At 37.8% G+C, this 280,797-nt stretch overlaps 21 protein-coding genes and 3 long non-coding RNA genes across 36 annotated transcripts; 11 read left to right on the plus strand and 13 right to left on the minus strand.

The window, feature by feature from the left end:
* Positions 1-16,471: 16,471 nt before the first annotated feature.
* On the plus strand, positions 16,472-18,296 carry aplnra (apelin receptor a). The gene has a single exon (XM_077715985.1). The coding sequence runs from the start codon at positions 16,576-16,578 to the stop codon at positions 17,662-17,664; it is 1,089 nt and encodes a 362-aa protein (XP_077572111.1). The 5' UTR covers positions 16,472-16,575; the 3' UTR covers positions 17,665-18,296.
* Positions 18,297-19,738: 1,442 nt separating this feature from the next.
* Positions 19,739-34,470, plus strand: LOC144195705 (4-hydroxyphenylpyruvate dioxygenase-like). The gene is made up of 15 exons (XM_077715519.1): positions 19,739-19,744; positions 20,190-20,246; positions 27,014-27,040; positions 27,644-27,706; positions 28,049-28,153; positions 28,566-28,608; positions 28,740-28,822; positions 28,888-28,977; positions 29,050-29,153; positions 30,007-30,084; positions 30,613-30,775; positions 30,866-30,937; positions 33,348-33,470; positions 33,541-33,657; positions 33,731-34,470. The coding sequence occupies exons 1-15, from the start codon at positions 19,739-19,741 to the stop codon at positions 33,839-33,841; spliced, it is 1,242 nt and encodes a 413-aa protein (XP_077571645.1). The 3' UTR covers positions 33,842-34,470.
* LOC144195925 (histone-lysine N-methyltransferase SETD1B-A-like) lies at positions 34,306-45,055 on the minus strand. Of its 4 annotated transcripts, none has more exons than XM_077715813.1 (18): positions 44,911-45,055; positions 44,579-44,731; positions 44,381-44,485; positions 42,521-42,791; positions 42,335-42,450; positions 40,860-41,555; positions 39,989-40,294; positions 39,329-39,418; positions 39,190-39,253; positions 38,934-39,112; positions 38,543-38,642; positions 37,822-38,055; positions 36,994-37,752; positions 36,179-36,321; positions 35,983-36,099; positions 34,959-35,078; positions 34,714-34,851; positions 34,306-34,647 (listed from the first exon to the last, which is right to left on the minus strand). In XM_077715813.1, the coding sequence occupies exons 2-18, from the start codon at positions 44,714-44,716 to the stop codon at positions 34,474-34,476; spliced, it is 3,750 nt and encodes a 1,249-aa protein (XP_077571939.1). In that variant the 5' UTR covers positions 44,717-44,731; positions 44,911-45,055; the 3' UTR covers positions 34,306-34,473. The 4 variants fall into 4 exon arrangements, with proteins under 4 accessions (XP_077571939.1, XP_077571938.1, XP_077571937.1 ...); XM_077715812.1 differs by having other exon boundaries at positions 35,983-36,114; positions 38,934-39,103; positions 44,911-45,052; XM_077715811.1 differs by having other exon boundaries at positions 35,983-36,114; positions 44,911-45,052.
* A 1,454-nt stretch (positions 45,056-46,509) lies between these two features.
* LOC144195076 (calcium release-activated calcium channel protein 1-like) lies at positions 46,510-50,225 on the minus strand. The gene is made up of 2 exons (XM_077714454.1): positions 49,905-50,225; positions 46,510-48,976 (listed from the first exon to the last, which is right to left on the minus strand). Exons 1-2 carry the CDS (start codon positions 50,016-50,018, stop codon positions 48,434-48,436), a joined length of 657 nt encoding a protein of 218 aa, XP_077570580.1. The 5' UTR covers positions 50,019-50,225; the 3' UTR covers positions 46,510-48,433.
* A 2,145-nt stretch (positions 50,226-52,370) lies between these two features.
* On the plus strand, positions 52,371-65,016 carry kdm2ba (lysine (K)-specific demethylase 2Ba). The gene is given in 9 exon segments (XM_077714453.1): positions 52,371-52,702; positions 57,340-57,564; positions 58,682-58,825; positions 59,988-60,074; positions 60,198-61,342; positions 62,291-62,454; positions 62,520-62,681; positions 63,235-63,453; positions 63,996-65,016. Coding segments are annotated over 9 exon segments (2,382 nt in total). The 5' UTR covers positions 52,371-52,648; the 3' UTR covers positions 64,178-65,016.
* A 2,209-nt stretch (positions 65,017-67,225) lies between these two features.
* LOC144195077 (E3 ubiquitin-protein ligase RNF34-like) lies at positions 67,226-71,921 on the minus strand. Of its 2 annotated transcripts, none has more exons than XM_077714455.1 (7): positions 71,766-71,921; positions 71,036-71,254; positions 69,813-70,220; positions 69,224-69,286; positions 68,851-69,052; positions 68,737-68,766; positions 67,226-67,734 (listed from the first exon to the last, which is right to left on the minus strand). In XM_077714455.1, exons 1-7 carry the CDS (start codon positions 71,769-71,771, stop codon positions 67,547-67,549), a joined length of 1,116 nt encoding a protein of 371 aa, XP_077570581.1. In that variant the 5' UTR covers positions 71,772-71,921; the 3' UTR covers positions 67,226-67,546. The 2 variants fall into 2 exon arrangements, with proteins under 2 accessions (XP_077570581.1, XP_077570582.1); XM_077714456.1 differs by lacking the exon at positions 67,226-67,734 and adding an exon at positions 68,173-68,584.
* A 629-nt stretch (positions 71,922-72,550) lies between these two features.
* LOC144195491 (rapamycin-insensitive companion of mTOR-like) lies at positions 72,551-92,551 on the plus strand. 3 transcript variants are annotated; one of them, XM_077715177.1, is made up of 38 exons: positions 72,551-72,614; positions 72,741-72,788; positions 73,827-73,924; positions 74,065-74,129; positions 74,582-74,713; positions 74,824-74,887; positions 75,987-76,113; positions 76,221-76,390; positions 77,438-77,505; positions 77,968-78,035; positions 78,126-78,208; positions 78,320-78,407; positions 78,500-78,590; positions 78,684-78,750; positions 79,434-79,514; positions 79,630-79,730; positions 79,809-79,974; positions 80,066-80,167; positions 80,235-80,281; positions 80,926-81,061; positions 81,140-81,339; positions 81,430-81,556; positions 82,221-82,385; positions 82,513-82,589; positions 82,659-82,737; positions 82,817-82,926; positions 83,011-83,098; positions 83,189-83,281; positions 83,610-83,716; positions 83,971-84,200; positions 84,986-86,048; positions 87,320-87,400; positions 88,451-88,710; positions 88,770-88,976; positions 89,756-89,908; positions 89,992-90,115; positions 90,183-90,321; positions 91,135-92,551. In XM_077715177.1, the coding sequence occupies exons 1-38, from the start codon at positions 72,566-72,568 to the stop codon at positions 91,213-91,215; spliced, it is 5,235 nt and encodes a 1,744-aa protein (XP_077571303.1). In that variant the 5' UTR covers positions 72,551-72,565; the 3' UTR covers positions 91,216-92,551. The 3 variants fall into 3 exon arrangements, with proteins under 3 accessions (XP_077571303.1, XP_077571301.1, XP_077571302.1); XM_077715175.1 differs by lacking the exon at positions 87,320-87,400 and having other exon boundaries at positions 72,554-72,614; positions 88,403-88,710; XM_077715176.1 differs by lacking the exon at positions 87,320-87,400 and having other exon boundaries at positions 72,554-72,614.
* Positions 92,552-93,053: 502 nt separating this feature from the next.
* Positions 93,054-106,584, minus strand: npc1l1 (NPC1-like 1). The gene is made up of 21 exons (XM_077714685.1): positions 106,451-106,584; positions 105,268-105,438; positions 103,490-104,395; positions 102,282-102,575; positions 101,976-102,199; positions 101,689-101,789; positions 100,985-101,157; positions 100,791-100,919; positions 100,544-100,726; positions 100,350-100,464; positions 99,474-99,739; positions 99,324-99,413; positions 99,048-99,238; positions 98,000-98,127; positions 97,789-97,918; positions 97,607-97,662; positions 97,361-97,511; positions 96,137-96,368; positions 95,389-95,502; positions 95,153-95,315; positions 93,054-94,405 (listed from the first exon to the last, which is right to left on the minus strand). The coding sequence occupies exons 1-21, from the start codon at positions 106,493-106,495 to the stop codon at positions 94,182-94,184; spliced, it is 4,086 nt and encodes a 1,361-aa protein (XP_077570811.1). The 5' UTR covers positions 106,496-106,584; the 3' UTR covers positions 93,054-94,181.
* Positions 106,585-110,962: 4,378 nt separating this feature from the next.
* LOC144195996 (paraspeckle component 1-like) lies at positions 110,963-112,577 on the minus strand. The gene has a single exon (XM_077715957.1). It carries the CDS (start codon positions 112,465-112,467, stop codon positions 111,172-111,174), a length of 1,296 nt encoding a protein of 431 aa, XP_077572083.1. The 5' UTR covers positions 112,468-112,577; the 3' UTR covers positions 110,963-111,171.
* Positions 112,578-112,972: 395 nt separating this feature from the next.
* On the plus strand, positions 112,973-117,164 carry pold2 (polymerase (DNA directed), delta 2, regulatory subunit). Its single transcript, XM_077714687.1, has 12 exons — positions 112,973-113,091; positions 113,157-113,258; positions 113,418-113,648; positions 113,810-113,931; positions 114,071-114,194; positions 114,266-114,380; positions 114,813-115,011; positions 115,226-115,306; positions 115,883-116,040; positions 116,108-116,235; positions 116,329-116,430; positions 116,763-117,164. Exons 3-12 carry the CDS (start codon positions 113,426-113,428, stop codon positions 116,921-116,923), a joined length of 1,413 nt encoding a protein of 470 aa, XP_077570813.1. The 5' UTR covers positions 112,973-113,091; positions 113,157-113,258; positions 113,418-113,425; the 3' UTR covers positions 116,924-117,164.
* aebp1b (AE binding protein 1b) lies at positions 117,104-132,295 on the minus strand. The gene is made up of 23 exons (XM_077714686.1): positions 132,073-132,295; positions 131,547-131,987; positions 129,497-129,670; positions 129,344-129,406; positions 128,090-128,689; positions 127,340-127,408; positions 126,016-126,081; positions 125,790-125,873; positions 123,898-123,969; positions 123,709-123,818; positions 122,783-122,922; positions 122,611-122,695; positions 122,389-122,533; positions 121,610-121,698; positions 121,380-121,503; positions 121,110-121,306; positions 120,846-121,022; positions 119,626-119,786; positions 119,001-119,563; positions 118,782-118,921; positions 118,065-118,164; positions 117,824-117,990; positions 117,104-117,754 (listed from the first exon to the last, which is right to left on the minus strand). Exons 2-23 carry the CDS (start codon positions 131,746-131,748, stop codon positions 117,374-117,376), a joined length of 3,909 nt encoding a protein of 1,302 aa, XP_077570812.1. The 5' UTR covers positions 131,749-131,987; positions 132,073-132,295; the 3' UTR covers positions 117,104-117,373.
* Positions 132,296-133,274: 979 nt separating this feature from the next.
* On the minus strand, positions 133,275-146,530 carry elmod3 (ELMO/CED-12 domain containing 3). Of its 2 annotated transcripts, XM_077715225.1 has the most exons (14): positions 146,444-146,530; positions 144,352-145,083; positions 143,347-143,418; positions 143,197-143,271; positions 142,158-142,227; positions 141,800-141,862; positions 141,607-141,695; positions 140,452-140,575; positions 140,267-140,389; positions 140,063-140,193; positions 139,927-140,003; positions 139,715-139,842; positions 138,712-138,964; positions 133,275-133,460 (listed from the first exon to the last, which is right to left on the minus strand). In XM_077715225.1, exons 2-13 carry the CDS (start codon positions 144,385-144,387, stop codon positions 138,723-138,725), a joined length of 1,230 nt encoding a protein of 409 aa, XP_077571351.1. In that variant the 5' UTR covers positions 144,388-145,083; positions 146,444-146,530; the 3' UTR covers positions 133,275-133,460; positions 138,712-138,722. The 2 variants fall into 2 exon arrangements, with proteins under 2 accessions (XP_077571351.1, XP_077571350.1); XM_077715224.1 differs by lacking the exon at positions 133,275-133,460 and having other exon boundaries at positions 136,905-138,964.
* Positions 146,531-146,729: 199 nt separating this feature from the next.
* On the minus strand, positions 146,730-150,573 carry star (steroidogenic acute regulatory protein). The gene is made up of 7 exons (XM_077715658.1): positions 150,413-150,573; positions 150,215-150,322; positions 149,357-149,487; positions 148,637-148,795; positions 148,163-148,347; positions 147,991-148,084; positions 146,730-147,319 (listed from the first exon to the last, which is right to left on the minus strand). Exons 1-7 carry the CDS (start codon positions 150,474-150,476, stop codon positions 147,200-147,202), a joined length of 861 nt encoding a protein of 286 aa, XP_077571784.1. The 5' UTR covers positions 150,477-150,573; the 3' UTR covers positions 146,730-147,199.
* Positions 150,574-152,623: 2,050 nt separating this feature from the next.
* grk5l (G protein-coupled receptor kinase 5 like) lies at positions 152,624-178,902 on the minus strand. Of its 2 annotated transcripts, none has more exons than XM_077716101.1 (16): positions 178,424-178,902; positions 165,573-165,668; positions 165,388-165,500; positions 161,984-162,061; positions 160,916-161,013; positions 160,686-160,778; positions 159,178-159,241; positions 158,137-158,277; positions 157,867-158,057; positions 157,652-157,689; positions 156,708-156,797; positions 156,430-156,638; positions 155,660-155,797; positions 155,311-155,448; positions 154,349-154,476; positions 152,624-154,253 (listed from the first exon to the last, which is right to left on the minus strand). In XM_077716101.1, exons 1-16 carry the CDS (start codon positions 178,473-178,475, stop codon positions 154,205-154,207), a joined length of 1,716 nt encoding a protein of 571 aa, XP_077572227.1. In that variant the 5' UTR covers positions 178,476-178,902; the 3' UTR covers positions 152,624-154,204. The 2 variants fall into 2 exon arrangements, with proteins under 2 accessions (XP_077572227.1, XP_077572226.1); XM_077716100.1 differs by having other exon boundaries at positions 154,345-154,476; positions 178,424-178,900.
* A 685-nt stretch (positions 178,903-179,587) lies between these two features.
* Positions 179,588-181,025, minus strand: lsm1 (LSM1, U6 small nuclear RNA associated). The gene is made up of 4 exons (XM_077716106.1): positions 180,859-181,025; positions 180,670-180,738; positions 180,402-180,517; positions 179,588-180,070 (listed from the first exon to the last, which is right to left on the minus strand). The coding sequence occupies exons 1-4, from the start codon at positions 180,902-180,904 to the stop codon at positions 179,900-179,902; spliced, it is 402 nt and encodes a 133-aa protein (XP_077572232.1). The 5' UTR covers positions 180,905-181,025; the 3' UTR covers positions 179,588-179,899.
* A 401-nt stretch (positions 181,026-181,426) lies between these two features.
* On the plus strand, positions 181,427-185,275 carry bag4 (BCL2 associated athanogene 4). Of its 2 annotated transcripts, none has more exons than XM_077716105.1 (5): positions 181,427-181,697; positions 182,075-182,194; positions 182,750-182,974; positions 183,070-183,315; positions 183,889-185,275. In XM_077716105.1, exons 1-5 carry the CDS (start codon positions 181,695-181,697, stop codon positions 184,327-184,329), a joined length of 1,035 nt encoding a protein of 344 aa, XP_077572231.1. In that variant the 5' UTR covers positions 181,427-181,694; the 3' UTR covers positions 184,330-185,275. The 2 variants fall into 2 exon arrangements, with proteins under 2 accessions (XP_077572231.1, XP_077572230.1); XM_077716104.1 differs by having other exon boundaries at positions 181,428-181,697; positions 182,750-182,995.
* LOC144195706 (dual specificity protein phosphatase 26-like) lies at positions 184,381-186,985 on the plus strand. Its single transcript, XM_077715520.1, has 5 exons — positions 184,381-184,386; positions 184,636-184,699; positions 185,598-185,748; positions 185,887-186,029; positions 186,789-186,985. Exons 1-5 carry the CDS (start codon positions 184,381-184,383, stop codon positions 186,983-186,985), a joined length of 561 nt encoding a protein of 186 aa, XP_077571646.1.
* Positions 186,986-187,169: 184 nt separating this feature from the next.
* On the plus strand, positions 187,170-191,335 carry LOC144196110 (alpha-1-antitrypsin homolog). 2 transcript variants are annotated; one of them, XM_077716102.1, is made up of 6 exons: positions 187,170-187,298; positions 188,317-188,935; positions 189,880-189,950; positions 190,032-190,225; positions 190,824-190,971; positions 191,044-191,335. In XM_077716102.1, exons 1-6 carry the CDS (start codon positions 187,179-187,181, stop codon positions 191,236-191,238), a joined length of 1,347 nt encoding a protein of 448 aa, XP_077572228.1. In that variant the 5' UTR covers positions 187,170-187,178; the 3' UTR covers positions 191,239-191,335. The 2 variants fall into 2 exon arrangements, with proteins under 2 accessions (XP_077572228.1, XP_077572229.1); XM_077716103.1 differs by lacking the exon at positions 187,170-187,298 and adding an exon at positions 187,379-187,536.
* A 180-nt stretch (positions 191,336-191,515) lies between these two features.
* Positions 191,516-196,763, plus strand: carnmt1 (carnosine N-methyltransferase 1). Of its 2 annotated transcripts, none has more exons than XM_077716108.1 (8): positions 191,516-191,916; positions 192,140-192,335; positions 193,095-193,261; positions 194,193-194,333; positions 194,407-194,585; positions 194,917-195,030; positions 195,676-195,779; positions 195,891-196,763. In XM_077716108.1, exons 1-8 carry the CDS (start codon positions 191,780-191,782, stop codon positions 196,074-196,076), a joined length of 1,224 nt encoding a protein of 407 aa, XP_077572234.1. In that variant the 5' UTR covers positions 191,516-191,779; the 3' UTR covers positions 196,077-196,763. The 2 variants fall into 2 exon arrangements, with proteins under 2 accessions (XP_077572234.1, XP_077572235.1); XM_077716109.1 differs by having other exon boundaries at positions 193,098-193,261.
* A 466-nt stretch (positions 196,764-197,229) lies between these two features.
* LOC144195565 (uncharacterized) lies at positions 197,230-198,251 on the plus strand. Its single transcript, XM_077715288.1, has 2 exons — positions 197,230-197,710; positions 197,944-198,251. The coding sequence occupies exons 1-2, from the start codon at positions 197,351-197,353 to the stop codon at positions 198,100-198,102; spliced, it is 519 nt and encodes a 172-aa protein (XP_077571414.1). The 5' UTR covers positions 197,230-197,350; the 3' UTR covers positions 198,103-198,251.
* An 830-nt stretch (positions 198,252-199,081) lies between these two features.
* On the plus strand, positions 199,082-213,472 carry LOC144195520 (uncharacterized). The gene is made up of 5 exons (XR_013326096.1): positions 199,082-199,217; positions 200,600-200,682; positions 208,943-209,688; positions 212,241-212,434; positions 213,358-213,472. It is a non-coding gene; the product is annotated as an uncharacterized LOC144195520 (long non-coding RNA).
* On the minus strand, positions 205,402-230,316 carry rorb (RAR-related orphan receptor B). Of its 2 annotated transcripts, none has more exons than XM_077715223.1 (10): positions 229,963-230,316; positions 212,493-212,578; positions 212,275-212,416; positions 210,851-211,282; positions 209,972-210,093; positions 209,530-209,662; positions 209,346-209,453; positions 209,148-209,258; positions 208,205-208,317; positions 205,402-207,007 (listed from the first exon to the last, which is right to left on the minus strand). In XM_077715223.1, exons 1-10 carry the CDS (start codon positions 229,967-229,969, stop codon positions 206,843-206,845), a joined length of 1,419 nt encoding a protein of 472 aa, XP_077571349.1. In that variant the 5' UTR covers positions 229,970-230,316; the 3' UTR covers positions 205,402-206,842. The 2 variants fall into 2 exon arrangements, with proteins under 2 accessions (XP_077571349.1, XP_077571348.1); XM_077715222.1 differs by lacking the exon at positions 229,963-230,316 and adding an exon at positions 214,685-214,884.
* Positions 230,317-256,831: 26,515 nt separating this feature from the next.
* On the minus strand, positions 256,832-260,551 carry LOC144195843 (uncharacterized). The gene is made up of 2 exons (XR_013326168.1): positions 260,458-260,551; positions 256,832-257,043 (listed from the first exon to the last, which is right to left on the minus strand). It is a non-coding gene; the product is annotated as an uncharacterized LOC144195843 (long non-coding RNA).
* A 1,520-nt stretch (positions 260,552-262,071) lies between these two features.
* Positions 262,072-264,053, minus strand: LOC144195958 (uncharacterized). Its single transcript, XR_013326190.1, has 3 exons — positions 263,738-264,053; positions 262,445-262,569; positions 262,072-262,239 (listed from the first exon to the last, which is right to left on the minus strand). It is a non-coding gene; the product is annotated as an uncharacterized LOC144195958 (long non-coding RNA).
* Between the last annotated feature and the right edge of the window lie 16,744 nt (positions 264,054-280,797).

Raw genomic sequence — 280,797 nt, forward strand, 5'->3', positions numbered from 1 at the left:
GGCCAAATCTGGCCCGCCGCATCATTTTGTGCGGTCCGAGAAAGTAAATCATGAGTGCCGATTTTCTGTTTTAGGATCAAATTAAAATGAAGATTATAGATGTATATTATATTTCCTGATTTTTCTCCCTTTTTTAATCAATATTTGTATTTTTTAAATCATTTTACTGTGTTTTAGTTCAAAAATCATTTTGTAAAATCTAAAAAAATATTTTAAAAAATACAATAGATTAAACATTTAAATGTTTATCCATTTTTTCCTTGTTTTCAGTTTAAAAATAATTTTGTAAAATCTAAAAATATATAAAAATATCTTCTCTGTTCCACTTTAATATGGAACATAATGATTCAAAGACATTTTCCCTTACTAAGAAAAAAAGCATTTTTAGATCTATCAAAAAACTGAATATTCAAGGCTTTTGATCCAATTCTTTCAATCCATTTATAAAAAAAAAAAAATCTAAATATTATATCTAAAATGGTCCAGCCCACTTGAAACCAAATTTACATTAATGCGGCCTGCGAACCAACAAAATTTGAGGGAAAACTCCTCTTTTAACCAAAATTAAACATAGCCTCCCTCAGGATACACATTTATAGGCATATTAGCATCCCACATCACCAATAGTTTTTCACCTAACTAATGTTTTGACAGGTTTCACCTTTTTTATGATGGCCTGAAGGCGAAAGGTCATAAGTAAGGAATGGAAACACTAGCCTGCCGTCATTGTGACGGCACCCCCGTTGACCTGAGCATTGTCTTAAGTCAGCCTCGGGTTCAACGGCCTGATAAGTAGAGCTAAATAGCCGTTGGTGCTCTGTCAGGGAATGCTCACCCATAAAAAAAACTACCCTGGAAGGGATTGTCCAATCACCAGAGGCAACCAAAAATCACCAGTAAGAAAACAAAACTTCTTATTATGATACATAAGATACGTCACGCTTTCCTTATGAATTTAATCACAAATAAATTCATTCTAATGTATAATACTTAGTAAAAAAATAAAAACAAAACTTCTTATTATGATACGTAAGATACGTCATGCTTTCCTTATGAATTTATTCACAAATAAATTCATTCTAATGTATAATACTTAGTAGAAAAATAAAAACAAAACTTATTATGATACGTAAGATACGCCACGCTTTCCTGATGAATTTATTCACAAATAAATTCATTCTAATGTATAATATTTAGTAGAAAAATAAAAACCAAACTTCTTATTATGATACGTAAAATGCGTCACGCTTTCCTTATGAATTTATTCACAAATAAATTCATTCTAATGTATAATACTTGGTAGAAAAATAAAAACAAAACTTCTTATTATGATACGTAAGATACGTCACGCTTTCCTTATGAATTTATTCACAAATAAATTCATTCTAATGTATAATGCTTCGTAGAAAATTTAAAAAAAAAATGAATTGTCAAGTGTTTTTTGTCCTAAGATCAAAATAAAAATGACAACCATAGCATTGTTTGTTATTAAATTAGCTGCTGTATATCCTGTTTTTGTCTTGATGCCCCCAAAGTGAGATCCACTGAGGTCTTTTCCGTTTTATTTTCAATAGAACATCACCTGTGCCAGGACAAGATTAAAATTTAATGCTCATATAGGTCACCCCCTTCTTTTTATAACATCTATTCATAAAGAGAATGCGAGTAGCTTAGCAGACCATCGTTAACACGTTTGGACTTCCACATGATAACGTTGAGGTTAGTCTCCAGACCTCGTGCCATTTCCGAGGAGGATGCCTCAGAACTTCCTGTTTATGATTTGAGACCAAGAAACGTTTGGGAAGGCCAAAGAGAACCGACTTAAGTCTGAAAACAGCCTTTTTTTTGGGTTCCGAACCCATTAAAAGTTCGATTTTGGTCAGTTCAACGAATGAAAATGTAGGTCACATGATCACATGGGCGTCTTAATTCTATAAAACACATCTGAGATGTCAAAAATGCCTTCACGGTCCGAATGTTGAAAGCCAATGCATGTTTTTAATCATTATTTAAAGTCAAAACAGCCTCGTAGTTGTGATTAAAAAGTCAAATCAGGTTTGTAATCATGATCAAAAGTCAAAACAGGTTGATATTTTCATTATTTAAAGTCAAAACAGGTTGATATTTTCATTTTTAAAAGTCAAAGTAGGGTTTTTTTCATTATTAAAAGTCAAAATAGGTTGATATACTCATTATTAAAAGTCAAAACAAGTTGATATTCTCATTATTAAAAGTCAAAACAAGAGTAAAGCTCAGATACATCATTGCAAGCCATCATTATGAAGTTAATAAAGTACGTATAATAAATGCTAAGTGGGCTAGTGGCCAAGTTATTAGCGAATTGACCTCTAAGGTCAAAGATTCCATCTCAGGTCAGTCCTTACTTTGTGGAATTTGCATGTTTGGGTTTGTGTGGGTTTACTCTGGGTACTCAAGTTCCCTTTTACATTCCAAAAACATGCATGCTAAGCTAATTAACCTCACTAAATTACCCCTGAGTATGATTTTATTGTTCTTTGTCTTCTTGCGATTGGCTGGTCACTAATTTAGGGTATCCTCTGGTAACTGTAGTTAGCTGGGATAGGCTCCAGCACCCCCCTTGTGTGGATAAGTGGTTCAATTGAAGAATGATAAATAATTTTGTGCATATTTAAAAGTGAGTGGAGCCATGTTTATACTTCTACTAATGATAATGACATAAACTGTATAAAACAAGGATGTCAGATATAATATTTAGATTTTTTTATTCTATAAATGGATTAAAAGAACTGGATTAAAAGCCCTGAATATTCAGTTTTTATAGATCTAAAACAATATTTATTTTAGATTTTTTTAAATATATTTTTAGATTTTACAAGATGATTTTTTAACTAAAAACACCGAAAAAATGGATTAAAAAATGACAATTATTGTTTTAAAAGGGGGAAAATCAGGAAATTTAATATACATCTATACACTTTATTTGAATTTGATCCTAAAACAGAAAGTCAGCACTCATGATTTACTTTCCCGGACCACACAAAAATGTGGGGCGGGCCAGATTTGGCCCCCGGGCCGCCACTTGGAGTCGCACTTAAATTGGGTTCTCTACAAAAAAGGGCCACATTTTCGGATGGGTCGCTTGGACATTTGACCAATGCTCTGAGGAGGTCTGGCTGATGTCTAGCCTGTAATCAGCCGCAGACAGAGCTGCCACAGGAAACATCTCCCCATCACGTTTACGGAAACCAGCCCTTCTCTAGAGACGCTCTGATAAGTGCGTCCAAAAAAAATGCTTGCATTCACTCTCTGATTTTCACATTTGAAAATAAACTCTAATTTAGAGCTCCCGGAAAATAAACACGTGTCCAAATGATATTTTGACGTCCACTTGCTAACGATAGTCAAAACATCTCTCAAACAATGCTCTGATTGACCTTGTTTTGCACAGGAAATCATCTCATTTCCCACAATGCAACAGGTTTGGATTGTAATCTTTACCAGTACATCTTGGCGTAAATAGTTTTCTGTTCGTCTCAGGGCGGCCATCTTGGTAGGGGCAATATTCATATTCAAAGTGAAAGGATTGATATTCACATCTAGTCTTAAATCTTATTTCTTCATAGGATTACTCGATCAATTATTTCAAACGATAGACGTCCGAGTCCTCTTAAGTGGGAGGGTTGCCTTGAAACGATTGGACGTCTACTTGGACAAACTCATCTTTGTTTTATACTCGATAGAAGACCAAATAACCCACGATTGGTCATTCATCTTTTTTACTCATTCTATACTTACCGTATTTTGATGTTTAATATACCTGTATATTAAGTGATTTTTTTTCTATTTTGAGCATTTGTGTGCCATTTAATATACCCCTGCCATTTAATATACCCCTGCCATTTAATATACCCCTGCCATTTAATATACCCCTGCCATTTAATATACCCCTGCCATTTAATATACCCGGCTATATTAAGTGATTTTTTTCTTTTTTTAGGGTTTGTGTGCCATTTAATATACCCCTGCTATTTAATATACCCGGGTATATTAAACGGCAACTCAGCTTTTTTGGCTAGATTTGTATGGTGTTCATAGGGGCATAATTAGAGATACTTAAGTTAATTAAAATTCCCAATTAGACTTTATTCAACAGTAAGTAGTTTTAAGCAGTAATTATTTTCAGTCTCCAAAACGATGATGCACCCCATCACGGCATAAAGAGGGCGTAGTAGATTGTACCTTCCTGTTTGTGCGCCATTTAATATACCCCTGCCGTTTAATATACTACCCGGGTATATTAAATGGGGGGGGGGTATATTAAACAGCAAAATACGGCAATTTCCTATTTTTTCTTCGTATTTTCACTGAAGAACCAGCCATTAAAAGCCTTTCCGCGATTTTTGGTTAAAACACGTCCCAGCCTTCTGGCTTTCTTAACCCTGACAGGTGAGGCTCCTTTTTTTTCGGACCACCACCTCCCCCTCCCTCAAATTTCGGGGCGAGTCGCTTCTTATGAGCATTCAGGACAGCCTGTCTGTCATGTTGGAATGTTGAAAGCTGTTTGCCTTTTTGGGCCCATGAAAGCATGTCTCTCCATTGCGCGGAAGCTGGAGATTATCTCCAAAAAAGAGCCAAGGTCGCCCTGGATTTCAAACCCCCCGCCCTTGTCATCCTCTGCAGCCTTGATCTTGTTTCTCATGGCGTCCGCTCACCACCTTTTTTGACTTTGGTATGTCGCCAATGACTAAAGTCGTATTGTTAAAAAAATTTATGCAAGTCCAGTTACTTTTTGTTGAGGTTTTTGGTTATTTTCTGGAATATTTGCCTTTGCAGGGTGGTGAACGGGGGGGGGGGGGGGGGGGGTGTCAAGTTTAGACTTGTCTGAATGCTAAAAAGCCCCACCTCGACCTTCTTTTGAGAAAGTTGTCAACATTACTTGAAAAATACAGTGGCGCCTCTATTTGCGAAAAAATCATTCTTTCCTCCTAGTGCTTTTGTAATTTGAATTTGTTTTTTAAGTGGAGTCAAACTGGTGGCCCGGGGGCCAAATCTGGCCCTTTGCATCATTTTGTGTGGCCCGGGAAAGTAAATCATGAGTGCCGACTTTCTGTTTTAGGATCAAATTAAAATGAAAAGTATAGATGTATATAAAATTTCCTGTTTTTCCCCCTTTTAAATCAATAATTGTCATTTTTTGATCCATTTTTCTGTGTTTTTAGTTCAAAAATCATTTTGTAAAATCTAAAAATATATTTAAAAAAAGCTAAAATAAACATTGTTTTAGATCTATAAAAAACGGAATATTCAGGGATTTTAATCCAGTTCTTTTAATCCATTCATTAAAAAAAAAATCTAAATATTATATCTAAAATCGTCCAGCCTACGTTAAATCCAGTTGACATTAAACCAACCCGAGTCTGACACCCTTGTTTTAGGGTATTCACAGTTTATTTCCAGTACATTTTAAATCATTTCTCAATTTTGACAGACTTTTCCAAGATGCTTTTTGTTCGTTTATCAGTTCCTGCTACTTTTTAGGCATTTCCAGGTGAATTCCTGTCAGTTTTGAGGCATTTCAAGGTTCCTATTATTTCGTAACCTAAATATTTCGATGGAATTTGAATTTAAAATGCAAAAGGCAACCCGACATTACAATGTATTGTGAAGGCTGCAAATTGTGGAGAAACCTGAAGAGCAAGGGTCACACACACGAGCCCTCCCCAGGCCGATGAAGATGTACCACCCTAAACAAAGTCCAACAAAGACAGGAAGGGCCGAGCCACTGAACCTTATACCCGGGCCAAATCCTCCCTACCACAGTTAACGGGTGTCAGTTGTGTGTGTGTGTGTGTGTGTGTGTGTGTGTGTGTGTGTGTGTGTATGTGTGTGTGATGGGCAAAGGGAGATTGTTTTTCCTGTTTAGGAATTTATTCTCGGAGGATTAGCCGTGCGAAAGCAAAGGCAGCGCGGCAACGTAAACAACGGGGATCAAAATGGACACGCTCTTGGCCAAAAGAGCCCATTGTCCAATGTTTATTGTTCGTGTGAGACAACTTGGAAGAAGTACTTAAGTCAGGCATGAGGGTTTTTTTTTTGTGGTGTTAACATGATTAGCATGATACTTGTACGTGTAGGTATGACGTGGTTTGCAAAAATGCGATTCTATGAAGAAAAAATGTGTTTATATGCATGTTAAATGATAGAATTGTGTTAAAAAGTGTTCAAATTGTACGATCAAAAGTTCTTTGGTTTGCCTCTGCATAGTTGAAACCAAAAACATTATTAAGTAAGTTAAGAAAATTGTGCGATCAAAAGGACTTTGGTGTGCCTCTGCATAGTTGAAACCAAATGCATAATTAAGTAAGCTAAGATAAATGTGCGATCAAAATGACTTTGGTTTGCCTCTGCATAGTTGAAACCACTAACATAATTAAGTTTTGCCTCTGCATAGTTGTAACTAATAACATAATTAAGTAAGTTAGGGTAATTGTGCAATCAAAGTGACTTTGGTTTGCCTCTGCATAGTTGAAACCATTAACCTAGGTAAGTTTGCCTCTGCATTGTTGAAACCAATAACATAAGTAAGTTTTGCCTCTGCATAGTTGAAACTAATAACATAATTAACTAAGTTAAGGTAATTGTGCAATCAAAATGACTTTGGTTTGCCTCTGCATAGTTGAAACCCATAACATGATTAAGTAAGCTAAGTTAATTGTGCGATCAAAATTACTTTGGTTTGCCTCTGCATAGTGGAAACCAATAACATGATTAATTAAGTTAAGGTAATTGTGTGATCAAAATGACTTCCTTTTGCCTCTGCATAGTTGAAACTAATAACATAATTAACTAAGTTAAGGTAATTGTGCAATCAAAAATTATTTGGTTTGACTCTGCATAGTTGAAACCAATACCATGATTAAGCTAAGGTAATTGCGATCAAAATGACTTTAGTTTGCCTCTGCATAGTTGAAACCAATAAGATAATTAAGTAAGTTAAGGTAATTGTGCAATCAAAATGACTTTGGCGTGCCTCTGCATAGTTGAAACCAAATACATAAATAAGTAAGTTAAGATAATTGTGCGATCAAAAATTCTTTGGTTTGCCACTGCATGGTTGAAACCAAATACATAATTAAGTAAGTTAAGGTAATTGTACGATCAAAATTACTTTGCATAGTTGAAACCAATAACATGATTAAGTAAGCTAAATGAATTGTGCGATCAAAATCACTTTGGTTTGCCTCTGCATAGTTGAAACCAATAACAAGATTATATGAATGGCAATCTGATGATAACAATTGGGTTTTCAAAATCTTTTAAATATTTTCCCATTCGGTCTCTTTGACATAAACAAATATCCAATCTTATTTGCCTTGGACTTACTTAACAATGGCTCCACTCAATTTACAGTTGGTCGCTTAGTAGCATGGAAATAAAATAGTCTTATCTCCTCCTTGGCCACACATTTTCCAATAAAACAATCGAATTTCTTGCGTAAAAAAAACAAGGAAAACACTGGCTGCCATAGCAACCAAAATAAACAAACCTACCTTCCACAACAGGTCTTCCAGTAAATGACTCTGACTGACTTCCTGGCCAATAGCAAAATGCTATTAAAACGCCATTTTTTAAAACTTTTTCCCCCCAAAAATGATTACGCACAAGCTGAAGTCCAACTTATCATATTTATCGAGGCATTAATTTTGAAAAGTGGACTTTCCTTCACTATGAACTTCAATATTTTTGCCTATTCCGAAGTTTTTTCGGGCCAGACGGACTAAATCCAGGTTTTAGTGTTAAATTCAATCCAAAGGCCATTTGTTACAGATAAAAGTGAAATTGAAATGTGCGTTTGTGGCTGCGCACAGCTGGAAACGGAGATCATCTTTCCAAATACATCTTCCAGATTGTTTCACCCTTAAAAGGCCGACCATATGGATGCTATATTAACACAGACATATTTCATATCCAGGGTAGTCACATTTTTTTTTTACCGTTTTTGAATGGAGTGAGTTTCTGTACTGTAAAAAGAAAAAAAATCAAGACTTTATTGTCATTATACACACGGAATTGGTGGTGGTACTCCACAAAGTGCATTTCCCAGTAAAAAATATATATAAATAAGTATTATAAAAATAAAAATTCATGTCCAAAATGTAAAATGCAAGATATTGTGGTGCATACTATATTATATTTTATTTTAGTCCAAACCTATAAAGTAGTTAAGTCAGATTTTAAAGCCATGTCAAAGCCTTAAATTAGAAACCGATTTGTCCTACCTTTTTTAATGGCTCATGAATGCAACACTCCCACAGAAAGCAATTTTATACTTAGTTTTTTTAATATATTGTCCAGAGGTGTCAAAGTGGAGGCCCGGGGGCTAAATCTGGCCCGCCGAATCATTTTGTGTGACCCGGGAAAGTAATCATGAGTGCCGACTTTCTGTTTTAGGATCAAATTAAAATAAAGAGCATAGATGTATATTAAATGTCCTGATTTTCCCCCTTTTAAATCAATAATTGTCATTTTTTAATCATTTTTTTCTGTGTTTTTAGTTCAAAAATCATTTTGTAAAATCTAAAAATATTTTTAAAAAAGCTAAAATAAACATTGTTTTAGATCTATAAAAAAACTGAATATTCAGGGCTTTTAATCCAGTTCTTTTAATCCATTTATTTAAAAAAAAATCTAAATATTATATCTAAAATAGTCTGGCCCATGCTGAAATAGTAGTGTGTGGTCACATTGAAGTTTTTCTTATTCCCCTTAGAAAGCCACCACACATTTTATAATTTGGATGCTAGCAAGATCAAAACAACTGCCAAAACAATTAGAGGGAGACGGAGGATGTTTTCACTTCCACACTTGCCCCCCAACCTCCCCCTCTAAAACCACACACACACACACACACACACACTCACACACACACACACACACACACACACACACACACACACACACACGCCTGGGATCGCACATCAAAGTTGTCAACAGAGTGTAAAAGTTGATTTTATTGTTTGCTCCCTTGGCTTCTGTCTCCCTCCAGGCAAGCCGACAGACACCATTTCAAATAAGTCGAGCGGGTGTCAAAGGTGTGGCTTGTGGCCCGGAGTGGGGCCCGCTAGGGTGTCAGACTCGGGTTGGTTCGCGGGCTGCTTTAACGTCAACTTGATTTTACGTAGACCAAACCATTTTAGATAGAATATTTTGATTTTTTTTAAATAAATGGATTAAAAGAACTGGATTAAAAGCCCTGAATATACAGTTTTTTATAGATCTAAAACAATGTTTATTTGAACTTTTTAAATATATTTTTAGATTTTACAAAATGATTTTTAAACTAAAAACATCGATTGAAAAATTACAATTATTCATTAGATATAATATTTAGCTTTTTTTAAATAAATGGATTAAAAGAACTGGATTAAAAACCGTGAATATTCAGTTTTTTATGGATCTAAAACAATGTTTATTTTAGCTTTTTTAAAATATATTTTTAGATTTTACAAAATGTTTTTTGAACTAAAAACACAGAAAAAAATGATTAAAAAATGACAATTATTGATTTAAAAGGGACAAAATTAGGAAATATATTGTACATCTATACTCTTCATTTTAATTTGATCCTAAAACAAAAAGTCGGCGCTCATGATTTACTTTCCCGGGCCACACAAAATAATACGACGGCCCACATTTGCCCCCCGAACCGCCACTTTGACACACATCCACAGAAACTGACAAACGAACAAAAAAACGCAAACAAATCTTCTTTAAGGTTGAGTTAACTGCTTTAAAATCCTTCTCCAACAAACTCCCTTAAGCACAAAAACATTCTTGTATGTGATTTTTATGTATTTTTATAGGATTTAAAAGCACTCTTATTATTGGTTATGCCATACAAATAATTTTGCCTTGTTATTGTGACTTTTCAAATTCATATTTGTGGTTTGGCCCACTCATTTTTTTTTGGGGGGGGGTTTGCTGGCTTCTGGTTTTTGTCGCCGCCATCACTTCCAGTCTTACCCTCCTTTAAATGACTTTGTTTCCACAGGAAAACTGCGGTTAGACGTTGTGGGAGGATTTTTCGAGGCTCTGAACAACACCTGGTTTTAACATGCCATGTTGCTTCACCTTGACTTTTTCCTAACTGGAGACACGTTTGAACAGTGTATTTCATTAAAATTAAAAAAACAAAGAATGACACCTGGGCACTGGGAGCTCATGGTAATCATGAGATCCAGATGCTTATTTTGTCAGCAGAATGTCTCCACCTTTGCATAATATACGGCAAGGGTTGGTTCGCAGTTAACTTGATTTCATGTGGGCCATTTTAGATATAATATTTAGATATTTTTTTTTAGATTAAATGGATTAAAAGAACTGGATTAAAAGCCCCGAATATTCAGGTTTTTATAGGTCTAAAACAATGTTTATTTTAGCTTTTTTTAAATATATTTTTAGATTTTATAAAATTATTTTTGAACTAAAAACACAGAAAAATTGATTAAAATGACAATTATTGATTTAAAAGGGGGAAAATCCAGAAATTTAATATAAATATATACCCTTCATTTTAATTTTATACTAAAAAAGTCAGCACTCATGATTTACTTTTTGGTTCGCTTTCAGATCATTTGGATTTCATGTGGGCAGGACTATTTTAGATATAATATTTAGATTTTTTTTTAAATAAATAGATTGAAAGAACTGGATTAAAAGCCCTGAATATTCCGTTTTTTTATCGATCTAAAAAAAAATTATTTTAGCTTTTTTTCTATCTATTTTCAGATTTTACAAAATTATTTTTTAAACTAAAAACACAGAAAAAATGATTTAAAAAATAACAATTATTAATTTAAAAGGGATAAAATCCGGAAATATAATATACATCTATACTCTTAATTTTAATTCAATCCTAAAACAGACAGTCAGCACTCATCATTTTCTTTCCCGGACCACACAAAATGATGCGCCGGGCCAGATTCGGCCCCCAGACCACCACTTTGCCACATAAACATCCAGTCAAGCAATCTTTCTCAGGGTGTACAAACCTTTACATCTGCTTTAAATCTTGTCTTATTTAACTATCGACTCTTTCCCTGCCATTAACGGCAATACCTACCCAAACCACTTGGACTAAGGATGCCAATTTCCAAAGCTTTTAAGCAGCGTTATTAATGTAAAAGGAGCCCAAATCCCCTCTAATTGAGCCGTGGGGGTTTTGTTTTGTTTGGAGATTGACGACCAAATGGAGTCAGGTTCTCGGCATGGGTGAGGGGCGTTGCGTTGGGTTGGGGGGGTCCCATCCCCTTGGCCGGCCGGAATCCCGGGACCCCACCGTCTCTAATCCCTATCATTAACTAACCGGCGGCAGCCATTGCCCTCTCATCAACGTCCTTTTGTCCCTCCATTCCTTCCCCAACATCCTCTCTAACCATTTGACTCATCTCCCCACGTTTTTATCTACTCCCGTGTCATTGTTCCCGCGTATTTTCCACCCCGTTTCCTTCCCCGTCCGACCCCAAACGATTCCCGTGTGGGTATTGCCGTTATTTGAATACTTTTTTACGTGTCTAGTATTTTTTTTAATTTTTTTTAGGGCCTTCCAGTCACGCACAAGTTCGTCAATTCGGGAAAAAATACTCACGGGGGGTGTCGTGGGGCCCCTTGAATAGCGAGAAGGGAAACACCTTGTGACCCTGTTGCTACTATGGGTGCAGAAAAACATGAATGGGAAGGAACAGTAGGGAAGATGGACGCCATTTTGGGGCCTGTTTTTAAAAAAAAAAAAAAAAAACATGTGTGGTTATATCATCTGTTTGCCGTGAATTTTAATGAGCTTATCACTAGTAGACGTCTAATCCATTTGAAGTGGGAGGGTGGCAGCGAATGAACATTTGCTGCCACCCTCCCACTTCAAATGGATTAGGCGTCTAGGGCCTTCAATAGCCTGCAATGATAATCTTATCATAGTCATTTGTTTACATTGAAGTGTGTATGCATTCATTTTGTATTTAAAAATATATATATGCGTTTTTTTCTGAATTGCTTATTGTTATGAGGGCTCGAGGGGGTGCTGGAGCCTTTTTAATGCTTTGACTGAGTAAGAAATGAAGTATACTCCAGTAAAATTTGCGATGGTCTTGAATTTGTACGGTAAAATCTCCAGTTTTTGCTGATTTATTTTCTACTCTGATGGACTTTTAATTGTGTATTCCAACACATCACATGATAAACCGAACAAGTATTTAGTACTCATTTTCTATTAGGTCAAACACCATTCTACAGTTTTGTTATCGGTTTATAAGAACGTTGCATCATTTTTTTGTACAATTTTAATAGTTATGGATCAGACTGAGTCTTGAACATTTATTTTTGAATAGTTTTTGATAAGATTCATTTATTTATTGTGAAAAAATCCATGATAGTGGGACTTGCTTTATACATGGCCACAAATTCGGTTTAGAAACCACCTAGACCAGAAATGGGCAAACTACGGCCCGCGGGCCACATCCGGCCCACGAGGCGTTTTAATCCGGCCCGCCGACATTGTCCAAATATTTTTCTTCTTTCTTTTTTATTTTTTTAAACTTTTTTTTCTTTTCTTTTCCAAAGATGGCGCCATCACGTGGAAGCCAGTGGCAGTAGCTCTGTCCACTCTTATTTGTTTTTGGTGTTTTACAGTCCCTTCTATCTTTTTTTTAAATAAAACATTTTAATATTTCTTAATACATTCCTTTTTACTTAACTTTGTACTTCATACGTTTTACTTTAATGATAAGTGATGAGTATGTTAATACTTTACTCCTTTATTTCTCTATGTTTCATATGTACTGTTAACGGATGCACTTTTTTATCTGTATCATATCTTCTGCTGACCTGGCCCATCTGTCAAATTTTTAAAGTCAATGTGGCTCGCGGGCCGTAGTTTGCCCATGTCTAACCTAGACAAAAGCATCTAACAAACCCTTCATAACGTCATTACACAATGCCCTAATTGTTAAAGACCTCAAAACTCATTAGTAGAAATCTCAATAGGGAAAACCAGCCATTGCATTTGACAAAAAAATCTCCACCAATCCACTGGCTCCGCGGCACGAGGGTGTGACTCGGTCTGACACGGGGGGGAGTCGCCACTTAGCGGACCCTTGCCAAAAAACGCTCCCACCAGAAGCCCAACACTGCCAAAAACTGCATCCCAGGCTTGATTGCGGTGACCCACATGACCCTTGACCTTTCCAAACTACACTACGTAATCGTCGGGAGTCTCTCCCCAGCCACAAATCACGTAAAGGCGATTGCACCAGCAATCAATTTGACTTCAAACAATCCTCCCACCCACCCCCGCAGCCATTTTTTATCGGTACTCCTCATCACATCGAGCCTGACAAGCTGATTTTATAAATTATCCCCCCATGATTGCTATTGTTCAACTTTATGCAATAAAGTTGAATATCCGCCAAGATGTATTCCAGTAAGGGGTGTTAAACTCGGTTTAGGTCGTGGAGCAAAATCTCATGTGGGCTCGTTTATTTTTGGCCTGAAAAGTTACTAACTTTGAATTTATTTGACCCCTTTTTAGATTAAATGGATTGGATGTCTATTGCCGTCAATGGCATTGAAAGAAGAGCATCTATAGCCAGTTGAAGTCACAAGTGAGTTCATTTTTGTCTGTTTTTTTTGGTATTTTTGTGTCAAAGTGGGGGCCCGGGGGCCAAATCTGGCCCGTCGCATCATTTTGTGTGGCCCAGGAAAGTAAATCATGAGTGCTGACTTTCTGTTTTAGGATCAAATTAAAATGAAGAGTATAGATGTATATTAAATTTCCTGATTTTCCCCCTTTTTAAATCAATAATTGTCATTTTTTAATCATTTTTTTCTGTTTTTAGTTCAAAAATCATTTGGTAAAATCTAAAAATATATATAAAAAAAGCTAAAATAAACATTGTTTTAGATCTATAAAAAACTGAATATTCAGGTCTTTTAATCCAGTTCTAAAAATCCATTTTTAAAGAAAAAAAATGTAAATATTATATCTAAAATGGTCTGGAGTTTGACACCCTTGTTTTAGGGTATTCACAGTTCATCTCCAGTACATTTTAAATCATTTATCAATTTTTACAAACTTTTCCGAGATGCTTTTTGTTCATTTGTATGATCCTGCTAATTTTTTAGGCATTTCCAGGTGACTTTTTGCCGGTTTTGACCCATTTCAAGGTTCCTATTACCCATTTAAAAGCCCTATTTTGAAAGAATAAATGTAATTGCAAATAGGAAATTAGTAGTAGTATCACACAACTCCCAAACAACAGTTTTTCCGGCACCCTTCAAGCCCACATGCCGCACCTTTGACACCATAGCATCTAAAGCGAAATCCCTTTTTTATTCAATGTTGAATTTTGCCAGGAAAAGTGAAAAAACGACTTTAGGTGTTTTATCTGGCCACCTAAGCAGGCTATGATTAGGTCTTCAGAAGACAACATTCTTATCTGACCATCTGTTTCTTATCTTCTTGCTTTTATTTTTCAAATCTACACATTTATTGACCTAAGGGACGCCAAGCGGCAGGCCGCCAATCCTCTCCCTGGGGAGGGAGTTTGAGGTCGGCCCCACCTGGAGCCCAAAGTTTTTGCGTGATGGCCCAGGATCGAGTGGGGATTTTGAAGGGGAAATACCTTTTTTGGGGTTTTTAGGGAATTCGAAGAACTAGGAATTAATGTTTTTGGGACATTTTGTCCCCATCAAATCCTTGAATACTTTTGAATTTATCACTTTTATAAGTAGGATGAGATAATGTGAGAATTTGCATTGTTTATTTTTGATAGTTGAGGATTGCTAGGGAGTTTTTTTGTGTTTTTTGGTGTTTTTTGTGTGTGTTTTTTGTGGGGGGTTTTTGTGTGGGTTTTTTGTGTGGGTTTTTTTGTGTGAGTTTTTTTGTGGGTTTTTTGTGTTTTTTTGTGTTTTGTGCGTGGTTTTTTTTTTATGTGTTTTTGTGTTTTGTGTGGTTTTTGTGTGTTTTTTGTGTTTTTTTTGTTTTTTTTGTGTGTTTTTTTGGGGGTTTTGTCCAAAGGACGAGCCGTAACTAAACGTCTGACACTTAACACTTTTAACGAGCATTTACCTGGACTAATTGTAATGTAAAACATGGTTCCTCAAGTCCAGACATGTCCCGCTTTGGTGCAGAAACCTTCAAATTGTGACTTTTCTTTACCTGAACAGTATGTAGGTATACAACATTTACTATATTCCTGAAAAAAATACTTTGAATGCTGTACATCTGTGCATTATCATCAATATTTGGACAGCTGTTTTAAAATAGCTTTGTCAGTGACCCCAAAAATAACGGAAATCATCTTTTATTATCGTTTTTAAATTTTGGCAAAAAAAGGGATATCATCACTTTTACCAAAATGTTATCAACATCTTTTTTATGCCCAAATGCCAGTAAAAAAACACTAAACTTCATAAGTACCATCTATGGCATATTGGCATCATACTTTTAAGTATTTTATTTAAGCCACAATATTAAAATTTGATCTAAAACTCAAAATTATTTTTTTTACTGTTCATCATCATTATTTAAATTTATGGGTCCATGTGAATGATAAATGAGTATTTTTAAAATATTTGCAATGAAAGAATAGTGATGATCAATAAATAATACCCCTAAAAAATATTACCTCAAAAATCTACCTGGTTATGTCTCCCAAAACCACTTATTTTTAACAATTTCATAATTTTTAACACATTCCATACCCTAACACATTCCATACCCTACAAAACATCACATTTGGTTTGTAAAAAGATAAAACTTTTTTGTGAGGCTTTATTAATTCAAATTTGACCCAAAAAAATAACTTTTTTTGAGTTCCTTTTTCCTTATAATAAGGGATTTTTTTTTATATATTATGGTGACCTTTTTTTAATGGAAACTAGACATAATGTTGGTAAGACATGGATAATTTTGCAATGTTTTGGCCATTTGGAACAATTTTTTGTTATATGAATGACGAAAAAAAAAAATAACCCTAAAAAAATATTACACCAAAAATCTACTCTTTTAAATTTTTTTAAAATAGAATTTAACATGTTCCTATTCATAACTTTACATTATCCAAGTAGGAAACTGGCTGTGAATGTGAATATTTCAGTGCCATGGACGTCCCTATACATTTGTTTTGTTAAAAGCGACCATAACTTCTCCTAAAATATGCTCAAATTAATTAAAATGCAATCCCCCCCCCCTAACACCTTGTCAATTCACCCCAAAAACAAAATGCATATCGAGTTTGACCTGCCTGAACAAGAATAACATTGTCAAGAGTAGGGGAAGGGCCAAGAGATGTTTGTGGGGAGAGGGGGGGGCTCTGGGAGGGAGTGGAAAGGTGGGGTCATCCTGGGGGGTTGCGAGGGGGGGCTCGGGGAAAAGGGGTGGGGATCTCCCTTTAAAAAGCCAGTCCTCCCTCCGCCGCCACCACTTCCTCGCACACTGGCCGTCTCCCTCCCTGCGATCGCCTCCTCCCATTCCTTCACCTTCCGAGGCCTTTCGGGAGCGGAGCTCGGCGTCCAATCTATCCATTTTTTTTTTACACCATGGAGGCCACTACAGGGGAATACGCGGATAACTACGAATACTACGACGACAACGAGACTTTGGCTTGCGACTTCTCCGAATGGGAACCATCGTATTCCCTCATCCCTGTCCTCTACATGTTAATCTTCGTTTTGGGCTTATCTGGCAACGGCGTGGTTATCTTCACCGTTTGGCGTTCCAAATCCAAACGACGAGCGGCGGATGTCTACATTGGCAATTTAGCTCTGGCTGATTTGACCTTTGTGGCTACACTCCCACTTTGGGCTGCCTATACGGCTCTAGGCTACCATTGGCCCTTCGGTGTGGCCCTTTGCAAGATCAGTAGCTACGTAGTCCTCCTCAACATGTACGCTAGCGTCTTCTGCTTAACCTGCCTTAGCTTTGACCGCTACCTAGCCATCGTCCATTCCCTATCCAGCAACCGGTTGAGATCCAGAGCCAGCATGTTGGCCTCCCTTGGCGCCATTTGGCTTCTCTCAGGTCTTCTCGCCCTTCCAACACTCCTCTTCCGGACCACCGTTAGCGAACAGAACAGTAACCGGACCACCTGCGCTATGGACTTCAGTTTAGTGACCCTCAACCAGAGACATGAGTTCCTATGGATCGCAGGGTTGAGCTTATCCTCTTCGGCGTTGGGGTTCTTGTTACCCTTCCTGGCTATGACCATCTTCTACTGCTTCATCGGATGCACTGTCACACGCCATTTTAACAATCTACGCAAGGAAGACCAGAAGAAGAAGCGGTTATTGAAGATTATCACTACCCTAGTGGTGGTTTTCGCCATCTGCTGGACGCCATTCCATGTTCTGAAAAGCATGGATGCTCTGTCCTACCTGAATTTGGCGCCTAGTTCTTGTGGGTTCCTGCGGTTTCTCCTGTTAGCGCACCCCTACGCTACCTGCCTGGCTTACGTCAATAGCTGCCTAAACCCCTTCCTCTACGCCTTCTTCGATTTGCGTTTTCGCTCGCAATGCCTTTGCCTGCTCAACTTAAAGAAGGCTATGCATGGCCATATGAGCTCCATGTCGTCTACTCTCAGTGCCCAGACGCAAAAGTCGGAGATCCAGTCCTTGGCTACCAAGGTTTAGGAAAAAATGGACGTGAAAATTCCTAAAAAAAACATGAAAAAATCTTAAAAACAAGAAGATGAACTGGCTGGAGCCAGCTGGCTGAGCTCCTTTTTCCCCTACTCTTGCTTTTGTTTGAGCTGTCAATCAATTTAGCAGAGAAAAAAATATCACACTGGATGACTCTTAAAGGTGTACAGTATTTTCATACCATAGTACAATTTTTTTTTGCTCAAAAATCTACTTTTTAAAGGAGCCAAAGCCCAGCAGAAGATGCCAAGAAAGACACAAAAATAGTATAGGCATGCAGTACTCCTGCTTGGACACGAGATGGTGCTGTTTCGCAGCTCAAATAACATACAATTTGGACTACAAAGCTAATTTTCGGATCAAATCTTCTGTAGTTTATCTCCGGGTTTCTTTTAGAAGCACTTGTACTATTTTCAAGGAGCGGCAATGGCGTTATGTAGATTTTTTTTTTTTTACCGAGGAGTCGGGGGACTGCGGGGCGACAGATGGCGCTCGACAAATGTTGGGGGGGCCGGATTCGGGTGTTATGTGTGGTGGAGGGAAGAAGGAATTTGTATATAGTGTCTTTTATTTTTTTGTACATGGATGTTAACTAACTACTGTATTAAAGATGTGTTCTTGGACACCAAATGATGTTTTTTTTATTGAGTATGAAAAGACTGAAACTTGGAGGGCGGGGCAAAAGGTTAAAGGTTTTTTTGGGGGATTTTTTTGGCGTGACTTTCAGTATTACACCATCCTGTTATTTGGGTGAGGAGTATCACCCAAGAGGTTTTGGAGCTTTGTTATGAATGCCTTGCTGTTGTTTTACACCTTCAGAGTAAGAGATCTCTAATCTCTATTGATTCACAGTCAGTGTTCAGACTGTAACCAGATTAGGCAAAACAGCAAAGTGTGGATTCAGGAGTCACCTGTGATACGTGGGGTTCTAACTCGGGTTCAAGTGCCTCTTTCTACAAACTTTTCTGAGGGTTATACATTTTTGAGAGATTATTATGAAAATGGAAATTGTTGTTTAGCCAAAAAAAAGGATTTTTCCAAAAAAAAACATTCATTAGAAGCAAAATGGGGCAAAAATTAGTGGTCGCTTTTTTGCAGTTACCTGATTTGGTCAATTTCCATCTGATACCTTGAAAATGGTCAAAACATAAGATATTAATATTCAAATTTCTTAAATACTTTTTTTAAAGGTTAGCCCAATTTGACCATTTGGCATTTTCTATGCTGTTTTTTTCTGCAAAGTTTGTTTTACTAATGTAAATATAAAATTTATATGTCTAAAATGTACTGTTTTTTGGGGGATTATTTGATTTTTTAGTGGGAATAATCCAGTATTAATTGTGTTTTTCATAACTATTATTTTATTAAGTTTGTTACAATAATGTACATTTAAACATATATCATAGCATAATACATTTATTTTGTTGGAATACACACTTTAGCATTATTTTATTTCTTATAGCCCAAAAACTATTTGACTGAATTTGACGTCTCACGCCCTAAATGGCAACCAAAAACTTAACAGTACTTAAAAATACATTTTAAAAACCTCTTATTTTCCCCCATTTCCGATGTTCTAAAATTTTTATCGCCATACCCGATTTCCGGTCACATGATTGGCTCTGCGACCTCTCAAAAGTCAATAAAAAAACTAAACCACGGTCATTTAAAACCGTTTTTTTTTCTCTCCCAAGCACGCGACTCCTTCAGAGAAGTACTTCATTTACTGAGACATAATGAGTGCTTAGAGATAGTCGAAGGGGAGGAAGTGGTGCTCCAATTTTGGCACAAAATCAGCCACTGAACAAGTCAATATTTGTCCACCACCACAAGAGTCTTGTTGGGCTTTTAGGGGGCGTGGCCAATTAAGAAAAATGGCGAGAAAAGAAACAGTATTTGCCAGAAATGGCATCATCACACTTAATTCTATTCACTTTTCCTAAGTTTAAACACAAACACTTGTTTCCGACACCCTCCAAGCCAATGACCAAAAAACGCTTAAACCCGCTGATTGTTATGCGTTGCCAGATAAACGTTAAAAAATGAGTTAATCATGCGTAAAAACATGGCTGTGAGATGAGCCGGTCTCAAAACTTGTCTGATGATGTTAGCACCGTGAGGACAATACGGGATAAGTCACCCAGAAGAGCAGCTGACCCAAGCACTCTATAGGGTAGGGGGTTGGGGGGGCTGGGAGGGTTGGTTTAAGGGGGGTGGTGGTCGTCGTAGGAAATGGCCCTCCTCAGAAAAACAACAGTTGTATGCTCCAGAAAAACACTTCAATGTAGTTTTATGCTCGTGTGTGGCCTATTTAAGGGGTGGAGGACAACCCGAACAAAATGTAGTTGCGGGAATTTAACTAGGTTGTCAATTGCTAGAAAAAATGGGAAACTTTTAATATGATTGCAAAGATTGTTTTGAATGTTCGGGGTGGTAAATAATGTATGTTTTGATGATCAGGTGTTTGTTTATTTGTTATTTAGGTAGAAAAAGTTGGGGTTGCTTTGTGACTTCAGCACCTGGACGACTGTCTTCAGACTGATGAAACAAGCATTTATAATCCAGAAAATGTGGTAAGTCTGTTTAAAACTAAATAACCAAAACAATGTCTGCATGTGAAAAAGTCATTTCCTGTGATATAAAATATTTGAGCTATAGAGATGAAGTCATTTCCAAAATATTTTATAGTTGGGGGGTTGCTATGTGACTTCAGCACCTGGGCGACTTTAGACTTATGAAATCATACACTTATAATTAAGAAAATATAGTCATTCTGTAATAAAAAAACATACTTTTGAAGGCAAGAAGAGGTTAAATACATTAAAACACACTTTCTGCATGTAAAAAAATAATTTTAGTTATATAAAATGGTTAATTTTAGTTATTGTTGTAGCTTAGAATAAACCCCCTCCAATAAAAAAAGAAAAAAAAATAGATATATACACACATATACGCATATATACACATATATACACATATATACACATATACACACATATACACACATATATATACATATATACACATATATACACATATATACACATACATATACACATATACACATACATACACATACATACACATACATACACATATATACACATATATACACATATATACACATACTATATACATATACACATACATATACACATACATGTACACATACATATACACATACATGTACACATACATGTACACATACATGTACACATACATATACACATACATGTACACATACATGTACACATACATGTACACATACATGTACACATACATGTACACATACATGTACACATACATGTACACATACATATACACATACATATACACATATATATACACATACATATACACATATATATATACACATACATATACACTTATAAACACATATATACACTTATATACACATTCACATCTATAGACATATATACACATATATACACATACATATACACTTATATACACATATATACACATATATACACATACATATACACTTATATACACATATACATATATAGGTAATGAGGTAAAGCACAAAAAAAATAATTTTAGGTTAAACTTGTATCATATTTCCATGTCTGTTACCCTTGAAAACAGAGCGATATTTTTGAAATAGCGAATTCGGCACTGCACTCGTCAGTCAAGACAGAATTCCCCAAACAGACACAGGTGTCTCTTCCTGTGTCTGTTTGGGTCATGTGAGCAAGCTGAGCTGTCCCACCCAAATGGGCCTTGGCAAGCGTGTGAGGCAAAGACACAAGTGTGTAGCTGTCCTCAGATCTCCCTGCTGTCCCCCCGCCCGCCATCCCACCCAAGCAGCACCAAAAGCACTCCCGCCTTTGTGTTTGTTTGCGTTATTACGCACACGGACGCTCTGAGATCTGACACATTCCGGAGTTTGTCAACGCCAAGCCAACTTTCTCTGTAGTATTCGTCCACCTGTTGCCCAAGCGCACACACTTGCTCGACTTCGGCACCCCCTTTTTTTTACATTTAATAAAATGTGAGGGTCTCCAGGTCTCGTAGGTTAAAGCCCAAATAAGAGCGCTAATAAATGGGGTGTGATTGAATTTCATAGAATATACATTTCTTCACATAAATGACAGTACGCCATGTTTTTTTCTTGTTTTTTAATCAGGTTAGTGCAACATTTTTTGGGGAAAAACTTAAAGTATGCAAGGATCACTAATTTTTTTGACAATCGGTTAAAAATAAGATGTTTTTAATGACGTTTTTCCATTTTAGACGTGCATTACAATGTGTCTGGGGTAAATAGATGTCTAGAATGTGTTACAAGAAACAAAATAATCCCCCAAAAAGTCGATTATACTCCAAAATAAATTAATTTATATTTACACTACTGAAAAAAACACAGGTTTCTACATTAATTTGGATTGGATAACTTTTTTTAAGCACAAGTTTAAGTGACTAAATAGTACAAAGTAGACTGAATTGCAGCTTATTGTGCTGGCCATATTCAATGACATTTTAATGGTTTATTTGCGGTCCGATATAAATTAACAGGTGGAATTTTGGCGTTGTTTTGTCACATCGGGGTATTATAAAGATGTTTTTCCACTCAATGAGGGATTGACAACTTGTGACGGGTAACGCTCTCAGGGATTAAGGATCACAATGTACACTTAATAACATAAAGCGTCTGAGTGGGCGGGGTCAATGAGGGGCCAAGGGCCAGTCTAGACAGCGTAGACGCTAATTCACGGCTGTCCAACTTAAGTTTGGTTGATAGATCCACGTCTCAAAATGTGACAGTAAACTTATTTGTCACTAGTCCATTTTTTTTAACTGATTGATGGATTTGATAAGGGACAGCATATTTATATTCATGTTAATGACTGTATAGATATGTAAGATTGTAGATGTCGGCTAAAATTTGCATTTTCATGGCAAATTTTGCCTAAAAAAATTGAATTTCTTTGATGAGATGATTCTTTATTAGCCTCAGAGCGTGGGTGTCAAAGTGGTGGCACGGGGGCCAAATCTGGCCCGCCGCATCATTTTGTGCGGTCCGAGTAAGTCAATCATGAATGCCGACTTTCTATTTTAGAATCAAATTAAAATGAAGAGTATAGATGTATATTAAATTTCCTGATTTTCCCCCTTTTTAAATTAATTATTGTCATTTTTTAAATCAATTTTTGTAGTTCAAAAATCATTTTGTAAAATATAAAAATATATTTTTTTAAAAAGCTAAAATAAACATTGTTTTAGATCTATAAAAACCTGAATATTCTAATAGTATGGATGTATATTATATTTCCTGATTTTCCCACTTTTAAATCAATATTTGTCATTTTTTAATCCATTTTTTCTGTGTTTTTAGTTCAAAAATCATTTTGTAAAATCTAAAAATATATTTCAAAAAACCTAAAATAAACATTGTTTTAGATTTATCAAAAAACTGAATATTCAGGGCGTTTAATCCATTTATAAAATAAAAAAATCTAAATATTATGTCTACAATAGTCCAACCCACGTAAAATCAACTTGACGTTAAACCAACCCAAGTCTGACACCCTTACCATATAGTATATATATATTTTTTTTAAATAAAGGATGATAGCGCTGTCTTGAATACGAATGAGAAGTGTTACGGCACGCTTGTAATTTAAACTGGAGACGCGGCTTCCGAAGACAGCGATGCCTTGGCCAGACTTGAATGTGGCCCGTCTTTGCATGGCCTCCGGAAACGGTTGCTGCGGCGGACTCATCATCCCGTCCGTCCATCCCTCGGGACACAAAGATCCTCTTTACTTACCCCGTTCTCTATCCACTCCATTGTGAGGCCCTCTTAAATGCGGCTTCTGTTACTGCGGTTAGCTCAGCTGTTGGGGGCTCTCAGGTGCTCTGCTTTCCAAACCACCACCGCCACTACAGATTAATAATTCATTTTTCTACACTTGAGCTTCGACAGGACATTAATTGTGTAATATAATCTCTGAAAAATGTTGTTTTAGGGAAGCTGGGGCTTTGCCGAGTTAGCTACAGTTAGCATTAGCCTCAAAACTGTATGATATTTGATGCGTTTATTTTTGTTTTTTGTTTTTGTTTCATTTCAACATAAAAAAACATGGATTATTCATAAAAATGTGCTAGTGAGTTTTGAAAATGAGCTACTTGTATGTGAACCTTGCTTGTGATTTGCTACCACCTGGTGGTCGAATGTATAATTACAACAACATTGAAAATGTCAACGTATTTAACATTTTTTTGCCTTCGATTAAAAGTTAGAATGCGATAAACTACTTTAACCTAAATATACATTTCTTTTTATTCATTTATATTTTCCTAAATTCCCTTAAAATTTTCTCAAGATATAATTTTAAGAACTTTATTATTTTTTTTAAAATGTGAGCTGTTTTATACTTTAACAATTTGCTAATTGTGTATCACAATTCTTCATTTTTCTTCAAAAAATACCCTCCAAACTCATATAAATTAAAAAATACCTTCATTCAATTATTTTTATTCCATATTTTCATATCACAACAACCCAACACAGTCATCTAGCCATTTACAGCAATTCACAAACAGTTCTAGTAGTTTCCATGCTAACGCTAACAGGCTAACATGCTAACAGGTCATCACATACCTCAAGTGTTTCTCATTTATCTAAAAACCCCAAAACACTAATATCTTGACTCACTTTCCAATTTTTCCTTTTAACCCAACAGTCTTTTTACACTGGTGCAACGGCGGGCAAACTGGTAGTAGTGGTTTACGAACATGATAGTAATTAGCCGCCCCCGACGACATCCCCGGATCCTTAGCCACGGTCCGAGAACTCTCCGAAATCAGACTCTCCGACTTGGCACGTGGTCCCAAGACGACGGCGGGGGAAGCCTTGGGAATCACAGCGGTCATGGTCATGGTCCTAGTCAGGGTCCGCCCCCTTTTTGACAAAGTAGCGGATGAAGACTTGACCTTCTTGTCTTTCTTTTTGCCTTCTTGCTCTTTGAGAGACGCTCTTTGAAGCTTCCATTCCAAGTCTGTCAGGGCTCCGTCAGTATAGGCTTTCATTTCTTTACGTAATTTTGTAAGCTGTTCTTCAAATTCGTCCTTCAGGGACGCCTTGGTCCATTCCAACTTCTTCTCAAAATCGTCCTTTAGTGGATCTTTACAGTCATTCTCATCCAAAAGCTGTTCTTCGATTGGCTGAGGCAAGGATTGCTTGTCTTTGAGTTGGTTCACCACCTCCACCAAGCTCCCCCTAGAGGTCTTAGCGGAAACTTGCGATCGTATCTGGCTACGAACCTGTTGGAAAACCAACTGCACCTTGGATGCCGTTTCCTTGGCGTCAGATTCGTCCATGTTTGGACAGTCTGGACTGTCTTGGTCGTCCATTTTAGGCTGGTTTTCTTCTTCTTCTTCTTCGCAAGTGATCTGTATCTGTGGGTTCATCTCGACTAATGGCTAGCTTGTGTTTTTTTCACGTTTATGAGAGACTGGTTGCGTCCCACGAGAAGTTAAAGTCTCTCGGGTGTAGCGCAATAGTTGAGTTAAGTCGTATGTGACGTTTTAATAGGAATTTAAATGGAGATTTTTTGAGGATGGTGCTGTTTTTTGTTTTAACAATGTAGCTGGTCTTTAATTTTATTTAAAAATGGTTGTCGTTTTGAGTCAAAATGAGTCAATTAAGTGTTACGTTGCAATACTCGGTGGACAATGGCCGCCTGGTAACAACAACGTGGAAAACAAAGATGTCTGTAGGGAGTTTAAAGGGAACACGAAGCGAGATTTGTTTTGGTTTGACGACCGCCCGTTTTGTTAGTTGACTCATTAGCATACAAATAATGGCCGAGAGGGTTTTACACTTAACTTCATCTTGAGTTAAGTTGGTTGGTGATTCTCCATTTTTTTTTTAATGTTTAAAAATTCAGGAAGAATTCAAAAATATTGTTTTTCCAAGTATCTCTACCTTAGATTTGATTCTAGAATAGGAATCGAGGCTTCATTTTTTGAACATATTCAACATTTAATTGAATATTCAGCTTTTCTAAACTAAATATCAACAGGTCCAATTTGCATGTAATTTAAAATGACCAATTTGGAACCTGTTTATAAATTTAAAACGTTTCGCATTATACTCTTTTACTAAGTTTGTGGTTGTTTTTTGCTTTAACGTCAACTTGATTTCAGGTGGGTTGGACTATTTTAGATATAATATTTAGATATTATTTTTTTATAAATGGATTAAAAGAACTGGATTAAAATCCCTGAATATTCAGTTTTTTATAGATCTAAAACAATGTTTATTTTAGCTTTTTTTTAAATATATTTCTAGATTTTACAAAATAATTTTTGAACTAAAACCACAGAAAAAATGGATTAAAAATATAATTATTGATTTAAGGGGGAAAATCAGGAAATTTAAGGATTTTTGAACTAAAAAAAAAACAGAAAAAAATGGATTAAAAATGACATTTATTGATTTGAAAGGGGGGGAAATCAGGAAATTTGATATACATCTATACTCTTCATTTTAATTTAATCCTAAAACAGAAACTTCTGATTTACTTTCCTGGGCCACGCAAAATAATGCGCCGGACCAGACTTGGCCCGCGGGCCGCCACTTTGACACACTATCATCAAAATGACAACAAATTTCCATATAACACCGCCATAAAATGTTACTTTTTACTTTTACATAAAACTTCCCAATAAAATAACATCTACTTGCTATTCTAATTTTGCTAGTACTTTATAAAAAAAAACATATATAGACATAAATTTGGAACCCTGGTGAGTTTATGGACTCAGAAGCCCGACACCAACGAGCCAATCAGAGCCCTGCAAAAGTCAACCTCCTCTTTCACTTTAAACACTTCCATATGAACTTGCCATTCAAAACTAAGTAGCACCAAGTCCATGTTTTTTTATTTATTTTTTTTGTTCCATCACTCAAACCAGTTCTGTTTGTTAGCATATGCTAATCACAAACCAGCAATACAAACCCTGTAAAACTGCTTATAAATGAGGCCAATTTCAATAAATGTGACTGACACCGGCTTTTTTTTTTTGTTGAATTCCATCGTCATTATTGTATAACATGGACGGGTGTCCAAGCATCTGTACTCTGCCGCATCTCCTCCCCTAAATACCTCCTCCTCCTCTTCCTCAAGACTTAAGATATGTTCTGTACATTTTTTTAAAGGCAAAAGACAATCAGAGACAAGCAAACCATGGTGAGTCATATTTTCTTATTTTTTGGGGGGAAAAATTGCATTTTTACCCAAATTGGAATTGGGAGATGTTTTACATGCCTGTCTAAAATGCTCATATGGTTTCTATTTGTTTCCATTTGCAGACAACGTACAACGACAAAGGCGAGAAGGTAGGAAAATTTGATCTTTAAATGGAATAAATGAACTTTTGCATGTTTTTGAATGATTTTTTTACTTCAATTAAATCAATTTAACACAATAAAAATCAAAATGTGATGGCATTGGTGTAGAAATGCTCAAAAAGTCATACTAATTATGTATAAAACTAGTGACTTGATATTTTTTACTAGTAATATTATTATAGTCAGGTCTTACATTAATTAACACAGATTTTGGTCAAAATTTTTGGCCATTTTTGAAAAGTAAAATTTTTATTTTTTTATTTTTTAAACCTGTCCATTACTAAAACACTACACACACACTACACACACATTCAGCTACACACCCCAGTGTTTGCAATTCTGAGTAAATTCACCAAAAATCCCATGACTGATTTTTAATTAGCTTAGCACGCGCAAAATTCTAACCAAGCCCTTTTTTTATTATCTCCAAAACTAGTCATCCCAAAAACCCTTCAAAACCTCTCAAATGCCTTTCCAAACTCAAAAACAATTTCTCATATTTTTTATCTATACCTTCCTAATCATTTTTTCTGATTCAAACTCTCTCAAAAATGTGAATTTAACCTGATTTTTTGTTTTTATTCAAAACAGCACGAACAAGGCCAGTTCCTCTGCTTCGATCATTTGACATTCTGGGTCGGAAATGCCAAACAGGTATGTTATTCCAAACAATTTTCCCAAATACACCCAAAAAAAGAGACTAAAAATGACTTTTATCATGAAAGAAACACCCACATAAACACCTCAAACCATGAAACCATAAATTTGGATGATTTCATTGAAGCACCCCTCAGATTTGGACACATTTCTGCATCCAGCAATTCTATTGGTTCTCGTAAGGGGTGGGGGGTACCCACCCAGGGTGCAGAGTCAACTCAAATTATCTTTCCCCCTGATGTCATTTCACTTATAACCAGCAGATGGCGCGACCTGTCAGTTTTACGTGTACCTCAAATGATGATGTCAACCATATATTTTTAATTCTTTTGCTAATAGGCAGCATCCTTTTACTGCAACAAACTGGGATTTGAACCATATGCTTATCAAGGATTGGAGACAGGACATCGAGATGTGGTCTCCCACGCAGTCAAACAAAAAAAGGTAAGAAAATAGCAAAAAAAATGTAGTAGTACTAATGAACCAAATGTATTCATTCCAACCGTAATAACAGATATGTCCACTAGATGGAGCTGTTGACACTTAAACTGTGCGTCTCCCTTATTGACGATTTCAGTATTTTGGATTACATCAATATTTTTTAAGAAAAAAAATCCTATCTGATCTTATCTTGGATTTTTATTTGATTTTTTTTTTTTGCAGTTAATTGCATTTTTGTTGTTAAAGTTTGTTTCAGTATTGTAAATAAATATATAAATTAGAGCTGTTTATATCTATATTTAATCGTGATTAATTTTATGTGGTCCATGTTTTACTGTCAATTATTTAAAAAATGTCATGCAAAATTGTCTTCGCTTAGAACTTAATGACAGTTTTTTTTTAATCATTGTTTCAGATCATTTATGTCTTCTCATCTGCCCTCAATCCCGGAAACAAAGGTAAAAAAAAACCCCTTAAATTTCACTATTTTCTCCTAAAAATTTAATGACCAAATACCCAACCTCTCCAGTTTTAAATTAATGTAAATAAAACTGTGTAAAAACTACATTTCTGACTATTTTTTTTTCAGAAATGGGAGATCATTTAGTCAAACACGGGGACGGCGTTAGAGACATCGCCTTTTCGGTGGAAAACTGCGACGCCTTGGTGCAGGTAATACAATTTTTTTAGCTCTCTACTCGATTGGAATTGAATAAAAAATCATTTTAATTTGACAGAAAGCCAAAGAAAGGGGAGCCACCATTGTAAAAGAGCCTTACACTCTGGAGGACAAGCATGGCAAAGTCAGACTGGCTGTGCTCCAAACGGTAAGTCCATAACTACTTCATCAATCATAAACCAAATAACCAAATTTGAAAAATTTGCTTTCTCATCAACAGTATGGCGACACCACGCACACATTTGTGGAGAGGTCGGGGTATAGCGGCCTCTTCTTGCCGGGTTTCCATCCACCGCTTTTCAAGGACCCCCTGCTGGCCACATTGTGAGTTGCCTCAATTTATATGCATATATAATGATTGTATTTTTATATGCATAAATAATGATCGTATTTTGATATGCATGAGTAATGATCGTATTTTTATATGCATGAATAATGATCGTATTTTGATATGCATGAATAATGATCGTATTTTTATATGCATAAATAATGATTGTATTTTTATATGCATAAATAATGATTGTATTTTATATGCATAAATAATGATATTTTGATATGCATAAATAATGATCAGATTTTTATATGCATAAATAATGATTGTATTTTTAAATGCATAAATAATGATTGTATTTTTATATGCATAATTAATGATCATATTTTATATGCATAAATAATGATCATATTTTATAAGTTTAAATAATGATTGTATTTTTGTATGCATAAATACTGTTGGTATTTTTATATGCATAAATAATGATTGTATTTTTATGTTTAAATAATGATCATATTTTTATATGCATAAATAATGATCATAATTTTATATGCATAAATAATGATCGTATTTTTATATGCATGAATAATGATCATATTTTTATATGCATGAATAATGATTGTATTTTTATATGCATAAACTGGGATTTTCATATTTTCATGAAATAAAAAAATTAAATTAAATAAAAGAAAAAAATCTGTGATGTAGTGAAGGCCGCGATATTCGAGGGATTACTGTAAATCACTGCATTATAAATTGCATTTTGCCGCGAAAAATAGGCACTTTTTAATGTAACATAGTAACCATTTATTGAACAATGATAGGCAAAAAGTAAAAAATAAATAAAAAATAGTATTTCAAATGTTACAAAATGTTGAAAAGTCTCATTTTGATCTTTTTCTTCAGAGCCGAGGCCAAACTGAATTTCATCGATCACGTGGTGGGAAACCAACCGGAGGATGAGATGCTTCCAGTCGTGGAATGGTTGGTGACCGGGTCTTTATTTTCAAGAATGTTGTGTTCAGTGGGCGTTTTTTTTTGTCCCTTTAGCGTAACTATACATTCAGAGCCACGATTGTTCCAAAAGTCTGTGGGAAACCAGCATGACTTTGCACATTTCTTAGCGGCTCCTCACATCTGGACTTGGTTTTAAGTTAGTAAGGCCGTTCTGCATTATAACCTTGCCATTGGTCCATATTCAGGAGGAGTCGCCATTGTAGATCTTCAAGCATTATGAAATATAATGCTACCTACTTTTTGCATGATAACGTGCTCGTAACATAACATAAACAGATTTAAATGAACTTAACTACAATGCAGATACACTCAAAAATATGTAGTTTACTTTTGTTTTCCCTTCAAAATATTCCTAAAATGATGCACACAAATGTCCTCACAATAGTATAAGTAAGTTGCATAGTATATATACTCCTCAAAACTCACAAACGGGGGGAAAAAAACACTGAAAAAATGCAATATTGGCCTTGACTTTGCATGTTTATCGCCCTAAAGGTATCGGAGGAATCTTCTTTTTCACCGCTTTTGGTCGGTGGACGATAAGCAGCTGAAGACAGAGTTCAGTTCGTTACGCTCCATTGTCGTCGCCAACCACGAAGAGACGGTGAAGATGCCCATCAATGAGCCGGCCATGGGCAAGAAGAAGTCTCAAATCCAGGTTGGGTTTGGAATTAAAACTAAGGGGATGAATTAATGATTTGAACAATCTTCAAAAGTAATGTAAGTACTAAAAGATATTTACTTCCAGGAGTATGTGGAGTACTACGGTGGTCCAGGTGTGCAACACATTGCTATGAACACATCGGATATAATCACAGCTGTAAGTCTATTAGAACAGATCTATCGGGAATTTCATATTATGTGTATGTATGTATGTATGTATGTATGTATATGTGAGTGTTTGTTTGTTTGTTTGTTTGTTTGTTTGTTTGTTTGTATGTATGTATGTATGTATGTATGTATGTATGTATGTATGTATGTATGTATGTATGTATGTATGTATGTATGTATGTATGTATGTATGTATGTATGTATGTATGTATGTATGTATGTATGTATGTATGTATGTATGTATGTATGTATGTATGTATGTATGTATGTATGTATGTATGTATGTATGTATGTATGTATGTATGTATGTATGTATGTATGTATGTATGTATGTATGTATGTATGTATGTATGTATGTATGTATGTATGTATGTATGTATGTATGTATGTATGTATGTATGTATGTATGTATGTATGTATGTATGTATGTATGTATGTATGTATGTATGTATGTATGTATGTATGTATGTATGTATGTATGTATGTATGTATGTATGTATGTATGTATGTATGTATGTATGTATGTATGTATGTATGTATGTATGTATGTATGTATGTATGTATGTATGCATGCATGCATGCATGCATGCATGCATGCATGCATGCATGCATGCATGCATGCATGCATGCATGCATGCATGCATACATACATACATACATACATACATAGTATAGTAAGGCTTTTCTTAAAAAACGATATAGTAAGGCTTTTTTTTCTTAAAAAACGACATAGTATAGTAAGGCTTTTTTTCTTAAAAAACGACATAGTATAGTAAGGCTTTTTTTTCTTAAAAAACGACATAGTATAGTAAGGCTTTTTTTCCTAAAAAAAACGACATAGTATAGTAAGGCTTTTTTTTTTTTTAAAAAAACGTCATAGTATAGTAAGGCTTTTTTTTCTTAAAAAAACGACATAGTATAGTAAGGCTTTTTTTTTATTAAAAAACGACATAGTATAGTAAGGCTTTTTTTTCTTAAAAAACGACATAGTATAGTAAGGCTTTTTTTCTTAAAAAACGACATAGTATCGTAAGGCTTTTTTTAAAATAAAACGACATAGTATAGAAAGACTTTTTTAAAAAAAAAAAAAAAAACGACATAGTATAGTAAGGCTTTTTTTTAAATTAAAAAACGACATAGTATAGTAAGGCTTTTTTTTATTAAAAAACGACTTAGTATAGTAAGGCTTTTTTTTCTTAAAAAACGACATAGTATAGTAAGGCTTTTTTTTATTAAAAAACGACATAGTATAGTAAGGCTTTTTTTTTCTTAAAAAACGACATAGTATAGTAAGGCTTTTTTTCTTAAAAAACGACATAGTATAGTAAGGCTTTTTTTTTAAAAAAACGACATAGTATAGTAAGGCTTTTTTTCTTAAAAAACGACATAGTATAGTAAGGCTTTTTTTAAATTAAAAACGACATAGTATAGTAAGGCTTTTTTTCTTTAAAAAACGACATAGTATAGTAAGGCTTTTTATCTTAAAAAAAACGACATAGTATAGTAAGGCTTTTTATCTTAAAAAAAACGACATAGTATAGTAAGGCTTTTTTTCTTAAAAAACGACATAGTATAGTAAGGCTTTTTTTCTTAAAAAACGACATAGTATAGTAAGGCTTTTTTTTCTTAAAAAACGACATAGTATAGCAAGGCTTTTTTTTCTTAAAAAAACGACATAGTATAGTAAGGCTTTTTTTCTTAAAAAACGACATAGTATAGTAAGGCTTTTTTTATTATTAAAAAAACGACATAGTATAGTAAGGCTTTTTTTCTTAAAAAACGACATAGTATAGTGAGGCTTTTTTTCTTAAAAAACGACATAGTATAGTAAGGCTTTTCTTAAAAAACGACATAGTACGTACGTACGTACGTACATACATACATACAATAAATACATACAATACATACATACAATACATACATACAATACATACATACAATACATACATACAATACATACATACAATACATACATACAATACATACATACAATATATATATACAATACATACAATACATACGTACATACAATACATACGTACATACAATACATACGTACATACATACAATACATACGTACATACGTACATACAATACATACGTACATACGTACATACAATACATACGTACATACATACATACAATACATACGTACATACGTACATACGTACATACGTACATACATACATACAATACATACATACAATACATACATACATACAATACATACATACATACAATACATACATACATACATACATACAATACATACATACATACAATACATACATACATACAATACATACATACAATACATACACCCACACATATATATATATGGACATATGTATGTGTATATATATAAGCAATACATAATGAAATATATATTTGGTTTGCAGATTCGCAACTTAAAAGCACGTGGGACGGATTTTATGTCAGTGCCTGACACTTACTATGAGCAACTGAAGGAGAGGTTAAGAGAGTCCAAGGTGAAAATCGAAGAAGACTTGAACGTCCTGCAGGTAGGAACATTTATGATACATTTTAATGGTCCAATATTTTCCTCGTTTAAATGCATTTCTTTCGACTCAGGAGCTGAAAATCCTGGTGGACTTTGACGACCAGGGCTACTTACTTCAAATCTTCACCAAGCCGGTCCAGGACCGTCCCACGGTCTTCTTTGAGGTCATTCAGAGACATAATCACCAGGTGAGAAGACTTGAGAGGGAACTCTATCTCTTTCAATGGCAAAATAACAAGTTGGGATACGTTGACTCAACAGGGCTTTGGCGCGGGAAACTTCAAATCTCTTTTCGAAGCCATCGAAGCGGATCAACACTCCAGAGGAAATTTGATCGCCCTCGTACCAAATGGCGTGTCCAAAAATATTTGAGCCCTCTTAGTAATTAACAATGTAAAGTAACACCAGTTCAAGGGTGCCTACTTTCTTTTAGATCATGAAACTTAATACAAATGTACATTTATACTCTTTTCTATCTTATAAAACGGCAAAGCAGTGTCTTAAAACCTTTTTTCTTTTTAAAAATTATAACCCTATTACAGTAATACCTTGACATACGAGAAACTTGAGATAAGAGGAAAATTCCTAGCAACTTTTTGCGCTGCGATATGAGACAAATTTGTTATACGAGTCATGGTCGAGTCATGGTTCGATAACTTTAAAAACGAACTGGCAATAGACTTAATTGTGTATTTTTTAAAAATGTATTTTTTATGGAAATTTTTAGGAAAATACGAATAAATTGACATACGAGCTCGGTATCGTAACGGATGAAGCTCTTATCTCAAGGTATTACTGTATTGAATTCAATGAAAAATTCAAAAATGATGTCATCATTGTAAGGCCAACAAATAGTCTATATTTTAAGGAATGAAACAGTTAAAACAATAACATTTCGTCCATATAGTGCGGAATAAAAACATTGAAAAAGTCAAGTATATCCTTTTTAAATTGTCTTATAATAGCTTACGTGCTGGTTGTTAGAATTTGTTTTTTTTGCAGAATCAGTTGAGAGAACCCCGACAATTCTCGGCTCCACACAAGCAAGGAATTTTGTTGTCCTCGATTGGAAACTTGTAGTCGTACGTGATTTCTTCGTTGACGCCGATTGTCTGCCGTGAGTAGATGACGATCTTCTTTTGGGATTCCACCGTGATGATTTTGGCGTAACAGTTGGGCTGAAAGACAAGTTGAGGGTTTTAGTTTCGGGGAAAAGTTAACTTTGTGAGCTTTAGTGGACTCACGTTGCAGCTGTGGTTGATGAATCGGGATAAATTTCCGCATTTGGTGGCGTCGATGATGGTGTTTCGGTCCACCCGGAACAAATAGCTGCTTCCGATGCCTGCTTTTTCGTATTTGCGCTCTCTCATGTCCGCGATATCCTGAGAAGAAATAAGTAAGTACAAAAGTTTCGTCCAATAGAACTTCAGGATAATAGTACGTGGAATTTGCTTTTATAAATGCCATGATTTCATTGAATTTGTTTCACCTGTCTTATGATTTGGCCAACGTACTCGATGACCATCTCGTCAGCGGCGATGGTCTCCGAGGCAAAGAGACCCCAATCGTGGATGTGACTTGGGCTGAAACGGATCCGCTTCTTCCGGAACTGAGGAGAACAAAAAAGAACAGTCTTGCTTTGCTATAATCTTGTGTAAGCTTGTTGTCTAGGAACTATGTAGAAGTGAGCTAGGGTGTGTTTAAATACAGAACGGTTAGGGTTGGGGTTTAGGGGTTAGGGTGTGTTTAAATACAAAATGGTTAGGGTGTGTTTAAGTACAAAATGGTTAGGATTTAGGTTGGGGTTAGGGTGTGTTTAAATACAAAATGGTTAGGGTAGGTTAGGGTTAAGGTTAGGGTTAAGGTTAGGGTTAAGGTTAGGGTTAAGGTTAGGGTTAGGGTTAAGGTTAGGGTTAAGGTTAGGGTTAAGGTTAGGGTTAAGGTTAGGGTTAAGGTTAGGGTTAAGGTTAGGGTTAAGGTTAGGGTTAAGGTTAGGGTTAAGGTTAGGGTTAAGGTTAGGGTTAAGGTTAGGGTTAAGGTTAGGGTTAAGGTTAGGGTTAAGGTTAGGGTTAAGGTTAGGGTTAAGGTTAGGGTTAAGGTTAGGGTTAAGGTTAGGGTTAAGGTTAGGGTTAAGGTTAGGGTTAAGGTTAGGGTTAAGGTTAGGGTTAAGGTTAGGGTTAGGGTTAAGGTTAAGGTTAGGGTTAAGGTTAGGGTTAGGGTTAAGGTTAGGGTTAGGGTTAAGGTTAGGGTGTGTTTAAATACAAAATGGTTAGGGTTAGGGTGTGTTTAAATACAAAATGGTTAGGGTGTGTTTAAGTACAAAATGGTTTGGGTTAGGGTTTGGGTTAAGGGTTAGGGTGTGTTTAAATCCAAAATGTTAGGGTTTGGGTTAGGGTGTGTTTAAATACAAAATGGTTCGGGTTAGGGTTTAGGGTTGTTGTTTTTTAAATGTCATTTCTGCTTCATTTGAATTCGAAAACAGTTGCCTTCTCTTTCTGCGCCAGTTCACAAACCTTGAGTTGGTTGAACTTGAGCAGATCCCCATCGCATCCGAAGGACGACAGCAGCCGACGTTGTTCTGACCGGAATCCCGATCCGGCCCGAAGCGCCGCCGGCGGTGTCGACAGCCCCTGCTTGGACGCGGCCTGCCATTAATAAACAGTCATGAGTGTCACCAAAAAACTCCCCCCAATCTTCCTCAATAAATACTTCAGATCTTGTCGTCGGCAGCTGGTTAACTCTGTCCCGATGTCGATATTCCAGTTTCTCCCTCCAGTTGATTTTGTAGAATCCCTCGCTGCGAGCCGAACCCGTCACGTGGCGTCCTTCTTCATTTTCTGTAGCTTTCGTCAGTAAACGCCGGTTAAGTACATCCAACACAAAAGTCTTAAAGTTGTAGGTTAAGCACGTAATCTCATGTCTTCAAGGTATTACTGCAATTAGTTATTTGATATGGTCAAAAATGATTTGAGATACAAGTGAATTGACATAAAAGCTACCATCATGGAATGCATTAAGTTTGTATCTCAAAGTATTACTGTTTAGTTATTTTATATGGAAAGAATTGATTTGAGTTACGAGTAAATTGACATACAAGCTAGCTATGCATTAAGTTTGTATCTCAAGGTGTTACTGTATTTATGATTTATTTTATATGAGGAAAAATTGATTTGAGATAAAAGTGGACTAAAACTCCCATTAACCCGTTTTTATGACATTTATATCAAGCATAGAGGAATTACTTTCATTTTTAAGTATTGATATTTTTTTAAATATGTACATTATATTTAGTTATCAAAAAATGACATATCTTTTGATATTACTATACCTGTAATATTGAATAAAAATAAACTTTTTGATAATTTCCCTTGTGTACTTACTTGTATTTCTAGGCACAAAAACATATATTTGGCGTATTTTCGTTTATCTCGGCCATATCTGGTGTACATTAACCGCAATATTTGAGGATTACTGTAAAACCTTCCTATTTAAACCCTACATTTCACCCAAAAATAAAAGGATATAAGGATGGTCGATCCATCGAGAGTCGCTAAGCCAAGTGCATTCCTCATCTCGCTCTTGCAGCCTTTCATACATCCAACGTAGCAACCTCCTATCTTCTTCATCCAGACCTTCCTTCCATAACCCATGAAGAACCCTCCTCTCCTCTCGCCCTGAGCGCAATTTGTAAAAATCTCCCCAAGAAAAGTGACGGTTCCCTTGAGCTCTCCGCCGTTTTAGAATCCTTCGTTTTTTCCACCTTCGTTCAGAAACAAGAAGACTCGGCATGTTCTCCAGTCTTTGGAGAGGCATATCTCTCAAACCCGACCATGTCCTAAGCCCCGAATCCTCAGAGGAGGACGAAGAAGACGATCTAGGGAAGCCACTGTTCACCATATCCGCCATTATGGATCTTCTCCGGGGAAGGATGTCTCTTCCGGGTGTCTTTGGAGGGAAGATAAAGGTTCTAAAACGTGATTCTGTTGGACTTGGAGCATTGGTATCTTCTCGACCGGGTGTTCTGGGTGGTTCCTCCAAAAATGAAGATATGCCAGATGGTGGTAGATGTAATTCGTGGAGGTTAATGGAGAAGTTTTCGTTTTCACTTCCTGATTGAGACGCTATTCCCTTTCCTGGGGTTTGTGGTCGCTCCGCCTCCGTGGCGACTGGCGATGTGGCTTTGCTTTGGATTAAAATGTCAGGATCGCTATCCAATAAGCAGCCAGAAGGTGTAAGGGGTCTGGAGACTGAAGCGTCAAAGCTCCATTCACGTCTCTCTGGCGCTGTAGATGGGATGAGAGGATTGAATATAATGGAAAAGTTGACAATGTGATGGAAGTTTTTGTTCTTACCTGGTTTCTGTTGGGGTAACATTTCCAACCGAGCTCCAGGAGTGAGTGGCCTCGGAGGGATCATGGGGGCTTCAAGGTCCATGAAGTCTTCGTCGGATATTGTGATACACTCCAGACTTTCATCGGAATCGTCGTCGGAGCCGAGCTCAGAGTAGGAGGAGCTTTCACGACCCTCTGAAGATGAGGAAGATGGAGAATCCGGTTCTTCCCAGGAGATTTGCTCGGATGATGCGTCTAGAGTAAAGAGTGTCAGACTCGGGTTAGGTCAACTCGATTTCATGTGGGCCACACCATTTTAGATATAATATTTAGATTTTTTTTTTTTTATAAATGCATTAAAAGAACTGGATTAAAAACCCTGAATATTCCGTTTTTTTATAGATCTAAAACAATGTATATTTTAGCTTTTTTATATATTTTTTTAGATTTTACAAAATATTTTTTGAACTAAAAACACTGAAAAAAAAGATTAAAAAATGACAATGATTGATTTAAAAGGGGGAAAATCAGGAAATTTAATATACATATATATTCTTCATTTTAATTTGATTCTAAAATAGAAAGTCAGCACTCATGATTTACTTTCTCGGGCCACACAAAATGATGCGGCGGGCCAGATTTGGCCCCCAAGCCGCCAATTTGACACATGTGGTCTAGAGCGAGGCACTAGAAAATGCAATTGCCACGGCGAAAGGCTGAAGAAGAACTTTTGCAGACATACCAGTAGCTGATGAGAAGATATGGTCAGGATCTGGGAACGTGTCTTCAGAATCTGTGTGGACGTCGCCATCTTTCTTTCCATTCTGACTGTCCTTTTCACACTGAGGCAGAAATACAAGCAGTCATAAGTGAACATAGTCTTTGAATTGGATGTCTATTGTCGTCAATGGCAGATGGTTGAAATATCGTAATGATACGAGCAAAAAATCTGAGCTGAAATATTCTTATTGTCTGTATTATAACAGTTTTTGACGGATGGACAATGGTGGATTTTTTTTTTTTAAATATCTATTTTCAGTTGAGAATTACCTGATTAATTCCCTGTGTTAACATATTGTGCAATTTAAATGTCTGAGTAATTTACATTATATTTTACCAGAATGTACACTTACTTGATCTTCATTGGCTTCAATTTGTGATCCTCTTTCTATTAAAATGTCCTTTTCCACCCCATAATTTAACTGGCTTTCCTCCTTTATATCATCGTCATCATCTTCATCGCTTTCAAGTCGTCGGGCGAGTCTGCGTTTATAACGTGTCGATTCCAAAACTTCGGTTTCATCTAAAACCACAAACAAAAATAACAAAAACACAATTAATCACCCTTGAACAGAAGAAAAAAATCACTAATTGAAATAAATGACTTACCTGGCGGCTCTTGACTTTCTCTGACTTCCAAAATGGCGGCATTGTCGTCACTTTTCTTCTTAATCTACATCGGAAAATATTTTTCTTAACATCATTTTTTAGTTTCTGCTTTAAAAAAAACAACCTGAAAATTCTTCACCTTGAAGGAGGGCAAAGGAGGTTTCTTATTCTGGCCATTGACGTCTTTCACGGGATTATTTTTCTTATCATTTGGAGGCAAGATCGCAGTCTGTGAAAGATGTAATAAAAACAGATTGGGCGTCTTCTATCATAGAAATGTTTTTCTTTTTACAAATTAGAGCACAGGTGTCAAAGTGGTGGTCCGGGGGCCAAATCTGGTCCGCCGCATCATTTTGTGCGGCCCGAGAAAGTAAATGATGAGTGCCGACTTTCTGTTTTAGGATCAAAATAAAATGAAGAGTATTGATGTATATTACATTTCCTGATTTTCCCCCTTTTAAATCAATAATTGTAATTTTTTACTCATTTTTTTCTGTTTTTAGTTCAAAAATCACTTTGTAAAATCTAAAAATCTATTTAAAAAAAGCTAAAATATACATTTAGATCTATAAAAAACAGAATATTCAGGGCTTTTAATCCACTTCTTTTAATCCATTTATATTAAAAAAAAATCTAAATATTATATCTAAAATGGTCAAAATAAAAATTGAGTTGACGGAAATGCCAACCAACCAGAGTCTGACACCCTTTAAATATACCATAGAAAATTATCAAAGGATTTCCCCAATTTTCGTATAATTTCCATGTACGAGAGGGACCAAAATAATGAAAAATTGACCTTTCTCTTCTTCTCTTGATCATTCCACCAGTCTTCAAAGATCCGGAAAGCCACGCCTTCAATCATTCTCCGTGCAATGTCCTTCTTGATGATTGACTTCAGTTCACTCATCAGCGCATTTAGAACCTTTTCAACCGTGTCTTGGTGAGGTTTGTCCCTCATAGGTGGAGGATCTGGATTGGCCGGGTCCGTCGAAATAGGGGTAGGAAAGTCCGAAGACTTGACAGCGGGAGGATGCGGACTTTGCGGAAAAGATGGTGTCCTTCCATCCGAGTTCTCTTTGTCCACTTCTGAAAAGTGTGGTCCCTACAAGAGACAAGAAATGCTCAAATTGGAGAAGAGTCCAAAAAAACCAGCAAGTGTGTCAAAGTGGCGGCCCGGGGGCCAAATCTGGCCCGCTGCATCATTTTGTGTGGCCCGGAAAAATATATCATGAGTGCCGTCTTTCTGTTTTAGGATGAAATTCAAATGAAGAGTATAGATGTAAATTACATTTCCTGATTTTCTCCCTTTTAAATCAAAAATTATCATTTTTTAATTCATTTTTTCTGTGTTTTTAGTTCAAAAATCATTTTGTAAAACCTAAAAATATATATAAAAAAAGCTAAAATAAACATTGTTTTAGATCTATAGAAACCTGAATATTCAGGGCTTTTAAACCAGTTCTTTTAATGCATTTATTTTAAAAAAATCTAAATATTATATCTAAAATGGTCCGGCTCCAGCACCCCCATGACCGCAGTACAAAAAAATAAATGCATAAAGAGATTACAATTAAAACAAAAATATACAATGGTATGTTCTAATAATAAAAGTCATCAAAGGCATAATTTTAAGTAGTTGCGGTGTATGTTTACGTAAAATGGGTTACCTGGAAAATCTCGGCATTTGATTGGCCACTCCCATCCCTGTGTTCATCTGATTCCGCATCTTTTTGAGACGTCAAGAAAAAAACAGCTTGAGAAGTTTCATCCTCTTCGAGTAATGGCGTTGGACTGACGCTTTCCAAAGACTTGTTTGAGGTATCCACATTTTGGAGTAAACTTTGTATACGGGCATCCAGGGTCTCGGATTGGGGGGTCCTTGGGGCAAAGTTGGGTAAATCGGAATGGACGCCCATCGGAAAAGAGTTTCTAGTTAAAATTTCAGAGGTAGTTTGCCCCGGGTTCTTCGGGGACACGATTTCAAAGCATTGTTTTGCACGATTCTGATTAAAGACCTTTTCACTCTTCCTGTGGGTTGTCATTTTTTTCCTACAATGAAGCTGGTGGTTTTTCCAATTTCGATAGGCCAACGGACGAAAGCAAAGTTCTCTTCGATTTGCTTTGTGAACACTGTAACTCTGGGGCTCCCCCTGGAGGATGGGAGTGCTCTGAAGACTAGAGTAGCATGAGTCTTGGGACAAGGGCGTGGCAGACAAGGCAGGAGTTCGTGGGGTTCCCTGGGAGCCGGGAGTTAGCCCAAAGCTTAGGGGTGTGTCTTGATTAATACTGGAATATGCCGTGTCGAGAGAGTGTGGAGTCATGAGGGTGCTGGGGCTTTCTTGTCCGTGGGGGGCCAAATTGCACTGCAAAAAAATAAGCATAATGTTAATAAGGTACTTAAACTCCTTACCGTACTTTCTCGCATATTAGCCACCTCTGCGTATAAGCCGTACCCTTAAAATTGCCCTAAAATTGTTGAATTTTACAATTTCCCTCGTATAAGCCGCCCCCTGATTGACAATTTTCAACTCCATATTCATGTTTATAATAGGGAGTAAGAATGTGTTACTTTGAAGGGAAAATTTTAATAAAAATCATCGCACGTGCTATTTCTGAGATACTGTATGAATTTAAAGGATCCGCTGATGGATAGTACATTTTTCTGGTTATATCATAAGGAAGTTAAATTCAAAAAGGAAGTCGGGTGAGCAGTACAACCAGGAAGTGTGTGCATAGCGGTCTGGTTTTGTCATCTCTAGGTAAGATGGCGGCAATGGGAGGCACAACTAAGTAAGTTCTTTAACATTTTATGCAAGATATGGTTTATTTTTTCTTGAATTTCATTCATAAACGTCAATATAGCTTTAAATACACTTTTTTTTTTCATCCGATTGTTGTGAGAGTTTTTAAAACGACCAATTTTTTCCTGCACTCCTATTGGCTCTTAAGTTCAAATGTGTGGAATGTGCTCCCAAATCTGCTCATTAAATTTAAAAAAATAGTATATACACTAGGGATGTCCAGTTATACTGACTTTTTGAATACCAATAAAATCCATTTCAGCACTGACCATATTTTTAAAGCAGTAGAAATACTGCAAAATATGATGTAACTGGCAAATAATAAATAAAAAAACACATACCATTAAATTGTCCATTAAATTTTGAAGACTTTTGTCGTCATCCCGTCCCACTGGTAAACTCCACGGAGTGAAAATCCCATGATAAAGAAGTTGTAGGTAGCGCATCCTCTTTTCACCTGTTAAAAGACAACCAAAAAAGTCATTTATCATCTCAAAATAAAATATGAACTTAAATAGACGTCTTACCTTGTGGATCAATTTCCGCATGGATGACGTTCCCCATCACGGACGTTTGGTTGAGGTGACAAACGGTGTCTTTTGCAGCCCTCACTGTGTCAAAAACAACTTTTGCGATCCCTAAGTGCTTCTTGTTTTTTGGGTTGTAGAAGATTTCCGCTTCTTCGATGCGGCCATATTTTGTGCACATGTCCGTAAGAAAAGCTTTGTTGACGTTGTCGTTCAGCCTGCAAAATGTTACTTCTTTGGGAGGAATGGGACCCACGTAAAATTCATCTATCTGGAAAAAAAACACACACACATTGTCATTTTTTTATTGTATATAAATATTTTCATGACTACTTATTTATGAGTGCACTTAAGGGTGAAGCTTTAAATCTAATTGTACTTGTATAATGACAATCAGGGCCTTTAATTCAATAAATGTGACTACTTTTGCTAATTAGGACAAAAAGACTGGATTTTACAAAGACCTGGCAACCACATTCAAGTACATATTGTGCATTAGGCCATATTAATTTCCAGAATTACATTAAAAATCATCTTTTTTGGAATATCTAGAGATTTGTAATGAATAAATGAACTGTCAATTCAAAACCAAAATCTTTATTTAAAAACTAAATGTATCAACTTTAAAAATGAATCAAACCAGGAAGACATTCTCTTTAGGGCACACACAAAATCTCTTAAGTTGTCGTTTATTTAAATCTCATGCCTTTATTTTTGAATTGGATAAATGTTTTTGTGTCATTATACAAGTATAATGAGACTTAAAGCTTCACTATGTGCCATCATGGCTGCCTCGAGTGCACAACGAAGTAGTAGTAATACTAAATCCTTCAATAAGAACTAACATAAAAAGCTATACTTAGTAAAAATTAAATAAGAAACAAATCTAACAGACAATAGCAAATATGCACAATGACAAGTAGACAAAATGACCAAATATAAACAATAATCCCACATGCAATACATACCAGTACACAAGGTCCCAATGCAAACACCAGGGCTAATTACAAAATACACCCAGCTGGTTACAAAAAGGAAAGGGAAGCCTGGAAGGACAAAAGAGGCCCAACATGCACAATAATCATCCAGACAGCACACACAAGAAAAACACACACACGTACACACACTTAAAATATCAACAAAACGTGAAACATGCACAAATAACAACAAAAAACAAACAGACAATGAAATAATCAATAAATGATACATAATAAAGTAGTCAACAACAACAGAAAGACAATTAAATAATCAATAAATAATACATAATAAAGTAGTCAACAACCAATAAACTAACATATAAATAAATAATAATAAATAAGTAGTCAATAAATAAGTAATAAGTAGTCAACATAAAAATAAGTCGTAGTCAACATTGATAGGTAGTCAATATGAATAAATTGTCAAATTAATAATTAATATTCAATATTTTGCTTGCCAGTGATAACAAGAGCTGTCTAAATAATTTTATAATAAAATTATTAAAACATAATTATAATGTAAACTGGCTTTTATTGTCCTTATACAAGTATAATAAGAAAAATCATAAATAAGTAATCAATAAATAAGTAATAAGTAGTCAACATAATCAATAGGTCATCGTTAAAATAGATAGGTAGACAATATGAATAAATGGTAAAATAAATAATTCATATTTAATCTTTTGCTCACCAGTGATAACAAGAGATGTCTAAATAATTTTAAAATAAAATTAAAAAATAATTATAATGTAAACTGGCTTTGAATAACCATTTGTCAGTGTAGATTGTACGTCTATGGCAGCCAATGGGATTAACAAGCGTTGTTGTTCTGCCTTACGAGCAATTTTATTCATATTTTACGAACATAATTCAATGTAATTACCTTAAATCTGGGAAGGGAAAAGTCATTCTTGACGCATTTGCTCCACATTCGGCAGATTCGTGGATCTCTCACCGAATCAACTGGAAATAAACCCAAGTCGTCCACCTGTTGAAATAAAAAAAAAACAATGGGTTCGTTCCTGGAAAGCCAATAGAAAAAGAGTATTGTTGTTGTTGTTATTGTTTGAATTTCACTCACCGGAATGTTAAACTCATGTCCATCAAATCGATACACTTTATATCGTCCTTTTGTAAGAGCTGGATCAATCAGCAATTTGCAACTTGTCCAAGTCTGACGTGGTAAATCTTTCCCTAAAAGTGGCTTTTCGCTTTCCATGACATTCTTCCAAACCTGCAAAAGTGAGATAAAACATCGATTTTGTTCTTCGCATCTGGCCTATTTTTCGCCATGGAGGATTACACGCCCCAACAGGTGATGCTCTGATGACGAGAATGTGACCCGATAAAAACTCTCCTCACGCTGATTCTTTTTCATATAGAATAAAAAAACTCACTTTAAAAAAATCTCACCTATTCCGACATTGTATATCCTGAAGTGGAGCAACATTTAAAAGCTGGATTTGTGTATTTTTTTTCTGCCAGGTGTCGACGGAGTACGTTGCCAAGTTGGTTGGTAGATCACTCCGCCAAGGGTAAAATAGTTCCGGCGGAGGAGCACACTGGAAAAACAACAGCTGGAAAGTAGTACAGGCTTTAGTTAGTTAGTGCGTTGTTAACATATTCGAGAAAGGAAAGTAAATGTGTTAGATATGAGTCATTTAGTCAATAATACGTTTTAATTCATAGTCATTTTATCTTGTAGATTTTAACACAATGTTAATAACAGATAAATGACTGAAATTAGAATGAATATAAACACAAGTGACCCTCTAAATTAGCGTTGTCTCGATCTGATCACGTGATCGTATTTATTAGGAACGATCAGAATTAGATTTCAAGATGTTTCTTTTAATTTTGGGGAAAGAAAATTAATGGGGTGGCACGGTGTGGCAAGTGGTTAGCATGTTGGCCTCACAGCTCTGGGGTTCTGGGTTCAAATCCAAGGTTGGTCCACCTATGTGGAATTTGCATGTTCTCCTCAGCCCTGCATAGGTTTCCTCCGGGTACTCCGGTTTTCTTCCACATTCCAAAAACATGCATGCTAGGCTAATTCTGGGCTAAATTGCTACTAGGTATGACTGATTGGTTGTTTGTCTCATTGTAGCCTGCGATTGGCTGTCCACCGACTCAGGGTGTCCCCCGCCTTTGGCCTGGAGTCAGCTGGGATAGGCTCCGGCACCCCCCAGGACCCTAATGAGGAAAAAGCGGAATTGAGTTATCAGAACTCTAATTTATGACTCAGACATTAGATTATAGTGTATTTATGGTGAAAAATAGTGAGTGTAAATAACACAATATAAGCATATAGTAATAAAAATCATTGCTGTTCTGTTTTTTTTTTAACTAGATGGAGTATCAACTCATCAAGAGATGCTGACCTGATGTGAAACGTCTCCCATCACCAAATATGGTCTTCTCCAGCGAACGTCAGAAGACGGAATTGAGGTCTGCATTGTGTCAGCGCAAGCTAACGTTTTCCACTTATCTCGGATCAGAGTTCTTATGTAACACACATTTTGTCAAAACACAAGTCAGAAAGAATCTGATGTTAGCAAGATGGCAACACAAGGCATTACGTATACAGTAAATAAAAATATTCCAGAGCTATATGACAAAAAAACATCAGATACTGTAAATTACATGTGTCAAAGTGGAGGGCCGGGGGCCAAATCTGGCCCGCCACATCATTTTGTGTGGCCCGGGAAAGTAAATCATGAGTCATTTTTAAATCATTTTTTTCTGTGTTTTTAGTTCAAATATCATTTTGTAAAATCTTAAAATATATTCAAAAAAGCTAAAATCAACATTGTGTTAGATCTATAAAAAACTGAATATTCAGTCTTTTTAATCTATATATAATTATATTTACAAAAACAAAACAAGAAAATATTAGACTCACGTTCACCAAAAAAAACACTAATAACCTTATCTGGCTTCAAAATTAGTAAGCATTTTCCCTTAAAACATCATATTAAAACTCTATCGGCAGATCCACAAAAACAAAAGTACTTAAAAAACACACTGTTTTATTTTGAAACTGCCAACAAAACCCACAGATAAGCAGCAGTCACTCGTCATACAGTAAGATATATTCATTGAACCTCTGTATATACATCAACAACAACAACAGTCTGTTGGAATAAATAAAGCAGCAAAAGTCCATCTAAGAGTAACAGTGCAATAAAATCTAAAGGCAGCACAATGGCTGGGCTGAGAGGCTCTTTACCCAAGATTGTCACATGACCCAATAAGTGTCATTCATATTTGCATAGCTGCATGTTTCTATTGTATATTTCTTTTGAACAAAGCCACAGGCTGTGTGCCCAAACAAAATAAAACAAAACAAAAAAAACACCAACATTAGTCCACATTTCTCCACAGGACTAACACGTAAAACTTACCGTGTGTGAGCATGCTATAGCACATTAAAATAATTAAAAATAAAATGAGAGGACTTCCTTAAAGCATGCAAAACCTAAATTGGGTGAATTTGTTTTTTGGGTTTTTTTGGGATAAGCATTTCCTGAAAAGCCTTAATAAAAATAGAACTGAGTAGTTGTGGTTTAAGGAGTTCCATTCTATGAATTCTTTGAAGTGTTGATATTTTTGCAGAAATGCAAGTCAATGCTTATAAACAGTTCTTATAATGTACACATTTCCTAATTGTGATCATTATTACACTTTATTATATTCTCCCTTAAGAATTTTGTTTTTGGTTAATTTTCTTTGGTTTTTCTTTGCGTAAAGTATAAAATACTAGACAGTAATCCCTCGAATATAGCAGTTAATGTGGACCAGATATCTTCAGTTCTAAGTCCTAATGGCAAGAATGACTTCCACTTGCAAATTTCAGCATGTATATTCACATTTCTATGAACTTCAAAAAATAAAAAATTTGAAAAATTAAAAAAAAAAAAACAGAAAAAAATCTATGATGTAGTGAAGTCTTGAAAGTTGAACCGCGAAATGGCGAGGGATTACTGTACTTCATAAATTCCACATTAATCTGAGAAACCTTTAGGGAATATACATACGACAGTACATTTTTCTCTTAAAAACATCGCCTACATTAAAATTGACATTACTAGCTGGAAGGAATACCAACATCTGAAAACAAAAATGAATTCCACCCAAGCATGAGATGCAAAAAAAACAACGTACCAACATATTATCAACAGTACCAAGTTAAAGTACAGTAACTTCCATGCAATGTAAAACAGCTCCAGTGAGGTCAACTTCTGTAAAACTAAAACAAGCGTCACCATTAGAACAAAAATTTCCTCCACCAATTTCAATTAAATATGGCAAATGAACATTTTTATATGTATAACATACACAAAGTTGCTTTAAAAAGTTATGCAATGACATTTCAAAAAGTATTTGTTTTAAAGCCTTATATTGACAACTGTAAATTTCTTTGCATGCATAATTCATGCATGAACTTAAAAAAAAATGATGGGCAAACTACGGCCTGCGGGCCACATACGGCCCCGTTAGGCTTTTTAATCCGGCCCACCAACGTTGTCCAAATATTTTTTCCCCAAGATGGCGCCGTCACGCGGAAGCCAGTGGCAGTAACTATGTCCACTCTTATTTGTTTTACAGTCCCTTTATCTTTTTTTAAATGACATTATAATATTTCTTAATACATTCCTTTTGACTTTACTTCGTACTTTATACTTTTTACTTTAATGATGAGTAATGAGTATGTTAATACTTTAGTCCTTTTTTTCTGTTCATGTTTCATATGCACTGTTAACGGATGCACTTTTTTATATGTATCGTATCTTGTACTGACCCCGCCCATCTGTCAATTTTTTAAAGTCAATGCGGCCCCCCGGCCTTAAAAGTATGCCCACCCCTGCACTTTTGGGGGAAAAAGTTAAAAAATGCCTATTGGAACATCCACAAATCCTTTCAAAATAAAAGCAAATCAAGCAAAATGATCCACTGCCTTTAACTCGTCGTTTTCGCTCCTGTGGTCCAATTGGCTCTGCAAACGCATTACTTGCTCCAACTCTCGGATCTGCCTGTCCGTCTTGTGACTGACCAACGTGCGGTAAAAATGGACGGCGAAGACAATAAAAACCAAGCCAAACGGTACCATGATGCAAGTGGACGCAATGGCGGCCGCCTCGCCCGAACTGATGGTCTCGTTTTCCGCCTTGTTCTTCAGGGGAAGAAATTTGACCCAACATAGGAGCATGACTTCGGTGAGGAAGAGGAGGGTGCCGATGACGGTAGAAAAAGCCCAGGCTAGTTCGATGTGGCGGTGCATTCGCTCGTGGGGGGACTCGTGGACTGAGTTGAGGTTGTGGACGTTGCTGACCGCCTCCAAGTTGGGGAGGATACATGTGCTGATCATCAGGGCGAATAGATGTACTGCAACTAGTACTGTGGTGCAAGCACTGAAGGCTATCAATAACCCGGGGGGATATGTGATTTCTCTTTCTAGCTGGACTTCCACCATGGCCACCTTTAAAGGAGAAAAAAATAATAGATAAGTGTTTTTTGAGGTCAGCCAATCACAGGGGGCGAGAAGGATAACCAATCATAGCAAGGGGCAATTCAATATATAGTTAGCTTAGCATTTTTGGGGGCAATGGGGGGAGGAAATAGGAGTACCCAGAGAAAACCCACTTTGGAGGACATCCAAATGTTACACGTTGAGGACAGATGTGGAATCGAACCCTCGCTCCCAGAAGTGTGAGGCAGATGGTACAACCACCAGGCTGACCCATAAATGCATCTAAAAATTATTACTAAAATTCACATGTTTTATTGAATCAATATCGTCACTTAGTCTATAAAGGGTTAAAAGTACCAACCTATGAATATATCTATCTAACCATTTTAATGTAAAAAGATGAGATTAAATATTGCATTTTTAAAAATTTGGAAAAGAAAACATTTTAGATATAATAGTTAAATATTTAAAATAAAATCGAATTAAAAGCCCCAAAAGTCGAAATTCAATATTTACTTTCTCGGACCGCACAAAATCATCCAGCGGGCCAGATTTGGCCCCCGGACCACCACTTTGACAACACTGACTTAAATGTGCTGTCAAGTTTGTGGACGGCATGACTTTTTTTGTTCGTTTTTCCATGATCTAAAATAGAAAATTACCCTATAAAGGGTTAAACAAAGTGCAAAAAAAGAAGCCATGTTATGCTACAGAACTTTTGTTTATAGTCCATACTTAGTTTTGTTCGTAAAAACAAAGTGAATGGGTTGCACTACTTTTTCGACATGAGGCTATTTTGGTTATTTATTGCGCTAATTTGTTTGAAGGGCGAGCAGGCCTCCGCGGTGAAAAGACCTTGAAAATAACCGTACAGGGTCTACTTTTTGTTCGGCTAAAACACGTTTTTTTGTGTTAAGGAAACAGCAAAATAACTCACCATGGCGAATCCCGACAAAAGTGCCGAAGTTCGGCTGGTCGCTTTCAGCTTTGCTCGACTCAAATACAATTTTCTCCATGACAGAGCTTGCATTGAATGTTCGTTCAAACTCATTCCGAGGAATTAAAAACGAACCGTCGGACTGCTTTGCAAGATATGAACTGAATTAAGAACACGAAAGACGGAAGGAAATCGAGTAGTGTCGACCAGGAAATGAGGAAAAAATAGAGTGAGCTATCCGACCATGGCAAAAAAGTTTGGTACAACAGCTGGCTGTCAAGAAACCTGAGATTCTGTACCCACAATTCACCGCAGTCCAAAGTTGCACTAAAATGCCCTCTGGCGGACAAATATGGAATGGGCACCAGTGGTTAGCATTACCAAAGGCAGTGACGAACATTGTTGCATTTTGCATGTAATGTTGGTCATTTGTTTTTAACAGTGTATTAATAACTTCAATTCATAATGGAACGTTGAAAATAACATATTATTTGTTGATTAGTTATTGTTATTAAGTATTTATTATTTATTTGTCTGTTTTTTGTTGTTATTTGTGCAGTTTTGAAGCTTTAAATCTCATTATTTTTGTGTAATGACAATAAAAGCATTCAATTCAATGGAACACACCTAACGTACAAATACAAGAATATTATTTATGATTATTAAATACACCCTTGAATACAAACATTATTTTTTGGAATTTTGAGAAAAAATAAATAAATAAAAGATTACTAGAATGCACAAAATGCACAAATAAAATCTTGCAGTGATCATTATTATATTAATTTATGACCAATATAGATCTTATTAGATGTCTATTTTATAGATGCAGCTATTGGAAAGTGAATACTATACGCACGTTAAATTTAAAAGGTTAGGATAGGTCAAAGAAAATTGGCTTTCGAGGATTTCACAATTACAGCTACTTAATTCCTCTTCTCACTTCTTCTTACTGTTTTGTTGTGAAATAACGTCAGTGAAGACACCCGAAAAACACATGTTGACCATTCTGTCCTCATACAACAATAAAATTCTCATTTTAAAACGTAATTAACAATAAAACTTTCTGAACTTATTGATTTTTATCAAGTTTCCCTTACCATTGAATTCTGATTAAATGCATTTCTAAATAAAGTATATATGCTCCTTTTACTGTCTACCAGTAAAGAAACTATGTTGGGTAATTGATTGCATAATGCTGCATGCCATTGTATTGCGTATTTGTGTTAGTACAGTAGCTGTGAAACCACTTTTGTTCTTGTACTTTAACTCTTTGTTAAGCACACATTTAACTTATTAGCTGCCATGGATAGAGTTAGATGTCAAATTTAAGGAAAAGTGGTGATTGTTTGCTCAAATAAAAAAAATATGAAAACGGGAGAAACAATAAATATATATTTTTTATGCATAAAATAATGGTTGACAATCATAATAGTAGTTGCATATGGCCTGAAGGTCACATAGACAGTATAAACATACTATATCAAATGTCGATATTGGACCAATATAGCTAAAAATGTAATGTCTAAACACCAGAAATTACTAAAATGTTCATTTTCCCTATTTTTTTAAATGGATCAAATATTCATATATTCTTGAAACAAAAAACTACTTTGTAGTGTGAAACATAGAAGTACAAAAGTATTATCTCAAGTCCTTAGATCAATAACGTCAAGAATTGTTGATTAAGGAATGACTGCGTCAAAAATGAGCATCAAAAGCCTAAAAAAAAAACTTTATGAGTTATCCTTATTCCTTTAATGCCACATTAAAGATCCTATGTAGTGACGACGAGCGTTCTTTACATCTATTCCACCTTAAAAGACTGCAGTTACGCTCAGATGCCCGCAGGGGGCGATGTTTCTCAGGCAATGACTGCACTTGGGCCCAATATAAACGATATTGGTGGTCTATAAATGACAGTAGAATAAAATGGCGTTGAGTTTGTCACCTGTTCAATGCTAGCTGCACAACGACACCTATTTTGGGAAAAAAAATATACAATTTGAATAATTTGTCAGAAATTTTTACATGTTATCCACTTTGAAGTCAAACTGTTCAAATTTTTTCTGATCTTCCAAAATACATGTCATCATAGAGGTAGCTAATTATGCAAGCTAGCATAGTGTCAAAGATGTAAGAAATTCAACTCCATTTTATTTTGGTATATACTGCACCCCACCAAAACCTGACCCCGACTAACTTTACAGTGACAACACCGCCATTGCTTGCAAACATTGCCCCCTCGGGTATTTTAACGCAATAGCGGGCTTTAAATGCGGAACAGCAAGATAAATAAACATAAGAGACTGCAACAGTGGAGCTAAACGGAGCTAACTTCCGTTTTATAGGTGACGGATAGTTGTACGCTATCACCAAATATTATTTGAGGTGATAAATATATCTAAAGAAAATGACATACACACTAACAAAAATCACACGAGTATTTTGGTTTCTTAATCTTAGTGATTTCTTTTGCGAATTTCGTAGGAAGACATTAGTGTTTCCTATATTTTGCGTGTAAATGAACCCTCCCTAGTGCACCCTGCCAGCTGGCTTCATTTTCGGCTAGATTTGAAGGAGGAGGCGGGTGTGTGTGTGTGTGTGAATGTGTGTGTACTTGTGTTTGTGTATCTCAATGCGTGTGTGCGTGTGTGTGAGGGGGGAGTACGCTGTTCTCTCTCTCGAGTCTTGTTCAGCCATGTTAGATTTTCCTGCTTTTCACCAACGATGAGCGCGGAGCCATGGCCTTGTCATTGAGTGGAGACGATGAGGAATATGATTCAGAATCCGAACAGGTCAGAGCTGACGGATTAAACCAAAGATCGCTTTTAGCATGTGATTGATTCGAATATAAAAAGCAAACCACAGGATTATAAACGGATTGTGAACGCAGCACCGTGTTTTCTTCCAACTACCTGAACGTAGCTTGTATCCGCTTGCTATACCTCGCCGCGTTCGAGGTCGTAACGTAAAATCGAGTGTTCGAAATCGTTATTTAAGCATTATACGTTTATTTATCCGTGAGCCGCGTGGACGTCCATTTTTTTGGGTGAGCTAACAAGCCCGTTTTTTTTTTGTTTAGCTAAGCGCTACATAGTCCGAACGTCAAAACACTCCATGTCCTTCCTCTCCGGTCAGCGTCCATCTGCTAACCACAACTGACCCATTTTTTGCACATCCCACCTCTAATAGTAGAAGTTTCCCCTTGGGATGGGGGGCGATATTTTAGACTCCCATGTCACGGGAACCGCGATCGTTCCCTTTGCGATTTGTGTACGATTTTTTTTCTCCTAGCACGTTTTCTTCCTCCGAATCGATGCGTTTCCCACACTTCCTTAAGTTCGCCCTGTCTTTAAGAAGGCTTCGGGCCAAGTGTTCTTTTCTCCAAGCCGGGGGCCGTGGAAGGGGGGATGGGGAGAGGGAACAATGAAGTGAGTCTCCTTCTGTTGCACGGAGAACGCGAGTCCAAATTGAACCAAGTGACCCCTCTGGTACCCCGAGAAAGTCGCAACGAGGTAGCCCCCCCCCCCCTTTTTTTAGACTGGACTGGTCTGATGGGACCACTTCAAGTGCACCGAGAGTGTGAGGACAAACCAGTTTTATGACTTGCAAAACAGTGCATCCAAGCCTCTTGTTGACTTTTATCCTTTAGCATAAAGGAAGGTGAAATAGGCTAACTACTAGCCTAGACTAGTTTTTGTTGTTTACCTGATTTATAGTAGATCTGACAAGGGGTGGTATGCTGGATTCATATTTTTGGGGGATTTTATGTTTTTTTATAGATAATTTGCGGATTCAGATCCATTTCCAGGACTTTTCATCCAGTAAAAAAAATGAAAAGGGTACAGGGTTAGGGGAGCCCGGTGGATGAGTGGTTAGTGTGTCGATCTTACAGTGGAAGACCTGGGTTCAAATCCAGGTCGGTCTACAGAGTGTGGAGTTTGTGTGTTCTCCCCAGGCCTGTGTGGGTTTTCTTTGGGTAAATTCCCCCTAGTGATTGGTTGTTTGTCTCCTTTTACCTTTTCATTGGCTGGCCACCAATCCACCTCTGGCTTGAAGTCAGCTAGGATAGGCTTCAGCACCCCCTGCAACCCTAGCAAGGATAAAGCAGTTCAGAAAATGAGTTGAGATTGGTACAAGGCTTTGAATTTAAACTAACTTAACCCGATCTATTTTTGAACTTGTACTAGGAATGTTCCACTTCTGATTTCCTATTTTTTACTTCCTGATCCTTTTTTGTTTTTCAAGATACGTTTTGCTAATACTGATTTAATAACCAATTTTTTTTGTGCTGTTAAAATTTAGCAAAAGATAAACTGGTTAATTAATTATTTTTGTTTTTAAGGTAAGCCCTGCTGGGACCTCCTTGAAAAATGTTGTTTGCAAACATTACACAATACTCTCTTATCATAATTAGTTTCTAAAGAAGTCGTCTCACTCAGTAGGAATGTTGAACTCGTAGTTTGATTGACAGCAGCCCAAAAAAAGTACTTTTGAATAGTCATAAAATACACGTAATTCAAGATACATGAATTTTATGGACAGTTGTAATTTTACATTATAAATTTAGACATTCTTTTTATTCTTATTGTATTCTTAATACTTCATAGTGATAAATGCATATGATACAATGTTTCATGTGTAGATGGTCTCAGGTCAGTTAGGATTAGACGTTGTGCATAGTGTGCAATACCAGTGTCATTACATCATAGCCACATCATAAATTGTTTGGAGTAGATTAGGAAAAAACGTTAGACAGAACTTTTTTTTTTTGTGGAGGAGTAACAATAGCTGATTCTGAGAAATATCAGTCACACAAAGAAATGAACACTTGGAAACATTTTTTAGCAATCTTGGTAGGCTTCCTAGAACTTGTATGGAAACGCCCCCTAAACCACACTAATGGCGTAAATATATTTTTGCCAAAAATACAAAAAAAAATCTGATTAAGAGCTAAGAATGTCAGCTTTTTGGTTTGTTTATTTTTTTAGGGACAAAAGGTTTTTGAGCGATTTTGACGATGATTCATCTTAAATGGAATTTACTATTTTAAATCCTTAGTCGAATGCATCATCATATTTTAAATCTGATTCATCATCATCATCAGAATTAGCAAACAATTGATTCCATTCTTCATGAGTGTTCACTAGGCGGACTCGTTTCCCTGGAGCAACTTTTTAAAAAAAAATAGATTTACAACCCTATATCTTCTAAACCACAGGTGTCAAAGTGGCGGCTCGGGGGCCAAATCTGGCCCGCTGCATCATTTTGTGTGGCCCGGGAAAGTAAACATGAGTGGCGACTTTCTGTTTTAGGATCAAATTAAAGTGAAAATTATAGATGTATATTAAATTTCCTGATTTTCCCCCTTTTAAATCAATAATTGTCATTTTTTAATCCATTTTTTTCTGTGTTTTTAGATCGAAAATCATTTGGTAAAATCTAAAAATATATTTAAAAAAAGCTAAAATAAACATTGTTTTAGATCTATAAAAAACTGAATATTCAGGGTTTTTAATCCAGTTCTTTTAATCCATTTATAATATAAAAAAATAAAATATTATATCTAAAATGGTCTTTCACCAGGATTTATGTATAACACACATTTTGCTTCAGTTTTTTGAAACAAATTTCTTTTGCGTCATACTCCAATAAATACATCAGCTTTCTTATTGGATATCTCGTTTGAACTTTTATACAAGTGTGGACAACTTGTCCAATCGAATTATCCGTTGCTACGTCATGAAATTATGAAGAATTTTGGCTATGTTTTCAGTTCAGCAAATCAGGACAACGTCAATGATGTCGTTTAAAGGTCTTTGTTGTCGACAAGTGAAGCGGCTTTGCTCTTGTTTTACCAAGTGGCGGCTAAACAATGGCCGCCTGTCTTTGACCTGGAATGTCTTGACAGTCAGCTGGGTCAGCTGACAAGACACCTTTTAGCTTAACTGCACTTTCTCACTGTTGGGGAAGTTATTATCACCCGTGGAGAAAAATGGTTGGAAGAGCAGTTTTCAAGACCTGCTTGAGCAGTTTAACGTCTCATTTTTTTACGCCTGTTGCGCCGACTGACAAACGGTGTTGAGTAGCGAAATGTTGGATTTTGAGAATCTGCTGATACAGAGTTTAAAAAAAAATGTCTGAATATGTTCTTCCTCAATTTGAAAAGACATTAAAATCGTATAAAAGGGTGATTTTCAATGAAGTAACATCCCTAAAAATATACTTTTTTTTACAAATTAGTTGTACAGCAATAAAATAAGGTCGCAAACAAATATATTTATATAAAATACATAAATATGCTGTGAGTAAAGTTGGTCACTCAATGTGATGAATTGATATTTGTATTTTTCTGCAATGTTGTTTCATTTGTGTAAATATAAATATAGACATTTTATAAAATATTTTGTGTATATCTATATGTACCGTATTTTCACGACTATAAGGCGCACTTAAAAGTCCTGAATGTTCTCCAAAATAGACAGTGCGCCTTATATATGGAAAAAACAGAAAACCAAAAACGAAAAACCACTACTGTCGGATATTAAAAAAAAATACAAATACCTGAAATGAAAGAATACTGTTAAATATGCAGATGACATCTTAGTTTACAAAATCTTCCATCATATAGCTCCTCCCACACTGCAAGATTTTATACAAAAAAAAAAACCCAAAACATCAACAATGGCTGGCTCTAGAGGTGACTGTGAAGTGAGTGCTTCACACCTGGAAGTCAATAGCAATTAATATATTTTCACGACTATAAGGCGCACTTAAAAGTCTTAAATTTTCTCCGAAATAGACAGTGCGCCTTATAATACAGTGCGCCTTATATATGGACAAAATGTCATTCATTGAGGGTGCGCCTTATAATGCGGTGCGCCTTATAGTCGTGCAAATACGGTATATGTATGTTACCTCTAAAAACGTAAACAGATAGGCTTAAAAAACCTGATTGTAAATATATATATATATATATATATATATATATATACATATATATTTTGCCCAATTGAGATCCTGTGTAAAACATGTGAACTATACAAGAATAATTCCTCATGTAAAACATAAAGACCCGCATTCAAATTTTTTCATGCATCCCCTGCAGTCCTTAAGAATCATATCCATCCGCAGAAAGGCGAGCGTGTTGCCTAGGTAACGTCTCCAGTAGAAAAAGGAGTCTGTGTAATGGCCTGTGATTTGTCATAATTTTTTTTTTCCCCCCTCAATGATTTACCCGCTAGAAACCAGGAAGGTATTACGAGATGAAACAAAAAAAAATCCACGTAGGAATGATATTTGGCACAAATTGTACTTCTTTTTTGCACAATAATGCAATAAAATACGTCATTCTTCCTCTGATATGGCTTTGATGTTTGATTAAGCGTACATTTTTGTAACCATGCTTTTTTTTTTTTTTGCTTTTTTGCAGCAGCGTGCAGCAAATCGTCCCAAATCCAAGATGGCGACCCCTTCGGCTGTTAAATTGCCGTCCAGTCGTAGCTCGTCGGGAGCCCGACGGAGGAGAACGCGTTGCCGAAAGTGCGAGGCGTGCATGCGGACGGAATGCGGGGAGTGTCATTTTTGCAAAGACATGAAGAAGTTTGGTGGTCCGGGCCGCATGAAACAATCCTGCATTATGAGACAGTGCATAGCAGTGAGTCAGCCCACCACCATTACGCTCAACACTCAAAGAACACCTCAAGTCAGTCTTTACACACACTAAATACATGATGAAATTGTGTCAAAGTATGCCAAAAAATATTATCGAGACTGAATCAAATCAAAACGGAGTGAAATTGTGCTATAAAATAGCTTTTATAATGGTTTGTTTGCCTCTGCATAGTAGAAACTGCAGAGGTAACGATTATAGCAGATGTCATGTTACTGTATAGAGGAAAAATAAACTAATATATGTTCACTCGGATCAAAACTGATTGGAATTGTGGTATAAAAAATGATTTAATAATGGCTTACCTCTGCATAGTAGAAACTGCTGAGGTAATGATTACAGCAGAGGCCAGCCATGTGACTTTAAGGGAAAAAAGCTAACAAGGCTCACTCTGATCAAAACTGATTGAAATTTTGCTAGAAAAATAGCTTTGATAATGGTTTGCTTCTGCATAGTAGAAACTGCCGAGGTAACGATTACAGCAGAGGCCAGCCATGTGACTTTAATGGGAAAAAAACTATCAAGACTCACTTGGATCAAAACTGATGGAAATTGTACTATAAAAACAGCTTTGATAATGGTTTGCCTCTGCATAGTAGAAACTACTGAGGTAACAATTACAACAGAGGCCAGCCATGTGACTATTTTGGTGAAAAAACACCAATCGTGACTCACTCGGATCAAAACTATTTTGAAATTCTGCTATGAAAATAGCTTTGATAATAGTTTGCCTCTGCATAGTAGAAACTGCTAATATAACAATTACAACAGAGGCCAGCCATGTAACTATTTGGGGGAAAAACACACCAATCGTGACTCACTCGGATAAAAACTATTTTGAAATTCCGCTATGAAAATAGCTTTGATAATAGCTTTAATAATAGTTTGCCTCTGCATAGTAGAAACTGCTAATATAACAATTACAACAGAGGCCAGCCATGTAACTATTTGGGGGAAAAACACTAATCGAGACTCACTCGGATCAAAACCGATTGAAATTGTGCCATAAAAAATAGCTTTGATAATGGTTTTCCTCTGCATAGTAGAAACTCCCAAGGTAAGTTTTAAGACCTCATTCCCAAACTCTTGTCTTGATTCGCAGCCCGTTCTACCCCACACGGCGGTGTGCGTAGTGTGTAAGGAAGCGGGCAAGGAGGACACACTGGAGGAAGATGACGACAAGTTCAACTTCATGTTAATGGAATGTTCCATTTGCAATGAAATCGTCCATCCCAACTGCCTCAAGGTACGGCACATCAGACTTTGAATGGCGGGGTGCCGGATCCACCCCGATCCAATCACTCAAGCTCTGATTCACAAGTTGAATCTCATGTCCGTGTCATACACCCGGTCATAAACCAACGGGAGTGACTCCATTGTTTTGACTAAAAGACACACGTTTCTATCTGATGGTGTCGTTTAGTCATCAGGAGATAAAATTCCTTTGCAATGGTGTCACATTTTAAACAAGTTATGGTGATAGGTATACTTAAATGGCTTCTTAGGAAATGGAGGCAATTGTTTTCAATTGGAAGGCTTAGCTCCGCCCACTTGTATTTTACAAAAGGAGGTATTGGTGAGGTTTAACTGTCAAACTGACCCACACCGCACTTTACTTTCACTTCCTTTATGACCATGGCGCAAAAAGCAACGTGTTTCAACAAAATATTTCGACAGGTTAATCTAAATCATGAGGTTTTGCTTTTGATTTTGATGCCTCTGAAATGTGTTGAGGGTTTAAAAATACAACAACAAATGTCTTTAAATTAAACAAAGCTATGCCGCCAACATTATAGCCATATGGAAGAGTTAGAACATGGCGCCCAAAAAAATCGCAGTTTTTGTATATTTTTGCAGATTCACAAAGTAATGTAACAGAACCATAACATTTAATATCACTAAAAATATAACACATTTTTGTTCATTCTGCAAAGTTTGTCTGCCTAGAAAAAAATAAAACACCTGTTACATTAAAGTAGTTTTATGAAATTAATTTAAAACCTGCTTCCAATTTTCAAAAAAAAATATGATTTCTTGTCATTAAAACCTGATTTGTTTAAAAATAATAATAATAATAATAATAATAATACAGTAATCCCTCAATTATAATGGTTAATATAGACCAGGCATGCGATAAACAAAAAAACTGCGAAATAGGGTCACCTATTTTTCCATTTTTAAAATTAATTTATTTTAATTTTGTTTAGTTTTCTGTCCTGAGTTCTAGTGGCAAATGGAGGGCAGGGAATTTTCACATTTTCAGTGAAATAATGTTCTAATCAAAACAAAACAAAAACCCTCCCAAAACAAATCCGCGATGTAGTGAATCCACAATATTCGAGGGATTACTGTAATAATTAGCCTATGCCTATTCCCTGAACGTCTACATTTTTGTGACTTCCCCACAGGTGAGCGACGCATCCGGCGTGGTGAACGACGAACTCCCCAACTGCTGGGAATGCCCCAAATGCAACCACGCTGGCAAAAGTGGAAAAGTGAGTACAATAAAATTGGTTTTGGACTGGCATTAGTAATAACAAATGCAGTCTAACGTACAAGTCACGATAGGCTAAAGGTATAAAGTCGTCTCGCACTTTCCGCCCCTTTTGGTATTAAAGCAAAAAAGGGGGCCAGGATTCAAATACGCCTCCAACCTCCCGGGCTCGCTGTTGAGGGAACAGAAGCCCGTGAAGGACGAGGGGGACGTATCATCTTCGCTTAAGAGGCGACCCGACCGGGAGGAGACGCCCCGGCATCGAGCCGACGAGCCTCTCCATCGCCAGCCGCCCATGCTGTCCCCTAGCAGCCTGGCTAGGCCGCGATTGGAGGACAAGCTGAGGAAGAAGAGGAAGCTCTTTGACGAAGAGGAGGAAGACGACTTCCGAGGACGAAAGGTCAGTAAAACTAGCTAAAAAAAAAAAAAATGAAGCTGTAATGATACTTTTCGCCTCCAGGAGGGTCCGGATGAGCCATCCTTTTCCAAGCTTCTACAGCAAATTAAGATGGAAGAAGATGAAGCATACGAGGATGAGGATGACGCCGCCGCCGACGCTAGAGAGCTTCATTTCCGAAGTCTGGTGGAAAGGAATGGTCGCCTAGGGGCCGCCGAGGACTTGGCGGAAGACAGGGACTTTAAAATGGAGTTGTTAAACCCCTCCCTGAAAATCCCCGTGGCGGACAGTGACCACTCCCACTGCAGTTCCCCGCAAGCCGGACCCAGTAGCGAAGGTGGTAGCGAGACGCAAGAACGGGGTCCGCGACCCAAAGCTCGCCGTAAACGGCGCCTACCCAATCGGGAGTTGAGCAAAGCCTTGAACCAGGATCTTCAGAAAAGTGAAGACTGCCTGGCCAATGAGAACCGGCAACCCCTTAAGGCGGAGCCAGAGTCGGAGAACGAAGAGCCCAAGAAGTTATTCCGGAATAGCGGCGAACTGACTGAGCAGAGGGCCCATCTCAAGACCAAGGAGATGAATGGCGCCCCCTGGGAACTGCGCCATTTCTACCCCAGCCAGATTACGCCACTGGGGTTTAACAGGAGTACGCCCACCACTAGGCCGGTACCCCCGCGCTCGCCGCCCAAGTGCGTCCAAATGGAGCGCCATGTGATTCGACCGCCGCCGATAAGCCCGCCCCCGGATAGGTTGCCCCTGAAAGATGGGAAAATGCATGTGGTCCAGCGTGAGGTCTGGATGAAGATCTTCAACCATCTGACGCATCAAGAGCTTTGTAGCTGCATGAGAGTGTCCAAGACTTGGAATAGATGGTAAATGCACACTCAAAGACATGCTAATGCTAACACTTGGAATTGCTAATGATAAGAGAATGGCCAAGCTAATTCAAAACAAAAACAATTAGAAAGTCACATAATTCATTTAAACAAGTTCCTAATTCATTTTCTCCGTTTTAATGCTCATTATGGTCTATTCAAAATGTATAAAAATATGATTGGACCTGAAATGGGTGTCAACAAATGAATTAAGTTCTCCAAAATGTGACTTAAAATTATTTCAAAAACCAACATTTTGTTTTTAAATGTTGAATTTTGGTGAATTTGGTATAGCTTGATATTGATTAGGCACCATTATACTGTAGTTTAACACACTGTGCTAATGGTTAGCTTAGCCCATGTGCTTCTCAAAAGCCAACCTAATGAAACTAACTAATCTTTATAGATGTTCAAATTATAGCTAGCATTACCATTAAATACTTCTATATTTGTCCACCATTTAAAGTATAGGCCCAAATTTTCCTAAATAAGGGATGAATCAAGTTATCCAATCTAATATATGCAATATATTACTGCTTAATTAGCACATTCAAAAACAACTAGTCGACTGAAATTCTCCTAGGCTAAAAAAAAGCGTTTGTAAACAGTGGCCATCTTGGAACAGATGACAACTACTCTCTTTAAAATTCTCCTCCTAAAATTCATTGCCAAGTACTACTGTACTAGCTAACTAAATGTATATTGAGGCCCTTCCAATCCTAGTTACTACTTAACACAAACTATAATGACTAAATATAGACACCAAAGTCAGTCAGCTGACCTGTTTTTCAAGCCAAACAATATAATTCAACATAAACTATTAGCCCATTCCAGTCCAACCTGTTTGTAGCCATCGCCAAAGAGCAAATTAGAGCACAAAAGCGACACCTTCAGGCCAGAATAGTCACCACGCTGATCTAAAATTTGGGCTTTGTCTACGTTCAGGTGCTGCGACAAACGACTGTGGACGTTGATCGACCTGAACCGCTGCACCTCCATCACCCCGTTGATGCTGAGCGGGATCATTCGTCGACAACCGCTGTCGTTAGACCTCAGCTGGACCAACATCTCCAAGAAACAATTAAGTTGGCTGATTAACAGGTTGCCAGGTATGTTGCTGAATCGCCACGGTCTCGTTTTGACTTCCACTTACTGATATCTCTTATCTCGACAGGCCTGCGGGTGTTAAAGTTATCTGGGTGTTCGTGGGCGGCCGTATCGGCGCTCTGCACCTCCAGTTGCCCACTACTACGGACACTGGATGTCCAATGGGTGGAGGGGCTCAAGGATGCCCAGATGCGAGATCTCCTATCACCACCCACGGACAACAGGCCAGGTGAGGAAGTACATCTTAACTCTGAACTCTATTCTAAAATGAGGGAGGCAAGAAGACATGGAGGATAATACTACTAATACTACTATTACAGTAATCCCTCGATTAGCGCATCTTCACCCATCGCAAATTTACTACTTTCAATTTTTTTTCCTCTGTTAATTGTTTTTCAAAATAATAATTTAAATTTCATAATGGGAAAATCAATGCTGAAATTTGTAAGCAGAACCAACTTTTGCTACTAGGACTGAAAAGAAAAATTAAAATAGGGTGACCCTACTTTGCAATTTTTCGAATATCGCTGCCATGTCTAGTTTACATTAACCAAGATATTTGAGGGAATACTGTAATACTGCTACTACTAACTACTGCTACTATTACTACTACTAACACTACTGCTACTACTACTATTACTGCTACTACTACTATTACGGCTACTACTACTACTCACGGGACAAGCCCAATGTTAAATTGTAGTAGTTTGTCTGTCCTCACACCCACCAATATTTAAATGTTTTTTTTTCAATTTAATTTATGCAAACGTTACGTCAAACAGGTCAACTGGATAACCGCTGCAAACTGCGCAACGTGGATGATTTGCGTCTGGCGGGCCTGGACATCACGGATACGTCGTTACGGCTCATCATTCGGCAGATGCCTATGCTCTCGCGCCTGGACCTTAGCTACTGCAACCACGTCAACGACCAGTCAGTCAACTTGCTCACGGCGGCGGGGACGACCACACGAGACTCACTCACCGATATCAACCTGTCCGGTAAGACCTAGGCCAAATATGGCTAATTTTCTAGTTTGCTATGCATTTAGTATCAAAAATATACATTTTTTAGTCAGCCCTGCTTGGATTTTCAAGGAGTCAAGGATGGCTAACAAGTTGGATACAAAAAGCTAAAATATTAAACAGTTAGAATCAAAGAAGCAGCATAAAAATACCATATTTTTAAAATATAAATTAATGTTTTTAATCTACCTTGGAGAATTTGAGGCTTTTAAGAGACACTAAAAATAAGAAAAACATGAAATGAGGCAAAGAGCCACAATATATCCAAAATATAATAAAAAACAAACAACCCAGAAGTCCACCCACCACTATGTTAAAATGATACATGCCTACAGCGCCCTCCTGTGGTTGGGCGTCAAAATCACATGATATACATGAATAATTTCACACACAATTTAAAAACTACCATCGCAAAATACAATCAAATATTTGTCTTCTACCACTAGTTAGATTTCCTTTTGTTTTTATTTTTTTCCTGTAACATAAATTAACTCCTAGGTATGTTGTCCACCATCTAGTTTGCAACCGGGTGACGGATCATTCGCTGAACTTTTTCAAGCGTTGCGGGACCATCTGCCAGATTGACCTTCGCTTCTGCAAGCAAGTGACCAAAGCGGCTTGCGAAAGGTTCATCGCCGAAATGTCCGTCAGCGTCCCCTTTCGTCTCAAGGAGGACAAACTCTTGCAAAAGACCAGCTAGCCAATTAGCCCCCAATTCCAATCATGGAAAGACAATTTGCACTTAATGGGAACCCACCCCTTCACACACCAACCCACTTAGTAGGACTTTGTCATTAAAAAAAAGGACTCGCGCTAGAACGAGCATGTTTGTGTTAAGATTGTTTTCCTATATATAAAAATATATAAATATATAAAAAAAATACAGGCTTGTAATTGGTTGTTTTGCTTTTGTTTCCCTAAATATTTGAAAGCAGTATTTTTCTACAAACATGAGTTTACAGTATGTCATGCCGCCATTTTCAAAGATGGCTTTCTCATTGGCTCCCAAAGATCTTTAAAAAAAATATGACGTCGTGTTTTTGCGTACGCTGTAAATATTTTTGCTCAAAACGCGCATTTACGATAAAAATTCCAGACTGTAATTCGATAGTGGACCTTTTCTTTTAACCCTTCGAAGTATGGCATTCTGACATTTACGCTTTTATTTATTGTTAATTGCCTTTTTTTTTTTGTATTTATTCATTCGCATAAGTTAGTTTTTTTGGGGCGAAGTTATCAAACTGCTGGTTTAAATATAACATGAGCAAATATTTGATATAAAGTTGAATTCCGAGCACTGAAGTCACCGATTGCGATTAAAAAAGGTGATATTTTTTGGTTTTGATGATTATAGACGATGTAAATAAGTGGCATTCCGATAACTCCATACAATTGGTGTTGTGTGTACAGTATATTGGGAATGTATTGTGGCGTGATGAACCTGCTATTGCCTCAGGTGACTGTGATAATGTTTATATTTGTAAAAATTCAAAGGCTCAGTGCTAATATGCATTAAAATACTTCCATTTGTACCATCAAGTTGTCTATTTATAAACTTTTCTCATTTTCCGACGCGAGCTAATAATGCAGTGTTTCCCAACAAATCATACATTGTAATATTCAGAGAAAAATTAATGAATATAAGATTAAAATTGAACTATTACAAGTTTAAAATCAAAATATGAATGTTACATTATTGATTATACAGTTGTACCTTGAGATAAGAGCTTAATTCGTTCCAATATTGAGCTTGTATGTCAAATTACTCGTAACTCAAATGAACATTTCCCATAAAAATGAACTAAAAACTAATTAATTTGTTCCGACTCCCTGAAAAAAACACTTTTGGGATTGTAAAAACATTATTTGTTCTAATTTGCCATTAACTGTAAGCTCGTATATCAAAATTTGTCTCATTTCAAGATAAATATTTGCCCAAAATTTTACTCTTATCTCAAATTACTCGTATGTCAAGGCATCACTGTACTATTATAATATTTAATTGGTGAAACTGTCATTTTTGTTGTTTGGTTTCAAAGGCATCGACTTTTGGTGACGTCTATGTGAGCATAATATTTTTATTTTGAGTAAAATTTGGAGAAAAATCATAAAATTATGTAATTAAAATCATTATTTTTTGCATCACTCAAACCACAAGTTTTTCTGACATCAAATTTTAATGATATTAGGTTAAGTCAGTGATTTTGTAGTAATTTTGGAGGTTTATGTGATTCCTACTAATAAAACTAATGAAAATGACTATTTTTAATATAACTTTAAATTAAAAAAACCTTCCAATAGATATTTTTCAATGCAAAAAAGTATGCCTCATCTCATTAAAATGTTGGGAAACACTGCAAAATAAAAGATAGCGTACCCAAAAAAACATATATACATATAAAAACCTTTTTATTAAAATAAAACAATCCCCAAAGAAAAAAAAACAACATTTAACACAATACTGTCCCTCTAAAGGAAAAGTGCATCCTGCTTTGAATTAGATTTTGAAGGTTTACTATAAATAGCAGCTTAATATTTGAGTTAAATTATGTTAAAATGATTTGCAATTGAGCAGCGTTGGAAAAAAAAGTAATTATAAGTCAGAAGAATAAAAATATGAAAGAGGGACAAACCATATTAACGCACAAGTCCAAATATTTACAGCGGTTATATTAATGCAAAAAAATATAGATGTTTTTCATATGCAAATGTACATAAGCGAAACATTTCTATGAGTACGTAGCAAGTATTTCAATACGAAAAATGGACAAAAATAAGACACTTGACGTGAGACGTAAACGACAAAAAAAACGGATGAACATTCGTTTTTTTATGCAAATTTTGACAGTAAAAGTGTGAAGATGATTAGCACCGATTTTTGTCTCAAGCAGTGAGACAGCAACGGGAATTAACTATTGCGGTTGTGACAGACATTTTGTTTCATTCTCTTTCTTGCTAAAAACGTAACCTGTGAAGTTTTTGCGAAAAAAAAGGGAAGAAAAACTCATTTCACATTAACTTTTGAAGGTAAATTTTAAGTGATTAACTTAACTTTACTGCAATTCATTTGCTTGGAATGAAAAATGAAATATGAAATTTTATCTCAGCTCCCTCGACACCAGGGGTGTCCAAACTTTTTCTTTTCCGGGGTTGCTCTTAGAAAAATCAAAAAAAAAATGCTAAAAAAAATACAAATCAAACAAAAATGGATGTTTATTGTCTACAATGGTAATCAATGAGTTAATTTTTGAAAATGAACATTTAAAAAATTATATTTTATGTTGTCAGTAATTCTATCAGGCCTTGAGTTCCGATAAAAAAAAACTTTAAAAAAAAAATATATATATTTTGGTGTAATTTTCGAACATGAACTCATTGGCTGCCATTAGACGTCCAATCCAATTTGAACGCAGGGTTGGCAGCTATCCAGCAATTATTAGAGAATTGATGTCTATGGCAGTGAATGAGATAATAGCAAAAAAAAATATATTTTTTAAAAAAAGAGTAAATATATATATAAGCGTCATATATTAAACTATATTGACACACTACAAAAAATGTTCCCAAATAAAATCCACAGCAAAAAAGCCAAGAAAATCTGATCCCATAAAGCCTGATTTATCAAATTGGACTTCCAAATGTATGTAAAAAAATTAAATAAAAAATGACTGACATGTTAGTTACCTATATTGATGTAAAAATTAGAGCTTTCAAGCTGTGAACTGCAAAAAAAATAATAATAAAAAAAAATAAAAAAAATAAAAACGCAGTCTAAACTCAAGCTTCTTGTGCGAACCACAATCAATCCTCATTTCACCATTCATTCAGGACCACCAAAAACCGGAATGTTTGTTTGAACACCCCCGGAATGAGCGCTAAATGTTCCCATATTAAGACGCACGGGTCATTCGGCACGATTATTATGATACAGCGTCGTTTGCGGCGGGCACGTAAAGAGGCGCCCCCTGGCTACACGACGGGAAATTAGTTTGAAATTGGGAGCGAGGACGAGAAAAGCCCAAATGTTTGTTGTGGTTGTGAGACATGCAGCGGGGAGGTACCGTGGGAATCAGGACTTGAAGACATGCACGGCCCTGACGACGTACTGCCGGCAAATGGGACACTCGCTCATCCTCTTGCCGCACTTGGTACACGTCACCATGTGGCCGCACTCCAGCAGGACGCAGTCGATGACGGCGTCCATGCAGATCCGGCACAGGTTCTCGTCCAGGAACATGGGAGGGTTCTTTTCGCCGTCTACCGGGAGGGAAAGAGCAGTTCGGAATGTGTTGCGATTTCAGAGGGGGTGGAGTTAGGGGAGGAGTCAAGGTCAAGATGGCCACACAGAGTCAAAGTGGCCACGTCTGGGTAATCGAATTTTTATGATCAGATTCAAATGGAGACAGTTTTAAAATAAATATTACTTATTTTATCCCCTAAATTAAGTATACTTAGTGTTTTTTTTTAAATGAAAAACAAAATAATTGAGGAAGAACTTGGAAAAAAGTCTTAAAATTAAAAAAATATTTATTGAAATTGAAAAAGCTGAATATTTAGGTTTTTTAGTTAAAAATCTGATGTGAAAATGTTCGTTCATTTTCCCTTTTATACTTCAATGTAAAATGATACATACAAAAATAGAATATTGACATTTTTTGCCAGAAAGCAAAATATTTACTATAGCCCCCCCCCCTTTTTAAACAAAAACATAAATAAATACATTGAAAAAAACTGTATATTTACTATCAAGAGGCTCCCCAAAAAGATGTGGAAATAAATTAAAACATAAAAAACGTCACACAAAAACGAGTGGGACCACCCTGACATAGACTGCAATACTACAATAACATCTCACAATTTCAATAACTGGATAACAAAAACGTTTTGTGGATTCAATAACACACAGTCAATGACAAATGCGAGATGTGAGATGATGATCATCTTATTTTACATTCCAACATGAGGAACTACATGCAGGAATTTGACATGAGGATGCACCACATTTTCTCTAACGACGACAAACACAAATGGGACCAATGAGCACGTTCACTTAGTCAGGCCTTACCTCTGATTGGCCCATTGCAGCGAGGAGAGGAAAAGGCCGCCACTTTGGGGTGGAACAATTAAGTCAAAACAATTTGAGCATCATTTAAAAACTAAACAAGAAAAACAACCGTAAAAGGGCCCAAAATTTAAACTCTAAAGCCCTGAATAGGCAAGATTTGCTCAAATAAAGTACAAAAAGCCATATGTGCTTACCTTTGGTTAACGTACTGCTCACGTTTTCCACTGAAAAAAAAAATAAAAAAAATAAATGAGTGACAAATATCTACTCAATGGAACACTAACCTTAAAAAGTACTTAAATACCCACGTGATTTCCTGTTCTCTTCAGTTTCTCGGTAGAGTCTGCTGACCCTCTCTACCAGCTCCCATTTTTCACAGCAACCCGAATAGTTGACAAAGTTCCTGGCCAGGATCTCCTTCAATTGCCTGACCGAGAGGCCCTCGATGTCGCCGATGTTGGAGATGTCGGAAAGCGACGCTCGCAGGAGACGCTGCGTCTGAGGGCTGGTCTGAAACGCCACCAATCGGACGTCAGGCGACTTTAAGGGCAAAATATCTGGCGGAATTACTGGATTTTTCGGCCTTAAGTTTGCATCTCAGAATTAGCTGTTACACCCAAAGAATACAAAAAATATATAGAATTCACATTTTCATTTCAATTGCACTATTGTTGTAATTACCTCAGGTGTGGGATCTCCGGTGTCCAAGTTGAGGAGGGAAACTGATGTGGCATCGCCTACGTCCTGCATCAGAACATAAAAAAACGACATTCCTCTTGACTACTTTGTTTACCTTATTTTCACGACTATAAGGCGCAATGCATTATAAGGCCTCAATGAATGACATTTTTTTCCCACATATAAATCACACTGGATTATAAGGCGCCCTGTCTATTCTGGACAAAATTTCAGACTTTTAAGTGCGCCTTATAGTCCTCAAAATACGGTATGTTATGTTACGAGTGTGTTGCCGTGCTGTAACCCTCCACCCCCACCCATTCACAAAATCTGTCGAATTTTAATGTACTATTAAACAAATTTTAATTTATTAAACCACTAGTTATTTGTTACTTTATTAATAAATGTCGAATTAGAACAAATAATAATGTTTTTCCAATCCAAAATTGTATTTTTGGTGTTTTTTCAGAGGTTTGGAACAAATTAATTTGTTTTACGGTTTATTTCTATGGGAAACGTCCATTTGAGTCACGAGCTCAGTCCCGGAACGAATTAAGCTCTTATCTCAAGGTACCACTGTATATACACTAACCTGATTGCTATCAGAACTGTCGCTGCTAGTAAGAGCTTCTTCCCGAGCACCAGCCAATTGGGACAGCTCTGAGGAAGACTGCGTGGCCGAAGGGGGCGGAGTATAAATTGAAGGTGAGCGGAGGCTACTTGTGTCAAGCTCCTCCTCCTCCTCTTCCTCCTCCTCCTCTTCCTCACTGCCTTGGTGACACAAGACCAGGTCCACCAAGTCTTCTTTTTCCCTGCAGGTGTCGGTGGGGACGTTGTGGAGCAACAAATACTGTCGCAGGTCTCGAACCCTCAGACGCATGAGGCGGGGCCGATGGAAGGCCGTGGCCTTCAGCAAATGGCACGTGGCGCATACCCGCACATTTTCCAGAGGCACAGAACAGAGAGAGCAGAAGCTTTTCTTGCAATCGCAGCAAATGTGCTAAAGGACAGAAGGAAGAAAACACAGAAAATGGAAATTAGGCAAGCAAAGTGGTGTGTAATGTGGTTCAATCCCAAGAATAGACTATCTCGTATTGCGATTTTTCCTTTTGGTAAAAAAAAACACCAAAATGAGCATAAAACTCAATTTTATATCAATTTTGGAGTGTTCATTCAGCACTAAAAAAAGTGCCTTTGTGCCTCCAAGCAAAATTACCAAATGTCAGGTCATGGCATCTGACTGCTGCCAACTAGTGGATGGGAGTGGAAGTACAGCCGCTTAATGTTTATTTTCCACCAAAACCACATGCGTAAAAATCAATTCGTACGGATTCTGAATTGATACGAGAATTGAAACATTGCGATATATCGCAGAATACTCTGTTTTAAATGATTACAATTTGCCACAGGAAAATACGAGCCATTAAGGTGGAAATATATATTTAATGAGCCCCCCAGATGCAGATCATCCATCCGCTCAAGCTGTTCATGCACACAGCAGGTTGTTTGGACTTTTAAATGGCCAAGATCAAAAAGTAATGCATGCATAGATTGGGATTTGACTAGCACCACGGGAGAGAAAAGCTGGAGGTCCTGACAGAAGAGACCCTCTGTCATACCATGTTGGGGGAGGAGCTTGTTTCAGCATCTGTTTTAGGGATCGCTGTGCTTCTAATTAAAACAAATCTGCCCTATTTCGGGTGTAAACAAAATGGATTCTAACATATTTGGCAACAAAAAAAAACATCAACAAGTTGCACATTGAACATTTTTTTTTAAGGTTACAGACAAATATAAACATATCTGATCGCATACCTTCCTTCTGAAGACCGAGAAGGCCAGTCCACAGGACTTGCACACAAGACTTGGACTCCCTGAGCTTGAGGGCGGGTATGTGGAATATCCCGCACTCGTGGGGAACCTGAAGGGCCCAGCACCTGCCCCGAACCCTGGCTGCTGACCTCTCACAGCTCCAGTACCCATCACCTCATTCAGCAGACCACAGCAAGAAGCCCACACGGATGAAGCCCCTGCCTGAAATTTAAATAAAAAGCACCATTAGAACCTGGATTTTTCGCTCCCTGCTCATTGTTCTATCACAAAAACAGCTCATCTCATTTTATTTTCTTAACCACTTTACTGGATTTGAACCCAGGTCCCACAATGTGAGGCCGACACGCTAACCACTTATCCACCGGACCGCCCGTACAAAAACATGTTCGATAAATTTAAAATAAATAAACATTAAGAATATTTGAAAGTGAAAGTATTCAGCCTCACAAGCAAACCACATTTTTAATAGAGAAATTTGCAGCTAAAAAATAGGTTTATGCATCCAATAAAACACATTTTAGTGTCATTAGCAACAAAATGTAATACAGTAACCATTAGCCAACACTACATTAGCACAGCTGAAACCATTTGAGATAATGATGCCACCCGAAATGAGAAGCTCTGGTTACGCTGCTAACGGTAGCTGGAGGCTAGCAAACATTAAAGCAGGAAACGACGCGAAGAATTAAATTAAAATTATGTGAAAAAGCACCTTCATTGCAGCTCAAGTGTGTCTACGGAAAATGGACAGGTTGACAGGGAATTCATTGCAATGTGGACGTCTTCTTAAGCCGCTGGACTGCCTTATTGCGCCTCGGTACTGTAAACGCTCCGACAAACGGGAGCGTAGGGGATTCTTCTTCGGTTTCGTAACGTGGCTGCACACCAAACAAGATGGTCTCATATTGCCACCTACTGGCATTTTGATAACATGGAATTGAAAGATTTTTTTAATATATGACAAAATAAAGTACTTTATAAACAATGTTATATGTTTATTGCCTCTTTGCAACAATGTTATGTATTACAGTATCTCTCAGCTATCCATCTACTATTTATGGAAATCATATGCTTTAATACACAACCGTTTCCATTAACTCCCAATTATGACACTACTAAAAATAATAAATGCTTATTTAATGTTTAATTGTCAGTTAGTTTATTAACGGAAACACTGTCTGTTACACCGTTATTTTAGATTCATTAATTATATTTCAAAAGTTAGTGTAACCTAGTTTTAGGGTTAGAGGTTAGGGCTAGGGCTAGGGCTAGGGTTAGGGCTAGGGTTAGGCCCTAACCCTAACCCTAACCGTTAGGGTTAGGGTTAGGGATAGGATTAGGGTTAACTGATACTAGGTCAGCTCAATATAAGGTGTTTTGATAGTTTCAAATGGGATATGGCCGTAAGAACTGATCTCAAATCAGTAGGGTACTCTCGTGACGACTACCCCCGTTGTTTCTTATCTCGCGATAAACCGCGAAGTTTCCGGTGTTGTGGATGTTCCTGGAAACATGGCGGCCAGCTTCCGCGGCCGTCCTATCCGGAGTCTTCGGATGCGAGGTAACCACAAAAAACCCGACCCGATGGTGGATTTTTGGGATGATATATTGCAATTGTAGAGTTTTTAAGATAGATGACGATCCGGACGTCTCCGATCTCACTATTTCCTATGCGTCTTTTTGACAGGTCGGAATGACAGCGGGGAAGAGAACGTACCGCTGGATCTGACCAGAGGTAATGCAAAGGCTTGTTCACATCAAATTGAAAGCGATTATTGTTCAATATGGATGGATCTGTTCATTTTTCAACACAAAACACGAAAGACGCATGCTAATAAAGCCCACTCTACATTCCCCTGCTATTGTAATTCATTTTTTTCACTCCTGTATAGAGGAAAAAAGACATTTCAAACCCCATCTTAATAATAGACGTCCACGAGCTAACTAACTAGCTGAGTTAGCAGTAAGCTAGCTGCCACAGCTAACCACCCTTGACGACACCGTTGTTTTGATTGTGGAGGGAGTTGGATAGCTTGTTATTAGGCTAAACAGATTCAAATGTTGCTGTCACGCATTCGCCTACCATGTGAAATCGGGATTTTAAGATCGCCACTTGAGTAGCTTTCAAACCGCACATGCAGTGCAGGGATGTTCTAGTATGCGCTAATAAGATGCGCTGGTTTATTTGGACTCTCCATCAGTACTGCATCCTCACAACGTATTATCTACCGTATTGTAAAATCCAAAAGAGCGAAAATAGTCTACAATGTAATGTTTTGGTAGATCTTTGTTGTGTTTCTAACACAATGACTGGAATCTGTATTGATGGACATGGTTTAGTTCATAACAAAATGAGTATTGGGCACTCCTTTTGGAGCGTTTGTCGTAAATCACGCAATATACATTATATTTAAATTGTTTCTCATCTCATATTATGAATCACTTTATCATCATTAGGTTTGCAGGGGGTGCTGGAGCCTATCCCAGCTGATTTGGGGGCTGAGGCAAGTGTACACCCTGAATTGATAGTCAGCCAATCACAGGGCACGAGGAGACAAACAACCATCCATGTTTTTAGGAGTTTTAAAATGGTATTTGATCAGGAAATAAAATGATACGCTACAATGTATCCAGTGGATTGAACATTTATAAGGAATAAATAAGTTTGAAAAAAATAGGTTAAAAAAAGGGTATGTATTTTAGGGTGGGGCGGGTTGAAAAAAAGTATATATACTCCTTAAAATTACCATAATAATATTTCTCTCCTATGCAGAGCCACCAGAAAACTTCAGGGAAATCCTTCAAAATGTGGCCAAACAACATGGAGTCAGTAATATGCGAAAACTCGGCCACCTGAACAACTTTGTCAAGGTAATATTGTTAACTTATGCATCTCAAAATTTGGGTATGTATAGGATTTTATTGAAATATTACCGCTTGTTACACTTCATTTAAGAAGTGAATTGTTACTTTGAATAAAGCTTATGTAATAAAACATTTCTGTGTTGTAGCTGCTATGCAGTGTCGGGCATCATGAGGAAATCTTCGGGTTTACATACGAAGAAATCATTATTTGGTAAGTCATCTTTCTTTGTTTATTTTTTTTTTCCAATTAAAATACATGAGTCAAATTTCAATTAGCGCGGCCATGTTTGGACTACATTAACTGCGATACTTGAAGGAATACTGTATTATAAAAAGGTGCTCACAATGACAAAAAAATCACAAAATACTTATATATGGAAACTAATACAGTAATCCCTCACTATTTCACGCTTCAATTTTCACGGCCTCACTACATCCGATTTTTTTTTTGCGGAATTAATTTTTTTTTAATTAATTATTATTGATAATCGATGTATTACTGTACATCTTAAATCTTTTTTTACCTAAATAAAATCCTGCGATACTGCCCGATAACCAATCACATGATCAAATAACCGCCATCCCTAATACTAATCTGTTCATAATTTTTTTTCCTTCTCCTTTCCTATTTTGGACTCATCCATGCTTTTTTTAATCCCCTAGTCTGCGACTAGCTTTACTTAATGAGGCTAAGGAAGTGCGTGCTGCTGGGTTGCGAGCACTCCGCTACCTCATTCGTGACACCATTGTGCTGCAAAAAGTCCTCAAACTTCAAGTGGATTATTTGATAGCAAGGTAAAAACACTCTAAATCTCTTTCCATTCCTCCTTTAAAAAGCCACTGTTCCCCTATAATTGTGTTCTCCTACTGTACTCATGCCATAAAAAATATAATCTCCCTTTTAGGTGCATTGACATCCAGCAAAGCAACGAAGGAGAAAGAACTCAAGGCCTGAGACTAGTCCGAAAGGTAGACTCACTTTTTTTTTGTATGCGATAGTCATGTCGCTGGAGGAACGTGACTTTTTTTTTAATCGCTCTAAATTGCTTCGCCGTATTACCATCACAAAGATCATTGGGTTCGCGGCAATGTTCGTGCGTGTGGTTGGTCTGCGCAACTCTGCAGTCGAGGCTATTTATAGCTCATTCAGTCCTTTACTGTAAACCTTCACACGTACACACTTACTTGCACACAAAAACACAGAGGGAGGCTCTGTGCTTAGAAAATGAAAACCAAAGCGAAGGCGATAAGCTCTCGGGTTCATGATAAAAGTATTCGCGTCAATTCTTTTGGAAGGGGGATACGATTTCATTGCCCGCCACTAATTGGAAAAACAACGATCAAAATTGTTTGTTTGGGAGAGTGGACAGCAGTCATTTGTTGGATGGATTGGATGTTCACAACTGAAAATGGTAGTGAAAGATTAATTTTTACGAGCGGTCGTCCTAGTTTAAAAGGATTGGACGCCCATCGTTGTCAATGGGTGAAATGAATTGGCTTTAGTGAAAACCAGGAAATCCATTAAGTCACTGTCAAATAATTTCAATCTAAATATTTAATGGGACATATGAAAACTTGTCATTTATTATCTAAATCGCTGGTGTCAAAGTGGCGGCCTGGGGGCCAAATTTGGCCCGCTGCATCATTTTGTGCGGCCCGAGAAATTAAATCATATGTTTTTATTCGATGATCAAATTAAAATGATGATAAATGTACATTACATTTCCTGATTTCCCCTTTTTAAAATCAATCACTGTAATTTTTTCCACACTTTTTCCTTTCATTTGTGTTTTTGGCTCAAAAAGCATTTTGTAAAATATAAAAATAAATATACACCCTTGATCTAAATTATACAACCAATATTTTGACTCCTAATTATAAGTATCCATCTATTAGCCACTTTGAACCTGATATTATAGAGTTCATATATGAACAAATACAGTTTTATTGTGAAAATATGTCTGCACTTTCTAGTCAGTCTATCTCTGTAATATTATTGAGATTTAGAAAGTTTTTTTGAACTAAAATATATTTGATTTACCTTCACTTTTCCTTTTTTTTTTTTTAGATCATCACTGTCAATGCAATGCTTTTTCCCATCTCGGTCGCAAACTCCCTTATCGCCGTGGGAACCGACGGACTACAAGAGCGGGACCGAATGGTCCGGGCAGCCATTGCCATTGTCTGCGAGCTAGGTATGAAACTTTACTTCATTTTTGGGGCAGTAAAGCAATATTTTACACTACTACTGACAGTGGTTGCCAGACAAAACATAATGAACCAGTTTTTCTCCACCCCTCAGCCCTGAAAAACCCTGAGGTGGTCGCCAAACGGGGAGGTCTCAGCACTATTTTGAAGAATGTGATTGACTGTCAACTGAGCCGTATTAACGAAGCTCTCATCACTACCATCCTCCATCTTCTCAACCATCCACGTACCCGTCAATACGTGCGCATTGATGTGGAATTAGAGGTACGCACCCACAACTCACAAAACATACACACGCTAACCCAGACATGGGCAAACTACGGCCCGTTAGCCACATCCGGCCCGATAAGCTTTTTAATCCGGCCCGCCGACGTTGTCCATTTTTTCCCCTAGATGGCGCCGTCACACGGAAGCCAGTGGCAGTAGCTCTGTCCACTCTTATTTCTTTTTTTGTGTTTTACAGCCCCTCTTTTTTTGAATTACATTTTAATATTTCTTAATACATTCCTTTTTACTTGACTTTGTACTTTATACTTTTTACTTTAATGATGAGTGATGAGTATGTTAATACTTCAGTACTTTTTTTCTGTTTCTGTTTCATATGTACTGTTAACGGATGCACTTTTTTATATGTATCAAATCTTGTGCTGACCCGGCCCATCTGTCAAATTTTTAAAATCAATGAGCTTTTTTAATATATTTTTTAGATTTTACAAAATGATTTTTGACCTAAAAACACAGAAAAAAATGATTACAAAATGACAATTATTGATATAAAAGGGTGAAAATCAGGAAATTGAGTATACATCTATACTTTTCATTTGAATTCGATCCAAAAACAGAAAGTCGCCACTCATGATTTACTTTCCCCGGCCACACAAAATGATGCAGTGAACCAGATTTGGCCCCCGGGCCGCCACTTTGACACATGTGCACTACAATGTCTTAAGCCAATCGTGTTGTAGCTGCGTGCAGTGGAATCTTTCCTTCAAAGTAATCGTATTAGCCTGTATATTGAGTTCAAGTATTAGTAACTAAATCGGTACCATCCCTTATCCACATTGCTTTTATTAGTTAGCAGCCTCTTGTGTAAAATTCTGACCAAATTATCCTATCATCAGTCACACTATCCACATGGGCGCCATGTGACATCAGTCGAGTGTTAATTAGACCGCCGCAGGATGGATTAGAAACTTTCAAGTAACAAGAAGGCCTGAGAACAAGGAAACATTCATCATGTTGGTCAAGTTGAAGCAAGTTTGCATGATTCTTTACAGATGTTTTTGTTTCTCTTGTGTTTTCGCCCTCCAGCAAATCCTGGCGCCTTTCACGGATTTTCACTACCGTCATAATGCAGACACAGCCGAAGGTCAAATCAAGTGAGTAAGCAGAATTTGGTTAACATGTGAAAATGGGCTTTTATATTGGAAAAATGAAAGATAAATAGATGAATAAAAATGAAAATATGTACAGTGGTCCCTCGATTATCGCAGTTAATGGGGACCGGGACCACCCGCGATTAGTGAATTTCCCCAGAAGTAGGGATGCCCCTTCAAAAATGCTTAATTTGAATTTAATTAGAAAAAATGTACCCCCCTGTATACAGTACACCAAATATAATACGTGTACAGAGAGTGAAATTCATGATATAACAAAAAAAACTGTAAAATATGTTGTCTCAATGTAATATTTGTATTTTTTTAATTGGTCTACATTAACCGGGATATTCGAGGGATAACTGTTTTCCTTTTGAGCTCTTTCTGGTCAACTATAGATTAGTGTTTTGTTTTAGAAACACTGTGTTCGGTTTTTAATGGGTTTGCGTGTTTTCATTATTACAGAGAAGACAAAGAAGCACGTTTTTTATCCAGTAGGATGGCAATAGTGGCAGCATTCCGTTCTTGGTCTGGTAAGATATCCAGTCCTATTCAAATTGACTATACTCTTTGCCTTAATTAATTAAGCTTGTTGTTTTTGTTCAAATTTTCTCCTTTTCAAGGGATTATCAACCTATGCAGGGCTGGAAATTCTGGAATCCAGTCTTTAATTGGTTTACTCAGCATACCAAATATGGAAGTTAGGGTAAGTCATTGCAAAAATAGCTAAAAAAAATAAACTATTATTTGCTGGTGATAGCTCAAGTCAATATTTTTATTCATCTTTTGATTATTAATACCTACTTTTTCTTTGCAGAAAGGCTTATTGGAGGTATTATATGAGATATTCCGACTCCCTGTACCCATCGTAACCCAAGACTTCACTGAAGCTCTTTTAAGTGTTGGTAAATAACATTTTTTTTATCTTGCTTGATGATTTTAAGTAAATACATCCATATTTTTTTACGTCAAGTACAATGTATTTTTCTCGTGTCAGACCCAGCTAGGTTCCAGGACTCATGGAGACTCTCTGATGGGTTTGTTGCTGCCGAGGCCAAAGTTATTCTTCCACATAGGGCTCGTTCACGGTAAGGCTTGAAATGAGAATGTATTGGAACTATACTTGAGTTCTGCTTTTTACTCACGGAGCATTTTTTTATTTCCCTCGTTTTGTTGACCAGACCTGATTTAATGGATAATTACTTAGCATTTGTGCTGTCTGCCTTCATCGCCAGTGGGCTGCTGGAGGTGAGTTCCATTTTGAAATTTTCCTCTTTGGAAAAGATGGAATAACTCATAAAACCTGTTTTCCTTGTACAGTAATCCCTCGAATATCACGGCTTCACTACGTTGCGTTTTTTTTTTTCCTGGGAATTATTTTTGGTTATTTTTTTTTGTAAGTTCTTAAAAATGTTGAAAATACACGCTGAAACCCGCAAAGCATAAGCCACTCCCCTTTCCTCCGCTTGCTACTTGGACTTAGCTTTGAAGAATTAATCTTTTTTGTATTTTTATTTTTTCATTTATTTAATTTTTTGGGATTTATTTTTTAAAGTTCATAAAAATGTGAAAATCCTAGCTGAAACTGGCAAGCATAAATCACTCCCCTTTCTTCCGCTTGAGACTAGAACTCAGCTTTGAAGAAAAATTACTTTTTTGGTATTTTTATATATTTATTTTTTTAAGTTCATAAAAATGTCAAAATTCACGTTGAAACTTGGAAGCAGAAGCCACGCCCCTGTCCTCCGCTTGCTACTAGATCTCAACTCTGAAGTTAAAAATATATATTTGTATTATTTTTAATTGGGGTGACCCTACTTCACTGTTTTTCGTTTATCGCAACCATATCTAAGCTACATCAACCACGATAATCGAGGGATTACTGTATTTGTATAACGCTATTGACTATGTTTTATTAACTCACCCAACAGGGTCTTGTAGAAGTGGTAACAAGCAATGATGATCAACTAGCAATCAGGGCCACTATCATCCTAGGCGAGCTTTTACATATGGTAAGAATCTAAAAGCAGTCAAAATTCTAATATAAGCAAATACTTTAATCCGCATTCCTAAATATCTTGGCTAATTAACCACTCCCCCCTCTCTACCCAACTCTCCAATATTTAGGCAAACACCATCCTACCACATACCCACAGTCACCACCTACACTGCCTCCCCACCCTCATCAACATGGCCGCCTCCTTTGACATCCCACAGGAGAAAAGACTGTGAGTACAATCATAATTTCCTTCACTACACGACCAGTAACTCCTCGTCGGACTTTATTAAATTAAATTTTCCTTCAGTCGGGCGAGCGCAGCTGTCAACAACCTGAAACGTTTCCACGAGAGGAAGAAAAAAGGTTGTAAACCACACAGTCTCTATTTGGACCACATCATCCGCAAGTCCGTGTCCTCACATAGCCGCAGAGAGTCCCACTCACGGGTCCAAAGGGACATTTATGTCATTAAGGTCACTTTTTTTCATAATTTTTTTTATGATACACGGCTGCCTATTATAGAAAACATCATTAAAAACCTGTTTTTTTTTGGTTCGTGTTCAGGACACAGAGGAAGCGTTGATGATGAACTTGAGAGACAGTCACATTCTCAACCATAAGCAAAACCTAGAGTGGAATTGGTTGCTTATTGCCACTATACTTAAGGTTAGGATCAAGCACTATCTTTCACCATTCTTTTTTTGGTCTTTAAAATCACTTTTTCCAATTCTAGTGGCCAAATGTTAATCTCAGGAACAACAAAGATGAACAACTGCACAGGTAAGAGCAATTGCCAAACTCTAAAACACAGTGGCGGGCCGTGAATTTTGTTCTAGCGCCTTCAACAATTCAATTCAACCCTCAAAAACTATTTTATGGCTATAAAACCTCTAATGCAGCGACACAAAAAAATAATCACTAAATCAATGCACTAAAATGGGTTAAAATCTACTTCCTCGCCGCAATTAATGATTAAATAAAAAGACTCGAGCTTTTCAGATATCAGAACTTGGCTCACAATTGAAATATTATTTAGGAATAAAGCCAAATTTTACTCCCCAAAAATAATTTTCAACTCTACACAACGCTTGTTTAATGCAGCAGAGCCTGCAGAACTGATTGTGAAGGCCTTGAGGCAGATTTCTTACCCTGGCAACAAATAATGGCTGAAATGTAATTGGTTAAATGCTTCAATATGAAAACACACAACTGGAAGCAGTACAACCAGGGGGGGAAAGCAATGAAATGTAGCTAACAGACAATTTGGAATTATTTAATAAGTATTAATGGACAAAATAGAATAATTTATGATTCAGATATTTCTTAGGCCTAGAATGCTATGACGGCCCGCCACTGCTAAAACACATTAAGCATTATAACATAGTCTGACTATTTTTTACTACTTTTGTGTCCCCGCTATACAGGTTTGTGCGAAGGCTGCTGTACTTTTACAAACCAAGCAGTAAATTATATGCAGGGCTGGCTTTGGATCACGTTAAAGCAAGACAACTGACTGTCGTTGGTTGCCAGTTTGTGGAGTTCCTCATGGACTCGGATGAGGTAGAAAAAAATATATAGAAAGACCCTTTTTTCGTTATTGTTCTTCTCGATCAACTCGCCACAACCGATACTTTCCAGGATGGCCAGGGCTACCTGGAGGACCTGGTTCGAGACATGGTTTTATGGCTATCCTCATCCTCGGGCTTGAAACCGGAGCGCTGCCTACAGAGTAACGGCCTACTCACCACGCTTAGCCAACACTACTTTCTCTTTTTGGGGACGCTCTCTTCACATCCTCAGGGAGTCAAACTTTTAGAGAAATGTGGCCTGTTTCAGTGGTGAGTGGACAGAAATAATACGCATTTTTGGTCATTTTTTTTGGTCTACGAGCACGTTCATATTTTTTTGCTGATGTGGGGTTTTTGCAGCCTGCTGAATCTGTGCTCAGTGAAGAACCAGGACGCTGTACTGAAGCTGGCTGTAGCCACACTGGACTACAGCAGGGATGGTCTAGCAAGAGTGATTCTCTCCAAGATACTTACTGCTGCTACTGATGTAAGGAAAATAACATGGACACCAAAATAGACTGTGTTCAGACTTCATATGTTTATTTTTGGAGGGTTTTTTTCTCTTATTGTTACTTAGATTTCCTAATATTAAGACATAAGTAGTTTTGTCTTAATCTGTCAAAGTTCTCAGCCCATGAAACCAATCAAAAACAAAAAATAAATGCCTTTTAATGTCATAATAATACTATTTTAATCCTGCAATATTCCAATTTTTGATTGAATTCTCATTATTTCAATGTCCATCTTAAAAAAAATTCTCTTATGTAAATATAAACTGTTCTTGAAGTCCTACGATGCTGATTGGTTGTCGAGGAAGATTTTTGCTCTGTCATTGTGAAAAAAATTGATTGGCTAAAATCTGTCACAAAAAAGCCAATTCAGCCATTTTTTCTGGCCTTTGAAAATTTAGAAGAGAATTTTAAAACCATAACCTTTTTCCAGAAAACTGCATTCGTTAATTGTGTCTTTAAAGATTTACAACGCTATTTTTTAATAATTGGCACCGATAATACACAGAAATATAATTGTTTTAATTTGATGGAAGAACATTTATCGAACTAGTTGTACATTATGTTCAGAACTAAAACAACATTCTCCATTGGTAGCATTGCCTTATTCTTATTTTCTCCCACAATGCATCTTGTGAACAGACATGCAGACTTTACGCAACTAAGCATCTACGAGTACTTCTTCGAGCTGGTGTGGAGTTTTTTAGCAGCTGGGGTATGGAACTCCTTGTCACGCAGTTGCACGACCACAGCAAAGTCGTCTCCATGGAGGCCCTCGACGTCCTGGACGAAGCCTGCGAGGACAAGGTGATCTTACAAAGACAAAAATAAAAAATATATATATATTTTGTTGATATTTTCGACTTAGCCTATTTTCCTCATCCTATTTTAAGAGGCCACCTTCTGTACTTGATATTTTTGGTACCTTTTATAGGCCAACCTTCATGCGCTCATCCAGCTTAAACCAGCTTTGTCCCACCTGGGAGACAAAGGCCTTCTGCTGCTCCTCAGGTACGCGACATTATATATAATTTTTTCTACTTTATCTGTCTACATTTCTGGATTTTATCTCTCTTGTAGGTTCTTGTCCATACCGAAGGGCTTTTCATATCTCAATGAAAGGGGTTATGTCAGTAAACAGCTTGATAAATGGCAAAAGGTACAAAAAAAACATTCATTTCTTTCCCCAGTTTTAAAATTAGAATTTATTTATTTATTGCAACTGTTTTCTCATCCAGGAATACAACTTAAAATACGTCGACCTAATCGAGGAGCAACTCAACGAAGCACTAACAACCTATCGCAAACCCGTCGATGGCGATAACTACGTCAGACGCAGCAACCAAAGGTTAAACAAATTTTTACAACCATATTAAAAACTCATAATTATCCCAAACTTCCTATAACTAATAAAGTTGATGCTTATATCTAGGTTACAAAGACCAAATGTCTATCTCCCTGTGCACTTGTATGGTCAGCTAGTCCATGATAAAACAGGCTGCCATCTATTGGAAACACAGGTAATATATTTTTCTTCCTACTAAATGCTTATGGAGAAAATATGTATAGATTATTGTTTAACAGTTTTTTCTTTATTTGTATGTTTCCAGAGCATCGTTCCTGACCTCAGCTACACTGTTCGCTCCCCGATGCTGGACACCTGGGAGGGCATCAAACAGCTGAAGTCCGCCCTTTGGGCTCTGGTTAGGACCACTTAATATCATTTAACATCTCTAAAATTCATTCCCAAACATCCCTTATTACAAAGTTATTGATCCTAATGCTGAAAGTTCTGAATGTAAACCGCAAAGTGTTTCTGATGGAAAATAAGATCTTAAGATAAGATGACAAAGTCGCTTTTCAATTGTTTGTTCATATTGTATAAGTTTGCAGACACCACATCTGACTACACTTGGCCTACTTTTAGGTTTCAACACATTTCATCGCATTTGGAAAAGAAAACAAGACATTTGGGACATGTTTGTATTCACGATGACGAATAAATCTGATTATCGTTTCATTCCCATTCAGGGCAACATCGGTTCTTCCAACTGGGGCTTAAATCTCCTCCATGAGGAGAACGTCATCCCTGACATCCTTGCGTTAGCTCAGCACTGTGAGGTGTTGTCAGTACGAGGGTGAGAACTTTTATTTTGTACTATATAAAATATATTTGAATTTCTCTATGTGCAGGTAACACCCTTTCGATATTGTAATCCAGCAGGCGATCCTTTCCATCGATACAGTATCTCATAATAAAGATTTTCCCTTGAAAGTAATACATTTGTACTCCCTATTAAAACCATGAATATGGACATGAAAAAAATATTGCTGAATTTGCATGGGTAGTATTTGTGTAGTATTTAGCCTAACAATGTGTTTCTATCCACAGTACTTGTGTTTACGTGCTGGGCGTGATCTCCAAGACGAGGCAGGGTTGCGAGATGTTGAAGCAGTATGGCTGGGATGCCGTCAGACACAGTCGCAGGACGCTGTGGCCAGTCACCCCAGATGAGGTCGAACCCCACTTGACCTCCGAACTATCGTCCGTGCCGAGCACGCTCAGTCTCAACTCGGAATCCACCAGCTCCCGTCACAACAGCGAGAGCGAGTCTCAACCAAGTGCGTGAGGCCCACACATGACCGGTGCTCGGACGTTTGGTCGCAGGTCAAATGGTGACAGAGAGTTTACTGTTGAAATGAGCTCTCAAAATTATATTCAAGAGAGACAGTTTAATATCTAATTACTGTTTAATATCTAAGTACTGTTTAATATCTAAATATCTACTGTTGAAAACAGTAGATATTTAGATATTAAACTCTTATTAATATCATTTTGAGAGCTGGTTTCAACAGTACTTAGATATTAAACTACTTAGATACTAAACAGTACTTAGATACTAAACAGTACTTAGATACTAAACAGTACTTAGATACTAAACAGTACTTAGATACTAAACAGTACTTAGATACTAAACAGTACTTGGGTATTAAAACATACTTCGATATTGAACAGTACTTAGATATTAAACAGTACTTGGATATTAAACAGTACTTAGATATTAAACAGTACCTAGATATTAAACGGACATGAAGACCAGCGACCAAATGTCCGGCGACCAAATGTCCGGCGACCAAATGTCCGGCGACCAAATGTCCGGCGACCAAATGTCCGGCGATCAAATGTCCGGCGACCAAATGTCCGGCGACCAAATGTCCGGCGACCAAATGTCCGGCGACCAAATGTCCGGCGACCAAATGTCCGGCGACCAAATGTCCGGCGACCAAATGTCCGGCGACCAAATGTCCGGCGACCAAATGTCCGGCGACCAAACGTCCGGTCACGCACATGACCAAACCCTCTGTTTCTTTCACGCAAATATTAATGTCTTCCCTTCTCCTTTTAGACATGTACATCCTGGATGATGACAAATGTGACGTTCTGGACCAATCGGACGATACCCCATTCTACATACACTCCAAACCGGTCAAGGACCGTAGCCCCTTCACCATCTTGGCCTCCACGCGCTTTGTCCGTGCACGTTTCCTCAACTCCCTATCCCTCCCTAGCAAGAAATTACGTTCCACCAGCGACCCCAAGACCTCTACTGGCTCCCGCACCCCCACCGAGTTTAAAATGAGGCGCAACCGGACCGTGACGGAACCCGCCGCCTACGGCTCCAACCAAGGGGATGTGTTCGCCACGGTGGTCAACGGTAGAGGGATGCCGAAGAGCCCTACCGTCAGCCTGGAGACGTCATTCGTCGGGACCAGGGGGGGGTCCGAGGAACATCTCGTAGACGTCAAGTCGGCCAAGACGGGAGGAGGCTCGGGTCTGGCGCTCAGTACTCTCGGGGGCCAGACGGAGCACCCATGCCGAGAACGTCTAGCGGGAGGGGACGGCGCCACCTCCGCTAGCGGGGTCAACGCGGGTAACACGGGAGGTCACCAGTTCAAAAGTCGCAGCCAGAGCTTTAATACGGACACCACCACCAGTGGTATCAGCTCCATGAGCTCCAGCCCTTCCAGGGAAACGGTGGGAAACCCCGAGCATTCGGAACCGGAACCCGACTCTTCCGACTGCGTCAGCCTCAACACGGTGGTCTCGGCCAAAACCGTCAAAACGCTGTCCCCCCTCAGTCCTCAGGCGCAGACCAATCACATGTCTTCGTGCAAGTCCTCTACCGTTTCTTTGGTACCGCCCGGTTCCTCGCATACGCTCCCCCGCCGGGCTCAATCGCTCAAATCGCCCTCGGTCAGCACCATCAAGAGTCTGGCCGACTGTAGTTTCATGTACACCAGTCCGAGAGACGCTTTGGGCTACGCCACACTCAAGCGGCTGCAGCAACAAAGGATACATCCGTCGTTGTCGCATAGTGAAGCGCTAGCTTCGCCCGCTAAAGATGTGCTCTTCACGGACACCATCACCATGAAGACTGGAAGTCTGGACTCTCGACTCACCCCTCGCAGGTAACTAAGCGTTTTTTAATAGTCCAGCAGAGTGCCATGGAGCCGGGACTGGACGTTTGGTCGCCAGTCTTTTGGTCGCCAATCAAATGGTGACAGAGAGTTTACTGTTAAAACCAGCTCTCAAAATTATATTCATGAGAGAGTATCTAAATACTGTTTAATATCTAAGTACTGTTTAATATCTAAGTGCTGTTTAATATCTAAGTACTGTTTAATATCTAAGTACTGTTTAATATCTAAGTACTGTTTAATATCTAAGTACTGTTTAATATCTAAGTACTGTTTAATATCTAAGTACTGTTTAATATCTAAGTACTGTTTAATATCTAAGTACTGTTTAATATCTAAGTACTGTTTAATATCTAAGTGCTGTTTAATATCTAAGTACTGTTTGATATCTATGTACCGTTTAATATGCAAGTACTTAATATTTAAGTATCTACTGTTTTCAACAGTGCTTAGATATTAAAGTCTCTCTCATGAATATAATTTTGAGAGCTAGTTTCAACAGTAAACTCTCCATTTGATTGGCGACCAAACATCCGAGCACCCATTGAGCAGAGTCGCAAAAGTTAGTGAGTTTTTAAGAGTGAACTAGTACAGATATCCAGGGCTCAAAATTGGGACAATAGCTTTTAGCACTGTAATTTTAGGGTATTAAAATTGGATTTTTAATTTTTCTGGGCGGTGGGTAAAAAGCTAAAATATTGCAATGCAATATTTTTAACATGAGTTTATAGGTTTCACTTAAAAATAGTGCAAAAGTAACAATATATGTGACTAAATAATATTTTTTTACATAACTGCAAACACTAGAATATCGAAATTATGACAGTTTTTCACATGATTAGAAATAATGTAGTAATTTGTCCTAATGCTCTTATTCAGTATTCATTTTCTGAACTGCTTATCCTCACAAGGGTGCTAGAGCCTATCCCAGCTAAGGACACCCTGAATCAGTGGCCAGCCAATCACGGCACACAAGGAAACAGACAACCAATAGGGGCAATTTAGAGTGTTTGTCAAGCTAGTTCAGCATGTTTTTGGGATGTGGGAGGAAACCGGAGTACCCGGAAAAAAACCACGCAAGCTGGGGGCGAATGTGCACATTCCACTGACCTGGCTTCGAACCTTCGACCCCAGAACTGCAAAGCCAACGCGCTAACCACTTTTTCACAGCGCTGCCATACACAGTATATCTTTGAGGCGTCTATCGTCAACTGATACAGGTTTGTTGTTGTTGGGTGGACATTTTTTGCTGTTTTTATCAGGATATCAGACAGGAGAAGTACCTGTCCAGATTCCAGCATCTTAAATCCGTACCGCCGACTCTCCCGAACATTGGTACCGCGGTGGGTGGACCGAATGTGTTCTCGTTAGTTAGACTCTTGTGCGGTTCTGATTTTTACTTCCCCCAGTGTTGACACTTTGCCCAAATTGGACGTACCAGTGCTTTGAGCCAGCAAGTCCCTTGTGATTGGTTGTTAGTATTACCGTAGTTTTCGGACTATAAGTCGCACTGGAGTATAAGTCGCACCAGCCAAGATTACAAAATACAAAAACTTTTTTGTAGCCAAAGGATTACAAGATACAAATACTTTTCTGTAGCCAAAGATTACAAGATACAAATACTTTTCTGTAGCCAAAGATTACAAGATACAAATACTTTTCTGTAGCCAAAGATGACAAAATACAAATACTTTTTTGTAGCCAAAGATGACAAAATACAAATACTTTTCTGTAGCCAAAGATTACAAAATACAAATACTTTTCTGTAGCCAAAGATTACAAGATACAAATACTTTTCTGTAGCCAAAGATTACAAAATACTTTTCTGTGAGGGATATTTTTTATTCATTTTAGACTTCATATAATAACAACTTTTTATGATACAATATGAAAAAAAAAACATAACAGGGTGTCGATGGACAGAGAGAAAACTCACATTGACCATTAGCCAGGCAAACCGTTTTTTTTTTGTTTGTTTTTTTTAAAAAGGGGTGCGACTTATAGTCCGGAATATACAGTAATGGAAATCCCACAATCTGATGTGAAACCACTGATCATATTTCCGCAATCTTGTCCATTGATCCAAGCAATTCTTTCAAACTTTGCCTAGCAACACTGACTAGAAAGCCCCTTTTTACCGTGACCAACCACAGATTGTTAACCCTTTCAGTGACAACTTGCATAGTTCGTGACCCAACACTACTAGAACGGGTTGTAGCCTTTGTCGTAGTCCGTTAGTCCAAAATTCTTCTGAATCTCCTCACCAAATCTCTCTCTTTCTCTCTCTTTGCTTTTATCCACCATTTGTTTGCTGCTACTCCCCTATTTGCCCCGCCCACTCCCAGCCTCTCCCCCCGGATCCTCTCACGTACCTCTCCTCTTGGCCTCCCTAGGTTCTTGAAAGCCCTGAGCTTCGCTTCCCTGGACAAGGAAGAACTCCTCAGCCCCATCAACCAGAGCACCTTGCAACGTTGTTCCTCCGTGCGCTCCATGGTCTCCAGCGCCACCTACGGGTGCAGCGACGACTACATCGGCCTGGCGCTTCCCCTGGATATTCACGACGTGTTCCATATTCGAGATACGGCGTATTTCCAGCAGAGGATCAGCCCGCCGTCAGAGGAGAGGAAACGTTTTCTCTTCGACGATGAAAATGGTAAGCGATGGCCAATAGAACGCCAACCCGAAATTTTGACGATTTGTACGTCTCCACAGGTGATCGTCCCGCCTTGCCGGCCCTGAAGCAGCAATTTAGTATTTCCGAGCTGATTGCCAATAGGGGCGACTGCCCCAATCACGGGTTCGACTCGGATGAGACGGGACTGCAGGATCATACTGAGGAGAATTGCCTCTACTGTGTAGGGGCCATTGTCCTGGGCTACCCTGCACAGCCACCCATCAACAACGCACGGTCCCGGACAGGTGATTACAGATGACATTTGAGATGGAAACAAAGGGGGAACTACAGTAATCCCTCGATTATTGCAGCTTCACTACATTGCGTTTTTATTTTATTTTTTTGTCGGGATTTTTTTTGTTAATTACATTCTTTTTTTGTTAATTACATTTTTTTGTTAATTACATTCTTTTTTTGTTAATTACATTTTTTTGTTAATTACATTTTTTTTCTTCCAAAAAATTGGAAAATTCATGCTGAAACTCGCAAGCGGAAGCCACGCCCCTTTCCTCCGCTTGCAACGAGAACTCAGCACTGAAGAAAAAATGTTTTTTGTATTTTTATTTATGTATTTGTTTGATTTTTTTTTTTTTAATTTATTTTTTAGAGTTCATAAAAATGTGAAAATCCATGCGGAAACTCGCAAGCGGAAGCCACTCCCCCTGTTGGTGACAGCTGAGTCACGAATGCACCAATGGGAGCATCACGTTGGAACCACTTGCTTGGCTTAAATCATAATTTAATTTAATGATAATTTAATTTAATCATACATGTATATTTTTTTCATTGGGCAATAATGGTTTCATACTCGCATTGATACACATTCATTAGCAATACCGTAACAAAGTGGTCAAAAGAAGACTTTTTGTACTTTAAAAATTGGTAAACTGACTAAAATAATGCACACATTTTCATTGATTTCTACTTTCAAAATTCTGAGTATGCATCTCAAGGAATATCTTTTGTACATCCTCACAATTTTTGGACATTTTTCAATTAAATTTGCATGATTTTGTCCTTCCAGACTATGTGGACTTCCCATCCTGGGGCGGCCAAAGCGGCCACCGTTTAGAGGTGATGCCTCAGTCCAAGTTCTCCGGCGTGTCGGGCTGCAGCGACGCCGCCGTCTCCCAAGGCTCCATCTGCGGCACCCCGACGCCCACTGACATTGTCATAGGTACCAGCAAACTTTCCCAGAGCTCCATATCAATATCAGGACCCTATTTTGAACCGAGATATTGTTCTCTACACCAAACCAAGGTGGCAAGCCCCTATCAGAGGATGGCCCCGCCCCTCGAGTGCTGCTAAGAAAGGAGGTGCTTCGTCTCATCATCAACCTCAGCTCGTCCGTAGGAACCAAAGGCCACGAAACTGGACTTCTCACGTAATTCTTCTTACCCAAGCTAATGCTAATCTGATCCGTGGATGCTTACTTATTTCTTCTTCTGCAGGATAAAGGAGAAGTTTCCATACGCATTTGACGACATCTGCCTGTACTCGGAGGTGTCTCATCTCTTGGCCCACTGTATGTTCCGATTGACCTCCAGGCGCTTTATACAGGAGCTTTTCCAGGATGTGCAGTTCATGCCAGTAAGTTTTTTATACCTCCACCTTAGACATTTGTCTATCTATATATATATATATATTAGTTTAAAAAATATTCCAACACAAAGATCCTTCTCCACTACAAGATTTTGTACCAAAAGAATCCAACATATCACCAGTGGCTGGCTCTATAGGTGACTGTGACAGTCTTCCTTCTAGATTCTAGATTAACTGTCAAAGTGGTGGCCCGGGGGCCAAATCTGGCCTGACGCATTACTTTGTGTGGCCTGGAAAAGTCAATCATGACTTTTTGTTTAAGGATAAAATTAAAATGAAGAGTATCGATGTATATTACATATCGTAATTTTCCACCTTTTAAATCAATAATTGTCATTTTTTAATCAATTTTTTCTGTTTTTAGTTCACAAATATTTTGTAAAAATCTAAAACTATATTTTAAAAAAGCTAAAAGAAACATTGTTTTTGATCTATAAAAACTGAATATTCAGGGCTTTTAATCCAGTTCTTTTAATCCATTTATTTAAAAAAATCCAGTTTTTAATCCACTTCCTAAATTTCCTTATTTTCCCCCTTTTAAATCAATAATTGTCATTTTTTAATCATTTTTTTCAGTGTTTTAGTTCAAAAATCATTTTGCAAAAACTAAAAATATATCAAATAAAGCTCAAATAAACATTGTTTTAGATCTATAAAAAACTGAATATTCCGGACTTTTAATCCAGTTCTTTTAATCCATTTCTAAAAATTAAAAAATCTAAATATTATATCTAAAATGGTCCGTCCCACGTGAAATCAAGTTGTCGTTAACCAAACCCGAGTCTGACACCCTTGTTTTAGATGTACGAGGAGGCGGACGCTATCTTGACAAAGCTGCCAAAACCTGTCGACAAGGAAAGTGAACCTCCCGAGGAATCCTGATCATCTTAACCCTTAAAAAACAAGATGGACACCCGGATACGACTCCCAGGTGGTTTCCAATACACAAAACCCGCTGCCAAGGAAGGAATGTTCCATTCCGATTCCTGCAAGCGAGCAAATCGATTTTTTTGTCCGTTTTTTTTTTAAATGGGCAAAACAAAATAGGAGGAGCAACTCAACCAAACGGTAACGCATCACCCGAACAAAAGTGGACCGAGAAGACAAAAAGGGGGAAAAAATGGGGGTTGTTACTGTCACGACAGACAGACATTGTCCTCCAATCCTGTCATTTTTACCCTCGGAACCAAAACACTAAAAAAAAAGGGTCCTGCTGTTTTTGTGTTTTTGTTCTTTTCTTAAGGATCTTAAGACTTTGGTCTTCCCATTCAACCCGCGTATGAACCACCATAAAAAGGCTGTCCTGCAACTTTTCCACCCAAAAAAAGTGATTCCTCTCCAACTTCGATCTCCAGACAATCAAACATCTGTAGTATTGTCCCACGCTCTCTAAGGTATTTTCCACCCGCACAAAAACCATGAAAATAGCTTGTTTTGGGTTTTTTTTGCTATTTAGCACCATAATTTTTTTTTTTTTGGCGCTCCATTCATTTTTTTCTCACCAAAATCATTTTTTGCCGGTCAAGACGTGTGTTTTTGCGCACCGTTTTTTTGTTAAAGGACTCAAAATGAGCACCAAAACCCGCATAAAACCCAACAATTTGCCTTCTTGACCTTTGTGCTTCAAATCCTTTGCATGTGTAATACGTTTCGGCCAAGTCGTTTCTGCTAAAACCATTTTTTTTCTTTAAAAAAAAAAGTTGCCATTACATTTTTTAAGAGTTTAAATTTAAAAATTATTATTTTCCCACAATGCAATATCACTGTCAATGGCTGAGATAGAAAAGTGACTAAATGATGCGTACAAGGTTGCCATGGAGACGGGATGGAATTGATCTCTGCTTCCATTGGCTCATTTTTTTTAATTTTTATTATTATTATCTTTTTTTGTTGGTTTTTTTTGCTCTAATGCTGCTACACAAATGGACTCATAGAGATGATTAATAGATCAGCTGAGTGATGTCAGATTTGGTCTATTTATTATTATTGTCTGTACCATAGTGAGCTCAACCAGAGAAGAAAAAAAAAGTTATTTATATTTTCCTTAAGACTGTATTATAATTTAATAATAAGTTGTTTTTTTTTTTCTTCTTCTTCTTGCCTGAATCGTGGTTTCCTCCTGTATATTGTGTACAGTATGTTTTGGGGCATTGATGACCTAAAGAAACATACAATCCTATCAAAGGGATGCATTGTTAATTAAAACAAAAAAGAGGACTTTTTTGTTTCTTTTGTGGACTAAAACTAATTACAATATTTAACTCAGATTAGAATTTATTTAATTGTAAATATTCTCCTATGAACTTATTTTAATTTCTGGTTTTATAAGGTATAGGAAAATGTTTTTTTCATTAAAAACGTTTTTTATTCCCTAAAAACTAAAAAATTCTAAAAAAAATGCATGTTTTTTAATTAATCAATTTTAGTGGGTTTGAGTACAATTACTGTAATAATTCCATTTAAATTCCATTTTATTATTTTATAAAATCAGCATTTTATTTTTTCATTTAAATAGTGATATAAAAAGTATTAATAATGACAGAAAAACATTTTAATATATATGTAATTATTTTGTTTTATTTTCATTTATTTTTTACATTAATTTAAAATGAGTTCACTTGCCTTATAAAGTGTTAAAAGGGTAGAAGACTAAACTGAGCCAAAACATATTCTTACAAATTAGTTTTATAAAAATTGCCTAAAGAAATATGGATTTTTTTTGTTTGGATGCAAAAGTATATTTATTTTCTGCTGCACAAAGTAAAAACATTCCGTCCGAAAGTTACAGTGACTACTAAAATTAAAAATGCTCCTAAAATCCGTGCAGCAAAAGTACAAACGTCAAACGTAGGCATGTATGAAAAAGTGCATTTTGACAAAATATTGGAGTGTGGTCGTTTTCCTCGAGTGCTAATATTAAGTAGACATGAAAAATGATCAGTCTCACAGTGCATTTTTTTTAGAATTGGACATCTATAGTTGTCAATGGCAGGCAATATTTTCATTTTGCATCACTTCCTGGTATTTGTAGGCTATGTGTCACTTTCTATAAATTTTGGATCACTTTCTATTGATTTTCAGGGACTTTCTTGATTTTGGCCCATTTCTAGCACCTCTAGGGGTACTCGGACGTTTGGTCTCCGGACGTTTGGTTCCCCTGACGTTTGATCGCCGGATATTTGACAACTTGACAGAGTTTACTGTTGAAATCAGCTCTCAAAATTATATTGATGAGAAAGAGAGTTTAATATCTAAATATCTAAAGTTTTAACCAGCTCTCAAAATTATATTCACCCGGGGGACCAAACGTCCGGGCGAGCAAACGTCCGGGCGAGCAAACATCCGGGCGAGCAAACGTCCGGGCGAGCAAACATCCGGGCGACCAAACGTCCAGGCGACCAAACGTCCGGGCGACCAAACGTCCGGGCGACCAAACGTCCGGGCGACCATCCGGTCACTATTTCTGGGTCACTTCATGTTGGTTTGTAGGCATTTGAATCTTCCTTTTTTAACTCTTTGGCTGCCAAAAAATGATAAATGAAAATGAAATAATGAATTCATTCTGTCCACACAGTAGGAATGAGCTCCAAAAATCTGGCATGGCGGATTGGACGCACCGGGATTGACAACCCCGGTCTAAAAAGTCCAAGAACACTGGCATGCTGGTGAGGAGTTAACAGACGTGAAGTGGTTTGGGCCTTCAACAGGGCCAAAGATGGAAGGTATGTGATCAGGTTAATGAATTCCATAAATACACGCTGGTTTTCTTGCCTCCTGTTTGATATTGCACGTTTATCTCCAGTTGAGGTATTTATTTACCCTAGTGGCCCTCGATAAGTCTGTCCAGTTCAAAACCGGTCTTCCCGTCCCGCCTCCACGCCAGGTGACGACGGCTCGTCGGGGTAGGCGGGGGCCGGCGTGGTGTCGGGGTGTCCGTCCTTGTCGGTCTCGTTGTCCTCGTAGCTCTCGTTGTCGTGGATTTGTCTCCCGTTGTGGGTTAATTCCACTTCTCGTTGCTTCTTTTGGTCCTCTTGCTGGATTTGGAGTAGCACGGCTTTGTTTACACCGGGTCCTGGGAAAAAGGGAAAATGGATTAAAATTGGAGTAGGGTGATAGGGGGGTTCCTGGGGTTTGGATTTGGGGTGGCGCTAAAGGGGACTTGCTTGAGTCAGAGGGGAATATTGGAAAAATGTATGGAATTGGATCAGGACTAAAATGTGTTTTTTTTCTGTGTTAAAATGGTTGTGTCATAGTTGTAGGGGGCCAGTGAGGAAAAATAGACAATAGACTCCGCCCCCTCCTGATCCAGACATTGTTAATATGTGTGGCTCCAGTTTCTTAGCTAGGTCTACAATGTCTTCTGTGTCTGTTTTGCTACTACAGTTTAGAAATTTCCCCAATACGGGATGAAATATAGTTTTAATCTAATCTGATCTAATTCCTGGTTAATGCTAGTCAGATTTTTGATTTAAAAAAAATCAGGGTGAGCCTAAAATACATTAAAAAATTTAGAAGCCATCTTAATTAGACTTTTCAATTAGATTAAATTAGATATTTGGGAAATTTTACTGTCACAGTAGCAAGAGGGTGAGAATACAGACACAGAAAAATACATTTTAGACATTAATAAATAAGTTAATTAAGAAATTATAATAAGATAAATTGAATAATATATAAATAACAATATATTTAAATAATTGTAATCTAATGCAGGTTGGATCTAGTCATTATTTTTGGAGTGAAAAATACGGTTTATATGCGAGAAAATACAGCACTATAAAATGTTCTAATACTTTTCTCTTTTTTTAGAGACACGTACCAAAGTAGCTAAGCACCACAGGAAGGAAGATGAGACCATGAGCCATCCCCAAAAGCGTGATGACCAAGTTGAGACGGAAGAAGAAGATCTGGATAAGCTGTGCTTTGGCGAAGGCCAACACCAAGATGCCAGGTAGATTGGTCATGGCCACGCCGGCGAAAACCTTAGGAATTACCCAAAAAATATTTCATAGTCTGCCATACTTGGTTACAAACGAGTCAACTAGAGAAACTTACCGCACTACCCATGTTAGCCGTGGCCTCCTCGGCTCGCTGGACGCGGGTGGGCTTCGTACTGAGGGCAAATGATCTTGTCATGTGGGACACAAATTCCACAGAAATGCCCACCGCCTGGAAAAAAGGGCGCTCGTTATTGTCCAAATTCATTTTTTTAAAATTCTAAACCAGTCTCGACGACTGTATTTCTTTGAGTGGTATACTATAGGCCATACTTTCATCTATGCAGAGGTAAACTGGCATAAAATTATTTGAAATAATCTGGGTTCTGTGTAATAAGAATTAATTTCTGGCACAAATTCAGGGTGTGGTTGCCTGGGATACGCTCCAGCACCCCCAGTGATCTTTGTGATTAAATGAAATTGATTAAAATTCTATTATGGAATGAACATGTGTCAAAGTGGCGGCCCGGGGGCCAAATCTGGCCCGCCACATCATTTTGTGAGAACTTTTAGTTTTAGGAGCAAATTAAAATAGAGTATAGATGTATATTCAATTTCCTGATTTTTCCCCTTTTAAATCAGTAATTGTAATTTTTTTAATCAATTTTTTCTGTGTTTTTAGTTCAAAAATAATTTAGTAAAATCTAAAAATATATTTTAAAAAAGCAAAAATAAACATTGTTTTAAATCTATAAAAAACTGAATATTCAGGGCTTTTAATCCAGTACTTTTAATCCATTTTAAAAAAAAAAATCTAAATATTATATTTAATCTATGTGTAATGATAGTGAAAAGTGCATACTTACTGTCACCAGGTTTATGAGTGCTACAGCATTGTAATGTATATCCCACAGGGTCATGACCCCGACGGTATCCACGGTGATCATGATGATGGTGATGAGGTTAATGAAGCCGGAGCGCAAATCCAGGCCCAGAAGGAGACAGCACACCACAAATGTCGGAAGGAGACACAGGGAGATGTTGAAGAGGCCTTCCGGGATGATGGTCAGGTACTGCTCGTAGAAAACGTTGGTCACCCTACAATGGGGGTGACGGAGGGGGGTCGTACTCAGTTTGCTTCAAATAGATCTCGTGTGGTATCCGGCCGGACCCGTTAAGGTTAGGGTTAGGGGTCAGGGTGGCCCGAAAAGTTTACTGATGTAGGAAAACCCCACTTTAAAAAAATATACTGTATATATATTTCAAAAATATACTATATATTTAAAAAAAATACTATATATATTTTAAAAAAATATATACTATATATATCTTAAAAAATAGACTATATATTTTAAAAAATATATACTATACATATCTTAAAAAATATACTGTATATATTTAAAAAAAATACTATATATATTTTTAAAAAATATATACTATACATATCTTAAAAAATATACTGTATATATATTTTTTTAAATATACTATATATATCTTAAAAAATATACTGTATACATATATTTTTTTAAATATACTATATATATCTTAAAAAATATACTGTATATATATATTTTTTTAAATATACTATATATATCTTAAAAAATATACTGTATATATATTTTTTTAAATATACTATATATATCTTAAAAAATATACTGTATACATATATTTTTTTAAATATACTATATATATCTTAAAAAATATACTGTATATATATATTTTTTTAAATATACTATATATATCTTAAAAAATATACTGTATATATATATTTTTTTTTAAATATACTATATATTTGAAAGTATATATATATAGTATATATTTTTTTTCAGATACTTTTTTTTAAATATACACTATTTTTCTTTATATACTATATATTTAGATTTCTTTTAAAAATATGTACTATATTTTTTTTTTACTTATTTTGTACTACTTTTTACTTCAGGGGAGTGGCTTCCGCTTTTGAGTATACGAAATTTTTTTCATTTTTATGAATTTACAAAACAATTCATTAACAAAAATAATTCCCCAGAAAAAAAACCCTCAATGTAGTGAATCCGCGATATTCGAGGGATTACTGTAAACAATCTCACGTGTAAGGGAAAACTTCAAAATCCGGATCGGTTCCAGATATATTCCTCATGCGCTTGGTGATGTCGAAAGCTAGTTCTCTAGCCTTCACCAGCGCGGCGGTGAATTCCTGCGAGTTGGTCAGAGGCGTGTGGTAAGCCATGAAGCGCGAAGCTGGGTGGGTGATAGGGGGGGGGGGTGCATAAGGACAAACGTCACCCTATGTAACATTTCTCCGGACCATCCTTTTCAAATGCGGCGATTCCCACCGATAATTTCTCCCTTCTCGTCTTTCACCACCGCCGTGTCGTAGGCGCCCAATCCCCTTTAATCAGGGAAATCACAAACAGATAAACGAACATCCACTTGATCCAAAACGATGATGCGCAACCCAGCGACCCTAGTGAGGATAAACTAAACATGAGAAGGAATAAAAATGGACTTTTCCTACCCTTTGGGACACTGCAAATCTGGCCTGTTGGCCAAAAAATGAGGGAGAAAACGGTTGAATTGTTCCGTGTCCGGTCGCAGGACGCCATCTGGAGGTTTGGCCATGCATTTGCGTCCACATAGTAACGCCGCTTTGGAAAAATATTAGAGTAGAAAGGCTTCAAAAAAAAGCCAAACAGACTGAGGGAACTTGGGCAAAGAGTCATGCTTACATTTGTCCGCCGGACAGAACTTTCCCGCATTTGGACCAAAACTGTAAAGTCGACAGCATCGGGAACCCGGGTTCAGCCAATCAATGAAGTCGTCTACCCAGGAGTTTGCGGAGATTCCGATGTATGACCTGCGTTTGACACCATGGGAAAATGTCATGGAAATTTTCAAAGGATACTATCTTGTATTTAAAAGCCTCATAATTCACATTTATTTGTTATAACTTCCTAGTAGCAAGTGGAGGAAGGGGGAGTGGCTTATTTTTGTGGATTTTCAGCGTGGATTTTCACATTTTTATGAAATTCCACCAAAAAAATAACAAAAAAAAATTCCCCCAAAAAAAACCTGCAGGTAGTGAAGTCGCGATATTTGAGGGATTACTGTAGTTTACAAAAAAAAATTCTTAACTAAAACCCACCCATTTCAAATGAACACCCACTTTTGCCTGTTAATAAAAAAAATATAAACAGAAGTCAGCTTATTAGGGGTTGTTTTTTTTCTTGAAAAACAGCATCTTTTAAAAATTTAGATTTAAAGTCATCCTGCCTTGACAAATTTGAATAAATAAGAATTTCGTGAGGCAAATTGTAACAATTTCTTTAAAAAAAAAAAAAAAATATATATATATATATATATATATATATATATATATATATATATTAAATATATATATATATATATATATATATATATATATATATATATATATATATATATATATATATATATATATATATATATATATATATATATATATATATATAAGACATTGCATAATGCGATCTAACAATGTCAACAAAGATTGTTATGTTCCATTTACTGGATGTTGTTTTTCAATCAAATAGTATTAAGCATATCTAACTATCTAATCTGTTTTTTTTAATCACAGTTATTGCCCATTGACATTTATCAGCCCCAAGCAGATAATTCCCTGACATTGTAGCTATCAGATCTGATTATAACCAAGCTAAAGGTGCTACGTTGATACGGCTCAGTTCAAGGATATGTCAACCCGAATAATCCAAACATCAACACATTTTTTCAACTCACAGTTCAGGATGATTGGCGGCATATTGAATCTTCTGCGTCATAGAAAACTGGTCGCATCCCACACTGGAACAAACGGCGTTCATGCCTTCCACTGTCGTAAAATTAAATCCTTTTTTGGTGACAAAATAAACCGGTACTCCCACTTCTAAATACTTGTACAAATACTGGAAATAATCCAGCATATAAGAACCCTGCAAAACAATCAAATACAAACATTTAAACAACAAAAAAATGCCAAATTTGCCATTTTTTACACCAAAAATACCAACAAAATACCTGAGGCATGGCCAATTCCTGATCCAAACCCACCGTCACATGAAACATTAAATATAAAGAACCGCTGAACATGAAGATAAAAATCACCATCTGTAAAGAGTCCGGGTCAGAAAACAATTCAAACAGGCCTAGCTAACGATGCTAACATACCACAAGGAATCGTATGTATTGGTTGAGTAGAACCGGGGCGTAGTAGTCCCTCATAAGGGGTAGGAGAAAACCCTGGTTGGGTTTTTGGGGTTTTTGGGCCGACACGGTGATGCAGCAAAGCAGCTCGCAGCGGTTCTTGTCTTGCCGCCGGGCGTCCAAGGACAGAAGGGCCACAAATGCCGTCATTTGGAGGACAAAGTCCATGAGGACAGCCAGAGCGGCGTACAAAGCGAAGGACTTGACTGCGGGCATGGTGGACAGGGCACCTTAAGGAGAAGACAACAATTGGACGCTAGTTAGCGCTAGGATCTTTGGAAATAGTCGGGGTATTAAGAGAAGAGTTGGATGATATGTCCCAATATGGACAGTTTTTAAATGGTATTCAAATCATCAAAAATTAACCATAAATTTTGAAATTGTGCGAGAGAAGTCATTTGATTTTCCGCAAAGTGGAAACTAATGAAGAAATGGAAGGGGAGGAGCCAGCAGACGGTGTTTGATTCGATAGAAAAGAGTTGTTGTGAATTGGTGTTTTTATCGTGTGATGAGTCGGAAGATGAAATTGAAAGTGGATCGTAAAAGTCAGGAAAAATGTTGTTGTGAATTGGCGTTTTTATCGTGTGATGATATGAAATTGAAAGTGGATTGTAAAAGTCCTAAAAAACGCGATCCTGGTCGCTTTAAATATCGTAAAATTGCATTGTAACATTGTAAATATCTTGAAAAACAAATACATATCCTACAATCCAAGCCTCAAATCTCATTCTACATGACAACAATAACGTTAAAAAGCATTCAATTCAATTTTGACGCAATAGTGTGACTTTAAAAAAAACTATCCTATCCCCCAAACTAACAAATTCATCAAAAACTTACCCAAAAAAAAGCATACCGCCTCCGAAAGACTGCACAAGAGCATACTGGGAGCAACACTTCCAAGCACCCGGCCGATATGCTGTTCTCTCGTCTCATTGGTCCTACGCACATCTCTCTACCAAAAACAACATCATAACATCAACCAATAAGAAACCCTGCCCACTCCAAAATCTCCATATGGAAAAAAGAATCACCTGGAACTCCAAAACAAAGATGAAGATATTATCAGCGCCAACCGCCAGAACCAGAAATGGCACCACCTGGAGTATAACTAGCGAAGAGGGTATCCCGATCCAAGAGTAGAACCCCATAGAGGCTAGAACTGAACATCCGACCACCAAAATCCCACCAAGACCAACCAAAAACTTGGAGTCCACCTTAAAGAACAACAAGAAATATTTGTTTTTTGGTCTTTGGCTATTCTCCAAGATGGAGTCTTACCAGAATCCGTCTCCAAGAAGAATACTCTCCAAGCGCCACGGCGATGTAAACAAAGATGACGGCGTAGCTGATCATAAAGATGGGAATGTCCTCTGCTGTGGTTCGGTTAATTTCGTCCTCCAGAGACCTCTGACAAGAACAAAGTCATGAAAAGTTTGGTTTTTTGGACCAATGGGATTGGTCATCTCAATTACCTCCGCCATGTAAGCAAATGTAAAGTTGGCATTAGGGTCTCTTTGATACTCTTGGACAATTTTAAGGAACTCTGTTTCCCATTGCATGGCCACGTTGAATTTAACGTCTGTTCGTGGGTAATTGTTGAGGGAGAAGGTTAAGATGAAGGCTTCCGCGTTGGTGTACTCGTCACCTGAGAAAGAGAAGAAATGACTCTAACTCATGGATGTCAAAGTGGCGGCCCAGGGGCCAAATCTGGCCCGCTGCATCATTTTGTGTGGCCCGGGAAAGTCAATCATGAGTGCCGATTTTCTGTTTTAGGATCAAATTAAAATGAAGAGTATAGATGTATATTAAATGTCCTGATTTTCCAACTTTTAAATCAATAACTGTCATTTTTTAATCCATTTTTTCTGTTTTTAGTTCAAAAATCATTGTGTAAAATCTAAAAATATATTTATAAAAAGCTACAATTAACATTATTTTAGATCTATAAAAATTGAATATTCGGGGATTTTAATCCAGTTATTTTAATCCATTTATTAAAAAAAATCTAAATATTATGTTAAAGCGGCCCGCAAACCAACCCGAATCTGACACCCTTGCGTCTAACCCTTGGCCTCGTGGAGACCAAAAACTTCAATAGTTCCGGCCATGTATCTCTTCCCCACAACCTCCGACATCCCACTAGGCTTTTCTTCAGTTTCTCTAGTTTACTACTTACCGTGGTAGCCCCCTACAGCCAGGAATGGAAAAACTGGAGCACCATAGTCTGCCATGCAGCTCAGTCCTAAATCGGTGATGTCTTTGAATGACAGAGGTGAGCTTGAGAGGACATGGAAGACAAAAATCGTTCAGTAAAAAGGCTTTAGGTTACAACTTGATTTCAGACGGACACAAGACACACAAGACATTGAAGAACTAGTTAAAAAAATTGGAGCCACACCACAAAAAGTCCACAGTCTGAGACTGAGGTTACCATCCAGTTTTTATCGATTAATAGAAGCCTACCTGAGACAATAAATAAGATGGTCTCTCCAGTCCACTTCTTTGGTCTCCCCCAATTCAGTCATGTTGACTTTTGCGTCAATATTCTCCAAACTATTCTGGAAGTATTGCGGCAGACTGTTGACCGCACAGTCGGTCAAAGACGAGTTTTTCGGGTTCAGCGGCGCGAAACAAACGTCCTTCAGACTCGCAGTTCGATTGAGATCTTCAGACCAGAATTCAATGTTCTTTTAAAACAAAATAGGAGATAAATATATGTCAATTTACATGTTTTTTGTGACTGTATACTTGAATTTAGGTCATGTTTACCTGTATTCTTTTCTGTAGGACTAACATCTCAACAATGAGATCTTTAGAGACGAGGCCACTAAAGTTTTGCCGTCCAAAGAGCAACGAGTCGTAAATATGGCCTTCTCTGCCAGGTGCTGTTAAGATCAACTGGTTTGTCCGGAAGAAAGGGCCAAAGTGTCTATCGTGGAAGTCTTTCTCCTGGCGAGCTCGGCTACTGGGGGCGGACCAAAGTTCTACTGGGTCGGTGGTCAGCTCGATGGACATCAGGCCGGCTGCGAACCCCGAGACGACCACAGCCGAAACCAGGAGGACCTGGAAATGAAGGAAGACCCATTTATACAGGTGAATACAGTTATGTTTCAACCCATCTAGCATGAATCATTTAGTAGTCTATGTTATGTGTTAAAGTGGCGGCTCGCGGGGCAAATTTGGCCCGCCGTATCATTTTGTGTGGCCCGGGAAAGTAAATGATGAGTGCTGACTTTCTGTTTTAGGATCAAATTATAATGAAGAGTATAGATGTATATTATATTTCCTGATTTTTTCCCCTTTTAAATCAATAATTGTCATTTTTTCAATCATTTTTTTCTGTGTTTTAGTAAAAAAAATATTTAGTAAAATCTGAAAATATATTTTTAAAAAAAGCTAGAATAAATATTGTTTTAGATCGATAAAAATGGAATATTTAGGGTTTTTAATCCAGTTCTTTTAATCCATTTATAAAGAAAAAAATCTAAAAATTATATCTAAAATGGTCCAGCCCATAAAATCCATTTGACATTAAAGCAGCCTGCGAACCAACCCGAGTCTCACACCCTTGATTTAGCTAATGTGTTTTAAAAAATGATTAAAAAATTACAATTATTGATTTTAAAAGGGTGAAAATCAGGAAATACAATATACATCTATACTCTTCATTTGAATTTGATCCTAAGACAGAAAGTCACTCATTATTTACTTTCCCGGGCCACACAAAATGATGCGACGGGCCAGATTTGGCCCCCGGGCCTCCACTTTGACACCTGTAGGCTAAACAGTCCATCTGAACAAAAACCAGGACCCACATTGGCCCTTGAAGGTGCCTTAAAATTGCAATCAAGTTAATTCCAGTCAGACTCAAACCTCATTGGTCAAACTCTTGGGTCCATTGGAACAAAAACTGCCCCCCCCCTTAAGAAAAACCTGAATACTCAGTGTAGTTTGCATATTTTTCGAGAGCCACTAACCGTGAAGGGGTACGACGCCATAAAAGTCCCCCAAGACTGGAAAACCGAACTTAGAAAAGCTTGAGCGGCCATACTGTTCTTGTCAGCACACGTCACCTCCGACGGATGGACAACCCGCGGATGTCCCGCATCCGCCTTCCGATTTTTCCCCTTCACACCCACGTTCTGGTCATCCCGATTCCTCTTGGACTTGAACCAAAAGGACAACAAGAGGAAAAACCCGAAGAAATATATCAACAGTGCAAATAAAATGAGGGTAATGACGAAAAACCCATCCGTCCCCAAAAGTCTGAAGGGTCCCGGTGGCATCGGGGGTGGGGGAAGAACTGGACAGGACCCTTTACAGTCCTGGCATGAACACGCCCGACCTCCAGAGGGCGTAGTCTCGTTGCATCTTAAGGCTCGCCCGTTGTAGGGAACCACACCTTCGGGTATTCCTTGGGTTTCCCCGCGTTTTATGAGTCGGAAATCAATGTCTAAGGGCGCCAAGCCGTTGCTGGAATCCCCTTGGAAGTCGAACCATCGTTGCGGGGTGCAGAGTTTGGCGCCGTAGCGGCCGCACATGGTCGCGATGGCGAAACCTCCCGTGGCGGGGATGCGGACATTTTGGCAGGATTGGAAGGAGGCGTCGGCGAAGTTGGATGACAAGTACGCCTGGTACTCCACTACGGCTTCCCTGGTTTTTCCGAGGGTGGTGACGTTCATGACTTTGGTGACTTTGACTGATTGGCTCTGGTTGGGGCTGCAGGTGTTGATGCAGTGAAGGTGGGCAAAGTTTTCCGCGCAAGACGGGCATCGGACCAGCAGGGCTTTGGATAATGTTAGACTCATGTCCAAGGATGAGAGCTGTTTCAGGGAGCAACATGCTGTTGTGTTGCCTGGACCCTTGTCCAACATGGGACATACCTGCATAGGGAGAACAGGTTTGAGGTTTTGCATATTATATTATATTTATATTCATGTCAATATATGAATATGTATATACATATATACATACATGTACACTTATATACACATATGTATATATACATACATGTATACATAAATACACAAATACATATATAGATATATACATATATAGATATATACATATATACATATACACATATATACATATATAATTATATACACATACATATATACGTAAATACATATATTCAGATATACACATATACACATATTCACATATACACGTATATACACATATACACGTATACACACATATACACATATATACACATATACACATTTCCACATTTCCACATATACACATATAATCATATACACATATACACATATACACATATACACTTATACACTTATACACATACACGTATATATACACATATACACACATATACACACATATACACACATACACACATATACACACATATACACACATATACACACATATACACACATATACACACATATACACACATATACACACATACACACACATGCACACATATATACACATCATTACACATATACACATATATACACATATATACACATATATACACATATATACACACATATACACACATATACACACATATACACACATATACACACATATACACACATATACACACATATATACACATATATACACATATATACACATATATACACATATATACACACATATACACACATATACACACATATACACACATATACACACATATACACACATATACACACATATATACACATATATACACATATATATATACATGTATACATATCTAAAGGGCTCTGCTACGGACCTCTTTGAGTTTGCGGTAGTGTTCACCCGTCAGTTCCCGGGCTTGGCTGAAATTCCGGCAGGGGACGATGGGGGGGATGAGGGTGTCTTCCAGGGAGGGGTTTCGGCCGCATTCCTCGTAGAAAGCGCAGTAGCCGGCTAGATGCTCGTCCTGCGACAGCACTTGCGAAGTCTGCAAGTCAGTAGGAGGGAAAACGTGTTAAAAAGTTCTCAGTTTTTGCTATTGGGCCCAGTGGCCTGGCAGTTTTGGGGTCCGGGTTCGATCCCAGGTCTGTCACATCGTGGAATTTGAGTATTCTTGTTGAATTTATGTAGAATTAATTTGTGTTTTTCTACATATAAATGCTTTTACCCAGCGTGTATAGGTTTTCTCCGGGTATTCCGGTATCCTCAAAACATGCTAGCTAAGCTAATTGTACACTAAAATAATAATAATCGAACATAAATTGCACCCAGGTATGAGTGACTGCTTGTTTGTCTACTTGTGATTGGCTGGGTGTCCCCCACATCGTGCTGAGTTAGGTGAGATTGGCTCTAGCACCCCCTGCGACCCTTGTGGAGGTAGGCGGTTGGGAAAATGGATTATTGAAGGGATTTTTGGTGGAATTACTGCTATCTGGCAACTTGTTATGGAGAAAATGGTTAAGGATCAATATTTTGTAGGTTTATTTGGATCAGAGATTGTTTTGTCTTTTACATTTTTGGAAAAAAATGAAAGATATTGAATGTTAAATAGAAATGAGTGTCGATAAGGTTGTGCTAAATAGCTTTAAGATGTTAAACAACAGCAACGGGAATCAGTATCAGTTGTCATCAAGGCTGTACTGTGCCCTAACATAATCAGCGTCTTCCTAGAAATGATAAACAGCACAATTTCCAGCTTGATTAGTTGGACATTTATGACACTCGTTTAAGAACACATGATAATATCACACTAACCTCTCATTTTTCACAAAAAATCACCAAAATAAACAATCACTCATGACAACGTAAACAAAAACACCCTGTTTTTTCCACCAATTGGCAAAACAACCTCACTATTGCACAAAATCCAATTCAAGTCAACTATTTACGATAAAAATCTTTAAAAAATTAAATTAAATGCTCTAAATTTGACCCCGGAAGCTTCTAAGTCCCTCATTTTTTGCAACAGTCGACTTTACAACCTTAAAAGTCAAACTCACCGTCAGAAAAACGATCAAAACCACCACACGATGCATGACCGTCATTTTTTTAGGGCGTCCTCCACGTTAATCAATGTCCTCCCCACATTTGAACGTCCACTCCGATCGAAATTTGAGTTGTCCTCTCTGTCCTGTCCGCCTTGAAACTGTTCACGGTCGAGGATGTCCCAAAACAAGACATTTCCTATGAGGTCACACCGGAATTATCTGGTCTGATGTGACGACTGGCCAATGGCGTTGAAGGAAGATCAATAGACTTGCCTGATTATTAACTAGGGAGGGACTTTGATAGGGTTGCCCATAGAGATGGCCGACAAATGATACAATCAGTCATTAAAACCACATCCCAGTGACTACCGACTGTACAGAGATTAAATATAACCAGGCACCGATGGCTCGTGAGTCTAATGTGGCTCTTTTGATGTCTGCCTAAGTGAAAATGTATTCATCATTTTAATTTCTTGATATTTCCTTGTGAATGTGTTCTGTCATTGATTAGCAACAGCATAACACAAGTATTTTTGTACTTTAAGTGTTTAAATGACCACAAAAAAACACATTTTCATTTATTTTGACTTTTAAATCTAGATTATGGCTCTCAATTAATAATGTTTAAAAAAATATAATGTTTTTTGTCTCTCTCTGTCACATCTTGTTGTGGTTGTGTGTGATTTTGCCTCTTTTGTCCCTCCAGGCTTCCCTTTCTCTTGTAACCAGCTGCTTTTGATTTGGTAATCAGTTTCTGTCTGTCTATTTAAATACTGTGAGTTAGTGATCATTGAAAACTAGTGAAGTAGGATTACCCCTATTATTGCTACCATATTTTTATATCTTTTACTCAAAATTTTTGCTAGATTTAGATTATTTGATGGGTGAGTTACAACCACGTCTCATTTTTGTTAAATTCATCAAAAAATCTATTTAATTTTTAATTAATTTGAACTTTAAAAGCATTCATAGTAGTTGTAAACATTTTTTTGTTGATTCAAAATTTTCTCTCGAGACCGACACTTTTTGAGATCATTAATTAACATAAATATAGTTATTTTGATACATAATATGACACAATATTTCTGTAGTCATTCATAAAACAGAATAGTAATATTTTTTAGCAGAATTTAAATGTTTCAAATTGAAAAAACATGATTTTCATATTCATCATTTTTTTGACTGTCATTTTTTTTAATGGAAAATGTCATGGGAAATGCCATATTATTTTTCCAAGATTTTGATGAGTCCATCAATTTATTATTTCCCATATTTTCAACACGGAATATTATCGCTCCCTTAAATCAAACCCTATAATCAACGGTTAAATCTACAATTGATATTCTTATCATCTTCCAAGGTCAAAATGGCGATAAAAGCCGAGCTTCAACCAACGTGCGGGTGAAAAGAGCAAAGGTACTCAAACATTAAGAAGACATGATAAAATTGATGCTAGAAAATGACAACAAGACCTAAAGAGGCCCAAATGGGGAGGAGCTTAATTACCCATCCCTGACCTCACATGTTTGCAAGCCTTTTTTCCAACCAGGGCCGGAAAATAAGGGTTTTTCGGGGGGTTTTCCCATAACTGGGCCCCCGGTTTTATAGTCTAAAAATAGGGAGAAAACAATTTTTTTAATATGTGTAGAGCAATAATTGTGTGTTTTTGTGTTAAAATGTAGACGGATGGGTGGTTAAGGCCTCTGCCTCGCAGTTCTGGGCTCGAGGGTTTGATCCCAGGTGATAAAAATGTACAATTTGAGCTGATTTGATGCCAGATTTGACCTTTTTTATTCTTTTTTTTAAACATTTATTAATAATTCTCTTCAGGTTTGGGCTATATGGTGGAATGGAGGTTTCTTAAGATAGATGAGTGCAATTATCTCTTAAACTCCTCGACATGATGCGCAACTTTTTACGCCGTAAAGATAAGATGACACGCTACAATCTGCACTCGCCGTCAATATAAGTGTCTGTTGTATTAAAAACAACAAGATCATCTCATTGGTGCTTCTTAAGCTCCGCCTTGAGTGAAACTTTGATGATATTTATAAATTTGGAAAACATAAGTAAGGTTCATATTGGCTCAGCTGAAAGAGAATTGACGTTTGACCTTCTTTTTTGTGTTTTTGATTTAAAATGTGTCGTAAAAACATGGATATTGTTAAAAAAGAAGCAATTTTTCCTTTTTAACATTGAAATTTATTACTTAAATGACATTTCTTACATTCCTCTATTAGTTGTTTATGTTTTTTTTAATAGTATTCCTAAAAAAATAGTTTTATTCCCAAAAATTCATTATTTTTTGACATAACATACGACCATAAATATGTGGAATTGATTGATTAAGTCTGACCGTTCAATATTTTTGTCAGATTTATAGTTTTGAAACAAGTCATAGCAGGAAACAAAGTGGAAAAGGAGTGGGAAAGCCGGTAGACTGTGACTCAAATTACACACAGTATAAAGGATTGCCTTTAAATGAGTCATGTTTGAGTTCACTGACTCATTGTGATCAATAGTGTTTTTGCTCAGGGAATTCATTCACAAAATGGTGAGGTTTTTTTTTAAATATATTTTTTGATTTTACAAAATGATTTTTGAACTAAAAAAAGAAAAAATGGATTAAAAAAATGACAATTATTGATTTAAAAGGGGGAAAATTAGGAAATGTAATATACATCTATACTCATTTTAATTTGATCCTAAAACAGAAAGTCGGCACTCATTAGAGATGTAGAGTGGTAGCCTAGTGGATAAGTCATCAGTCTCCCATCTATGTGGTCCTGGGTTCAAATCCTAATGTTTGCGAAGATTTTCCCACTATTATTCAGGTAAATGAATGAGATAAAAGTATAAGTACTACCTTTTTCACTCACAGGGTGGTGGCCCAGTGGTTAAGTCATCAGTCCCTCACCTCTGTGGTCCTGGGTTCAAATCCCAGTGCAAGCAAAGATTTTTTCAATATTATTCAGGTCAATGAATGAGATAAATTTACAAGTACTACTGCTTTCTCTCACAGGGCGGTGGCCCAGTGGATAAGTCATCAGTCCCTCACCTCTGTGGTCCTGGGTTCGAATCCCAGTGCAAGCAAAGATTTTCTCAATATTATTCAGGTAAATGAATGAGATAAAAGTATAAGTATTACTACTTTCTCTAACAGGGTGGTGGCCCAGTGGTAAGTCATCAGGTTGCCACCACTGAGGTCCTGGGTTCGAATCCAAGTGCAAGCAAAGATTTTCTCAATATTATTCAGTTAAAAGAATAAGTTCTAATGCCTAAGTGTTTAAGTGTATAAGTCTTCAGTTGTGAATGAAGCATTTTGTTGAAAAAATGACTAAGTGTTTCACCCCATTTCCTTGGATAAAAAGTTTCAACACCTATGTATAAGTGGGGCACGAGTTGGTGTAGTGGGTTGCACACTCGCCTTTGCACCGAGAGAACGTGAGTTCGCTTCCCGGTGTCGGCGGTTCACTGACCAAGCAAGCGGTCGAGGGTCGGCCGAAGGCCGACCCGAGAACGCCTTTCGCACAGACAGGTCCTTCAACTGTCTTCCGAACTGCCGAAGGCAGTTCGGAATATAACCTTTTGCTGAAAAGTATGACTAAGTGTTTAATATAAATTTAAAAGATTTTTCTTTTTTTTTTTCCTTCGTGTTCCATTTTCCAGACCACATGGTGAAGTGATCAGCCAAAGGACAACAGCGGGAATCGAACCCTGGTCTCCCAGATGGGAGTCCAGTGATCTAACCTCTGCGCCACTAAGTGGCTACACTTTCCTTAGTAATCATTTGAGTTTCTTGACAAGAATTCCACAGAAACAACTAAGTGAAAAAGTGTCCCAACCGGGAATTGAACCCGGGTCTCCCAGACGAAAGACAGGTGAGTTAACCACTATGCCACCAAGTGGCTACGCTTACCTTGGTCATCATTTGAAGGTCTTGACTACTAATATCTAGATAAATAAGTGAAAATGTTTCCGAGCAGGGAGTCGAACCCAGGCTGCCCAGACGGCACTCCGGTGAACAAACCTCTGCGCCATGTAGTCAGCATACTTTTCTTTGTCTTCATTGGAAGTTCTTGACTACACATGGTTGTTTCTATTTAAGGGAAAAATTATTGCTTATTTGAAGTTTTTTTTCTTAGTAAGGGAAAACATCTGAAATTAGTTTTTAATTTCAAATGGAAATATCATTTTTTCAAATTATGTTCAATATCAAAGTGGAAAACCAAAAATATTTGTTTCTATTTATTTTTAGATTTTACAAAATACTTTTTGACCTAAAAACACAAAAATATTGATAAAAAATGCAATTATTGATCTAAAAAGGGAAAAATCAGGAAATATAATATACATCTATAATCTTCATTTAAATTTGATCCTATAACAGAAAATGATTTACTTACTTGGACCACAAAAAAATCAGACAGCGGGCCAGATTTGGCCCCCGGGCCGCCACTTTGACACCATTCCCATTAATAACCCTAACATTATTTTCCCAACTAAAAACAGATAGACTCTCTCTGACATTTTCTTAAAGAATTTATTAAAGAAAAACTGCCTTTCTGGACAAACATCTTTTTTTAACAACAGTGAAGAAAAAAAAAAAAAAAAACAACAACGACGGCTCCACGGAGAAATGGCGAATTCCTCCCAAGTACAACATAAACTTCAACGCCACATTTTGCAAGAACTTTAAATTTTTCGTTCTGTCCACAAAGCGGCGTTTTGTTTTAAAATCGCCGCTGCTTATTGGGCACATAGTCCCCGGGTCCGGGGATGCCTCTAGGAAAAGCAGCCTGAGCCCCGGGCATGTTAGCATTACCCGGCCCGGCCATTAGGGCGGCGTTGTCGGGCACCATAGCCGCCGAGGCCATATGCATCCTGATATCTTGCTCGGCTCCCTCTCCCTGGAATCCCCCCCTAAAGCCCTCCTGCTGGCGTTTAAGCATCTCCTCATTCCGCATCCGCATCTCCTCACGACGACGGCGTTCCTCCTCCTGTCGTAACTCGGCCTGTTTACGTTTCTGCACCTCCTGGCTATGGAGCTCCTCCATCCTACGTAGCTCCTCCTGTCGGCGTAGTAGATCTTGCCTCATAAGCATCACCTGATGCTCATGGCGGGCGGCGTCCATCTCAGCTTCTAGCTTCTCCTGCGCCTCCTTCATGTTACGGTCCACCATTTCATATTGTTGCTTCTCCATCTCCATCAAGGCCTTCCAACGCATGGCATACTCGTACTCGAAGGTACCCGGTTGGGCGAAACGTGGAGGTTGTTCGCGTTCCTTGTGGTATTGCTGGTTTTTGTTAATCAACTTCTCTGATAGGCCCTCTTCGTCATCCAGTTGGTCCATGGGCTCCACCACGATGGGTCGGGGGAAGGCGGTGAGGAGATAGGCGCCATCACTGCACTTTTCCAGTGCTTTTCTAGCAGCTGGTTTGTTAGTGTACTCCACAATGCCTTTACCTGTTGGTCGGCCTCGGTCGTCCACTACGATTACAGCTCGTTCAATCGGGCCGAAGACGGTGAAAGCTTCCTCCAGGAGCTCGTTGGATACCAACTCGGGGAGGTTTTTGATAGACAAGGCGGCGCCGTGTGTAGCGAACCTTACGCGGATGGGTCGACCTCGGAACGGGGTGTCATCCAACTCGGCTCGGGCAATTTCGGCGATGATTCTCGTCTCCAGCCGAATGAAGCCGAAGCCTCGGTCTTTGTTGACGAAAATCTCGGTAGCTTTGCCGTACTTTTCGAACATCTTTCCCAGGTCTTCCTCGGTGACTCCGCCGGCCAAGTTGCCCACGAAGAGACGGCTACGTTGAGTGAAGGTTTTCTCGCCGGGCTTTTTGAAATTTTGGAGGTCCAGTAACAAGGCCTCGCTCGGCTTGGTGGTGGTGGTGGTGGTGGTGGTGGTGGTCGTCGATTCGTTCGGCTCCTGCCCGTTTGTATTTCCTCCGTGGTTTTTTTGCTCTCCCTGAGCAGACTGACGGTTCGGGCCATGGTTTTGGTAATGGCCCCTGTTTCCTTGCATTCTTTTTTTGCAACGGACTAATGAAACCGAGTCGATAAGTCGGCCGATTCTCTTTGCAGAGAGCGGCGTACAAAGACGGCTAAAAAAAAAATGGAGGACTGTGCGGCGACTCTATTGTGACGTAAAAACACAGCGACAAATAGATTTCAAGTTTATTTTCTAAAAGCAAGGAAATATATAAATATAAAAATAAGCATAGGCTGCCGAAATCTTGTATATACAAAATGTATCAAAACATATACAAGATATGCCGCTTTTAATTTTATTTTTAAAATTGTTTTTATATTTAAAAATAGGACGTCTTTTTGTGACGGAGGAAAAAAATTGGGGAAATAAAGAAATTATTATTTAAACAATGTCACTAAAACTATAGCAACTGTCTATCAAAATGTTTTTTCGGTGTTCTGAACCGCTTCTCGTGAGATTTTAAGTTAGCCTTGGATGACGTCACAGCAAAGATGTTCTTGTATAGAAGTATGGGCTGTATATATTCATGAATTGGTTATAACATAATTGAGTAAAAAATATTAAAATGACTTGTTTACTTTAATTTTGAATTATTTATAAGTGCATTGAAACCTATGGAGGGTTTGTATTTTTAAAGGGAATACAGAAGATCACTAGGTAGGTAGCCATCACATTTAACCGAAGTGTTCATCTCTACATCTTTCAAACATCTCTGCCAAAAGGGGCAATCCGCGGGAAGAGCGTCCAGACTTGTGCTGCGACAACAAACCTCGGACAGAATCAAATTCAACTGCTTTCCGAGCCCATTATTATAAACCGACAAGGTAAGCACTTCATCTATCAACGTCACCTTATCAAAAAACTAACAACATCAATTACATTCAAAGCAACCTGCTTCCCATCTTGCTAACTTTGTTTCCTTGCTAACAACATAAACGCACCTGGTATAAACGCACGGTAATTAACAACTGTGGTGCGCTCAGGGACTGCCATGTTCTCCGATATCAGCGCACCTAAGGGAGGCTCCTCTCTTCTGTGCCGCCCGACCGAGGAACCGGCGCCCGTGTTCGAGAGGGCTTCCCCGGCCTACAGTCCCTGTTCGGAACGCTTCGGAGTCGGCGAGCGGAATTTCAACCGTCAATATGCTCACATTTATGCAGCCCGTCTCATGCAGATGAGTCCTTTACTAATGGAAAGAGCCAGGCGAAAATGGGGTATGTGTTATACATCTTTTTCCTCAAAATGTATTTAGTTTACGTGAGAAAGTTTGAAGAAAAACATTTAGGAGCCTTCTCCATCATCATGAAATGCTGTTTGTGAATTTGGGCCTCTTTAAATATGATAATAGTTATCATAATTGTATTTTTTTTTGTAGGATCAGATGTACTTATCCGGAAGCTGTGTGATCTCCAGGCAGGGGAACAGTGTTGCATTGTGGGAACTCTGTTCAAGCGGATGGAATTGCAGCCATCTATCCTAAAAGAAATAAGTGAAGAAGTAAGATCTACATTAGCATACGTTTTTCCACTTTTTGTTGTTAATGTTACAGCCTAATCCCAAAATGAAGTGATTTTTTTTTCCCCTAAAGTGAATTTCAGTGCTGATGTGTTCAATGACCTTCCGTTAAACTCTGCAGCACAACCTCCTGCCCCAGCCACCTCGTGTAAAATACATCAGCGACAACGACGAGCTGATTCTGGAGGATGAACTGCAAAGGATCAAACTGCAGGGAAAAATTGACAGAGATAGATGTGTCACAGGTAAGAAGGATTGACCATTGGCCACAAAAATCATCAAGGGGACCTCATTGGTTGCCATTTTTTTTGTATAGGGAGCGTTATTGCTGTATTTGGAGCCGAGAGGAATGATGGGAAATTTACTGTGGAGGACTTTTGCACAGCTGATCTTCCTGAACAGAGCAAAAGACCCGTCCTTCATTCTGACAAGTAAACGCAACACAAAAATGGGATTGCAAAAAATAACATTTAAATATTTGGTCCTGATATGAACATTAATAAAATCTGATCAATTGATCAATATAAAGTGTAGAAAAATGTAATATAGATGATTTTTTTGCACTATAGCTCTGCAGTATTTGATTTTTATAAGAAATAATATTACATAGTATAATAATACAAAAAAATCCCCAAATTTTATATTGTTGCTGGAAATTTTCAGTTTTTCTTGCCAAGTTAATTTCTCTAATGTTAAGTACATCATATTTCTATTAAATGTACTGCAAATAAATTTTAAAAAAGTTTACTTTTTTTGTATCTGCTCAAAGATTTACTTGTTAAAAACTTCAAGTCCATAATAAGTGTAAAAACTGGCATTGATTGCAGATTGACTTTTTTTTTTTGATTTTCTTTTGCATACAGATTTGTACTGCTAGTCTCCGGACTAGGTCTAGGTAGCAGTCGGGCAGACAGCATGCTAGGCCTTCAGCTGTTGGTTGACATGGTAACGGGTCAGCTTGGCGAGCAAGGCGAACAAAGCGGAGCCGCCGCCATATCTAGGATCTTGATGGCGGGAAACCTACTTAGCCCAAGCACGCAGGACAAGGACGCCTCCACCAAGGTTTAAAATCATATTTCATTTACCAATACCTAGGGGGTTCTATCACTGTTGTCCTCTAGGTGGCGCTAATATTTCAGGCATATCACTCTTGCAGACACTGATTAGACAGAAGTGCTTTCTTAGTTTGTATTAAAATGTCATAATTGAGGAGATTGTCCATAGAAGTTGTATAGTTGCTACTTTATAACTTTTATTATTATTATTTTTTGTTTAGGCCAAGTATCTCACCAAAAAGACTCAGGCGGGCAGCGTGGAAGCCATTCGCCTGTTGGATGAGCTTCTACTCCAGCTGGTGGTGAGGGTCAAACATTTTAGAACACCCTGTTTTTGTGGGACAAACTCAATAAAAAAAATGCAGTAAATATGACAAAGTTTGCTTTTGCTAAAATTCTAAGTACTACTCAAAATATCAAATCTCATGTCCTATTTGAACTTACAGCATACTACCCTGAAAATGCTTGCTATGTCTGATCTTGGAAGTCAAGATTTTCAAAATCAGTCACATTTTGCGGGTAATACACCAAAAAAACTACTCGGATATTTTGGCTATCAGCTCAAATTTTAGCAAAAACAAACTTTTTAATTTTTTTTTGGTGCCGAGCCCTAATTAGTTTGATTTAGTTGATGGCTTTTTGCAAAATTTGCGAAGAAGGTACACTGCATTGCATACTTTAACTAAAAATTCACTTTCTCATGAAGTGAACAGCATTTCTTAACCCAAAAACATAGAAATGCCAAGCGTTAAATGCAAAAACATGAAAACGTTTCTCCATAAACTGTAGTCATTCCAACAAAAATTATCCAAAATGATTGGCCTACGAAATGTGCTCAAACACTTTGAAAAATCCCTTTATATATTTTTCCTTTTCAGAGCTCAGTCCCAGTAGACGTGATGCCCGGCCAGTACGACCCCAGCAACCACACTCTACCTCAGCAGCCTCTCCACCGCTGCATGTTCCCTTTGTCGTCAGTCTACCCTACACTGCAACTGGCGTCTAATCCCTACCAGGCCACTGTGGAAGGAGTCAGGTGAGGACAACCTGTCTGTGAACCCCCTTATCTTTTGTTTATTGTTTTTTTCCCCTCCATCCCTCAGGTTTCTGGGCACCTCAGGTCAGAACATCATCGACATCCAGCATTACAGTTGCATGAATAGCCATCTGGAGATTCTGGAAGAAACTTTAAGATTGCGCCACCTAGCTCCTACCGCGCCGGATACCCTTGGTGAGTCACATTTTTTGTGGGAGTGTCCAAATGACGGCTAAATTGTATAAATCATGAACCATTGTCATAATAACTGGATTTTTTTTCTGCCAGGTTGTTACCCATTTTACTTAAAAGACCCATTCATCTTAGAAGAATGTCCACATGTTTACTTCAGTGGGAATGCCCCAGCGTTTGAGACCAAGCGCCTCACAGGTACGTGTGTACATATACATACTTTGGTCGCCCGGACGTTTGGTCCCCAGACGTTTGACATAACAGACTTTACTGTTGAAATCAGCTCCCAAAATTGTATTCACCCGGGGCGACCAAACGTCCGGGCGACCAAACGTCCGGGCGACCAAACGTCCGTGCGACCAAACGTCCAGTGCGACCAAACGTCCAGTGCGACCAAACGTCCAGTGCGACCAAACGTCCAGTGCGACCAAACGTCCAGTGCGACCAAACGTCCAGTGCGACCAAACGTCCGGTCAAGGTACATACTTGATAATTATGTCTTTTAATGACATTTGGTCTGACTTTTATAGGTGGCGCTGGACAGGAAATCCTTTTAATCGCCGTACCAGCGTTCCACCGGACCCAAACTGCGTGTCTTGTCAATTTGCGCACACTCCAATGCGAGCCAATCAGCTTCTCGGCCTTCTCAGCCAGTGACGAAGACGAAGGTGAGATGAACGTCAGCCACTGACAGTTTTGTACCCATCCACATTTTCAAATGTGAGCACCGTGCACCTATCCTCAATTGTTTCTGTATCCTTTCAAATTAGTTTGGGGGGAAAAAGCTGCTTTCACGAAATCTGGCAACCATCGTTAACATTGGGCGGAATGTTGTAAAATGCATTTCTGGAGTAAATAATTACATCTCGAACTTAAAAAACAGTTGTTTTAATGTGCATTTGCAATAAAAAAAAAATTCACTTGTACCAAGAGAGTATTGTGTAAGAAAACTTAATGTGACTGTCGACATAAAGGTAAATTTTCAATGAAAAATCATATTTTCAAGTGCTTTACAATATACAATTATGTGATATTTAAAGTTGTTGACGTGAGCATCGGTTGGTTAACCTTAAGCCTTCTCTCAACTAAGTGTAAAGGTACTGCCGGATGGTCGTAGTTCGGGTTTACCGTTTCATGGGCTTTAATAGGCATCAATCTTGTACTCGTAATTGTAGTCCACGATGGAGTCGCTGAATCCGCCGGGTGTCGACGATTGTCCTTCGTCTATTAACCACGAGTCGTACCAGGACGTGGTGCTTTCTGGCGTAGCGGTAGTTGTCGGCGGGAGTGTAGTGGTCGTCGTCGTGGTGACGGGTTTTAACTGCAATAACTTCTTTTGGCGAAGACGACGTAGGCGAGCCATTTTAATTTTCCTCAGCCGTTCCTTGCCTAGTTGCACGTTTTGCCCAACGGCGCCATTTCCGGCGACCACTCGGCCACGGCCGTTGATGACCGGCGGACGCACAACCGTGTTTCCGTGGCTGACAAGGCGGATTGGTTTGTTTCCGTGGAGCGCCAAAATCTGCCGGAGGAAGACAAGAAAATACTCGGGTTGGATTCCGTTCACTTCTGACGACGAGGAAGGGCTAACCTGTTTAATCCGGTCCCAGTTGGATTTAGCTAGGTTGAAGCTGCAGGTGGTGGCACCTGATTGGTAGCCCACCACGCAAAGTTTGGTCAAGGAGACGAAACCCTCCGCTTTGGCTGTCACGCGGTACTCGCCGGGGTTGAGAAGTCGCCAGTATTCTCCACTCGCCGCTGGAATTAGACGGAAGTTAAGACAGGTTGGTTTTGGGTTCGACTCGGATTTGGATTTGTGGGTTTGTTCTGACTTGCTGTGACGTCGTGGTTGATCCCCTCGATGGTTACGGTGGCGTTGGTGAGCGGGTTGCCCTGCTCGTCCTTTACGATGCCTCGGATGCCGCGGTGAACCTGTGCATGGACACTTGAATGAGTTATTTAGGTTTAAGAGATGTGTCAAAGTGAAGGCCCAGGGGGCCAAATCTGGTCCGACGCATCATTTTGGGTGGGCCGGGAAAGTAAATCTTGAGTGGTGACTTTCTGCTTTAGGATCAAATTAAAATGAATAGTATAGATGTATATTAAATTTCATGATTTTCCCTCTTTTATATCAATAATTATCATTTTTTAATATTTTTTTCTGTTTTTTTCAGTTCAAATATCATTTTGTAAAATCTCGCATATAAAAAAAAGCTGAAATGAACATCAAGTCAAGGGTCTCAGACTCTGTTTGGTGGGCCGGACCATTTTAGACATAATACTTTTTTTTTTTTAAATTTTTATAAATGGATTAAAAGAATACTTATATTTTTTATATATATTTAGATTTTCCAAAATAATTTTTGAACTAAAAACTGAAAAAAACTGATTAAAAATGATAATTATTGATTTAAAAAGGGGAAAATCAGGAAATTTAAATTACATCTATACTCTCCATTTGAATCTGATCCTAAAACAAAGTCAGCCCTCATGGTTACTTGCTCCAACAACATAAACAACCTTCATTTCTAGCCAATAATTAATCTAACCTGCTCCATGAAGATCAGCATAGCTTCTCTGTTCTTCTGCCATTCCCTCTGAAGCTGACTCTCATGAGGGAATTTATCACATCCCAGGAAAATAGACAACTCCAAGCAGTTGGTATGCAAATAGCTGAAATCATTCATGCCTACACAAAGACAAACAAAAAAAAACAAAAAAGTGAATCAAAAAAATCCAAAACGACCAACCAACCATCCTCCACTTACTTCCAGCAACCGGCTTCCATTTTGCCCGGTTTATGATACCATGCGCCCCGGCGGCCACGTCCCCGTGACAAGACCCGTGGTAGTTGTGGGTCATGGTCAAGTGCGTTGAGGCGTAAGACACCGCCAACCACCTGAAGAGGGATTCATCCGCCATTTCTCGGAAATCCTCGGGCTCGGCGTAATGGCCGCCGCCGCCACGGCCTCTCTCCCGATCGTCCTCCTCTTCCCGATGGTCGTAGCCTTGTCCCTGGTCATAGCCACGTCCCTGGTCGTAGCCATGGTCGTAACCCTGGTCGTAGCCTTGTCCATGGTCATAGCCACGTCCCTGGTCGTAGCCACGTCCCTGGTCATAGCCTTGGTCGTAGCCTTGGTTATAGCCTTGTCTCTGGTCATAGCCGTGACCCTGGTCGTAGCCTCGTCCCTGGTCGTAACCCTGGTCGTAGCCATGTCCGCCCCACTCTTCACGTTCCGGGTAGCTTCTGTCTCTCCAGTCCTGGTCCGGTTCCGGTTCTTCCCGGTATCCGTGACTCCACTCGGACCCGTCGAAACTGTCGTCTTCGTACCTGGTCGAAAATGGTTTAGTCTCGGATAAATGGGATTAAAAAAAAGAGGCGTGGTGGTTTACTGTCTCTTTCTGCGGCGATGGGGTGTGTCCTCGGCGGCCTTGTTGGGACGGATGTTGTCGTAAGGGTAGGCTACAAATGACTCGCCGCCTTGGAAGTTTGCTCCTAAGACAAAGGGGTGGCTTTCCATCCATGTTATGATGGCTCTGGTTTCAACAGCAATCTGGAATTAAAAGGGGAAGATTAAAACCATCAAAAGGGACATCCAAGCCTTTCTACCCATTACAATAATGCGTGACCGGACGTTTGGTCGCCGGTCAAATGGTGACAGAGAGTTTAGTGTTGAAACCAGCTCTCAAAATTATATTCATTATAGAGAGTTTAATATCTAAGAGAGAGAGAGAGTTTAATATCTAAGTACTATTTCATATCGTAGTACTGTTTAGTATCTAAGTACTGTTTAAATATCTAAGTACTGTTTAAATATCTAAGTACTGTTTAAATATCTAAGTACTGTTTAAATATTTAAGTACTGTTTAAATATCCAAGTATGTACTGTTTAAATATCCAAGTATGTACTGTTAAATATCCAAGTACTGTTAAATATCCAAGTACTGTTAAATATCCAAGTACTGTTAAATATCCAAGTACATTTGGTCGCCGGACATTTGGTCGCCGGACATTTGGTCGCCGGACATTTGGTCGCCGGACATTTGGTCGCCGGACATTTGGTCGCCGGTCGTTTGGCCTGTTTAATATCTAGGTACTGTTTAATATCTAAGTACTGTTTAATATCTAAGTACTTCTTAATATCTAAGTACTGTTTAATATCCAAGTTCTGTTTAATATCCAAGTACTGTTTAATATCCAAGTACTGTTAAATATCCAAGTACTGTTAAATATCCAAGTACTGTTAAATATCCAAGTACTGTTAAATATCTAAGCACTGTTTAATATCTAAGTACTGTTAAATATCAAAGTACTGTTGAAACCAGCTCTCAAAATTATATTCATAAGAGAGTTTAATATCTAAATATCTATTGTTTTCAACAGTACTCAGATATTAAACTTTCTCATGAATCAACAGTAGATATTTAGATATTAAACTCTCATGAATATAATTTTAAGAGCTGGTTTCAACAGTAAACTCTGTCACCATTTGACCGGCGACCAAAAGACCGGTGACCAAACGTCCGAGCACCAAATGCAGACACAGCAAAAAACATTTTAGTAAACTTGTTAATTTTACGTCACTTTTTATGGTCAAACTCACGACACTTACCGAGCTATTTTGCAACAGATTATCAGGTATTGGAACATGGTGGTTGGGGAAGAGTTTAGGCACCATGCCTCGCTCTTCCGCATCCCATAATATGCTATTTAGATCTGGAAAGTTCTGGAAAATATCAAATCCATCGCTGGTAAAATGGCCAGTGGTCCAGCCACTCAATTCGGACCCCTGCAAACCAAACATAGAAAATCACAGTCATCATCATCATTTGCCGTTGACCCCGCCCCTTTCGGCTTATAGGCTCCTCCCACTCACAACTCGAAAGGCCTCCTGGTGTCCGTCGGGGTTGAGTGACGGCACCAGGTGGATTCGTATTCCTTCCACCAGCCTCTGAACTCGAGGATTTCGGTCTTTGTATTCTTTGCATAAGTACTGCATGAGAAGCAGGATCATTTCCCGGCCTAACGCCTCGTTACCGTGGAGACCGGCTGTGTAACGAATCTCCGGCTCACCTGCGCAAAACAGCAAAAAAGTGATTTTTTTGCTTTGTCTGCCATTGAATTCATTTAAATTTTTCATTCTTACCTATTTCATGCTCGGAGGGATTTCCGGAAATCACCATGGCAACGATGTCCAATCCCAAGGCGCTACGACCCAAGCTGTAGACGTTGGTAATGTTGGGACATTCGTCCTGGACTGACTTCATGAGCTGAAGAGGACATATTGAAAGTTATTGTGAAAATATGAAGTTCTTTCTACTTCTTACTTCTTAATTTCTACAAAAACTTGAGAATAATTGTCGACGGAATACTTACTGAAACCATTTCTGAGTAGCTGTGATGTTTAAACTTCAAGTAATCTACTGGAGTCACTTCATTTTGTCTGTAGTGGATAACATCTGGATCTGTACAAGTGGGCGGAGTTTCAGTTCAACTAGATCAGGGTTTTTTGGGCCCAGGGGGTCACATTGACTTTACAAATTTTGACAGATGGGCGGGGTCAGTATAAGATAGGATACATATAAAAAAGTGCATCCGTTAACAGTACATATGAAACATAAAGAGGAAATAAAAGACTCAAGTATTAACATACTCATCATTAAAGTAAAAAGTATAAAGTACAAAGTAAAAAGGAATGTATTAAGAAATATTAAAATGTCATTTAAAAAAAGATAAGGCTGTAAAATACACAAAAAAATAAGTGGACAGAGCTACTGCCCCTGGCTACCGCGTGACGGCGCCATATTGGGAAGAAAAAACAAAAAAACATTTGGACAACGTTGGCGGGCCAGATTAATAGGCCTAACGGGCCGTATGTGGGCCGCGGGCCGTAGTTTTCCCACACCTGAGCTAGATATTCATGCATATACAATTATATATGGTATCTATGCATCAGTAGGTGAGTTTCTGGCCTTTTAAGACCCCTTCGGAACTCAGAAATGATAGGAAAAGAATGGATAGGAAATCAAAAAACTGACAAAATCTACTTTTAATGATGTAGTCATCAATATGGGGCCAAATCAGAGCGCCTAGCGGACCACTTCTGGCCCACGGGCCTCACATTGGACACATTGCTCTTATTGTATTGGACTCACCAGGCAATGGGCATCCCAGAATCTCCAGTCTCATACATAAGGTCCCATTCCAGCTTTGTGGGATGATCCGGATGTAGCGGGCTACCACCGGCTCGGCGAGCTGGTTCAAAACCGGCGTGTCTTTATCGCTGTTTCCAAAAAACAGCTGTAGAGTAGTAAAATAAGATTGAATTATACATATAAAAGGGGATGGGTGGGGGACATTTTTTTGGGTGGGCTTACCCAGTCGGCATAACCGTCGTGGATGGGCTTCCATTCCCTGCTGTCGTTGCTGAAGGCCAGGAAATAGGAGGTCACAAAGTCACTCCTGCAAAAAGAGGACATGTTTTAGAAGAGGAAAGATGGGAGTGAGTTGGGTTGGGGGTTTGGGGGATAGTTTATTTTGGTGTCTTACTCATTGTGCGAGTCTCGACCCTGAGTGATGACCCCCGTGAACTCGGTCTCGCCGCGAGTGTCCACCTCAAACCAGTGAACTTTGTCCTCGGAGTTGGCGCACCAGGCTCCGCCTCGAGGGTTGTCTTCATCATCAGAGCCCTGAAGTCAACAAGTAGTATAAAGTATAAAATCCAAATTAAAAAAAAAATTATTTGTCTATACCAGGGCTGCTTTTATACTTTCACTTTCGTTTGTGGGAGCAAAAATCAGCCAAAAAAAGTAGAAATTATAAAATCCAAGCTTTCAAAAATTATTAAAATTATTATTATTATTAGTTTTATTTTTTAATTCTAGGACTGCTTTTATACTTCTACTTTCATTTTTGGGAGCAAAATCGACAAAAAAGTACAAATTATAAAATCCAAACTTAATTTTTTTTTGAATTATTATTATTTATGTATTTATTTATTATTTAATTCCAGAGCTGCTTTTATACTTCCACTTTCATTTGTTGGAGAAAAATCTGCAAAAAAGTACAAAGTATAAAATCCAATTTTTAAAAATAAATATTATTTTCATTACTATTTTTTTTTAATTCCAGGGCTGCTTTTATACTTCCACTTTCATTTGATGGAGCAAAATCAGCAAAAAAAGTACAAATCATAAAATCCAACTTAAAAAAAATATATTATCATTATTATTATTATTTATTCCCAGGACTGCTTTTATTACTTCCACTTTCATCAAAATCATCAAAAAAATTGCTCTAATTTCCGCAATGTATTTTCAAGTATTGACTCATTGGTTGCCATTGACACGGATTTAATGTCAACCCTCAAGAAAGATCCGGAAGAATATAATTATTGTAAAAAATATATTTTGTTTTTAATCTATTTTGCTACTGCATTTCCAGAGTTGAGTACAAATCCTTTGTTGGACGTGTACCTGCATATTGAGGCGAGCTCTCTGTGGAGCAAAATCATACTGAGACATGGACGAAGCGGATAGCTGATCCGGTTCGATTCCGTGGGATTCCATCCCGAGAGGAGGACATTCTTAAAAAAAAAAAAAAAATGCAAATTATGCCAAAAAATATACATTTTTTCAGACTTCAGAAGGTCATTTTTAACCTACTTTTTGGTTCTTTGAAGACACGTGGCCTGCTCCTGGCACGCTCCTCGGCCTCCTTCAATTTCTGGGCTCTTTCTAACAGAGTCACAAAAAAAAAAAGAGTCAAAAAAAGAGTCAAAAAAAAAAAGAGTCAAAAAAAAGAGTCAAAAAAAAAAGAGTAAAAAAAAAGAGTAAAGAAAAAGAGTCAAAAAAAGAGTCAAAAAAAGTCTTAAAAAGATTTTTTCCCCCCATGTTGGATTTAAATGTCAAGATCTCCCTGTTCTTTCTTCACCAAGAACTATGTTTGCACATTAGCTCTGCCAAAAACATTTATAAAGCCGTAAAAACACAACAAGGACTCCCCAGTGTGTACTCGTCAAAATGAGCCATTTGACATTATTTTAACGATTCTTGGAATGAGATTCGGATTTCGCAATGTTTTTGTGGTTCTTGCTAGATTTATTATTTTTTTTTTTTGGAGATAACCGAACCCAAATGTAACAACTTTCGAGAACTTTTGGTATTTAAAACAAAAAGGCCAAATCACATGTGTTTTCTCTTAGTGCAGCCTCGTCGTGATCTAATAAGAAAGAACATGTTGTTGTTATCTGCTGTTACTTTTGCACTTTCCTGTTCAGTGGTTTTTATTCATTTAGGGGTTACATCGTACTTCTGACTACTTCTACTTTTGGGGGGCATTTTAAGGTTCCTTGTTAACTCCTCAGTTTTCATTGAATGCACCGTTTTTTGGACCAATATTACATGTACATCCATGTGTATTTATGTATATGTATATTTATATATGTATGTATAAGTGTATATATATACACATCTATTATGTTTCACCAACATGCTTATTTATCTATTTGTCTATTTATATATTTATTCATATAAGTATTTCTATATTAATTTGTTATTTACATGTGTAAATACATATATTTATCTATATTTATTCATATTTATTTATTACATATTTATTTATGTCTAAAATATATTTTTCTGTGTCTGTATTTTCACCCTCTTGCTACCGTGACAAGGAAATTTTGAATAAAGTAATCTAACCTAATGTAATCTAATCTAATGTAATCTAATGTATTATAATATAATATAATACAATCTAATGTAATATAATCTAATGCAATTTAATTCAATGTAATATAATATAATCCAATGTAATCTAATGTAATGTAATCTAATGTAATTTAATCTAATGTATTACAAATCTAATGTAATACAATCTAATGTAATCTAATCTAATAAAGTAATCTAACCTAATATAATCTAATCTAATGTATTATAATCTAATATAATACAATCTAATGTAATATAATCTAATGCAATTTAATTCAATGTAATATAATATAATCAATGTAATCTAATGTAATGTAATCTAATGTAATTTAATCTAATGTATTACAATCTAATGTATTACAATCTAATGTATTACAATCTAATGTATTACAATCTAATGTATTACAATCTAATGTATTACAATCTAATGTATTACAAATCTAATGTATTACAATCTAATGTAATACAATCTAATGTAATCTAATCTAATGTCATCTAATGTAACGTCATCTAATCTAATGTAATGTCATCTAATGTAACGTCATCTAACTTAATGTAATGTCATCTCATCTAATGTCATCTAATCTAATGTAATGTCATCTAATCTAATGTAATGTCATTTAATCTAATGTAATGTCATCTAATCTAATGTCATCTAATTTATTTTAATGTCATCTAATTTAATGTAATGTCATCTAATGTCATGTCATGTAATCTATTGAGTGTGGATAATAAATGAAGGCAAGTGCGATAAGGCCCAAAAATCACCAAATTTGTAGTTTTGGAGTGGGGCATTTAATGAAAGAATGAATAATGTAGTGTTGGAAAAATTGTCCATGACCTACCTCTCTGTTCCCGGTCCCTTTCTTTTTGTGCTCTCTCCCTTTCCTTCTCCATCCATTTGTCGTCCGTCTCCCCTCCCACTTTCCCTGCGACATAGGAAAATATGACTTCATCTCTGCTTATGCCATTAGAATTGACCAAGTCAGGAAAAAAGGTCAGCCATTGTTTTTCAATTCAACCGTTTACTAGTCACGGAAAGAGTGCGTTATCTCAAGTGGTCACACTTACTCATTCCGTATTCGTCGTAGTCTTCGTACCAATTCCCCTCGTAGGGCGGCGCGTTTGTCGTCTCCTCTTCGTGGTGGAAAGGAAAAGAAAAACAAAGTGGTTTGACATTTGGCGGCACGACTTAGGCCGTCTTTCATGGAATGTCTCAACTTGTTAACCGCGGCGACTGTTCTCTATTTGGGGGGAACATAAACACTGTCTCCTTTAATAGTTAAATCTGCTGTTTAAATGGAAAGGAATGATAACAAAGTTATGATCAGACCTCAAGCTTCAAAAAAATAAAAAAAGGAAAAGTATGACTGTGGAAAATGTCTGAAAAATAGGACAGACTGACTTTAATGTTGTTCCCATGTGTCGTATTAGTCATTATTTCTTAAATGACACGATTTTATCGCATATATGCCGTATTTGTCACACAAAAAATGACTGAATCGAGGTGCGGCTTATATGCGCACAAATTAGACTTGATGTCCTACGGTCCTTTGGTGTGTGCAGGTCACTGTTGAGGACCTTCTATGACACTGTGGTGGCATCTACTGTGTTTTATGCAGTGGTCTGTTGGGGAAGTGGGAGCACGGAGAGGGACAGGAACAGGCTGAACAAGCTGATCAGGAGGGCCAGCTCTGTTCTGGGCTGTCCTTTGGACTCTGTGGAGGAAGTGGGAGAGCGGAGGATGCTGACCAGGATGAGGTCCATCATGGACAGCACCTCCCACCCCCTGCATGAGTCTGTGGAGTCCCTCCAAAGCTCTTTCAGCAATAGACTGCTACACCCTCATTGCAGGAAGGAGCGCTTCCGCAGATCCTTCCTCCCATCAGCCGTCAGGCTCTTTAACTCAAAAAAGGCTGTGGGTTAGGACCTCCCGATTTTCGGATACAGTGTAGATGTGCTTGTATATATATGTATGTGTATGTATATATATATCTCACCAACACAGTTACCTATTTATATATTTATTCATGTATTTATTTATTAACTTACTATTAAGTACCCATTTGTGTATAATGCCTTTTCTATTCCTGCATCCTCACCCTCTTCCTATTGCAACAAAGAAATTTCCCGATTACGGGATGAATAAAGTTATCCAATCCAATCCAATCCAATTGTTTAAAAAAATATTATGTGGGATGATTTTTCTTAAGATTTTCCCTTTAAAGTAACATATTGGTACTTCCTGTTAAAACCATGAATATGGAGGGGGAAATTATGATTCGGGGAAGGCTTATACGAGAGAAATTGTAAAAATTCAATGATTTTAAGGCATTTTTAAGGGTGCGGCTTATATGTGGACGCGACTTATATGCGAGAAAATACGGTAAGTTACCTGGGAGTGTTTCCACTTGGATCTCGGGGGTGACTTCTTCTGGGAGCAAACTTTTGTCTGGTACCGTCACTGTGGCGACGATACAAGTGAGGAGAAGGTGTTAAAAAAAAAAAGCCGAACGAATCTTTTCCACATGATTTGGTCATCTATCTTCCGTTCATTTTGCACCGCGTTATGGTGATTCTGCTTCTAATCTAAATCTAATCCGAATCTAATCCAAATCTAATCCGAATCTAATCCGAATCTAATCCGAATCTAATCCGAATCTAATCCGAATCTAATCCGAATCTAATCCGAATCTAATCCGAAGCGAATCCGAAGCGAATCCGAAGCGAATCCGAATCTAATCCGAAGCGAATCCGAAGCGAATCCGAATCTAATCCGAATCTAATCCGAATCTAATCCGAATCTAATCCGAATCTAATCCGAATCTAATCCGAATCTAATCCGAATCTAATCCGAATCTAACCCGAATCTAACCCGAATCTAACCCAAATCTAACCCAAATCTAACCCAAATCTAATGTAATTAGTATTCAACATATACATATAATGTTTAATATCCCACTCCTACATATAATGAATGATTAATGCACACAATAGTATCCCAGAATAACCCCTACACTCATGATAGGTGGTCTCAAATCTGAATTTAAATTTGGCCACCATTTTCTCAGCCAATTGCATTAAGCTACTCGTGGTTCATTCTTTGGAATGAACAAATTAAGAAGAAAGAAAATCGTAGACGTACGTGAGGAATCCCAGTAATCGCCATCCTCTTCCCCAGTCTTGTCGTCCACTTTGGGACCGGCGGGAGTCGGATCCAAATCCTTCCAGTAGGCGTCATAGTCGGTGGTCTCCGGTTGAGGGAGTTCTTTGTCGTCTGGTTTCCAGTAATCTTCATCTTGGTCTGTTATTGGAGCGTAGGGGTCCTTAGGGTCTTCGGCTTTCCAGTAATCTTCTTCAGAGTCCGTCACTGGAGGCGAAGGGCCTTCCTCCTCTGGTTTCCAGTAGTCTTCGTCCATGTCCTTCTCGTCCGGGCTCCATTTTTCTTCTTCGGGTTCGGTCACCGTGGGCAAAGGGTCGGGTTTCCACTCATCTTCATCTATGATTGGATCTTGTGGGTCTTCCTCCTCGGGTTGCCAGTACTCTTTTTCAGGGACCGTCACTGGAGGCGATGGGTCTTGCTTCACGGGGTCCCAGTCGAAATCATCTTCGTCCTCTGGGGGGACTGGATCTTCCTCTTCTGGTTTCCAGTAGTCGTACGACGGGGCATCGGTGGCCTCGGATTCGGGTCTGGCTGGAGTGGGTTCGTCCCAGTAGTCATCCAATCCTTTCCAGTAGTCGTTGTCTGATGAGAAAATACATTATGTTGACTTTTCCATGAACTAGATCAAGGGTGTCAAACTCGGGTTAGTTCGCGGGACGGTTTAACATTAACTTGATTTTATGTGGGCTGGGCCATTTTAGATATAATGTTTAGATTTTTTTTTAAATAAATGGATTTAAAGAACTGGATTAAAAGGCCTGAATATTCAGGTTTTTATAGATCTAAAACAATGTTTATTTTACCTTTTTTTAAAATATATTTTTAGATTTTACAAAAGATTTTTGAACTAAAAACAGAAAAAATGGATTAAAAAATGTCAATTATTGATTTAAAAAGGGTGAAAATCAGGAAATTTAATATACATCTATAGTCTTCATTTTAATTTGATCCTAAAAGAGAAAGTCGGCACTCATGATTTACTTTCCCGGGCCACACAAAATGATGCGGTGGGCCAGATTTGGCCCCCGAGCCGCCACTTTGACACTTACTAGATCATAAATCAGGATGGAGAGAGCCACAAACAATTCTATTTTTTTTCAAATATTATTCCTTGAGAGCCATACTTAGAATTTAAAAGTCAAAACACATGAAAATGCACCTATTAAAAGGGCCACATGTGGCTCTTGAGCCACATACTCCCGACCCCCGTCATCAAAAATTAAAGAAGCAACTTACCGTTATCGGGATACGCGTAGTCTGTGTAAGTCTCGGGTTCTGTGGGCGCTTCGGTGGGCGCAACTGAAGGAAAAAAAATAGACCGAAAAAATTGGCAAAAATCTTCACTTTGACATGTAAATGTCTTTTTAACATATCTGATTTGAGATTGACCTGTTGTGGTGGGCGGTGTTGTTGTCGTGGTGGTCTGTCTGTCCTTCTTTCGGCTCTTGCGGTCACTTTTGGGTTTCCTGGTGGCGTTGGGGTCTTTTGGTTCTTTGTTCTTTTTCTTGTCTTTTTTCTTCTTTTTGCCTTCTTGCGGAGCTCGCTTCACTCTGACCAGACCATCTTATGAACACATCACAATTTGAGATGGAAAAATATCAGCCAAAAATATAAATAAATAGACGTTTGGTGGCCCGGACGTTTGGTGGCCCGGACGTTTGGTGGCCTGGACGTTTAGACGCCCGGACGTTTAGACGCCCGGACGTTTAGACGCCCGGACGTTTAGACGCCCGGACGTTTAGACGCCCGGACGTTTAGACGCCCGGACGTTTAGACGCCCGGACGTTTGGTGGCCCGGACGTTTGGTGGCCCAGACGTTTGGTGGCCCAGACGTTTGGTGGCCCGGACGTTTAGACGCCCGGACGTTTAGACACCCGGACGTTTAGACGCCCGGATTTTTAGATGCCCGGACGTTTGGTCGCCCGGATGTTTGGTCGCCCGGACGTTTGGTCGCCGTGGTGAATATAGTTTTGAGGGCTGGTTTCAACAGTAGATATTTAGATATTAAACTATAACTCATGAATATAATTTTGAGAGCTGAATTCAAGAGTAAACTCTGTCATGTTGTCAAACGTCCGGCGACCAAACGTCCGAGTACTATGCCAAATGGTTCTGAGACGGAAGGTTCAATCCCATGTGTCTTTAACATCTATTGAAATGTGAGCCATCGAATGAAGATTTAAAAGGGCAAATCTTGAATATTGTGCCTTGAAAATAAAGTGTGCCGAGACACAGTTAAAAGGTTGGAAAAGACTCGTCTAGACGGCTCAAGAAATTCCAAGCTCAGCAGAGGTTGATCACAATTTCCTTTAGGTCCAAAGCTTCGTGCTGTTTCTCAGACACTTGAGTGGAATTTTTTTTTTCGCTTCCCCACGCAATCACACAAATCCCCCCGCTTTGATGACAAATCCATCACAGGCACCTGGTGGCTTCCCCACCAGAAAATTTGGGCCATTAGTGGGGAGGAGGGCATTAAATGTGGACTTGGGACTGATGTGTATTACACATGTCTTCTTTGAGTCATCCACTCTGAGTGTTTAAACATGTGGGGTTAATGTTAAAAAAAAGATTGGGATCTATTCACCTACTGTTACTATGAAATGAAAACAACCCCCCAAAAATACACTATTCTGTCTCATGAGAAAAATATTGAATTTATCAAGGATAATTTCTCATGAATATGCAAGTTGTGCATAATTTTGAGTCGCTACACATGATTTTTCTGGGTTAATTTTCCCCAAATACATTCATTTTCCATGCAAAACCCATGCTAGGGGGTGCCGGAGCCTATCCCCAGCTAACTACAGGTACTCGGCAAGGTACAATCTGAATTCCTAGGCAGCCAATTGTGCAGAGTGACACAAAGAACCATTCAGACTAAAACCCAAGGACAATGGTGACAATTAATTAGTTAAAGTTGAACATTTCGTAAGTGGAGCACTACTTTATATGTAAATTCTCTCATTTGTTCCATTCATATTTTCTTAACTTGAATTTTTTTTTTGTATCTAAAGGCACTAATTTGCATCTCATTTTTGGAATATGGGAGCATGTCAGAACACCCCAGTGAAAAGCCACGCAGGCATGGGTTAAATACACAAATTTTAAACTGGAAAGCCAAAGCCCTGGCTTTGAACCTGCGATCTCAGAAATGTGAGGCAGACATGTTAACCACTTTCACACCATGTTCTAATTTCCAACAATTGTAAAAAAAATATATATTTAAATATTAAAATTTAAAAAAATCAATGGCATCTGGCAGCCACGCCCACTCCATTGAAAGTCAATGGAAGAATGCAAAAGTTACTCATAAGTGAATCATCCCAATGAATAAAACACCCATTAAAAAGTTCACCATCTGCCCCATCTGCCTGGGCAACATCCCCGACACCCCCAACTATCCCCCCCTCCCCCCTTAAAACCATCAAAAGCAACTCACCTGCCCCTAACTCGGCCTCGACATCCTCCACTCGGCTTGTCCAACCACCAAACTCGTCCAATATGAGATCCCCTTCTTCCAGCAGTTCTCCTTCACCTCTCGCCCGGTAGACGACCCCCCCGGCACTCTCCCCTTGCCTGGGGGTCAACAGGCAACAGAGGGCCAGCAGAGCAATGGCCCCCAGCATATGCCGGCTTCCCATAGCTGCCACGTTTCCTCCTTCTAAATCCCTCAGAAGAGTTCCAACAAGAACTTTTTTTTATTACCTTGGAGCCTTTATTTTTTCTTCCTTCTGTAGAGACGAGTGGACTCCGACTGGGGAGGACACCAACGTAGTGGGTTGGGGGTAGGGATCAAGAGGAGGGGAGGAGGCGGCTTCAAGACAGCAAAGCAGATTTTTTAGGCAAATGAAAAGCTTCTGTTCCTCACAGCTCAGGTCAGCTGAAAAAAAAGTAGTAGTTAGAGCCAATAGGATCGTTCTTACCGGTTTTGGGCGAGTTCCGACAGGTGGACAAGTCCAACTCACTTTGCTTCAATGGTAGACATCTTTATTTTGGGTGTGTAGCCCCGCCTCTTTCTCGTTTTCGACAACTTTGCTCATCTGGTAAGACTTTTGACAAGATTCTGGAATCCATCCTTGTCCACCATTTTGCTCCAGAGGTCACCGTCAAAGCCGGAGGTCATTTTTTTCCACGTTGAACAAATCTAAGTGAACTTTGCTTTGTAAACATGACAAATAAAGATAGTAAATTGACATAGGCATTCATTTTTGTTGTGGTTATTTTGGGTACTATTATAATAATTGAAATAATAATTTCTGCTTTAGACCTTTGGAGTAATCCGTATTGTTTTATCTAATATTAAAGAGAACTAAAAATGAACCTAACAATGTTCTAGAAATAGAAATTGCATATTTTTGGGAGAAATCTAGGCTGGAATGGAGTGATCATGCTTTACTACTACTTAGTTAATACTCACAAATAAACAAATACTATTACTTAAAGCATCTATGGAAAGAATTATAGAATTTACATATAAAGTACTCTTCTACTTACAAAATGTTCAAGTTATTGAAAAAAGTTCTGTAACCATTTAATTTCGTAAGTAGAGCTACTAAATACTGTGTATTTGTATACTATTTCCAGTCCTTATCCAAATAGAAACACATTTTGAGGCAAATTTAAGAATAGTGTGGGGAATTAATATAAATATTTCCAAATAATCCTAACTTGGTACAAAAAAAAATCATGTTACACGAAAAAATCTATGGAAAGAATTAGAGAATTTACATATAAAGTACTGCTCTACTTACGAAATGTTCAAGTTATGGAAAAAAGTTCTGTAACCATTTAATTTTGTAAGTAGAACTACTAAATACTTTGTATTTGTATACTATTTCCAGTCCTGAAACACATTTAGAGGCAAATTCAAGAATAGTGTGTGTAATTAATACAAATATTTCCAAATAATTCAAACTAAGGAGTATTTTAGGCTTAGTCTTTTAAGGGGAGCAGGAAACACTGACATCAGGAAGAGAAGAAGGGGAGGAGGGGGAGTCAAGAGTGAGAAAAAACTGCAATCCAGCAGGCTCACTGGGTGCAAATGGAAAAAAAAACACTTTACAAACCCTTTAAATGCAAAGATACACAACGTGGCGCCCAATTTCTCTTCCATTGAACTTCCAAATGAACCCCGACCACCTAAAATACTTGAGGAAAAAGCATTAGATTTTAGATAAAAGCTAAATGCCTGAAATATCAGTTGCGCGGAGGGTGATTCAGCAGGTCGATTTGATTGAGGCCAGATGGAGAAGTCAGTTTGGCCCAGATTCCTCCTGAGACACGGCAACTCCATGACCCCCCTTCTAAGTTCTTAGGTTGCAAAACATCATGCTGGAGGGGGTCTGTGGAAAAGCTGTGGAAGCACAATTGTCTTGTCGGGGCACTTTAAAACATTCATTTTGAAATTAATAGCAATTAAACATGTGTAAAGCAATGTTATCCTCAAAGGAACTTAGAGAAAATGCTATGTTAAGGTTTGGAAATATGACAAAAACTTGAAAATACTGTAGTAACATGGCTGACAATTGAAAAACCACAAAGTAGGATCACTACTATTATGACTGTACCTGTTTTTGGCCTATACATAAAAACCGGATAATTCTAAAGAAGTATATTTCATAAATATTACAGTTGTAAGCATATGAAAAGATTATGTTTTGACCATGTTTGGTCTACATTATCCGCCATATTGGAGGGATTACTGGAATTCAAATGAGTACCTGAAGTAGCCTCGGTTGATGGTCATATTGGTTCACTGAAAAGGCACATGATTACTGTATTTTCATGACTATAAGGCGCACCGCATTTAAAGGCGCACCGTCAATGAATGACACATTTTATTTTTTTCCCCATAAATAAAGTACACTGGATTATAAGGCGCCCTGTCTATTTTGGAGAAAATTTAAGACTTTTAAGTGCGCATTAGTCGTGAAAATACGGTAATAATGATAGTATTTTCATTAATGTCAGTTCAAAACGGAGTTATTTCACATTTCACTGAAAAGTATTTTTAACTGAACATTGGCAGTTAGTAAAAGAGAATATAAAAATACTTTTAAAACATTTTCAATCATGGGTTGGTCTTGACAGCAATAGATGTCCAATCCAGGTGGACAGGGAGATCTGAAAGTTACAATTAAATAGTCAAAAAAAGTTTTGTTTCATTACGTTTGAATGAGTAAAAAAAAGTTTGAAGTTTTATAATGTACTTTTTCATTTTTTTATATTGCATCCAACAGCGCAGTCTAGTGGTTACACTTGAACACAACAAGACAGTTTAAATATTACTATACATTTATTAGTTCCGAGCCAGGGAAAAGCCTGAATTTTTTTCTGTAAAATATTTTTTAATAGATATTGAATTAAAATTAGCTTTCCCCAAAAATGTCAACAAATGGCTAACTTTTCAACAGCATTTATTTCGCTTATTTCCATACAATACATTTAATGTACACCAGCACATACCGTATATTCTGAAATAACTCTCCTTTATAAAATAGGGGCGTCTACAATCAAGGTACAGTCATCAAATGGTCTCCAGGGACATGACAAAGACGGCAAAACACCTCAAAGAGTATTAGAAAGCGCAGAGTGTCGTTGAGAAAACGTGATTGTAATCCATGAATAACTATGGCGGAAAAATGACTTTAAAAAGCCTAGCGACCAATCATATGCTAGCTGAGCGCTTCGGTTGTTGCTGTTAAAGACGGGATTGTTCCTCACGTTTTTGTTTCCATTCGCAGACCACTTAAAAACGAACCAAAACCACAAAAAAAAATACAACTCCTTCCAAAAAGCAGCCCAGAAAATAACTTTACAAGAAAGTGCTTTAAATTGGCAGAGGTGTACGGGCCTATAATAGCAAATGGCGGAACTTGCACTTTTCTATTAACGGGTCCAGTCGGTGGTGGTAGCGAACGTAGAAAAAAAAACCTGGGAGAAAATATTTTGTGTTGAGGTAAGCACTGTTTTTTGAGTATAATGCCCTACAGACATTCATACATCTTACAATCATTAATTCTCTATGTACAAGCTTCCTGATGGACATCCATTGGACCGCTCTTCAGCTTCAAAAAACCAAGGAAAAACCAATCGCCGGGCGGGTATCCGTGTGCTAGGACGTTTGTTTGGAGAAGAGAGGCTAGCTGTCGTCCGCCTAAACGCTGGCCAATTTGCATACGTCTCTCGTACAGTTTTAGGGTTTTATCTACAAGAGTGCAAAGTCGCTCGGAGAGTCCGAGAGCGGTGGTGGTCTGGCGGCGGGTCGTTTGCCGGAAATAGAGAGCCGATTAAAAACGGCGTTGGGCCTTGGTGGGCGGGGACACCGTTTTTTACAGTGACCTTTTCGGGGGAAAGAGATGAGCTCGTTGACAAGGCCAAGCCCCCTAAGCGGGGGTGTCAAACGAGGTACCCGGACATTTCGTAGAACGGACACTTGGTGCCCGGATAGTTTGTGGAACGGACATGGTCCGCGGACAGTTCGTAGAATGGTCATGTTCCCTAACAGTTTGTAGAACGGACACTTGGTCCCCGGACAGTTCGTAGAACGGACACTTGGTCCCCGGACAGTTCGTAGAACGGACACTTGGTCCCCGGACAGTTCGTAGAACGGACACTTGGTCCCCGGACAGTTCGTAGAACGGACACTTGGTCCCAGGACAGTTCGTAGAACGGACACATGGTCCCCGGACAGTTCGTAGAACGGACCTAATCCCCAACCCTAATTTTAACCACTAACTTTATGAATTGTCAGTCTACGAAACGTCCGGGTCACGTGGGGCCAGGCGGGCACTTTGTGGCTTTTTCGTACTTTATGTTGAAGAGAAATATTTCTTATTGTCAGGTGTATACTTTAATTGTTTTCTAATAAGTAGGGTTTTGAGTTTGAAGACTGGACGTCCGTGGAATTTTAAGTATTTTCACGACTATAAGGCGCACTTAAAAGTCTTGAATTTTCTCCAAAATAGACAGGGCGCATTATAATCCAGTGTGCTTTATATATGGAAAAAAATTAAGTGTCATTCATTGAGGGTGCGCCTTATAGTCATGAAAATACAGTAAATTCCACAGGCGTCCAATCTTCAAACTCAAAACTTAAATATACCGTATTTTCACGACTATAAGGCGCACCCTCAATGAATGACACATTTACATTTTTTCCATACATAAAGCACACTGGATTATAAGGTGCACTGTCAATTTTGTAGAAAATTTAAGACTTTTAAGTGCGCCTTATAGTCGTGAAAATACGGTAAAATCCTTTGTGTACGTAAAAAGAAGGCTATTACATAGCTAATAATGAATCCAATAGGAAATGACCCAAACAAATCTACTGGAAGTGACCTGCGAGTACCCTAAAATGACAACACAGTAAACGTTTTTGGACCAAAAAATGAGACCACATAAGATCTTGTTGCCCGCCAAGCAAAACCGAGTTTGACACCCCCTTGGCCTAGACGTCAACGTGACATGGACGAGCTTCACGAAGGAGGAGCCTAAAAGGATGCTACAGTACTAGTGCTACCTGAACATGCTACAGATTGGGACTACAAAACACGGGAGACATTTTTTCACACCAGCGCAAAGCACGGAGACGCTTGGCCAAAGAGCTTTAACCCGTCCTTGGCCTTCATCGACGCTTCTCTCCCCTCCCCCATTTTGTTTCCTTTCCTAGTAGTACCGTCTTATCACAAGTGAAATACCACACTAGCGGACCAAGTACTTAGTAAAGCTGGCTTATAGTGTGTCTAGAAAACACATCTGTAGTTAGTTCCTGTCAAACGAGACGCACCATCAATCACACGCGTAGACTTTTACTCGCCATCTTCTCGTCAACATTCGCGTTTGTGGCGTGAAAAACGTCACAACCCACCAAAATATCTTTCCTTAAAAGATACACGGACAGTCTCGCCAAAATAAAACCGCAAACACACGAGCCCTGAAGTTAGAAAACGACGTATATCGTCGCTGACACTTTGATTATCGTTGAGTGACAGCTGGAATTGCATACTGTACCATATCTAAGGGGGAAAAAAATACCCTAAAAAAATCAGCTCCGACACACTCAAACACTTGCGCACAAATTCAAACAAACCAACAAATGAACTACAATCACATGCTACTAACGGAATGTCCACAAAGCTTATATTAGACCTTCATCTCCAGCCTTTTCCATTATTTTTTTATATTTAAAATGAAAGGCTGCGACTGTGTGTAAGATTTCACTATGTTCTGTTAAAATCCTTCATATAGTTATTATATCTGAATATTCAAAAACAATTCCACATATATAATTTTTTTTGTTTGGTAAATTGTATGTCAGATAAATAGACTTTTAAACCATTTCTGTAACACTAGCAAGTGTCAATAGTCCCTAACTGCCCACTTTTTTTGTCCAAATAAATTTTCCGAAAGTGTATAATTTCAAATGCTAGCAAGCTAGCATGAAGTTTTCTTCAAGTTCTGGTTACTGCGTGTGATCTGATAAAAGCGTAGTGCCGCTGGTTCGGACCAGATGGCGAGCATGGCTAATATTTGACACTGGGAGAGTTCGTGGTTTATCTAGAGCAGGGGCACTCGCACTTTTTGGTGCCAAAATTTACTTTTCAAGGAGCCACGTGTACCACGAGCTAGCTTGTTCAAAGAGCCAATATCCTTGAGGGAGGGCCACCCAAGACGTGCCTCATTACCAACAGGGGGCACCGTAATGAAGCAATGTCATGGCAACTGGTACTCGAACGTTTGGTGGCCCAGACGTTTGGTCACCCTTACGTTTGGTCGCCCGGACATTTGGTAACATAATTTTGAGAGCTGGTTTTAACAGTAAATATTTAGATATTAAACTCTCTCTCTCATTAATATATATTTGAGCTGATTTCAACAGTAATTTTGAGCTGATTTCAACGAGCAAACGTCCGGGGCGACCAAACGTCAGGGCAACCAAACGTCCGGGGCGACCAAACGTCCGGGGCGACCAAACGTCCGGGCGGACCAAACGTCCCGGCCACCAAACGTCCGGGGCAACCAAACGTCCGGGGCGACCAAACGTCCGGGGCGACCAAACGTCCGGGCGGACCAAACGTCCCGGCCACCAAACGTCCGGGGCGACCAAACGTCCGGGGCGACCAAACGTCCGGGGCGACCAAACGTCCGGGGCGACCAAACGTCCGGGGCGACCAAACGTCCGGGGCGACCAAACGTCCGGGCGACCAAACGTCCGGGCGACCAAACGTCCGAGTATTAATAAGCGCCCCTGATCTAGAGTGTTCCCAAAAGCTCCTCCCCAATTTGTCAGAATAATACACTTCAATTTGATTGGGTGATATTTTAACTCAAATCTAACCCAGTGGCAAAAACAAATATTGGCCCGTGACTGTTTTTTGTTCACTTTCATGCATTTGCTTGGCTTTTCTGTCTGGAAATAAATTAAAAAAAAACAATAGAGCTCTGAGCAACTGCATAAAATACCGAGAAGAAACTAACGGCGACAAAGTGCAGCGCCCCGTCGTCAGAGGACGGGGCGACGTGTCGGACAGCAAAGTGTAATGCAGAATAGTTCTTGGTCCGATTCCCTCAAGGGAGCCCCCCCACATGACCACACGTACCCACGCCGAGCTCAGATGAGTCTGGCGTCCCTTTCCGTGTCAGATGGCAGCTCGCACACCCCCGTGAAGTGCATCTCCTTGGCCTGGTTGCCTTGGCCACTCGCCGCTCGTTCTTCCAAACCGGGCGAAGGCTGCTGAGCCGGTGGTTCTGGCGACGTCCCACGGGGGACTCCACCTGCCCTCCTCTCTTTTAGGAAGACCTCTAGTCGGCGAAGCATCTGCTTTGGGTTCTTTTTGGCAAACAGCTCCACTTCTGAAAGGCAATGGGAGCGATATAGATATCACTAAAAGGCCGTCCTAACAGATAAGTCTGAGGTTATGTTTGGATTCTTGCCGTTTGTTGAGCATTCTTTCACAAGTGATATGGACCATCTGTCAAGAATCTTCTGGATTTCTTCCCAAAAAAAATGCTGGATTTTATCATATTTAGTCATATACATACACCAGGGGTGTCAGATTCGGGTTGGTTCGCGGGCAGCGTTAACGTCAACTTGATTTCATGTGGGCCGGACCATTTTAGATATAATATTTAGAGATTTTTTTTATAATAAATGGATTAAAAGAACTGGATTAAAAGCTCTGAATATTTAGTTCTTTATAGATGTAAAACAATGTATATTTTAGCTTTTTTAAATATATTTTTAGATTATACAAAATGATTTTTGAACTAAAAACACAGAAAAAAATGATTAAAAAATGACAATTATTGTTTTAAAAGGGGGAAAATCAGGAAATTTAATATACATTTATAGTCTTCATTTTAATTAAATCCTAAAACACAAAGTCAGTACTCATGATTTACTTTCTTGGGCCGCACAAAATGATGCGGCGTGCCAGATTTGGCCCCCAGTCCGCCACTTTGACACATGACATATCATATTTTTTTGCAAAATACGAAAGAAATTATCAAATTCAACGATTTAAGGACAATTTTAAGAGTACGGCTTATTATGGAGACGGCTAATATACGATAAAATACGGTAAGCAATAAACAGAAGCATACCTTTTATGACAAAACCAGAGTCTGCAATGGTTTTCTGTTGGCTCTTCCAAAGTTGATACAAGTGCAGATATGTCGCCACGTAAAACTCGTTCAAGACGCCGACCACTTGCTGCCGACGGTTGCACTCCCTTTTGAGACCCGACATTTTTAGAAAAAACAGTCAAATTTTGCACAAGTGACACCAAACAAAGACGAAAAACAAAATGACGGACTTGGACAAGGCTTCCTCTCGGAGAACCTGCAGCGCAATTCGCGTCATGTTGATGGACATCACGCTGAAAGGAAAGTTCTGCAAAAAACACGGCATTAGAAACCCCCAAAATTTGAAACCCAACCCAAATCCGATACCTGTGTAGCATGTTGGGACAACTTGTAAATGTCTCGAGCCAAAGGCAAAGTCTCCGGGTCCATCACGAAGTACAAAGTATGCATTAGCCCCAGAAAACCAGTTCCACGCAAGTCCGTGGCGGGGTCCAAACCTAAGAATCAAAACACACTTTGACCTTTTTCAACTCAACGGAAAAGCTAGCTTGTCGGCTAATTGTGATTTACCCTGAAAGCCAATGTTTTCCCAATGCGTCCCGAAACGTGGACAGTCGATTCTACAGCCCACCAGTCTTTTGTAAATGGTCTGGAGAACCCGCATGTGCACCGTTTGGCTATTGTCCACGTGGCCTACGGAATACACGGCGTTGGGATTGGTTGGCGTACGAAAGCGAGGACGAAGAGGCGCTTACATTGCGCGATGGCAAAAACGAGATCCCGCTCCTCGGCGAGTTCCCTGTGCAGTCGGGGGGGCCCGAAGAGGAAGTGGGTGATGGCGGCGAGACCTGTCCGGCGAATGGTTGGCTGGATGTTCTTCTGTAAAAAAAACACCAGAAATGAAGAGGGGGGAAAATGTTTACTGTCCTGTAAGCAAGATAGTAAATTGAGTCATGTGTTTTTGGGGACACGATCAAGGGTCCAATAACTTTTAGAATTCTGGGAAAAACACTGCTATCGTGATCGGACGTTTGGTCACCGGACATATGGTCGCCAGTCGTTTGGTTTCTTGTCTATCAAAGTACTGTTTAATATCCAAGTACTGTTTAATGTCCAAGTACTGTTTAATATCCAAGTCCTGTGTAATACCCAAGTACTGTTCAAAATTTAAGTACTATTTAATATCCAAGTACGGTTTAATATCCAAGTACGGTTTAATATCCAAGTACGGTTTAATATCCAAGTACTGTTTAGTGATCGAAGTACTGTTTAGTGATCGAAGTACTGTTTAATGATCGAAGTACTGTTTAATGATCGAAGTACTGTTTAATGATGGAAGAACTGTTTAATGATCGAAGTACTGTTTAATATCTATGTTTAATGTCTAAGTACTGTTTAATGTCTAAGTAGTTTAATGTCTAAGTACTGTTTAATGTCTAAGTACTGTTTAATGTCTAAGTACTGTTTAATGTCTAAGTACTGTTTAATGTCTAAGTACTGTTTAATGTCTAAGTACTGTTTAATGTCTAAGTACTGTTTAATGTCTAAGTACTGTTTAATGTCTAAGTACTGTTGAAACCAGCTCTCAAAATTATATTCATGAGTTTAATGTCTAAATATCTACTGTTTTCAACAGTACTTTGATATTTAACAGTACTTAGATAATAAACTCTCTTGAATATAATTTTGAGACCTGGCTTCAACAGTAAACTCTGTCAGCAACCAAAATACACCAAAAAACTGGCGACCAAACGTTTGAGCACCGTTTGCTATTCATACTCTTTTACTACTTCAAAAATGTATAGTTTAAAAAGGCTAGCTGGCAGACTGAAACATTGGAGTGTGATTAAAGGAGCTACTTGAATATTGAAGGAAATAATCAGAATATAGGAATGTCAATGATTCTTTACAAGCAAGTCTCCAAGATCTGTGGTTTGGAAGTATTGGAGAGCTTCATTGAAAGAGATGATCGGCGTCGGGTTCGAGTCCTCGGCGAGAGCTGGGGAAGAAACACAGTTCAAAGAAGGAATACTTTTAAAGCTTTCCTGACCAAAGTGTTGAGGGGAAAAGTGCCTGAGAAAACAGCAGTTTGTCAACTCTGACCTGGTTGGATGTTCTCCAGAGCCTCCCACTCTTCTCTGGCCTTTTCCAACTCCTCATTTTCTTCTAAAAACACACAAAAACAAAAATTTAAGGCTCACCAGAGGATTGAACTTAGTGATTTGCAACCATGGGGCCACAGCCTCCATCTTGTGGGCTTCAAAATAATGTCAGTTTTGCACCTAAGGGCCAATCAAATGTTTTAATAACCTATAATGGCCTAAGCACCAAGGCAACGAATGATCCGTCTCCCAGAAGGAAGTTCTGTTTTGACAGTAAACCCGCCGTCTAGGATACAAGACCAAATTCCAGAGGGACCGGGATGTAAGACTACAAGCAGGTTTTGCGTCAGTGTTGTTACCTGCAGGTTTGGTTTGGTCCCCTCCGGCCGCGAGAGACCGCAGGACGCCGTTCTGCTTGAGTGCCGAAATCTGGATGCAAAATGAACATTTTTTAATTAATTTTATATCCAAAAACATTTCAGACATGCTCTGAATTTCTATAAGTAACATTTCGTCACCCTAAAATATTCACCCAAGTCATTTTTTGGTTTTGTTTACAATTATTTTTGGTCTAAATCATGTATGTCATCTTTTTATGCGCATATAAGCCGTAGCTTTAACTCAGTCATCATTTTTTGTCTGACAAATGCGGCTTATATGCGAGTAAATACAGAAAAAAGTGTTTTAGGTGGGTGTGACAAGTATTATTGCAGATTTCTACTTGTCTTGTAATATATTGACTTTTTATGCGCATATACGCCGTTGCTTCGATTCAGTCATTTTTTGTCCGATAAATGCGGCTTATATGCGAGTAAATACGGTAAAAAGTGTATTTTAGGTGGGTACAATAACTATTATTGCTGATTTTTACTTGTCTTGTAATGTATTGACTTTTTATGCGCATATAAGCCGTAGCTTTAACTCAGTCATCATTTTTTGTCTGACAAATGCGGCTTATATGCGAGTAAATACAGTAAAAAGTGTTTTAGGTGGGTGCGACAAGTATTATTGCTGTTTTTACTTGCCTTGTAATGTATTGACTTTTTATGCGCATATAAGCCGTAGCTTAAATTCAGTCATCAGTTTTTGTCTGACAAATGCGGCTTATATGCGAGTAATTTGGGTAAATGAGTGTTTTAGGTGGATGTGACAAGTATTATTGCAGATTTTTACTTGTTTTTTAATGTATTGACTCTTTTTATGCGCATATAAGCCGTAGCTTTGATTCAATCATCATTTTTTGTACGAAAAATGCGGCTTATATGCGAGTAAATACAGTAAAAAGTGTGTTTTAGGTGGATGAAACAAGTATTATTGCAAATTTTAACACTTCTAATACTTCTTACTGTTAACAACAAAATGGAGGAAAAATTCAAACTCCTTAATGAAGGTAATTACCGGCAGAGATGTGAGACGTGAACAACCGTTGGTGTTGTCTTGGACATTATGACTGACGATCAATCCGTTCATCAGCTGGAAAGACAAAACAATTTCAGACAAAATCTTGAATTTGAGGCGGAAAATCCAAGATGATTGGATATTACTTACAGGCTTTTGGTTGGAAAGTCCATTGGTCGTCTCCTCTGACGATTTACATTCAGGAGACAAGCCGTTTTGGCCCTGAGAACGAGTCAAGAGTCAAAATAAAAGCAGCAGATGGTTATGACATGTACATAGACCAGGGGTGGGCAAACTTTTGGGCCCGGAGGCCACATTGACTTTAAAAATTTGACGGGTGGGCCGGGTCAGCACAAGATTCGATACATATAAAAAAGTGCATCCGTTAACAGTACATATGAAACATAAACAGAAACAAAGGACCAAAGTATTAACATACTCATCATTCATCATTCAAGTAAAAAAGTATAAAGTACGAAGTCAAGTAAAAAGGAATGTTTTAAGAAATATTAAAATGTCATTTAAAAAAAAAAGGCCCGGGGCCAAATCTGGCCCGCCGCATCATTTTGTGTGGCCCGGGAAAGTAAATGATGAGTGCCGACTTTCTGTTTTAGGATCAAATTCAAATGAAGAGTATAGATTTATATTAAATTTCCTGATTTTCCCCCTTTTAAATCAATAATTGTCATTTTTAATCCATTTTTTCCTGTTTTTAGTTCAAAAATAATTTTGTGAATTTTAAAAATATACAAAAAATCTAAAATAAACTTTTAGATCTACAAAAAACTGAATATTCAGGGATTTTAATCCAGTTATTTTAATCCATTTATAAAAAAAAACTAAATATATTTAATCAAAAATTGTAATTTTTCCAAACATTTTTTCCGTGTTTGTAGTTCAAAAATCATTTTGTGAAAGCTAAAAATACATTTTAAAAACCCAAAATAAACACTTTTAGATCTACAAAAAAACTGAATATTCAGGGCTTTTAATCCATTTCTAAAAAAAAAAATCTATATAAAATATCTAAAAATGGCCCGGCCCACATAAAATCGAGTTGACATTAATCGAGCCCGCGAAACAAACCGAGTCTGATACCCTTGTTGTAGTCAAAATAAAAAATATATATATAATATATAAGACCAAATACATTACCTCAAGATGGAAAGTGACCTCAATGTCTTCTTCCATTGCACCCGGCGAGGATCTTCCCAATTTCTGCCGCTAAAGGCTTCTAAAAACCCAAACCAAGTCTGGCTGACAAGTTTCCACGAGGACTACCATGCTTTCTCCGGCACACATGTACTTATACTTGTGTTAGATCAAAACTCAAAAGGTCGGCAGTCACAAGTAGGACTTGGAGTCGTCGCTATTAACGAACATCCGGCCGACGCACATGGCGGGTATTCCCTCTGAATGGACGCGTGGGGGAGGGGGGGCCTTGGTTCTATCGGTCGGAGATCCAGCCTCCTCCTAACCTTGAGTGTTCACGGGTTTGAAGAATGCGCCGATACGAGTCTAGCGGCGAGAGGAAATGGCACATTTCCCGGAAGCTTCCCTCCTTCTTCCTCCCGTCGGCAGATCGACTCGGCCGGTGGCTTTGCTCCTCGTCGCCATCGGAGGTGCTCGCAAGCCGAATGAGGACATGGCTCGACTTTTCAGGCCGGAGACGGACCGGGAGCAGACGCTTCCATGACTTTGGCTCTCCAGACAAATCCAATAAGCGCTATGAGATAGCAGTGGACTTTAATTGACTGAGTTAGCTTAAGCCTCATGTGAAATAATAAGAAGGCCCTAAGTGTCCGGATATGGCTCACAAGCAGGTGGATCTGGTGTTCTTGAAGGACGTAATCTTGTTTAGAAGGGGGGTCTTAAAAGTCTGAAAATCTGCAATGAAAAGCAAAAGAGTGGCATAAGGAAATGTTGTGTATGTTAGCCATTTTTTTTAATCGAAAGGATCAACTTTCTCTTCAAGTATTGCGTTTGTATTTGTGTTTTTTTTTCTAAGTGGTGTTCAATGGTGCTTTTGTAAACATGATATAGCTGCTGAAAGTAGGCTGGTGATACCATTACATAAACTATTTGATCCAAGGTCAGAAACTGTTTATTCTGATAAAAGATGGCTCCAAAACCAAAATACCTAATGGTTTATTTGGCTCTTTGCTCAAATGTTTAGATCTAGATTTTTTTTGCAACTTTAAAGAGAGATATGTGATTACTAAATCCAAATTCAAGAGGCAGTTTAAAACAGTGAATTATTTCTTCTATATTAAAATCTATCTAGTCAAAAATATGTTTTAAGCCATATATTCATGTAGACACAAAATTTTGCAGAACAAAGAGTGGGTAAAAGCCAAGACAATAAAGAGCTTAATTTATCACATTGGAGTATTCTTCATGTATAAAATGATTTATAACAATTTGTATAATAAAAATGTATAACAACCAAATATTCCAGTTTAATTTGAACCCAACTGTATTTTTCAAAAACACTGCTTTGCAAAACAAATTATGTTTGCCCAAAAAAAACTATTTTTTTAAATCAAAACTTTGTTTAAAGCGGAGAAAAAATAACATAAATTGACTATATTTCCCTGTTATCAAATGGAGAAAAATCAAGTGACTCGACTCCTATGCAAAAAATATGCGATCGGGACATCACTAATAAATATATACACTTTTAAAAATAAAAATAATTTGAATAAAAAAAGTTAGAAAGGGGAACCTTTACCAACAGTAAATGTGTTAAATGGATTTAAATTTAAAATTTAAATTTAATGGAATTATTTTTCCAATTCAAAATTCACTGCCGTTTTATGACCACGATTAGCAGAGTTGCTGTCATCCATGCTAGCATTATGCTAAGCTAGCAAGCCCGCAGGGCTGCACAAAGGCGCAGGTATGACTTCACCTCCAACGCCGCTTGCAATTCACGCAGATCTTTCCAAAAAATAAAGCGATCGGTTTCCCCAAAACGCGTACGAAGGAGACCAGGACACGGGCATAAAGTGTTTTGCAAAAGAGTAGCCGAAAGCGCCTGGTTATGACAAGAAAAGCCAGCTGTCAGGCTAACTAACGGGCTAAGTGTAGCTCTATTCAACCGGAACGCAGATGGAGTCCCGGTGCGAATATCAAGGCGAATAAACGTCATTTTTTGCCTCGATTTGACTCCAAACGGCGCAGAACATGAACATTGCGACGTACTTCGACGTAAGCATGTTATACATTAAGAAGAAATGAAAAGTACCTCAGTTTCTGATTGTTTCTCGCTCCAATCTCGGCGTCCCTTCCCCCGTCCAGCGGCTACGGTAGTGCAAGTGCATCATGGGAATTGTAGTTTCCAAACCGCGAGCTGGAGTTATGACGTCATGCTTATCTGTCTTTCTTGGCCGCTGACCTTCCCTGCAGAGTTTATACATAGATTTGGACAGTTATAGCTTGTCAACATGATAAAAATGTGTTTATTTTTCATTATATCTTGTTTTTGTAATAAAGAATGTGAAAAAAATGAAACAAAGACTCAACAGAACATGTTAAAGGCATCAGAGGAAGTTTATTTCCGAAGCTTATTAACAACTAAACTAAGGGCATTTCAATGAGCACAGTGTAAAAAAGATTTAAATACAATTTAGTAAAAGTGCAACAGGGCTGAAAGAAATAACGATCTAAACAAGATATCAGACTAAAATGGGGAATGTCATATTGCAGTATGCCAAAAATGGGCAATTTTAATATAGAACGATGAAACAATATTCAGTTTATTTAGCTGAATGTCAATAATTGTGTTCAGAATTATGATTAACATGCAATTCAAATATTGTCTTTTAAGAAGCGAAACTAAAAAAACAAAAACAAACTCTTGCCATTTGTTAATAGCAGATTTGAGCAGATTTCCTTATGCAGACTCAAGCAAAATATTGATCTAATGTCCCTAAAAATGGCTAATGTTAGCATGTTTAGCACGTGTCTCCTCCAGATGTCCAAGCACAGGAGGTCGGCAGGGTCAGCAGGCGTGAGCCATCTCCGTCGTACCCTGATTGGCCATCCTTTGCCTGAGGTGATTGGCAAAATCCACTTGAGTCTGGGAGAGTACTTTATTGATGATGGTTTTGGGGATCCAGCCCTGAAAATTGAAAAAATGTTAGTTTTTGGCCCAAAAAGTGAACTTACTAACTGTCAAAGGCACCAAAATAGAAGGTTTCTTGACCCGTTTTAGTGAATTGGACATCTATTGTTGACAAAGGCAGGCAATGAGTTTATTTTGCATTAATTTTCCTTCCATTTTGGATCATTTCCTATTGATTTTAAGGGATGATTTTTTAACTAAAAACAGAAAAAATGATTAAAAATGGATTAAAAGAACTGGATTTAAATCCCTGAATATTCAGTTTTTTTTATAGATCTAAAGCAATGTTTATTAGAGGTTTTTATATATATATTTTTAAATTTTATGAAATGATTTTTGAACTAAAAACACAGAAAGAAATGATTAAAAAATGACAATTATTGATTTAAAAGGGGGAAAATCTAGGAAATTTTATATACATCTATACTCTTCATTTAAATTTGATCCTAAAACAGAAAGTCGGAACTCATGATTGACTTTCTCGGGCCACACAAAATGATGCGGCGGGCCAGATTTGGCCCCCGGGCCGCCACTTTGACACCGGAACTGTAGATTTTGGGGGATTTTAAGCTTCCCTATAAACTCATTAGCTTCCATTATGACGCCATTTTGACGGAAAAGGGCAAATGAACAAATGGGAAAGTGCAGTCTAGTCACACAAATCGTACCTTTAAATCGATATTAAGTAACCAGGTAAACTTGGTCTTGTTGGGGTCTTGACTGCTGGGCTTCATCACGATACAGGTGGGCCCATTCTCCCCCCTGTCCAACACAGGCACTCCTTTTAACATGGCGCCACGGTGACAGCAACTCAGGTAACTGCTCAAACTCCGCCCTCACCTGACCACGCCCCTCTGCTCCGGCATCTCGGGGTGTCGGGTGGACGTCCCGGCCAGGAAGCAGGCGGAGCCTCGGCGCTTGGCGCAACGGACACTGACAAAATCCCGAGGGCCCACTACATTTCCGGGCGTGTCTCCGGACAACTCGTGGGTCACCACGGTGTCCTTGCCGATTTTTTGGAGGATCTGTGTGGCCCAAAAATTAAAAAAAAAGTCAGTCTATGTCAATATTCCCTCTAATTTTTCATGTAAAACATGCTGTAAAACATGAAAAACATAAGAGTGGACAGAGCTACTGCCATTGGTTGCCACGGAAACGGCGCCATCATAAAATTGTAAAAAAATATAAAAAAAAATAAATTTGGATTTTATTTACTGCACGCCATATGATTGCTGCTGCGCAGAGAGGACGAGAGTAGTGAACATTGGTCCACATGGACTTCCCCCTCAACCGGTAGGGGCCGGTTTGGCTCACCTTGACCTGCTTGACGTTGGGGTTCCAGTCCCCCATCTGCTCCATGTTCCCCACCAGTTCTCCGTAAAGGCTGTCGGGATGTTGCTCAAGAAGAACCTCCAGCCGGAAGACTTTTCCGATTCCGGGAAGTATTTTACTTAGTACTTTGTCTCCATTTGCCTGAGGAGAACATCACAGTTGATATCATTAAAAAACGGGCGGCCATTTTTAATTATTTAATGAATAAAGGAAAAAATGGGATATAATGATGTATTAGTGTTAGTAATACTTCTTTCTGTCTATTCGAAATTTATTCATTAATATATTGACTTTTTTAATTGGTTTGTGAAAGATTTTTTGATGACTGGCATGCTAAATAATACTTAAATAGGATTATTCATTTGGAGGATTCGCATTAAAGCAAATGGTAAAACTAGAGTAGATTTATTAGATTAGATTACTTTATTCATCTTGTAGTTGGGAATACAGACACAGAAAAATACATTTTAGACATAAATAAATAGGTCATAAACAAGTTAATTGATAAATAAACAAATAAGAGTTAAGCGTGTTGCTGAAATATATATATATATATATATATATATATATATATATATATATATATATATATATATATATATATATATATATATATATATATATATATATATATATACATATATATATATATGAATATACACTGTGTTAGTGGCTAATGTGTAATGTTTTGCGGTTACTTACAGCGACCGTTTCAACAATCCAGCCTTCCTCCTCACTGAGAATGCTGATGGCTTTCTGCAGGGCGTCTTCACCTTGTTTGACGTAAGACATTTCTTCTTCACTGTATTCGCTCTCTTCTCTGATTGGAGAACCTTACATAATAAAAAAAACATTTGCTATCAGACTGTGATTATGAAATCTCAGTATGAAGGCAGCGCTGACAACACTCTTAGCTTTTCAACTAAAAGGGTATCAAATTTCAGTTATATCTACCATATTTTCTGGACTATAAGTCACAGTTTTTTTAATCATTTGGCTGGGGGTGCGGCTTATTATACTCAGGAGCGACTTATGTGTGAAATTATAAACACGTTATAATATCACTTAACATGTTATTTTGACATTAAACCACAATTTAATACGTTGACTATTTATTATGTTGACTACTTATTATGTAAACTACTTATTATGTTGACTACTTATTTATTTAATATGTATTTATTAGTTACTGTCATCATTTATTGATTATATATTAGTTTGTTGTTGTTTTCTGGCTTAAAAATGACATTATAATGACAATAAAAGCATTCAATTTGATTCCAATTCAATTCCAATTCAATTCTAATTCAAATCTAATTCAATTCTAATTCAATTCTAATTCAATTCTAATTCAATTCTAATTCAATTCTAATTCAATTCTATTTCAATTCTAATTCAATTCCAATTGTTTAGGATTAAAATACCGCCCAAAATAGTTACACATTTATTTTCCCTCTTTCACTCTGCATTTTTTTGGCCCTGTGTCACTTACAGTCCAAAAAACACTTCAAAAACACATTAAAAAATACATATATAAATATAAATATATATATAAATTACCGAGTAGGGAACTCCGCCTCCGTACTTGACTGATCCAGTTCCCAGGTCCAGGCCCGGCCAGTCTATCCAGTTCATGATGAAGCGCCACAATAGCATTCTTCCTCAAACCTGTCCAATTTAGATCAAATCCATCAAATAGCCAATCATCCCCCAGAATTCCAAGCAATTATCACCAGGACCACCAAGACCGCCACTCACCTCTAACGTTCCTCATATGACGATAGGAAATCCCGGCGCACAGTTTAAAAGTAGCAGGCAGCATTTTTGTCTCTTCCCTGTCAAAAGAATTGCACTCTCGACCACGACTCGGCGTCCGTGTATATATCCGCCACGCGCTCACAAGGCCACGCCGCTATCTCGCCCTAGATAAACACACACTCGCCCTCCCTCTCCCAAGTCGCCAAGGTTGCTACAAGTACACGAAAAGCATTTCTACCACGTTTACATGTTGTTAGATAATGTCGGGTACTCGGGGACCGCCATATTTACTCCTAGGGGTCATCAGGGGTCACGTCGCCGGGATTCGAACCGTGAAATCATCCAAAAAATGAAGCCCCCTCGCTCATTTTGGCTTGTTGCCGGCTAACCTTCGCGATAGCGGATATGTTGCTAAAGGCGAGTGAGATTTGTAATTGATGGAGGGGGTGGGGGGGCTTTAACCCTGATCTACTGTCTGGGTGGTCTGAGTTATCGCACACCTGCTCTCCTTGAAAGACCTCGTGGGCAAAAGTTTTGGGACGCACCCAGCGAATGATTGAAATAACCGAATAAATGGATATTTAGTTGTCATTATAATTGTCTGGGCTAACTCTTCTGAGGGTTCCATTTCTTTCTGTGTGCCCCTATTTCCTCCAAATTTGCCAAAATGTGCATGTTAAGCTAATTGAAGACTTTGAATCAGGGGTGTCGAATTTAGTCATTTTTGGGCCCCAAAAGTGATCTTACTGGCCATTTCTGGCCCGCGGACCGCAGGTTGGAGACCTGTGCTCGAATTGGGGTATCAAATTTAGTCATGTGGGCCGGAAACATTTATTTTTGGCCCCAAAAAGTGATCCTTCTTGCTATTTCAAGCCCGTGGACCGCAGGTTGGAGACCCAAAACTTGTCTGGGATAAGCTCCAGCACCCCCTTGTGAGCATTAGAGGCTAGCATATAGAATACATGAATAAATAAAAAACTGGCATCCAAATACAAGGAGAAAATAGGTTCCAAAAACCATATGACTGAATAAAAAATGCATTAAAAAAAGCATTGAAAATATTTTTACTCGTCACTAGAATCACCTTGATGCTTTTTTTTTTTGTGGCCTGGATTTCACTGAAGCTGAATCACCCTCCGGGAAAAGGACATTTGTCAAGAGTTGACCATGTTGTGACAACCTTGTTCAGCCCTGCAATGAATAATAAAAATAATAGTAATAGGCATTAATGTTGTTTTTTGAAAGGTCGAGCGTCAACACGGCACGAAACGCCGTCAAAAGTCGAGTCCTCCGATTAGCCGACGAGGATGTGCGTAATAAAACATCAATCAAGTAGCAAATCCTGTTGGAATGGCGGAATCCCCATGACCCATCCTTGGCGTCCTTCCACTTGGATTGAGGAAGATTACCCATCAGCCTCTCTGGGAGGAGTCAAAAAACATCCAATTTCAATGACAAAAAAATCAGAATTCTGTTGGGGAATAAAGTACATACAACAGGTCAGAGAATTATATGACAAAATTAGATTACTGCAAAATACATATTCACAGGAAAATAAATAGAAATAGGTATTTTTAAAGGGATATACACTTACTATTTAGGTCTAGGACACAAGTGTCAAAGTGGCGGCCCAGGGGCCAAATCTGGCCCACCGCATCATTTTGTGAGGCCCGAGAAAGTAAATGATGAGTGCTGACTTTCTGTTTTAGGATCAAATTAAAATGAAGAGTATAGACGTATATTAAATTTCCCGATTTTCCCCCTTTTAAATCATAATTGTCATTTTTAATCATTTTTTTCTAGGTTTTTAGTTCAAAAATCATTTTGTAAAATCTATAAAAAAGCTAAAACAAAGTTTTAGATCTATAAAAAACTGAATATTGAGGGATTTTAATTCAGTTCTTTTAATCCATTTATAAAATATCATATCTAATCAATAATTGTAAATTTTCAATCAATTATTTCTGTGTTTTTAGTTCAAAAATCATTTTGTAAAATCAAAAAAAAAATATTTAAAAAAAGCTCAAATAAACATTGTTTTAGATCTATAAAAAACTGAATATTCTGTTCTTTTAATCCAGTTTTTTAATCCATTTATAAAAAAACATCTAAATATTATATCTAAAAATGGTCTGGCCCTCATAAAATAATTATGCTTTTGATATTCTTCTTAAAGACCATAAAAATCAAGTAAATGACCATATAGACAGCTCACATTTGTACTATTTTTCATAGTTTATTTATATATTTCAACGTATTTTGTTCACCACCTTATTGTACGACACACAATTGATTAGCATTTTGATTAAATTTCACTAATAACCATCTTATTGTTGGATAGCTTTGTTCAAATTGGGAATAATAAAAAAACACACTTGGTGGACGAATGGTCGATAAATTAGCCTGGTCAATTAGCTTAGCATGCGTGTATTTTTTTTCTAAGGGTATGGGAAGAATACCGTAGCACCCGCACAAAACCCACACATAACCCCAAAGTGGGCGTCGTCCGGGAGCTCACTTAAACGAGGAGGCACTTCAGTCTTATTCAGATTTCTTTTTTGATATCAAGTAAACAGGTGTAGATTAGAATTGGGATTAGGAATTGAGGATTGGGATTACCCAAATAATCTGGGGAAGAAAAATTGGCTGTGCTGCTGCAGGAAGGCCACTTTTTTTTTCTTTCTTTCTTTTTTTAAATGATTTTTCTTTGTTTTTTTGGCTTGGTCCTCTCCCAAAAATAAATGAATGGGAGTAGATGAATAAAAATGGATATTTAGTGGATATCTTTGTTGGATTTGGGAAATAAAACAAGATGAAAAGGCATTCAAAGTAAAAAAAATGGCAGCGTTATTATTGAAATGTAAAAGGCATTAAAAGGGAAGAAGAACACTTCAAAATTCCAGACGTTTGGCACGGAATTACCCACGCAATCATGTGCCTTGAGAAGTAAACCCGCATGACATTATGTTTAATTGTGCAATTTATGTGTGTGTATGTGTGTTTTTGTGTCTCAACTTTGCAACAAACCCTCAATAAAGTCTATAATTTCCAATCCTAAAGAGTATAATCATCATTATCATCTTTAAAATGTCCAAACAGCAAAATATCATTAAAAATGGCCCTCACAAAGAATCTCAAATCCAGACTCCACTTCTATTGCATTTCTCACTTTTAACACTAGAGGGAGACAGTCATCTAAACAGTGTTTCCTTTTTAAAACTTTCTAGGATTTTAATTTACTTCAACAAAATGTAAAAATATATATTTTTTTAAAAATCCAATATTTTTAGTGGTCATTTTTGGAACTTTTTTTAGCGGTCACTTGATTTTTATTAATTGTCTTATATAATATATAATATTAAGAAGTAAACGAGAGGTAAGACGAGCGGGAAGTACGGAGAAGAGACAATTTTCGGAGATGGATAATGATTGGTCGCCATTTGGGGGAAATCAAACATCCCATTCCTTTTTAAAATACAATGATGCCCTGAAAACAAAAAAAAATATCTTAGTTTTTTATCCTTTCATTGGTGCAAGTGGCTCTGTTCTGTAGTCCAACGATCCTGAGGGAAAGAGGGCGTGTCCAAAGTGTCTATGATGGTCCCGCCCCCAGCCCAGGTCGACCTCACCTTTTGGGGTTCAAACCCGCGGGACTTGGGACAATCTCAGGACCCGGCTGTGGAGAAATTAGCAGCGGGTTAAAAAAAAAACAAAAAAAACTCTTGAGAGCTTCATTTCTTTTTTTGTCCACACGCCACTAGGGGGCAGAGTTGGACATGGAGTCCACAGAGTTTACACTGGAAGACTGCACACGGCTGTGGGAAATAGACACCTCCGGATGCTAAAAAAAATAATAAATAAAAGTGGAAGATTGACGTTTAGCTTAGCGGCGGCGGGCGTGGCGGTACGCGGGGGTGATTGTTCCTACGTACGTGCCTCCTGAAGATCCTGTCCAGCAGGCTGCGTCGGGGGGGTTCCGGAGGTTGACTCCAGTCCAGGTCGGGGGGTCTAATCCCTTGGGGGCCAAATACGTTCAGATCTCGGAAACACTCTGTTTCTATCATCTGGAAAAGAGAGAAGACTTTTTTGTGGGTGCTTCATTAGATATCATTTTAGATATCATATTTAGATATATATATATGTATATATATAGATTTTTTAAACTGGATTGGTGGATGAGTGGTTGGTGTGTCGGCCTCACAGTTGGAGACCTTGGGTTCAAATCCATGTGGGTCCACCTATGTGGAGTTTGCGTGTTCTCCCCGGGCCTGTGTGGGTTTTCTTCGGGTACTCTGGAATCCTCTTTCTAAAACAGTTGCAAACTATGGTCCGCGGGCCACATCCGGCCCCCTAGAACTTTTAATTCGGCCCGCCAACGTTGTCCAAATAATGTTTTTTTTAAATTTTATTTTACCTTTCCCAAGATGGCGCCATCACGTGGAAGTCAGTGGCAGTAGTTGTGTCCACTCTTATTTGTTTTTGTTGTTTTACAGCCCCTCTATCTTTTTTTAAATGACATTTTAATATTTCTTAATACATTCCTTTTACTTGACTTTGTACTTTATACTTTTACTTTAATGATGAGAGATGAGTATGTTAATACTTAAGTCCTTTTTCTGTTTGTTTCATATGTACTGTTAACGGATGCACTTTTTTATATGTATCCTATCTTGTGCTGACCCCGCCCATCTGTCACATTTTTAAAGTCAATATTGGACTTTTAGTGATTGGTTGTTTGTCTCCTTGTGCCCTGCGATTGGCTGGGCCACCAATTCAGAGTGTCCCCTGCCCGCCTCTGACCCGAACTCATCTGGGATAGGCTCTAGCACCCCTCGCCAAATTAAAAGAACTGGATCAAAAGCCCTAAATATTCCGTTTTTTGTCATTTTTTCGCTTACCTCATTCTGCCACGGAATGGAAACGCTGCCTGTGGAGAATTTGGAGTAGAAGTCATTGTCAGTTTGGTCCAAATTGACTCCCTTGACGGTGGAGAATTGCTCGATGTCCAAAACGTCTTTGCAGTAAACCGCCCGAGGCTGAGAAAGGAGAACCACAATGAAAATCAAGAGAGAAAAATGCTAATTCTTTCATAGTTTCAATAAACAATGCAATGGTTTCCATTTTCAAGTATGAACTTATTAGCAAGACAAATTAAACGACCTGTCAAGTTGCTTGTTAAGGCTTCACTTTGATTCTGAAAAGCTTCATTTGGCCGCAATTTTTCGGTTAACAACGACGACAACTCACGTCAGGCACAAAAGGAGGCTCCACAATTCCGGCTTCCAACCTCTTGAAGTTGATGTTCTTGAAGAAGGAGTGAGCTTTGACGCCGGCCGTTCTGTCCGCTTGACATCCCAGCCTCTGCTTGGGGTCTTTGGTGAGCAGCTATATGAGTTTGGAAAAGAGATGAATCACGATGTGGATCACATGTGTCCAAGTGGCGGCCCGGGGGCCAAATCTGGACCGTTGCATCATTTTGTGTGGCCCGGGAAAGTCAATCATGAGTGTTGACTTTCTGTTTTAGGATGGAATTAAAATAAAGAGTATAGATGTATATTACATTTCCTGATTTTCCCCCTTTTAAATCAATAATTGTCGTTTTTTAATCATTTTTTTCTGTTTTTAGTTCAAAAATCATTTTGTAAAATCAAAAAATACAGAAAAAAGCTAAAATAAACATTGTTTTAGATCTATAAAAAGTGAATATTCAGGGATTTTAATCCAGTTATTTTAATCCATTCATAAAAAAGCTTAATATTATATCTAATCAATAATTGTAATTTTTCAATCATTTTTTTCTGTGTTTTTAGTTCAAAAATCCTTTAGTATAATCTAAAAATATATTTAAAAAAAAGCTAAAATAAACATTGTTTTAGATCTATAAAAACTTGAATATTACAGTATTTTAATCAGTTAATTTAATCCATTTATAAAAAAAATAAAATCTAAATATTATATCTAAAATGGTCCGGCCCACGTGAAATCAAGTTGACGTTCCCCTTCCCCGACCACCTCACCCTTCGGCAGATCTCCTCGGTATCCTCCGTAAACTTGTCGTTGTACTCCTCCCGTTCCTCTTGCACCCTCCTCTCCACCTCCTCCCGCTTGACCCGCTCCTTGCGGGCCCGAAAGGGCGATCGCCCGGCGGTCATCTCGTAGACCAGGCAGCCCAAACCCCACCAATCGGGGCTCATGCCGTACTTTTCGTTGTTGATCACTTCCGGAGCTGAGCACAAACAAAAATGGCAGTCGGCAAAACGACTGACACGTGTAGAAGGGATGGCTGGACGCTTACCCATGTAGCCCACCGTGCCCACCCTTCCTCTGATCAACTCCCCGTCAGGCACTTTAATGGCGAGGCCCAGGTCGGAAATGCGGATGTGTCCTGCCATGCAAGGAAAAATGCAGCAATTAGCCACCGACATCTTGCTTTTGAAAATATAACACAAAACACAATCATCCATGTCATAGATTTTGGGCTAATTCGTTAGCTAATACAATATGTATTGCATGTATAATATTATATGATGGATATGATATAAATACAATGTACTACATGTATATTTATATATATGTATGTATATTTATATTTACATATATGTATGTATATGTATATTTACATATATGTATGTATATGTATATTTATATATATGTATGTATATGTATATTTACATATATATATATATATATATATATATATGTATATGTATATATAGGTATGCATATGTATATTTATATATATAGATGTATGTATATGTATATTTAAATATATGTATGTATATGTATCTATATGTATATTTATATATATAGAGGTATGTATATGAATATTTATATATAGAGGTATTTATATGTACATTTATATTAATGTATGTATATGTATATATATATATATATATATGTACATATATTTCTACATATGTATGCATATTTATATATATGTATGTATATGTATATATGTATATACGTGTGTATATTTATGTATATACTTATTTTTTTACATATTTACTTATGTCTAAAATGTATTTTTCTGTGTCTGTATTCTCACCCTCTTGCTACTGCCAAAATTAAATTTCCCAAATACAGGATGAATTAAATTATCTAATCTAATCTAATACAAAAGACAATCATCCATATATTTTCATATTCAGTCACATGCTAACCTATCTACACTAGTAGTATTTTCAAAGTTCATATCTTGATATCAGCAGTTTGCCATCATGTGTGTGTGTGTAAACCCACCATTGTCATCAAGCAGGATATTTTCCGGTTTCAAATCTCTGCAAAAAAAGAAAACAACCCCAAATGAATATGTTTTGCTTCAAAAAATGGGTCACAGTTATAATCACAAGTTAAAATTCTCATCATTTGCCCCAAATGTCATTCATTGGCTAATCCCGTTCGGGGTAGCGAGGGTGCTGGAGCCTATCCCAGCTGAATTATTATATGAGTGGTACCTGTAGACAATGGATTCCCTGTGGAGATGTTTGAGACCACAACAGATCTGAGCAGCATAAAACTGGACCCTGTCTTTGTCAAAGCCTGGCGTTCCCATGTTGTAGATGTGAAACTTCAGGTCTCCGCCATTCATGATGGTCAGCACCAGGCAGAGAGCGTCTTTGGTCTCGTACGCGTACGCCAAACTCACCTAAACACCCGTCAAACGCATCAATGTGTCAAATTGGTTAAACTGGCAGCAAATATTCAGTTTAAAAATGTTTACTCACAACAAATCGACTGTTAACTTTCTCCAAAATCTGCTTTTCATTGAGCGCCATTGATTCTCCTTTCCTCTTCTTGATCCTTTTTTTCTCCAGTTTTTTACAGGCGTACATTTTTCCCGTGGCTCGAACTTGACAGGCGCAAACCTGAGGCCGAGAAAAGTCAATCATGGATTATTCACATCACTTTGGATAAATTAAATGTGTCATCCCTCATTTTATGGTATTGACACACTTGTGAAATCTCAATCTTGTAGTATCGACAGACTATTTGAAGTGGGTAAATTCTAACATTATCGTAATTGTAGATTAAAAGTACTTTTTTTGGTAACGGTTTGCCCCTGCATAGTGGAAATCCATGAAGTCATTAGGACTCAATGGGAAAAGGTAGTTAAGACTCCTTGACTGCGAAATGCGACCAATAAAAATACAGCATTGAAAGTGGCTCACATATATATATGCATATATGTGTATACATATGTATATATGTGTATATATATGTATATATGTGTATACATATGTACATATGTGTATATATGTGTATATATATGTATATATGTGTATACACATGTATATATGTGTATATACGTGTATATATATGTATATATGTGTGTATATATGTGTATACATATGTATATATATATATATGTATATATGTGTATATATATGTATGTATATATGTGTATATATGTATATGTGTATATACATGTATATATATGTATGTATGTGTATATATGTATATGTGTATATATGTATATATGTGTATATATATATATATATATATATATATATATATATATATATATATATATATATATATATATATATATATATATATATGTGTATATATGTATACATGTGTATATATGTGTATGTATGTATATATGTGTATAGAAATGTATAAATAAATAAATAGTTTGGTTCCAATTTCTTTTCATAAGCTGCATGGGAGTAGAACTATGTATTTATCTTATTTTCCTACATAATAAAGTTATATTTCTGAAATTCAGTAAGATACGAGTAGAACTTTGGTGACATTTTACTCACCTCTCCAAAACCGCCTTTGCCCAGGACCCGATACTGTCTAAAAGTCTCTTTCGTGATGGGTTGCCTGTCAAAAAAACAGAAAAGGACGCACATGTACTGGATTATTGATCAGGGCAGAGATGTTATCCGAAGTACTCAATATACCACCATCCCCGACCGAACGAGGTGGGTGTGGCCTCTTGCCTCGTGCAATTGGACTTTCCAGACAACGGATATAATCACGGATGCTCTGTTTACTGGGAGCGCCATCTGATACGCTGACTTCCTGCCCAAAGTGATCAACTCCTATTAGGAGCCTCAACTGTGGCTTAATAGAGAATAATAACATTACGCTCGACCGCTCATTTTTTCGCCCCTCCCAGTCAAAATGGATTGGACGCCAAACACAATTTATTCCATAGCGTGCGAAAGAATCAGCAAAACATGTTGGCCGTAAAATCTAATGATTAAAAATGTATCTAAAGTAGCTATGATGATGGTTATGGGGAGTTTTGAGCTGAAAATCACAGCTGTGAGAATTTTATATGAAAACTAGTTAAGTGACAGATGAAATGACTCGCAAGAAAATGAACATTCCGAGATTTCCACACTTGCGACGTCATCGAAAAGTTGTGTGTGTGTGTGTTGATGTCATGTGACAAAACATATGGCGCACTTGGCTCAAAGTCTATATGGTGATTGCATATTTTTGCAGTCGAATCTGAGTGAAAATATAAATATATCGCATAAAATAGGGGTGTCCGACTCGGGTTGATTCGCGGGCCACTTTAACGTCAACTTGATTTAACTTGGGCCGGACCATTTTAGATATAATATTTAGATTTTTTTTTTTTTTTATAAATGGATTAAAAGAACTGGATTAAAATCCGTGAATATTCATTTTGTTATAGATCTAAAACAATGTTTATTTTAGCTTTTTTTAAATATATTTTTAGATTTTACAAAATGATTTTTAACTAAAAACACAGAATAAATTGATTAAAAAATGACAATTATTGATTGAAAAAGGGGGAAAATCATAAAATTTAATATACATCTATACTCTTCATTTTAATTTGATCTTAAAACAGAAAGTCGGCACTCATCATTGACTTTTACTTTCCCGGGCCGTAAAAAATGATGCGGTGGGCCAAATTTGGCCCCCGGGCCACCACTTTGACACCTGGCATAAAACATAATTTATATGTATTTTTTTTATAATTAATTAATATAACAAATAATGCAGTGTTCTGTTGAGCTCTACTAATTATTATTATTATTAATATTTTTTTTAATTGTAGCTGGTCATTTCCCCCACTACATTAAATATGACTATAAAGTAGAGTACTAAATGTACATATTTTTGGAAAATACACCTCAGGATTTTATTATTGTTAACAACTATTGACACTTTCACTGGCAGTAACAGAAATTAAACTATTTTTGGCATTTAGCGACACTTGAGATAAAAGACCATTCCCATAAATTTTCAAGGCACTGTGCCCTTTGACCTTTGACCTTTGACTGACCTCTCCAGCATCTTCCACTGCAGGAAGCGATCAAAGTACATGCTGTTCTCAAAGTCCGCAAACGGAGCTCCGCTCAGGTAGTCGTGGACGGCTCTGGTTCCAAAACACAACACGGGTAAGTCAATACGCTTTACATTGTTTGTGTATGATGTGATAAAATAAAAAAAAAGTGGGTGAGAATATCGGGGCAGGTGAGAGGACGCAAAGACAGAGCGGCGGAAGGGTCTCACTTGCGGCAGTTGCTGAAGATCTCCTTACACGGACTGAGTTGGAGGTTTTCTCGGCACTGATCTGCAAAGACCTCGGCAATGTCCACACGCTGAGGAGACTAAATCAATACATACATGTCAAAATACACTTTATCCATAAATACACAAATATGAGTCTGAAAATTTCAGATGTGTGGTGGTACCTCTACTTACGAAATCTTCTACGTATGACGTTTTCAGGTTATGAAACCTGACTTAGAAAATCTCTAAGACCTTTCTTGTTTTGGTTGTTTTAATTTGAAATAAAAATGCATTGCGTCGTGCTTTTTAAATTCAATTTTGTATTGCGACTCATCACATGATAAAGACAACCAGTCTTGAATGCCATTGCAATGCAATTGCAGGACTTACACTGTTTATTCCTGAAAATTAGTTATTTTGAAAAAAAAATGCATTATGTGTTTATGATGAAAAAATTCATCATTTGTTTATGATAAGTTTTTTGTGGACTAACATTAGCTTCCTCCTCACAATGCATGAACAGAATTTTTTTTTTTTGGCGACTTTATGAAATCTCCCAAAAGGTCCAGAAATTTCCATTTTTGTTTTATTTTGAAAGGGTCACGGTTGAATTGCGTCATGCTTGACAAAGCACTTGTAGGACGGGGTTGTTTATTCCTGAAAAGTAGCAATTTTATAGATTATATATTATTATAATGTATATATTTATATATTTGAGTTATTTTCGATTGATTATTTGTTTATGATGTTTCATAAGTTGTTTATGTGCTAACATTAGCTTCCTCCTTACAATGCATATGCTATTTATTCATCTTAACACTTTATTAAATCATTTTCTTTTCATTTTCTCGCATTTTTGTGGGTTTCTCACATTTTTCATGCAAATTTGAGACACATTGATCATTTTTAAAGGGTTTCTCGATCTTTTTAGGGAGGAAAAATTTGAGAATTTACTTATCCTAGTTACGAAAAATCCAATTTATGGAATAAAGCTTAGTTCTGGAACCATTTAATTTCGTAAGTATAGGTGACACTTTATATTAAAAAAAATAAGACATGTTAACTTACTTGTTTGGAAAGAAAGGTCTTAATAATCTGGTCCCCTCTGCTTTTTCGTTTTTCATCAGGCGTCACCTCATAATCTTCCTATATTAAAAAAAAAAAACAACATTTTTAAGCTTTTACCATTCATTTTCTCCTTTTTCCCTTCAACCTTTATTTAAAAATTGCAAATATAAACATAAAAACACTATAAAACATGCTATTTATCCATCACATTTTACATTACACTAACATTATTATTACCCTATCACATAACAAAGTGTGGGAATTTTTTTTGCAACCCGCACACCACCACAAACGTAAAAATCCGGACATATTGGACATCCCAAAAGAAAAGAACAGTGACGCAGAGTGAGCACTTTTCACTACGAATCAGGGGGAAGAAAAAAATGGGCGTCTTTTCCCCCCCAACGAGGCCCTGTGTTGCCTAGCAACCGCACAGAAAACACGGCAGGATTCCTCGAGGTCCTGGAGTGTCATAGTGTGTCACACCAGCGTCACTCACCACCATCTTTCCACTATAAAAAATACACGCACATTCACACACGTATACAAACAGTACGTACACACATAAGCCCGGAGATTTAGTCTTTAAAAAGCAACGGCGTCACTGACACTTCACAACAAGGCAGAAAAGGGCATGCTAGTATGGACTGGACTACCGTATTTTCACGACTATAAGGCGCACCGCATTATAAGGCGCACCCTCAATGAATGACATTTTTTGCATATATAAGGCGCACTGTATGATAAGGCGCACTGTCTATTTTGGAGAAAATTTAAGACTTAAGTGCGCCCTATTGACTTCCAGGTATGAAGCACTCACTACTTTACAGTCACCTCTAGAGCCAGCCATTGTTGATGTTTTGGATTTTTTTTGTATAAAATCTTGCAGTGGGGGAGGAGCTATATGATGGAAGATGTTGTAAACTAAGATGGCATCTGCATAATTAACAGTATTGTTTCAGTTCAGGCGTTTGTGTTTTTTTTTAATATCCGACAGTGGTGGTTTGTCATTTTTATGTTTTTTTCCATATATAAGGCGCACTGTATTATAAGGCGCACTGTCTATTTTGGAGAAAATTTAAGACTTAAGTGCGCCCTATTGACTTCCAGGTATGAAGCACTCACTACTTTACAGTCACCTCTAGAGCCAGCCATTGTTGATGTTTTGGATTTTTTTGTATAAAATCTCGCATCGGGGGGAGGAGCTATATGATGGAAGATGTTGTAAACTAAGATGGCATCTGCATAATTAACAGTATTGTTTCAGTTCAGGCGTTTGTGTTTTTTTTAATATCCGACAGTGGTGGTTTTTCATTTTTGTTTTTCTGTTTTTCCATATATAAGGCGCACTGGATTATAAGGCGCATTGTCTATTTTGGAGAAAATTTCAAACTTTTAAGTGCGCCTTATAGTCGTGAAAATACGGTAATCATTAAGTCAGCCAATCAGGTGCCTGTAAATTGATGGTGTAGCATAAAATATCAAGTAAAACGGTCGTATCAGGATATTATTATTTTTTTAAAGATTTATGACCATTTAAATTTAGGTTGAAAAGTCAAAATCAGTGTTTTTTTTATTAATCCGCGGAAAAATATTAAAATCTCTCTGAATGTGGTCCGCACAACAAGCTTAAATTTATTCACGTTGCAATTCTTGGTTTTAACACAAGATAGTGTTAGATTCCAATCCATTTTGACTATCAAAATTCAACAATGGCGTATTTTCTTGCATATTAGTCACCTCCGCGTATAAGCCGTACCCTTAAAATTGTTCCTTCTCGGACCATTTTAGATATAATATTTAGATTTTTTTTTGATAAATGGATTAAAAGAACTGGATTAAAAGACCTGAATATTCAGTTTTTATAGATATAAAACAATGTTTATTTTAGCTTTTTTTAAATATATTTTTAGATTTTACAAAATGATTTTTGAACTAAAAACACAGAAAAAAATGATTAAAAATGACAATTTTTGATTTAAAAGGGGGAAAATCAGGAAATTTAATATACATCTATACTCTTCATTTTAATTTGATCCTAAAACAGAAAGTCGGCACTCATGATTGACTTTCCCGGGCCACACAAAATGATACGGCGGGCCAGATTTGGCCCCCGGGCCACCACTTGGACACATGTGCAGTAAACAAAGAGTCTAGTGGGAGGGGCTCCTTCTGGACACTCTGGAGAGAGCGCGATGAGGCGTTTAGGGGACTTTTTAGGGGTTCCGTTGATTAATCACGACTCTGTCATTAGTGGCTTTTAATGCCAGCACATTGTTAGACAACGCTGTAAAAGGTGAACGTAAAATATTGAACTGGGTAGTAGTACTAGTAAAAGGGATGTTATATTTCTTGTGGCTGCCTGGCAACCTCACCCTGACGCGAAGAATCTGAGAAGTTGCTGCATCATAAAAAAAGACTGGCAAGACTCTAAAAGTGTTCTAGTTGATCACCCGTGTTGGTAATCTTAATTTATGCCATCTTTACATTTTTAATTGGACACACTTTAAGTTGTTCCAGGCACAAGTCATTATTCAAAAGCTGACATTTCCCACATTTGATTTTTAAAGAGGTCCAGATACAGATTTTTTTTGCACTTCCATCTTTTATCAAGATGTTGTGGCGACTTTGATCCGATAGACAAATATTTAGACCAATAAAAATAATGCAAAAAGTACTAGATTCACAATCATTAGTTCCATTTTACCCAGCGGACATGTTTCATTTGGATTTTCATCGGCCAATAAGCAAGACTTTACTGAAAATCCATTAACGGATCGAGTCCCAAATTGCCATCAAAACAGAAACGGTCCAATTAAGTTGCTAAATATCGAACGACAATATTGAGTATACTCTTGTTCTTGTTATATTGGCCCGAATATAAGACGGTGTTTTTTTGCTTTGAATTAAGACTGAAAAAGTTTTGGTCGTCTTAAATTCTGGGTCTAGACAGAGTAAGGAATAAATGAATGGCTTTTGGTTTTTGAAATATGAATGAACCAATCTACTGTGATAAAATTAAAAATATATTTAAAGCAAATACTGAACGTTTTAATGGTTAATGCAGTTATTACAATTTTGTTGTTTAATCTAAACAGATTTGTTCATTTACTAGAAGTCATTCATTTACAAATGTGATTATACTTTATTTTACAAATTGAAATGTTCGGATATTAAGATTTCAAGTTTTTGCATGATTTGAATGAGGCAAAACATTATTTTTTACTCAAATTTATCATTTTAATCATTTGTTTTAGATGTTCTGCCATTACTTTCTGCATTAAACATTGAATTTATTGTTCAAAAAGCTGTTCTCAAACTTGAATCTTAAAAAAAGGGGTCGTCTTATATTCAGGCCATTACGCTATTTACTTGAATGGGCTTATGTGCGTGTAAATGTCTACCATTGCATCCAGCAGCTGAATGCATCGTTGCAGTTTTGGTCTGGTCTCACAGTAAAGACGGAAGAGCTGCTTTCCAATTGGCTGTTTTTCACAGATGCTGACATAGTCCTTTTCTGCAAATAAAAAGAGCAAACAATATTTCAAAACAACACCAAAAACACCAGCAGAAACCTTCCCAAACGTACCGATGCTGTTGCCCAGCTCAGTGCACTGACTTATATGCGGGAAGCGAAGGATCTCCTTCCATTTTTTGCTCCTCCCCTTCCGCTTGCCTCCTCCACCTACGACGAAAGCATCAGTTTTTCTCAGTTTTCAGAAAATTATGGATTACAGAGGCAGGGTTGCCGCAAAAGATACGATACATATAAAAAAGTGCATCCGTTAACAGTACATATGAAACATAAACAGTAAAAAATGACTAAAGTATTAACATCCTCATCACTCATCATTATAGTAAAAAGTACAAAGTGAAGTAAAGGAATGTATTAAGAAATATTAAAATGTCATTTAAAAAAAGATGGAGGGGCTGTAAAACACCAAAAACAAATAAGAGTGGACACAGCTACTGCCACTGGCTTACGCGTGACGGCGCCATCTTGGGGGAAAAATAATAATAATAAAAAAAATTGGACAACGTCGGCGGGCCGGATTAAAAAGCCTAGCGGGCCATATGTGGCTCACGGACCATAGTTTGCCCATGCCTGGATTAGCATTAACAGTCTAGACTTGTTGTTTTTATCATGTGACGAGTCGCAATACAAAATTGAATTTTAAAAAAAATGGGGTTAATATTAGTCATTTTTGGGTTGGATTAGCTTTAACCTATTTTATGATAAACACAATTAAAATTAGCGACCAAAAAAAACTGCATTTGCTAGTTTTACGCTATCCTTTATTTTACAAAAACGATTGTTATGATCTCATTCCTCAGAAAGATCCAAGAAACATTTTTTTGACCAAATCCAGCTGTTGTGTCGAGTGTCTCATTTGTCTCATTTTTTATCGATTTGTTTGTGGTCCTTCAAGTGTCGATCGACTACGTTGAAAAATGAGTGCGAGGCCACAATATGGCAAGCATGAGAACAGGAAAAGCTACGACAAGCAAACATCTTTAAGTCATAAGCCTGGAATGCCAGCGGCAGCACGTCATGTTGGAAGCCTTGGAGGGAAAAGCTTCAGCACTTTTTTGTCTTGGCATTACCGCTGCCTCCTCCTCCCCCATTTTCACTCCCCTTTTCCTCCCCCCGTCTCCTCCCTTCTGCTCTTCCACTTCCTCAGTGGAATTGTACTTCCACCCAGAAGGTAATTGGATCACTGGCTTCAATTGTTTTTATGTGCAGATGATTTCAGAGTAGCTAATCATTCATTGACAAATTGAATTGAATATAATTACGTGGGTTGTCAATAACTGGAAGGACAAAGATGCAGAAATTCACATTTTTTTATGGGAATTACCGTATTTTCAGGACTATAAGGCGCACTTAAAAGTCTTACATTTTCTATAAAACAGACAGGGCGCCTTAAAATGAGGTGCGCTTTATATATGGAAAAAACATTAAAATGTGTCATAGGTTGACGGTGCGCCTTTTAATGTGGTGCGCCTTATAGTCGTGAAAATATGGTAACTCATTTCTGATGGTAAGATATATGAACCAGTTTCCCTAAAACTTTTTTTTAACTTGAAATAGAAAAATGATGGGAACAATGATGTGTTATGGGTCAAAATGGCGGTCCGGGGGCCAAATCTGGCCCGCTGCATCATTTTTTTGCGGCCCGGGAAAGTAAATGGTGAGTGGTGACTTTCTGTTTTAGGATCAAATTCAAATGAAGAGTATAGATTTATATTCAATTTCCTGATTTGTCCCCCTTTTAAATCAATAATTGTCATTTTTTAATCCACTTTTTTCTGTGTTTTTAGGTAAAAAAATAATTTTGTAAAATGTAAAATCTAAAAATAGTATTAAAAAAACAAAATACACATTGTTTTAGAACTACAAAAACTACACTCACTAGAGCCAGCCATTGTTGATGTTTTGGATTTTTTTGGTATAAAATCTTGCCGTGGGGGAGGAGCTATATGATGGAAGATTTTGTAAACTAAGATGGCATCTGCATATTTAACAGTATTGAGTATTCAGTTCAGGCGTTTGTGTTTTTTTAATATCAGACAGTGGTGGTTTTTCCTTTTTGGTTTTCAGTTTTTTCCACATATATAAGGCGCACTGTATTATAAGGCGCACTGTCTATTTTGGAGAAAATTTAAGACTTTTAAGTGCGCCTTATAGTCGTGAAAATACGGTACATTTTAAAATAGATGTCATCCACTAGAACCAGCCTGAGTTGGCAAAATTGAAGTTAGCTTGCACCACAATGACATTTTTAGGTCAATTTTGATGGACAATATTCGGAAACTGTTTTTCCATAGCCATAAAACAGTTTTTTTGTGTTTTTTTTAAGCGTAGCCAATTTCCCAAGTGTCAAGAAGAGGTCATGTGTCCCCAGACAAACAGCGAGCTCCAATGTATTAATAACTGGAGTCAAAATATCCCCTTAGAGAATCATTAACTGGCAGCACCTGCTTCTCATCAACATTGTTTTTGACTCCGTAAGCTAGAAGCGCTCAACTTAAGCTTCTGGAAAACTGTTAATATACAAAGTTATGTTCCACGTTCCTGTGAGGTCACATAATTTAATTTCCTTTCAGTGAAAGCATGACGAGTTTATCTCAAAACTTCTGCCGCCGATCTAAAAAAAAAATGAAGATATACCGACCGGACAGTCATTTTGGAATGTGAAGGAAAAACGCGTGGTTTCCTGCGGAAGGTTGAAATTTTTGGAATGTGAGGTCGGAACTATTTTATGCACACGGCCATTCAAGTTTTTGAACTTTGTATTTTATGTGTGTCAATTTTTCATTGAAAATAACCCGGATACTTTTTTAAAGTGGATAATTTCTACTATTTGCCTTTTGTTGTTCCCTGAAAAGCTGCCAATTTTGCATTTTTGCCATTTTGATGATCCCATTTGTCTGCTAAGAAAATATTACACACGTCAATTTTATGGGAAGACCTTTTTTTAAAGAAAATGGATGGCGGCTCTGTAAGAAATCATTTCAAAAATTCAATGGATTTAAGAAAAAAACTGAATGGGAAAACATTTAAAAATTCAATGCATTTAAGAAGAAAACTGAATGGGAAAACATTTAAAAATTCAATGCATTTAAGAAAAAAACTGAATGCGAAAACATTTTAAAAATTCAATGCATTTAAGACAAAAACTAAATGATTTAGAAAGAACTAATTTGTCAACATGTCAACATTATGACCGAATTAACTTAACTTTTGTTGCTTGGTCCTTTTTTATCCCCAATTCCGTATTTTATTGCATTTAAACCGTATTTGTGACAAAAAAAAAGATGACTGAATCAAAGGTGCGGCTTATATGCGCACAAAACTTGCTATACCATTTTTTACAAGTAGTAACATTTACTATTAGTGGGTTATTTTCTGTTTTGCAGTAACAAAAAAAAACACAATAAATTCAAATAGTAACATTTAGTATTTGTGGGTTATTTTCTGTTTTGCAGTACAAAAAAAATCATTACTGGATGAATTAATAATTCCGTATGATATTGATTCATCCAGTATCTCAGAAATAATGATTTTTTTTTAAAGATTTTCCCTTCAAAGTAAGACATTTGTACTCCCTATTAAAACCACAAATATGGTGGTGAAAATTGTGAATCAGTGGGGCGGCTTATACGCGAGAAATTGTCAAATTCAACTATTTTAAGGCTATTTTAAGGGTACGTTTTACGCGGAGGCGGCTTATATGCGAGTAAATACTGTAACAAAGACTCATAATACATTGAATGCTTCACCTAAACTAGTTAGTACTTTCAAATTGTAAAGTCAAAGTCAGAAAATCTCTGTACATACACTTGCCCCGCCCCCTCTAAAAAACAACAACAGCATTCTTCATTTTATCGCACATAAATAATTAAAACTCCCGACATATTAATCCGCCAGTGCACGCTGTGGTTTCCTGTTAATCAAAAGAGTCTTAACATTGTTTGTTATGTTGATATGCATCGGAAATATTCAGCCTTGAAGCAAGAAATCATGTCGGGAAGGAAAATTCAAAAAGTTCATATTTTCAAACTAAAAAATAAACAAAAAAATCGACAATTGTTTTGCACAAAACAAATGTGGCGCCCTGTCACCCGCCGAAATCCGCAACGCGTCGAGGCGTTGCTGCGAACGACCTCGACGTCACTTTAATTTCTTCCATACGGGCTGAAGTGTGGTCAGTGAACTTTATTTATGTTTCCCCTTAACGGCCCTGACATCATCAAGGCATGTCAAGTCGAGAAAAAATAAGGTTGAAGAGGAAAGGACATCCTGGCGGCGCTCCACTTTAAGGGCGCACCAGTCTCCAAAAGCATTTCTTTCTATACGTGACCGTGACCTCTGTAGTCGTGCCCTTATGCTGGATTTAACGGTAGCGAGCGCTTCGGGCCTCTGCACTGCGAAACACGTCCTTGCTTGATCGTAAAGTTCAAAAGTGTTGACACACAGAAGAATCCAGGCTGTTAAAGCAACGTGGGGCAACCCCCCTCGGCACTACACACACGATATATGCACACACAGTGCTGTATACGTACAAATGTGACCACCGACTCAATGTTGATTACTACTACTTATCTATGTTGATTACTACTTATCTACTACTTATCTATGTTGATTACTACTTATCTACTACTTATCTATGTTGATTACTACTTATCTACTACTTATCTATGTTGATTACTACTTATCTACTACTTATCTATGTTGATTACTTTATTATTTATTCAGTTGACTACTTATCTATGTGGACTACCTATCTTTGTCGACTACCTATCTTTGTCGACTACCTATCTATGTCGACTACCTATCTATGTCGACTACTTATCTATGTCGACTACCTATCTATGTCGACTACTTATCTATGTCGACTACTTATCTATGTCGACTACTTATCTATGTCGACTACTTATCTATGTCGACTACTTATCTATGTCGACTACTTATCTATGTCGACTACTTATCTATGTCGACTACTTATCTATGTCGACTACTTATCTATGCTGACTACTTATCTATGTTGACTACTTATCTATGTGGACTACTTATCTATGTGGACTACTTATCTATGTGGACTACTTATCTATGTGGACTACTTATCTATGAGGACTACTTATCTATGTGGACTACTTACCTATGTTGACTACTTATCTATGTTGACTACTTATCTATGTTGACTACTTATCTATGTTGACTACTACTTATTTATTATGTTGACTGCTACTTATTTATTATGTTGAACATTACCTATTTATTAAGTTGACTACTTATGTATGTTCCCCACTAATTATTTATTATGTTGACTACTATTAATTACTTATTTATTGATTATTTATCAGTTTGTTAGTTGTTATCTGTGCACTTCTCTACTTGTCTATGTATAGACTAATTATGCATTCATTTGTCCTTTTGTTTGTTGTTGCTATATGTGCACTTACTGGTAAAAGCTTTAAATCCCATTGTACTTGTATAATGAAAATAAAAACATTCAATTCAATTCCAAAAGAGTCAGGCATCAAAACTATATACACACACACCAGTCTACCGCATACTTTTGTTTGTCAATGGTAACTGCGAGCTATATTCCCGTGTAATTTTTTGGACACGCCTGGGCTTGTTCACTATTCATCTCTATGCGTTCTGCTGTCCTTTATGCATCTTCAAACAGTTCCATACTGTTTTCCAGTCAGTCTTTCTACTATATATGGACGTCCTTGTGTTAAACATTAGGTTGTCGGGGGTGTTGTTTTTTCCCCCCTAATGTGAGCTGTCCTTATGATTGCCCATTAAGTTCACCTGTCATTTTCCCCCTCCCCCAATGTATCTGCTTGCTACCTCTACCAGGTGTTTCTGATTATCTCATAAACTCATGTCTGTCTAAATAAACCCCGTGTTTTTCGGATTACCACATAAGTATGGCCTGTGTTTACATATGCAAATCATCCAAAATTTGCCAAAAGTGACCTGTACATACCCTAAAATAGATCTAAAATAGATTTTCTACTGTCAATTTTGAGTGGCATTGACATTCATTCATTTGCCCCGCCCAGTTAAAACAATTTAGACATCTAGCGCCATCAATGGTAGCAAATAACTTAACATTCTGGGCCAAAAAATAAACATGTCCGCCCCACATGAGACCTCATTGGCATTTATTTAGCCCACGAAACAGAGTTTGAAACCCCTGGTGGTCTAAGCGATACATAAATGAGCAAGAGTATGATGCGATAAAAAATTCATGGTAAGCCTCAAATGTTTGTGAGTGAAAGAAGACATATTGGAGCTACTCCTAGGACTTCCTGCTCTTTTTGTTTGACGCTAGTTGCTGTTTGTATTGCTCAGAAGGCCGGCCGCAGGAAATGCTGACCACACCTGAGCGTGAGGAAAAGACTATTGCCGGAAGACGCTCTCTTGCCTGTTTGGCCATGATGTCATGCTACTCTTTTTATGCTGCAACTCTATTACCAACTGGGAAGAAAATGGCGGCTAATGCATTTGGGATAGGATAACTACCATGACCGGAAGTTTATTTTCCATATGAAATTTAACAGAATCGTAATATATCAACAATAAATGATCAAGACTCACGAAGATCCGTAAGTATTGAAATTTGTAACGGTTGGCCTCTGCATAGTTGAAATCCATGATGTAAAATGGGAAAGATCTAACAAAAGAAAAATTAAATTTCTCATGTATTCATTTTCTGGACTGGTTTATCCTTATAAGGATTGGGGGGTGCTGGAGCCTATCCCAGCTGACTTTGGGCAAGTGGTGGGGGACACCTTGCAGGGCACAATGAGACAAACAACCAATCATTCGTAGCTAGGGGCGATTTAGAGTGTCCAATCAGTCTACTATGCAAGTTTTTGAAATGTGGGAGAAACCTGGAGTACCTGGAGAAAACCGGAGTAGCTGAAGAAAACCCACGAAGGCCCGGGGCGAACATAAAAACTCAAAAAGGTTGACTGACCTGGATTCAAACCCAGAACCCTAAAATATTGTTGGTTTCGGGAATTTAAAAAAAGCAAAGTTGCATCCAGCAACTCAAGATTGAAGAGGTTTTAGAGCATATCAGAGATATTGATTATCCCTACATTAATGCACATGAAATATTAAATGGATGTTCCATTCAAACTATGGCAACAATCCAAACAGCCAAAACTCAGAAGACAGTAAAATGCTTCCGTAATGCAAAATCAATCTGACACAAAGTGGAAAAAATAAAACCCATGATGGACTGTACTTGCTCAGGACATTCTACAATATTACCCGGATATTAATCCACATTAGGGCAGCCCAGGTGGGCCTGGGTTCAAATCCGGAGTTTGCATATTCTTCCTGGACCTATGTGGGTTTTCTCCGGGTACTCTGCTTTCCTCCCACATTCCAAAAACATGCATGCTAGGCTAATTATTGGCTAAATTGCTACTAGTTATGACTGATTGGTTGTTTGTCTCATTATAACCTGCGATTGGCTGGCCACCGATTCAGGGTGTACCCCACCTGGTACTCGGACGTTTGGTCGCCCGGACGTTTGGTCACCCAGACGTTTGGTCGACCAGACGTTTGGTCGCCCAGACATTTGGTCGCCCGGGATAATTCCCGTTTCCTGGATTCATATTCATTACACTTGTTTTTTTTTCACTTTAAAACGAAACCCTCCTGTTTCCCAGATTTTTTTGAACAACAACAGGCGTGAACTTGAGTTCCAAATGCAGTACAGTACAGCGTGTGTGGGTAGACGTGGCGACAACAATAGAGATGCCAGTGTAAGAGCTGAATATTTTCACCCAAGTAAAAAAAATAGGAGTGAAAATCCCACACAAAACGTACAGACTTGTGACGCCATTTTAAAAATGTGCATTTGTTTGTTTATTTGTCTTTTGTTGTTATCTGTGCTTGTCTCTGCATATTTGTGTTATTTACTAATTATCCATTAATTATTTTTTTATTTGTTTGTTGTTATTTGTGCACTTCTCTAATTAATTATGTTTTTGGGTACTTATTTATTGATTATATAGTGATTTTTTATTGTTATTTATGGATTATTTGCATTTTTTATTGGTTTATTGTTGTTATTTGTGTACTTTGCTACTTATTTATGTTAACTTCTTATTATGTTGACTACTTTTTTATTTATTACTTATTTATTGATTATATAGTGATTATTTACTTCTACTTATTTATGTAGTTGACTACTTATTTAATTATGACTTTTTCATTGATTATTAATTTAAAATTATTATTTATTGATGATATATTTGTTTGTTGTTGTTATTTTTGCAGTTTGTGGTGAAGCTTTAAACCTCATTATACTTGAATAATGACTATAAAAGCATTCAATTCATTCTTTCACCTACACATACATACATATTATTTACGTAGGTGTGCACCCAAAGAAAAGCCAAGACCGTGGTGACATCTTTTAGAAGGGATGGCGCAGGTCAACTGTTATTGGAGAAAGCAGGGATGAGTAATGCATTTTGCTACAGGCTTAATTGCATTAGTTAGCTAACATAGCCACAGAGCTCAGCACAGACTTCACATTGTACCAATGAAATTCGTGATGCTTGCCTAGATTTTTTCGGCAAGAATTTGCTTAGGAGCGCTGAGAATCGTGCTGGGACTGCTTGCGCTATCCAAAAATGTTTTATTTTAAGATTTTTGTGATATTTAAAGCACGAAAAATGATAAGTATAGTTATAAGTTATTACATATATTGATTTTGTCGGAATGCTGCTCTGTTTTTTTATTGGATTGGAGAGAAAAGATGAAAATGTCATTGAATATGGCCCGCACAAGAAGCTCAAGTTCAGTCTGCACTGCTTAGCTTTAACACTAGATGGAGATAGTCATTAAAGTGTTTCTGATTCCCTGATGAGTCAAAACAGGATACCATGATAAAACACATGGACAAAACTGTGTAAAAAATGTTAGCAATGTTAAATTTACTCATAATTATGTCTATAATTCATCCCATAATCTGCTTTTCTAGATCCCCCAGTCCATCATGTCTAAAACATAACCTTACTTTTGGATCACAAAAGAATTTAAGACCTTAACACTGTTTATTTTTGTATTTTTTACTGGATCAAAAGCTAATATCGAACCACCATCTTGACTTTTTAATCCCAAACCTTCCCAACAAATGTATGATTATTTTCCCATTAAAGCTGACACATTTCTGAGAATCTAAGCTGACCTTATTACAGCCGGGTCACCCCCACCCCCACAAAGGGCGAATAGAACTAACTACTGTTTACTGTAGTACTGTTTATGACTAAGTCAGTTGTATTAAACTACATTCAAACCCAGAAAACAGGCAGTGTGAATGTGGAATTCAGTCCATTCCAGTCCAAACTAAATACCCTGATCTGTTACCATAATTTTGCGAAGCCATCTGGATGCAGCACTCTAAAAACCCACCACCCCCCACCCTCGCACCCTCCCCTACACTCATTCACATCGACAGCCAATGACATTTGTCAGTTTTGGAATCTACAACTGTCACCGGGCGGAGTTGTGAATGGAGAACCCATGCGCACACACAGGCACCGACAAAGGAATTTATCCTGGAATATACCAGTGTGGGCGGCTCGTTGGAGCTAGAGGTTAGCGGGTTGGGCTCACGGAGGTGGATCTGGGTTCAAATCCAGGTTTGGATGTTTCTGTGTGGGTTTTCTCTGGGTACTCCGGTTAACTCCCAGTCTTATTGTATGCTACGATTGGCTGGCCACTACTTTGCGATTTTTTTATTATCACGGCCATGTTATGTCCACTTTAACAGCGATATTCGAGGGATTACTGTAAAACATTCAAATAGTGAAACAGTCATTTTGTTGATTTTTTTTGTCTAACATGAAAAGGAAGTTGTTTGGTTTCTAGGGAATTAACTTTTTGGTAAGGTCAAGAATTTGTTTGTGTAATATGAAGAGATTTAAGTCATATTTGGAGAAAAGTCATGGAATTATGCAGTTAAAAACATGACATTACATATTTTTGCATCACTTGTTCATTGATATTAGCTAAGTCAGTGTGAAAAAATGATATTTTGGAATCATTTTGGAGGTTTATGTAATTACTAAAATCTATCCGTTTCAAGGTAAAAATCAAGATATGATGAACGTTAAATTATTGATGATACTATTATTTTTTTGCTTATTTTTCTCTAACATGAACCAGAAGTTTTTAGTTTTTTGGGCCTCAACTTTTGGCAAAAAAATTTTTTTTGGGGTGTACATTTAGGAGATTTAAGTCATATTTGAAGAAAAGTCATAAAATTACACAATTCAAAACATATTACATATTTTTGCATCTCTCAAAAACTTTTTGGCGACATTAATGTGAAAAATTTCATTTTGCAATAATTTTGGTGGTTAATGTGAATCCTGCTGATCAAATTTTAACAAGAATTACTATTGTTAATATAGGCCATATAGTTTTAAATGAAAACATTTTCATATGGTGAGATTCTTTCAATGCAAAAAGTTGGAAAAACACTGGAATATACCACACGGGTTGCCAGTTGTGACTGTCAAAACAGATCACAGTCAAAAACGCTGTGCCATTGTCAAGGCCTGAATAGCATCCGATTCTTCCAGATGATCAGCTGTCAGACCAGCAGTTTTCCCAGAGAATGCATAGCGTATACACAGTGTTAGCATTGTTAGCGGTCGATTGATACGCCAGTTTTTTCTTTCGCCGCACGTGCTCGTCATCCGCCAAGACGGTGAAAAAAAATGGAGAATGGATGGCGGTGGCCTACTGGGTTTTCGTTATGTAACAATCAATCTGATTAGAAAGCTGATGGGTTTGCGTCTAACTGATTGAGACGTAGCGCCCGCCGTTGCGTGTTTATGTAAGTCAGTGGTCGTGATTGCTTTGTTTTTTTTCCGAGTGGTGAGTTGGCCATTGGAAATAGAAGATGAGTCATGTTTTTTTCTTCATGTTGAAAACGGATGAGGAATATTTCTATGATTTATGTATTGCTGGAAGAGTCAACAATCAAACAATACGTAGATTTTACCACCCATAAATTGGAAATGTATAACTAGCTACACCAGGAGTGGGCTAACTGTTTGGCCCGGGGGCCATATTGACTTTAGAAATTTGACAGATGGGCCGGGTCAGTACAAGATACGATACTATATAAAAAAGTGCATCTGTTAACAGTACTTATGAAACATAAACAAAAAAAGGACTAAAGTATGAACATACTCATTACTCATCATGAAAGTAAACAGTATAACGTACAAAGTCGAGTAAAAAGGAATGTATTAAGAAATATTAACAAATTTAACCTGCCAAACTATATTTAAAATATGATTTATTATTTATTTTTGATGAACCCTGATGAATTGGATTGTGTTTAAAGGTTAATAAAAATAAGAGAAACCAGGCAAAGAGCCAAAGTATAAACAAAATTTGTTAAAAAAACAGACCCACATTCATTTTGTCTGGGAACCACATGCGGCTCGAGAGCCACAAGTTCGCTCTATGCTATATGCATCATTTGTAGTCAGTTTTTATTTTAAATACTAAGGCCAAGGGAGTCAAATTCACTCCAGTTTATTTTTTTTGGCTCAAAAAGCTTACTTACTCACCACCATTGACAGTAATAGACGTCAAATCCATTTGAAATGGGAGTGGCTAACGTCCATTGAGAATACTATAACTCAAGAGTATAACTGACAGGGCCGGCCCACCCCGTGATGTGAGGCCTTTCCTCTCCCACACGGAACCTGGAAGTGGCCCAACGGAGCAACTAGGACAAGCGATATCTGTCACGGGTCATTAACTGCTCTTATTAATTTGCAAAGCCCGGCCCAGTCATGCTCTGCTTCCGTAAAACAAACGTCCACTCTGACCAAGGTGGCTTCCCGTCTCACTTTATTATTTCCCACGAAAAGCACTCACCCCTTTTTTTCCTTCCAAAATATATGTCGTCATTGTCAGATAAATGGACTGCCTGGATTCTACTCCTGCGTCATGGCACAACTGGCCATACGACAACCCACGTGCTGTGACACCATTTGTTAGTAATACTCAATATGGGAGTTTTTACACATTAACATCCAGCAAAAAATACTTTTCTTTAAAAAAAATGTTGGCTAAAATAATTTCACTTTCATTAATTTCTAAGTGGGAATATTAATCATATTTTTCTCGCATATTAGCCGCCTCCACGTATAAGCCGCACCCTTAAAATTGCCTTAAAATCGTCGAATTTTACAATTTCTCTCGTATAAGCCGCCCCCTGATTCACAATTTTCACCTCAATGTTCATGGTTTTAATAGGGACTACAAATGTGTTACTTTGAAGGAAATATCTTGAGAAAAATAATTGCTCGTGGTATGTATGAGATATTGTATGAATCGTTTGTAGCCTGCATGTAAAGAAAATCAAAAAGGAGGTCTTGTGAGCGGTACAACCAGGAAGTGTGTCCATAGCGCTCTACTTTGTCATCCCTAGGTAAGATGACAGCACCCTGAGCAAGCAATTGGCTTTTATTAATACATTTTAATTATTTTAATATTCTTAAAGACGTTAATTCCCCATAAAATAGTTACGTGACAGTACACAGGGTTCAACGTATGTATTCCAATGTGTCATGTTATCCTTTATGAGCGTATATTCTTTTCGTTTTGAAAGCGGGTGAAGCGAACAGGTTTGCGCTTAGAAATAAGAGGAAAGCGCGTCATAGCTAAAATAATAAAGATAAAGAAAATAAAGAAAATGTGATATCCCACGTATCCTTTCGAACGTTTGCATAAATATTGCCCAAGGTGTGGGAATCATCTTGCGAGGTTTACCTGCAGTCACGGCCATCTCAGTCTCGTTCATCTCTGCAAACATTTCAACGAGAAGACACCACAAAAACAGCAAAAACATCTTTCATACATTAACTTACCCTCTCGGGCTTTAAGCAGTACAGTGTTGGCCACGATATTCTCCAGCTCCATCAAAAAATAATAATAATAAAAATTAAAATAAAAAAATCCCGATTGTAAGGGGTTTCCGTGAAGGCACCGTCCTTTACTCCTCGTTTACTGCCCAGCTAATTTCACTCATGACAAAGTCGTATGAGATGAAAGAAGGTGGCATGGGTCTGCTTGCGGTACACGGGCATGGTTCTTGCGGGATGGAAGTGCGCCGCTGCATTTCTACTACCGTCCAGTGCGTGGTTTGGCGACGGAATATCTCCACGGCATTGAAGAACCTCGATGGAGACGCTTGATCTTCACGAAGCGGCTCCTCTTCGGTGGATTGTTCACGGCGGGAGAGCGAAAGCTTCCCGTTTCAGGCAAAGGTTGGCTGAGTGCACCATAGAGGACGTCAGCGCGTCCCTCTGCCTCAGTGGGACGTCATCAAAAATGGGCTGGAACCCTGGCCCCAAAGGGCGTCAAGTCCACTGATGCTACCGGAAGTGGACTCGTTGTCGCTTTGGTCCTCAAAGTAAAAGCCTTATGTAAACGTTTCTATTTCCGAGCCAGGTGGGTAGATTTGTATTGCACAAATTGGCTGGACTAAGGTCTCTTGGAGAGATAACAATTTTCTTCTGTTAATTGTAAAATCGTTATATAAATGGTGTTTTGAAATTCTCGACCTTTATACTGACAGCACATTCTTTCTTGATAGTCGTGAATCTCCGCCATTTATCATAGTGGAGAGAGTGTACTGGTCACTATTTTTTTTAAAACGAGAACTAGAATATTAATTCGTTATTAAAATACGAAAAAAGTTTAATTACTGTGATACAAATGTTTAATTACTGTAATACAAATTTCAGGTTTGAAGACCTTAGCCCTACACCATAGCATCCCAAACCTGTATACCATTGCTTTGATAGTTTAGTTCCCCTTTTGCACCAAATGTACATATTTTGAATATAAACCTCATACTGCGTATTGTAAATAATATTTTTACTCGACCTGGAATATAATCCATTGGTATTCCTGGAAAATAAATGACATATAGACCATGATACAAGTCTGCTAGCATCAGCTAACTAGCCCAACTAGGTACAGTAACATATAAACCAGTAATTCTATTTACATGGGAAGACAACCGATAGTCATGCTTAAAAAATAACATTTTAATGGAGCACAGCCATTTCATTTGTCTCATCGTAGGCTGTTACATCTCCAAATAGTACAAACACTTGAGTAACAAAGTGCCGCTTTCAAATAATTCCATGATATTGATCCAGAAAACATATTTTTTTTCCAACATAGACCTGAAAAACTGAGAGAAGTTCATAGAAATTAAATTCAACAGTACACTAAAATAAGGAGGCAAAGTGTAATGTTGCCATATGCTGATAAGATCATGCTTTCAAATTCAACTAATATACACGTATGATACAAACTGAAGCGGCTCGGCTGGGTTAATATTCATCCAAATTATCGGCTTTGGGGATGGCGAGGCCTCTGTCTTTTAGGACCTGCATTTTGACTTTCTCTGTTTCCTGCTTAGTTTGCTGCTTCAAACGCTGTTCTTCCAGAATCTCCTCAATGGACACCTGCTGCAGGACTGTGTCGCAAGGTTTGTCAACATCCTGCAAAAAAACAACATGACATTAAGGTATGTGTGCTTTAAATTGCATTTTACATATATTTACAGTGTATTCTGTCGGGAAACGTAATTACAGTATGGGATGATTTTCAAATCATGTTCAACCTTGCCTCAAACTACGGCCCGCGGGCCACATCTGGCCCGCTAGGCCTCATAATCCGGCCCACTGACGTTGTCCAAGAATTATGTCTCTTACTAGATAAATGTTACATTTTGCATCAAGGGGTTTACAAAACGTCACCATAATTGTATAGTTACTACCCAAATAAAAACGACAGATTTTTATGAGTGACCTAAACAAAAAGCTTACGTACTATTTCGCCAAGTAGCACCACATTTTCTCCACGCACAATGAAAATTCCTCTTGGAATATCACCAAATTTCTTGCCCACGTGGATACGTTCCACCGTTTGATGGAAAACTAAGTTAGCTGAAAGAAAAGGGAAGATAAATTAGATGATTTACACTGCGTTATTAGTGCGCAAGTATTAACTACTACCACTGTTTGTTCCAAAATAAATACTGTCGTATGTTAGTCACCCTGCGGCTTAAACAAAAGAACATTTAAGGAGAACCACTTACCGAATTGATCAATACTTCTGAGGTATCCGATGAGTGTTCTACCGTCTCGGAGGAGAACCAGATGTTTTTCTACAAATTACAGGCATAGGTGGATATTATACAACAACATTGACGCGCTAAACCGCCAACCGCGATGGCTACTTTTGATCGGTATGTCGTTCTGCAAGAGTTGACCCTAGTTACACTTACTGTCGATCTCATCGATGAGACTAGCCGTTCCCGGTACGTAGTTCATCTTTTTTTTTGTTATTCTGTTTACCACCTTCTTGAATGTTGTAGCGTCACGCCATGAATATTTCCAAATGTTTTCTCATCCGGAAAAGGAGCGGAAGCGTTTTTATAAAGATTAGATTCAACTTCCGGGTGATGCTGGAATATCGTGCGGGATATTATCGACTAAATCACCTTTATATAGAGTTAATGTCGTTTTTCTAATCTGAAAAAGCTGTTTAAAAAACGTTTTTAAATGTTATTTAAAAATTAGCCTGTCCTAATTCGTGTGGTGTTTATTTTACTAAAAATAAATAGACGTTTTACAAAGATTGTAAATATAGTGACTTCTTACTCGTTTACTTTTTCAATTTTAGGAGTTACAAAATGTAGAAAACTGCACTATTACTTTACAAACCGCTAAAAACACAATAAAAACTTCTCATTTTCAAATTTTGTGAATTCACAGCTTGACTTTCAGTTACGAGAAAAATAGTCGCATGGAAAATATACAGAGTAATTGCTCTGTCCCAAATTCGCTATCTCCATTATGGATAAACAAGCTGACGTGCGCTCACTGTGCCATAAGCCATTCATCATTTCCTGTTCTTTAAACAAGCCGTCTCCCTAATTAGACCTATCCACTTGTCTGCAACAATAACCGTTAAAGCGTTACGATTTTAAAAGCTGTTAACGCCTGCAGCTAAATAATACATGCAGTGCGTTTAGCACGTACATTGGCGTCAAATGAAGTGACAACCGTAATTCACTCGCCTCAGAACTTGGGTAATAACCTCGGAAATTACCAAAGGAACATGGTGAGTCCACATAAATCAATCTGTGTATAAAATGAATTTTTGTTCTGTTATATTTTACTGCATTGTTCAAATACTACCTTGCAAGGGTCTCCTACTCATGCTAGCTAAGCGGCTAACGGTGTATCTTATACGTTATGTAACAGCTAACGATTCCTTGCTAGCACAGCTAACTTTGTAGCAACGTCGCTATAACGCCTTTTAATTGCAGTATTTCGTTTATAAATCACATTTTGACTGTTCAATGGTGTATACTATGGGTTTATTTCATCATATATGATGAATGAATGATAATATGTCACAAGCCCGACCACCAAGTCTCCACTCTGGTACTTTATCTTCCATGATTTTACACCGTGTTGTTTGTTATTATTCCCCAGGACACGCCACAGTATCCCGGCTACCCATCCCACTACTGGTACCCTCAGTCCCATTCCACGGGTCACTATGCAAATACTTATCCTTCTGGATCTGATGGCCAGCCACAGTATAATCCTCAGGTACTTTTGGTATACTATAATGTACACATTTGCATTGCTGGATGCCTCTAGTCTAGATTGAAGCCAAAAACATCCCCAACAAATATATATAATCATGAGAATCAACACAGGTTTATAGAACTAGTTAAGATTTAATGGGGAACTCCAACTCAGTGACCCTGAAATTGATTACATACCTGGCAACTTTTACATTTTTCCCGTATTTTATACTTTTTTATCAATTCAAATTGTGTACGGCATGTAAAAATGTATATATGGGGGAAAAATGTCACAAAAATAAAATAAAGTACAACGATCTGGTTTTCCCCATTTTGGCTCTAATCCGCATCGTCTCAGTCACTTTTGTCCTTTTCACTATATAAATATAGTGCGTCAGCAAGCAATGTACCCAGACAGTCAAGCTGTCAGCGTCATACAGCGACATTTACAGAATCTTGAATTTAGCGCATTTAAAGACCAAGACAGTATATACTGTCAATTTACCCTTTTCCGTAGTAGAACGTCTACATTACTGAATACCCCAATTACCAACTATTCATAATCTATTTTCTGCAGGTGATTTCTGGGGCTTATCCAAATGGCCACGGAGTCTACAGCCCAGCACAGACTCAATATTCCACAAGTGGTTTCCATCCATCCAACCCTTTCTACTGTGCCGATCCTCAGAGACCAGCCGCAGTTTCTTACACGAATCCGAGCTGTCCTGCGGAGCAAAACAATGGCGCAGCTGGACAGCCTCACTCCCAAAACCATCACTATCCCGGTATTCAATGCCAAGGGGTAAGAACACAACAATATCAGGTAGGTCAAATTTATACACACACTTTACATTCAAATTAATTCATTGTTTGCATGTGCCATCTCCATTTTTTTAGGCTCCCGGATATCATACAGGGCCATATCCTCACTACGGCGAAAGTGGGCACGCTATGCCTCCAAACCAACTATACACACGCACACCAGAGGTTTGGGAACAGCACGGTACTTACGTTCCCACGCAGCAGCAATGGCAGCCAGGTCAACAGATCCCTCAAAACCAGTATGGAAATCCTACACGTCCATTACACCCTCCAGCTTGGCCAGGGACTGGAACCGGAGCGCCACCACCTTACCAACCTAAGGTATTGAAAGATATCTATATTTGAATATCATTCATTTTAAACATATTTTTTTACATTTTAAAGTAAATGGAGGATCATTGAATTGAATGTTTTTAATGTTATTAGACAAGTAGATGCTGGACAGGGTAGGTAGAGGGCAGTTGACGATCTTTTGGGCTGTGTGGATCACCTTTTACAGTCTTTTTGCTATTTCCGGACTACAGTGTTCCCTCACTTATCGCGGTTAATGGGGTCCGGGACCACCCGCGATAAGTGCATTTCCGCGAAGTAGGGATTCCCCTTCAAAAATGCTTAATTTGAATTTAATTCCAATTTTTTCTTATTTATTATTATTATTATTTTTATCCCCCTGTATACAGTACACCATATAGAATACGGGTAGAGAGAATGAAATTCATGTTATAACAAAAAAAACTGTAAAATATGTTGTTTCAATGTAATATTTGTATTTTTTTTTCCCAAAAAAATCTGCAAAACTCTGAGTCCGTGATAGCTGAACCGCGAAGTAGCGGGGGAACACTGTACTTTGTGCTCATTTGATTTGTGCTCAGTTTTACTTTTGTGTCACTCAAGGATCAACGCACCCCACAAGTCGGACCCAAACCCAGGGCAACGGCATCCCCAATTCGCACCATCGGGAAACCCGCGGAAATTAGTTCACCACCCCAAATGTACCCCAACGCGGGGCCGGGTGATCCAAATCAATCACAAGGCGAGCCCTCGCAATTCTCGGCTCCAGCACCCCCCGCACCTCAAACCTGGAGCGACAACCCCAGTTTAGCTCGCGTTCAACAAATCATGGCTCGGGTTCTACTTCTCCAGGAAGACGTGAACGAGTTTGTGGGCAGAAAAACGGACAAGAGTTATCGATGTCTGGAGGAACTTCTTACCAAAGAGTTGCTGGAGCTGGATTCCGTGGAGACTCGGGGACTGGAAAATGTCCGACATTATCGAAAGGAGGCCGTGCAGAGGATCCAAGCCATTCTCGATCGGCTGGAGAAGAAGGCCTTCTGAAAAGTTGGCTCTTTTTCCGATCATCGGACTCGTGTTGGGACCAATCGCAGGATGTCGGTATGTGCAAGGTGTGTTAATATGGTAGATGGGCGTCCATGTTTTTGTACATATGGTCAGGAACTTTCCAATGGGAGGGATAGGAAGTTTTCAAGAGGGTTGTTCATTGGCGTTTCCAACTTTGTCTCCAATTAGTTTTTTTTTTTGAAACATTTAATCATATTGAAGTGTTTTATTTTTAAAGATGGTCAAACAACACCTCCCCCCCCCAACAACATTGCCTTAAATGCCCATTCGTGTTTGTCACAGTCCAGTTGCATGATCATGTCGTCTTTGATAGCCATTAATGAGGCTGTTGGACTTGTGTACTTATGTGTGTATTCCTCAGTTTTTGCATGCACACTTTTACAACTTCACTGGACCACGAATGGTGGGAAAAAAGGCCTAAAATTAATGGTCAATTTTGTTTTCTGCTGTGATTTTCAACATATTTTGATGACTTTATTGTTAAAACTTCATCCCCATGATAAAAAATATGGTCAAATTATGATGATTTCAAGGAATTTGTTATCAATTATGTTGATTACAGCACTCAAGTCATTTTTCTAGCCATTATTTTACTTCTAAATGTCCTATAAATGAGTCCAACTTAGCTTAACATAGCTATGCTTCCCCTGAAAACACACAGTTGGACTATTATTTAGTGCCATATTTTTAACAGGTGTTTAAAATACTGTATTTAAAGAAAAAATGGAAAAAAAAGAAAGCAACGCATGGAAAAAAAATCATGTCCGAAGTATTCATTTCCTTGTGCTGTTTCATGTCAAATCTATTGCATGTTTTAAACAAAAGATGGAAATATTTGGCTGAATAACAGTTTGAAAAAAAGATGAAAATACCTCTGTTGTCAGAAATTTCTCAGAAATAATAAAAGGAATTTATTTTTTAACTGGTGAAAAGTGTCATTTTTAGTTGTGATCTAACTACACTGAAGATATTTTAGGTATTAATTAAGGATTTTTTTAAATGTGATGTGCAATTAAAATGCTATTGTTTCTGTTCTAGGGAAGAGAAAAGTTCTACCGCTGTCTTTTTGGAACGTCCAGCATGCATTGCAAGCTTTCTGCTCTTTAAATAGGTCGCTATTTTAATGCAAAAATACTGTTGTGGAAGCTCATGTGTTGGGGGGATGAAATTGATACAACTCCCTGCCTCGCCATTTTGAAAGCGGTAGTAGAAAGTCATGTCATCTTTTTCCCAACTTCCCGCAGCCTGGAATGATAGACCTCCTCCCAGGAAGGTGGAAATCGACTTCAGCTCACCCGCTTTAGCAGTGGTTGAGTTGGAAAGACTTTTGCGGACCGGTAACACCATTATCAGCCACGCAGATGAAGTCTGGCCTAAACTCTACATCGGCGATCGGTAAGTTATCGGTAATTGTTGCATTTCTCTGTTTGGGAATCTGACAAATGATGCTTTGTTTTTCAATAGTCACAGTGCGCAGAACAGGAAAGACTTGGACCGACATGGAATTACTCATATTGTGAATGCATCTCACAGAAAGCGTGATGGATGTCCCGACTTCTACCAGAGAATGATGATCCGCTACTTGGGTATCGAGGCCGACGACGCTTGTCATTTCGACATGAGCGTCAACTTCCAGGCAGCGGCGGATTTTATTCACACTGCTCTTCGCAGAGGAGGTGAGGGAAAAAAATGAGTCGGTTGGAATGAGTCGGTTGGGGATGAGTCTGTTGGAATGAGTCGGTTGGGGATGAGTCTGTTGGGGATGAGTCTGTTGGGTATGAGTCTGTTGGGTATGAGTCTGTTGGGTATGAGTCTGTTGGGTATGAGTCTGTTGGGTATGAGTCTGTTGGGTATGAGTCTGTTGGGTATGAGTCTGTTGGGGATGAGTCTGTTGGGGATGAGTCTGTTGGGATGAGTCTGGGTGAGAATGAGTCTGGGTGAGAATGAGTCTGGGTGAGAATGAGTCTGGGTGAGAATGAGTCTGGGTGAGAATGAGTCTGGGTGAGAATGAGTCTGGGTGAGAATGAGTCTGGGTGAGAATGAGTCTGGGTGAGAATGAGTCTGGGTGAGAATGAGTCTGGGTGAGAATGAGTCTGGGTGAGAATGAGTCTGGGTGAGAATGAGTCTGGGTGAGAATGAGTCTGGGTGAGAATGAGTCTGGGTGAGAATGAGTCTGGGTGAGAATGAGTCTGGGTGAGAATGAGTCTGGGTGAGAATGAGTCTGGGTGAGAATGAGTCTGGGTGAGAATGAGTCTGGGTGAGAATGAGTCTGGGTGAGAATGAGTCTGGGTGAGAATGAGTCTGGGTGAGAATGAGTCTGGGTGAGAATGAGTCTGGGTGAGAATGAGTCTGTTGGAATGAGCCGTTTGGAATGAGCCGGTCAGAGAAAATTGTGATTTATTTTATTTTGTTTTCTGTTGTATGACTTACTTCAGGTCGAGTACTGGTGCATTGCCAGGTGGGAGTTAGCCGTTCCGCCACCCTGGTTCTGGCGTACTTGATGCTGAAGCAGAAGCTCACCCTGGTGGAGGCCATATGCGCCGTGAAGAAAAACAGGGGAGTCTATCCCAACCGAGGTTTCCTCAGACAACTTATACGTCTGGATAAGCAACTTTTTGGCACCCATAAGTGACGAAAAAATAAATAACATATCAAAATAGGTATGTACACTTTTGGATGTTCCAAATCCGATCATGGGTCGCCACATCAATTGTTAAAAAACAACAAAAAAAGCCAGAAAATGGCATGTTTATGTACATGGCTTCGTTCTTCAACTGCACTTTGCAATCTTCTGTGTTGTCATAGTTGGGCAGCAAACATTACTCATGACACGGAGGCTAAACACACAGAAAAGTACACCAATCCAAAGTTCACTGCTCAATGCTTGGATAGAAATTAAGATGGCTTTTTGGCGCTATGCAACTTTCTACAGCATCGAAATAAAGGTACGACAAGAATTTTTATTTATTTTTGTCAGTTTATACGGTTATTCTGTTGGCCTTAATGTGTACAAACAAAGTGCGGGTGAAGGTTTTTCTATAATGTTTGGTTTTCACCGGTTTTTGGTCCAATGGGAGGAGACCAGAGAGAGTGGAGTCATTGCACTCACTTGATCAATATAAATAGGATGGTCCTCAGTGTCCATTTTGTTCTTCATTTGACTGAGGAACAACTCAAACCTTGGTAAGTTAATTTAGAACTCAATCTTGACCCCTCAACACTTTTACAGAGTATATTTTTTCCTCTTAGGATAAAAGCTTGAACTTTGAAAAAAAGCTATATGGTTTTTGAATGCATTTTGCTAATTAGCTTTACCACTAACATCAATTCAATTCAATATACTTCACTACTGTTTTAAATGATGTTTTGAACATAAAAAATTAAACAAATACAACCAAATAGTATTTTTAAAATATCTATACCATTGACATCTTCATTTTTAATAACTGTTCCCACACAATATTTTATGGTCTTGCTTAAAAATGGCAATATAACTCTCAATATTTTCATATTTTGCCATCAATGAAAAAAAACATCCGTATTAATCTCAAATTATGACCTTTAATTAGATTAGATTAGAATTTTATTTCATCCCATATTTGGTCAATTAGACTTTAAAAATGATTGACAGCCTAATCCTGATTGGACATCACAATTTGCCATATTAATGACAAATTATAAATAGTATAGATATTAGGCATCAGGTTTCCATGGTATCCACACAAAATACAATCCATTATAATGCAATACTAATATATAGTATGCCTATAAATCTTTTCCTGGGTAAAAAAAAAAAGTTACTATATTATTGTCATTTTAAATGTTTTAGTGTGTCCTTTTAAGACTCTAAATAACACCAGGTTGATTTTCCTCAATGCATCCAGTAAACTTTGACCCTTCCCAATGATTTTTTGCTCAAATCCAAACATCAACATTTGGAACTTTGGAACTTTTTGCTCCTAGTTTGGGATGATGCACGCAGCCGTGGGCGTATGGATATTGTCGGCGTTGGTTTGCCTGGGAAGAGGTCAACACCAGGTCGACCACCACCACCACCATCACCACGCCGATGACGCCCCCTCGCAGGTGACCTCGGGAAACAAAGAATTTGCCTTCCACCTTTACAGGAAATTAGCAGCCGACCCCAGCAACGTTGCCAAAAACATCTTCTACTCCCCGAGTAGCGTTTCCCTGGCTTTGGCCGCTTTGTCGGTGGGAGCCCGAGGAGAAACCCACCGACAGCTCTTTGCCGGCTTGGGCTTCAACGGCTCCCAAATTAGCCAGAATGCAGTCAACGAGGCTTTCGAGGCGCTCCTCCGAAGACGAGGCAATTCCTCGGACGTCCAGGAGGGGACGGCGGTGTTCCTGGATGACAAGTTTCAGCCCGACGGCAACTTCATGAAGAGCTTGAAGGAATTCTACCTGACCGACGTGTCCAATCTGGACTTCTTCCAGTCCAAGGAAAGTGCCGAGGCCATCAACAAGTACGTGTCGGATAAAACCCACGGCAAGATCGATAAGTTGGTAGACGAGTTGGATCCCAGCACCATTATGTATCTCGTCAGCCACATCTACTTCAAAGGTACGAGTTTCTTCTCGGGATTCAAAACATTTTATTTTTACCCCAAAATAACTACTCTAATACCTTGAGATACGGGTTTAATGTGTTTCGGGACATGAGCTTGTATGTCAATGCACTCGTATATCAAATAATTTTCACCCAAATAAAATAACAACTGAATACACTAATACCTTGAGATATGAGCTCAATGTGTTCCGGGACCCGAGCTCGTATGTCAAATCACTCTTATATCAAATCATTTTTTCCCATATAAAATAACAACTGAATACACTAATACCTTGAGATACGAGCTCAATGTGTTCCGGGACCTGAGCTCATATGTCAAATCACTCGTATGTCAAATCACTCGTGTGTCAAATCACTCGTGTGTCAAATCACTCGTGTGTCAAATCACTCGTGTGTCAAATCACTCGTGTGTCAAATCACTCGTGTGTCAAATCACTTGTGTCAAATCATTCGTATGTCAAATCACTCGTATGTCAAATCATTTTTTTGCCATAAAAAATAACTACTGAATACACAAATACCTTGAGATATGAGCTTAATGGGTTCCAGGACCCACGCTTGTATGTCAATTTACACGTATCTCAAATCAATTTTCCAATATAAAATAAATACTAAATACAGTAATACCTTAAGATGCAAGCTTAATGCGTTCTGGGACTCGAGCTCGTATGTCAAATCACTCGTCAAATCAATTTTTCCCCTCAGAAAATAACTCAATACAGTAATAGCTTGAGATACGAGCTCAATGCATTCCGGGACCCGCGCTCGTATATCAAATCAATTTTTCCCATATCAAATAACTAAATACTTTAACAGCTTGAGACAGATAATAGCGACCAACAGCTCGCCTCGTATCTCCGGGCAATTTTTTTCTCGTATCTCAAATTCTTCGTATGTCGAGACGCTCGTATATCAAGGCATTACCGTAATCTGTGCAGGAAAGTGGGAGAATCATTTTGATGCCAAGCTCACAAACGAGGACATCTTCAACGTTGACGAGAAGACCAAGGTTCGGAGTGACCGGTTCAAGTTAGAATAAGAATGCGACCAGTCTGCATTTTATTTTGAAATGTTTTTTTTTCTCTCTCAGGTTCCCGTCCAGATGATGAACAAAGAGGATCGTTTTCAAGTGTATCACGATCTGGCCATCAACACCACAATCCTGCGCCTTCCCTTCAACAGCTCGTATTCCATGCTCTTGCTGTTACCCGATAACATGGCGGAGCTTGAAAAGGAAATTTGTCCACAACATATCACCAAATGGACAAAATGGATGAAAACCAGGTTCATTCTCTTTTTTTTAAGTCTAAAAAAAACTCAGGAATCAGTTCTGGTACCCGTGGTTTCCATATTCAGCTCACCGGTTAGCGGGGAGCCATATGCACCCATTAAAAGAGCCACATATGGCTCCTGAGCCATATGGACCCATCAAAAGAGCCACCCATGGCTCCTGAGTCATATGCACCCATCAAAAGAACCACATATGGCTCCTGAGCCATATGCACCCATCAAAAGAACCACATACAGCTACTGAGCCATATGGACCCAGCAAAAGAGCCACCTATGGCTCTTGAGCCATATGCACTCATCAAAAGATCCACATATGGCTCCTGAGTCATTACCACCCATCAAAATAGGCTCATATGGCTCCTGAGCCATATGTACCCACCAAAAGAGCCACTTATGGCTCCTGAGTCATTACCACCCATCAAAATAGGCTCATATGGCTCCTGAGACATATGCACCCATCAAAAGAGCCACTTATGGCTCCTGAGTCATTACCACCCATCAAAAGAGGCACATATGGCTCCTGAGCCACATATTCCCTACCCCTTACCATTGTGTAATCGATCATTCTAATCACTATATTATCTTCTCTCAGGAAATACGACGTATATATTCCCAAAATCTCCATCAAGACCAACTACCCCCTGGAGAAGTTTCTGATGGAAATGGGAATGGTCGACATGTTTGACCCCAGAGCCGATTTGAGCGGGATTTCCGAGACCAAGAATCTGTTGGTCTCTAGCGTAAGCATGAACACGTTTAAGTTTTGTTTCTCAGGTCACAGGTCATTTTACGGCTCCTCTTTTATTTTGAAGGTCGTGCATCAAGCCGCGTTGGACGTTGACGAGGTCGGAGCCACGGCAGCGGCCGCCACGGGTCTCGGCCTCACCCTGATGTCCTTCCAACACACGCCGGTGCTGAAGTTCAATCGTCCGTTCATGTTGTTTCTCACCGAAAATAACACGGATGACATTCTATTCATGGGCAAGATCATTAATCCAAACAAATAAGAACCAATGTCTGAATGGGTAATGATGTAACGTCCAAATGTAGTGCTTCTGTTCTTTGCGATTGCGTTCTTTGTTAAATAAAAGCTGTTTGTTTGCAGTCACTGGAAACATTTAGAGCTGTTTAAATCAATATGGCTTCCCTTAAATTAATTAATATTAAAGCAAATACTGGTAACAGAATTTTTTTTAGCAATTGAGTCAAAATGTTGTCAAAAGTGGGATTGTTATGTGGGAATCTTCCATTTCAAAAGTGAGTTATTTATTCATAATTAATTTAGGACTAATTTGCGACTTTGAAAATGGCTTAATCGCTTCAAAATTAATATTGAATTAGTCATTTTTTGTTTAAATTTGTTTCTGGGGGTGCCAACATTGTACATGACGGTATACAAACTATAAAAAAAATGTTCATCTATCATAAAATTGTTTATTGTGCTCGGCATTTTCAGTTGCAGTTTCAATAATGGGCGCTAGAGGGCAGTACCAAATCTCTGGCCTATGACGTGCAAACCAATCAAATGAAGAAGAATTTGAGCAAAACATGGCGGAAAGAACTATGGCAGATCCGCTAACTGGAGAATATGTTTTCAAGGAACGAAAAACATTCACTCCCGAGGAAGAAGCCAAGCTCGAAAGACAACACTTTTGGAGAATCGTCGACGCCTTTAGATTTTACAGGTGTTGTACTAGTTTTAAAATAATAAAATATTCACAAAAACTGGCAACTGACTGCTCTTGCTATTCTTCATTCACTTTCTCCAATATACTTGCATTTACCTTTAGGAGAAGGGTAACGTTTTAGCATTTTATACAATTGCGTGATGTCAAACGGACGCCTTTTGACGTGTCCAAAAGTATGAAATCACAATAGTTTATTAACATTTTCACATGTTTTGTTTAGGAGTTATGTCCAAGAGTATGTGAATCGAGCTGAGCGACAATTTCGTAGTCTACCGATTCGCCACCAGAATCTTCTTCCTTCTGTACTGCCCAACTTGGTTCGAATCCGGCAATGCACAGACCACAACCATCAAGTCCTTCAAGCTATCGTCGAGCACAGCGTTCATATGTTTGAAAACATTGAATTTGGAGAGAGGGTGAGTACCTACTGATACGCTATGTGTACATAGATTCTCTGTTTACTTCTACTCTCTAAATTCTTGTACCGTATGCTAATTAGGGGTGTGGCGATATATATCGAAATGCTGATTCTTAATGGCATAAAAGATTTTTTTTGGACCAATGCAGACAAGATACAGATCTGCTTCAGTGGTCACTTTTCAAGGGTTTATTTGGGAAAATGCACCCTTGTGTTATCGGACTCCTAATATTTACATGATTTTAGTGGGCGTTAACCTAAATATTTGTTGAGGTATAAAAATACATTTCGTTGACAGACAAGGAATTATGAAATTAGTAAAAGTTTTACAATTGCCAAAACAAAGCTAAATTTATTATACAAAAAACACCCAAAGTTACCTGCTGTTTTTCACATATTGTTGTGAAAACTGCCTAGCAACAGTGATCAAATTAGTGGCTATAATTCTTTAGTCTGCAAGCATAAAACATTTTGAATATGATACAAACCTTAAAGTTATTTTATAGCAAATAATTCATAACACGGGTGAGTGAAAAAAAATTCATGTCTAGAAAAAATATTCATAATAAATATATAAATATATCAAAAAGCTAATTTTGCTATATTTGAATGGGAAATAGTTTCTACAACATACAAAAAATTAAGCAAAAGAGGGAAATAGATGCTTGATATCAGTCAAATGTCATATTTCAGATGCATAAATCCTCTCAGCATGATATGCATAATTAATTGATTTATTTTTTTATTTGTTATGCAGCAGGATATCAGGAAGCCACGCACATCCTCAACATTCGACATGGACAAGCTCAAGTCCACCATTAAGCAGTTTGTCAGAGATTGGAGCGAGGCAGGTCAGGGCGAGCGGGACACATGCTACCAACCAATCATCCGGGAGATCCAAAGGCACTTCCCTAGTGACCAATAGTAGGAAGCACACTTGCACTTAAGAATATTTCACAAATGTATTTTTAGAGATCAACCGATAATTGGTTTTGGCGTCGATATTTGGCAATTTTAACATATGCCTAAATTGGCCAAAAATACAACCGGGCGATATGAAAAAAACAACTTTAAACGGGAATAATTATGAAACCTGCTCTCAAAATTATATTCATGAGAGAGATAATTAATATGTAAATGTCTACTGTTTTCAACAGTACTTAGATATTAAACAGTACTTAGATATTTTACAGTAGTTAGATATTAAACAGTACTTAGATATTAAACAGTACTTAGATATTAAACAGTACTTAGATATGAAACTCTCTCTCATTAACATAATTTTGAGAGCTGGTTTCAACAGTAAACTCTCTGTCACCCTTTGACCGGCGACCAAAAGACCGGCGACCAAAAGACCAGCGGCCAAAAGACCGGCGGCCAAAAGACCGGCGGCCAAGAGACCGGCGGCCAAGAGACCGGCGGCCAAAAGACCGGCGGCCAAAAGACCGGCGGCCAAAAGACCAGCGGCCAAAAGACCCGGCGGCCAAAAGACCGGCGGCCAAAAGACCCGCGACCAAAAGACCCGCGACCAAAAGACCCGTGACCAAAAGACCGGCGACCAAAAGTCAGAGCACCAAAATTCCAATTGCTTGCATTATCATTTTTTGGGGAAAAAAATGTACACTCTTACAGCAAAAAAATTCTACTTACTAATAATCAATATCGGCTCTAAAAAACCCACATCGGTCGATCTCTACATTTTTTTTCTCGGTTTATGCTAAAAAAATGACTCAAGCTAAATGTGTGTTGACATACTGACATGTTATTAGTTCATGTTTTAATTTTTTGTCAATATGGCGGTCTTGTAATACTTGTAAAGTGTTTTCCATGTGGTATGTGCTTTTCATTGTGTCAGTGATGTGTCCAAGGTCAGCGTGCTGGTTCCGGGTGCGGGACTCGGACGTCTCGCCTGGGAAATTGCTCGTCTTGGTTATATTTGCCAGGGCAACGAATGGAGCTTCTTCATGTTATTCTCTTCAAATTTTGTTCTTAATAGGTACAATTTTTACACAGACATACACTTTCTATTGGACCAGGTATCCATCTCATTTTTTTTTCTTTTAATTCAGGTGCGAAAAAGTCAACTGTCTGACACTGTACCCCTGGATTCACCAATTCAGTAACAATAAGAAGTCGGCCGATCAGACGCGGCCGGTTCGATTTCCGGACGTCAATCCTCAGAGTTTACCAGAAGATACAGACTTTTCTATGGTAGCGGGGGATTTCCTTGAAGTTTACTCAGATGCAGGTAAGGGAGATCCTCCCATTTTATTGGATGCAGTGTTGTTTTTTTAACACTTGAAACACTTTTTTAATATATTTTTCAATTTTACAAAATGATTTTTGAACTAAAAACACTGAAAAAATGGATTAAAAAATGACAATTATTGATTTAAAAGGGGGAAAATCAGGAAATGTAATATACATCTATACTCTTCATTTTAATTTTATACTAAAACAGAAAGTCGGCACTCATGGTTTACTTTCTTGGGCCACACAAAATGATGTGGCGGGCCAGATTTGGCCATTTTGATATTTGATTGTCCAATTTATACTTAATAATCAACATGTTCTTTTAGATTCTTGGGACTGTGTGGCTACTTGTTTCTTCATTGACACGGCTCATAACGTCATACAGTACGTGGAGACAATCTGGAAGATTCTTAAACCTGGAGGGGTGTGGGTCAATCTGGGTGAGTCCCCATCACAAAAATGCAGTTAGATTTTGTAAGTAGAGCAGTACTCTATATGTAAATTCTTTAATTGGTTCCATGGTCCTCATACAATTGCCAACTAAACTGTGTAAAATTGGTCATAGTGTCCTAATTTTGTGTAAAAGATGTTAAAACACACAAAAATGAGGGAAAATTATAAAAAAATGATTTATTAATGTCTTAAAATGAATAACATGCATGAAATAGTTACAATGGGAGATGTAATACTCGTGTTTATTAGCCAAAGTGGACAGGTATGGAAGAGAGAATCTTGAAATATGTATAGTGATTGTTGTGAGACAACCAATGAGAGCCCAGTAGAGAGTAGTGAGGTTCGAAAGTGAGAATCAGTGCATTCAATGCATATTTTCAAAATAAAATTTTGAGGTATTTCGTAATTTGGATCTTTTTCATATGTCGAGTTATTCATTTGCATATAAAAATGTTGTAACCTGAATATTTCGTACCTAGAGGCATTTGTAAGTAGAGGTATGACTGTATACAGCTATATTTGATGAGATTATACAATGTTTTTGCCATTTTTTATTTTTTGGGGGGTATTTCTTATAAAAGGGAGGTCAATTTTTACATTTTGTAAAAAGTTAACCCCTTCTTACCCCCTAGGTCCGCTGCTGTACCATTTTGAAAACATGGCCAATGAGTTCTCAGTTGAACTCAGTTACGAAGACATCAGAGCAGCTATGGTTAAAATAGGCTTTCACTTTGTGGTAAACTCAATCATTTTATTCATTTATGCTTTTTATTTCATCATTTTCTTATTTTATTTGAATGATTGAAACATAATTTTCTGAACTGCAATAACGCCTGCTGTCCTACAGGTGGAAAACGAATCTCTTCATACGACGTACACAGAAAACGAGCGTTCCATGTTACGATGTGTTTACGACTGCGTCCTTTTCGTAGCACGGAAACCTGAAAACTCGTACTCGAACTTTCAAGAAAAAAAGGACCAACAAAGTTCACCGCCAGCTGCCAAATCGCCACGACGGGACGACACTCCATGAGTGGATTACTTTTGTTTTTTGTGTGTGTTTTTTTTTAATAACAAAGACAGCAACATTCAGCAAGAAAGAATGGAAAGAGGTAAAAAAAACAAAAAACAAAGAATGCTGCTATATTTTTTTTACCTCCTGTTACTACCAACAATTTAACCAACTCAGGAGGAAGGAGACATCGAACGTCAATTAAAAATAGAAGTTTCTAAGATTTATTTGATGTTCTACATGACTGTAACCGGGTAAGAAGGAATCACAAAAAAAACAACCAATCATGTGTGTCACTCCCTACGAATTTCAACATTTTTGGGGGGTAATTTCTAATAAATTGGCAGAAAATACAGTGAATATAACAACAACAAAAAAACACCACTCTTGAAATGCCATTTTTAGTGCACTTATAAATCAGGGTTCAAATTCATGGCCATGTTTACATTCCCAAAACATTAATGAAAGATTCGAAATTGGCCTTCGTTGTTATAACAATGTGTCTTAATTTTTTTTTTCATTTTGTTTAAAAAATGCCCAGGACAAAACTCGATTATGGGATTGCCTCCAGTTGATCTCCAGTTGACCCAAACGAGACCAGCCACTATGGACAATAATGCATGAATGAGCATTTCATACATTTAAAATGCAGGAATGTTTTTGCATTTTGTACTTGAATAAAGCAAAACATTTTTTTATAACAATTAAGGGTCAGTAATATGCATTTTTTTGTAGTTCATATATGTATTTTAATAACATTTCATTAGGGCTAATGCATTTTTTTTGCTTAAAGATAGCTTCACATTCCCTTTCTCAGGGACATGTTGAGTACAGCTAAACGGTTTCTCACTTGTTCAAATGTTAGCTGATATATGCAATGTTTGTTTAATTTGTTAATTATTTACGACTGTGTAAATGTGTGTTTTCTAATATTTTTATGTTGTTTGACCTTTCAGTTTTTATTTTTATAGACGAATTTATTTTGAGGTAGAATGCCGTAAAACTAAATTTCATGATATAACTTGTCAAAATATCTATGCACGTACACGTCCAATGTGGTGTCTTAACGCTTTTGTACGCTAGGTGGCAGTGTGCATTGAACTCAGGTTATCGCTTATAAGTAAAGAAGAAGAAACGGTATTTTTGGGAGGGGCTTTTTGCACAGTGCTGTTCAACGATTGGTTAACTTCAGCAGCGCGGATACAAACGACATCCGGAAAGAAATCCCTCTCGTCAATGTGAAGCTATTGTCAGTTTTTACGCATTTTCCGCACAAATTGGCACTTTTCCCTCTCATGGCGAAGAGACACGCTGACGGCATTTTATTTTCCCAGTCACCCTCTAAGAGAAAATTACGGCCGGGTTGCCGTGTTGTCGACTTGCATCCCGAGAAAATGGCTGCTAACGTGGACGTGAGTCCTTCGTGCACACCGGCGTTGTTGAGTGAAAATTGCATGAAAAGGCGACGTAGCGTTGAATTTACAGATATGCCGCAAAATGAAATTCCTATTTATCGCGAGACGACAAAACCCGAGCCGCGCGGGGATTGTGCGTCACATGCACTGACGTATGGAAATTCTCGCGAATATAACACAACAACATCCAGAAAACGACGTCGAGAAGATCCAGTGGGATTGGAAACTGACAATAAAAAGGTATATTATCTGATAACTCAACCAAATGCGCACAAGCTAATATTTGCTGCTGATGGAGAGCATGCGTTTCTCCTTCTGGTCACTAGGTGGTAGCGTTTCTACTTTTTATTGTTTATCTCCCAACATCCCACTTCAGTTTATTTAAAAGAAACAATTGGAATGCTAGTAGACATCCTCAATTTTTACTCTATGGTTGAATGTGTATTTCATGTGATTTTATTAATTATTTTCAGACGGACACAGATTTTGAAGACTGCACATACAACTCTTTCCAGTACTGGAGGGTCCCTTTGCCTGAGTTGGATCTTTCCCTGCTGGAAGAAACTGCTGGACATTCAAGTATAAAACCCAGTTCAAATGTTAAAGACATTTTGGATGCAATGGAAAGCTGACAGGGAAGCATTTCTGTAAGCAGCTAAAAGGTTGTCGGAAATGGGTATGATTTTTAAGGTAATATTTTTGACTGGTTTTACATATTTCAATTCTCAATGGTCTATGTTCCCCTTTGATTAATAATAAAATGTTGCCGAATTGTCTTGTGCATCCTGGCGCTTGGAGAAAATAATTTCCATCACCGATCATTTGAATCATTATATTTTTTTAGGAAAGACCTCAGGATTTAATAGATGGTGATTAATAAATAAAAACTCACCACGTTTTGAATTGAATGCTTTTATTGTCATTACACAAGTATAATAAGATTTAAAGCTGTACACAAATAACATAAACAAATAGTAGCAATAAATAGTAAACAAATAAGTAGTGAACAGAACATATGTAGGGAAGTGGACCTATAAACAATAAACAAATAATACATAATCAATAAATAAGTAGTCAACAGAATATTATTGAAGCACTTATCACTCAATAGGGTAAAATAATAATTAAAAAACATCAACGTTTATTATCAAGAAGAATTGTCGAGGAAAATAAGTATTTTAATGTCCAATCCATTTTGACTGGGAATTCCTAGCTTTCTCGTCAAATTGAATGTGACGTCCACTAATGTCAATGGCAGCCATCTCATGTAAAATTATTTTTTATGTCGGGCTTAAGGCAGTGAACGGGTTAAATGTGGAGCCCGGACCCGAGTGTGCTTTCTAAGACGAAGTCCCAAGGACCCCATTGATTTATTGCCTACCAATAATTTAAATCAAGGAAGTTGTAAACGACGCAAACTAAATAATTCTTCAAGCTATGGTAAGTTATTTAACCAGTCTATACGCAATTAATAACTTGTCATGTTATTTATTTGTATAAGTTTCCCGAACGAATTAATGTTATTAAAAATAAAATTCAGGCATTCGAATGGCAGCTCTTTTTTCCCTGCTTGATTACAAACATTTTACCTGGTGAGTGCAAGTCCATACTTGCACTGTTTACGTTAGATTGACGTCATTTTAATACTTTTAAGAAGAACGGTTGAATTTTGGTGGATAAGAAAAAGAGATCGGAGTTTTTCCGCAATTATTTACATTTTTAAATGTCAAAAGTAAACATTTTGCAGGTAAGTGCAAGTTCATACTTATGATATTTATGCAAACTGGACGTGATTTTGGTATTTTGTTGAGATAACTAAAAGATCAGGAGTTTTCCCCAGTTATTTTTCTTTTTTTTAGGTCGAAATATCAATGAACATTAGCGATCTTTTTTGCAATTACTGTAAATATGAGTTTTAAGGTTAGTGCAAGCTTCCAACATGCACGTCAACTTCAGGAAAATGATTTTATGTGTATTTCCTTACAAAAATACTTCACCTTGGGTCATTGTTTGATGTTTTTCTGAAATCGTACAATTTATGCAATTTAGAGTAGTACTTTTGCCATTTAATGGGATCTGTATGAAGAAAATACTGTTATTGATTTTAAAAACTCCCCCTGTTCAACTTTTCCTTTTCGCATCACGTGTGTCAAAGTGGCGGCCCGCGGGCCAAATTTGGCCCGCCGCATCATTTTGTGTGGCCCGGTAAAGTAAATGATGAGTGCCGACTTTCTGTTTTAGGATCAAATTAAAATGAAGAGTTTAGATGTATACTACATTTCCTTATTTTTCCCCCTTTTAAATCAATAATTGTATTTTTAATGCACTTTTTTTCTGTGTTTTTAGTTCAAAAATCATTTTGCAAAATCTAAAAATATATTTAAAAAAAAAGCTAAAATAAACATTGTTCTAGATCTATAGAACAACTGAATATTCAGGGATTTTAATCCAGTTCCTTTTAATCCCTTTAAAACACCCGGCGACCAAACGTCAGGGCGACCAAACGTCCTCTCTTGCGGCGAGTTACCACCACGCGCCTCAAAACGTGAGCGCATATCAGCGCAATGGTTGTCACCTCGCCGTTGTGGCTTAGGAGGCCAAAGTTGGCTTGCGAGACAAATCCCAAGACAACTTCAAATGAAGACGGCGCATATCAACAGCCAGCTAATTAAGCCGCCAGCGTTCGTTTATTTCTATAACAACAGCGGCGTTCGAGGCGGGGTGGCTTCTGCTTTGTGCGTTTGCGCCGCGCAGCCTTTGATTACGTATTAATCACGTCTTTGTGCTGGCAATGTGCTGCTGAGACATTAGCTTTGATTAGCTATTAATTAATGTCTCTGGGTAGACGCCATACCGACATCTAGAGGATAGATAACTTGCGAGGAAAGGAACAGCGCTCCAAAACAAACAAACAGGCAAACATACAGTCGCCAGTTGTTGTTTTTTTTTGATATTTCAAAGGTACCTTGTGTTTCCTCTTCCTCCTCTTATGTCCTCTCCAAGATTTCTATAACAAATCAAAACAAATAATTCATGACGGAAGCACGGACTTCCTCAGTATTCTCTTTCTTGTGCTAATTATTGCCATCTCGACGTAACGTGTCGTTGACTGATGTTCCTCTTGTTTAGATTTAAGAAGAGATCTGGATGCAGGAGTTGGCCGGAGACTGCACTGAGGACCTAGGGGGCGCCACTGGACCGGGATGGGAACGGTAGGTTAACTTTCGTCCAAAAAGTAGGGGGAAAAAGGCCGGTCTGAATGTTGGTTAGAGTCGAACAAATGTGTGGATGTGGTAATGTTGGTGGATCTTTTTGTGGGTGAAAAGTTTGCAGTGTAGGAACAATAATACAAAGATAAAGTGGGGATAAGAAGGTAAATTACAATTGGATGTGATTAGAGAGCAGAATTTGCGTTGGAGTTTTAAATAATATTACATAAAATGGGTTTAAAACAAAGTCACAATTGGACATAATTAAAGAGCAGAATTTACCTTGAGTTTTAAATAATAATAACACATAAAATGGGGTAAAAAATAAGTTACAATTGGAGATGATTGGAGATAGCAGAATTTAACTTGGAGTTTTACATGATAATACAAAATGTCACCAATTATGTTATACGCTGCTGTGTATGATGACAATAAAGATATTTGATTTTTTTTTTTTAGGGGGTGGGGTTGAAATAATAATACATAAAATTGGTTAAAAAAAATCACAATTGGAGATGATTTCATTGGGACTAGAGAGCAGAATCTATCATGGAGTTTTAAATAATATGTAAAATGGGTTAGCCGTTAAAATATAAAAAGTTGCAATTGGAGATGATTTCATTGGCCACTAGAGAGCAGAATCTACCTTGGAGTTTTAAATAATAATACGTAAAATGGTTTAAAAACTAAAATTAAGTCACAATTGGAGATGATTAGAGAGAAGAATTTACCTTGAGTTTTAAATAATAATGCATAAAATGGGTTTAAAAAAAAGTCACAATTGGACATGATTAGTGAGTAGAATTGACCTTGGATTTTTGCATAATACTACATAAAATGGGTTAAAAAGATCTCACTGGCCACTAGACGCTAGTTTATAGCTTCTGGGGTTAAATAATTGTAGAAATATTAAAACTATTCACCTATCGCGGCATGTCTTGCAACCTATTAACCGCGTTAAACGAGGTATTACTGTATATTTTTCTATATGCAAGGTGAGCCAAAAAAATGACTTTTTTGAAGTCTATATTGACAGACATGAGCAAATAGCGACTAAAAAACAACATTTTAAATTCAGGATAAAATTCACAGTATCTCAACTGAGATGTTTTTAAACAAATTACAATTTCATCAAAATGTCGTGTTCTTATTAGCTTGTTAAAAAGTTCCTGTTTTTTTTTGGGTCAACTTGTACATGCGAATATATTCTTTGTTACTGTTTTTTTAATGATAACAAAAAACAAGAGTCAAAAATTCACCCATAAAATTTATTGTATTTCTTTTTCTTCCCACAACAAAATTTCTACAAAAGCGATAAAATATAGAATTTAACAAAACTCACTTCAGACCTTCACATAGTATTTACACATATTAAAGTAGGACTCAGCAAATCCCCCCCCCCCCTGCATAGCTCTGAACTTCAACCCATTCCAATCCATAACGTGGGTGCCCATGCAAATTTTCACACATACACACCCGCGTTTAAAATATCATTCCCACGTGGAAAAAGAATGGGTTTTGCCCATACGAGCTCGTAGATTGATAGTCAGAGCCTGAAATGTCCCGTTTTGACCAAAAAAATGAAGAAAGCATCACAAAATCCCCCAATAATCAACAAAAAAAATCAGTTTGCAGTATAACGGAATGCACATTTTCCTTGAGTTTTCCTGTCTTCTGATTGGTCCACTCAAGCTACAGCCCACGTCCAATCATTCATTGTTTTTTCAACCCGAGCTATGGCACTTTGAAAAACAGAAAAAAATCATTTTTTTCAGTGTTTTTGTTCTGTAATCCCAAATATGTTACAGATGGCTACATTATTATTTTTTTGTATCATTTGCTCCTCTTTGCACGCCCAGACATTCGGAAAAATAAATTAGAAAAAAAATTCCAAAGCTACTTGAATTGCACGCATGCGGAATGCACTGAGAAAGCTAAAAAAAAAAAAAAGCTTTTGTTTTTGGGAGAAAAGTCGGATTTATGTGTGGACGGAGTGTAGGAAACAGGTTTAAAAAATAAAAGAAAAGAAAAAGTGTATAATGTGTTTGTGCGGAATGTTGACTAGTTCAGTGTTTTCCAACCTTTTTCAATCAAAAAAAAAATTCTCAAGGCACACCACAAGCGGAAAATCTTCTAATTTAAAACTAATATTGCCTATATTAATAATATTAAGTCATTTTTATTAAATATTTATCAATAAGAATCATGTAAAGGCCTAAAACTACTCCAAAATCTTCACCAGAATTAGATTTTATCGACCCTGAACAACTTTTTGGTTCACATCATGTAAAAATACGTCATGTAACAATTTTTAATCTCGTAATTTAATTGAATTTTTACTCGCAATATTTCTTAAATGCCCTAAAATGCCGTAAAAACAATGTTATGCTCACACAGACTTTACTTTGCCAAAAATTTGATGCCCTTGAAACCCAAAAACTTCTGTAAAAACTTAAATCCCGTAACATTACGACTTTTTTTTTACTCCCAATAGTACTTCAATTTCCTAAAATTACTAAAAGAGAAGTTTTTTTGATTACACAGACTTAACAGTTGAAACATTGCGTAAAAGTTGAAACATTGCGTAAAAATAAGCAACAAAATACACCTAAATTTCAACATTTTGCCATCTTGTAAGCGTACAATCTATGACATAAATTTCAATTTTAATCTCAATAGTTCAATTTTAATCTTTTTAACATTAAAAACTTTCTCTTGGAATATTACAATGTATGAATCCTTTTACAGTAATCCCTCAAATATCGCTGTTAATCTCCACCAGACAAAGCCGCGATAATAAAAAAAATCATTATAAGTTCACCCCTATTATAACTTCATTTATTTTTTCTTCAATGCTAACTCCTATTAGCCTGAGTAGCATCTCCTATACAAGTTTGAGTATGGATTTTCACATTTTTATGAACTTAAAATTAAAGAAAAACTTCAGTGCTAAGTCTTAGTAGCAAAAGTAGCTTCTTCTTATGAGTTTCAACATGGATTGTCACATTTTTATGAACTTAAAAACCAAAAAAAAACCCAAAAAATATAATGAATAGAGTAGTGAAGTGGTTGGGAAACACTGAACTAGTCATTGTGCGTTTGTTTGTTTTTTTTTTAAACATATTTGTCTGTGTTGATGGAGTGCGAAAGGCGTATGGAGTTCAGTCCCTGGAACTGAACAAAAGACTCCATAACATTCACAAAAGTTCCCCCTCGGATCCGCTTCAATAAGTAAGGCCAGTACAGAATGGGCCGTTCACTGACTGGTGATAGCAACTCACACATTCAATGGTTATCCATAAAAAAAAAACAACCAAAAAAACCCTAAAAACAACCAAAAAAAAGCCTTCTCATCCATTTTAAACAGCATCTCTAAAATTCCTTGCGTATAAATAATCATATTTTATTCCAAAATCCTGCAGACGATCGGGAAAAAAACTCACCGACTCGTTTATGGGTTTCAAACCCGTCCCTCCCATTCGTCGATCTGTCAATCATCCCACCCGTGACCTCACAAAATAGTGAGCAAACATAAAATATACCCCCCAAAAGTTTCATTGCAATGAAACGTCATGCAAATAGAACAGAACAACAATAGGCTAATAGTAATGGAAGAATAGTAGACATAAGAAGAACAATAATAATAGTAAATAGTAGTCAAATAAAAAATAATCTTACAATGCAAACAGGACCGTAGTAAATGCCTCCAGTTCTTATTGCTACAGTGTCTTACTTACAGTGTTACGTTACCCCCCGCGCACCACATAGTTCCCCGACCCCGTACCGCCTCTCCGATTTGGCAGTCTTAAACGGGGAAAAAAAAAATCACATTTCCCGGCAAACTTCCCCCAAAAAAGCAGCAAAATTAGCCGTAAACGTACGTTAGCGATGACAAGAGCACACTGATATGAAGCTAATAGTTAGCGACAATTTGCCCCTCTCCCCAAACGCCGCTATTCTTATCTTATTTGTGGCTTTTAACGCGTTTTTTTTTGGACGATGAATTCTGCTTAAATGGCAAAAAAGTTGTACTTGTCTTATGATTAAAAAGGTCATTAAATTTTGGAAAAATATCAAAGCCTTTTCTAATGCTAAGTCAGAAAAGAGCTGCTCCCTGAGAGATGCTACGTTGCGCATCGAGCTAGTTTATGAGCAAGTTTATATGATTGTCTTCCTTAAAATCAACAAAATTCAGCCATATATTCAATAACTAGAATAATACTTCACTTAATAGCATACTAGAATTATTTGACGTAATTTAATTCGGTATGTTTACGTAACTGACAAACATTTGGCCACTGTTTAAGGAACATTGGTATTTTTTTTTCATACCAGAGTTTGACCACGCCCCCTACCGCATATCGTTAAATTCACGGATTCAGTTTAAGTGCTTTGTCAAATTTGGGACAATACATGAAATATTAGATTGTGTTTTTATGCATTTGTCATTTTTTTTGCTTGTCCTTTTTTAAAGGTGTTGTCGTTTTTGAGCAAATATGCCTATCAAAATGGGCCAAAAGAAGTGTAATTTTGAATGAAAATGTAAAAAAAAAGAAACATTTCATTCTCAAATTTTTGTTGAAAAAAAAGTATTTTTGAAATAACTTTTTTGCTCATTTTGTTTTACAACATTGACATTTCCAAGTCATATTTTTCTTCTTCTGTGGTTACGATTTAACTAAAAATATTATTCAATTTGCGATTATTTCTCATTTTCTTTCAAAAAAAAAGAGAATCTGGAACTATAAATTGCCTTTTTAAAGTTATTTTTCAACTTCTTTTGGCACATTTGAATCCGCCTAACAAAAAGCACCTAGTGGTTAAAAACAGAACTACGCAAACCGGCAAAAAAACGTCCCAACTTTGTTACTCAGTGGCCAAACTCCAATCAAAATTAAGACAAGTTTATAAGTGCTAATAAATATATATCGGCTAACCAAACCAAAACCAAGTGATTGTCGATCGTTTTTTTGTCTTTTTTTCGGGATTAACAGCCATTGATTGTTTTTGTTCACAACAGTTTGTCCAAAAAGTACAGCTCACAATAAGTTTTGTTCAAAACAGAGTCCGTGATTGGCTGGACTGAAGTACCATGTGAAATAGTGCATTTGACTTGAAATTGCTACCCTGTTTTAAACCACAAAAAAGGGAAAGATTGCAGTTTTAAAGTTATTGCTCTCTGGGTTCCTTCATATTCACAACCCGGAATTATCCGGGTTGTCCAATCTGACTTGTGCAAAAAATGATACGGCGATTAATACACTTTTTTGAAGATTTTAAGATTTTTTTTTTCCTCATCTTGCTCTTCAATTGAGAAAAAAATGGCTGACACTCTGAAGTCAAGGCATTTTTTCAGTTTTTTTTAAGTAATATATGGGGCACCGTCACGATTTTAATTTTTTTTTTTTCAGCCAAAAATATAGAGTTTATTTTAAAGTAGTTTCTGATTGTTTCCTTCTGATTGTTCCAAAGCAATCCAGCTTTTTTGGATTATTTTTTTTTTGTTATTGCAGCAACAAAATAGTACACCTTCCCCTTTAAATTTTTTTTCTCAGTCCTTAATGTTCTTTACAATTCTACACATTTGCATCCCGTCTATAAATATGAGCAAAATCCAAATATAAACAATTGCAAAAAAAAACACCCCCCCCCCCCTTATTATAAGCCAATATTCCTTTCCACGTCTTAACTTTACAAATTCTGTACACGAAAAAACTATCCGTTAAAATAAAAACACTCAAGACCAGGAACCATTGGCCTTATATTTAAATTAAGACTAACTTATTTTGAACAGAAATAGTAATACTGTAAATCCGCTTGTTACTAAGGAGAATACGTATCTACAATATCTTAAAAACTATCCCAACAGAAAACGACAACAAAAACGTTGTCCATTTTCCACATTTTTTTTTTACCAATTGGCCAACAAAAAAAAAAGCTTTAAAGTCTGTACATTTCTGGTCAGAAGAAGACTCCGCCCACTTTTCCATTTCTATATACATTCTTCAGACTGTATCGGTGAACTGGGGGCGGTGCCTGGGATATAAGTGCTGGACATTCCTAGTTTTGTTGGCGCCAACTTTCGGAAGTTTCGGGCCCGTCGAGACTCGAGGACGGAGGATGGCGTCTCTCCGGGGGTCGGAGACGGCGGTCCTTTTTGTCGTCACTTGGGTACGGACATGGCGGAGTTGGGGTCCGGGTTGAAGAGTTCCTTGTAGAGAGGTGGGAAGAGGACGTTGACTGTTTCTGGGTGGAGCTGCTGGAAGGCTTGGAGTTCCTCCGTGTGGAGAGTGCACAGGGCCGAGAGGGTCGGGATGCGGCTGATTAGCTGATGGTGGAGGGAAAAGGGACGTCAGTTTAGTTCAGGTGGGAAAGTGGTGGCCCGGGGGCCAAATGTGGACCGTCGCATCATTTTGTGTGGCCCGGGAAAGTAAATTATGGGTGGTGACTTTCTGTTTTCGGATCAAATTAAAATGAAGAGTAGAGATGGATATTATATTTCCTAATTTTCAATTATTGTCATTTTTTAATCAATTTCTTGGTGTTTTTAGGTCAATAATCATTTTGGAAATTCTAAAAATATATCAAAAATGCTGAGATAAACATTGTTTTACATCTATAAAGATGAATTAGGCTCCAGCACAATTGTGAAGAAGTAAAAATCATCCAAAAAATGAACCATTATTCAGAGAGTCAATCAAAAATGTCTTTTCTTGCCCCCCTAAGAAAACTGATTTACTGTTTTTTCCCCTTTTAGATCAAGAATTGTCATTTTTTAATCATTTTTTTCTATGTTTTTAGTTGAAAAAGGATTTAGGATCAAATTCAAATGAAGAGTATAGCTGTATATTACATATCCTGATTTTTTTCCATTTTAAATCAATAATTGTCATTTTTTAATCATTTTTTCTGTGTTTTTAGTTCAAAAATAATTTTGTAAAATCTGAATTTAAAAAAAAAGCTAAAATAAACATTGATTTAGATCTATAAAAATGGAATATTCAGGGATTTTAATCCATTAATAAAAAATAATCTAAATATTATATGACAGTTATAAATATTATATTTCCTGCTTTCCCCCTTTTTAAATCAATTAATGCAGTTTTTAATCCAAATTTTTTGTTCAAAGTTTTCCACTTGAACATAATTAAAAAATACATTTTTCCTTTTGAAATGAAAACTTTAAAAGACGTTTTGCCTTATTAAATAAACTGAACATTTAGGGCTTTTGATCCAATTCTTTTAATCCAATATATCAAAAAAAAATCTAAATATTATACCTAAAATGGTCCAGGCCACATTAAATGTAGTTAACCTTAAACCAACTCAAGTTTAGCACCCTTGCTTTAGCGTATATTTCTTCTCAGTTCCTTAGTTAGGACTAAATAGTCTTTGTTTTTTTTATGATTCTGTCTAAAAGTGTACTGATTCGAATCAGTGTTGACATTATCAGTTGGGAAAAACAAGTTTTGACATGTTTGCCCTTTGTATGTGCTCGCATGATTTAGCATTTGGGTTTTCCTACCTTAGCCAAAGCATCCTCATCCATGTGGTTCTTCTGCATAATGTGTTGAAGGGCAAAGTAGATTTTCTCCTGGAGTTTTTGTACTTTGCGGGGCTCCATCAACCATGGACGGTCTGAAAAAGGGGGATTGAAAGACACAATTTAAATTAAAAAATAATAATAATAATAATTTCGAGTGTGCTAACAAACAATTCTATGAAATGACGAAAACCCAAAGCAATACAATTGGATTCAATTTGAACAATACTACCAGTTTGTGGCTTTTATAAACTGGAATTTGGTAGGAATTTAAAAATATTAATCACTGCTATACATTTATTGTCATAGGTAAGATTTTCTGATGCTGTTTTATGTATTTCTTTTTTGAATATCTGATTTTTTTAAAGGAATCAAGTCCAATTTATTATAGTCATCCAAAAAAATGTTTATAAATGCAGCTTTTTATTTTTTCGACTTGCAATCTGATTCTGATTGAATCTGGAATTAAATTTCCCGAATCCGGGATGGATAAAGTTATCCATAATCCATAATTTTTTACAAGAATCCTTATCCGATGCCCAAATTTGTTATCCCGAAATACTAATATAACATTAATTGACTGAAAAAAGACTTTTAATAGGGGTGACTCGCGTTTTTTTTGGTAATTGCGGGCATTTCTGGTCTACATTTACCGCGATAATCGAGGGATTACTGTAGTCCCACTCATCCAGCATTTTCGCCAAATTCTTTGTTTTCCAGTAAATTCCCACGACTACTGGATCGATTCTGGTCCTACAACCAAATCCATCACTACCTCAACACTCCACAAAGAATCAGATGAGGACACAACCACAAAAAAACTACTGAAAACACCCATACTAACTCAAAAACCAGACAGCATGCAACAAAGTGATCTTTCCATAAAAAACGCTTGGGATTCCTTCACAACGAGACGTTTACTGACCCGTAGAAATGAGAACGGCGGCCGAGAAGAGGGCGATCTCCTCTTCCGTCAACTGCAGCGAGCACAAACTCTTGGCAAAGTCGAACACGGCGCTGACCAATTCATCGCAACCTTGAACGCCAACACAAAAACCAAAAACAGAAGAAGGTCAGTCAGTCAGGACTCCCAGGATCCGCCATTTTCTGTGGCTCATCTTACCCAGAGCTTTAAACATCTGCATACCGCCGTACTTGCCCTCAAAGAGTACGGTGTTGTTGAGGGGGTTGAAGGCCCTGCACATCCTTACCAGGACCACCTCCAGACAACCTGAAAGAGTCCAGATCGTGACCTTTAGAAGCCGTAATGTGGTCTCGGGTGAGTCGGCTTGGGGTCGAGGACTCACCTGACTTGAGCAGGAGGATCTGGTCATTTTGACACAGCTCCATGAACCCTGAGATGCGTTTGGCGAACTCCACCACGTACTGGATGGCGTGCGTGATCTGGATAGCGCACTGCTGCCATAACACGTCCCGAGGCTAAAAGATAGCACATCACTTTCTAGGTGAGTTTTTTTGTGTTCTTTTTAGTCACTTTGTAGTCATTTTTCTCCAAAATAAAAGCCCTAAATCCCAAAGAAATTGTAAAATGCTGTTAAACGTCAATGAAAACAATGGTTTGCAAATATTTAAGCTATATTTTACTGTACACATGAATGACAATGTTTAAAGTTCAAACTGGTAAGCTTTGTTTTTAGCATATAATCATTAATCAGAGAATTTTATAGCTTCGTTATCTTAAGGCAAAAAAAATAAAAGATAATAATAGGGCAAAAAAATGGAGTTCACCTTGCTCTGGTACATTTTGACCTCCTCGTAGGAGTGTGTCTGCCAGGCCAACTGTTGTAGTTCCTCTGCCGTGTACTGACAGGTCTCCAGGTGAGATTTGATGATATTCTGGGCAATTCGATCTGTAGGGGAGAGACGGCGTCCATTCATTACAAACACTTCATTTCTGTTTAGAAAAAATGGCTTTTTGGTGGAAGATAGAGTAAGATGTAAAACACTGATTATGCAAAAAAAAAATGGACCAAATCGCACAACAATTTGCATGTCATAGGCTTAATATTGTTGCAAATTTGCCAAAAAATAAACTTTCACACCAGATTTTATGCACTTTTCTGGTTTGCTATATTTAAGAAAATGTTGCTCTTAATATTGTTGTAAATTTGCACAAAAAACAAACTTTCACACCAGATTTTAAGCACTTTATGGCGCACTAAATGTAAGAAAATGTTGCTCTTAATATTCTTTCAAAATGTGCCAAAAAATGAAAACTAAAACTTTCACACCAGATTTTAAACACTAAATATAAGAAAATGTTGCTCTTTTTTAACCAAAAAAGGCACCCCCCAAAAAATCCTTGGTTGCAAAATATAAAAAATATAAAATGTAACATGGAAAAGGAAACCCACCCAAAAATAATCAAACTAAATATACATTTATCCGAACTAAAGATGGCAAACTAAGCTCATTAATTGTGACATTCCACCATTAATCTTTCCAAATAAAGTCTACCAACACTTATGTAATTTCCAACCACAATTTCAATGTTAATTTGTTCATAATTTTGTCATTTTTTTATCCAACTGATGCAACAAAGACCCTCTAGTTCAATTTCCTAGAAACTTTCCTCGAATAATAGTTGGAGGCGGAGTCTAGCCTTACCCAGTTCTCCCATGCTGACGTTGTTGTGAACCAATTGGCTGTCCTGGTACCCCCCATAGCTGAAGAGGTTAGGGACCGGCGTCAGGTCATAAACCGGTTCCTGCTTGATGTGCTTCATGCCCGACATATCCAAACCGGACTGGTCTGGAGACGGCTGGGTGGATTCCATCCCATAGTAGCCACCGGGTAGCCCGCCGCCATTGCCGTGGGCGCCCTTGGGCAGGTCGATGACGTGACCATTGGCGTAGGTGCCCCCGATTTCATGGTTGAGGGTGGACAGTCCGTTAGTTAGACTGGAGGAGTAGACGCGGGCCAGGGCTTCGGCTTCGCCCGTTTGTTGTTGTCGCTGTTCCTGTAGTCGCGCCTGGTGCTTCTGGACTTCGGCGTAAAGACTGTCGCGTTGTTTCTTGGACATGCGGCCGAACTTGACCGCTGGTGGGAAGGAAACGGGGGGAAAAATTAGGGACGAAAGAACCTTTTTAGGTCTTGTGAGGCTGTGTTTTTATAAATCATTTCCTTATTTTGTGTTTCCTGATGTCTTTCATACAAAATTGGGATACTTTGAGCGATTTTAAAGGGTTTTAGTTGGTAGTTGGGTGAGGATTATGGAACAGATAGGAGAATTTACATATAAAGTGTACCTTTACTTACGAAATGTTCTATTTGCGACTTTAGTTAAGTTGTTATGAATAGTTTCCTTATCGTTTACTCATTTTTTTGTGTTTCCTCACATTTTTCATTAAAAATTAGGACACTTTGACCCATTTTAAAGGGTTTAAGTTGGTAGTTGTGTGAGGACCATGGAACAAATAGGAGAATTTACATATAAAGTGCACCTCTATTTACGAAATTTTCAAGTTATGGCAAAAGTCTTGGAACCAATTAATTTTGTAAGTAGAGGTACGTCTGTATATCTATTTGTGACTTTAGTTAAGTTTTTATAAATTATTTACTTAAATTTTTTTTTCATTTTTGTGTGTTTCCTCAAATCTTTCATACAAAATTGGGATAATCTGACCAATTTTAAAGGTTTTGTTTGCATGAATTACACAATTTACATATAAAGTACACTTCTAGTTACGAAATTTTAATGTTACGGTAAAAGTAAATTTTGTAAGTAGAGGTATGACTGCATATCTGTGTCTTTAGTTAAGTTTTTATAAATTATTTCCTTTTAATTTTCTCTTTTTTGTGTGTTTCCTCACATCTTTCATACAAAATTGGGACACTTTCACCAATTTTAAAGGTTTTGTGTGAATGAATTACAGAATTTACATATAAAGTTCTACTTACGAAATTTTCAAGTTACCGAAAAAGTTAATTTTGTAAGTAGAGATACGACTGCATATCTCTTTGTGACTTTAGTTAAGTATTTTGCTTTTGTTTACAGGGCACAACTAGAGTGTAGATGAGAAGGGCCTTACCATCTCTGGACATTCCCAAGGCCAGACACTTCTGAAGGCGGCAGTGTTGGCATCGGTTGCGATTTGTTCTGTCGATGAGGCAGTTCCTCTGGCGAGGGCAGGAGTAGGCCGCGTTATTTTGTTGACTCCTCCTGAAGAATCCCTGCTCACACATCAACAGGTAAGTCAGTTGCTAGGTCAGTTGCTAGGTCAATAACTCTACTTTGACGGGGTCTTACCTTACAGCCCTCACACGTGATGACTCCGTAGTGGATCCCTGATGATTTGTCTCCGCAAATTTTGCACGGTATAACTTCGATTTGGGCTGTAGGCGGAAATAGGGGAGGGTTACAAATAACATTTTTAAGTTTTTTTGCAAATAAATTGTGTAGAAAAAAGAAGCAAGAAACTTTTTTTGTTCTTAGAATACATTCATATAAGAAATGTCCAATGGAATGAATGGAGCTTCTTGATTGGATATTCTTGAACTTTTATGCTCTGTTCTGCATAGTGTACTTATACATTTAGGGCACAGGTGTCAAAGTGGCGGCCCGGGGGCCAAATCTGGCCCACCGCATCATTTCGTGCGGCCCGGGAAAGTAAATCATGAGTGCCGACTTTCTGTTTTAGGATAAAATTTAAATGAGTATAGATGTATATTAAATTTACTGATTTTCTCCCTTTTTAAATCAATAATTGTAATTTTTTATTCATTTTTTCAGTGGTTTTCGTTCAAAAATCATTTTGTAAAATCTAAAAATTAATTAGCTAAAATAAACATTGTTTTAGATCTATAAAAAACTGAATATTCAGGTCTTTTAATCCAGTTCTTTTAACCCATTTATAAAAAAATATATATATTAAATTGGTCCAGCCCACATTAATACTAAAATATAATTTTTTTAAAAGATATTTTTTTCAAACTACACATTTCGCTACGTCATTTTAGACCACCAGTCGAAAGCCTTATCAGTAAGAAAAAAAAACTAATAAACAAACACATGTAACCTTGTTTTTTTGTGTGGAGTTCTTATAAGATTCTCCCAAAAAACCCTTTACAAGGTCAGCATGACACGTAAACCTTGTGCCCGTCCGTCTTTGTAGGAGTTCCTCTAACGACCCCGAGCGACACCACGGAGCGCACACGTGCCCTGGAGCACACCCTGATGGCAGCCTTATTCCAGATCTACTCTTTGTGTTCCACTTGAAGGAAGGAAGCCCCCCCGTGCAGGTTAGTCTTATTACTACCTACCCATCACCCAAAAGCACATCATTTGTGAACACTTTTCACTCATCTGACCAAAATGTCGCCCTTTGCCATATTCCCACATTTATTCCACTATCTATTCCTATTTGATTGGATTGATTTAATAAGGGATAGCACATATTAATGAACACATATATTCGTGTTAATGAACATATATATGTAAATATGTAAGATTGTAGATAAGGGCTCATTTCCAAAGGACTGAAAATATTTTTTATTTAAAATGATGTCACCTATATTAACAATAGTCATTATTATCATAATTTTATCAGCAGGAATCACAAAAAACTAAAATTTTTGCTAAATCAAAATTTTCACACTGACTTAGCTAAGTTGAGGTCTGAGTTTGATGTCATGTTTTAATAGACTTTTATTCAAATATTACTTAATACTCCTAATATTATGCAAAGAAAATATGTTGCCAAAAGTTGAGGCCATACAAACTACATATATTCTTGTTCATGTTAGTGAAAAATAAGCAACAAAATGATTGTTTCACAATAGTATAATCAATAATTTAACATTCATCATTTCTTGATTTTAACCTTGAAATAGTTTAATTTTAATCTCATCATTCATATTCATTTTTATTCTCTGAATATTACATTTTGTGACTTTTTGCAATTTCCCGCGGGACACCATTGTTAGGAAACACTGTACTCGATACATACACAGTCACCTCTAGAGCCAGCCCTTGTTAACCTGTTGGAATTTTTTTGGTAGAAAATCTTGCATTGTGGGAGGAGCTATTTGATGGAAGATTTTGTAAACTAAGATGGCATCTGCATATTTAACAGTATTGTTTCAGTTCAGGCGTTTGTATTTTTTTAATATCCGACAGTGGTGGTTTTTCCTTTTTTGGTTTTCTGGTTTTCTTCATATATAAGGCGCACTGGATTATAAGGCGCACTGTCTATTTTGGAGAAAATGTAAGACTTTTAAGTGCGCCTTATAGTCGTGAAAATACGGTAAGTGTATTTTAAAGTTGAGTTGAGAGTCAAGAGTGATTTCTAGGTTTTTAAACTCTTGGACTACATTTATGACACAAAAACACTGTTATTTCTAGCTCTTTTTGACAAGTACATGCAGACAGACCGTCTTAGATACGTTTAAGCGTAGTTGACTACATCTACATCTACATTCCCCCTTTGCAAGTTTACTCACTGTGCATCGGGAGCTCCATGTACAGCCAAAGGCACGGCATGGGAACAACACACGCTCCTTTGAACCTTTGACAAATTCCTCACGCAAGTAAGCGCACCTGTCGCTAAGTACGTCGCTAGCATCCACGGGACGGAAAGGGAAAGCCGCTCTTCTTTTTCTAACAGACGTAGATAGACATAGATAGATGTACGCCGCTCGGTCTGCTGAGATGGCACACTGTCTAAAGAGATTATGCCGCCCGTCTAATCCCAAATTATTTAGCCACGAGCCGCCGGTGCCGAACGCAAGATTAAAAAAAGAAATCTAACCAATCGGAACTCTTTGCGGGGTTCAGAAGTGCCAAACAATGACAATTTGGGCTTTAGTTGACTATTTGTTTATTGATTAAATCGGGTTTTGAGGCCACAACCTGAAAAATATACGCATAGAAATTATAATGTGTATATAGGAATAATATATATAGGAATATATAGCAATAATTTGATTTTCAAAGAGCCCTGACTGCTAGAAAATTATGAAAACTAGAAAAGTCAATGCTCCATATACATATCCAGTCTCCTCTTATGGATATTTACATATATAGCATGTTTTATATATATATTTGAGCACTCAGAATATTAAATAATCATGTGTAGTTGCATAATCCCGTGGCGTGTCAAGTTTTGTACCGTAAATGCTTTTACTCATCAAATTTTTGCTGTAATGCCTTTATTGAGTTTATTTTTTTGGGCCAGAATAGTTGCTAAATTACTGTTAGCTAATTTTTGAAGCTATTGGGAAAGTAGAAATCCTCGTTTTCAGAAGAAACATACTTTGCTTGCTTTGCTTGTATTTATACTATTTTTTACTATTGTATTTATTCATACTATTTTTCATTTTTTTGGTGTATTTTGCCGATTTTTCGACCGGTAAAATTAGCACAAAAACTCATGACCGCTCTTATTTTTGCTTTGTACACAAATACCAAGCGATGATTTGTTACTATTACGAAAAGTAGTCGTACTCAAAGGACATATTTGCTTAATTGTTGTATTTATAGAAGCCAAAAAGCACCATGGAAATGAAAATACTGGATTGGATCCAATAATCTTGGCAAAGTCTGTACTTTTTGATACTCCAGAAACATCTGTGTTGTATTGGGAGATCACTCTAAGGATCTTTTACTTGTAGTCTGCATGTTAGCCATTGTTTAGGACTATTATAGGAAGGAGTACATTTATAGTATACTTGGACGTCTAATTTAGAGTGTATAGATAGTACTTTTTTTTTAAATACCTAAATACAGCACTACTAAAAAAATATATATAAATCACACTGGTGTATTAATTCCACTATTGGAAGGACTTAAAAAAAAAAAATCCGAACCCAAAACCAAACTGACATTAAAACAAAAACTGTAAAATGAAAAAAAAACGTTCACCCATTTTTGTAAAATAACACAAAAAAACAGAGGTCAAAAAATACAACAAAAGCCTCCCTTGAGTATTCATCATAAAACCGGCCAATCAATTTGAAAAAAAAAAAAACACCCAAAAAGTAACGTATAGTCCGTAAAATACAGCACTCCAGATTTCCCTTGATTTCCCTACAAAAATTGGTCTCCCCAAGAGAAGCACATGTTAACAGACCTGCTTCAGTGCTTCCATTATATCTCTCTCTCTACCCACTGGATGCCTTCATAGCCCGTGGGAGATTTCTACTCCTTCCCGTACTGCATAATTGTGCCCAAAGGAGCATTAACATGCGGGTTATTCGCATTGTTTCAACCAGCCACCACTGTGTTTTTTTCCATTTATTTTCTTCCCCACACAAATACAAAAAAGAACACCAAAGTGCTTCCACGGCACGTGCGTGCATTTCCCCCAACAACCGTGTGTGCGTGCGCGTGTGTGGGTGTGTGCCGGTTGCCGGCGGCGACTGTCAGGTAGGATATAGAGATACGGTCATGACAGCATCGCCGTTGCCAGGGCGACCACCCACTCGCCGCACTCGTCTGGCTGTCGGCGCGATGATGCGCTAAGCCGTCACACTCTCAAAGGAAGTGATGTCAGCCAGTGTCCCGTTTATTTCGCCGTCCCCCCCGTCCCCCCACCCCGTCCGTCTCTTTCTGTCTCCGACGCGGAGGATTTAGGAATTGTTCAAGCAAAAAAAAAAAGACTCCCACTTCTTCTCCTTGTAGACAATAGTTGTTTTTTTTCGGTCTGTTTTATACCGCGGACGCGCTCGTGGATTAACGGACAATTGGCGGGGAGTGAGTGATATGGGATGTATAAAGACGGTAACTTTAGGAATTTTGATGATGTTAAAGTTTTGGGGAAAAGTGGAAGGGAATATATTGGGTTTTTTTTAAGATGTGATAAAAATGTGTTGTGTGAAAAGGAAAGTGACTCTTAAAACAGAATAATGTTTCTTATTTAATCCGAGAATATGTGTTTTTCAGTTTGGCGATAGTTTTTGTTTTCTGTTTAGTGTTAAAGTGGTGGCCCGGGGGCCGAATCTGGCCCGCCACATCATTCTGTGTGGCCCGAAAAAGTAAATTATGAGTGCCGACTTTCTGTTTTAGGATCAAATTCAAATGAAGAGTATAGATGTATATTAAATGTATATTTAATTTTCAGATTTTTCTCCCTTTTAAATCCATATTTGTCATTTTTTAATAATTTTTTTCTGTGTTTTTAGTTCAAAAATCATTTTGTAATATCTAAAAATATATATAAAAAAGCTAGAATAAACATTGTTTTTAATCTATAAAAAACTGAATATTCAGGGCCATTAAATCAGTTATTTTAATCCATTTATATAAAAAGAAAATCTAAATATTATATCTAAAATGGTCCAGCCCACATGAAACCGAGTTGACTTTAAAGCGGCCTGTGAACCAACCCGAGTCTAACACCCTTGGCTTAGAGGGTCGCAGTTTTGGGGTCGAGCGTTCGATCCCAGGTGGGTCCTTATGGTATGGCTAAACTGCGCTTGGCTATGATTGGTTGTCTTTCTTCTCCTTGTGCCTGCATTTGAATGACTGCCGATTCAGGGTGACCGTAGTTGGCTGAGATAGACTCCGGCACCCCAGTACAATGTCATACATGTCCACCTTCAGAATTCCGGATTGAGAATCCCATCAAATAAGCCAATTTTGACGATCATTCCATAAGGGAGGATGTTTGAGTGACAGGCAGCTCTGTGGAGCACCCGAGAGTGTGTATGTGTGAGTGTGTGTGTGTGTATATGTGTGTGTGTGTGTGTGTGTGTGTGTGTGTGTTTATCCTGAGGTTGTTACGTAAGAGCGGGACTTGCAACGCTGGCGATTCCTCAGCTCAGAGGAGGATCAGTCTCAAGCTCGTGGGAGAAAGACGAAGACAACTTTAGAAAATAACAAGGCCACATTGCTACACTGTTAACTTTGCACGTCTATGTGTGTGTGTGTGTGTGTGTGTATAGCTGATTGTGGCCATGAGGAGGACTATATTACACCAGCACGTGCATTATCATAATTGATTTTTAATGAAGTGAGCCTCTCTTGTGTATTTCCTGGGCTGCCCCTCTTTAAATAGATCCCTAATTATCGACATCGTGCTACTGGGGGTGGGGGAGGGAATGGGGGGGGGGGGGGTTAGTATGTTGCCGCCGGTATCGTTAGAATATTTCCTTTTATAACATACACGGGTATTGAGGATGAGTAGAAATGTCTGTACGTGAATGTGACTTTGGAGATTTATCATGTGACGTAAAATGGGGTTGGTTTGTGGGGTGCCTTAATGTCAACTTGGTTTTTCAACCAGTTTTAGATATAATATTTAGATTTTTTTTTTATAAATGGATTAAAATAACTGGATTAAAAGCCTTGAATATTCATTTTTTTATAGATATAAGACAATGTTTATTTTATCTTTTTTTATATATATATATTTAGATTTTACAAAAGGATTTTTGAACTAAAAACAGAGAAAAAATAGACAAAAAATGACAATTATTGATTTAAAAGGGGGAAAATCAGGACATTTAACATACATCTATACTCCTAAATTGAATTTGATCCTAAAACAGAGAGTCGGCACTCATGATTTACTTTCCCGAGCCACACAAAATGATGCGGCGGACCAGATTTGGCCCCCGGGCCGCCACTTTGACACCAGTGTTCTAAATCATAGACCAGGGGAGTCAGACTTGGGCCTGAATTGGCACGCTAGGGGGTTTGAGGTTAACTTTGTAACTCGTTCATTATGCACGGAACAATTAAATGCCTTAATTTTTTAAAACTATTCGCAATCACATTCATTGGTGGGCTACTTTCAAAACTGGGCCTTCAATGGCAGCCAATGAGTTCCTAAATTAGCTTAAACTTCCCCAAAACCAGCAGGAACCAACCAACAAACACCAATTTCCCTTCAAAGTCCATCAAAATGAACAATAAAGACCCCAAATTGAGGAAAACAACCCTAAAAATACCCTAAAACTGCCTCAAAATGAAACATCCAATCCACTTTCAGTCCATTCATTAGCCCCTCCCCCTCCAAATACATTGGACACCTAACACCGTCATTGGACGCCAAACAAATCAACTTTTTGGGCGAGTTTAACCTCCCTCCTATAGCCAAACACTTGACCTTTGACCCTTAACTTTTACATCACTCCAGGAAGTCAACCCAAACTCCTCCCAGGGGTCCACTCACGGCACCCCCCACCCCCTGCCGCCATATTCCAAACACCAAAACGTCTTCTATCCGACTTAACGAGATCCGATCTCGCGTGATAAAGAAAGCCATGCTCGTTAAACGCCAAGGAGCGCCACGGCGGGTTTAGATGCCTCTTCTTCTCAATGGCGTTGTCTCCATTCGCCGCTTCAGTGGCTTTGACGCCGCCGTTGCCGCCATTGCCGCCGTGTAAAGTGACTGTGTAACTGGGAAATCGTCTCTCTTTCCGTATTTCCTGATCTATTTCCATCCCACGGCAAAACTCCTCGTCTCGTGGCGCCGAGAGAGAGCTTTTTCTTTCCCGTCCGCCGATGATGATGAAAAAACAGCGGCGAGAAAACTTCTGGGGACGCCATTGCCGAGCGAATTAAGTCAGACTTGTGGGAATAACGCTCTCGCTTGCGTCTCCTATCATGTTTGCACTTCTTACCGTGCCATTAAAAGTCATGGAATGTTCTTTTCCGACTATGGATTGGAAGGAAATAAAGCGCCCCGTCTTTGTCTTACTTGCGAAAACGTCTCAAATTCAACAAAAAAGTCTTGGACGGTCTTTTTTTTTTGGGATAAACTCATTTTTTTAGGGAGCGTCCACACTTTGTAGGAAATGAATGCTACTTTAGACTTTAATACACCAAAGTTTTTTATACCGTAGTGAATACTCTGTCCTCTATCAGTCTTAATATACACAAAGTCTAATAGTTTCATGAGATATGATTATTTAAGTATTATTTTTGTGGACTATGGCAGCCCACAATGGGATCAATATTTTCTTTTTCTTATAAAGTATGTATCAAATACTATTCATTGTTTTAGTGGCCTATCAATTTTGTTAGTTTTCTTCATCTATAATCCTCATAAAGCGTAATTTATGGATTTATGAGTGTGTGTGTGTGGGTATGTTAATATTCTCTCGCTATGTTTGTCCAAACTGTGCAACCTAAAGAGTAGATTTTTTTTATGGTGGCTAGAAACAGCTGTCAGATCCTAATAGACCTTCTCTAAGTTTGTAAACTTAATTTTTATTTGTTAAACACGCATTTTGTGAAAAGAGATTTTTTTTCAAATTGCGCAAAAATTGTCTTTTGGTTCAACCGGCGAAAATATATGTTTAATACGCATCAAACGACAAATACTCAATTTTAATGGCCTATATATCAGTATTTTTCTTGACATACAGTAAGTTTAACACTGTCATGAGATATAATACATATTGTTTTAGTGGGCTATCTTACCTAACTAGGGTATCAATCTTTTTCTTCTTAATATTTAACATATTTTACCTATTAAACATGTTTTATTGGCCTACCAATCTCATCATTTTTCTTAATCCTATACATCAAGTCTAACCACAAGTATAACTAATTTAACTCCTATCCCAGTTAACTATGGGATCCATGTTATATATTCCATTTTTCCTTAAGAAAGCGACCCTATTAAAAATCCCATAGGTCCTCTCCTTGCAAATTCATACAACACATACTCTCCACCCCTTAAAAAGCCACCATCATCAAACACCCTTCGCAACCGCCACCCTTTACCACCACAACCGTCTCCCCACACCCACATACAAACATTCAAAAAAAAATAATAATAATGTCCTTCAACCCCCCCTCAATGTCAGAGGCCATGAGTTGTCCTACGCCACAAAGCACCCTGGGTAATTGTTCAGATAACAGGTCTGGGATCAGCTGCCGTTTGCTCATAGAATATGTCGCCGCGACGTGATTGGACACACCACCGAGAGGGAACAGAAGGGGGCCACTGGCATCGATTCACGCGTACACACATACATTGGGGATATGCTTGAATGCATAAATTACTGCAAGCTGCTTTTGACAAGAAAAAAAAGGACATTACAGTACGCCATTCTATACAACCCCCCCAAACACCCCCCCCCCCCCACACACACACACACACAATCTCCCACCCAATGTAGCATGTGTCCTCAGATGCATAAGAGGAGAAGGAGGCGTGGGAAAAAATCCACAGGGTAAACCCAACCCATGCCCCAAACCCCCCCACACACACACACGTACACACACATAGATATAGTATACAATATACACGCACTTACACACACACACACATGCAATCTGCCCATCTGCCTCCTCTGATCTGCCTCTCATGGTCACTGTACACACTCAAAACACACTCACACACACTCACACACCCCCAGGTGACCCCTAGGACCCCCACGACCTTTGACCTTTCCTTAAGAACCCAGCCAAGGCATCCAAGTGGAACGGGTCCGAGTGTGAGAGGTCCGCATCTGGTCATTAGGGGGTCCTCCCTCCCCAAAATGGGCTGCAAAAACGCCGCCGACGAAGCACGCACGTGGCCGGGGGCGCTTTTTTTTTTTTATATTGCTGGCGTCGTCACCCACATTGCGCGTGCCGGGCTACGGCACCCTCACGTTTGTTTTTGGCCAGGCTAGGCGGTTCCCTGGGAAAATAATGTTTGTTGGCGGCGGCCATGTCTTGGTTCTTCTTCGATGCTCCTCCTATGGTGTTAGTCTTGAGTTTAATTCTATGTGACAGTGTGTGTGTTTGGAAGTGTGTATTTGTGTGTAGTGTGTGTGTGTGTGTGTGTGTGGGGGGGGGGGGGGGGGGGGGTTCGAAAAGGGGGGATGGGAGAGAAGAAGGTGGCTATCCCAGGGAGCCAAAGAAAGAAGGACCCGGATAGAAGCCAAGGGAGGGACGTGAGGGTAAAGACAAAGAGGAAAGTGGTCATTTTTTGGGGGGTTTTAGGTGATTTTTTGATAGGGGAAATTAGGGGGAAATCATTTTTTTGTGGAAGTTATGGTGGAAAATTTGTTTTGTGTGGTTTTTGTTTGGAGGGTTCAATGTTGTCTGGAAAATTTATTGGTTGATGGATTGACAGGTTTTTTGATGGTTGGTAGAATGTTGGGAGTATTCACATTTTTGTTGCAATTTTTAAAACATCTTTTTAAAAAAAAATTTAATCGTTAGAAATATATTTGATTTTTGTTTTATTGGTTTATTTATTCAGTGGAAAATGGGAAATATTCTTTTTGACTGATAATTTCAATCTTTGCTTTTTTGAACTAAAAAACAAATTAAATAATAGTTTTTTTTGGGATTAAAATGTGTCATTATTTTTAAAATAAAATAGGAAACTAGGGAAACAGTATATACCGTTTTTTTTTCTAACAGTCCTCACTTAAAATTTATCATAAATCATAAAGTCGACGTGCGTGGTTTACTTTTGCGGGCCACAAAGGGATGTGGTGGGCCAGATCTGGCCCCCGGGCCACCATTTTGACACCAGTACCTTCCAGGAATCTTGTCAAATTATGTTTTCGGCCTCATTATCCTCATCATAATTGTAAAAATGCCTCAAACCGTAAACAAAACGATCCTTCTTTTACTTATCGACCGTGAGAAATCCTCAAATTGTTTTTGTCTATTTTTCACGTTCACATTTCTTGTCTTCATTTTGAGAACCAATGAAAGAAACATTAGCATTTACACATGTCGTCCATATTTAACGAACTGCGCACCACCTCTATAATCCTCAAGTGATTTAGCCATAGTGTAAAAGTAGTACTTTTGTTGAACTCCATGCTCATTTTCTCACCCAAATAAAAGCTGAAAGCTTTTGCACTTAATCCGCCTCCAGTCCAAAACCGCTAGTGTTAACGTTAGGCGTGTGAAAAGTGCGGCTCGCGGGCCTAAAGTGGCCTGCTAGGGGATCCTATTCGGCCTGCCCATCAGGCATATTGTAGCTCATTCATACTGTACGTACACAATGAAATCCTGCATGTACCACTATTTTGTATTCATTCTTTCGCCCTTTGTCGCCACTATGGCCGTCAATGAGTTAATAAGGGACCTTAAAATGCCTCAAAACCAACTGGAAGTCCCCCCAAAATACTCCAAAATCAGTAGGAGCCAAAAAAGGAACACAAAATCCCTCTAAATTAAATAAAAAGGATCTTAAAGTGACCTGTTTTAACCCTAAAATTGGTGTAAAATTGATACAAAACTAACTCATTGCCAACCATTGACAACAACCCATGTCCAATTCACATCAACGGCGTCCAATCCCTCAAAAAAACCTACATACGCCCCTCCCAGTCATAACAAATTGGACATCTAGCACCATCAAAAAAAATCAAATAAAAAATCAAAAGCCTTTATTGTCATTATACACCGCTAACAAAATTAATGGTGCTACTCCACAAAGTACATTTTCCCATTAAAAAAAATACACATAAGTAATATAAAAATATAAAAAGTCCTAGCCAGATAAATTCTAAAATATTGCTAAAATAGACTCACAACTAACTCAACTTTTCCACCCAAAAAATAAACTAATCCGCCCCACACGAGACCTTGTGGACTTAAACATGGCCCTTCAACCCAACTGGGTTTGACCCCCGACCCCCAAATGATTGACATAACCCCTCCCTCTCAGCTCGAGCCAACGAATGAGTGAGCGGGGGTCGGAACCGACTTGCGCGTTCCCGTTTAAATGCGGGAACGCGCAAGTCCTCTCCCAGGGACGAACGCTAATAGCCCGCCTCGGGCAACAATTTAACTCAGCCTAACAAGGTTTTCTCCCAAAGTGGCCCCAGGGGCGTCCCTCGCAAAAGCAAATTGATCACAAAGACCCCCCACTCACCCCCATACCCACACACACACACCCAGACATACACCACACGCACACACATCCGCTCTTCACCTGCGTTCTCTCCAGCGATTGCTATTTGACAGAATATATGATGAAGGTTTTCCAAGTGAAGGAACGATGGAGCTAATAAGAATGTCTTCAATGGGATTACGAGCGCTAAAACAGGCTAATCTTTGTCATTAAGAAAAGACGTAGTTGGCTAAGTCACAGGCTTATTGTTGCGACGCGCCAACGCCGCACCTGCCAACACGACACCTTCGATTAGTAGGAACATTCAGATCCGCTCTTATATTATCACGACTGTATTCTCTGGACTATAAATCGCACTTTTCTAAATATTATAGTATGACTGGGCTTGTCATTAATACTTAAATGTAAGTTATGTATGTTGTATATTTTTTTTTCGGACCATCAACAGGCTGTTATGTAGTTTTTTTAGGCTGCTGTTATCGGAAAAAATATATATAAGGTATATTAACCCTTTGGCTGCCCCATATTGTTTCGGAACATTTTAATTTTGCTTATTAGAGTTGAAGGTTTTATATTTTCTGCTTTTGCACGATTTTCTTATGTTGTGGAAAGCATTTTACATTCAAAGATAGGAATATTAGCCTTTTAGGAGAATTTTTATATTTATTATGAATATTTTTTTATTGAAAATGACAAATTTTGGAGCCATAGAAAACTCATGACATTTTTTTCGTCTACATTTGTTTACATTTGAACAGGATGATTATTTTGTCGAATTAGCAAGACTTTAAACATTAGTTTTTGGTTTAAACAGGGTGCAGCTAGCATGGCGCTAATTACAAAATGTTTTGGGGTATTTTTGCTATTTCGGACTGTCATGAAATTGTTTTAATTTTCACAAAAAACATGCTTTAGGCAGTTTTATGGGTGCAAATTGTTCTCCATTTTGCTATTGTTGGTTTCCAATAACATAAAAAAATGCCCTCTGAAAAATCTGCGATACTTCATTTCATATATTTTTGGGATGCTACATCTTATAGTCCGAATATTACGTCAATTTCTATTTCCTTACTGTACAAATGCCTTCCCACCAATCATTTTATCATGCACGCTATTAGAAACGTGCCTCATTAACTAAAAGTCGTAAACATAACACTGAAAAAAACCAACAGCCAACAGAGCAATCTGATTGGTTGTTAGATAAACAACTGTTTACCAGGCTGGACTTTGGATGCCACCATTATGGGCACCGCTATCTATATTCCTTTGTGTCTATGTTTGGAATTTCCACGCCATGCCTACGCGCCGTGTACCAATCAAGCGCAAAATTTTGGCAGACAGACTGGCTTGCACGCTTACTTTATTATATAACCCTTAAAGTCTTTTAATTGCGCTCCTTTCTTATCGCCGTCTCGGTCGCCGCACCATCCAAAACGTTTTCTTTTATCTTTTGATTTTAAAAGCCGGCTTTAATGTAGATTGCCATCAACTAGTGCAACAAAAAAAGAAAAAAAATCAGATCTAATCTAGTTAAAAGGGGGAAAAACATTTATCGCCGAGTATTACTGTATTTTCTTGCGTAGTGTCGCAAAAATATTTAAATGAGGATACGGCTTATATGCGCATAAATTAGACTTGAAGATTGGGAAGTTCTGAAATTGAACAAAAAAGTATTTAACGAAAAACTACTGTATTTTCTCGCATGTACGCCGTATTTGTAGCTAAAAAATGATGACTGAATTGAGGGTACGGCTTATATGCGCATAAATTAGACTTGACATGCACGAAAGTAACAAAGATGAAATGTCAAAATGCAAGACTAATTAATTTTGACGTCTAGGAATGAAATTGAAGAAAAAAATTAACTGTATCTTGTATAAATTGTGAAAAAAACTCACTTGTGCCTGCCATTGCTCGCTCGGGGTGCCGACATCTTACCTAGGGATGACAAACTAGACCGCTATGGACATACTTCCTGGTTGTACTGCTCACCTGACTTCCTTTTTTAATTTGTCTACGTGCAGGCAAACTAGCAATCGATTTATACAGTATCCCAGAAATACCAAATGCGATGATTTTCCTTAAGATTTTCCCTTCAAAGTAAAACATTTGCAATCCACACGAATAAATAGGTGAAAATTGTGAATCAGGGGGCGACTTATACACGAGAAATTGTAAAATTCAACGATTTTAAGGCAATTTTAAGAGTACGGCTTATACGCAGATGCGACTTATATGCGAGAAAATACGGTATATGCTTTTATTTTGTATTCAAGGCCTCAAAACTTTACTTTGCTTGACAAACGTAGCCAAAAACTTCTGCGTATTTTCGAAAACCACATTTAAATGGCCTTAAAACAAACTTTCCAATCTACAAAAAAACCCAATTTTTGTGCATATCGTCGCCACCCCCCGGGCAACGTTCCTCCCGACGTTGATCAGTAAAATTGGCATAAGACGACTTATGACTTGAAGGCAGATTTACAGTTTAAAAGCGATTCGGGCCTAGAAAATCCCTCTCGGCGTAGATAAAGCGCCGGCGCAAAACTTCAACGTTGCTTCGTGAAAACGAACGGGGGATGGGGGGGGGGGGGGTTTGAACGGGGGGCCGGCGTTCGTCTCGTATCCCCGAGGTAGCGACGGCGGCGTAAAACCAACACGGAGTTGCGCACTAAACAAACAGAAGCCATGATCGCGGCTCACTGGGACTGGCGCCGTTGGTTAAGTGGAGGAAGTTGTGGTATACGCACGGCGTGTGTGTGTATGTGTGTGTGTGTGTTGCCAGATCCAAAACCGTGGCTCAGTCAGTAAGGCCGTGTTGAGGGATTAACAATGCGGCCTGCACGGGCGAGCTCGGGCTAATCTCTCCTCTCTTCTTACGTAACAGCCGCCATTAGTCAGCACAAACACACAATAAACAACTAGGGATGTCCCCGTCGTGTATATTTTTGCATGTTACTTGGAGAATCTGTCAATATTAGATGCGGGAAATGTTTTATGTAGGGGGGAAAATAAGGGTTAATCCAGAGTGTTTTTTGTTGAGCCAATTGGAATAGAGCTGAAAATGTGTATAAAATATATTTAAAATACACTTAAAATATGTTAACAGCCTTATTTTGCTGAATTGAAACAAAATTTGATTTGATTTTAAATAAATAAATAAATAAAATATCACCTTTTTTAACAGATTATTACATTAGCAATAGCTCTATTCTATTGCTAAGGTAATATTCAGTTTAAAAAGGTGATTTAGTATTATTATTTTTTAAAGTAAATCAAATTTATATCAGTTGAGAAAAATAAGGCTGTTAACAAATGTTTTTTTCTTTTTTTAAGTGTATTTTATATGTATTTTTGATATTTTATATACTATTATATGGGGAATAAACTGAGATATTTTTGTTGTGATTTGTTGGACTTTTTTAAATATAGGGTTTATTTTAACAGTGTGAATATACATATATAAATATAGAAACTATTTTAAAATATGCTGTGTATTTAGAGACTTAACTCTTTAACTTTTACATTGGGTCAGAGGTGTCCAATCCAATTTGACTATGGGGGTGAAGGGTGATTTTTTTATTGCTGCCAGCCCTCCCAGTCAAAATGGATTGGACTTCTCTCATTATCAATATCAGCTAATGAGTCCATAGCTAAAAATGTAAACCAACACTTTTAATAACCTGATCGTTTTACCCGTTCCGACTTCCAATCCACGATTGACAATTTATTCCACAAATTTGTCGTTACCGAATCTGATTTCATGAAAAAAGTAGCAAAAAAATCCGTCATTTTGTCACCACCGTTGACTTTTTACCATCCGAGCGCTTCCGTTGACTTTGATGACAAATCAATTCCGGGGGTGCTTCGGAATCGGCCCGATCGATGCTTAGACAAGTAATAACGGGATGGGACTAATTCTATTGGCATCAGGCCGTCATGCGTGGCGTGGCGTTTGTGTGTGACGTGGGCGCCATCACCATGTGTGTGTATGTGTGTTTGTGTGTGTGATAACATTGGAATAACGCCATTTTTTTCTTTTATACGGCATATTTTTGTATATTTTTCCCGAAAAAAGGACAACTCGTGGTCATTTAACCGCCTTTTCGACCCCCGCATCTTAGTTAAACTACTCCAAGTTGACCTTTTTGACCTTTAGGGACATGTAACTACAACTCATATAAAAACACTTCATGTAAAATATGAATTAATTTGGTTAATACGTCAATATTAACTGTTTTGATCCATGTTTATGATAAAAATGGACATGGTTTTATATAGTAAAATGTTAGGGAGTGTATATATTTGTTTGTTTGTTTGTCGGTTAGCGGTTTGCAAGTTGCGGCTAGCCTTAAAATGATAACGAGGGGTGTCTATTTTTCATAAGCTGGCGTTTGTGAGGGTATTTTTTTTATGTACGGGCAGCTGAGATACACGCAGGTTTGGGAGCGGGGGGCGCGCTGCCCACGCTGATTTAATTCTATCTGACAAAACCCTTTCGGGCGTGTAGGGGGAGAGAGGAAGATGGAGAGAGATAGAGATGGAGAAAGAAGGGGTGAGAGAGAGAGAGAGAGAGTGAGAGAGTGAGAGAGTTAAAGAGAGAGAGAGAGACGCTTCGGGGGCCTCCTCTTGTACGTAAAGTGAAAGCCGGAGCTTTTCCGTAGACCCCCCCTCCCAAAAAAGCCGCCATAGTCTTGCTCTAATGTGGACAAAATGCCACTTGGATGACAGTTGTTTGCTTATACAAAATAATAATAATAAATGAGGAAAAGTAGAGGCGGATTTTTAAGATTTTTTTTTACTGGATCAAGGTTAGTGATGGCCTGGAGCAACAACAGAAAATGACATCTAGTCGGAAAGAAAAATGTGACAGGAGATGATGTGTTATTATGGGGTTGTTAGTTGATTTTAAGAGATGTTTGTTAATGGAAGTTTTTGTTGTTGGTATTTCATATTTTCCGGTTAATATCATTGAATTGGATGTCTTTATTGTTATTATACGAGAGATTTGAGGCTTCATAAATGATCAATACATGGGGAGTCAAAGTAGTCAATGGAAATAAGTAGTTTTCTTAGATAAGTAGTTAAAAAGATATGTTGTCAATATGAATAAGTGAATAACTGATATTATTTAATGCAATATGTGGAGAATTTTTTTGCAAATATTGCAAATAGATTAAAATAAGGCCTTTAATTTTAGGCCCTGCCATCCAATTTTGTTCATTTTTTTAGCCTGATCACTATTCTGCATTTTTTTTTAAAGTACACTGTATATACTCTATCTTGTTGTAGTAGTAGTGTAGATAATATACTTGAAATGACAATATAAACTGTCTATATCAACATTTCTGCTGACAAGTTAGGTATAGTTGTTTAAAAAAATATATATATATATATAAAATCAACGATGTAACTTAATCTCATTTTAAATGACACACGACATAAAAAAAATAAAATAAAATTTGTAAAAGGCCTCATTTGGATCACAAAAAGAAAACAATGCACCAGTGCAACTCTATTTTTACTGTAAAAAATGTCACCTTTTTTGCAAAGTAACAAGACATAGACGTCCTTACATTGGCGAAAGTGACACCAACATGACATTGACATTAAAATTGAACATCTCTTTCAGAGAAATAGGTTAGTGGAGCGTACGTCAAGTGCCCCTGCAACACCCAACAAACTTTTCCCACAAAAAAACAGCCCCATTTACATCAATTTATAAATTAAAAAATGATGTCTCCATCATCAGCATCATTTTTTTTAGCACACCCGATGATGCTTCTCGACTCCCAAGAGTCACTTTTCATTTCTTATCACTTCCCTCCCCTTTTATACCAACTTTTAATACACTTTAATACCCAAAAATATGATTTTCCCATAAATAGAGGGAACAACAACCCCCCCCAAAAAAAGTTTGAAGGAGAAATCTCACCACGTGCGTAGAATCGGTGCGCTTACCTCGCATGGTGTTGCTGTTGCGCCTCCCTTCCCAAAGCGGCAGTCATGAAGAAACTAACATAAACGCAAAAAAAATTAAAAAACGGGACGTCTGGTTGGCCAAAGATCCTCGTTGGCGAAAGAAAAATGAAAAAAAAACAAAAAAAACGACAAGAATTAAGACAAGGTCGCTGTCAACGACCGCTGGATGGAAGCGCCTGGTGGGCTAAAAGCATCCCAGGAAGAGGCGCGGGGAGGCGGGCTGAACTCGGACGATGGCGATGGCGGTGGCGGGTCGGTGATGGCGCTCTGCTCCGGCGGTGCTTTTCATGACATCTGCGCTCTCTCTCTCTCGCACCTCGATGGGAGCCTTCTTCCTTCTTGCACTGTTTTCAGGGAGGGAGGGAAGGAAGGAAGGGAGAACGTGTTGGGGAGAAGCTTTGCCCGCCAGCTCGGATTGGATCCCGGCACTTTCTGCTCCGCCCACTCTCTCCCCGCTTAACACACACACACACACACGTACAGAGAGAGAGAGAGCGCTCCCTCCACTTTTAATCATCGCCGTGCGATATAATGTTGCCTGTTTTCAAACATGGACGAAGAGTTTCAACTTACCAATGCGTCTATACAGTCCCAGGTCACCCGATTTTTGCACACCCGGAAAATGGTTTAAAAAAAGTAGTACACTTTTCAATATTAAAGCCGTTTTAAATGATTATTTAGCAAATTTACTATTTTTGTTATATGTAGTTGGTGGGTATGATGACAATTAGGTTTTTGTTGTTGTTTGTTGATTTAATGATGATGACAAAGCCTATGTCTGCTTATTATTAGTAGTATTATTGGTATTTTTTTTAGTATTTTTAGTATATTTATTATCTTTAGTATATTTAGTATATTTAGTATATTTAGTATTTTTTTGTATTTTTAGTATTTTTAGTATTTTTAGTAGTTTTAGTAGTTTTAGTAGTTTTAGTAGTATTAGTAGTTTTAGTATTTTTAGTATTTTCAGTATTTTTAGTATTTTTAGTATTTTTAGTATTTTTAGTATTTTTAGTATTTTTAGTATTTTAGTATTTTTAGTATTTTTACTCTTATCAGTATTATTAGTATTTTTTAGTATTTAGTATTATTAGTATTTTTACTCTTATCAGTATTATTAGTATTTTTTAGTATTTTTAGTATTTTTAGTATTATTAGTATTTTTAGTATTTTTACGCTTATCAGTATTATTAGTATTTTTTAGTATTTAGTATTTTAGTATTATTAGTATTATTATTTATTTATTATTATTATTATCATTATTATTAAAAACTTTTTGGGGGGCAAATTAACTATAAATATTTCCTATTTTGTATTATGATCTATTTCCCGTCACTCTGATTTTGCGTTTAAACTTTTGTTTTCAGTCATTTTTTTAAGTGCTTATCGTCACAAGGTTTGCAGGGGGTGCCGGAGCATCTCCCAGCTACCAGGCACCGGTCAATCGTGAAAAAAAGACTAGCTCGGGGTGATTTAGTGGAGCCAAGTCGCTTAGCATGCATGTTTTTGGGATGTGGGAGGAAACCCGAGTTCCCGCAGAAAAGCCACAAAATCATACCTATGGTCAATTCAGCATATAATAATTAACTCAAAATTGAATTTTTTGGTGACTTAATCAGTTGGAAATGGTTCACAGATTCCCGCAGAAAATCCACTGGAGTCGTATATAACGTTCAGATCTTGATTTTTGAATGAAATGCACATTTTCTAGTTTATTATTTATGGTCAAGTGGAATTTTCAACGTTATTTTAGATTAGGAGGACACGGTGAGACTGGTTATCTAACGTATATATGCAGGTTAACGATCTTACGTCACAGAAAGAACAACGGCTCGGGTGACCAGACTTGTCTCGGGTATCTTATGGGATGGTTTTCAGGGTGGGGTCTTCCATTTCCTTTGAGAAATACTTCAATACCGGATCTGGCAAAGGACCAATAGAGTTCCATAAAGACCCAGACTTTCACGTTGGGCTCATTATTTTACATTTTGATTGTGGGTTTCATTTCATTTGGACTATTTTACATTGCAGCGCAGTGGTATAGTGGTTGGCATTGCAGTTCTGATGTTGAGGGTTCCAACTTTTGCATGTTTTCCCATGTGGGTTTTCTCCAGGTGGTCTGGTTTTCTCCCATGTCCCCAAAACAGGCATGCTAAGCTAATGAAGACCCCTAATTGTTGCTGGGTTTGAATGTGAAATGTTATTTTTCCTCATTATGCCCTGTGATTGGCTGGCGACCAATTCTGGGTGTCTCCCGCCTACTGGCTAAAGTTGGGTGGGATAGGCTCCAGCACCCCCATGACCCTTGCCAACTCCTATGCAAAACGTGAAATCTCAAAAATGGAAACAATGCATTATTATTATTACTATTTTTACTTTTTATCATTTGTTTTTCCTATTAAAATAGGGAGAATTTTGACAAACAGTTTTTATTTTTGATTTACAATTTAATAACAAACTGAAAAACAGGAAATATTTTCTAGTTTTTCACATTTTACTTTTTGAAGTGCTTTTCGATGTAAAAAAACAAACAAACTAGGACGTTTTTTAATGATTAATTAAAAGAAACTTGTAAAAATAAAAGGAAAATAGCTAAATATTCTTTATACATTTATAATCTATGTATACAATCTATCAATTTTACCCTAAAGCGGACACACATGACTCCCTTTCACAGCCCACACAAACTAACATATCAGGCCCAATCTGGCCCACGACCCGCAACTTAGACACCTACATTTAAAAAATTCAAAATAATGAATAAATTAATAATAATATTAACAAGAGACGCCATTGAACGCCAATTAGCCCCCACTAAAAGTCGACACGTCTATCACCAAGGCGCAAAACCAAGTCGTTTTTGGCCAAAATCTCGGTTCGAAACCCGGCCTCGACGTCTGCCGTCCGACGCAGTGGACGCTTACGTCGGTCTGCAAAGAGGCAGGTGTGGGTTAGAGGCACTTTCACTCTTCGGCTTTTTCGCCATGCCCATTCACATACACACACATGTAGTATACACACACACACACACACACACACATATATATACGAGAGTACTGAGAGGAACTGCCCCAAGCGCATCTCCACTGACCTACATTTTATCTCTGGCTTTTTTTCCACTCCTCCTTCCTTTTTTTTTCTTCATCCCTTATTTCCCCCTCATACCAACAGCTCCGTAATTGTGATGTAATGACCAAAGCAAGCGTGATCAAATCCCAGACTGGTCAGAAGGAAAAGTACTCCTGAAGACGGACGGGGGGACAGGGGAGATGCTCTAAGACCGCAAAAGTGGGCGGGGCTTGGAGAGGGGATAGCTCTTTACATTTCATCCGGTTTTTTTGGGGAAAATGGGTACTTTGTAGTCCGTTGAAATGGGGAAGCGTGATTTAGAAATACCCGGCGATGAACTTTCAAATATTTGGGGAGATGGTGTGGGGAAACATGGAGGAGATCTGGAGTGTCCATATGGTGGCGAGAGGGAGGAAGGGAGCAGGAGAAACAGACCGGGCCATGCCTCGGGCGGGGCCCAACTTGGAGGAGAAAACCACATTCTGTAAACGCAAATACTAGCTTCTTTTGGGGAAATTATCGTATTTTACGCACTATAAGTCGCACTTTTTTTCATCGTTTGGCTGTGGGCTGCCACCAAAACTCAAGTGTTTTGTTTTCTGGCTGTATTTATTCATATTATCTCATTTTCTGAACCGATTTGTCCTCATTAGGGTCGCGGGGGGTGCTTGAGTCGATCCCAGTTGACTCCCTGCTGGCGGATCTCTGGGTACAATTAGACAAACAATCAATTACTTGTAGCTAAGGGCAATTTTTATCATGCTTGTTTTTGGAATGTGGGTAGAATCTGGAGTACCCGGAGGAAACCCACGTGGGCCCTGGGGAGAATATGCAAACTCCACACATTTCTGGCTATAGTTATCTAAAAAATGTTGCCTTTTTAGCCTATTTTCTTCTATTTGTTTCTACTATTTGTTTCTAGTTTTTTGCAGATTTTTGATCACTCAAAAATGCGACTTATACTCCAATGCTAGCATTTTTTTTCTTTCCTTGTATATGATTTTTTTTAGCTAGTGCGACTTTTAGTTTAAACAAATATAGCACTTATCTGTCCTCATCATAAATTAGTACCTGAAGAATATCACAATTTTTGGACTTTCCTATACTGCAGTACATTACTTTATATTTATCACATAATCCTATAACTATCAATCCTATGGTACTCTAATATAATAAATAATACTCCTTATTTGATGTTTTATAAGGGTTTTCAGCAATTTACCTCCAAAAAAATCATTGCTATCACTGTGACACACCTAAAAACCCTTATCTTATCTTTAAATGCTAAAAACCAAAAACAACAAGTTCTATTTTGTAGGTTTTTAGCTAAGTTTTTAAACTTTTTATTCAAAAACTCAGTTTTTAAGCGATCTTAACATACTTTTAAGACGATTTAATCAACATTATTCCAATCTGGTTATTCCTATCCGGTCGACGCTGCCCTTGAATTGACCAGGGAAGTTAACTTAAATATAATTAGTCAAGTTCCCTCTTGAAAATAAGAAATTAGGCCGCCGGTCTCGAAGGAATCCTCGTCTCCAATTCGCCGTGTTTCACACCGCTTCGTCTTCTCCCGCGGAAATAAGCAGGTGATTTCAACAAAAACACAATGACGAGCGGCCTCCAAAATTTTATGACCGTCCAATCCGATCTATGACCATCGATTGGACGCCGGCGTCCGCTCAAAAAAAAAAATCTGGCGTCTTGGTTTGTGACATTGACGAGAATGAAGGAGAGATGTAAAATCCACTTGAGAAATTTTTGCTGTACGAGTGACATAGGCAATTTGGCAGGATGAATTACTTGATGGTTATTTCAATCCCGACAAGAATTGAAAGCAAAGCCCCGAAGGAGGAAAAGCAAGTCAGTCACCTTGAAAAAGCATTGGGAGGAACACAACTTCAATTATAGGCGGCGGCAAGGATGAATATTCAAATCAGCCTTGTGGCTGCTGTCACATGTTAATATGCTGGATGTTATAGGTGGGAAAGTGGTGGGGCGGGGGCAGGATTTGGGCTGATACTTCAGTTGGGGTGAGCCGGGAAGTAGATGTTGTGATGTTAGCTCTTATGGTAGATTTTGAGTGAGGATTATGGAAAGTGGATGTTTGGTTTGTTTTGGGCATTTTTTTTAAAGAATTTAATATTTGGTTAAAAAAAAATCTAATATTTTTAGTTAGAAAGAGATTTTTTGTCTTATTTTGGGCACTTTTTTAGAGAAAAAAATAATATTTGTTTAAAAAAATCTGATATTTTTAGTTATAATGAGATTTTTTGTCTTATTTTGGGCGTTTACTTACATAAAAAATGTTTAAAAAAACAACATCTAATATTTCCATTTATAAAGAGATTTTTGATGTCTTATTTTTGGCTTTTTCTTACCCAAAATTTAAAGAATTGTTTTAAAAAAAATAAAAAAAATAAGGTTATATTTCCAGTTGTAAAGAAAATATTTATCTCATTTTTGGCGTTTTCTTATCATACAATTAAACAATTATTTTTAAAAATACAAAAATCTAATATTTCCAGTTTTAAAAAGAACGTTTGTCTTATTTTGGCCCCTTTTTTTTAAAGAAAATAATTCATCAATCAACATTGTTTTTGCCCAAATCACTAATATTTTCAGTTTTTGTAGTTATTTTGTAATGAAAAAATATCCTAAAAATGAATAAAAAAAAAGAACATTACCTGTAGTAGTAATAAAAATTAATATATGTGCGTATATCTGACTGGCAACTACACTAAGTTGTGAGTTAAAGGTTCTACAATGGCTATTTTAATTTCCCATTTTGTAAAGCTACCAAACCTCCAAGATCAACATTTGGTTTTTTTCCCTCTTCTTATTCCTCTTAATATCCAATATAGAGGTTTTTTTTTTTTCCTCACGAGGCAGCCACGTCGTAAAATGTGCCTTTGGCCCGAGGCGCTCTCTCAAAATAATTTAGTCGTCGTTGATTTCTTAGCGAGAGCTTAATAAACGTCGGCAGCTTTCGGCTTCGCAAAGACGTCTATTTTCCCAATCGTTTTCCTTATATGGTCGACCAACAGAAAATTCGTCAATTGCAATTTTTGTTTGTCTTTATTGAAGAGAAGCAATTTTATATCTTAATTTATGTAAATGTCTTTTTAATTTTCAGCCATAGTACTCCATTTTTTTTTGTTTCATTCCGTGTATGTTTAGTGCCACCTATTTTTTGTACTGCTTATCCTCACAAGGGTTTCTGGAGCAAATTGAGGGCCAATTACGAGCAATCGCGGGTCACAATGAGTCAAAAATCAATCATGGTTGAACATAAAAAGCCAATTTAGAGTGTTCAGACATTTTTTGGGGGGGTTGTGGGAATAAACGGGAGTACTTGCGAAAAAACGGTGTCAAAGTGGCGGCCCGTGGGCCAAATCTGGCCCGCCGCATCATTTTTTGTGGTCCGGGAAAATCAATCATGAGTGCTGACTTTCTGTTTAGGATCAAATTAAAATGGAGAGTATAGATGTATATTACATTTCTTGATTTCCCCCCTTTTAAACCAATAATTGTCCAATAATTGTCATTTTTAATCCATTTTTTCTGTGTTTTTAGTTAAAAAATAATTTGGTAAAATCTAAAAATATATAGAAAAAATAAACATTGTTTTAGATCTAGAAAAAATCAGAATATTCATTGCTTTTAATCCATTTATAAAAAAATCTAAGTATTATATCTAAATAGTTCAAAAATCATTTTGTAAAATCGAAAAAAAAATCTAAAAATATATATAAAAAAATGCTTTCCTTTTGAAATAAGAAAACTAAATATTAAAATTAAAATGAAGAGTATAGATATATATTAAATTTCCTGATTTCCCCCTTTTAAACCAATAATTGTCATTTTTTAATCATTTTTTTCTGTATTTTTAGTTCAAAAATAATTTTGTAAAATCTAAAAAATATCCCCAAAAAGCCAAAATAAACATTGTTTTAGATCTATAAAAAACTGAATATTCAGGGCTTTTAATCCACTTCTTTTAATCCATTTATAAAAAAAAAATCAAAATATCATATCTAAAATAGTCCGTCCCCCATAAAACCGACTTGACATTAACACACCCCACGAACCAACCCAAGTCCGACACCCCCTGCCCTCCTACTAGAGTAGACCACACCACCTGGAATGTAACCCAATGGGGTCTGATACACCAACCCGTAGGATAATCCACCCCATAAAAAACAAACAGATGTACATATCTTTTATAACTTTGTAGCCCTCTTATGCTTAACCCCTCGACCTTTGAACTCTGCCTTTCTGTAGGTGTTCAGTTCGGGGGCAGAGGGCGGGGTCGATCCTAGTGGGGGGATTCTAGAAGACCAATAACGGAGGCCGGGTGGGTCGGTGGGTGGGTGGGTGGGTGGGTGTATGGACGCCACCCGGAGATCCTCTTACTGTCTGCCACACAGGAGCGGGGACTAAGTACTATAATCTGAAAGGAGGGGATGTTGGGTTGGAGATGATTGCGTGTGTGTGTGTGTGTGTGTGTGTGTGTGTGTGTGTGTGTGTGTGTGTGTGTGTGGTGGGGGTGGGTCTGGACGACATGTTTTTTAACCCCTCCCTCATCTCCATCCCCTCTGGTTAATCTGGAGTCTACTTTGTGGATTAGTGCAGCACCACTGTTTGACAAACGCTACATTTCCTGCAGCGCCTTGGTGACCCCCAACGTGATTATTATTATTATTATTATTATTATTATTATTTTTTAAGACCTACGTCAAGGGTGTCAGACTCGGGTTGGTTCGCGGGCTGTGTTAATGTTAACTTGGTTACATGTGGGACGGACTATTTTAGATAGAATATTTGGATTTTTTTTAATAAATGGATTAAAAGAAGTGGATTAAAAGGTATAAATGTTGATTTTTTTATAGATCTATAACAATGTTTATTTGAGTTTTTTTTTCTTAGTAAGGGAGAGTCATTTAATATTTTGTTTTTCATTTCAAAAGGAAAGGATTTTTTAAAAAATATTTTTAGAAATTTTTCGATTTTACCAAATGATTTTTGAACTATTTAGACATAATACTTAGATTTTTTTAATAATTGGATTAAAAGCCATGAATATTCAGGTTTTTTTCTAGATCTAAAACAATGTTTATTTTTTTCTATATATTTTTAGATTTTACAAAATGATTTTTGAACTAAAACAGAAAAAAATGATTAAAAAATGCAATTATTGATTTAAAAGGGGAAAAATCAGGAAATATAATATACATCTATACTCTTCATTTTAATTTGAACCTAAAACAGAAAGTCAGCACTCATGATTCACTTTCCCGGGCCACACAAAATAATCCGACGGGCCAAATTTGGCCCGCGGACCTTCACTTTGACACCTGTAACCTACATCATTCAGTCTCCAGGCTCTAGCTCATTACCTCACCCAAAACTACCCCATCCATCACCACCATTCCCCCACGTAAATTCCCCTTTTTACCATAACGTCCCCCCCTCCCAACAAGTTCCCCCATTACCCATCATCCAATACCGACAACCACGGCACCCTCTCCTCACATTTTAATGCGATCATCACCTTTGGCGTCGGGCTGGGTGATTTGACATCTCCCTTTTGTTTAGGCTGAGGTAAAACGAGTCTGTTAGTCCGTTAATCCAACGGGATTAAGAAACAACAACAATCCCCCGCCGAGTACTACAAATTTCAGTTTTTGAGAGCGGCGATTTTTCCGACCAGGCCCGGATTTCGAATGGGATGTACGCGGAGGGTGCTGATGTTGATGTTGAGGGTCCCCCGATAGCCAGGAGGAGGGAGGAGAGAAGAAAAAAAATGGATGATGGTGGAAGAGGGAGGGTGATATAAAGGTTTATAAGAGTGTGGGGATTAGTTGATATTTCCCCGGCATTACGTACGCTTTGGCGAACATCTACTTAAGTCCTGCCTTATGCGCCGCTGTCTGGAACGCACACACAAAAAGCCCTCTGTCCCATTCACACACACAAAGACTATTAGTACAGTCCAGCTCATCCTCTCAATACGTAGAAGAAAAGAGAGAAAAACATGTTAAGTCTTTGTCCTTCTCTGTCTGGACTCATTCATTCATGGGAGGGAAAAGTAATAGGCTGAAGAGAAAGGGAGGAACAAAAAAAATTGGAAAGACGTCCATGATAGTGGTGGTGGTGATGGTGATTTGCGCATGGCAATTTACCGTATTTTCACGACTATAAGGCGCACCCTCAATAGATGACGTTTTTCCATATATAAGGCGCACTGTATTATAAGGCGCAATGTATTATAAGGCGCAATGTATTATAAGGCGCACTGTATTATTCAATGACGGTCAATTTCCAAGCCCACCCTAACCATTGTCCATCCTACCGTTGAAACCAGTGCACTAAAGTACCGTATTTTCACGACTATAAGGCGCACCGCATTATAAGGCGCACCCCCAATTAATGACATTTTTCCATATATAAGGTGCACTGTATTATAAGTCGCACTCTCTATTTAGGACTTTTAAGTGCGCCTTATAGTGGTGAAAATACGGTAATTGCTATTGACTTCCAGGTATGAAGCACTCACTCGCGTCACAGTAACCTCTAGAGCCAGGCATTGTTGATGTTTTGGATTTTTTTGTATAAAATCTTGCAGTGGGGGAGGAGGAGCTATATGATGGAAGATTTTGTAAACTAAGATGACATCTGCATATTTAACAGTATTGTTGCAGTTCAGGAGTTTGTGTTTTTTTTAATATCCGACAGTGGTGGTTTTTCCTTTTTGGTTTTCTGTTTTTTTCCCCCCATATATAAGGCGCACTGGATTATAAGGCGCACTGTCTATTTTGGAGAAAATTTAAGACTTTTAAGTGCGCCTTATAGTCGTGAAAATACGGTATGTATTTTTTTCGAGAAACGCCATTGGTCGGTTTGGAAAAAGTCTACAAAAGGGTTAAATTGGAGTCAAATTAAAGTAAATGGATGTTTTTTTGGGGGGTGGTTATGATGACCAGGGATGGCGTCAACATCATTTAGGTGGGTTTTGTAGATTTTTTTTTTGTTATTATGGGCTGTGTGGGTAAATATTGTCGTTTTCTTTTCAATGGTCGACAATGGAGGGGAAATGATAGGTGGAGCAATTTGGTACAGAGGTTGTTGATGATGTTTTGGTTGAATATGATGAATTGAAGTGTTTTGAGCAGTATTGGTTGTACAGGAGTTGGAAAAAAATATTTTACAAGGGGGTGAATTGTGTTTTTGGGGGGGATATGGTTTATTAAGATAAGAAAGTTAGCAGAAAGTTGTATAGGAATCTATTAAAATAACAATTAGAGCCAAAAAAACATCATCACAGGCTGTTGGTAGTCACAGTGTAAAAAAACAGGGTTGCAGACTTTGTCAAATTTGAAAATATTGGTCGTTATCTACAATATTTTTGATAAATTGCCGTATTTTCTTGCTTATAAGCCATATTTTTAACAAAAAATTATGACTGAATCAAGGGTACGGCTTATATGCGCATAAATACGAACTGAATGCGGCCCATAGGGTCATTTATTTCAAAATAAAGAAAAGGTAAGCATTTAAAACACTTATTTTCACGTCTTACTTAGGGATGACAAACTAGACTGCTATGGACATACTTCTTGATTGTACTGGTCACTTGACTTCCTTTTTTAATTTGTCTACGTTTAGGCAAAACTCTTTCGGGAAGTGCAATCCAATAATTAATTCATACAGTATCCCAGAAATATGATTTTTAAAAAAGATTTTCCCTTCTAAGTATCACATTTATACTCCCTATTAAAACCATTAATATAAAAATAAAAATTGCGAATCAGGGGGCGGCTTATACTCGAGAAATCGTCAAATCCAACCATTTCAATGCCATTTTAAGCGTACATCCTATACACAGATCCGCCTTATACACCAGAAAATACACTCCTCGACAAAATCCCATCTCCTAACCCTTCCCAAACAACCTCCACCAACTTCCCCCCCACAAAAAAACTTTCCCAACTCCTCACCATTGACTTTCCCCACCCAAAAAATACCCTTTAAACAACAACAAATCCCACCATGAGTCCTTCCTTAGTAACAATAATGCATTTCAATGCACCATCCGAGATCCACCATAACGGGACTAACGTGTCTTCTTCCTGCCACCCGGGAACGACATTTTTACCCCCCCTACACCCCAACACCCCCCAACGGTCTCTCCCAAGTTCCCCCTTTCCTACCCATACTGTACTTTTCCTCACTTTGCTCGGCGAGCTGCCACTTTGAATCTCTCCTCGCGTCCCTCCCCCCTTTTAACTCACTCTGAATTATCCATAGCCGCCTGGATTTATTCTCGTGGCAGCCTTTCACTCTCTGGTCTCTCTCTCTCTTGCCTCCCCCCATCATCTCTCTCGCTCTATTCCCTCTCTCCCCCGGTTTCCCCACGTCTCTCGCTTAGTCTAACTGTAGGATATAGGTCAGCGGGACGGCTTGGCTGACTCGTGTCTAGACTCAGACTCGGTCTTGGGGGCACGCCGTCGCACAGTACAGCACATTGACCCACCGCGCCGGTTCTCCGTTAACTCTCGCTCGCTTGGGCCGATGGGCAAAGTTTCTATGCTTTATTTGAGAACCAAAACAGCGCCAGATAATGTCAATGGAAATGTCATTGGCGCTTGATATTTGCACGCCAACCAGGACGACGACCACGGGCGCCACTTTGGAAAGCTTTCCCGCCTACTAATTGCGGCGTGGGGGGTGGGGGGACCTGTCGGTAAGGTGAAATGAAATTTTTATACTAGTGGAACGCACGTGAAGCGCCGTAAAAGCCAGGGTGGGGTCGTCAGCAGCTGTGTGGCTGCGGGGAAGGGGACGGCGAATGACGGCCAGGCGCCCGTGAATCATGGGTAATGATTCATTGGAGTATGTTAAGACCGCCCCCTTTGGCTCGGTGGTCCAGATGTGACATCCCCCCCCCCCCCCCCTCCACCCCACTTTCTCCCTGGATACTGAGTCAGTAGCCCCACCCAGGATGCTATTTTTCTTTCTATACACCCAATTAGGTCGGATGTCGTTGGGTACAGCTATATAGTTTCTCTTTCTGTTTGTTAGTTCATACGTTGGTCAGTTTGTTTGTCCTGCCATCCGTCCCTCTGTCCATCAGCTCTATTAGTCCATTTGTCCCTTCGTCAGTCCATCAATCTTTCTGTCCGTTTGTCAGTCTGTCCATCCCTAGGTCAGTCTTTCAGTCCAATCAATCCGTCCTTCGGTTTGTCCAACTTTCATTCCGTCTGTCCCTCCGTCAGTCCATTTTGACAGTCGGTCCTGCCGTCAGTCCGTCGTCTCTGTAGGTCAAGGGTGTCAGAATCGGGTTGGTTCGCGGGCCGCATTAACGTCAACTCGGTTTCATGTGGGCCGGACCATTTTAAATATAATATTTATATTTCATTTGTATAAATGGATTATAAGAACTGGTTTAAAGGCCCTGAATATTAATTTTTTTATAAATCTAAAACAATGTTAAAGTATATTTTAGATTTTACAAAATGATTTTTAACTAAAAACACAGAAAAAAATGGATTAAAAAATGACAATTATTGATTTCAAAGGGGGAAAATCAGGAAATTTAATATACATCTATACTCTTCATTGGAATTTGATCCTAAAACAGAAAGTCGGCATTCATCATTTACTTTCCCGGGCCACAAAAATAATGCGGCGGGCCAGATTTTGGCCCCCGGGCCTCCACTTTGACACCTGTGCTGTAGGCATTTAGTCAATAGTCACAAAAATGTGTAGAAATAGACATTACGGAGAATAGTTGCGCCATTTTGATTGTCAAGACTAAGACTGACTCAATTATCCATTTTGATCAATCCGACAAGTATAATTTATAATGTAGAAAACATTAGAGAATTGTACAGAACGCTTTGCAAAGCGTTTGCAACTTTTTCAAAGAAAGACAAAAAAAGTGCTTTTTGGGATGTCAGGCAGTGACAAAATCTTGTGAAGATTGGACGAGGAGTACGGAAAACTTCAATTCTGATTGGAAAAATCTGTCAAAAAACAGGGAAAAGTATACATAATTCAAAATGTCATGCCCATGCCAGATTATCATATTACTTACCCTGAAAATTACAGTTAAAAATTGAGTTATCACAAAATTGTCCCCAAATTTAATCATCTTTCATTCATATTTCAAACTTATCCTGAAATTTGAATACTATACAAACTTTATTTTATGTACAAAATAAATAAAAATAGCATTTTGCTAACCCGCTAAAATCGATGGAGTTCCCTCTCTTTCGCTGCCAACCTTCCGTAGTCAAAATGCATTGGACATGTCGTGTTGACGACAACAGACAATACTCTTATTAATAATTAAACATTTAAATATTTAGAGATGACTCGTAGTAAGAATGGTGTTCGCGTGCATGTTTGTTGTTTGCGGTTTCAAAGAAAAGTGTTTTTTCTTGTTTGTTGAATTGTTTTTGCGTGTGACTACCTTACTTAAAGTATATAAATAATGTCTTTTCATCTAAAGTGCGGCCTTTCCTGAAATTTCTCGTTTCTATTATCATTACTGCAGTTATTTGCATTTAACTGGCAGTATTTTCCGGACTATAAGTCCCACTTTGTTACTGATATTCAATTGCATTTTGTGATATATTTCAGGGTAACCTAGTATATTGTTTTTATTGTATGTTAACAAAATCCCCTTAGCTTTTTTCCTTTTGTTACTTTATCATCTTTATTCAAAGTTTCTAATCATAAAAAAATGGCCCTCCCCAAAAAAAATGCAACTTAGTACACCCCAGTACGACTTATCTTTATTTTTTTCCTAACACTTTCAGGCCAAATGACTACTTTTCATCATTAAAAACTACCGTATTTTCACGACTATAAGGTGCACCGCATTATAAGGCGCACCCTCAATGAATGGAAATTTTTCCATATATAAGGCGCACTGGATTATAAGGTGCACTGTCTATTTTGGGGAAAATTTAAGACTTAAGTGCGCCTTATAGTCGTGAAAATACGGTTAATTGCTATTGACTTCCAAGTATGAAGTACTCACTACTTCACAGTCACCTCTGGAGCCAGCCATTTTGTGTTGTTTTGGATTTTCTTGTATAAAGTCTTGCAGTGGGGGAGGAGCTATATGATGGAAGATTTTGTAAACTAAGATGGCATCTGCATATTTAACAGTATTGTTTCAGTTCAGGCGTTTGTGTTTTTTTAATATCCGACAATGGTGGTTTTTCGTTTTTCGTTTTCTGTTTTTTTCCATATATAAGGCGCACTGGATTATAAGGCACACTGTCTTTTTTGGAGAAAATGTAAGACTTTTAAGTGCGCCTTATAGTCGTGAAAATACGGTACATTTTTTTTCCACATATCCGAGGTGACTTGCCCCTCCCCCAACCACTTCACCCTAACTCCTCCGGGGGGCGTTTTGGTCATACCGGGTAAACACAAACACCCCATTATGTCCCAAATCGGCCCATTGGGATCCTCCCAGTAGGCCAACCCCCCAAAACACCTCACCGGGAAGGCGTGCCCGAACCAACTCCTCTCGATAACCAAGTTTATTTTCGTTCTGAACCATATTGAGACTTTCTAATCGTCCGTATTATTGTATTTTTATGAAATAGCTAATTGGCATCTTTGCTGGAATTAACCGTGATCCATTACTGTTACTTACATGTTCCTATTAATCATCTAGCTGGCTTCATATGGTTCAAATACGACACCCCCAAATGGCTAAATGCTTCTCAATTTTCTCAATTCTGTTTTTCCGTCCCCGGTTTGTCGTTGGGGAAGAATAAGAAGCCACGGCGCCATTCACGTGGCTAATTATTATTACGTCTGTTCTTTGTTGGAGAGGACGCTTATTTTTCATTAATGCGCTACAACATGTTATATAAGAGAGTCTTTCTGATGGTTATAATAGTCGGGGACAGAGGTGACCAAAAGCTGGTGAATATAACAGACGGGCTGTTTTTTTTTCACGCTGAGCTTTTCATCAATCCAGGGTTGGCAAACTCGGTTGGGTTGGCGGGCTAAATTCAGGCCGGATAGTTTTTTTTGTGGGCCGGATCAAAAAGTTTACTTACTTTTTGCCGTTAGAATTAGATTAGATAACTTTATTCATCACGTATTTGGGAAATTTTGTTGTCATAGTAGCAAGAGGGTGAGAATACAGACATAGAAAAGACATTTTACACAATAAATAAGGCTAATAAATAAATACACACAAAAAATACATAAATACATTTTGTGATTAAATTTTAGATATAAATTAATAGGTGAAAAATAAGTTCATATATAAATACACAAATAAATAGATAAATAAGTGTGTTGCTGAAATATATATACATATATATACACTTATTTATGTGTTTATATGTGTATTTATTTATTTACCTTATTTATTGTGTAAAATGTGTTTTCTGTGTCTGTATTCTCACCCTCTTGCTACTGTGACAGTAGTATAGATATAGATATAGAGGTAGAGATAGAGGTAGAGGTAGAGGTAGAGGTAGAGGTAGAGGTAGAGGTAGAGATAGAGATAGAGATAGAGATAGAGATAGAGATAGAGATAGAGATAGAGATAGAGATAGAGATAGAGATAGAGATAGAGATAGAGATAGAGATAGAGATAGAGATAGAGATAGAGATAGAGATAGAGATAGAGATAGAGATAGAGATAGAGATAGAGATAGAGATAGAGATAGAGATAGAGATAGAGATAGAGATAGAGATAGAGATAGAGATAGAGATAGAGATAGAGATAGAGATAGAGATAGAGATAGAGATAGAGATAGAGATAGAGATAGAGATAGAGATAGAGATAGAGATAGAGATAGAGATAGAGATAGAGATAGAGATAGAGGTAAATGTAGAGGTAGAGATAGAGATAGAGATAGAGATAGAGATAGAGATAGAGATAGAGGTAAATGTAGAGGTAGAGATAGAGATAGAGATAGAGATAGAGAGATAGAGATAGAGATAGAGAGATAGAGAGATAGAGAGATAGAGAGATAGAGAGATAGAGAGATAGAGAGATAGAGAGATAGAGAGATAGAGAGATAGAGAGATAGAGAGATAGAGAGATAGAGAGATAGAGAGATAGAGAGATAGAGAGATAGAGAGATAGAGAGATAGAGAGATAGAGAGATAGAGAGATAGAGAGATAGAGAGATAGAGAGATAGAGAGATAGAGAGATAGAGAGATAGAGAGATCGAGAGATCGAGAGATCGAGAGATCGAGAGATCGAGAGATCGAGAGATCGAGAGATCGAGAGATCGAGAGATCGAGAGATCGAGAGATCGAGAGATCGAGAGATCGAGAGATCGAGAGATCGAGAGATCGAGAGATCGAGAGATCGAGAGATCGAGAGATCGAGAGATCGAGAGATCGAGAGATCGAGAGATCGAGAGATAGAGAGATAGAGAGATAGAGAGATAGAGAGATAGAGAGATAGAGAGATAGAGAGATAGAGAGATACAGAGACAGAGATAGACTTTTTGACGGCGCTTTTATTGAAAAAAAATAGAGCATTTAATTCTCTACGTATAGTATGAATGAGCTACAAAGGCCCAAATCGAACCCCCTAGCGGACCATTTCCGGCCCACGTGCCACACCTTAGACACCACCGTATGAATCCTTCAAGGGTAGTCACACTACAATGAATTAGTCACACCGGCCATTGAGAAAAGCCAAGAAATAGGCCATGGCGTGGCGATATGCCGAAGCAGAGGTTATGCCCACTTTCACGGTATCATTTATTCATTGGATGCCTGCAAAATGCCGTATGAAATATGAATAGTCTGCATTTGACGTGAATGTTTCATACACCCGTAATTGCGAGAGTAGGCGGATCAGACTAAAAACCGCAAAAAATCTGATTTTTTTTTGTAGATTTGAATGAATTTTGGTGATGGAGTCGGCAAGTATGAATACCGTATTTTCACGACTATAAGGCGCACTTAAAAGTCTTAAATTTTCTCCAAAATAGACAGTGCGCCTTATAATACAGTGCGACTTATATATGGAAAAAACTGAAAACCAAAAACAAAAAACCACCATTGTCAGATATTTAAAAAAACACAAATGCCTGAACTGAAAGAATACTGTGAAATATGCAGATGCCATCTTAGTTTACAACATCTTCCATCATATAGCTCCTCCCCCACTGCAAGATTTTATACAAAAAATCCAAAACATCAACAATGGCTGGCTCTAGAGGTGACTGTGTAGTGAGTGAATGCTTCATACCTTGAAGTCAATAGCAAGTACCGTATTTTCACCACTATAAGGCGCACTTAAGTCTTCAATTTTCTCCAAAATAGACAGTGCGCCTTATAATACAGTGCACCCTATAATACAGTGCGCCTTATAATACAGTGCGCCTTATATATGGAAAAAAATGTCATACATTGAGGGTGCGCCTTATACTAATGCGGTGCGCCTTATATTCGTGAAATTACGGTACTTTAGTGCACTGGTTTCAACGGTAGGATAGACAATGGTTAGGGTGGGCTTGGAAATTGACCGCTATTGATTCTGGGCAGCTGTGGCTTTCCCACAAATCCTCGTCTGGACATGAATGAACAAATCGATATGCTTTGGAATAAACTTTTTGAAATATGACGCAGTCATTAAATGCTACGAAATGGTGATGACGATAGATTTCAAAGTGTAGCTCAAAAAATATATAAATAATACGAGTGTAAACAATGCAAAGGTTATTATATAATGTCGGGAAAACATCTACGATCGACCTTGCTGATGCGTGGTTGTTTGTTGTTTGCGTCGGCCATGATGGGAAATGACATTCGCGCTTGAGGCCACGCGAGACGAGGCGGCGGCCATTGGGAAATGGGGGATGGGCGCTTTTTGGGAATGCCACGTTCAAATGAGCATTCATACGCCGTCGCTAAATATATATTTCAGTAACAGGCTTATTTATTTCCTGTTTATTTATGTCTAAAATGTGTTTTTCTGTGTCTGTATTCTCACTCTCGAATATGAGATTAATAAAATTATCTAATATAATCTAAGTAAATACAAGGCGATTTAGCTAAATATTCAGAAGTTTCCCAGCTAGCGTAATGCTAAAGATATAGTTGATATAGTTTTTTGTTTAGACTAAACAGCATTTAGCAAGTAATGAACAAGTACTGTAATATTTTAATTATTGACAAACGAGATCCAACATTTCAGAGACTCAACTTTTAAATGAGGCGGCTCGGGAATCTTTGGCCAAGCAAAATTTGTACATTTTTTGTATGTATGAATAATTACTGTATTTTTCGCATATTAGCCGCCTTTGTGTATAAGCCATACCCTTAAAATGGCTTTAAAATAGTTGTATTTGGCAATTTCCCTCGTATAAGCCGCCCCCGGATTCACAATTTTCACTTCCATATTTATGGTTTTAATAGGGAGTACAAATGTGTTACTTTGAAGGGAAAATCTTCAAAAAAATCATCGCATTTGGTATTTTTGAGAATTAATTGCTTGATTCCACATCCCTAAAAAATGTTGCCTACACATAGACAAATTCAAAAAGGAAGTCAAGTGAGCAGTACAACCAGGAAGTGTGTCCTAGTCTCGGATAAAAAAGTTTTTTTTATGCAAAATATGGTTTATTTGTGTCAAAATACATTTTTTTAAGCATTTTATCTGTTTATCTTTCCTCAATTTTGAAATAATCGTCCACGTTATGGTGTTTTGTCTTTGTCACCTTGCAATTTCATCTATGTCAACTCTAATTTATGCGCAAATAAGCCTTACCCTCCATTCAGTCATCAACAAATACGCTGAGAAAATACAGTAGTTAAGTACTTTCTTCAAATCCAGAACTCCACATTCATTTCATTAAAACCAGCATTTGAAATTCGCCCTTTGTCTACCATCCCCAAATCTGACCTTACCCATTGTTTGTGATTAATTGAACTGTGAAAGTCAAGTTGTTTGTTCTCCCACTGGACGCTGACGATGCCAATGATGGGATGGATTGAATTCCTTGAGCTTTTCTGCTGAGAGTGTATGGCAACATTGCTGTGTAATCTTAACCACATGAAGTATCTGTCTAATAATGCCTTGTAATGAGATTCCCTGCCTGTCGGCAGCCTCTCAGACACAACACAATGAAATTGCTTTTGACACCAAGAGAGAGAGAGAGGTGCGCGGGGGTGCCACGGAAGCCACACACTGATTTTTCACAAACCCTTTTTAAACGCTTCTAGCAGGATGATGTAAGCAGGTGTTGAATATACTACTGTACAAGCTATGTATGTGTGTGTATGTGTATGTGTTGTTGAATCATAACCATCCATGCATTAATGTATGCCCTGCCAGGCATCCATCCATGAGTTTATACATCATGTCTCGGAATATTATCTGCTTATATGGATGATATAGTGGATTTGGGAAATTAGGATGTGTAAAATGGAGGAGGTAGTTGTTTTTGACATTCGATTTTGGTGTTATTAGGTCTTGGGTTAGGTTGTATATGGTGGTAGGATGTCATTTTTATGGTGTTTTTTGTTTTTTAAGGCCGACTGATGTAGTTAAAGATGGAATGTAAAGAGGTTATTTGAGGGAAAGACTATAAAATGAATTATTATTGTATATAGGGGATTTTATTGTTGTATTTGTAGGTAAAAAATATGATGACTGAATCGAGGGTAAGGCTTATATGCGCATAAATTAGACTTGATATATATTAAACTGGAAGGTGACAAAGACAAAACGGCATAAGGCAAGATAATGTGGCTGATTATTTCAAATTAGAGAAAGGATAAACAGATAAAATGCTAAATTAAATTAATTTTGACGTTTATGAATGAAAAAAAAAATGTATCTTGCATAAAAACGGGAAAAAAACTCACTTACTCGTGTCTGCCATTGCAATTCTTCCATGTGCGTTGATTTTTCTTAAGATTTTCCCTTTCAAAGTAACACATTTGTACTCCCTATTAAAACTAAGAATATGGAGGTGAAAATTGTGAATCAAGGGGCGGCTTATATGAGGGAAATTGTCAAATTCAATGATTTTAATGCTACGGCTTATACACAGAGGCGGCTAATATGCGAGAAAATAAGTTAATATTTCACTCTCTCTGCCCAGATCCCACTTCAAGAATTTTTTTTTATCTGAATTTTTTTTTATCAAAAAAACAAAAACTGTCATTCTGTGCTTAAATGACTGCGAACTGATATCCACAGCAAATACCGTATTTTCACGACTATAAGGAGCACTTAAAAGTTAAATTTTATCCAAAATAGACATAATATAATCCAATATGCTTTATATATGGAAAAACAATTCAAATGTGTCATTCATTGACAGTGCGCCTTTAAATGCAGTGCACTTTATAGTCATATACATATTTTCACGACTATAAGGCGCACTTAAAAGTCTGAAATTTTCTCCAAAATAGACCTTATAATCCAGTGAGCTTTACATATGGAAAAACAATTAAAATATGTCATTCATTGACGGTGCGCCTTTAAATGCAGTGCACTTTATAGTCATACGTATTTTCACGACTATAAGGCGCACTTAAAAGTCTTAAAATTTTCTTCAAAATAGACAGGGCGCCTTATAATCCAGTGTACTTTATATATAGAAAAAAATTAAAAAGTGTCATTCATTGACGATGCGCCTTTAAATGCAGTGCACTTTATAGTCATATACGTATTTTCACGACTATAAGGCGCACTTAAAAATCTGAAATTTTCTCCAAAATAGACAGGGCACCTTATAATCCAGTGTACTTTATATATAGAAAAAAATTAAAAAGTGTCATTCATTGACGGTGCGCCTTTAAATGCAGTGCACTTTACAGTCGTATACGTATTTTCACGACTATAAGGCGCACTTAAAAGTCTTAAAATTTTCTCCAAAATAGACAGGGCGCCTTATAATCCAGTTTACTTTATATAGAGAAAACAATTAAAAAGTGTCATTCATTGACGGTGCGCCTTTAAATGCAATGCACCTAATAGTCGTGAAAATACAGTAATCAAACTGAAACTCTTTCATTAAAAAAAACCTGGTAAAAGACACATAACATTTTTGAGGACGTGCATTAAATGCTTATATGACAGTCTGTGACATTTTCTGTCAGAGTGCTTTATTTTACGCGTCCGCCCTCGTGAGTAAAGACGCCATTGGCAAAGGCACCGTCATTCCGACATATTGCTCACATCCACAAGACGGACTTACCACGATTTGACTGGGAGTTTGCGGGGGGCAGGTGTATTTTCCGTGTACATACGTTAGCACGGCGTAGCGTACATTTACATAACATTCACGGCACCCCCCCACTCCCATACAAGCCTGTCCACTTGTGTTTATTCATCGGCAAATGCTTATTATGGCGAACGGCGCTGTGCATGGCTGCATGATGACTCACTTGTGTGTTACAAATGGCCTCCTGAACACATCTAACCTTCACGGTTCAACTTCTGGGTGAGTTCACTTGTTCGCCGACGCGCCGACGCGGGTTACTGACCCTTACTGGGGGAAGGGGGGGGAAAAGAGGGGCGGGGCTAGCGGAACCGTTGCTGTTTTTGGTGGATTGATTGGGAGAAGGATGGGAGAAGGGTTGGGGATTATTGGGTGGAAATTGTTTTGGTTTAGGTTGTTTTGGTATGTCAGGGGCGTCCAGTCGTTTTGGTGGGGGGGTCATGTTGTTTGGTAGTTTTATTCGGGTGTTAACTAGGGTGCGAGAATTCATTCTGTTGTCAGTGGGTGGTTTTTATAATGGTTTTTAGATAGTTTAGAGATGTCAAAATCGTATTTTGAGAAGATTTTTTTTTTGTATTTTTTTTTGTTTGAATTAACTTTTCTTTTAAAATAAATAGGACAAATATTAGATGTTCTTGTGAAATGATAAAAAAAGGGAAAATGGAAATGTTATCTGTTTATTTTGGCATATTTCAGATTTAAAATATATATTTTGGGGTTAAAAATGTGATATAAAAAGAATAAAATGCAATTATTTTGAGTTTTTTTCTTCTAAAAAGCTTAAATAATCTTTTTGTAATCATCTGTTTTTATTTAAAAATAAAACAGTTAAATATATTTTAAGAAATTGCACTTTCAAAAAATATTTATGGGTTTATAAAAAAATCACCCCAAAAAGTATTTCTTTCAATTTTTTTTATCATCTGGACAGTAAACATATTTTGATAGATATATTTTAATTTTCCAAAAAGAAAAGCAAAAATCATTTAATTTCTTCATTTAAAATTTTGCAGAAAACATTGACTTTTACGGGCCGCCCAAAACGACATTGTGGACCAAATCCGGCCCTCCCACCACCACTTTGACACCAATATTTTTCCATAGTGTTTGATTAACATCAACAAAACATTTTTATTTCCCACTTTTGGGGTCTTTGTCCTCCCGTTTCTGGAAAAAAAAAGAAACATCGGCGATTAAAAATGAAAACATCATTTGCTGAATAATTAATGAGGCGGCGGCATATGTTAAATACGTGTTGATGCGTGCATTAGATTTGTTTTGTATACAAATCAAACGCGGGTGCGACGGTCACCCTTCGGGGAGATCTCGCCATGCGTGGATTATTTACGGGGATTTTTAAAATATCAGTGGCACTTTTAACTACGCTGAACTATCGCAAGGTTAACCGCATTGAGACGCCTTTTGTAACAAAAAACATTTTTCTTGTCAATTGTGTATGAAATTGCGTTGAAATATTCAACAGCCTTGTTTTTAATCCCACTTGTCTGTCATTTGGGTGCTTTTTATTACTTTTAACATATTCCTTGAGACTTTTTTTAAAGCTTTTGTCGTTCTGGTTTTGCGTTTAAACTTTGGTTTATTCATTTTCTGAACTGCTTATCCTCATAAGAGTTGTTGAGGGTGCTAGAGCCTATTGAATTGGGTGGCCAGCCAATCACAGGGCAAAAATAAGACAAAGGACAATCAATTATTTAGAGTACTGGTGTCAAAGTGGCGGCCCGCGGGCCAAATATGGTCCGCCGCTTCATTTTGTGCGGCCCGCGAAAGTTAATCATGAGTGCAGATTTTCTGTATTAGGATTAAATTAAAATGACGAGTATAGATTTATATTAATTTTCCTGATTTTCCCCATTTAAATCCATAATTGTATTTTTTAAATATTTTCTTCTGTGTTTTTAGTTCAAAAATAATTTGTAAAATCTAAAAATATGTATAAAAAAGCTAAGATAAACATTGTTTTAGATCCATTAAAAATTGAATATTCAGAGCTTTTAATCCAGTTATTTTAATCCATTTATAAAAAAAAAATCTAAATATTATATCTAAAATGGTCCGGCCCACATAAAATCGAGTTGACGTTAATATGGCCCGCCAACCACCAGTTTGACACCCTTGATTTCGAGTGTTGTATTAGCTAGCCTAGCATGTTTTTTTGGGATGTGGCAAAGAACTGGAATACCCCCAGAAAACCCACGCAACCTATAGTTCCTCATTTGTCTCATTATACCCTACAATTGGCTGACCACCGATTCAGGGTGTCCCCCTCCTCTGGCCCAGTCAGTTGGGATAGTCTCCAGCACCCTCCCCGTGACCCTAATTGAAGATAAATGTGTCAGAAAATGAATGTTTCTATCAGTCATTCCAGTTTCCCTGTTTGGCAAAGTGCGTTAGTGGCATGTGGGGCCAAACATACGTATGTAAAACGCACAGCTGAGGCTTTGTCACTTTAATCGCAAATGTTGCCCATGTCATATTTGGCAATCTGGTTGCCATTGAAACTCATGCCAATATTTTCTACCATCTGTGCCTGCCTGGCCAATGGACGCAGGGATTTTCTTAAGAAAAATTCCCATTTCAAGCCAAATTTTAGGCCCAAAATCCCGGACCCAAAATCCCGGACCCAAAATCCCAGACCCAAAATCCCAGACCCAAAATCCCAGACCCAAAATCCCAGACCCAAAATCCCAGACCCAAAATCCCAGACCCAAAATCCCAGACCCAAAATCCCAGACCCAAAATCCCAGACCCAAAATCCCAGACCCAAAATCCCAGACCCAAAATCCCAGACCCAAAATCCCAGACCCAAAATCCCAGACCCAAAAATCCCATTCCGTCCCAGTCCAGTAGAATGAACAAAAAAATGGCAGCCACTCCCATTTAGTAAAAAAATAATGTTGCCTTTTAATAAGAACTAGCGCAAAGACAGATTTGTTTGACATACTTTTTAATTAGTCATTTCAGTACTTAATTAGTGTAGTGCATTTTTTTTAATTTGTGGTATTATCACATTCCACTCTTAGAAAATTGGAAACAACTTTTAAAAAAATGCTCTATTTTAACTGGCGGCCATTATTTTGCGCAACAGCTAAGGTTACACATTCACTTTTTTTAAATAAATAAAAATAAATGGCCTAATAACCTTTTAATATGAAAAAAATGTTTGTATTCTTTTCAAAATTAAGGAGGTGCATATTTAGCAATTTATTTTCATATTTTAATTGAAAAATCTGGAAATCTGTCAAATATAAATGAGATTAGATGATATAATTTCACTGTAGCAAGATGGTGAGAATACAGACACAGCAAAATAAATTGTAGACATAAATAAATGAACAAGTTTCCTTCCACTTAAAAATGTGTAAAAATACGTACTTATCGTACTTACTATCCTGTCAAAATTCCAACTATCATATATCTCCATTTTTCATCTATCCGTCATTGCCAAATCAAAGAGTTAAAACGCAAAGAGCCATTTACAGCTCGAGAGCCGCTATTTCACCCCTAATTTCCATGCTCATGCGTACTTTTCCTTCCAAATTCAGTTTTTCAAGCCCACTTATACTAAACCATTAATGTTTTAACATACTAACAAAAGGTCAAACTTACCATGACCCACAAAAAAACTACAAAAATGGACGCCTAGGGTCCCCTCGGTAGTTAAACGCCATTGAAAATCATCATTTATGTTTTTCCCCGTTCCCGAACCACTCCCGGATTTCCCTCTAGAATTCCCGCTCTTATCAAGACGTCTATCGTCGCCAACAAAGCGTTGATTTTTTTTGTTTTTTTGAGTGACTGGGATGGAAAGTGAAAGGAATAAGAATGGCTGTGAGGTTTAAAAAGGAGGGTGTTGGGGGTAGGGGGTGTGTGGGGGGCTTCCCGCACTAACGCAGATCATGATCATCGTGTTGGCAGGATCTGAAAGATTACACACATCAATAGTTGATGAATCTCCACAGACTTGTGCTCAATTCCCTCTTCTATAAATTACTAAATAAGGGCATTTACATCACAGCAGCCACGGCAAACTTTTTCCCCCCTTCGTTTTCTTTTCATCTTTCCTCATTTTTAACTTGGACGCAGCCCACTTGACCCGTGCCAACTCGCCAGAGACGCCAGACGAACACCGCGAGAATCACGCAAAACATCATCGACACCAACGCTTTTAATTTGAAGGCGAGAAATTGAACGATGGCGACCCGACGCGACGCAAACACCTAAAAAGACTGACATCATTAATTGATGTGGCCCGCCGATACGCATCAATTATGCAACTTTTATATTCAAGAAAATGACAAACACAAGCCATTGGGAGAGAATGGAAAGGAGTCATTATCTGTAGACTTGAACCTTTGTACCATGCACCCAATTTTCAATAATTCATCCGCATAAACAAATAACACATTAATAAGGAACACTGTTACAAGACACAAGAGTTGCACAAACTTCCTTACTAACTTTTTATTTCTGTACTCAAAAGGTTGTTCCAGGCCTGATAATAATCAGGACCAGGAATCATCAGGGCTGGCTGGCTGTCCTCCATGGCTGGCTGGCGCTCGGCTCCGGCACCCCCTACCCCTGTGGCTCTTGTGACGGTGAGTTGTATGGATGGAAAATGATTGATGGGAATATGGTGGTACCTCGACTTACGAGTGCCCTGACATAAGAGCGATTTGAGATAGGAGTAAAATTTTGAGCAAATGTTGAGATATGAGTAAAATTTTGATAAATATTGAGATAGGAGTAAAATTTTGAGCAAAAATATTGAGATATGAGTAAGATTTGGAGCAAATATTGAGATATGAGTAAAGTTTTGAGCTAATATTGAGGTGTGAGTAACATTTTGAGCAAATATTGAGATGAGTACAATTTTGAGGAAATATTGAGATATGAGTAAAATTTTGAGCAAATATTGAGATATGAGTAAAATTTTGAGCAAATATTGAGCTGAGTAAAATTTAGAGCAAATATTGAGCTATGAGTAAAATTTGGTGCAAATATTGAGATAGGAGTAAAATTTTGAGCAAAAATATTGAGATATGAGAAAATTTTTGATCAAATATTGAGATTTGAGTAAGAATTTTAAGCAAATATCTATTTTGAGATACGAGTGAAATTTGGAGCAAAAGTTTATCTTGAGATGAATAAAATTTTGAGCAAATTATCATGAAATAAGAGTAAAATTTTGAGCAAATAATTATTTTGAGATATGAGTAAAAAAATTGCAATTTATTTTCTTGAGATACGAGTCAAATTTTGAGCAAATATTTGTCTTAAGCTACGAGTCAAATTTTGAGCAAATATTTATCTTGAGATACAAGTAAAAGTTTGAGCAATTATTTATCTTGAGATACGACTAAAATTTTGTGTATTTATTGATTTCTAAGTATTGGCTCATTGGCTGCCATTGAAGGGGTGAAATGGATTTCATGTTTAGAACTGTAAATAAGTGTCGAGGGCTATAAACAACAAAATAATATATATTTCCAAAAAAAATTAAAAAACATCAGCGACAATATTTCAATTGAATTGAATGCTTTTATTTGTATTTCATTATACAGGTTTAATGAGATTTAAAGCTGTAGTGCACAAATAACAGCAACAAACAGACCAAAAAATCATTAATAAATAATAAATGACTAAATATGTAGTCCAAGTGAGGTCAGCAGGGCAGAGCGGTCTTGTTCCGTCTCAAGGCCAGAATCACTTCCATGGTTTTGGTTGTTGAGTCTATGGACAACAAAAAACAAACATAGATAATCAATAAAAAGTAATAGATAAATAATAGAATAAAATTATCCAATTAGCTGATTGGAAGCTGACTGATAGACACAAAAAAAACATTGCCACTTTACAATGTTATTGGTCGAGCACAATATTGAAGTAAAAACTTATAAGTGAGATTCACAAATGTGGAAAAAAATAGGAAATTGAATCATCCTAGTGTGCGTTTAAACGCCGATAATCCTGGTAGCGAGGATTCCTGAATGTGCGCACATGAACACGAGAGCGGGATGGTGAATATGTCAGACAAGGTTAGAGTGACCGTAGATGAAGTCAGTGGAGGGAGGACGGGGGAGGACGGGGAGGACGGGCAGGACGGGGAGGACGCCCTGCAGTGACCGAGCGCTAGCCATTGGCCTTCTGGGGCTCTGACTGGAAATGAGCATCAACTGCAGCACACACACACACATTCACACATACTTGTGCTATACAGAAATCCCTCGATTATCACGTTTTTTGTTTAAAAATGACCATGTATAGTAAGGCTATTTTTTCGTAAAAATGTCCATGTATAGTAAGGACTTTTCTCTTGAAAATGACCATGTATAGTAAGGCTTTTTTGTTAAAATGACCATGTATAGTAAGGTTTTTTTCCGTAAAAACTGACCATGTTTAGTAAGGCTTTTTTCCGTTTAAAATGACCATGTATAGTAAGGCTTTTTTTTGTTAAAAATGGCCATGTATAGTAAGGTTTTTTTCCGTAAAAACTGACCATGTTTAGTAAGGCTTTTTTTCCGTAAAAAATGACCATGTATAGTAAGGCTTATTTTCTGTTAAAAAATGACCATGTATAGTAAGGCTTTTCTGTTAAAAAATGACCATGTATAGTAAAACTTTTTTCTGTAAACTCCACACAGGTGAACCATTCGGGATTTCAACCCAGGACCCCCACTGTGAGGCCGACGCGCTAACCACTCACCCACCGGGCCACCCTACGATGACCATCTATAGTAAGACTTTTTTTTGTAAAAAATGGCTATGTATAGTAAGGGTTTTTCTGTTAAAAAAATACCATGTATAATGAGGCTTTTTCTATTAAAAATGGCCATGTATAGTAAAGGTTTTTCTGTTAAAAATGACCATGCATAGTAAGGCTTTTTCTGTTAAAAAATGACCATGTATAGTAAGGCCTTTTCTGTTAAAAAATGACCATGTATAGTAAAGCTTTTTTTCCGCAAACTCCACACAGGTGAACCATTCGGAATTTCGACCCAGGACTGTGAGGCCGACACGCTAACCACTCATCCACAGGGCCACCCTACGGTAAGTCTTTTTATTTCCTTAAAAAATGACTATCAATATATACTAAAGTTTTTTTCCGTTAAAAAATGACCATGTATAGTAAGGCTTTTTGCGTTAAAAAAATGACCATGTATAGTAAGGCTTTTTGCGTTAAAAAAATGACCATGTATAGTAAGGCTTTTTGTGTTAAAAAAAATGACCATGTATAGTAAGGCTTTTTCCGTTAAAAAAATGACCATGTATAGTAAGGCTTTTTCCGTTAAAAAAATGACCATGTATAGTAAGGCTTTTTGCGTTAAAAAAATGACCATGTATAGTAAGGCTTTTTGCGTTAAAAAATGATCATGTATAGTAAGGCTTTTTGCGTTAAAAAAATGACCATGTATAGTAAAGCTTTTTCCGTTAAAAAAATGACCATGTATAGTAAGACTTTTTGCGTTAAAAAAATGACCATGTATAGTTAGGCTTTTTCCGTTAAAAAATGACCATGTATAGTAAGGCTTTTTGCGTTAAAAAAATTACCATGTATAGTAAGGCTTTTTGCGTTAAAAAAATGACCATGTATAGTAAGGCTTTTTGTGTTAAAAAAAATGACCATGTATAGTAAGGCTTTTTCCGTTAAAAAAATGACCATGTATAGTAAGGCTTTTTCCGTTAAAAAAATGACCATGTATAGTAAGGCTTTTTGCGTTAAAAAAATGACCATGTATAGTAAGGCTTTTTGCGTTAAAAAATGATCATGTATAGTAAGGCTTTTTGCGTTAAAAAAATGACCATGTATAGTAAAGCTTTTTCCGTTAAAAAAATGACCATGTATAGTAAGACTTTTTGCGTTAAAAAAATGACCATGTATAGTTAGGCTTTTTCCGTTAAAAAATGACCATGTATAGTAAGGCTTTTTGCGTTAAAAAAATTACCATGTATAGTAAGGCTTTTTGCGTTAAAAAAATGACCATGTATAGTAAGGCTTTTTGTGTTAAAAAAAATGACCATGTATAGTAAGGCTTTTTCCGTTAAAAAAATGACCATGTATAGTAAGGCTTTTTCCGTTAAAAAAATGACCATGTATAGTAAGGCTTTTTGCGTTAAAAAAATGACCATGTATAGTAAGGCTTTTTGCGTTAAAAAATGATCATGTATAGTAAGGCTTTTTGCGTTAAAAAAATGACCATGTATAGTAAAGCTTTTTCCGTTAAAAAAATGACCATGTATAGTAAGACTTTTTGCGTTAAAAAAATGACCATGTATAGTTAGGCTTTTTCCGTTAAAAAATGACCATGTATAGTAAGGCTTTTTGCGTTAAAAAAATTACCATGTATAGTAAGGCTTTTTCCGTTAAAAAAAATGACCATGTATAGTAAGGCTTTTTCCGTTAAAAAATGACCATGTATAGTAAGGCTTTTTCCGCATATATTTTTTTACTACGTTTCAGAAGTTTCGCATCCCGGATTAGATTATTCACCCCCCGTCTTCCGATTGGTTCAGTCCACACTCCGGAATGGGAGGGGCTAGTCCATCTTTTGGTCTCGGCGGAATGCGGCAGTTTCGCGGCTCCTAATTGCTGTGGAGCAAAGAGACTCGGGCAGCCAATCAAAAGAGCCAATCTCCAAAGATGAGCCAAAACTCATTTGTTAGCAATATACTTTGCCACTCTTTCCTCCGTCTCCCGACGCTAGTCAAAGGTTCATTTCGGCGCTGGCGTGGTCGTGACCTCGCTAATTCTCCGGAGCTTGGCGTAGAGTTCATTCGTGGTGTCGCTCTGGTCACGACCCGCCACCAAAAAAGTAGCAAAAACGGCTAAAATGTCATGTATGATAAATATAATAAGGCTTTATTTCTGCTAAAAAAACGACATAGTATAGTAAGGCTCTATTTCTGCTGAAAAAATGACATAATATAGTAAGACTTTTTTCAACCAAAAAAATGACATAGTATAGTAAGACTTATTCAGTTAGCCATAAATACTTATTCTTTTAACTGAATAATATTCGGAAAATCTTTGCTTGCACTTGGATTCGAACCCAGGACCACAGATGTGTGAGACTGATGACTTATCCATTGGGCCACCACTCTGTGAGAGAAAGCAGTAGTACTTGTACTTATATATTTTTCATGTACCTGAGTAATAGTGGGAAAATCTTTGCTTGCACTTGGACTCGAACCCAAGACCAAAGGATTGGGAAACCGATGTCTTATCCACTGGGCCACCACTCTTAAAGAATAAGCAGTAGTATTTGTTGTTTTGTCTCTTCTCAATCATACTTTTATTGTATTACAAGGCTATTTTCTTTAAAAAACGACGTAGTATAGTAAGGCTTAAAAATGGACATAGTATACTCGGGCTTATTTTCTTTAAAAAACGACATAGTATAGTAAGGCTTTTTTTCTTTAAAAAACGACATAGTATAGTAAGGCTTATTTTCTTTAAAAAATGACATAGTATAGTAAGGCTTAAAAATGGACATAGCATAGTAAGGCTTTTTTTCGTTAAAAAACGACATAGTACAGTAAGGCTTTTTTCTTTAAAAAACGACGTAGTATAGTAAGGCTTTTTTTCTTTAAAAAACGACATAGTATAGTAAGGCTTTTTTTCGTTAAAAAATGACATAGTATAGTAAGGCTTTTTTTCGTTAAAAAACTACATAGTATAGTAAGGCTTTTTTTCGTTAAAAAACGACATAGTATAGTAAGGCTTTTTATCGTTAAAAAACGACATAGTATAGTAAGGCTTTTTTTTCGTTAAAAAACGACATAGTATAGTAAGGCTTTTTTTCGTTAAAAAACGACATAGTATATAGTAAGGCTTTTTTTCCTTAAAAAATGACATAGTATAGTAAGGCTTTTTTTCTCCTTAAAAAATGACATAGTATAGTAAGGCTTTTTTTCGTTAAAAAAGACATAGTATAGTAAGGCTTTTTTTCGTTAAAAAACGACATAGTATAGTAAGGCTTTTTTTCTTAAAAAACGACATAGTATAGTAAGGCTTTTTATCACCAAAAACGACATAGTATAGTAAGGCTTTTTTTCGTTAAAAAACGACATAGTATAGTAAGGCTTTTTTTTCGTTAAAAAACGACATAGTATAGTAAGGCTTTTTTTCTTAAAAAACGACATAGTATAGTAAGGCTTTTTATCACCAAAAACGACATAGTATAGTAAGGCTTTTTTTCGTTAAAAAACGACATAGTATAGTAAGGCTTTTTTTTCGTTAAAAAACGACATAGTATAGTAAGGCTTTTTATCGTTAAACGACATAGTATAGTAAGCCTTTTTTTCGTTAAAAAACGACATCGTATAGTAAGGCTTTTTATCACCAAAAACGACATAGTATAGTAAGGCTTTTTTTCGTTAAAAAACGACATGGTATAATAAGGCTTTTTTTCTTTAAAAAACGACATAGTATAGTAAGGCTTTTTATCGTTAAACGACATAGTAGAGTAAGGCTTTTTTTCGTTAAAAAACAACATAGTATAGTAAGGCTTTTTATCTTAAAAAACGACAAAGTATAGTAAGGCTTTTTATCTTAAAAAACGACATAGTATAGTAAGGCTTTTTTTCTTTAAAAAACGACATAGTATAGTAAGGCTTAAAAATGGACATAGTATACTAAGGCTTTTTTAAAAGATTTTCAGGATAGTTGACGTAAGCCCAACTAGTACATGAGAACCAAAATTTTCAGTCGCACCTGTAATTCTAGCAAAACAAAATTTTCATTACCTTAAATCTACTTACACGAGTCATGATGTTGACAACTTATGTATGTTTTTGTTGGTTTTTGCATCCATAGACCCAATCCTGGACTGCAGATGGAACAAAATCGCTCTGCTGACTTCACATGGACAACTTATTGATGACTTATTTGTCTGTTTTTTGTGATGAATGCTTTAAATCTCTTGATACCTGTATAATGACAATAAAAACCTTCAATTCAATTCAGTTTAGTGCACATTTTTGATTGAGTTTTGCCCGCAAATAAAAGGCTACAATGTGGTTTTCTACACTACGCTCTTCTACCACTTTTCTGGGAAGTACGCAGTAATACTTCACCAAAGGTAGAGCAGGTAGCTCTACCTTTGGATTTAGATATGTATAAGCAGCCTTTTACCTTAAATTTTTTGGTGAGAATCCTAATTTGTTTTGTGGTTGGTGCCATCTTTGCAAAATTTGTCAAGAACTGTCTTGGGTGATTGACTCGTAACATGCAAAATGAAGTGAATGGCATTTCCTCACCTGAAATGATAAAAATGCCAAACGTTACACGCAAAAACTTGAACATTTTAGACACAATCTGTGTAAATCTGAGATTATTTCAATGGAAATTCTCAAAAATATTGGCCTACAAAATGGGTTTTAACATTTTGGAACACCCTGTACATGTCCTACCTTTAAAAAAAATAGCCTTACTATACATAGTCTTCTTTAACAATTTCAAATACATGTTGCGACTCGTCACATGACAAAAACAGTGAGTCTCAACGACTGTTTTAAACACATACCGTATTATCACGACTATAAGGCGCACCCTCAACGAATGACATTTTTTTTCCATATATAAGGCGCACTGTCTATTTTGGAGAAAATTTAAGACTTTTAAGTGCGCCTTATAGTCGTGAAAATACGGTAATTGCTATTGACTTCCAGGTATGAAGCACTCACTACTTTACAGTCACCTCTAGAGCCAGCCATTATTGATGTTTTGGATTTTTTTGTATAAAATCTTGCAGTGGGGGAGGAGCTATATGGTGGAAGATGTTGTAAACAAAGATGGCTGATCTGTATATTTAACAGTATTGTTTTAGTTCAGGTGTTTGTGTTTTTTTAATATCCGACAGTGGTGGTTTTTCGTTTTTGGTTTTCTGTTTTTTCCATATATAAGGCGCACTGTATTATAAGGCGCACTATCTATTTTGGAGAAAATTTAAGACTTTTAAGTGCGCCTTATAGTCGTGAAAATACGGTCATTATTTTTACTGCACAATGACAATAGTTACGTAATTGCCTGATCATTTAATATGGGAATACTCTATCTTTGAATCACTGTGTAAAAACTGGACTTGAAATTCCCCAGCCAGCGAACGCACCATCCTCACATTCACCAGTATCCCCTTAAACGCCAACACCCAAAAAGCAACACTTCCACCACCACCGTGTATCAAAATACGTGCCTACGCCGACATTTCCCTTGCAGAATGGCTGTTTAAATAAGATTACACTTGACAAGTGAGCTTCAACGAGTAATAAAAACCTCTTTTTTATCCGCAAAGCAAACACGAAGGACGCCCACTCTAATAAATGGCTAACTCGGGGTGGATTAGCATAAGAATAGCTCAACTGAGTACACGCCTAATGCTTAAACTAACAGCGCGCACAAAACAAGCACGCTAATGAGTCGTTTCACCATTTGAGAATGTCGGACCGTTCAGGTCGACGTGAGGACGGCGGACGGGTCGGAGGAATGCGGCGGGGTAGACCACATTGTCGCGCGGCGTCCATCCGACGCAAGGCCTCAAATTAGCGCCTCTCTCGGGCCTCCGCTTGTCTGAATTTTCGGACCATCCCTCCCTCCCTTTTCTTTGGACATCCCCTTTTTCTACCGGCCGTCTCGGGGCACCCCCTTCGTATGGGCGAGGACCCCGGCAGGGCCTGAACCGGCGGGGCTGCGGCACAAGGTGCAGAAAGCAGGCCGTTGGTTCCCAGGACCGCTGAGCGCTTGTCATGTAAATGAAGAAGTCACAACCAATTAGAGTAATTGCAGCGCGTCACCTCGTCTTCGCCACGGCGACTGAGCCGGGGGTTGGGGGGCGGGGCGGGGTTATGGGAGACAGAGGGAGACGTGGTGGGGGCGGACAGAGGGCGGGTGAGGAAGTGAAGTAAGGGATGGCAACACTGAGGCAGATTCTTGTCTCGTCAATTCCAATCAGACTCAAGCGGGAAATACCAAGTTTGGGTCATTTGATGGTTTCTATTTTGCCAACTCGGCACAGTAGAAAGTGCAAAAAACACGTCCGCCTCACAGTTCAGAGACTAAAGGTTCAATGCCGGACTCCGGCCTTACTATTTTTTTATCTGGGTAGTCCAGTTTCCTCCCATATATCCAAAAAGAAACTACATTGTGGGTGGGAGCGTGATAGGTTGGCTGTCTTATTGTGCCCTTAGGGTTGTCAAATAATCCTAATCCTAACCCTAACCCTAACCATTTTGTATTTAAACATACCCTAACCCTAACCATAACCCTAACCATAACCCTAACCCTACCCCTACCCTTAACCCTAACCCTTAACCCTAACCCTAACCCTACCCCTACCCCTAACCATAACCATAACCATAACCATAACCATAACCCTAACCATAACCCTAACCATAACCCTAACCATAAGCCTAACCATAACCCTAAGCATAACCCTAACCATAACCCTACCCCTAAACCTACCCCTAACCATTTTGTATTTAAACATACCCTAACCCTGACCATTTTGTATTTAAACACACCCTAACCCTACCCCTAACCCTACCCCTAACCATTTAATATTTAAACACACCCAAACCCTAACCATTTTGTATTTAAACACACCCTAACCATAACCATAACCCTAACCATAACCCTACCCCTAACCTTACCCCTAACCCTACCCCTAACCCTAACCCTACCCCTAACCCTACCCCTACCCCTAACTCTACCCCTAACCCTACCCCTAACCCTACCCCTAACCCTACCCCTAACCCTACCCCTAACCCTACCCCTAACCCTACCCCTAACCCTACCCCATACCCCTAACCCTACCCTAACCATTTTGTATTTAAACACACCCTAACCCTACCCCTAACCCTACCCCTACCCCTAACCCTACCCCTAACCCTAACCCTACCCCTAACCCTACCCCTAACCCTACCCCTAACCCTACCCCTAACCCTACCCCTAACCCTACCCCTAACCCTACCCCTAACCCTACCCCTAACCCTACCCCTAACCCTAACCCTACCCCTAACCCTACCCCTAACCCTACCCCTAACCCTACCCCTAACCCTACCCCTAACCCTACCCCTAACCCTACCCCTAACCCTACCCCTAACCCTACCCCTAACCCTACCCCTAACCCTACCCCTAACCCTACCCCTACCCCTAACCCTACCCTAACCCTACCCCTAACCCTACCCCTAACCCTACCCCATACCCCTACCCCTAACCCTACCCTAACCATTTTGTATTTAAACACACCCTAACCCTAACACCCCAAATATCCAAAGTAGTGAATTTGCGATAATGGAGGAACTACTGTACTTGTACTATCTTTGCTAAAGGGCAGCTCATAAGTGATCTAACATCCAACATCTGAACCGTCTGAAGCCTGCAGCCAATCGTCACCCTCGTGTTCCTTACACATCAACAACTTTTATTTACCCCAACAACAATCACGCACAGACACACACACACACACAAACATTTCGAATATGCGGAGCAGTGTTTAGCACATCCGCCTCGCCTTTCAAAAATCATGGGTTAAATCCCACCCCGGTTTAATGCTTACCTTTCCGCCTTGTGTGTGTGTTTTTTTACAGGTCCTCAAAACACACACACTAAGCTAATTAAAGCCTACTTGTATTTTTCTAGCGTGTACAGCCCAATGTGTACTGGGATAGGCTCCAGCACCCCCGCCATCCTTGTGAGGATAACTGCAATGAAAAAGAAGATGAAATAAAAGGACCAATAAGAACAATGAGCCGACTTGGGAGTCATTTTGAGGCCCAAAAAAAAGCCACAATGGCAATGGCTGCTGTATATATTTCTCCGCTTATGAATTATGAACACACTTAGCTCTTTTGTTGATGAATAATTTCTGTTAGTCCTCCCTCGGCAGAATTGTCGCCAGAACAAAAGTATTTATGCGTTAACCAATCACGCGATCACCTCTTTATGTGCAAACGGGCTCGTTTTATCCAACGCGAACATTCTGAGGTCGAGCGCCAAACAAAACAGTTCATTCCAAAAACATGCTTTTCATTAGGAGGAAACAAATGTTTATTTTACCAACACTTTATGGGGAAAAGTCATAAATAAATATGCCGCTTGTCTCTGAGGTGAATAAAACAACAATCCGGAAGCAGAGATGCAACAGAAATGTTGACTGGCGGCTTTTTTTGGGGTTTTTTTTTCTTTCTCTCGCCGGATTTGAGATTCTCGCGACGCACCGTAATAAAAACACAACTTGGAATTCACATTGGCGACCGAAATGAGTTCTCATCAATGATGGAAAACAATCGAGAAGAATACGAGGGTTTTTTTTGTCAATAAAAAATCAAAACAAAAACATGGAGGTCATGAATATGGAATTTTTCTTTGTGGTGATTCAAATATTCATGAGCTGACGATTAGCATGTCATAATGGCATTATCAGCTTCAGCAGCCCAAGATGGGAAAACTCAGGCTTGATTGATCTCATCAGGACATCATCAATAATGGATAACTTCAATCACTGGCTTACAGCAGAAACTACACACAAACTACACACTAAAGTACACACAAACTCATAATAAAGCACCCCTTATACCATAATGACAATTTCATTTAAAGATGTTGTTATGTTAGCTTTTATTGCACTAGAAAACGGCAACTATAAGTTTATATACTAATTAAATTATAGAATTTTGTCATAGTATATTAAAAAATAAATGATCCAGATTCACAGAGATTTATAACTACAGTGTTCCCTCGCTACTTCGCGGTTCAGCTAGCGCGGACTCAGAGCTTTGCGGATTTTTTTGGGAAAAAAAATACAAATATTACATTGAAACAACATATTTTAGTTTTTTTTTTTTGTTATAACATGAATTTCACTCTCTCTACCCGTATTCTATATGGTGTACTGTATACAGGGGGGTAAAAAAAATTAAAAATAATTTGAAAAAAAAATGTAAAAAAAAAATAAAAAATTTTTTTTTTTGGAATTAAATTCAAATTAAGTATTTTTGAAGGGGAATCCTTACTTCGTGGAAATTCACTTATCGCGGGTGGTCCCGGTCCCCATTAACCGTGATAACCGAGGGAACACTGTATTGAAATTGTATCCCGGAAGAATTATGTAATATTGTGTAGGAGTAGTCTTAAAAAAATGTTGATAAAAGGACGTAAAACTCGAATAAAAAGAGTGTTTATCATGGGATGTGTTGAAATATGAAATGAAAAGTAGGTCAGAAAATAAGAAAAGTCAAGAAGAACAACCGACTGAAGAACTATGACAATAACTAAGATAAATAACTAACTAACTAAGAACTTAGCATGAATGCTAACTATCGAAAACGGCTATTTTTTACTGCAGTTTAGCTCCACCCCCTCCAAATCCAATTAATTGGCTGAAATTAACACATCCTACTCACAGATCTGAGATTGAGGTTCAATCCTTTTGTAGATTTCGACCATTCTATGTACATGTTATGCGTGGGTTTTCTCCGGGTACTCCCACATCCTCAAAACATACAAATTGGACGCTCTAAAAAATGTCTTTAGTTATGACTGTGTGCTTAAATGCTTGTTTGTCTCATCGTGCCCTGCGATTGGCTAGCCACTGATTCAAGTTGAAATTAGCTGGGATAGATAGGGTCCAGCACCCCCGCGGCCCTCATAAAGGAGGATAAGCGTCTCAGAAGATGAAACAATTTTATTGTTACGGTAGTTTTTGAGATATTAATCTACTTTTTGAATTTAGCCCTTGAGCAGACCAAAAAATAGATCTTAAATATATTATTTCATTTTATTAATCTATTTACATAGACCATAACAGCTATTATTTCAACCAACAATAATATAAATTGTGATTTTTTTTAGTACGGCAGAGTGCAATGCAATGCAACCAATGGCAGAACGCTATAAAAAATGTCATCACTTGACGGCGTATAATAAAAAATAATACAAATCTTCAAATTTTTTTATTTTTTTTTTAGAAGCTCCATCTAATCTAGTCTTTGAGTGTCTCTCTAATGGGAGGACAAGCTGTGTGAAGAAAGAAAATGTCACCGGGCGGTCTCCATCCATCATCTCTACACTCGGGGCATGCTTAGCATTTAAAGCCATAGCTGCCTCGGCTCTGGAAAAGTCGCGCTAACATTTAACAGTGGCGGAAAAAAAAAGAAGAGAGAGAGGAGGGAGAGCGAGATAAGCCACGGCCGCACAGACGCGCCTCTGCCGAGCAGGCGGCGAGCAGCCGGCAGATTCCTCGGGCGCCGTGCTTCAGCCGTGGGGAAGTTTTTAATTCCTTCACCCTTATGGTTGATTTGTCCTCCGGATCCCCCCCATGTGAGGCTCGCTTGCCAATGACCACTCATGTGTTCACTGCTTTTGAATTATTAAACGGGGGAGATGCCGGAGAGGAGGAAGGAAGGGGGAGAAGGGGAGGTGACAGGGTGACGCCGAGGGAGGCCGGGCGAGGCGAGGGCAGGGCGACGTTAGCGAAAAGGTGGTCATGGAGGTTTTGAAAAATGTGATTATTTCAAACTATTGCGATCGTTTAAGGACTTTTTTCTCCATTTCTTCATTTTCTGGAGTGCTTACCATTCCCAATGGTCGCAGGGGGTGCTGGAGGCTATCCCAGCTGACTTGGGGTACACCAGGTGGTTGGACACCCTGAATTGGTGGCCAGCCAATCGCAAGGCAGAAGGAGATAAAGCATAACCGATCATAGCTAGGGGGAGTTTAGACTGTTTAAGATAGGATTATTTGGGGGATGTGGGAGGGAATAGGAGTACCCGGAGAAAACCCAAGGACTGGGTGAATTGGGGGATCAGGTGGTGGGCAGCCTGAATTGGTGGCTAGCCAATCGCAAGACAGAAGGAGACAAAGAATAAACAGTTATAGCGAGGGGCAATTTAAGTTAGCATGATTTTGGGGATGTGGGAGGAAACCGGAGTACCCGAATAAAAACCCACGAAAGCCCACGAGAAACAAGAAGACAAAGCACGAGCAATTTTAGCGAGGGGTAATTTAGACTGTACAAACTAGCATGATTTTGGAGATGTGGGAGAAAACGGACTACCCGAAGAAAACCCACGAAAGCCCACAAGAAACAAGAAGACAAAGCACAACCAATCATAGCTAGGAGCAATTTAGACTGATCAACCAAGCATGATTTTCGCATGTGGGAGGAAACCACCAGAGTACCCGGATAGCATGATTTTGGGATGTGGGAGAAAACCGGAGTACCCGGACAAAACCCACAAAAGCCTGCAACACACAAAAAGACAAAGCACAACCAATCATAGCTAGGGGCAATTTAGAATGTTCAACCTAACATAATTTTGGGATGTGGAGTACCCGGAGAAAACCCACGCAAACCCAGAGACAACATTCAAACTCCACACAGCGAGTACCAACCTGGGATCAAACCCAAGACCCTATAACGGTGAGCCCGGCACACTAACTGCCCCTGAGTTAAATTAAGAAACAAATCGGATGAGCTGTGCATAACATTCTTTTCAGCGGATGCAAAAGTGATGTTGAACAAATGTCCAAATCTCCCGTGTAGCGGTTGTATAAGACGGTGTTACGTGCCTAGAGTAGAAAGGTGAGACGCTGGCAATGATCCACTACTTTTCACTCTATACTGTACTCCTATAGCATCCCCATTGTACTGCTTCCATGTCATGTCCTATACCGATTGGACTAATGTACTTTGCTACTGTAGGCTGACATAAGAACACAAGTGGGGCACTGACAGTTCAAAAACTTGCCTTAGATTTCATACAGGTGATATGTGTGTGAACTCTATTACGTGCATTGTATGCGTACTATATGTATTGCTACATAGTTGTGTGCAGGTGTGTCACAAGATCTCTATGTTAGTTATACATCAATTGTTTTGTGCTGAGGTACTCCCAAATTGTGTGGGAGGAAAAAAAACTTTATTTATGTTAAATACTGGCAGCTATGGATGCTTTAATTTTATCGGGATTACCAAAGAAAATACTTTTTTTGGCATATATTTTATGTGTTGTTGGTGTAGTTTTTAGGTCTAAAAAACTGTTAAATTTATATTTGGGAGTTTTGGTTGCGAGAATTTTAACAAAAAAACAGGAAAACCATGAAATACGCTATAGTGGTTTGATAATTCTAAATGTTACTGTCATGTTTTTTTTAAGTTTTAGTGGATTCTTTTAGTTTTTGCCTCCCAACCCGAAAAAAACCCTGTTAAATCCATACCAAAATATTGTAAGTATTGTTGTTGCTATAATTGAACCGATAAAATGGCTAAACCATAAAATACACATAAAAACTGTATAGTGGTTTAGTAATTCTAATTGTTACCATAGTTTTTTTGTAGTTTTTGGCTTTCAACCCATGTAAAAAAAAAAAATAATTTTTGATCAACTATAGGCGTCCGTAGAAAAAAACTATAAAACTATAAAATAAACGTAAAAACAGTATAGTTTCTTAAAATTGTAGTCATTTTTTGTAGTCTCTACAATATATTGTGTCCATATCAATTTAATCAAATCCTATTTCCCTAAAATTTGAAAGTGTGTGCTAACGGCTAAAAACAACAAAACTATTAGCTCAGCAGTCAGCACCCCCGACTACCCGAATCAAAATCCAAGGAATTACAGTTAGACTATAGTTCTCTTTCCAGTATTTTTCGTCATTAACATCCTTATATTTTCCTAATTTTTGGGTTGACAACAAAAATCCCACCAAAAAAACCCACCCCTTTCCACCATCTATTTTTTTTCTCCAACTTAGCATGACCCACGTCTAGGAAAACACCCGCAAAATGCATCATGATACAGACATGTTAATACAAGACAAAAAAAGGGTGCTTATTCGTCTGGAAATACATCTATTTACTTGGGGTTGTCTACGTGGTGTTGCCCAATAAGCGACCCCCGCACAACACCCACACAAAGTGTTTGTTCGGAATAGGCAACAACAGTAAAATTGGTAGAAAGGCCTGAATTGTTCATTAATACGAGAAGAATGAAGACTGTGTTGGGGTGAAAACAGTCAGCAAAGGGAGGGGGGAAGGATAGAACCGTATTAGACAGTAATTAAATAATCATTTGTGTTGCTCTGGTTAGATCCCGCCCCTTTTTTCTCCTCCGCCTTCTCTCGCGGCGACCACAACACCTGTCACAACTTATCACGCTCAGACGCCATTTTTTTTCTTAATACATCATGAATTCCTATAATTTGGCATCTTTCGTTTTCGCTCTTATCTCAAGTAGGTAATTATCGCGGATGAAAGCAAGTTGATTGACAGTTAGTTTCATTAAAATTGGAAACTAAAAATCAATTGTCCAATCTCACATTCATCCGGACTGGAGCCAAATTTAAGGGTGTTCATCCCTTGGCCTAAGGGGGGGAAAAAAAATCACTCAAGCAGGATTTGTGACTAACTAAAACCAAAAAACTAATCAAGCAAAGGTCAGGGAAAATATCAACTCAAGCCTTCCATTATTTGCGCTTGACAGAAGTGAAAATAATCTGAGACAAATCTGATTAGTGCCGTCATCAAGTAACCAGCAGGATTTAAGGAAGATTACGCCATACAGTGGAGAGCAAATTTGCCGGGTCAGATTCATTGAAAATTTGCTTTGATAAAAATGAGAGTGAAGCTCATTGGCTGCATAGGATGAAAATATTTTTTCTTTATGTAAGCCCTTCTGAATTTTTGATGGGTGATTATGTCATAAGAGAGTTAATTTCATAATAATTTTTCTAGCTGTGACTTGGCTTGATGTAGTTCTGCCATGAAAGTCAATAGCTAAGATCTAGCTAGCTTGCGTTATTGTGGTCAACCGCTATCGGCTAGATAGCTAATGTTGTAGAAGTCAACTGCTAACAGGTAGCTAACTAGCATTGTTGAGGTCAACCGCTAAAAGCAAGATAGATAGCTAACGTTGTTGAAATCAACCACTAACAGCTAGCTAGGTAGCGTTGTTGAGGTCAACAGCTAACAGCTAGCTAGGTAGCATTGTTGAGGTTAACTGGTAACAGCTAGCTAGCATGTCACAGTGTTGTTGGGTACATGTTATGTTTTATGGATTTATATGGAGCTAATTTTAGGCCGAAAGTATTGAAAGCAAAAAAAGTCTGTGGAAGCCCTCCAAAGCTCTTTCAGGAATACAGTGTTCCCTCGGTTATCGCGGTTAATGGGGACCGGGACCACCCGCAATAAGTGAATTTCCGCGAAGTAGGGATTCCCCTTCAAAAAATGCTTAATTTGAATTTAATTCAATGTTTTATTTTTGTTTATTTATTTATTTATTTTATTTATTTTTTACCCCCCTGTATACAGTACACCATATATAATATGGGTAGAGAGAGTGAAATTCATGTTATAACAAAAAACTGTAAAATGTTGTTTCAATGTAATATTTGTATTTTTTATTTTTTTTTTCTCCAAAAAAAGTCTGCAAAGCTCTGAGTCCGCGATAGCTGAACCGCGAAGTAGCGAGGGAACACTGTACACTATATTTTATATATGTATATAATAAATATATAAATATTTGTTTTCTTCTTTTTTTGGCAACACACTATTTATTCATATATTTATTCATATATATATTTCTTAACTTACTTATTACCCATCTATTTATGTCTTTTTCTGTGTCTGTATTCTCACCCTCTATCTACTGTGACAACAAAATTTCCCAAAATACGGGATAAATAAAGTTATCCAATCCAATCCAATTTCTGGTAAACTGAAAGTCCAAGGTTTTTTGTTTTGTTTTGTTTTTTTGTCTGACTTACGTGAGCGCCCATTGGTTAATGACCGCCAACAAAGTGTGTTACTATACAACAGGAAGTAAAAGAGTATTCTGATGAACATTTGCTGGTAATTACTCATTGATTTTTTGTCTCGTTTTGGTGACGATCATAATATTGCCGGAAACAATCAATCTCCCCCGTGTGCTGACGTGCAGAACGGCATGGATGAGCAAAGCGCCACACAAAAAAGGAACAAAAAAAAAAAAACAGGCCGTCCTCCAAAGCCAATATTTCATTTACACAGTATAAAACATCGTTAGCGTTCGTTGTTATTTGATGACGTCAAAGCAGGGATTTCAAAACACCTCCAAAATAAAAGCGGCCGAGTAGAAAATTGTCACCGCGGAAAGAGAAAAAGCCAGGAGCCGATTATTGGAAAGAATAGGATTCTACGTCTATGTCACATAATGAAAAGGAAATATTCATATTAAGGGAAAACAAACTATTGAAAAGCTGCTCATTAACGCTCATAAATAAATGCAAATCATCTTAATTAGTTGGAGGACCTTGGGTGCCTCTGAGCTTCTCTCTTGTTTGTTTTCTCGGCGTTTTTGTTGTTTGTTTTTGTGTTTCTTTACCCCCTCGCTCTCATATTTTTCCCCCAATAATTCTGCTTTTTTAGTCGCAATACGAACGGCACTTTCGCCATTCGGGTTCGAACCCTCGGGCTTTGCCAAGCGCACCTTGGTATGGTGACGCTATTGTGACAAGATGTAGATGAGACCCAGTCTAGCGCTTTATTAGTTTGGGGACGTCTAATTGGTCTCTGGTCTATAGGCGATGGTTTCGGGGATTTCCGATGGGAATTTTTGAAGGGTTTTGGCGTAAATTGGTGTTGAGACGCATTTTTTTTCTTCCGGAATTTGGATGCAGGTCGGTGCCATAACGAGGCGTAGCGAATGAATGGACTCGGTGGGGAGAAAGTTGATGAAAAATAGCCTTACTATAAAGTTGTTGTTGTTTTTTTTAAAGAAAAAAAAGGCTTATGGCTTTTCTATACAAATTTGGCTTAATACTATGGGACACTTATTATTTTTAGTTGAGATTTAAAGTGATGTCTAATTTGACCTTATATGGTCATTTTTGTCTTTACAAAAAAGCCTTACATATTGCCTACCTGTTTTTTTAAGTTAAAAATAGCCTAACTATAAAGTTTTTTTAAAGAAAAATAAAGCCTTATAGCCTTCCTATACAAATTTGTCAAATTTGACCCTATATGGTCATTTTTGTCTTTAAAAAAAGCCTTACTATAAATGGTCTACGTGTTTTTAATGAATAATAAACATATCCTTACTATCAAGTTTTTTTTTTTTAAAGAAAATTACTATACAATTTTATACATGGTTTGGCATAACACTATTGGAAACTATTATTAATTTAGATCTAAAGTTTACAAAAAATAGCCTTACGATACATGGTCTACCTCTTTTTTGACAAAAAACTTACTTTTTAAAGAAAAAACGCCTCATAACTTTCCTGCACATAGTATTTTTTTAATTTATGAAACATATCCTTGCTTAAATAGAAATTTTCATCCTCATTTTACAATCAATTCAAGTCTACAGTTTTCCTATGACCCACACACCCTTGCTTCATCAATAGTTTCAACTATGCAGAGGCCAACCTGATTTTTCCCACAATTTCAACAGTTTTAGAACCTTACAAGTCCCAATCCTGACTTTTTTGAATACTCTTTGTCATAATTCTACCATAAAACTAGTATGCAAAGAACCGTGAGAGAATGACCATCAAGTTATTGTCACGCCATGTACAAAAATCAACGTGTTACGCAACAGAAAACAAGGGCGTGACCTTTAGGTGTCACTTACACAGACCTACATACATGTAACATACAAGATAGTGACACACATACCCTCAGTGACAAAAGATAAGACTTTTCCACGTACTTAACATGAGAACAGGTATTAAAAATGTACGCCATTATCCCGAAACGTGGTCAAAAACATCCGCCACGACATAAAATAACGCTAAAAACGCCGTAGCTGTCAATCAAATATGATTATTTCAATGTTACAAAACACCCAAAGGGGTCTCATTATATTAAATGACCAATAAATTAAGAGTCCCTCATAGCCACGCCCCCTTTCAAGAAGACCATCCGCATTAAGGCGCCATGTTGTTCTTCTCCCACGCGGAATCAATTATTCAATATTTGTTTGAATAAGTGAAGATGAAAAGTCATCTTTTCAATACTACGGAGGCTTGTAGTTAATTGAAATTAAAAAGGGGCAAAAAAAAAGTTTAGTTTTCTTCTTTTTTGTTGTTGTTTTGCTTCTTTTCTCTCGCCTTTTATACTTTCTCGCATTGTACCATTGGACTTTTTCCTCTTTCATGTCAGTTCATTACATTTAATTTATTAATGTCCAATATTTAATGTGCCAAAAATGTCAGATTCAAACAGATGAAAATGGGGCATTTTTTTCCTGATACGGAGGATGCTCAAGCTGTTTGCTGCTTCTTGTTGTGACTCTAGGGGGGCTTCACGCGGGGTGGGAGGGGAAAAAAATAGCGGCGGAGGGAGGGACAAGAACCAGAAAGAACCAGAAAGAAAGAGAGAAAGAAAGAAAGAAAAAGCCAGTCAACTCTTCAGTCAGACCTGAACTTACTTTAGCTTTAACCCAGCCAGCGCCCAGATCCCAAAACACAATGCTACCCATTGCCAAAAGGCATAACTTTACACAAAGTAACCTCAAAAAGAAAGCAACTTTACCCACGCAAACAAAACTGGGAACCTTTACCGGAACTGCGAAAAACAACCGGCAGAAGTTCAACTCGCGTATCGTACGCCAATCTATTTTTCATGTAGGAAAGAATGATTTAAAATACAGTGCGAGGAAACTTTTGTTGTTGTTTTTTTGTATGCAGGAATAAGACAAAGTGGTGGTCGGATGTTTGGTCGCTGGACGTTTGGTCGCTGGACGTTTGGTTGCCGGTCGAGAGTTTACTGTTGAAAACAGCTCTCAAAATTATATTTAAGAGAGAAAGTTTAATATCCAAGTACTGTTTAATACAGAGTTGGGCAAATTTTTGGGCCAAATTGACGTAAAAAAATGTGACAGATGGGCGGGGTCAGCACAAGATACGAAACATATAAAAAAGTGCATCCGTTAACAGTACATATGAAACATAAACAGAAAAAAGGACTAAAGTATTAACATACTCATCACTCATCATTAAAGTAGTAAAAAGTATAAAGTACAAAGTAAAAAGGAATGTATTAGGAAATATTAAAATGTCCTTTAAAAAAAGATAGAGGCTGTAAAACACGAAAAAAATAAGAGTGAACAGAGCTACTGCCAATGGCTTCCGCGTGATGGCGCCATCTTGGGAAAAAAAAAACATAATTTGGACATTGTCGGTGGGCCGGATTAAAAAGCCTAAAGAGCCGTATGTGGCCCGCGGGCCGTAGTTTGCCCATGTCTGGTTCAATATCGAAGTACATTTGACCGGAGACCAAAAGGGACCAAAAGACTGGCGACCAAACGTCCGGTGACGGATAGAGTGAGACGCCGCATTGGTAACTATCGACCCTCAAATGGCATGTCCTTGAGGTCTGTCCCATGGTCACGCCGCGGTCGATGCCTCATCGACTCCCGGGGATGACGCAAACGTCCGCCGGCGTGCGCGGACAGAGAGAGAGAGAAAGGAGAGAGAGAGCCAATTGGGGAAGTCGGACAACGCCGGCGAGAATCGGTGACGATCGCGTGAGAGTGTGAATGAGGGGAAAGAGTGGGTCGACCCAGTGGAGAGCTGGTGAAGTGGCAAGGGAATTTCTTATGGCTCTGAATCTGGATTTTCCAACTTTTTGGGAGATGTGGCACACTTTTGTGTTGAAAAAATCTCATGGGAATTGTTTTTCATTTAAAACTATGTCACCGATATTAACAATAGTCATTTTTGTCAAAGTTTTATCAGTAGGAATCACATAAAAAGCTCCAAAATATTCAAAAATCTAATTTTTAACACTCACTAAAAGTTGCAGACCCTGAAAAACTTCGAGTGATAGAAAAATAAGTGGTCATGTTTTTAATCGCGTAGTTTTATAACTTTTCTCCAAATATTACCGAAATCTCCAAATATTACGCAAAAAAAAATGTACTCACACAGAATTTACGTTGCCAAATTTTGATGCTCTAAAAAAAAAAAAACTTCTGGATAATTTTAGAGAAAAAAAAGCAACCAAATGACTACAATAGCATAATCTACAATTTAACACTCATCATATTTTTATTTTAACCTTACAATAGATCAATTCATATAATAATCTCAAAAAATGTATATATCTTTTCTCTGAAAAACTCATTGTATGACTTCTTACAATTTAACCAACTGTGCCCTGCGATTGGTTGCCACACCTACTTGTCGTTAGCTGAGATATGCTCCAGCACCCCTGTGACCCTTATGACGATAATTAACGATTGGAAGAAAAAAATGACAACAAATACGAAACAGAAGTTCAAGTCCCTAAATAACATGTTATTAAAGCTTATCTATTTACTTAACTCCAGTTTTTAAACAATTCTGCGACAGTTAAAAAAAAAACAATGTATCGATCATGACTCACAAGTACCACCCATAAACATACAAATGTAGCGTTGCTACGGTAACCACGGGGGAAAGCACAAAGTGTTCAAGCAGCGGTTTCTCCAAGCATTTGCCAATTTGGTTAATTATGTCTTTGTGCCGATGAATGGGCCCCTCGAAACTCCTCCCCACCCCCCCAGCCGTCCCGACTCGGGACCGAGCGAGGCCGGCTGACGCGCACACCAACACACAAACACACCCGTACACACACACGCACACATACGTGCACGCATACCCAGTTTTAAGTGGGGGGCTGGTTGCGGGATAACTGGGAATGGGCCACCACAAATAGGAAGATAGACGATAATGAGCCAGTGGCTGTCAGGAATGGTTAGCCGTCTACGCAAGAGTGGGCGGGGCTTAGGCAAGGGCGGCGGCCTTAACACGTTAACATGCACGCGAGCGCAAATTCGTGCTGTGAATTTTCTTAATGATACCGTATTTTCAGGACTATAAGGCACACTTAAAAGTCTTAAATTTTCTCCAAAATAGACAGTGCGCCTTATATATGGAAAAAAACTGAAAACCAAAAACGAAAAACCACCACTGTCGGATATTAAAAAAAACACAAACGCCTGAACTGAAACAATACTGTGAAATATGCAGATGCCATCTTAGTTTACAACATCTTCCATCATATAGCTCCTCCCCAACAGCAAGATTTTATACAAAAAAATCCAAAACATAATTAATGGCTGGCTCTAGAGGTGACTGTAAAGTAGTGAGTGCTTCATACCTGGAAGTCAATAGCAATTATCGTATTTTCACCACTATAAGGCGCACTTAAAAGTCTTACATTTTCTCCAAATTAGACAGTGCGCCTTATACTACAGTGCGCCTTATAATACAGTGCGCCTTATAATACAGTGCACCATATAATACAGTGCACCTTATAAAACAGTGCGCCTTATAATACACTGCGCCTTATATATGGAAAAAATGTCATTCATTGAGGGTGCGCCTTATAATGCGGTGCGCCTTATAGTCGTGAAAATACGGTACTTTTCAATTCGGACTTTATCTTATAGTAAATCCAGTCTATTTAAGACAAGATGTCAGATAAAGTTAAGTTTAGCTAACGAATAGGGAAGCTTGCATTGAAAATATATGGTTTTTTTTTTAAATATTTTATGAGGTGGGACTTAGCAAAGCAGTCAATAAGCGTGTACGTATGTAATTGATGTTGTTGGCGTGTGTTGAGAACGCGGGTAGTTTACTTCCAGTCAGTGAGTCCTGCTGTCCACTACATATGTTTTTAGGACTGGCTTTCTCCACATCTATAATTACATGAATGTGCAAATGGAGTCTCATTCATTGACAGCCATCTGTCAATACAAACGCAAACTAAACACAATCTACTTTCAACTAACTTTGATCATCGTTGGACGCAAAGTCAGGGACGCAAAATAGGAAGTTTTGTCGTATTATCACTTTAAAACTGAAAAAAAAAAGCCAAGTTCAGTATTGGAAGCAAAAAGTAAACATTTTTTATTTTTTTCTACCGTGAAGCTTTACTTTCAATTTGTCTTAATATTTTTTTATTGCTTCTAAAGTACAGTAATCCCTCAAATATTGCGGCCACAAAAAGACAAAGGATTTAGACTAAAACTCCAATTTACAGTTTTTTTGACTAAAATTCCCATTTACCGTTTTTTGACTAAAACTTCCATTCACCATTTTTTTTAATTATATTAAGTGGAAAGGAAGTATTTTCACTGTGAGTACATTATTTAATCTAGTTACATTTTTAAATAAATACATTATATTTAGATATTAATACATTACAGTCTTTTGACATGCTTATCGCTGTACTATTTGATAAATATACACTTTTTGATTAATGTACTTGTATTTCTGTGTAGGCGCAAAAACATGTATTATGGTAGTTATAATGTAAGGTAATCCTATTTTTCATTTTTTCATTTATTACGGCCATGTCTGGTCTAAATTAACTTTGATATTCGAGGGATTACTGTATTTCTGTATGTAACTCTTCACTGTATCTCCTATTGATTCTATTCAAGGTACTTTAAGACTTTTAAAAAATATCTTTTAAGACAACTCTACCTACAAATGACATCCATTTATATAAAAGACACTTGATCAAAATACTGTACTAAAGCAAGCAAATTGGGCAGACGTGAAAATAAACATTTAGCTTTTAAATTTCAGCCTTTGGAGAAGATTTTGTCCACAGCCAGTTGGACTTGACAAGAGCGCATTGGCGCATTGTTGAAATACAGGCACAGATGTTATTAATTATCAAGGCCTCGCAGTCATGCGCTGGTTGGCTGGCTGTCCGTCCGTCCTGTCCACGCCGAGCAGCCCTTCCCTTTTAATTACAATTTGAACTGGTTTGCAGTGCCCCCCGTCTCATTAACGATTGCTGCGTTCTCCCGTTCGCGTGTGTCCATATGCCTTTCGTTGTCATTTCCTGATGATGCCCTACGGCCATTTTCTCGCGTTATTGTCTGGCTTTTTTTTTTTTTTGCAAGGATATATCCTATTTTCTCGCGTATAAGCCGCCTCAGCATAAAGGGCGTATCCTTAAAATGGCCTTAAAATTGTACAATTTCTCTCTTATAAGAAAAATATATGTTGAGTTCTTTTTTAATGGAGGTGAACTTCAATGCTAGGAAATTTGACACACTAAAGAAAAGTGTCATTTCAGGCTAGGTAACTTAACTTAAGCTTAAAAATCGGTGAAAATAAGACGAAAATTCAACACATTTCTACAAATTGACTTTAAAAATACACGTTTGAAGACCAAATGTGAAAAAAAACTTTCTACTAGCAACATTTCAACCTCAATTGAGATGGTTTATGAGCCAAAATGGTAAAAAATAAAATATTTACTCCCACAAATATGTATTGAACTGTATTTTCTCACATATTAACCGCCTCAGTGTATAAGTCGCACCCTTAAAATCGTTGAATTTGAAAATTTCTCTCGTATAAGCCACCCCTTGATGCACAATTTTCACCACCATACTCATGGAATTAATAGGGAGTAAAAGCTTAAAAAATCTTAGAAAATCCAAAGAAAAATCATGGTATGTGCCATTTCTGAGATACCATATGAATTGAAAGGATTGTCTACT

Source organism: Stigmatopora nigra, chromosome 4 (genome assembly GCF_051989575.1).
Source record: "Stigmatopora nigra isolate UIUO_SnigA chromosome 4, RoL_Snig_1.1, whole genome shotgun sequence".
NCBI lineage: Eukaryota > Metazoa > Chordata > Actinopteri > Syngnathiformes > Syngnathidae > Stigmatopora > Stigmatopora nigra.

Coding starts and splice junctions, on each gene's coding strand:
- aplnra (XM_077715985.1), top strand. CDS start 16,576: ATGGAGGCCACTACAGGGGAATACGCGGATAACTACGAATACTACGAC.
- LOC144195705 (XM_077715519.1), top strand. Junction 29,154..30,006: donor GACCCCCTGCTGGCCACATT/GTGAGTTGCCTC, acceptor CTTTTTCTTCAG/AGCCGAGGCCAAACTGAATT. Junction 33,658..33,730: donor TTCAGAGACATAATCACCAG/GTGAGAAGACTT, acceptor TTGACTCAACAG/GGCTTTGGCGCGGGAAACTT.
- LOC144195925 (XM_077715811.1), bottom strand. CDS start 44,716: ATGGAAAGCGAAAAGCCACTTTTAGGGAAAGATTTACCACGTCAGACT. Junction 38,056..38,542: donor TATCTTCTCATCAGCTACTG/GTATGTCTGCAA, acceptor TCTTTACTCTAG/ACGCATCATCCGAGCAAATC. Junction 34,648..34,713: donor TCATCAACCACAGCTGCAAC/GTGAGTCCACTA, acceptor CTTGTCTTTCAG/CCCAACTGTTACGCCAAAAT.
- LOC144195076 (XM_077714454.1), bottom strand. CDS start 50,018: ATGAGTTTGAACGAACATTCAATGCAAGCTCTGTCATGGAGAAAATTG. Junction 48,977..49,904: donor TTTTGTCGGGATTCGCCATG/GTGAGTTATTTT, acceptor TCTCCTTTAAAG/GTGGCCATGGTGGAAGTCCA.
- LOC144195077 (XM_077714455.1), bottom strand. Junction 69,053..69,223: donor CCGGAGATCCCACACCTGAG/GTAATTACAACA, acceptor GTGGCGTTTCAG/ACCAGCCCTCAGACGCAGCG. Junction 68,767..68,850: donor TGAAGAGAACAGGAAATCAC/GTGGGTATTTAA, acceptor TTTTTTTTTCAG/TGGAAAACGTGAGCAGTACG.
- LOC144195491 (XM_077715177.1), top strand. CDS start 72,566: ATGGCGGCCAGCTTCCGCGGCCGTCCTATCCGGAGTCTTCGGATGCGA. Junction 76,391..77,437: donor GCATTGATGTGGAATTAGAG/GTACGCACCCAC, acceptor TTCGCCCTCCAG/CAAATCCTGGCGCCTTTCAC. Junction 84,201..84,985: donor CGAGAGCGAGTCTCAACCAA/GTGCGTGAGGCC, acceptor TTCTCCTTTTAG/ACATGTACATCCTGGATGAT.
- npc1l1 (XM_077714685.1), bottom strand. CDS start 106,495: ATGACGGTCATGCATCGTGTGGTGGTTTTGATCGTTTTTCTGACG. Junction 101,790..101,975: donor CATCTTATTTATTGTCTCAG/GTAGGCTTCTAT, acceptor TGTCCTCTCAAG/CTCACCTCTGTCATTCAAAG. Junction 101,158..101,688: donor GGCTGTAGGGGGCTACCACG/GTAAGTAGTAAA, acceptor TCTCTTTCTCAG/GTGACGAGTACACCAACGCG.
- LOC144195996 (XM_077715957.1), bottom strand. CDS start 112,467: ATGCAAGGAAACAGGGGCCATTACCAAAACCATGGCCCGAACCGTCAG.
- pold2 (XM_077714687.1), top strand. CDS start 113,426: ATGTTCTCCGATATCAGCGCACCTAAGGGAGGCTCCTCTCTTCTGTGC. Junction 114,381..114,812: donor CCCGTCCTTCATTCTGACAA/GTAAACGCAACA, acceptor TTTTGCATACAG/ATTTGTACTGCTAGTCTCCG. Junction 115,307..115,882: donor AGCTTCTACTCCAGCTGGTG/GTGAGGGTCAAA, acceptor TTTCCTTTTCAG/AGCTCAGTCCCAGTAGACGT.
- aebp1b (XM_077714686.1), bottom strand. CDS start 131,748: ATGGGAAGCCGGCATATGCTGGGGGCCATTGCTCTGCTGGCCCTCTGT. Junction 125,874..126,015: donor CTACGACGAATACGGAATGA/GTAAGTGTGACC, acceptor CCTATGTCGCAG/GGAAAGTGGGAGGGGAGACG. Junction 121,504..121,609: donor GCTACTCAGAAATGGTTTCA/GTAAGTATTCCG, acceptor TGTCCTCTTCAG/CTCATGAAGTCAGTCCAGGA.
- elmod3 (XM_077715225.1), bottom strand. CDS start 144,387: ATGGAAGAAGACATTGAGGTCACTTTCCATCTTGAG. Junction 141,863..142,157: donor GGACCAAACCAAACCTGCAG/GTAACAACACTG, acceptor GTGTGTTTTTAG/AAGAAAATGAGGAGTTGGAA. Junction 140,390..140,451: donor CGTTTTTGCCATCGCGCAAT/GTAAGCGCCTCT, acceptor TGTATTCCGTAG/GCCACGTGGACAATAGCCAA.
- star (XM_077715658.1), bottom strand. CDS start 150,476: ATGCTGCCTGCTACTTTTAAACTGTGCGCCGGGATTTCCTATCGTCAT. Junction 150,323..150,412: donor TCATATGAGGAACGTTAGAG/GTGAGTGGCGGT, acceptor TAAATTGGACAG/GTTTGAGGAAGAATGCTATT. Junction 148,796..149,356: donor GGATTGTTGAAACGGTCGCT/GTAAGTAACCGC, acceptor TGTTCTCCTCAG/GCAAATGGAGACAAAGTACT.
- grk5l (XM_077716100.1), bottom strand. CDS start 178,475: ATGGAGCTGGAGAATATCGTGGCCAACACTGTACTGCTTAAAGCCCGA. Junction 161,014..161,983: donor AGACCTTTCTTTCCAAACAA/GTAAGTTAACAT, acceptor GTATTGATTTAG/TCTCCTCAGCGTGTGGACAT. Junction 159,242..160,685: donor CAGTGGAAGATGCTGGAGAG/GTCAGTCAAAGG, acceptor TTTTTTTGACAG/GCAACCCATCACGAAAGAGA.
- lsm1 (XM_077716106.1), bottom strand. CDS start 180,904: ATGAACTACGTACCGGGAACGGCTAGTCTCATCGATGAGATCGACA. Junction 180,739..180,858: donor TCTCATCGATGAGATCGACA/GTAAGTGTAACT, acceptor TGTAATTTGTAG/AAAAACATCTGGTTCTCCTC. Junction 180,518..180,669: donor CAGAAGTATTGATCAATTCG/GTAAGTGGTTCT, acceptor CTTTTCTTTCAG/CTAACTTAGTTTTCCATCAA.
- bag4 (XM_077716104.1), top strand. Junction 182,996..183,069: donor TAAGAACACAACAATATCAG/GTAGGTCAAATT, acceptor CCATTTTTTTAG/GCTCCCGGATATCATACAGG. Junction 183,316..183,888: donor CACCACCTTACCAACCTAAG/GTATTGAAAGAT, acceptor GTGTCACTCAAG/GATCAACGCACCCCACAAGT.
- LOC144195706 (XM_077715520.1), top strand. Junction 185,749..185,886: donor AAACTCTACATCGGCGATCG/GTAAGTTATCGG, acceptor TGCATCTCACAG/AAAGCGTGATGGATGTCCCG. Junction 186,030..186,788: donor CACTGCTCTTCGCAGAGGAG/GTGAGGGAAAAA, acceptor GACTTACTTCAG/GTCGAGTACTGGTGCATTGC.
- LOC144196110 (XM_077716102.1), top strand. CDS start 187,179: ATGACACGGAGGCTAAACACACAGAAAAGTACACCAATCCAAAGTTCA. Junction 188,936..189,879: donor CAGCCACATCTACTTCAAAG/GTACGAGTTTCT, acceptor TAATCTGTGCAG/GAAAGTGGGAGAATCATTTT. Junction 190,226..190,823: donor ACAAAATGGATGAAAACCAG/GTTCATTCTCTT, acceptor ATCTTCTCTCAG/GAAATACGACGTATATATTC.
- carnmt1 (XM_077716108.1), top strand. CDS start 191,780: ATGGCGGAAAGAACTATGGCAGATCCGCTAACTGGAGAATATGTTTTC. Junction 192,336..193,094: donor ACATTGAATTTGGAGAGAGG/GTGAGTACCTAC, acceptor TTTGTTATGCAG/CAGGATATCAGGAAGCCACG. Junction 194,334..194,406: donor TCAAATTTTGTTCTTAATAG/GTACAATTTTTA, acceptor CTTTTAATTCAG/GTGCGAAAAAGTCAACTGTC.
- LOC144195565 (XM_077715288.1), top strand. CDS start 197,351: ATGGCGAAGAGACACGCTGACGGCATTTTATTTTCCCAGTCACCCTCT. Junction 197,711..197,943: donor TGGAAACTGACAATAAAAAG/GTATATTATCTG, acceptor AATTATTTTCAG/ACGGACACAGATTTTGAAGA.
- rorb (XM_077715222.1), bottom strand. CDS start 214,724: ATGCCGTGCCTTTGGCTGTACATGGAGCTCCCGATGCACA. Junction 212,579..214,684: donor CATGGAGCTCCCGATGCACA/GTGAGTAAACTT, acceptor TTCCGCCTACAG/CCCAAATCGAAGTTATACCG. Junction 209,454..209,529: donor GATCCTCCTGCTCAAGTCAG/GTGAGTCCTCGA, acceptor GGACTCTTTCAG/GTTGTCTGGAGGTGGTCCTG.